The sequence below is a fragment of the Gopherus flavomarginatus genome, chromosome 18 (genome assembly GCF_025201925.1).
Source record: "Gopherus flavomarginatus isolate rGopFla2 chromosome 18, rGopFla2.mat.asm, whole genome shotgun sequence".
In the NCBI taxonomy this organism is placed as follows: Eukaryota; Metazoa; Chordata; order Testudines; family Testudinidae; genus Gopherus; species Gopherus flavomarginatus.
Window position 1 is genome coordinate 4,778,232 of NC_066634.1, and position 263,944 is coordinate 5,042,175.

The 263,944-nt window shown below is 59.2% G+C and overlaps 12 protein-coding genes, 1 long non-coding RNA gene and 2 pseudogenes across 24 annotated transcripts; 6 read left to right on the forward strand and 9 right to left on the reverse strand.

Moving 5' to 3' along the window:
* Positions 1-5,637: 5,637 nt before the first annotated feature.
* LOC127036760 (uncharacterized) lies at positions 5,638-15,308 on the forward strand. The gene is made up of 10 exons (XM_050927961.1): positions 5,638-5,736; positions 7,710-8,232; positions 9,186-9,221; positions 11,070-11,354; positions 11,970-12,092; positions 13,061-13,177; positions 13,684-13,711; positions 13,882-13,907; positions 14,225-14,262; positions 14,854-15,308. Exons 2-10 carry the CDS (start codon positions 8,202-8,204, stop codon positions 15,100-15,102), a joined length of 933 nt encoding a protein of 310 aa, XP_050783918.1. The 5' UTR covers positions 5,638-5,736; positions 7,710-8,201; the 3' UTR covers positions 15,103-15,308.
* A 20,302-nt stretch (positions 15,309-35,610) lies between these two features.
* Positions 35,611-40,892, forward strand: LOC127036761 (suppressor of cytokine signaling 3-like). Of its 3 annotated transcripts, none has more exons than XM_050927962.1 (3): positions 35,611-35,967; positions 37,331-37,368; positions 39,381-40,892. In XM_050927962.1, the coding sequence occupies exons 1-3, from the start codon at positions 35,852-35,854 to the stop codon at positions 40,085-40,087; spliced, it is 861 nt and encodes a 286-aa protein (XP_050783919.1). In that variant the 5' UTR covers positions 35,611-35,851; the 3' UTR covers positions 40,088-40,892. The 3 variants fall into 3 exon arrangements, with proteins under 3 accessions (XP_050783919.1, XP_050783920.1, XP_050783921.1); XM_050927963.1 differs by having other exon boundaries at positions 35,875-36,030; positions 37,331-37,436; XM_050927964.1 differs by having other exon boundaries at positions 35,875-36,030.
* Positions 40,893-42,633: 1,741 nt separating this feature from the next.
* Positions 42,634-46,348, reverse strand: RPS9 (ribosomal protein S9). 2 transcript variants are annotated; one of them, XM_050927968.1, is made up of 5 exons: positions 46,263-46,348; positions 44,981-45,103; positions 44,135-44,257; positions 43,822-44,008; positions 42,634-42,882 (listed from the first exon to the last, which is right to left on the reverse strand). In XM_050927968.1, exons 2-5 carry the CDS (start codon positions 45,075-45,077, stop codon positions 42,705-42,707), a joined length of 585 nt encoding a protein of 194 aa, XP_050783925.1. In that variant the 5' UTR covers positions 45,078-45,103; positions 46,263-46,348; the 3' UTR covers positions 42,634-42,704. The 2 variants fall into 2 exon arrangements, with proteins under 2 accessions (XP_050783925.1, XP_050783926.1); XM_050927969.1 differs by lacking the exon at positions 44,135-44,257.
* Positions 46,349-54,880: 8,532 nt separating this feature from the next.
* LMTK3 (lemur tyrosine kinase 3) lies at positions 54,881-73,261 on the forward strand. Its single transcript, XM_050927921.1, has 15 exons — positions 54,881-55,570; positions 57,386-57,519; positions 57,743-57,893; positions 60,913-60,989; positions 61,207-61,325; positions 62,212-62,299; positions 63,032-63,180; positions 63,509-63,593; positions 63,918-64,039; positions 64,641-64,790; positions 65,819-68,241; positions 69,611-69,933; positions 70,348-70,462; positions 70,841-71,074; positions 71,551-73,261. Exons 1-15 carry the CDS (start codon positions 55,483-55,485, stop codon positions 71,565-71,567), a joined length of 4,275 nt encoding a protein of 1,424 aa, XP_050783878.1. The 5' UTR covers positions 54,881-55,482; the 3' UTR covers positions 71,568-73,261.
* A 126-nt stretch (positions 73,262-73,387) lies between these two features.
* LOC127037006 (uncharacterized) lies at positions 73,388-74,946 on the forward strand. 2 transcript variants are annotated; one of them, XR_007770262.1, is made up of 3 exons: positions 73,388-73,912; positions 74,100-74,818; positions 74,876-74,891. It is a non-coding gene; the product is annotated as an uncharacterized LOC127037006 (long non-coding RNA). The 2 variants fall into 2 exon arrangements; XR_007770261.1 differs by having other exon boundaries at positions 73,411-73,473; positions 73,661-73,912; positions 74,100-74,946.
* Positions 74,947-77,121: 2,175 nt separating this feature from the next.
* Positions 77,122-90,430, reverse strand: LOC127036984 (brain-specific angiogenesis inhibitor 1-associated protein 2-like). Of its 3 annotated transcripts, none has more exons than XM_050928276.1 (14): positions 90,274-90,430; positions 86,091-86,166; positions 85,624-85,710; positions 84,496-84,557; positions 84,140-84,211; positions 83,462-83,599; positions 81,787-81,939; positions 80,750-80,962; positions 80,036-80,273; positions 79,088-79,271; positions 78,741-78,812; positions 78,277-78,451; positions 77,640-77,683; positions 77,122-77,430 (listed from the first exon to the last, which is right to left on the reverse strand). In XM_050928276.1, exons 1-14 carry the CDS (start codon positions 90,319-90,321, stop codon positions 77,358-77,360), a joined length of 1,635 nt encoding a protein of 544 aa, XP_050784233.1. In that variant the 5' UTR covers positions 90,322-90,430; the 3' UTR covers positions 77,122-77,357. The 3 variants fall into 3 exon arrangements, with proteins under 3 accessions (XP_050784233.1, XP_050784234.1, XP_050784235.1); XM_050928277.1 differs by lacking the exon at positions 90,274-90,430 and adding an exon at positions 86,705-86,778; XM_050928278.1 differs by lacking the exon at positions 80,750-80,962.
* Positions 86,966-100,487, forward strand: LOC127036982 (toll-like receptor 13). Of its 5 annotated transcripts, none has more exons than XM_050928275.1 (3): positions 86,966-87,004; positions 94,688-97,685; positions 100,149-100,487. In XM_050928275.1, the coding sequence occupies exons 2-3, from the start codon at positions 94,990-94,992 to the stop codon at positions 100,309-100,311; spliced, it is 2,859 nt and encodes a 952-aa protein (XP_050784232.1). In that variant the 5' UTR covers positions 86,966-87,004; positions 94,688-94,989; the 3' UTR covers positions 100,312-100,487. The 5 variants fall into 5 exon arrangements, with proteins under 5 accessions (XP_050784232.1, XP_050784230.1, XP_050784231.1 ...); XM_050928273.1 differs by lacking the exon at positions 86,966-87,004 and adding an exon at positions 88,857-89,333 and having other exon boundaries at positions 94,436-97,685; XM_050928274.1 differs by lacking the exon at positions 86,966-87,004 and adding an exon at positions 88,857-89,333.
* Positions 100,488-110,017: 9,530 nt separating this feature from the next.
* On the forward strand, positions 110,018-111,590 carry LOC127036918 (neuronal pentraxin-1-like). The gene is made up of 3 exons (XM_050928203.1): positions 110,018-110,218; positions 111,073-111,252; positions 111,381-111,590. The coding sequence occupies exons 1-3, from the start codon at positions 110,033-110,035 to the stop codon at positions 111,588-111,590; spliced, it is 576 nt and encodes a 191-aa protein (XP_050784160.1). The 5' UTR covers positions 110,018-110,032.
* A 1,415-nt stretch (positions 111,591-113,005) lies between these two features.
* Positions 113,006-123,437, reverse strand: CYTH2 (cytohesin 2). The gene is made up of 12 exons (XM_050928280.1): positions 123,318-123,437; positions 121,862-122,009; positions 121,640-121,706; positions 121,122-121,240; positions 120,567-120,647; positions 119,345-119,457; positions 119,039-119,187; positions 118,704-118,815; positions 116,171-116,247; positions 115,735-115,806; positions 114,967-115,121; positions 113,006-114,657 (listed from the first exon to the last, which is right to left on the reverse strand). Exons 1-12 carry the CDS (start codon positions 123,334-123,336, stop codon positions 114,570-114,572), a joined length of 1,200 nt encoding a protein of 399 aa, XP_050784237.1. The 5' UTR covers positions 123,337-123,437; the 3' UTR covers positions 113,006-114,569.
* Positions 123,438-130,913: 7,476 nt separating this feature from the next.
* KCNJ14 (potassium inwardly rectifying channel subfamily J member 14) lies at positions 130,914-132,660 on the reverse strand. The gene is made up of 2 exons (XM_050928283.1): positions 132,034-132,660; positions 130,914-131,426 (listed from the first exon to the last, which is right to left on the reverse strand). Exons 1-2 carry the CDS (start codon positions 132,658-132,660, stop codon positions 130,914-130,916), a joined length of 1,140 nt encoding a protein of 379 aa, XP_050784240.1.
* Positions 132,661-149,766: 17,106 nt separating this feature from the next.
* LOC127036988 (T-cell-interacting, activating receptor on myeloid cells protein 1-like) lies at positions 149,767-156,950 on the reverse strand. Of its 2 annotated transcripts, XM_050928281.1 has the most exons (7): positions 156,870-156,950; positions 155,497-155,550; positions 154,915-155,199; positions 152,124-152,405; positions 151,668-151,754; positions 151,384-151,498; positions 149,767-150,847 (listed from the first exon to the last, which is right to left on the reverse strand). In XM_050928281.1, the coding sequence occupies exons 1-7, from the start codon at positions 156,901-156,903 to the stop codon at positions 150,538-150,540; spliced, it is 1,167 nt and encodes a 388-aa protein (XP_050784238.1). In that variant the 5' UTR covers positions 156,904-156,950; the 3' UTR covers positions 149,767-150,537. The 2 variants fall into 2 exon arrangements, with proteins under 2 accessions (XP_050784238.1, XP_050784239.1); XM_050928282.1 differs by lacking the exon at positions 151,668-151,754.
* A 1,225-nt stretch (positions 156,951-158,175) lies between these two features.
* LOC127036985 (immunoglobulin superfamily member 1-like) lies at positions 158,176-200,293 on the reverse strand (annotated as a pseudogene).
* A 991-nt stretch (positions 200,294-201,284) lies between these two features.
* Positions 201,285-210,973, reverse strand: LOC127036919 (immunoglobulin superfamily member 1-like; annotated as a pseudogene).
* A 16,024-nt stretch (positions 210,974-226,997) lies between these two features.
* CACNG6 (calcium voltage-gated channel auxiliary subunit gamma 6) lies at positions 226,998-237,410 on the reverse strand. Its single transcript, XM_050928285.1, has 4 exons — positions 236,890-237,410; positions 230,314-230,388; positions 230,002-230,139; positions 226,998-228,366 (listed from the first exon to the last, which is right to left on the reverse strand). Exons 1-4 carry the CDS (start codon positions 237,212-237,214, stop codon positions 228,134-228,136), a joined length of 771 nt encoding a protein of 256 aa, XP_050784242.1. The 5' UTR covers positions 237,215-237,410; the 3' UTR covers positions 226,998-228,133.
* A 5,826-nt stretch (positions 237,411-243,236) lies between these two features.
* On the reverse strand, positions 243,237-248,710 carry CACNG8 (calcium voltage-gated channel auxiliary subunit gamma 8). The gene is made up of 4 exons (XM_050928286.1): positions 248,312-248,710; positions 247,924-248,007; positions 244,733-244,873; positions 243,237-243,914 (listed from the first exon to the last, which is right to left on the reverse strand). Exons 1-4 carry the CDS (start codon positions 248,463-248,465, stop codon positions 243,310-243,312), a joined length of 984 nt encoding a protein of 327 aa, XP_050784243.1. The 5' UTR covers positions 248,466-248,710; the 3' UTR covers positions 243,237-243,309.
* Between the last annotated feature and the right edge of the window lie 15,234 nt (positions 248,711-263,944).

Genomic DNA, 263,944 nt, shown 5'->3' on the forward strand with positions numbered 1-263,944 from the left:
TAAACCTGGCTAACACCTGACCAGAGGACCAAACAGGAGACAAGATACTTTCAAATCTCGGTGGAGGAAAGCCTTTGTGCTTTTTGGGTTTTTTTCTTTGTTCTCTCAGAGATCTATGAGGGACCAGACAGGTATACAGACTCTCCAATCTGCTGTTCAATTTAGTAAGTACCAGTTAGAAAGGCGGTTTAGTCTTTTTTTGTTTGTTTTCTTTATTTGCAAATATGTATTTTGCTGGAAGGATTGTATCTCTGTTGCAGCTCGTATTGGTGCTGGGGGGAGGATTCTCCCTGGTGTCTATAAGCTGAAAGACCCTGTAACGTTTTCGATCTTGATTTTACAGAGACAATTTTTTACTTTTTCTTCTTTTATTAAAAGCTTTTCTTTTTAAAAAAACCTGATTGATTTTTCTGCCCCCTTGTTAAGGCTCAAGGGAATTGAGTCTAAACTCACCAGGGAGTGGTGGGGGAAAAGGAAGGGGGGGAGGTGAATTTCCCTTTGTTTTAGATTCACGGAGCTTGAATCTGTCTATCTCTCCAGGATAGCCCAGGGAGGGAAAGTCTGGGAGAGGACACGGTGGGGGAAGGGTTTATTTTCCCTTGTGTTAAGATTCAAGGAATTTGGATCTTGTTTCACCAGTGAGTTGGTGAAGCCTTTCCAGACGACCCAGGGAGGGAAAGTCTAAGAGGGGGAAGGGGGGGGGATAGTCAGTTCCTCCTTGTTTTAAGATCCAGGGGATCTGGGTCTTGGGGTCCCCTGGGAAGGTTTTGGGGGGACCAGAGTGTACCAGGCACTGCAAGTCCTGGTTGGTGGCAGCACTACAAGATCTAAGCTGGTAATTAAGCTTAGAGGAATTCATGCTGGTACCCCATCTTTTGGACACTAAGGTTCAGAGTGGGGGTGCATACCGTGACAGTGTCAAAGCTATAAAAGGGGGTGGAACAGAACAAAGGGGGCTACCAGTCACGAGGAATCCCCTAGTTACCACCCGAGTTGGAGCTTACAAGGATTGTACCAGGGGAAAGGATTGGGCCCAGACTAGGAAAGAGTCTAGGCTGTGAAAGAAACTTATTGGCACATCTCTGAGGGTGAGATTTACCTATAATCAGTTTCTTAATGTATTAGGCTTAGACTTGTGGGTTTTATTTTATTTTGTTTGGTAACTTACTTTGTTCTGTCTGTTATTACTGGAACCACTTAAATCCTCCTTTTTATACTTAATAAAATCACTTTTGTTTATTAATTAACCCAGAGTAAGGGATTAACACCTTGGGGAGCAAACAGCTGTTCATATCTCTCTATCAGTGTTATAGAGGGTGGACAATTTATGAGTTTACCCTGTATAAGCTTTATACAGATAAAAACAGATTTATCTGGGGTTTGGATCCCATTGGGAGCTGGGTGTCTGGGTGCTGGAGATAGGTGACCCGCTGAGCAGTTTTTGGTTAAAGTCTGCAGCTTTGAGGGCATGGACGATACCTGGGTCTTTGTGTGCAGCTGGCCAGTGTGTCTGGCTCAACAAGGCAGGGGTCTGGAGTCCCAAGCTGGCAGGGAAAATGGGCTCAGAGGGAGTCTCAGCACATCAGGTGACAGTCTCAAGGGGGTCTCTGTGACTGACCCCATCACAAGGTCCATCAGTGGCTATTAGCCAGGATGGGCAGGGATGGTGTCCCCACCTCTGTTTGCCAGAAGCTGGGAATGGGTGACAGAGGATGGATCACTGGATGATTCCCTGTTCTGTTCATTCCCTCTGGGGCACCTGGCATTGGCCACTGTTGAAAGACAGGATACTGGGCTAGATGGTGTCACAGACTCAGAGGTCGTGCCCACTCTTGGCCCTGTGAGGTCCGTGGGGGGAAACCCCTTCAGTGAGATAGCCCCTCTCGGGGGTCCACTCTTTCTAGGGGTCAGGCCCCTCCACCTCCTGGAGCTGCACCTCTCTGAGCCTTAGCACGTCTGTCTCTGCCGTGGGCCCCCTCAGGGAGTCCACTCGCTCTGGACCCCCCGAGGCCTCCATCCCAGAGGGAATAATGCCCCCCTGTTCTCTAGCCCGGAGCGACTCGCAGCCAGCATAAAACAGGAGGGTTTATTGAGCATTGAACCCAGCACAGGAAACTCTCAGGGCCTCAGGCCTGGCCTCCCCCAGCCCAGCACATCCCAGTCTCCCCTGCATCCAGGTGGGCTCTGCCTGCTCCCCCTCTCCAGCCCACAGCCCCTCTGCTTCCCAGCTGGGTATCTGATATCACCAGCCCCAAGCCCCCCCCGTCCATTGTCTTCTCTGCAGGTAAACAAGGTCGCCTGGGCCTCCTCTCCTGTCCCGTCCTCTGGCCCCTCTGGCAGGAACTGGCTGGTCAGGTCACCGGGGTCCTGTCCCCGCAGCCCATTGTCCTCCCACTGGCCAGAACCGGCTGCAACTCCTGAGCTGGGCCTCCAGTTCACCAGGTCACCAGTCGCTGGGGTCTCCATCCTCCAGACCATCAGCCGGGGTACCAAGTTCTCTCTCCGGTCCTGTGTACCAACAAACTCCCCCCCTCCCCTCACCTTGTTAAACCCGTAACACCCGGGGACACTGAGTCCCACCCCCTCTGCATGCAAACCATTGGAAAAACAAGGGAAAAACAAGAAAATCCCCCACTTTGTCACACATGGGAGGGAGGAAGGGGAGCCCTCAAGGTCAGGCAGGCCTCTGCGTAAAGGGAGTGGGAGCGAGGACTCAGATACTTTCACTAGCCAATCCCACCAGGGCGGGTATAAGCCAGGAGAGTTCCTCACAATAGCGGGACCCTTCTCCCACTTACACTAGGAGCGGGGTCAGCAGCCGCCCTGCCCATCCGTCCGGAGAGTGAAATGAACCGGTTCCTCCCCCCAAAGCCCGGCTGTTCTGGACACAAGCGGCTCTGCTCCGGTGACTCCTGAAGCAGCCAGACTTGGAGCCGGGCTGACTCCGGCTGTTGGCTGCAGTCACTCAGCCGCCGTTTCAATAGACAGGCTGAATTTGATTCCTTGTCCGGGGGGTTAACCTGAAAGCTTTGCCTGTGAGCGGTTGCTGCTGGGGGTTTGCCCAGGAGCCGAGTAGAACCAGGGGCTCGGTTTGAAATGAACCCCGGCCCCTGGCCTGTGTAACACTGGCGAGGGAGAGAGTTTCCAACCCCCCTGAGCCCTCTGGGCTTGTGAGACCCTCTGCAAAGGCTATGGGAATTTGGAGGGACATGCCAAGGGTGGGGCGGGGAAGGGATTAGAGGGGAGATGGGCTGAGATCAGGGAGGGAGTCGGGGACAGGAATTTGAGGAGACAGAAGGGGAGCAGGTGGGTGGGTGTTGGAAGGGAGACGGGATGGGTGTCTGAGGGGAGACAGGCTGAAGTGGGGAGGTCGTAGGGGGGCACTTAGAGGAGAGGAAAGTGATCAGGAACAGTCAGCATGGCTTCTCGAAGGGCAAGTCATGCAATTGCCTTCTGTGAGAAGATAACTGGATCTGTGGATGAGGGGAAAGCAGTGTGTGTTATTCCTTGACTTTAGTAAAGCTTTTGATATGGTCTCCCACAGTATTCTTGCCAGCAAGTTAAAGAAATATGAGCTAGATGAATGGACTATAAGGTGGATAGAAAACTGGCTAGATCACCATGCTCACAGGGTAGTGATCAACGGCTCCATGTCTAGTTGGCAGCCAGTATCGAGCGGAGTGCCCCAAGGGTCGGTCCTGGGGCCAGTTTTGTTCAATATCTTCATTAATGAGCTGGAGGGTGGGGATAGGATATAGAGGGTCCTAGACAAATTAGAGGACTGGGCCAAAAGAAATCTGATAAGGTTCAACAAGGACAAGTGCAGAGTCCTGCACTTCGGATGGAAGAATCCCATGCACTGCTACAGACTAGGGACTGAGTGGCTAGGCAGCAGTTCTGCAGAAAAGGACGTAGGGGTTACAGTGGACGAGAAGCTGGATATGAGTCAACAGTGTGCCCTTGTTGCCAAGAAGGCTAATGGCATTTGGGGCTGTATAAGTAGGGGCATTGCCAGCAGATCAAGGGACGTGATCATTCCCCTCTATTCAGTATTGGTGAGGCCTCATCTGGATCCTGTGTCCAGTTTTGGGCCCCACACTATAAGAAGGATGTGGAAACATTGGAAAGATTTCAGCAGAGGGCAACAAAAATGATTAGGGGGCTGGAGCACATGACTTATGAGGTTGCTGATCTCGGGTCTAAAACATAGGGGGAAAACATTTTTATCACTAAATTACTTTTATAAACTGTTTGTTTGTGGTTTTAACCCTGGGATGGCTTCTGCATGCAAATATTTTATTGAAACATATGCAAAAGTGCTTAATGAAGGGTTGTGTCTTCTTACGGGCTTGTTTATTCCTATACAATCCTTAATATAACTTTCCCTTGTATTTGTTAAAAAGTGGGGGAAGAAGCAATCTTCTTAGCTCTGATCCACTGGCTCACAGACCCTGTTTTTGCTGCAGCTTCAAATTGTCCTCACTAAAAACATACGGAAAAGCTTTTAAAACCTTTTTATTAGTAAAGGTTTGTGGGTTTAACCCCGGGGTGTTTCTGCATACTCTTTTTTTATTAAGAGCAGCAGAGTTCTGTGGCACCTTATAGACTAACAGAGGTATTGGAGCATGCGCTTTCGTGGGTGAATACCCACTTTGTCGGATACACACATGTAAGAGTGTTAAATGGAAGGATGTTTCTTTAGCTAGGCTTGTCTTTCAAAGTGGTCTTCTTTTCTAATCCATTAATTTAGAAAAGCTGCTTCAAATTGTCCTCACTAAAAAATAACCAGTGTTAGCAAAAGCAGAGGGGAAAACTTTTTTCGTTACTATGAATTACTTTGATAAACTGGTTGTCTGTGGTTTTAACCCTGGAGCAGGGGTCCCCAATGCGGTGCCCGCGGGGGCATCTAAATGCGCCCACGTCCTGGCCAGCGGTGGAGCATCCGCCAAAATGCCGCCGAATTTCTTCAGCGTTTCGGTGGTGATACCTCTCAATGATGTCACTTGTCAGCGGCAAGTGGCGTCATTGAGAGGCGTCGCTGCCAAAACGCCGCAGAAATTCAGCAGCATTTCGGCGGATGCTCCACCGCTGCCATGGTCCTTCGTCCAGCGTCTGCCAGATGAAAAGGTTGGGGACCACTGCCCTGGGGTGTTTCTGCATGCTCATTTTTTATTGAAACACCTATAAATAAAGGGCTGATTCTTCAAATAGGCTTATCTTTTCAAGTGATTATAAAATAGAGCTTTATTCCTTTACAAAACTTAATGTAACTTTTACTTTTGTTCTAAAGTTTAAAAAGAAACAAACCTCGTATTGCTACGCTCTGGACATCTAAGAGCCTTCCTTATCGCTAATTCGCTGGCTAACAAAGCTGCTTTTGCTGCAGCTTCAAATTGTCCTCACAAAAGCATAGGGAAAAAACGTTTAAAAACTGTTTGTTAATAAGGGCTTATGGTTTTAACCTTTATTAAAGCATCTATGTAAAAATGCCACATGGCAGGAAAGATGCTAGGGGTCTGGTTTTTTAGATAAGAATAAGGCCGTTAAAGGGGCGGGGAGGACGGGGAGATGTCCCTTGTTTAAATATCTTGGGACTATACTATTGGTTCAGGGAAATATATTCTATGACGCAGCTGTAGAATAGCATCTGATCGGTCCGATCCAACGGTGGAGATAACTAGCCTGGGGGGCTGTGACCCTTGGGAGGCCCCTCTTCCCTCAGGAACAGTTACAAGGGTAAGATCTCTCTCTCTCTCTCTGGCTAAGCCATGTCCTGTCTATCTTTGCCCTTTGCAAAGCGGCTTCCTTTTCCTGCCAGTTTCCCTCTTTTAACTTATCTTTATATTTTTCTCTTTTATTTAATATTTTGAAATGCTCTTTGTTAACTTCCCCTTATAGTTAATATTTTAAATGTTCCTTTATTAACAGCCTTTATATTTTTTACCATGTGCTGACTAAACAGTTTCTGCTTTATAAAATTCCCTTCTTCTGCCATGCGTTTTTTTAACTTAACTTTATATTTAATAAACATTTTAATTGATTTCATTTTTTTAATCTTTATTGACATTCAGAACTAAGCCTTTAAAATCATCTCTCCTTACTAAATCGAACCCAAAATCTCTTTTCTTTAATAACTTGCCTCTATTCTTTCAAACTAACCCATTGAAAGCAAAAATCTTTATTTTTCTTTAAGTTCTCTCACGCCGTTATTTCAACCTTTTCCTCTAATCAATCAACCAAATGTATCAAAGCACAAGGATGCAATATTCCCCCTATTCAAACATTAATAATAATAAAAAAATTCAACACAGCCGACGGCGCCAAACCTCAACACCAGCGGAAATGGGAACAGAGGGTGGGACACAAGCCCTAAATGGGGCATAGAAACCTGTAAAAAATACATGGTGATGAATACTATCAAGCCATGTACTACTTTCCCTCCACTGCCCTGACCCCCTCAGCTCCTACCCCTCAGCCCCCACCCCCCAATGTTCCCCCACATTCTCCCACTCCCCGTATTCCCCTTCCCCCTACTACCCCTCCTATCCCAAGTAGGCGCCATTTCCCAGAGGGCAGCCTGGTGCCCAGCCAACTGGGGACACTGAGTGATGGTGGCCATCTTAACTGAGGGCAGATTGATGGGCACTTGAGGGGAAACAGGGCAGGGGACGGAGGTGTGAGCAGGGCCGCCCAGGGGATTCAGGGGGGCCTGGAGCAAAGCAATTTCAGGGGCCCCTTCTATTTAAAAAAAGTTGCAAAACTATAGAATATTATATTCTTGTGGGGGCCTGGGGCAAATTGCTCCATTTGCCCCCTCCTCTGGGCAGCCCTGGGTGTGAGGAGGGAAGGACTGTGGTGCGGAGAGCAGGCTCAGGAGGATTCGAAGAGGGATAGGCTAGGGGGGAGGATGGGAGATGGGTCAGGTAGGGGTGGTGGGTATTGGTTGTGGGTGACAGGCCAGAGGGGTGATTCTTCCAGGTACTGAATCTGCTGCTAGCCCCCTTCCTGCTCTGCAAGGCTGAAAGCAGCTATGGGGAGAGGCTCCTGGGCAGTTGGGGGGAGCTGGTGAGCATGGGGTCAGAGATTTAAGAAGACCATTAGGACCATCTGGACGGGCTCCTGAACCATCTTCTAAAGCTGCACCGAAATTGCGATGCCCCGGCGTTACCCAGCGCCGTGTGAGAATGGACGGACAACAGCACAACCAGAACACCAGTAGTCCTGGCTCTCAGACCCCCACACACTCTAACCACTGGACGCCACTCCCCTCCCAGAGCTGGGAATGGAGCCCCGGCTCTCAGCTTTCTTCTGCCCTCTAGCCAATGGCATATAAACAAAGCCTTTGTCACGTCCCTCTCTAGGGGCCTGGCCACATAACCACTGACAGTGTCTCCTCCAGCTCGGGGCAGGATCTCTGCAGGAGCGTTAGAAGGTCCCTGGGTCTCTCCCGGCTGGTGACCCATTGGGGGCCTGGGATAGAATTTCTCTTTCTCTGGTTTTCTTTTGAACCTGGTTGATTAATTCACACGCTGAGAAAAGCCCCTTAGAACCAGGCATTCCAGTGTAAACCCGTCATCACCGCTCAGCTCAGGTCGCAGGTGAGAAGGTTTGCAGAGCTATAGGGAAAGTTGCAGAGTCAAACCTTCCAGCACCAGAAAATGCCACACTTATGGTTTCCCGAACGACCTTAACTCTATCCCCTCTTACAGGTCCATTATGACACCATCCTTTAATTGCACAATCAGGTATTAATTTTACATACATGGGTCATCAACCGGGCTTGAACCCAGATTGAAAAGGGGATGGAATTTTCATGGAAATCGTGGTCAGTGGAAGATTGAAGACCAGACCCTGTGGTCACCTGGTTCCCAGCCCAGTGCACCTTCCACAAGGCTGCAGGGTACATCGAGGGTGACCTGTCTCCCCTCTCCACCGAGAATAGACAAGCTACGAGGTACATGATGCTTGGCCAGGGCTGACAGTCCCTGTGTTTCCAGGATTTTGCAAAGCTCTCTGCTTACTTTAACCGCAGTAGACTTCGCCTGCAGATTAGAGACAGCGTGTGGTGCACGCAGGAAGATGCAAGACATTGTCAACTTCCTGTAGCTGGAGCCACCAGCTGAGTTCCTTATTTGGGGCTTGGTGGAGCTGGATACCGGAGTGTTGGAGGTAGCGCTGAGGGGCCCCTCGCTGCTCCTATCATGGCTTCTGCTCTCAAGATCTTCTTCCTTGGTGAGTATCGGAGACATACAGGCCTTGTGTCCACAGGAGGGTGGGATCTGAGACCAGGGCATCTGTCCACAGTTACTGCAGATTGATAGGCACTTGAGGGGAAACAGGGCAGGGTATGGGGATATGAGGAGGGAAGCACTGTGGTGGGGGGAGGTTGTGAGGGGAACAGGCTGGGGGGGATTCAAAGGGGGATATGCCAGGGGGCAGGATGGGAGAACGGGGCAGGCAGGGGTGGGGGGTGTCAGTTGTGGGCAACAGGCTGGGGGGTGACTCTGCTAGGCACTGAATCTCCTGCTCGTCCCCCTCCTGCTCCGTGGGGCTGACAGCATCTATGGGGGGAGGCTCCTGAGCAGTTGGGGGGCTGGCAGGAGATCAGGGGGGTGGGGGATTTAAGGAGCCCATTGGGACCATCTGGCCGGGCTCCTGAACCATCTTCTAACGCTGCCCCCGAGTCATGGTTCCCCCGGCATTACCCAGCGCTGGGTGAGAACTGACGGGTGACAGCGCCACCATCATACCCGGGTCCTGGCTCCCAGCCCCCTGCTCTGACCACTGGACCCCACTCCCTTCCCGGAGCCAGGAATGGAGTCCCCTGACCCCCAGCTTCCTGCTGCCCTCTAGCCAATGGCATATAAACAAAACCTGTGTCACGTCCCTCTCTAGGGGCCTGACCACATAACCACTGACAGTGTCTCCTCCAGCTCGGGGCAGGGTCTCTGCAGGGGCATTAGAAGGTCCCTGAGTCTCTCCTGGCTAGTGACCCATTGGGGTGTTGGAGGCAGCACTGAGGGGCCCCTCACGGTCCCCGTCATGGCGTCTGCTCTCATGATCCTCTTCCTCGGTGAGTATCAGAGACAGCCAGGCCTTGTGTCCATAGCGTGAGGGATCTGAGACCAGGGTGTGGGATCCAGTCGCTTTGGGATCTGGTCTCTAATGAGCCGTCTCCTTTCTAGGCTGCTGGCTGGCCAGAGAGAGCAGGATGTCCCGACGTGAGTATCTGTGGGGCAGGGGAAACTTTAGTGTTCAGGAAGGGGAGGGGAGAAGGGGCAGAGGAAAAGAGGAGCTGAGCCCTGAACCTTCACCTTAAAGTCAGTTCAACCTCCTTGTATTGATCCCAGGGGGCTGAGATCAGAACCTCCCCTGCCCCCCCGTGCAGTCAGAGGTGACTCCTGGTTGACTCCGGGCAGGGGTGGTGATGATGACCAGACCTCCCATTTTTAAAGGGACAGTCCTGTATGTAACCCGCCTGCAGGTGTCCCGACTTTTTCTTAAAAACAGGCAAATTGTCCAGTATTTTCTGTCTCCTGCATCAGAACCCGTCACCTCCCTCTCGGGCTGTCCTCCCCCTGCTTTGCCCCTTCACCCGCCCCCCAGGAGGAGGCTGACAGATGAAAGACAGAGGTAGGAGGCAGAAAGTTAAAGGAAGATCCGGGCACTGAAATACAAAGAAAAAAAAAGTCTCTAAGTCACCTAAGCAATTGTTAGAAAACCGCAAGGGAAGCGAAGCACAAATGAAACGTGACAGAAATGAGCTGTGAGCAGGAGCGGCGCCAGGGTTTTTGGCGCCCTAGGCGCAGGGCCGGCTCTAGCCATTTCGCCACCCCAAGCTCTGCCGCTCGCTGGTCCCGCGGACCCTCCGCAGGCATGTCTGCGAGAGGTCCACCAAAGTCGCCTGCCGCCCTCCCGCGCTCCCGGTCGGAGCAGGGCCCGCCTAGGCGGGGGTCCTTCCCGCACTCCCGATCGGCGGCAATTCTGCGGTGGGGGGGTCCTTCCGCGCTCCCGGTCTTCAGGGCACTTCGGTGGCGGGTCCCGAAGCGAGTGAAGGACCCGCCGCAGAATTGCCGCCGAAGACCCGGAGCGCGGAAGGACCCCCCGCCGCCAAATTGCCGCCCTCCCAAATCCTGGCGCCCTAGGCGACCACCTAGGTCGCCTAAATGGAAGCGCCGGCCCTGGCTGTGAACAAAGAGAAGAAACGAGCTGAAGAAATGAGGAGGACGTGAGCTGTAGCGAAAGTAAAGCAAATAGTACGGATACAGCGTCCGCCCGGCACCGTCAGTGCAGCGACAGAAATACACAAATTGTCTGAGAGCAAAGAGACTGTAGAAAATGCAGCGAAGGGACAGTTGTTCAGTTGAGCAGCCGACCCATCGCCTGGAGAAATTGCTGCAGGTACCTGAGCTGGAACTCGGAGCAGCAAACAGATGGGGCAAGAGGATGACTCAAGCTGCAACAACCGTCCTAAGAAATTTCCCTTCAACCTCCGGCCGTACAGAGGCTGCAATCAGAGCAGCCACGAAGGGACCATGACGTGGTGGGTTCTGACCTAGTGCCTTGGACATTCCAACTCCAGCTCCTGGTGCTCCAGGAATGTAAATTGTTGCCCGTGAAGTGGGTTTAATTCAGCCAATGGTAGTTACTGTTCAGGCAGCTCAGCAATAGTTCCCAGTGTGACCCTACCCAGCAGTTCCTGCTACACCAGTGAACTCTGATTCACTTGTGATCATTCCCCACCGAACTGATTTCTCCTGCCCCAGCCGATGGAGAGAAAACGCAATTGGCCTGTAAGTTCCCTTGACCTTTCCTTGCCCTGCCCCAGCCACCCCTCCATGGGCTCCTGGCAGATGGATCCGCGCTGTTGCCCTGCTGGTGGGTGGGGGGCCCTGTGTCTCTTGTGTCGCTAGCCCAGCTGTCTCGGTCTTGGATTCAGGGGAAAAGCATCCAGGAGACTCTCCTTGCCGGCCCCCTTTATTGACCTTGTCACTGGGGCCAGATTGTGTGGACGGGGCGCAGTGACTGTGCCGGGATCTGTCTCACGGCCTGTCTCCTCCTGCCTGCAGAGCTCAGATATCCCAAATCCAACATCTCCCTGCGCCCCAGTGGAGGGGTTGCTCAAGGAGAAGCCGTGACCGTCTGGTGTGTGTGTCAGTGTCTGGGAGTGAGGTTCCTTCTGAGGAAAGGTGGAGCCATGGCTGCACATCATACCACAGCCCCTGCTGTGGACGTGGTTGAGTTTCCCATCTGCAACGTGCGCCGAGGAGACGCATGGAGCTACTGCTGCCGATATCACACCAAGGGGGACTCGCTCATCTGCTCAGAGCCCAGCAACCCTGTGGAGCTGGCAGGTGAAGGGTCTGGCTTAGCGTCCCTGCTCCCAGCCCCACACCCATCTGGGCCCTCAGGGGGTCTCAGAGCGAGTCTGGGCTGTTGGTATTATCCCGCTCCCCCCTCCCCCTGGTTTGATACAGCCCCGGCTGGCAGACAAGCTCCCCTGTAGCTCTACAGACACAGGGACGTTCCTCCTCCGAAATAGGAACAGCCGCGCCCAGACTTGCTCCGCAGTGACTCCAGGTGTGAATGGCACCTGGGTGGGACAGGGACTGTCTCCATGTCATGTGTCTGTACAGCTCTGAGCACACGGGGGAGCTGGCCCATGACAGGGGCTCCTGGTAATTGATACTAGTCAGTAATGGTTTTGTTCCAGTTTCCGTGGAGCCAGGCAGGGTCTGTATCTGCGCTCAGGGTCTCGCTGGGCTGATCCTCCCATTCTGGGATCCTGGGGGCGCTGAGCCGGCCCAAATCCCTGGGTTCCATCCTCTCCCCAGGGAAGCCAGTTCAGCCCGGGGAAGAGCCACCATTGCCGGTTGTGGGGAGGAGAATTTCCTGTATAACTAACCACAGACACCAGGGCTCCAGCTTTCTCACCCCCGCACCCCTCCCCTGACAGATGCTGGTTCTAGTCCCACAGGGGGAACCGACCCAACTTAGCTGGGAATGGTGCCGACTTCCACCCGCCCAGGCAGTGCAGGGCCAGGTATACGGACTGGGGGCAGGAAATCACCATCAACACGCCCCCGAAACAGGTTTGTGCTGCCAATGGAGCTGCCCCCTGGGGGAGCCACAAAGGGCTGCCTGGGTGCTATGGGGGCAGATCCCCACGACGAATGCCCCATCTGAACCCCCCTCGACTCATTTCATATGCGGGGGAGTTGTCAGTGGATAGATGCCACTTTGGCTTGGTGGGGGCAGGGCCTGGGAGAGCTTCTCCCCAACACACAGACCAGGGTGTTGTGCTGCTCACCGGCATCTCAAAGTCACCCATGTGGGGCACAGCTTGTTGTGTACCCCCTGGGAGTTCAGGGCCGGGGACGGAGACCCAGAGATAATGATCCCATGTATCCTGTCTGTGTGCCTGAGTCTGCAGACAGCCCAGCGGAACGGTTCAGGAACAAGGCTCCCCCTTCACTGGGGTGCTGCCCAGTGGGGCATTAACCCTGGAACCTCTCAGTCCAGGTAAACATGGTGTTAACACTTGGACCCACTGATTCAGAGTGAGATATTGTTGACTCTGGAACCTAATGATGGAGGTTGTGATGACAGCACCGTTACCTCTTCCGCTGCTGATCACTTCAGCAGGGCATGGCTCTCCCAATGACCTCAAAGTGCCCTCCTGGATCAGAAGCCCCCTCCCACTGCCATTCCCCCACCCATATGATTCCTATGCAGAAGTGAGCTGAAGCTGCTGAGAAATTCCCAGGACAGGGGCAGGACCTGTGGTGGTGGTGGTGGGGAGCTTGCAGGTGCTCTGTCCAGCTGGCTTCACAGGGTACATGGAGTCTGAGGTACACCCCCACACACACCCTGCCCCACCCCAGTACAGCCCTCTGCCATTGGAGTGAACCCCTGACCACTATTACCCATAATCCCCTCTGCTCCTGCTGCCCCCCACTAGCCCCATAGAATGTTCTGCTGTGGGTCCCTGGTCCTCAAGGGGGAGGGGCTGGGGAACAAGTAACGAACCAGATGCTCATGGCCTGGTGCTGCTTCCCAGGGGAATCAGAACCAAGCCCAGCACCAGGTCTGACCTGCCCCATCATCGCCGGGGCGAGCGCAGCGGCCACTGGCCTCCTCTTCCTCCTCCTCCTCCTGGCCTTCCTCTGCTGCAGAAGTGAGTGTCCCGCCCAGCGAGGGAAGGGTTAAACCCGCTGCTAAGCAGGGCTGGGAAGGGGTCACAGCTTGGATGGGAGATGGGGAAGGAAACCCAGAGGGTGGGGCAGGGGCCCAGCAGGGGGCGTCTCCCCTGGCAGGGAGAGCTGACCCCAAAGCCCCTGGGCAGCACTAGGGGGCGCTGTGCTGCAGGTGGTGGGGGTTCAGTAGGGGGCGCTGTGCTGCAGGGAGTGGGGGTTCAATAGGGGGCGCTGTGCTGCAGGGAGTGGGGGCGCAGTAGGGGGCGCTGTGCTGCAGGGAGTAGGGGCTCAGCAGGGGGCGCAGGGTTGCAGGGGGCAGGGACCTGTCTCTAGGGTATCCAGGCTCAGCAGCCGGAGAGGGCAGGGGGAGGGATTCTGTTCTGGGCCCCCCGTTCCGACTGCCCTATAGGCTGTAGGGCTGAGGGGCAGGGCTTGTACACAGGGATCAGGATTGATTCATGGATGATTTTGCTTTGTGTCTCTGCAGGGAAAGGACCAGCCCCGAGACAGAGCAGGTGAGACCCCAGCTCCGCTCCCCACCCCCGATCTACCTGCCCCAGGACACAGGACTCTTGGGTTCTCTCCCTGGCTCGGGATGGGGAGTGGGGTCTAGGGGTTACAACGGGGGGGCTGGGAGCCAGGACTCCTGGGTTTTGTTACTATCTCTCTCTCTTTCTCCCCGTAGGGAGTCCGAGGCTGCAGCCACAGTCTGTAAGTCACACGTGAGGGGGTAGCCATGGAGCAAGAGGGAGGGGCGGGTGTCCCCTGGCAGGGGCCATATCCGGTAGGGGGGGCATACTGATGTGGGGTGCATCCCTGACTCACTGTGTGCCTTTGGGGGTGTCCCTGCCCTGGTCTGTGCCTCAGTTTTCCCCGCTGCACCATGGAGCTAGTGACCCTGCCCCATCCCAGTGCGCTGTGGGGCAGGCGGGCCAGTCTGTGAAGGGCTCAGATTGGGGGTGAGGGGCTGGGCCTGGGGATCTGATCTGGGCCCAGCCCCTCACAAAGGGGGTGTCTCTATTTCACAGATGCCCAAATCGGTGAAGGGAAGCAGCTGGATGTCCTGGTAAGTGCCCCCCACTCCTCAAACCCCCCCCCAGCACCAATGAAAAATCCTGCCCCCCCACCCCCCACCCCAGCCTGCACAGGTCCCACTAGAGCCATGTTCTGATGCCAACCCCCCAGACTCTGCCTGGCCCCCCCATATCCCCTCAGGGCAGACACTGGAGCTGGGGATCAGCATTGGGTCTTCCCCCCCCGAGAAGGGCGGGAGACCCAGAACACAGAGAATAAGAGCCTGACCCTGCACCCCCCAAACTCACCTCGACCCCCCCCAATCTTTCCTGCAAACATTTGCATTTTTCTAAGGTTTGCGGAGGGACAGCGGAATTCCATGGGGGGCAGGTGCCAGGGGAATTTCCCTGATCTCTGTCCCATAGGGCTCTGTGGGCTGGAGTGGGACGGGGCAGGGGGGTGTTGCTGGATTCCCTGGGGGTAGGGGGACAGAGTGTGTCAGAGCAACTGTGCATGAGGGAACAAGGGGCTGTGGCGGGCATCGCTGCCCCCTGGTTGAACTGTCTGGTGTGTGTGTGTGTGTGTTGGCGCACATGCACACACCCACGCACTGACCCCCACCCGTGTCTCTCTCCCCTCCCAGATGCAGGAGTGCAACCCTGACGCCGAGGGACCCACCTACATGGAGCTGGACCACGAGGTGCTGCAGGGCAAGTGGAGGGGCCTGGTCCCTGCCCCTGAGCCCGTGCTGTACGCCGCCATCAACGTGAGCCAGGGGCCCCACGGACAGAGCCCCTGTGGTGCAGGGGCGCCCCCCACCCACCTGCATAGTGTGAACCGAGGGGGAGTCAGTGGAGTGGCGGGGCAGGGAGCATCGGCCACCAGGGAGTGACACAGAGATTCCCCCCAGAGAATGGGCTCAGCTTATATACCCCCAGTAGCCCTCCCTCCAGCTGGTGCTGCCTCACCCAGCCCCATAGGTGGGGAGCCAGGGGGGCTCAGCACCAGGCGGGGGAGGGGACGTGCCGATGCAGCTGTTTGTATTATTTTGCATCCTGTTAATCTCCAGATTTGTAATAAACACAGAACTACAAACCAGCCTGTGACATTCCCCCGGTGTTATCCGACCGGCGATCTGCTCAGTCACTCCAGCCCTCGGCTCTGGGAGCCAACCCCACCCTGCTCCGCTGTGAGACCCCCACCCCCAGGCTGGTCCCGCACGGCCTCTGGCGTGTGAGCGGCTCCCAGCTCCGGGAGTGAGCACTCTGGGCAGCCGCTGCTTGGAGTGTGCAACCGAATGTCACCGGCCGATATCTCCGGTCCCAGACACCCCTGGGAACCTCCGTCCTGCAGTGCCCAGTTCTGCCGCTGGACGCTGCAAACGTCTGTGAGTGTCAGGGGGGCTCACATGGCTCAGGCCTGACGCCTTGGTGAACCGACGGGTGCCGGGTGTCACTAGCCCTCCCCCGTCCTCCTCCCTTCCCCGGTGTCTGCCCTGGAGGAGCCTTCAGCCCCGCACGGCTGCTGCTGGCCCCTGGGGAGCAGACGGAACTGCTGGTGCTGGAGCCGGGGTCACTCATCTCCTGCTCTGGGCAGGCTGGGGGCTTTCCAGGGGCCAGGCAGCGGGACGGCCCCTGCTGGGCCCTGGGGCTGGGCTCCTGGCTCCCCTGCTTCCTGGAGAGGAAGCCCCAGGTCCGCCGTGCCCAGCTCCACCCTGTCCTGGGTCCCTCCTGTACAGCTGCACCCTGGGCCACCTCCTTGTTGGCCCAGAGGGTGCCTCAGGCCCAGCAGGAAACGTGCTGCCCAGGCCCAGAGCAAAGAGCTGCAGGGGGCTGTTAGCAAATCTTGTCTCCTTGGGAGGAGATTCCCCCCATTTCTGCCCCTCCCCAGGCAGAACAGGGAAGCCCCTGAGGACGTGCTACGTGCCACTCACTTGCTCTAGATGGCGTCGGGCTGGGTGGCAGATGCTCCAAGTTGGCCCGTCCCTGGCCCCCTTCCTCGCTTTCCCGCTGCGATGTGAGCTGGGAAAGGTGCTGCGCAGGGCGGTGCAATGCCCTGCCGACAGGGCCGAGTGTAGGAACCGGGAGACCGGCCGCAGCTGTGAAAACAAGACGATGTTTTAGTGCTGTGAAAGTAGAATGAATGAAATTGTAAACATAAGAATGGATTAAAGAAATGTTGTATGTACCTTTAAGCAGAAATAAGTAATGTTGAAATACAGGTGCCAGGAAAAGAAACATTAGGCATAAACAAGGGTGCTAACGGCGAAACATTAACAGAGGATCGGTAATAGATAGTAAGGAAATAAGATATGAATGCCTAGCCCAGGTAAACTTATCAGATTCTGCTTCCTTTGTTATCTTGTTAAGTGCTCGCCCTTTTATCTGTATAAATAAGATAGTTTGTGCCTTGCATGGTGCTCACATTATCTGGGTGTTATTAGCAGAGCGCTGTGCTAATAAAACAGAGTGGTCTGACAAACTGTGAGTCCTGAGTCTAACTTTGACAGTGCCAAGGGATGGAGAAACTCGAGTCAGCAGCCGGGGTCCAGAACACTGACCTGCCGCAGGCAGCGCCTCCCAGCTCTGGGTCTGCTAGCACGTTACACACATTCCTGACTCCTGACAAGTCCTGGGCTATGGGGACAGGACCCCAACTCCCTGATGGAAAACTGGGCAGGGGAGCCACTGCCTCAGGGTCGCACTGGGGGCCAGTGACAGAGCCAGGGACAGAGCCAAGAGTCATGCGTCCAGGCCCCTGCACTGAGCACTGGAGGACACTCCTTTCGGGAGCATCAGTAACAGGGTCTGTAACACTTACCCACTGTTGTCAGCGCTCTGAGATTGAACCAGGGAAAGCTGCCCTGGACTGGGAGATGAGCTAGGAGGCTTTTCAATCCCTAGGCAGATGGATGAAAAATAGATTATTTTAATAATATTAACTGGATTTTTTAAATTAAATTAACCACAGGTTGGTTTGTTAAACTAATGCTGCTTAAAATTAAAATTGAAATTGACAACCTATGTTAAGCCCTCACCTTATTATAATCTCTTAAAATAATTTAAAGAGAATAGAAAAACCCAATATTAAGCAGTACGTTTCCTGCCAAGTTTTAAGGACAGTCAAACCACTGAAGCCCCTAGAACCACAATTACCTGAAGTGCTAAAACAGCTTTCGACAGCAGTGGCCTCCTTTGAAAGTGCAGGAAAAAGATTTTTTTCATTTCAGTTTATCCAGTTGGTTCGGTTCAATGACAAATTCACTGGATTTAAGAAACCCCTGGGGAGCTGATCAAGCAGCAAACTTGTTTTATTCCTTCAATCTAGAACTAAAAAGGTGTGAGGGGATGAGATCTACCAGTTCATACATCTCGAAGGACATGGTGAGCAGAAGGTATCGGTTCAGTTCATTAACTACAGATAATATTTCCTTTGTTTAAGAACTCAGTTTGAAATTTAAAACATTTTTCTTATGCTTCTCTTTCTGGCTCTGCTGCAGCCTTGCTTTGTAACCACCTCTTGCTTCTCACCTCTATTTTCTCCACCTCTGTTCGGGATAGAGACACTTCTCTAACTCCCAGCAGTAGTGCCATTTGAGTAGGTCATGAGCATTAGACACCTTTGGGCTTGAAAGGACAATCCCTTTTGTGGCTGTTTTTGAAAAAAATCCCTTTTGATTCACCCTGATTTTAGAAGAAATACCACATGCAAGAGAATCATAAACTGCTCATATTCAGTTACAGGAGAGAAGGCAGCAAAATTCATCACGTCAATAATTCATTGAAAATTATTTACTCGACCTGAAAAGAGACTAACTAGAGGGTCGGATGCTTGTTTGTTTATGTAGGGCCAGTTTCCATCTCTGAACTAGTAACAATTGCACGGGATAGTGCCCCCAAACCCTGTCAGATCCCCTGAGCCATTGCTCATCCGGTCTTCTGGTTTTATACCTTTCAGATCAACAAAATCTTCCCCTGGGCAGTCGGTGCCCATGTGGCACTGCAGGCAGAGGAGCCTGAGCAGTCGCCTTGTGACATGGAAGGTAACTCAGCAACCTCCCATCAGACACTCACTCCCCTGATCTTAAATCCTCCCCTGCCACCTGCCTGGCTCATCTCCCCCATTGAAACCGGCAGGGTCATTTGTTGACTCATTTTAAGCAATAGGGTTGAATTATGCAAATCACCTGGAGAGACTTAGCACTGACTGGCTGAGTTAACTCTGATGTCACAAAGCGCCTCTGCCTAGGGCACCAATTTTAATGGGGATGGTGCAGAAAATCAGGCTTTTGTGGTGCTGCCGTTTTCCAGTTGTCACCAAAACCAACAAGGTTCCTCCCACCGATGCCCAGAAATTTTGGAATCAGTTTAATTCAGTCTTCAAAAATGATCGTGTTACAGACAAAGAAATGCCACTGAACTGAGCATTCGGCCTCGCTGCACTCAGCCAACAGGGACCTGAGCCTCCTCCCCGTTAACTCAGTGAGGACCCCAAGCTCAGCCCAGCCGTGTGGAGACTCTCCGGGCTGGGAGCTGAGCAAGGGAACAGATGGGCAGATGACAGCATCAGTCACCTCTAGCAATGTGGGACTCACCCCTGCGGGTCTCCTGGGGAATTAGCGTTCCGGCTGTGAGAGCACCCTCTGCAGGTCAATGTTATGCTGTCGCTGGCCCTGTGTCCCTCCTGGATCCTGGTGCCCCTCTCCTTTGGGTGCTGCCCCCTGGCAGTACCCCCACTCTCTGGGCTCCCCTCCCAGGGGAATCCCCACCCTCTAGCCCATCTTGCCTACGTGTTCACTGCCAGTCCTCATCTAGCCCCCGCACTCTGGGGCAGACTGCAGTCCATATCACTCATCATCCGCAAGGGGGGTTTGAACCTGCTGCCTCCACCTACCCCCGGGCTGCACCTCTGCAACCCCAGTACCTTTTCAGGCCTTTGGCTAAGCCTGCAGCCTGGGAGGTTATTCTCCAACACTGATCTACTCCGGTACCTTACTCAAGTCCCAGGCAACCAGGCCCTTCTGTGACGAAGTGGGACTGTTCCTAATGTTTCCTCTGAATACTGGGGGGTGGAGCTCAGTTTCTGGTCGACCCTCTGTCACCTGGCCAGGCCCTTCCCCTCCTTCAAAGGGGATGCTAAAGGAGTGGGAGAACAAAGTGGTCAGGTGACTCCTGGCCTGGGAAAGGAACTGAGCAGAGAAGGAGGGGCTGGAGGGGGTTTCAGTTTGGGGCTGGTTGGGGACGAGGAGTGAAGTGCAGACGTGGGGGTCTGCCTCACTGGGTCCCAGAATGGACCCGGCTGAGAGGTCCCGTTCTCTGTACCTACAAGCTCTGTTTTAGACCATGTTCCTGTCATCGAACAACCCTCTGTTTTACTGGCTGGCTGAGAGTCACGTCTGACTGTGAAGTGGGGGTGCAGGACCCGGTGGCTTCCCCAGGACCCCACCTGGGCGGACTCGCTGTGGGAAGCGCACGGAGGAGCAGAGGAGGCTAAATGCTCCAAGGTCAGACCCAGGAGATGAAGCCGTGTGAGCTTCTTGCCCTGCTCTGAGGGAGAGGAGGCTCCCCAAAGTCCAGTCTGGCTTTGTGGGGAGCAGTTCCAGAGCATCGCCCGGGGACTCCATGACAACTCTCTCTGCGCCTAGAGAGAGACTGCCTGTGCTCCCCGTCCACAGCCTCTTTATAGGGCCGGCTGAGGCCTGATTGGGGCGTGGCCCAGCTGTGGCTACTTCCCCAATCAGCCCGGGTTTTCCCCTACCACAGTCCTCTCCCAGGGCTGTTTTAAGCTTTTCAGAGCAGGAGTGGGTGGCCACCCCACTACATCACCCTATGAGATCATTCTGGGGGAGATCCCCATCAGCACACGATTCCCACCCCACGTCTTTGTGAGGGCCCCTTACAAGGACAGCTGGTGAACAGTCCCAACCTTGTCAGGAAGACGAGCAGAGAGAGAAATGGGACAAGAAAAGAGAAAAGAAACGACAAGAGGAAGGGAGGTAAGGGCAAGTGAAAAAGAACAAATTCCAAAAGCCCCAGCGAATCATAGATTCCAAGGCCAGAAAGATCCACTCTGATCATCTCGTATGATCTTCTGTATTACACAGGCCTTGGAGCGTCTCTCAAAAAAATTCCTGTTTGAATTAGAGCTGATTTTTTAGAAAAACATCCCATCTTGATTTTAAAAATGCCAGTTATAGAGGATCCATCACAACCCTGGGTAAATTTTTCCAAAACCTGTCAGTTAAAAATGTTCCCCTTCTTTCCAGTCTGAATTTGTCTAGCTTCAACCTGCAGCCACTGGATCATCTTACCCCTTTGTCTGCTAAAGTGATGAGCCCATCATCCCTTAACTGTCCCTTAACTGTCTCTTTGTTCAGCTACATAGACTGAGCTCCTTGAGTCTATCGTTATCGGGCAGGTTTTCTAATCCTTCAATCATTCTTCTGGCTCTTCTCTGAACCTTCTGCAATTTATTGGCATCCGTCTCAAATTGTGGACACCAGAACGGGACACAATATTCAGCAGGGGTCACACCAGAGCCAAATACACCTCTCCACTTCTAGCTGAGATTCTGCTGTGTATGCATCCAAAGATCACATCCGCTGGGAGCTCCTGATCAGCTGATTAGCAAACATGACCCCAAATCTTTTTCAGGGTTGCTGTTTCCCAGGATAGAGCCCCCCATCTTGTACGTATAGCCTAGATTCTTTGTTCCTAGAGGTATAACTTTACATTTGGACAAACTAACAGGTATGTTGCTTGTGCTCAGCTTCCCAGGCAATCCAAATGGCTCTGTACTGATGACGTGTCCTGTCTGTTATTTACCACTCCCCTGATCTGTCTGTCATCTACAGGTCTTAACAGTGATGATTTTATATTTGCTTCCAAATCACTGATCAAAATGCCAAGGGCCGATCCTTGCAGGATCCTATTAGAAAGACACATGTCTGATGATTCCTCATTTACAATTACATGTTGAGACCCATTAGTTACCCAGTTAGTAAGGAGCAGTTTCCTAGGTGGGACATTTCCCTGCCAACTTACCTTGCGTTTTCCAGGCCCAGCACTTGGCTGGCAACCTTTGGATCAGACTGAAATGTTCCAACCCTCATTGAGAATCTTACCTTCTCCACAGGGGTATCTGCTTTCTACAGAATCAAGCTGGAAAGGAGAAACAGAAGCTCCTCCTTAGCACTCAGGTGCGTGAACACAAAAGCCCCAGGAGAGAGGCGAGAAGGAGGTTTGCTGCAGCAAGGCCACAGGGGTCTCTGAGGTTCCCCCTGTCCTGCCCCCCTGTACTGCATGTCTGATGTCAAGGGAGCTCTGTGAGGTCACAGCCGCCTCACCACCTTTGCCCAATAGGCTGAGTTCCTGCCCAAGGCCCTTGTGAAGTCACTGCCACGCCCACCTCTCCCTTGCGGGGCTGGCGTCTGCCCCTGGCCAGCCTGTTTGGGTGTCTCAGCTGCTCCCCCAAATCACCCCACTTGCTCACTAGTGATTCTAGGGAACAAGCAGGCAAAACAGTAAAACAGCAGGATCTGTTCCTCCTCCCGCACACTTCATAGATTCAGAGATTTTTAGGCCTGAAGTGGCCACCAGTTGATCTCCTAATCAGACCTGGATATCACAGGCCAGGAAGTTTCACACACTTACCCCCACATTAAGCCCAATGGCTTGTGTTTCACTAAAACACGCCTTCCAGACAGACACCCAGCTGTGGTGTGAGGACATCAGGAAACAGAGAATCCACCACTTCCCCCTGGTAATTCGTTCCAGTGGTTAATCACCCTCACTGTTAAAAATTGGTGCCTGGCTTCTCACTTGAATGTCTCTGGCTTCAGCTAACAGCCGTTGGTTCTTGTTCTGCCTTTCGCGGCGAGATTAAAGAGCACTTTGGGACTTGTTATTTTCTCTCCAGGAAGGTCCTTCTCCACCGTAATCAAATCACCTCTCAATCTTCTTCCACAGCGAAATGAGATTGAGCCCCTGAAATATCTCACGTCAAGCCACATTCTCGAGCTCTCACATGATCTTTATGGATCTTTTATGCCCCCCCCTCCAATTTTTCAACAATCTTTTTACAGCATGAACTCCAGAACTGTACAGAGTCACAGTCTCACCAGTGCTCGGGGGAGCCAGAGACGCAGCAGCTACTGGTGGCTGCTCTGTACTTATCCAGGGGGAGACACTGGGCTGGGGGGGTCCATTAAGTACATAGATGGGTACAAGGGGATGCTCTGGATTTAGGTTTTTGTCAAAGCTCCCAGGAATCTCTGGTATCTCGGAGAGATTACTTTGTCTGGGTTTTCTCCCAGGGGCCCTGTCTGTGTACAGCGAGGATGGGGCGCAGTGACTGTGTCGGGGTCTGTCTCACGGCCTGTCTCCTTCTCCCTGCGGAGCCCAGCTACCCCAAACCCTCCATCTCCCTGCGCCCCAGCAGGCAGGTGACCCCGGGGGGAGCCGTGACCATCCGGTGTCGGGGTCGGCACCAGACCGCACGATTCCTTCTGTACAATGTTGGAAACCCAAACGTGCTGCAGGACATCGAGCCTGCTGGGGACCTGGCTGAGTTTCCCATTTGCAACGTGAGCCAGAGAGATGCAGGGAGCTATAGCTGCCGATATAGCACCAAGTGGGACCCGCCCGTCTGTCAGAGCCCAGCGACCCTGTGGAGCTGGTGGTAGCAGGTGAGGGGCCCGGCTCAGTGTCCCTGCTCCCAGCCCCACAGCCTGCTGGACTCTCAGGGGATCTCGGTGCTCAGAGCCAGGCTCTGCCCTGGGCCCAGCAGAGGGGATGCCTGGCTGGAGAGGGGGGATGGAGTCACTGGAGGGTTCCCAACTGGGATAAGGAGCAGCTGCTGGAGATTTGGGCTGTGGGAGGGGGGATTCCTTGAAAACAGCCATGAAACAGCTGCGGTGGGAAGAACCCCAAGGATTCCTGGGCAGCTGAAGTAGGGTGAGAAAGAAAAGAGATGAGACAACAGGCAGCAGCTTCCCACAGCCTGGAGCGCTCCCGGCAGAAACGTCTGGTAGAGTTGGAGGGAGGCTGCCCAGCGCCGGGAGACAGACACCAGCAACCAGCGAGGTACCAACTGGCACCAGAAATGCAGGGACCCAGTGGCCGAGCTCTGTCATCGAAGGGGCCAGGCACACAGCTGGCAGGGAGAAAGTCCCGTTGAGAAGGGGCAGAGATGGCAGGGAGGACTAGCTGTCTTGATCTGAGCTGGAACTCAGATAACAAGGGTGAAAAGCTGGGACAGGGGGTGGAGGGTTTTAGGTGCGTATATAAGACAAACCCTGAATATTGGCACTGTCCTTATAAAATCAGGACATCTGGTCTCCCTACTCAGAACAGCCAACAAAGATGGCACAAGAAGCCTAAGAACCGTCCTAAGAAATTTCCCTGCAAACTCCGATCGTGCAGAGGCTGCAATCAGAGAAACCACAAACTACACCAGCGAACTCTGATTCACTTGTGATCATTCCCCACTCAACTGATTTCTCCTTCCCCAGCCGATGGAGAGAAAATACAGTTGGCCTCTAGGTCCCCTTGGCCTCTCCTTGCCCTGCCCCAGCCAGCCCTCCATGGGATCCTGGCAGATGGATCCGCGCCGTTGCCCTGCTGAGGGGTGGGGGACCCTGGGTTTCTAGTGTCACTAGCCCAGCTCTCTCGGTCTTGGATTTGGGGGCAAGCATCCAGGAGATTCTCCCTGCAGGGTCCTGTATCAGCCTCATCACTGGGGCCGGGCCGTGGGGACGGAACGCAGTGACTGTGCCAGGGTCTGTGTCTTATGACCTGTCTCCTCCTGCCCCATGGAGCTGGTGGTGGCAAGTGAGGGGCCCGGCTCAGCGTTCCTGCTCCCAGTCCCACACCCAGCTAGATCCTCGGGGGCTCGCACCAATGGGCCACTCAGGGCCAGGCTTTGCCCTGAGCTCTGGGCCCAGCAGAGAGGACTCCCGGCCGGGGAGGGGTGACGGAGTCACTGGGGGGTCCCAGCCAGGGGGGAGCAGCCTTCTACCCTGCACATGGTCTGACACTGCCCTGGTCACTGCGGTGTCGGGCGCCTGCCAGTCGAGCATTAAGCGACGTGGCCCCGTCTGTCCCAGGTGGGTCGTTCTCTCTCGTCCTCTCCCCGGGGGAGGTCTGTGCCCACCGCGGAGGGTCTGGTCTGGGGCTGTTTGGGGGGTCAATGGCCGCGCTGCCCCGGGTCGATGATGGAGCAGGCCGGCCGGGGGAGGGCGCTTGGCCTTGGAGTTGGGGATGGGGAGGTTTTGAGGGGGCCCTTGGCGGCTGGGGGAGCTCGTTCTCAGCCTGGGCCCGGCCCCGGAGGAAAATCTGTCCCTTGCCCAAATGAGCGTGACCCTGATTGTGGATGGGCCGGAGGCAGGGAGCTGACACCCCGGGGTCACCTCAGAGCTGTGGGCTGTCATCGGGTGTCTGCCCTGCAGCTGGGGGCCGGCGGGCGGCACCTGGGTTAGCTCAGATGGAGCTGAAAACAGCAATGGAGCCCTGGCCGGGCAGGACTAGCCACTCGCGTGTGCACCCGGCGCCCTGGGCGGCTTGTCCTCGAGCAGCCAACCCGGCCCCATGCACCTGGCACTCGCAGCACCCTGCAGCAGGAGCTGGGAATATGCTGGGCTCAGCCCTCAGAGATCAGGTCAGAGACCTCGGACTTGACTCCTGCGGGAAGCCGATGCAGGGAGCGGGGACTGGGCACAGTGCCCACATGGCAGCCTGTGCTGGGGAGGAGCTGCTGCAGTTAGCTTGGCCGTGCCCACACGCCCCCAGGACAGACTTGACGCATTGAATGAGGCAGGGGCCACACGTGGGCATATGAGGATCCCAAGCACTAGGGAGCTGCGGCTGTGGGGCTGGGAGCCCAGCTCGCAGGGCCAGGATTCTGGGTGGGGGGAACTCTGGGATCTGAGAGAGAATCTCTGGCCCGGGGGCCCTGGATCTGTCCATGGCTGCAGCCGGCCGGGGAGGACAGGGCTGGGTGGGTGCCCGGGTCTGGCTCTCACAGCCTGTCTCCTGTGCGCAGATCCCAGCCTACCCAGACCCAACATCTCTCTGAGCCCCACCGAGGTCACCGCCCCAGGAGCAGACGTCACTGTCCGGTGTCAGGGGCAGCGCCGGGACGTGAGGTTCTTCCTGCACAAGGCTGGAGATCTGAACCCGCAGCGACACATGGACCCTGCTGGGGCCGGGGCCAAGTTCCGCATCCCCACCGTGGGCCGGCAGCACGGAGGGAGCTACAGCTGCAGCTACCGGCCCCGGTCAGAGCCCTTCGTCTCCTCACTGCCCAGTGACCCTGTGGAGCTGGTGGTAGTGGGTGAGGGGCCCGGTTCAGCTGTCCCTGCTCCCAGCCCCACACCCAGCTGGGTGCTCAGTGGGTCTCAGAGCGAGTCTGGGCTGTCGGTATTAGCACCCCCTGGTTTGATACAGCCCTGGCTGGCAAACAAGCTCCCCTGTAGCTCTACAGACACAGGGACGTTCCTCCTCCGAAATAGGAACAGCCGCGCCCAGACCTGCTCCGCAGTGACTCCAGGTGTGAATGGCACCTGGCTGGGGCAGGAACCGTTTCTGTGTCGTGTGTCTGTACAGCTCCGAGCACACAAGGGAGCTGGCCCAGCACAGGGGCTCCTGGTAATTAATACTAGTCAGCAATGATTTTGGTTCCGGTTTCCGTGGAGCCAGCTGTCACAGAGTGTGGGGGGCACACAAGGCCCTGCACCCCCCAGCTTCCTGCGATCACCATGACTCTCAGCCAGCCAGTAAAGCAGAAGGTTTATTTAGACGACAGGAACACAATCCAAGACAGGTCTTGCAGGCACGGACAACAGGATCCTCTCCAATTAGGTCCATCTTGGGGTCCCAGGAGCACCACAGCCCCCTTGGGGGGGGGTCAGAGCCCTGTCCGTCCTTCCCTCCATTCCCCAGCCACCTCCTGCAAACTCTTTCTACCCCCCAGCTTCTCCTCTCCCAGCCTTTGTTCAGCTTCCTGGACAGAGGTGTCACCTGGCCTCTAACCCCTTCCTGGGTTCTCACGTTAGGTGCTCAGGCATCTTCCCCCAAGGCCAGTCTCCCATCCCCCAATGCAGATCGTCCTCCCACGCCAACACCCCCCACTCAGCATTCACAGACCACAGTAAGAACAGCCCCAGTTCGTCACACCAGCCAGGGGCTGTATCTGCGCTCAGGGTCTCGCGGGGCCGATCTTCCCCGTTCTGGGATCTCGGGGGCGCTGAGCCAGCCCGAATCCCTGGGTCCCCTCCTCTCCCCAGGGACGCCAGCTCAGACTGGGGAAGAGCCGCCATTGCTGGTTGGGGGAGGAGAGATTCCCTGTATAACTAACCACAGACACCAGGGCGCCAGCTTTCTCAGCCCCACGCCGCACCCCTGACAGACACTGGTTCTATTCCTGCGGGGGGAAACAACCAGACTCAGCTGGGAGGGGCACAAGCTACCACCTGCTTGGGGACCACAGGACCAGGTACTAGTACTGGGGGCAGAAAATCGCCATCAACCCCCCCAGAGACAGGTATGTGCTGCCCAAGGAGCCGCCCCCAGGGGGAACCACGAAGGGCTGGCTGGGCGGGACCGGGGGCAGATCCCCACAGCGAATGCCCCATCTGAACACCGCCCGGACTCATTTCATATGCGGGGGGGGGTGTCACTGTACAGATGCCAGATTGGTTTGGTGGGGACAGGGCCTGGGAGAGCTTCTCCCCAACGCACAACCCCACCCTGGTTGGTTCCACAGACTGCAGAGATGCAGGGAGCTACAGCTGCCAATATAGCACCAAGTGGGACCCGCCCGTCTGGTCGAAGCCCAGTGACCTTGTGGAGCTGGTGGTAGCAGGTGAGGGGCCTGGCTCCGCGTCCTCGTTCCCAGCCCCACCCAGAGCCGGACCCTCAAGGGGTCTTGGCCCCAATGGGACACTCAGAGCCAGGCTCTGCCCTGGGCCCAGCAGAGGGGACGCCCAGATGGGGAGCAGGGACAGAGTCACTGGGGGGTTCCCCAGCCAGGGGGCAGCAGCAGTCACTGGAGTTTAAGGGCTGATGGCTGGGTGCTCGGTTCCCTCCCTCCCGCATCCCAGCTGATGCTTGTTTTCATCCTACAGAAGGAACCAACTCAGCTGGGCCCCAGCAGCCGGATCCCGCCGCGACAGAGCCGGAGGGAGAAGGTGAGCGGGAGAAATGGAGCAATTCATCCCCCAGGGAATAGGGCTCCCGGCTCAGATGCCCACGGGGCCGTTTGGAGGGGGATGGTCCCTGCAGACAGAACTGAGAGGTTCAGTTCTTCTAGATAGAGGGTGATGGACAGATCCACGGGGACAGACGGTCATGGGTTGGTGGGAATGTGGGTCCTCGGGAACGTAGGGCAGCGGACAGATGGAAGCATGTCTGGTGACAGATAGAAAGCTGGAGTAAGACCCTGTCTACCTGAAAACTGAACCCAAAATGACAGATCCTGTGTGGTTCCTAACCCCCACTGGTGATCTCAGAGCGAGTCTGGGCTGTTGGTATTAGCGGCCCTGGTTTGATACGGACCCCGGTTGGCAGACAAGCTCCCCTGTAGCTGTACAGACACAGGGACGTTCCTTCTCCGAAATAGGAAAAGCCGCGCCCAGACCGGCTCCACAGTGACTCCAGGTGTGAATGGCACCTGACTGGGGGAGGGACCGTCTCTGTGTCGTGTGTCCGTACAGCTCCGAGCACACGGGGGAGCTGGCTGAGGACAGGGGCTCCTGGTAATTAACACTAAAAAAAAATTAAAATATAATGGAGATACATTTATCTCCTAGAAGTGGAAGGGACCCTGAAGGGTCAGCGAGTTGAGTTGAGTCCAGCCCCCTGTCTTCACTAGCAGGAGCAAGTACTGATTTTTCCCCAGATCCTGAAGTGGCCCCCTCAAGGGCTGAACTCACATCGCTGGCTTTAGCAGGCCAATGCTCAAACCATTGAGCTCTCCCTCCCCCCCAAATCTAGGGGGATCCAGGCCAGCTGGCTTCACAGGGTATATGGGGCCTGAGGTACATCCCCTCACACACCCTGCCCCACCCCAGTATTGCCCTCTGCCATTGGAGTGAACCCCCGACCACTATTACCCAGAATCCCCTCTGCTCCTGCCCCTCACTAGTCCCATAGATTGTTCTGCTGTGGGTCCCTGGGTCCTCGAGGGGGAGATGCAGGGGAAGCAGGTACTGAACCAGCCACTCATGGCGCTCACAGCCTGGTGCTGCTTCCCAAGGGGATCAGAACTGAAGCGGAGCATCCTCATCATCGCCGGGGTGAGCTCGTTGGCCGTCGGCCTCCTCCTCCTCCTCCTGGCCTTCCTCTGCTACAGACGAACCCGAGGAGGTGAGTGCTCCGCCCAGCGAGGGAAGGGTTATACCCGCTGCTAAGCTGGGCTGGGAAGGGGTCACGGCTTGGATGGGAGATGGGGAAGGAAACCCAGGGGGTGGGGCAGGGGCCCAGCAGGGGGCGTCTCCCCTGGCAGGGAGAGCTGGCCCCAAAGCCCCTGGGCAGCACTAGGGGGCGCTCTGCTACAGGTGGTGGGGGTTCAGTAGGGGGCACTGTGCTGCAGGGAGTGGGGGGCGCACTAGGGGGCGCTGTGCTGCAGGGGGTGGGGCAGGGGCCCAGCAGGGGGTGTCTCCCCTGGCAGTCCGGGCTGTCCCCAAAGCCCCATGGCAGCACTAGGGGGCGCTGTGCTGCAGGGGGTGGGGGCTCAGTAGGGGGCACGGGGCTATGGTGGTGGGGCAGAGAGCTCACCAAGGGGCACTGTGGTGCAGGGGTAGGGGCTCACTAGTGGGCGCTGTGGTGCAGGGGGCAGGGACCTGTCTCTAGGGTATCCAGGCTCAGCAGCTAGAGGGTGAGATGCTCCCCAGGCAGAGTGGGGTGGGAGGGACTCCCTCCTGGGCTCCTCATCCCAGCTGCCCTATAGGGCTGTGGGGCAGGGCTGGTACATAAGATCGGGTCGATTCTTCTTCATGTCTCTGCTGGGAAAGGACCAGCCCCAAGACAGAGCAGGTGAGACCCCAGCTCCACTCCCCACCCCTGATTTACCTGATACAGGACACAGGACTCCTGGGTTCTCTCCTCAGCTCGGGATGGGGAATGCTGTCTAGTGGTTACAACATGGGGGGCTGGGAGCCAGGACTCCTGGGTTCTCTCCCTGGCTAGGGATAGGGAGTGGTGTCCAGTGGTTACAACGGGGGGGCTGGGAACCAGGACACCTGGGTTCTGTTACTAACTCTCTTTTTCCCCGTAGGGAGTCTGAGGCTGCAGCCACAGTCTGTAAGTCACATGTAAGGGGGCAATGGAGCAGGGGGGAGGGGCGGGTGTCCCCTGGCAAGGTCTGTGTCCTGTGAGGGGGACATGCTGATGTGGGGTGCAGCCCTGACTCATTGTGTGCCTTTGGGGGCACCCCGCCCTGTGCCTCAGTTTCCCCGATGCACCATGGGGCTAGTGACCCTGCCCCACCCCAGTGTGTTGAGGGTAGCTGGGCCAGTCTGTGAAGGACTCAGATATGGGATGGGGGCTGGGCCCATGGCCCTGATCTGGATCCAGCCGCTCACTGGGGGTGGGGGTGTCTCTATTCCACAGACGCCCTCATGGGCGAAGGGAAGCAGCTGGATGTCCTGGTAAGTTCCCCCCACTCCTCGCCCACCCCCCCACACCAATGGACCATCCAGCCTCCTCCTTCCCCCACGCCCCCAGCCTGCACAGGTCCCACTAGAGCCATGTTCTGATGCCAGGCCCCAGACTCTGCCTGGCCGCCCCATATCCCCTCAGGGCAGACACCGGAGCTGGGGATCAGCAATGGGGCTCCCCCACAAAAGGGTCCGATGACCCAGAAAACAGAGAATAAGAGCCTGACCTTGCACCCCCCCAAACTCACCTCCACCCCCCTCAAACCTTCCTCCAAACCTTTGCATTTGTCTGAGATTTGGGGAGGGTCAGCGGAATTCCATGGGGGGCAGGTGCCAGGGGGGTGGGGAATTTCCCTGATCTCTGCCCCATGGGGCTCTGTGGGCTGGATTGGCGGGGGGGAGGGGGTGTTGCTGGATTCCCTGGGGGGGTGAGGGGAGAGCAGCTCTCGGGAGCCCCCTGCTGGACAGGACAGAGCGTTTCAGAGCAACTGTGCATGTGGGGAGGGGGGGCTGTGGGGGGACATCACTGCAGCCTGGTGGCTGGGATCAGAACTGGCTGGTGTGTGTGAGTGTGTGTGTGTGTGTGTTGGTGTACACACACACACACACACACACACACACACACACACACACACACACACACCGGTGTATCTCTCCCCTCCCAGCCCCAGAAGCCTAACCCTGGCACCGAGGGACACACCTACGCCGAGCTGGATGGCCAGGCGCTGCAGGGCAAGAGGGGGGGCCCGGCCCCTGCTCCCGAGCCTGTCCTGTACGCCTCCATCGATATCAACTAGGAGCCCCACGGGTAGAGCCCCCGGGGTGCAGGGGTGCCCCCCACCCACCCGCATAGCATGAACCCAGGGGGAGTTATCGCAGTGACGGGGCAGGCAGCATCGGCCACCAGGGGGTGACAGAGTGATTTCCCCCTCAGAGAACAGGCCTGGCTTATAGCCCCCCCATAACCCTCCCTCCAGCAGGTGCTGCCCCACCCAGCCCCACGGGTGGGGGGCCTGGGGGGCTCAGCACCAGGAGGGGGAGGGGATGTGCTGAGGCAGCTGTTTGTGTTATTTTGCATTTTGTTAATCTCCAGATTTGTAATAAACACAGAACCGCAAACCAGCCCCCCCCGGGTCCCCCGTGGCCCCCCTGTACCCACGCCGGGAGTGTGTGTTACACCTGGGGGAGATGGGATCGCTCTGGGCTGGGTGTGGGGGCTGGTATCCGGGGACCCTCGCCCAGCACTGGGATGCGACCCCTCTGGAGAGGGGTGCGGCAGCTGTTTCACCCAGAGAGTTGATGGCCGCGACCTGGGTAGGCTAGGGGACAGAGCTGGCCGAGGGACACAGGCAGGAGAGAAGAGAACGGCCGCCCCAGAAGCAATGTAACCTGGCGCTCCAGCCTTCCAGCCCGCATGGCGTTTCCCCACTGGGGCCCCAGGCCCTGCCACTGGGCTGACCAGGGAATCCTCGCTCACTGGGGGCAGTGTGGGGGCTATGGCACAGAACGAGGCAGTCTTGATTCCCTCCAGCAAGGGGCGGCCAGGACACACACCCATGCTGACATCTCCCCTGGCAGCCCCTCCCCACACTTTAGCCCTTGCAGGGGCAGGGGAGCTGCTCTAGCAAACCCATTTCCATCCCCACTCATGCACCGAGCTCACAAGCCTCAGCTCTGGGTTGCCAGGTGGCATCGACACCGAGGGCCAGATGGGGGTGGGTGGAGATCCCTAGTGGGCAGCAGGGAGAGGCGGTGATGGCAATTCGGGAGGGGCTCTGGGGAGCGACCAGCAGCCCCCCGACACTCTCCCCTTCTGGCACACGGCCTTTGTTGTGATTGCTGATTAGCATTCTGCCGTGCGCCTCCGCTAGCGGCTGCTAGGAAGCCAGCGGCCTTACCGGCATCTCGGCTCTGCCAGGAACCAGCCGCTCGTAAACACCGGGCTGGCCAGAAATCCCGGGGGAGCCCCCCCCCAACTCTGTGTGCTGAGGGGGTAAGTGGGCCTGGAGAGCCCCCCCACCCAGCATATACACATGGCAACATACACAACCCCTCCCTCCACCAATGCACCCCAGCAAGGGGCCTCTGGGGCTGGGCTGCTTTCTTGCAGTAGAAGGGGAGACGGGTGGCACCAGGGGGTGTCATGCCGGGGGAGGGCAGGGGGAGACGCCTGGGAGCGTCACTGGGAACAACACTGCTGGATGGGAGCCAGCGCCCCCTAGAGGGGAAAGGCCCCATGCCCCATTCCCTGCCCCCCTGAGCCAGCCAGTCCCTGCCCAGGGCCGGATGGGGTGTCCCCTCTCATTCGCTGTCCTCAGGGGCCCTGAGTGTGTCACTGAGGCTGGGAAATGAAATGAGCCCACTGCCAACCAGCTGCAGCCAAGGGGAACCTGCCATGGGGGTTAGGATGTGGGCAGGGTTCCTGCCCATGGTGTGGGGAAGAGAGGGGGGCTAGGAGAGAAAGAGGGAAAAGAGAAGTGGATGGAGAGGGGGGTTGGGAGCCAGGACTCCTGGGTTCTCTCCCTGGCTCTGGGAGGGCAGTGGGGTCTAATGGTTGGGAGCCAGGACTCCTGGGTTCTCTCCCCAGCTCTGGAAGGGGAGCAGGGTCTAGTGGTTTGAGTGTGGTATAGTGGTCGGGGGTGGAGGAGGACTCCTGGGTTCTCATCCCAGTTCTGCTACAGCTGTGGACAAATCCATTCTCAGTGCCTCAGTTTCCCCATCTGCCCCATCGGGTGAGGGCTCCCAGCTGACCCCAGGGGAGGGTTACGAGGGCTGGTGAATTCCCAGCAAAAGGCCATGGGCTGTGTTCAGGCATCCAGCCCACATCCGGGGGCCGGTGATGGAGGAGACCCAGCGAGGGTTCAGGACCCCTGGGACCTGGCTCTGAGAACCGGCAGCAGGAAGAACTGAGCATCCAGCCAGGTGCTACTGACACCTGCCAACCATCCATCAATCCCCCTACTCCACTATAGGGCCCTGGCGTCCCCATGGCCACTCCCCAATACCCAGGGGTGGCCACTGAAACCTGAGCAGGGGGGATAGCAGGGATTCTCTCCCCGGACTCCTGGGTTCCGCAGAGGTTCCCCCAGACTCTCTCTCTGGGGGGCAGGGGACACTATGCCTGCTGCTCTATTGGCGGTGGGGGGGCGGATCGTGACTGGTATTTGAGGGGTGTCCTCCCCCAGCAGGGGGCACTAGCAGGCACCCAGATTTTAAATGGTTTTTCGTTATATCCCTTGTTCAGCTCCCATCCGGCTGCAGTCCAGGGACTGGCTGGCTCAGGGAGGCAGGCAATGGGGCAGGAGGCCTCTCCCCTCTAGGGGGCGCCGGCTCAGATCCAGCCCCAGGGCGGGGAACCACTGACTCGGGGGTGGGGGTGGGGAATGGGGCCCAGGGCCTGTCCCCTCAAGGGGGGGCTGGCTCTGATCCAGCCCTAGATCAGTAGATACTAAAAGTCCTTCCTCTTGGGTGGCTCACGTGTAATGAGTTTGTTGGGTCTCAGCCCCATTCCTGGGCACCCACAGTGCACAGCCCCCTCCTCCGCCAGGTGATCTAACGGAGCCCTGGATGGGCCACGGAGACTCGCCCCTTTTTGCCCCCAGCCCCGTGTGTGTGTGTGTGTGTGGGGGGCTTCGGAGCTGAGATAAAGAGACGAAAATGCGAAGCGGAAAGAAAGTGAAAAAGAAAAAGAAAGAGAGGGAGGGGAGGGGGAGGGGGAGAGGGAAGATCAGGAAGGGGAGAAGCACAGACGAAGCAGGAGGATGGGGAGGGGGAAGGCGGTGGGAGAGGGGAGCAGGGACTGGGAGAAGGGGCAGATGGAGGAGGAGGGGAAGGAGAGCGGGGCAGAGGGGAGGGCACTAGGGGGAAGGGCCAGATGGAGGAGGAGGGAGAATGAGCTGGGAGAGGGGAGCGGGGCAGGGGGAACTCGTGCGGGGGAGCAGACAGAGGAGGAGGGGGAAGGAGGTAGGAGAGGGGAGCTCGGGGGAGGGCAGTGGGGGGGAAGAAGCGGAGGGAGGAGGGTGAAGGAGGTAGGAGAGGGGAGCTCGGGGGAGGGCAGTGGGGGGGGAAGAAGCGGAGGGAGGAGGGGAGCAGGGCGGGGGAAGACGCAGGGGGAAGGAGGTGGGAGAGGGGAGCTCGGGGGAGGGCAGTGGGGGGGAAGAAGCGGAGGGAGGAGGGTGAAGGAGGTAGGAGAGGGGAGCTCGGGGGAGGGCAGTGGGGGGGAAGAAGCGGAGGGAGGAGGGGAGCAGGGCGGGGGAAGACGCAGGGGGAAGGAGGTGGGAGAGGGGAGCTCGGGGGAGGGCAGTGGGGGGGGAAGAAGCGGAGGGAGGAGGGTGAAGGAGGTAGGAGAGGGGAGCTCGGGGGAGGGCAGTGGGGGGGAAGAAGCGAAGGGAGGAGGGGAGCAGGGCAGAGGGAAGACGCAGGGGGAAGGAGGTGGGAGAGGGGAGCTCAGGGGGGAGGGCAGTGGGGGGGAAGAAGCGGAGGGAGGAGGGGAGCAGGGCAGAGGGAAGACGCAGGGGGAAGGAGGTGGGAGAGGGGAGCTCGGGAGGGGAGGGCAGTGGGGGGGGAAGAAGCGGAGGGAGGAGGGGAGCAGGGCAGAGGGAAGACGCAGGGGGAAGGAGGTGGGAGAGGGGAGCTCGGGGGGAGGGCAGTGGTGGGGAAGAAGCGGAGGGAGGAGGGGAGCAGGGCGGGGGAAGACGCAGGGGGAAGGAGGTGGGAGAGGGGATCTCGGGGGCGGGGGCCGTGGGGGAAGAAGCGGAGGGAGGAGGGGGAAGGAGGTGGGAGAGGGGATCTCGAGGGGGGCCGTGGGGGAAGAAGCGGAGGGAGGAGGGGGAAGGAGGGAGGAGAGGGGAGCTCGGGGGGGAGGGCAGTGGGGGGGAAGAAGCGGAGGGAGGAGGGGAGCAGGGCGGGGGAAGACGCAGGGGGAAGGAGGTGGGAGAGGGGAGCTCGGCGGGGAGGGCAGTGGGGGGGAAGAAGCGGAGGGAGGAGGGGAGCAGGGCGGGGGAAGACGCAGGGGGAAGGAGGTGGGAGAGGGGATCTCGGGGGGGGCCGTGGGGGAAGAAGCGGAGGGAGGAGGGGGAAGGAGGGAGGAGAGGGGAGCTCGGGGGGGAGGGCAGTGGGGGGGAAGAAGCGGAGGGAGGAGGGTGAAGGAGGTAGGAAAGGGGAGCTCGGGGGAGGGCAGTGGGGGGGAGGAGCAGATGGAGGAGGGGGCACGGGGGGACAGTTGGGGGAAGGGGCAGGTGGAGGAGGAGGGGGAAGGAGGCGGGAGAGGGGGCGGGGGGACGCGGGGGAGGACAGCTGGGGGGGTCGGCAGACGAAGGGGGGGTGCACTCCGCTCCCAGCCTTCGGGAAGGTCTGTGACTGTCCCTGTGCAGGCGCTGAAGGGTTAACAGCTGGGCTGCGTGTTTCTTGGCGGGGGCGGGGGGGGGTTACGGGACTCCCCCCAGGAGGGAGAGGGGAGCAGAGCCAGCCCTGCCCTCCCCCGGGTGTCCCTAGCCCCGTGCAGGCAGCGAGGGGGAGGGACCACAGCGCACATCCCCTCCCTGTTACCAACAGTGCCCTGCACACTTCCAGGAATCACCCTGAGCCGGTGGGGGCGGGGGGGGGGTTACCCAGCCCCGCCTGCCAATCAGAGCCCAGCCAGCCTGCCCCCAGCCCCCCCCTCTGGCCAATGGGATGGGGATGGGGCCCATTCACAAAAATAAATATGAAACACTCCCCCCTGCCGGATACACCCCCCTCCCCAGTCCGGCCAGGAGAGACTCTGGCCGGGTGGCTGGCGGGGGGGGGGGGGAACTTTTCCTGTGCCGCTCCCCCCCCCCCCCGCCCCACAACTCCCAATGCATCCAAGCCTTCTGCTTGTGCAAAAGGGAAAGTGGTTTTTCCTGCTTCCCTCTGCGGTGCCTACAGCGGCTTCCCGGCAGCTGCCTGCTCCAGGGGCCCTGCTCCCCCACCCCGCGGAGACTGGGGGCCCGGCTGCCTGGCCAGGATGTACCCCCAAGGGGGAAGCTTTCCTGTGACTTGGGGGAGGGGAATTGATTTGCTCCGTTTCCTCCCCCCTCTGCCCTGCGAGGACTCCAGGAGTAGCATTCCCAGCACGCCAGAGTGAGTCTACACGGGCTGCTAGCAAAATCGCTTCAATCCGGACTGGTTGGGGGTCAGAAAGGGGTGAGTTAAAACGGGAGATTATTTCATGGGCCTAGGGGAGCCGCCGTGGGCAAACACCCACAAAAACTACAACCAGGGGAGTTTGCAAATAGACTGGCGGGGGGGGCTGGACCTAAGGCGCCCTTGGCTCAGCTGCCCCCCCCACCCCAGTTTGCCCCGCTGACCCCCGCCCCCCCAGTCACCCACGAAGCACAGCAGCTGGCAAGACAATGGGACTTTCGAGCACTTTTAGCAACACCCAGCTCCTGCTCCAGGAGTGGGGGGCTGTTAATGAGGATAACAACCAGTCAGCGTTAGTAAGAGTCCTGCCTGGGGAGAACTTGGGCTGGTTGATTTTAAGGAAGATCTTTGCAATGACTCTTTTCAGGGGATTCTTTGGATTTTCTTTTTTCTCCAGATGTTTTTTTTTTAAGCCTCATTTTTGTCCTCTCCACCCCCACCCCCCAGACCGTCATGATTTTTTATTTCTCTCTTTGCCACATTTTGAATTTGGCCATTCCTTTAATGTTAATATCCCACTGACTTCGGGTCAGTTACAGCTTGGGGGTTGCTTTTTAACATCGGTTTTAGGTTAGTTATTTGGGGTCAGTTTCTGGGTTGATTTGGGGGTGGAGGTAACAGTGATTTTAGGTTAGTTATTTGGGGTCAGTTTCCAGGTTGATTTGGGGGTGGAGGTAACAGTGATTTTAGGTTAGTTATTTGGGGTCAGTTTCCAGGTTGGTTTGGGGGGGATTTGACATTGGTTTTAGGTTATTTATTTGGGGTCAGTTTCTGGGTTGGGTTGCGGGGGGACAGGGGTTAACATTGATTTTAAGTTAGTTATTTGGGATCAGTTTCTGGTTTGGTTTGGGGCGGGGGTTAACATTGGTTTTAGGTTAGTTATTTCGAGCTATGGGGGACCAGATGTCTCGATTTTATAAAGACCGTGCCAATATTCAGGGCTTTGTCTAATATCCCCACCTATTACCTTCCGCCCCATCCCGATTTTCCACACTTGCTGGCTGGGGTCGGTTGACGGGTTGAGTTTTCGGACATTTTAGTGTGGTTGCTTGGGTTCAGACTGGGATGCCCAGGCCGCTGCAAGCGATGGGACAAATCCGAGCGGGTGCAGAAATCGGTGCCAGGCTCTGGGCCTTGAGCTGGGAGGGTTTGTGTCAGCCTTAGTACAAGGGTTCCCAGAACTGGGCTCAGATTTCAGGTAGCACGATGCAGATCAGGCCCTTCGTTACTTTAATAGGTTCAGGTTTTTTATAAGAGTTTGGTTTAAAAAAATATCTCCGCTGGATTTCTTCTTTTTTAGGCTCAACCAGAAGAGATCCTGTTCCCTCGGAGCTGGAGGTTTGTTCTAGCCTCGGGGTTTCCTGGAGGAAGTTGGAGCAGGAGTGAATTTGGCGCAGCCTTAAAATGTTTGTTCCCCTTTGCCCCCCCCCCCACCACCACACACACACACACACAAAGTGGGATTCACTCCCTGTTCTCTGGGGCACCTGGGCTGGGGCAGGGGCAGGCCAAGATCAGAAGAGTTTGTGGTGTGTGTGTGTATACATCTTGTGTGCGGAGGAATATGGGTGTGTTTGTTTTTTTTGTGTGTGTATGGTGTGTACATCTTGTGAGGGGAGGATTGTGTGTGTAGTGTGTACATCTTGTGTGGGGAGGATTGTGTATGTGTGTATTGTGTGTACATTGTGTGTGAGGAGGATCATGTGCATGTGTGTGGTGTGTACATTTTGTGTGAGGAGGATCGTGTGTGTGGTGCACATTTTGTGTGAGGAGTGCGTGTGTGTGTACATCTTGTGTGGGGAGGATTGTGTGTGTGTATGTTATGTGTGAGGAGGATCATGTGCATGTGTGTGGTGTGTACATTTTGTGTGAGGAGGATCGTGTGTGTGGTGCACATTTTGTGTGAGGAGTGCGTGTGTGTGTACATCTTGTGAGGGGAGGATTGTGTGTGTGGTGTGTACATTTTGTGTGAGGAGGATCGTGTGTGTGCATGTGTACATCTTGTGTGGGGAGGGGAGGATTGTGCGTGTACGTTTTGTGTGGGGAGGATTGAGTGGGTGTGTGTACATTTTGTGTATATATGTTACGAATATGTATGCATATTTTGTTGGTGTGCATGTATACGTTTTGTCCGTGAGTGTGTTCCACACACACACTCTGTGTATATTGTGTGTGTGTTTATGCCTCTTATGCTTTGTGTGTAGTGTACACAGAGACAAACCAGACACACAGGAGATATATATTTGTCTTTGTGTTTACCATATCTGTGTGCATTTGTGTGTTATACGTATGTAAAAGGGTGCATGTGTATGGGTTGTTATGAATGTTTGTGTTTGCATGGGTGTGTTTTCAGTGTGTGTGTATAATTATATGGAATAATATGTTGTGTTTGTAGATCTGCAATGAGGTTTCTGATGAGTGTGTTATAAGTGTGTGAATGTGGGGGTAGTATGGTTTTATGCGTATATTTTATGGGTGTGTCTTAAGTGTATGGTGTGTATACAAACACACACAGTGCAGGACTCATCCCCTCCAGCATAGGGCGGCAGGGACACACACACACACACACACACACACACACACACACACACAGAGCGCAGGGCTCATCCCTGCCAGCATGGGGCAGCAGGGACACACACATATACACCCCACAGATTTTTTGGTATGTTCTCCTGTGGGGTGTGATTATGTGTGTGTATCTACATAACTTAGTGTGTGTATCGCTGGTGTGCAGAGGTGTTTCTGGGAGTGTGTGTTTGTAATTGTGTGTGGGTATGTATAACTATGGGGTGCAGTTTGGTATATGTTGCTGACTGACTGCAATGTGACATTTGTGTACGTGTGTGCGTGGGAGGGTGTTGTAGGTTAATCTAAGGGTACGTGACTGTGTGTATGTGTGTGTCTGAGCCTGCTTGTGTGCACCTGTGTCGCTGTGTGTGTGTGTCAGTGATTTGTGTGTGTGAGAGGCTGTACCTCCAGCATTCAATATGGGTGGCTGATTGTGTGTGTGTGTCTATACACACACCCCTCTACAACTGGAGGTGACTCCAATCCTAGAGTGGTTAGAGTGGTGGGGGGAGGGCTGGGAACCAGGACTCCTGGGTTCTCTCCCCAGCTCTGGGAGGGGAGTGGGGTTTAGTAGCTAGAGCAGGGGGGGTTGGGAGCCAGGATGCCAGGGTTCTTTCCCCAGCCCCAGGGTCATTAGGTCGTGAAGAACATTAACAGCCGGTGTTGGATTCTGTGTGAGAACTTTCCGGTACCAGAATCAATCAGTTGCCTGCCCTGAGCTGCCCCTCACTCCCGACCCGCAGCCCCAGGCACCCCCCATTGACCCCCCCTTCTCTCCACAGATGATCCCGCGGGAGGGACTCCGGTGACCAGGAGGACTCAGCAGGGAGCGGGGGGAGGAGAATCCAGCCTGGGCAGCGCGATGGTCCCGCTGTGCTGGCCCTGCCTGCACTACTGCCCGTACCCCCCGGCGGCCATGAGCGGGCCCCCCGCCCCGCAGCCCCCCGCCGTCTCCTACCACTACCGCAGCTTCTGCGGGGACTTTGAGCGGGTGGAGACGGCACTGGAGCGGCTGGACGCCAGCGGCTTCTACTGGGGCAGCCTGTCGGGGGCGGAGGCCAAGCGGCTGCTGAGCCCCCACCCGCCGGGGGCTTTCCTCGTCCGCGACTCCTCCGACCACCGGCACCTCTTCACCCTCAGCCTCCGCACCGGGGCCGGCATCACCAACCTGCGCATCCAGCAGCAGGGGGCGGCCTTCCACCTGGAGACCCAGCCGGGGGCCCCCTGCCCGCCCGCCTTCGCCTGCGTGGTGCAGCTGGTGGAGCACTACCTGGGGCGGGCCGGGCACCCGGGGGGGCCCTGCTACCTGGAGGCCCAGGGGAGCCGCCCCGAGCCCCTGGCGCTCGCCCGCCCGCTGCGCTGCAAGGTGGCCTCGCTGCAGGAGCTGTGCCGGCGGGCCGTCCGGGCCAGCGTCCGGGCAGGGACCGGGGGGCCCGATCTGGAGGGGCTGCCCGTGCCCCGGGCCCTACGCAACTCCCTGCGCTGCTAGGGGGCCCTGCCCCAGGCCCTACTGAACTGTCTGCGCAGAGGGAGGGGAGAGGAGCAAGGGGGGACCCCCGACCTGTGCTCAGGATTCCCCCCCAATGCTCGTGGGAGGCAGTGGGGTAGAGGGAGCCCCCCCTGTAACTCAGGCCTTCTCAGCACAGCTGGGGGAGGGGAGGAAACCGCAGAGTGGGACTCCCTCTAGGACACCCCAGGGTTTTCCAGCACAGTGGGAGGAAGAGCGGGAAAGGGGTCTGTAGCCCCTGCCCTATGGAAAACACAGGGCGGGGGCAGATGGGGGAGGGGAGCAGATTGGCATCAGCCCCATGGCAGCTCCAGAGTGTGGGGGAGATGGGACTGGATGGGGAGAGAGGCCTGGAGTGGACAGGAGAGGGGGCTCTTCAGGCCAGGGCTGGGACCCAGAGTAAGAACTGGGAGGGGGACACAAGAATTGGTGGGGGCTGAGGGATCTAATGAGGGGGTTGAGACCCAGGACTCCTGGGTTCTCCCCCCAGATCTGGGAGGGGAGGGGGGGGTCTAGTGATGAGAGCAGGGCGGCTAGGAGCCAGGACTCCTCGGTTCTCTCCGCAGCTCTGGGAAGGGCATTGGGTCTAGATCCCAACTATTCCCGGGGAGCCAGATTGGACCCCGGCCCCATGCCGGGGCTCTCACCTCATCCCCTGGAGGGCGCCACACCAACCGCATGGATCTCGTCTCCCGCCAGGAGCGCTGGTGGCCCTGTTACCACCAGCCGGGCTGCACGGGGGGGTCTTGTACCGCTGCATCGGGATGGAATAAACCTGTCTGCTGCATCCTGCCTCCCACCACTGCTTTGGGGGCTGCCTGGGACCTGGGGGCTGCAGGGGCAGCCCCTCAAAGCACCCACAAATCAGAGCCAGCACCCCCTAAAGAGGAAAAGCCCCATTTCCCCTGAGCTAGGCAAGACCCAGGCCTGGGACCAGAGGGGAAAGGCCTGGTTCCCCATTCCCTGCCAGCTGGCAGTGGTTGAGGGATCCTCCTGTCAACAACTTCCCCTCCCCCCCGCCCCACCCCAGAAGCTGCTGCATCTAGCCATGACCCCATCCTCACCCCCTTCCGCGCCCAGCTGTTCCCGTAAGGCTCTTGGCACCACGAACGCTGACTCGGGGGAGCAAAGTTACTGAAAATGGCCTCAGCGGTTCGGAAAAAACCCAGCTGCTTCCGCCGCTCTGGCTTTCGCTTCCCCCAGCCAACGGGTTCAGGGGCACCAGCCGCACTTTGCCATTACAGCCCAGGGCTGGTCCCCCACCCCTGGCACCCAGCTCAGCTCCAGCCTTTCACCCTCATTTCCCAGCAGGGCCAGCCCTGGACCCGCCTCCCTCTTGTGGGTGGGGCTCCCCAAGCTGATCCAGCACCAGGGGTCACAGCACCAGGCAGGTCTCTGCCCCCATTCCCCTATAAAGCCACTGTCCAGCCAGCAGACAGGGGGGCCAGAGCCCCCTTCTCAGCCTGGGAGGATTTGGGGACAAGCTAAGAGCAGCCCCACCTAGTTAGAACAAAGGTTCACTTGCCTGGTGCCCCAGTGGGAATGACTAGACCAAGGAATCACACCACAATCCCTCCCTGGTGCCCACTGCCAGCTTCCAACAGAGGGGAGGGGAGTTCAGGGCAGCCTGGCACCACCAAGAGCCATGAGGCAGGAAACAGAAGATGCCAGGCCTAGCAAGCAGGGAAGGGGGTCCCACCTCAGGCCACTTAGAGAACAGGCCCTTTCCCTCCCCTCGAGGACCCCAGAGCCCTGACACCCCCCCACCCCAGCTGACAAGAGGGAGCAGTGAAGGAAATCCTGCCCCCAGGCTTGGCTGAGACATCAGGGCATAGAGCAGGAGGGGGGCTAGGACCCAGGGGACCAGTCAGTGAGGAGTATCCCACCCAAATATCCCTCTGTAACCCCAGAACCCAGGCATCCTAGAACCAGCCGAGGCACAGCCAGCAAGGGGAGAACCCAGCCCCCTTTGCCCAATTCCAGCCCATGGCAAACAAGCCAAACTCCTCACCCAGCAGCCACATGTCTGTTGGGCTGGGGGGGAGTTTTCTAGAGCTCCCACTGTTCAAATTGCCCCAGCAGGGGGAGGACGGGAAGCACTGAGCTGGGCCCCCTAGGCCCTGTGACAACTCCCAACTATTTTCCCTTCCTACCCCTCCCTGGGAGTCACCTCAAGCCCCCACCCCCACTATGAGCATCAGCCAGCCCACTCAGGGTTAATTCTCCAGCCCTCCATCCCCAGCATGGAAACAGGCAGGTCTGCAGTGGTTTTATTTCCAAGGGCCAGTGCTGCCTGCAGGCCAGTGGGGGAAGGGCAAGCAGCAGGCAGGACAGGGCTCATTTCCAGACAGGGAGCTGGGGAACTACCTGCTGCAGGGTGCAAGGCCCAGCAGACGCTGCCTCCCGCTCACAGACCAGAGCACCCCCCTCTGGTGAGGCACAAGACTCAAAGCATTTGCTGTCAGGCTAGGGTACAGCAGCCCTGACACCTCAATGGCAGGACCCCACTAACAGAACAATCCACCCAGTTCAGCCCCACTCCAAACTGGTTTATTGATACAGCAGTGCAGGCTGCCCAGCAGGGGGAGCTGCCAGGCCTTTAATCCTCCTCTTCCTCATCCGCCCCGCCGGCGCCACCCTGCCCCTTCTTGGCGTTCTTCCTCTTGACACGGCCAGGCCGGCCGCCCCCATAAGGTGAGCGCAGCGAGAAGTCAATGTGCTTCTGTGAGTCCAGGCGCACGATGAAGGACGGGATGTTCACGACCTGCTTCCGCACCCTGGGGAAGGGGAAAGGGGTGAGGGCAGGTACAGGAAGCCACCTACCCACAGTGCTCTGGGGCAACAGGACCCCAATCAGAATTTAACATTAACCCCGGGGCAGATGCCCCACCCCTTTGCCATCTTGTAGCTCCTCCCAGACACTCCCCAGAGCCAGCTACACATCAGCTGCTCCTGGATACCAGAGTCCCATCCCATCTCTTCCCCACACCCCCAGCCAGCTCCTGCTGGTACCGGATTTGAATCCAGAGTCATCCAAAGAAAAGAGGTGACCTCTGGATTGATGCTAGGGAGCTGAGATCAAAACCCAGCCCTGCCCCCACTGCAAAAGAGGAGTGACTCCAGATTGACACCAGGGAAGCCAAGATCAGAACCAGGTCCCACTGAACCAAGCTCCATTACCAGGTTGCCCTGGGATCCAATCCCCATTTGCAGGGAGCAGCCGGCAGCTTGTTACCTGTGCAGCAGCCCCGAGCACAGGGGGCTGGTGGAACGGCCTGGCCCTTCGCAAGGTGTACGGCTCTGCCGCAGTGAGCCTTGCCGACATGGGCAGCCCTACTGCCCGCTAGCCGGAGTGCAGGGTTGGACCGACCAGGGGGGCTCCCCAGGCCAGAGCCTGCCCCACTGGGCAGGGGGGCTCCACACACCTCACAGGCTCATCCAGGAGGGCTACACAACACAGCAAGAGCAAAGCTTTAGGCACGGGGAGGGTAGGAGCAACGGCCAAACTCCCCACGTCCTTGGGATTAGCTTTGACCCTGCCGAAGAGGCAGGACAGTCACCGAGAACGAGGCCACTGACCTGCCTGCCACACAGCTCCTCCTCACGAACTCAGCACCCGGTCCCACCCTGTGGGACGCACTAGACCCTCCCCTCCCTCAGCCAGGGAGAACACCCAGGAGTCCTGACACCCCTACCCACAGCAGCACGTGCCCTACCGGATGTGCCTCTGGCGGATCAGCACCCGGGCGTGGTGGATGGACTTGGCCAGGCCCAGCTTGAAGACCTGGGTCTGGAGGCGCCGCTCCAGGAAATCCTCAATCTTGAGGCCCAGGATATAATCCAGCTTCATCTTGCCCTCGTCCAGCACCCCGATGCGCACCAGCCGTCGCAGCAGGGCATTGCCTGGGGGGGGTGTCGGTGAGACAGGGGGTTAGATCCAGGGACCCTGCCTCTTCCCCTCCCAACAACTTCAGACAGCTGCTGGGACCAGCTCCCAGCACCCCCCTCCCACACATCCTGCCCCCCTACCTTCAAAGAGGCGTTTGGGGTCCTTCTCATCCAGCGTGAGCAGCTCTCGGGCCGCCTTGCGGATCTTGGCCAGGGTGAACTTCACCCGCCAAACCTCCCGCTTGTTCCGCAGCCCGTACTCGCCTGGAGAGGAGCAGGGCTGTTAGCAACAGGGACCACAGGCAGCCACCTCTGGGGTGGGGCACGGGGGCTGGTTATACAGGGACCCCTCACTGGGCACTGAGATGCAGAACCTCTGGGGTGGGGCGTGGGAGCTGGTTATACAGGGACCCCTCACTGGGCACTGAGATGCAGAACCTCTGGGGTGGGGCGTGGGAGCTGGTTATACGGGGACCCCTCACTGGGCACTGAGATGTGGCCCCTCTGGGGTGCGGCATGGGAGCTGGTTATACAGGGACCCCTCACTGGGCACTGAGATGCAGAACCTCTGGGGTGGGGCGTGGGAGCTGGTTATACAGGGACCCCTCACTGGGCACTGAGATGCAGAACCTCTGGGGTGGGGCGTGGGAGCTGGTTATACAGGACTCCCCGCCCAGCGCCAGGACACGGTTCAGGCCTGTATCCCACTGACTAGAGGCAGCAGATTTAACACTGCCTGGACTAATGGAGTTAAATTGCCTAAAGATCAGAAAATAATCCTTGGGCCATTAATGCTGTGTCTAACAAAGCAAGCTGCATATGGTGGCACAGCGCCTCCTAGTGCTAGCCCTGACTGCCAGGGAGCCCCCCCCACCCCCCTAATGCTGCCCCAGGGCCAGCCCTGTCAGGGGAGATTGCCCTTGCCCCACCCCCTGCTGAGTACCAGGCAGGCACCAGCCTGAGCCCCCACCCTGCCCCCAAACTCACCAATGAGCTTCAGCTCCTGGTCGAGGCGGGATTTCTCGAAGGGGCGCCGAGGGGTGACATAGGTCTTCCGGCACACCCAGCTCCTGGCAACGGGCATCCTGGCAGAGGCTGTGGGCTCTGGCCCTGGGGGGAGAGGCAGAGGGAAATGAGCTAGGAAGAGACAGGACAATTCTGCTCCATCCTTACCAGCCCCCAACCAAAGCACATGGGGCCTTGATCCTCCAGCAGCCACCCCACAAACCCAGGGCACAGCTTATCCTGGGGGGGGGCCTGGGCTGTGAACTGGGGTCAGACAGGTGCTCCCTGTCTTTCCTAAGCCCCCAGGATCACCCCCCCCCCCATCAACTCCCATCAGGCCAAGGTGCCTGCATCCTGCACCCACCCACTCACGTGTCTCTGCCACGTTGACAGAACAGCACCCACGAAGCCTTCAAAGGCCTCAGCAGCCCTGGCACGGGGTGTGCTCAGGCCACAGCCCAGTGCGGGGCCCCCGGCCCAGCAGACACTGGTATGGAGCAGGGAGCAGAGTCGTGGGCATGAGGGTGAGCGATTGCAGGGAGCGGGATGCCAGGAGCCCACGGCGGGTGCAACAGGACCAGCCAACACAAGCTATGAAGCCAGGACCCACTAGCACTCAGAGGGGCCGTCCCTGTGGTGGGTCTGGACAGCACCGAGCGCAGCAGTTACACCGCACGGTGCCACGGACCCACAGCCACCTGCCCCTCGTTACAGGCCCCAGGTCTGGTGACATCGAGCAGGAAAACGGTGGCCCCAGGGGGGCCAGCAGAGCTCAGCGCCCGGGGGAGGGGTGCAGACCAACCCGACATGGACATCGGGGTGTTTAGCGCGTGTCTGGGTGCAGGAAGGGGGGCGGGGGGGGCCCTGGCGCGGGCCGTAGCTGGTCTCTGCCCCGCAGCGCCCCGGCCGCTCTGCAGGTGGGGAAACTGAGGCACGACGGGGGAGCCCCTTGCGCAACGCCAGGCCCCGCTGCAGCAGGCGGGGGGGAACGACCCCCCCAATACACGGGGCTGGGGGGGATCTCCCGGGCCACGTGTTTCGCGCCCCCTCCCCTTGCAGCAACAGCGCGCGCCAGGCCCAGGGGCCGCACGCGCCACAGGCCCTAGCTCACCGCCGCCTCTGCGCATGCGCGCGCCCGCGGGGAGCCGCGCGGGCCCCCCCCCGTATCCCCGCGCGCCCTGCCGCTGCCGCGCGCTCGCCCATCACCCCGGCCCCGCTCCCCTGCGAGCGCGCGCGGCGCGGCGCGGCGCGGCCCCGCCCTCACCTCACACCAACACCTACAGCCACGGCGGTTGAGAAAAAAAAAGAGAGCAGCGCTCTCTGGGGCTGCCTTATATACCGCACGGGAAACGCCCCGCCCTCTGACGCATCAGCCAATGGCAGGGCGCCGCCGGGTCCCGCTGGCCAATGGAAGGGAGGCGCTTCGCGCAGCCCTCTAGCCAATGACTGAACGCTCCCGGGGGTCATAGAGAGAGATTCCTAGAGCGTCGTACGCGCGTGGGAGAGTGTTGGGGGCGGCGGCCATTGCTGCGGGGGGGTGAACCCGCTTCCTGTCCCGGGGGGAGCGGCTATTGCTGGGGGGGTGAACCCCCTTCCTGTCCCGGGGGGGAGCGGCTATTGCTGGGGGGGGTGAACCCCCTTCCTGTCCCGGGGGGAGCGGCTATTGCTGGGGGGGTGAACCCCCTTCCCGTCCGGGGGGGAGCGGCTATTGCTGGGGGGGTGAACCCCCTTCCCGTCCGGGGGGGGAGCGGCTATTGCTGGGGGGGGTGAACCCCCTTCCCGTCCGGGGGGGGAGCGGCTATTGCTGGGGGGGGTGAACCCCCTTCCTGTCCCGGGGGGGAGCGGCTATTGCTGGGGGGGGTGAACCCCCTTCCTGTCCCGGGGGGGAGCGGCTATTGCTGGGGGGGGTGAACCCCCTTCCTGTCCCGGGGGGAGCGGCTATTGCTGGGGGGGTGAACCCGCTTCCTGTCCCGGGGGGGAGCGGCTATTGCTGGGGGGGTGAACCCCCTTCCCGTCCGGGGGGGGAGCGGCTATTGCTGGGGGGGGGTGAACCCCCTTCCCGTCCCGGGGGGGAGCGGCTATTGCTGGGGGGGTGAACCCCCTTCCTGTCCCGGGGGGAGCGGCTATTGCTGGGGGGGTGAACCCCCTTCCTGTCCCGGGGGGAGCGGCTATTGCTGGAGGGGTGAACCCCCTTCCTGTCCCGGGGGGGTGAACCCCCTTCCTGTCCCGGGGGGAGCGGCTATTGTTGTGGGGGGGTGAACCCCCTTCCTGTCCCGGGGGGAGCGGCTATTGTTGTGGGGGGGTGAACCCCCTTCCTGTCCCGGGGGGAGCGGCTATTGCTGGGGAGGGTGAACCCCCTTCCTGTCCTGGGGGGGAGCGGCTATTGCTGTGGGGGGGTGAACCCCCTTCCTGTCCCGGGGGGAGCGGCTATTGCTGGGGGGGGTGAGCCCCCTTCCTGTCCCGGGGGGAGCGGCTATTGCTGTGGGAGAGGTGAACCCCCTTCCCATCCCAGTAGGGGGGACACCATTATATTGGCACAGGGGCCGTGACCATCAACGCTGGGGATAATTCACCCCCCCACTGACACCTGTCCGCTTTTGCTGCCCAGTGACCATTGATGTAGGTCAGTATCTCCAGTCTCGGTGTCTCTGCTGTTTGCTTGACCCCCTTACTTCAGCCTCCAGGTGCCGTTTCCACTGGGGCTGGCTCCAGTGTGTCGTTCCCCCGGACCCAATCGAGGCTTCGTAGAACTTATTGCTAATATTTGTGTGTCGGAGGCAGAACCTGCGCGGTGTTACATCTTTTCCGGACAGTCAAGGACAGACGGGAAGTCACAGTCAAAGGACACACAGACAGACAGACAGACAGGTAGTTGAGGGTGAAGGGGAAAGCAATTCAAATCTCGTACAAGTCAATACAACAGAAAAGGCATTGCAGTAATACTGCTTGTTACTGTTATGTGTGTTATAGCGGCGTCAGGCGCTGCACAGATGCAAGTGTAGACAGTCCTTGCCCAGGCTGAGATCAGGGGTCTGTCATGCTGGGCGCTGCCCAGACCCAGCGAGAGAGGGTCCCTGCCCAGCTGAGACCAGGGCCCTGTCGTGCTGGGCACTGTGCAGTTCCAATGGGAGACAGGCCCTGCCAAGCTGAGATCGGGGCCAATTGTGCCAGGCACTGCATAGACACAGCGAGAGACAGTCCCTGTCCAGCTGAGATCCCTGACCTGTTTTGCTAGGGGAAGCAGAGGCAAGAGCAGGGAATAGGTCCCATGACTCCTATCCCAAACCAGTTCCCTAGCCAGCAGGAACAGTGCTTCCCTGACTTTTCACTAAGGCAACCCATCTAGACTCTCCCTGCAACCCACTGGTGGGTTGGGACCCCTTGTTTGGGAAACGATTCCCTAGATAACGAAACCTCTGTATGGCCCGTGTGGCTAGTCCTGCTCCCCATGAAACCCACAGGGGTTTTGCTCTTGAATTCAGTGGGAGCAGATCCGTGGGACCAGGTCGCCGGCTGACCTAAGTCGGCCTAGCTCCAGAGAAGTCACCAGCTGGAGAACTGACCCATCGGTGGGCGTTTCCCTGCTGATTTTGGTGGGCATTGCACAGGGACCTTGGTGCTTGGCGCACGGGGGGGCAGTCTGATCCGTGCAGGAAGTGAAGTGGAGTCGATGGAGGAGCACCAGGGGTGGGATGCGTCTGGGCTAGTTTATTTTAATTGCCAACTGACCATGGTCTGTAGATCATAGACTTGCTCCATCCGGTACGAGCCGCAGCCGCTGGTTGGCCAGGGCGCCTGGCATCACACGGGAGTGCCCAGCGTGTGGTGAGGACCCTGGCATGGCCACCCTTGGGGTGGGATTGAGATCAACTAGCAAAGAAAACATTGGAAGCCATTGAGTGTATGATAAAAGGCATAGAGGGGTTGCAAACACCGGATCTCTCCCACCTCCCCCATCTCACGCCAAACCTTTCGCAGGGTTTGTGTCTGTCTTAGGGGAAGTTTAGGAGAAAAAAAGCAGGATGAAAAAAGCAGCAGAAAGGTGGAGAGAGAGGGACTCTCTCAATGGAAATGGACAACGGAAGCGGAGTGGAGAGAATAATGTTAACAAATCCTCCACCCCAGGCCTGAGTCTGATTGCGTGGATTGTATACTGGTCTAGCTGAGATCAGAACCCAGCCCTGCCCCCATTGCAATGAGGGGTGACTCTGGATTGACCCGGGGGCTGAGATCAGAACCTGGCCCTGCCCCCATTGCAATGAAGGGTGACTCTGGATTGACCCTGGTGGGGCTGAGATCGGAACCTGGTCCTGCCCCCATTGCAATGAGGGGTAACTCTGGATTGATCCAGGGGGCTGAGATCAGAATCTGGCCCTGGTTCCATTGCAATGAGGGGTGACTTTGGATTGACCCCAGGGGGTTGAGGTCAGAACCCAGCCCTGCCCCCAGTGCAGTCAGGGATGACTAGTCTGAAGGGCTCTGTGTCTGTGGCCCTTTGAGGTCTGGCCAGTTCCCCTTGGCCCGCTCCCCCATCCCGGACACAGCCCATGGCTGGCAGCCCAGGCTGAGCCAGTAGCCAGTAAATCTCCCTTTTCACTGGACACTTTCACGGGGGAAGCCGGCAAGTGCCCAGCCGCCACAAATGGCGGAGAATTAAGCTGCTGATTTATTGGGTGTTTTTCTCCTAACCTGGTGTTTGTGTGAGAAGCCAACTGTGCTGAATTCCCAGCCTTCCCACTCTAACCACTGGAACATCCCTCCCCTCCCAGGGTCGGGTAGAGAACCCAGGAATCCTGATCCCCAGCCCCTCCGCTTTAACCACTAGACCCCACTCCCCTCCCAGAGTCAGGGAGAGAACCCAGGAGTCCTGGCTCCCAACCTCCCTGCTGTAACCACTAGCCCCCGTTCCCCTCCCAGAGCCAGGAGTGGAGTGAGATGCAGACAGGCAGTAGCGGGTGATATTTGTCTGTGTCCCGTCAGTGTGAGGAAGTGTCTGTGTGTTGGGGGACGTGTGTGTGCGGCAGCTGTTTTCTTGTGCACCTGGGGTGAGGGGGGCAGGTTTGTGTGTCTCCTACGTGTGTGGGAATGTTTGTGGCTGTGTGTGTGGGCATCTCTGGCTGTGAGCGCTCAGGTCTGCAGGGGTGCATCTGTGTGTGTTTGGGTGTGTCTCTGGGTGTGTGTTTGGGGCTGTAGGTCCGTGCATACACGTGTATTTGTGTGTGTGTGTGTTTTGGGTTGTTTGTGCATGTGTGCGTGAATATGTGGGGTTGTGTGCATGTGTATGTGTCTCTGTATTTGGGGTTATGAGTTGGTGTGTGTGTGTTTGGGATTGTATGTGTGTGTGAATGTGTCTGTGTGGGGTTGTGTCTGTGTGTTTGTGTTTGGGGTTGTGTGTGTCTGTATTTGGGGTTGGCTCTGTGTGTTTGGTGATGTGTCTGTGTGGTTGGGGTTATGTGTATTTGTGTCTGCATGGTTGGGGGGGATGTGACTGTGGTTGGGGATGTGTGTCTCTGTGGTTGGGAGAGTGTCTCTGTGTCTGTGTGGCTGGGGTTGTGTATGTCTAATTGGGGTTATGTGGTTGGGGATGTGTGTGTCTGTGTGGTTGGGTGTGTGTGTGCCTGTGGTTAGGGGGGTGTCTGTGTGGTTGGAGATGCGTGTGTCTGTGTGTCTGGGGGTGTCTGTGTGGTTGGGTTGTCTATGTTTAATTGGGGTTCTGTGTTTGGGGATGTGTGTGTCTGTCTCTGTGTGGTTGGGGATGTGTGTGTCTCTGTGTGGTGGGGGGTGGGTGTGTCTCTATGTTTGGGGATGTGTGTGTCTCTGTGGTTGGGAGTGTCTCTGTGGTTGCGGGGGTTCTGTCTCTGTGTTTGGGGATGTGTGTGTCTCTGTGTGGTTGGGGGGGTTCTGTCTCTGTGGTTGGGGGTGGGGGTGTCTCTGTGTTTGGAGATGTGTGTGTCGACTGTGTGTGTGTGTGCGCGAGTCTGTGACAATGATGAGATCACATTCCTCTCATCTCCCCCGCCCCCGCCGCTCCCCATCTCGAATCCGACTCAGCTCCCCGAGGTGTCTCAGCTCAGTGATCCCCTGGGGTGGCACCCTGAGGGGCTGAGCAGTGGGGCTGCGGGTTCTGTGCTACCCATGCAGCATCGGGGGGGGGGTGGGGGGGACTGTGATAGGGACCAGGGGGCAAAGAGGGACCTCAGCAGAGGGGGGGGAGGGGGAATCCCGGCAGAGGGGGGGGTGTGAGGTGGAGGGGAGGAGGGCTGTGGGGTGAAGGGGAATCCCAGGGGGAGGATCCCAGCAGGGGGGTGCTGTGAGGTGAGGGGGGATCCCAGCAGAGGGGGGGGCTGGAAGGGGAGAGGGGGATGCCAGCAGGGGGGGCTGTGGGGTGGAGGTGTGGGTGGATCTCAGGAGATGGGGGGCTGTGAGATGAGAGGGATCCCAGTGGGGGGGAGTGCTGTGAGGGGATCAGGATACCAGCAGGTGGGCGGGGTTGTAGGGTAAGGGGGGATCCCAGCATAGGGGGGTTCGTTACACAAGAGGCTTCTGCTCAAATTCGGCACTGGTTCCCTGTGTTTGGGGTTTCCACTGCACCTGACAACCTGTGCCCCCCACCAGGGTGACTGCTGCACCCCCCGCCCCTGCCTGGCTGTGTGTGGCTGTATGTGAGAGAGAGAGAGATGATGCCGTGATTCCTAGGTTCGTAGATTCACAGCCAGCAGGGACCCTTGCGATCTGCTCGTCTGACCTCCTGTACAACCCCACCCAGGCACTGCCCTACAAGAGCAGATCTCCAAAACCAGCCACCTGGGCTGAGTAACTGCTGGGGCAGGAGAATCCACCGGGCCCCTCGGTATCTTCCCCTCCCTGTTCAAATCCCGGACCCGATTTGCCATCTGAATGTGTCTGGCTTCAATGCCCAGCCATGGGATCAGGCTCCAACCATCCTCTGCCAGGCTGAGGAGCCCAGGATTAAATATTTGTTCCCCACACGAAACAAACAAAGTCCCCCCCTTCCTCGTCTCTTTGTTGCACTAAACAGCCGCCCAGCTCTGAAGACAGTGCAGAAGTAAGGGTGACAATACCGCGACCCCCCTACAACAACCTTGTGACCTCCCATGACCTCCTTTTGGCTCAGGCCCCCCAGTTGGAGAAATGCTGGTCTCCCCCTTGGAATCCGTATAGCATAGGGCAATATACAGATTTCACGGGGTAGACCAGCGTTCACGGTCCATGCCACGTTTTTCTCGGTTGTGAATTTGGTAGACCCCTATCAATTGAGCATGGTCCTTCTTGAGTCCAGCCGCGGTCGCACCAAGGCCAAACCCAGAGGAGAAATAAACTCTTGGAGATCCCCTGGCTGCCCTTACCTCTTTGGGCCATAGTGCCCGTGTGGTCAGCCGATTCTCCAACACGACCCCACATCTTTTCCTCACGCTGCGTCCTGGCACCGAGCCCCCACCCAGCTCAAAAGCATGGGCCTTGGGTCCTTGCTCCTGGGCGGAGGACTTTGCCCCCAGTGATCTCGGTTGCTCCGTCTCAGTGGCCTTTCCTCAGCGGCATTTACCGCAGCCCCCATCAGCGGGGGATGCTCTGTTTGGTCCCGGGTTATTGATAATAAAAATGGCCAAGAATTGAGCCTGATGGCCCCCCCCCATCCCTGAAACAAACCTGCTTGAGAAGAGTGCCTGTTTTCAGGGGCATTTGGAGGCCTCTCGGTTAGCTTGTCTGATACACTGTGTGTGTTTGTGGGTATGACACTGGGTGTGACACTGGGTGTGTGTTAGACTGGGTGTGTGTGAGAAAGCGAGAGACTGTGTGTCTGGGTATGTGAAACTTCTCGTGTGTGTGAGAGAGAGAGACTGGGCATGTGAAACTGTGTGTGTGTGTGACACTATGACAGTGTGAGTGTGTGTGACTGATTATGTTTGTGTGTCACTGTGTGTGTGTGAAAGAGAGACTGGGTATGTGAAACTTTGTGTGTGTAACTGTGAGAGAGAGAAAGAGAGACTGGGTATGTGAAACTGTGTGTGTGACACTGCGTGACGCTGTGTGCACATGTGACACTGTGTGTGAAGGAGAGAGAGAGACTGTGGGCATGTGTGACAGTGCCTATGTGTGTCTATGTATGACACTGTGTGTGTGTGTGTGAGAGAGAGAGAGAGAGTGTCCAGGTATGTGAAATTCTGTGACTGCATGTGACACTGTATATGCATGAGAAACTGAGAGTCTGGATTTGGGAGACACTGTCTGTGACTGTGTGTGTGACAGTGCTTTTGTGTGTGTGTCCATGTGTGACACTGTGTGTGTGACTGTGTGTGACACTGTATGTGCCTGAATGTGTGAGGCTGTGTCTTTGTGTGAATGTGTATGTATTTGTGACTGTGTCCGTGTGTGACAATGTGTGTGTGTCCAGGTACGCGATACTGTATGTGGCTTTTTTTATGATATTGTGTGTCTGGGTACATGATACCGTGTATGAAACTGTGTGTGTGTGAAACTGAGGATGTCTGTGACACCATGTGTGTCTGTGCACATGGCATTGTGTGTAATTGTGTACTTAGGTTGTAATCTGCTTAGGGCACACACTGGCATTTCAGTCTGTGGATCTATACAACACCCCGCACGATCAGGTCTGGTCCCTCCCTGGGGCCACTTGACATGACTGTATTTGTGTGTGCGAGATGTGTGTATGTGATATACTCTGTGTGTGAGACCTCACAGGCACATGGGACAGCATGGGTTTGTGTGAGAGCCATTGTGAGTATGTAGGAGACACGGTGTTGTGACATTCTCTGTGTGTGTGATGCTCTGTGTATGTAGGACATGTTTGTGTGTGAGAGTGTCAATGTGTGTATGAGCTGTATATGTGACACTGTGTGTGTATGAGCCAAGTGTGTGTAACACTCTGAGTGTATGAGCTGTGTGTGTGTGACACTGTCAGTGTGTGTATGAGCTGTGTGTGTATGTGTGACAGTGTATGTGCAAGCTTTGTGTGTGTGTGATACTGTCAGTGTGTGAGCCACATATGTGTGACTGTCAGTATGTGTGCAGGCCGTGTGTGTGTGAGAGAGAGAGAAAGGGTGTGTGTGAGCTGTGTGTGTGCCAGCCGTGTCGGTGTGACACTCAGGGTGTGTGCAAGCCATGTGGGTATATGACAGTATGTGTATGAGCTGTGTGTATGACAGAACGTGTGTGAGCCGTGTGTGTATCTAACACTGTCAGGGTTGTGTGTGAGCCATGTGTGGTATGTGACAGTGTATGTGTATGAGCTGTTTGTGTGACCATGTGTGTGTGAACCATGTGTGTATCTGACACTGTCAGGGTGTGTGCAAACCATGTGGGTATTTGACAGTCAGTGTGTGTATGAGCAGTGTGTGTATCTGACACTGTCAGGGTGTGTGCGAGCCATGTGTGTGACAGGGTGTGCGCGAGCCATGTGTGTATGTTACACTGTCAGTGTGTGAGTGTGGCCCATGTGACACTGTGCGTGTTTACGCATGACACCTCTACCCAGCTCTTTTCCCCCTCCTTGGCTTGGGGAATCCCCTGGCAGCTCCCCCCACACCCTGCACCCCCAAACTCCACCCTGTCCCCAAAATACCCCCCCGCACACACACCCTCCCTCCCCATCCCTCTCCCACAGTGCCCTACTGCTGCTGAGGCTGGTACCAGGGAGAAGGTAACCATGGAGACGCTCCCCCCCTCCATCTCCTGCATCTCTCCGCCCTCCCCCTCTCCCTTCCTCTCTCCTTTATTTGGGCTTCTGGCCCTGACAGACAGCTCCCCGGCCCAATTGGCGAGCCCAGCAGTGGGGCGGGGGGGGGTGTCTGTCCAAGGGGGTGGGTCTTGTCTCCATCAATTCCAGCAGCCCAGCTCCCCAGCCAGGCGGATGCCGAAATCAGCCAGCCTCCCATTGGATTTGATCCTCCTTTTCTTCTCCCCTTCCCCCCTTCCACTTCCCCACCCCCCCCACCCCGGCAAAGCGGGTGGAAAACCCAGGCGTCTGCCCGGATCTCCTCCCCCCCCAGTTTTCCTTTCCACCCTGCATCCCACCCTCCCCAATTCTCCTCCTCCCCCCGTCTATTGTTGGCATGGGCATAACCCGCGTCTGATCCTTTCTATTGCTTGGCCCCTGCCAGCCCTCCGCTGGGCGGATTGGCCCCTTCCCTCCTTCCCCTTGGAGCTCTGAGGCGGAGGAAGGAAGGAAGATGCTTCGGGATGAAAAGCAGGTAGCAGCCGAGGCCAGGCCGGCCCATCTTCCCGGCGATGTGAAGCCGGGGTGCCCTCCGGCCCGGGTCCCCCTCACCCCTTCGGATGTGTGAAAGCCACTGGGCGCTCCCCCCCTGTCCCGCACACCTGCCCCGTTTCAGGCAGCGTGGCCTGCGCCTGGCTTCCCTCCCTCGGGTCTCCCCTGTTCCCCCCCTGGACCTAGGCTGTCTCCCCGCTGGTGGCCCCCGCCGATCGATGCCCGCCGAGCTCCAACAATGCTAAGGCAGGGGCACGTCATCCTGCTGGCCGCCTCCATGTCGTATTTCAACCCGGACAGAGCATTAGCTGCGCCGCTGGAGAACGGTGAGCACCCGGGCCTGGACGGCCTCCCTGGAGTCTGGGCACGTGGAGGGGACAGGTCTCCTGGCAGATCGCCTCCCGCCTCCGATCCCTCCACCTCTCCATCGCTTCCTTCATCCCTTCCGTCACTGTAACTGGCTTACTGTACCTCCTCAATCCCTTCCTTTGCTCTTACCTGCTTTTCATTCCTCCTTCATCTCTTCCTTCGCTCCCTCCATCTGCAACCCCTTCCTCCTCCATCCCTCCACCGTCCCCTTCCTCCTCCATCCCTCCCTTCACTCCCTCCATCCTCTGTCCCCTTCCTCCTCCATCCCTCCCTTCGCTCCATGCCTCCGCCGTCCCCCTCCTCCTCAATCCCTTCCTGCGCTCCCTCTCTCCGCCGTCCCCTTCCTGCACTCCATCTCTCCACTGTCCCCTTCCTCCTCCATGTGCTGTCCCCTTCCTCCTTCATCCCTCTGCCATCCCCTTCCTCCTCAATCCCTTTGCTCTCTCCCTCCACCTTCCCCTTCCTGCACGCCATCCCTCTGCTGTTCCCTTCCTCCTCCATGCCTCCCTTCACTCCCTCCATCCTCTGTCCCCTTCCTCCTTCATCCCTTCCTTTGCTCCATGCCTCCGCCATCCCCTTCCTCCTCAATCCCTTCCTGGGCTCCCTCCCTCCGCCGTCCCCTTCCTGGGCTCCATCCCTCCGCTGTCCCCTTCCTTCTTCATCCCTCCGCTGTCCCCTTCCTCCTCAATCCCTTTACTCCCTCCCTCCACCATCCCCTTCCTGTGCTCCATCCCTCCGCTGTCCCCTTCCTCCTCCATCTGCCGTCTCCTTCATCCCTCCACCATCCCCTTCCTCTTTCATCCCTTCCTTTGCTCCCTCCCTCCGCCGTCCCCTTCATCCCTTCGGTCCCTCCCTGCCGTGTCCCACTTCTCCTTCCTTAGCTCTATTCCACCTGCTTTCCACCCCTCCACAGGGCACCTCCTGTTGGCACACCCTTTCCCTCTGCCGAAACCAACCCCGTCGCTTCCAGTGTCGTTTGGGGGGCTGGGTCAGGATGGGGGTTTTCCTCCCCCGCCGCTGATTTGTAAGTTTCTCTCCTTAGGTGGCCGAGCCCGTCCCCTCCACACAGCAGATTAGTCAGTCCCTGGCTAGTTACGTGTTTGTGTGGCTGCAGGAGGGTAGGAGATGGGCTGTTAGGAGTTGGGGCACTGGGGAGAGGTCCATGTTTATGGTGGCTGGGCCTGTTGGGCCGCTGATCTGTAGAGCCCTGGCATGAAGAGTCTGTGAGACTTAGGCCTGGTTCCCAGCAAGTTGGTTGAGGGGAAGGCCTGGGTCCAGTCCCTGGAGCAGGTGTTTGGGGGCAGTTCTGGGCCAAGTTTCGGGAGAGGTAATTTGGGGTGCAAGAGCTGCCGGACTGATGCCTGGTGGGTGAGTTACAGGCAGTGTCTCGGCCTGGTTACTAGTGGGGCAGTTGGGGGTCAAGGCCCAATTCCTACTCAGTGATTTGGGGAGGAGTCTTGGCCCAGTTTCTGATGGGTGAATGCGGAGGAGTCTGTATGTCCCCGCTCGATACCCATCCATCCATCCCTCACCCCATCCCCAAATCGTGCATTTGCCACGAATTACCATTTCAATTGGAGCTGGGAGTTATTTACCCTGTAATGCCTGGAACTGGTCGCTGTTCCGTTGGGGTTTTCCTCACAGAGCTCAATCAAGACAGTCATGTCAGCACCACACAAGGGATCCCTGTATAACCAACCCCCGTGCCCCACCCCAGAGGGGCTGCATCTCAGTGCCGGGCAGGTTCTTACTCTCATTTCTCTCTCCCCTAGATGGTCTGTCCCAAGGCCAGTTCCCTCTTGCTCCCCCTTATGCTGTGGTCTTGATCTCCTGTTCGGGTCTCCTGGCCTTCGTCTTCCTCCTCCTCACCTGCCTGTGCTGCAAACGGGGCGATGTTGGCTTCAAGGTGAGAGATGGCTGGGGCTGGGGAGGAGCATGGCTGGGTGTCACAGGGTGCACTGGTCCTTTAAGGGAAAACCATACACCTAGAACATCCCAGTTCTGATCCCAGGACCACCTGCCTTCCACCCCTGGGATTTGTGGTACCCAGGCCTTGTGCCTAGAGAGACATAGACTCTAGAATGGATATCCCAGGTCCTCATGCATCCCTGTCTGTCTGTGCCCTACAGGAGTTCGAGAACCCGGATGGGGAGGAGTATTCGGGGGAATACACGCCACCCGCTGAGGAGACCTCATCATCCCAGTCCATCCCAGACGTCTACATCCTGCCGCTCTCTGAGGTCTCGCTCCCGGCTCCCAACCAGCAGATGCCCAAGACAGGTAGGGGACATGCTTGTCTTCCAACTGGGTGTGACACATTCCTGGACTGTGGGGATGGGGTGGATTGGAAAACCAGATTCTAGGTTGTCAAGTGGGAATGGGCTGTGTTAGATTGGTTCTAGGCTAGTCAATGGAAACTGGGTGGCTCTGGTTCTTGGTTAGTCAATGCACATGGGGAAGTTCTGGTTCTAGATTATGGAGGCAGGGAGGCTCTGATTATAGGCTAGTCAGTGAGATTGGTGGTACTGGTTCTAAGCTAGTCCATGGGGAGGCACTGGTTCTAGACTGCTCAGTTGGGATGTGGTGACTTTTGTTTTAGGTAGTTGACGGGGATGAGAAAGCTGTGGTTCTAGGCTAATCAACATGAAGAGGTGATTCTGCTCAGTGGAGATGGACTGACTCTGTTTCCAGGCTAGCCAGTGGGGATGGACTGGCTCTGAAAATAAGGTTCTAAGCCAGGGGTGGCCAACGTGTGGCTTCGGAGCCGCATGCGACTCTTCATAAGTTAGTATGCGGCTCCTTGCATAGGCACCGACTCCGGGTCTGGAGCTATAGATGTGAACTTCCCAGTGTGACAGGGAGTGCTCAGTGCTCAATCCCTTGCTCTGCCCCAGGCCCTGCCCCCAGTCCACCCCTTCCTGCCCCTCCCCTGAGCCTGCCATGCCCTCACTCAGCCCCCCATCCCCACCAGAGCCTCCTGCGCACCGGGTAACAGCTGATCGCAGTGGGCAGGAGGAGTGGGGAGGGAGCGGGAGACACTGATTTGGTGGGGCTGCCAGGAGGCAGGAGGAACCGCAGGTTGGAGTGGATGGAGCTGATGGGGGGGCTGCTGACGTATTACTGGGGGTCTTTGGCAATGTACATTGGTAAATTTTGGCTCCTTCTCAAGCTCAGGTTGGCTGTCCCTATTCTAAGATAACCAGTGAGAGCTGAGAGATTATTTGTAGACCCACTACTGTGGCTAAAATTACTCTAGAAATCAGGATCTAGATCAGACACTGATGATTTATTAGGTCAAAACTACACCAGACAAAGGGGCTGAAATGGCTGCAGCCTTGAACTAGCATCTGAGACACAATGACATTAGATACCACATGCCGGCAAGGTAAAGATGTTTGGGCTGGATGAATGGACTATAAGGTGGATAAAAAGCTGGCTAGATTGTCGGGCTCAACGGGTAGTGATCAGCAGCTCCATGTCTAGTTGGCAGCCAGTATTGAGCGGAGTGCCCCAGGGTTCGGTCCTGGGGCCGGTTTTGTTCAATATCTTCATTAATGAGCTGCAGGATGACGTGAATTGCACCCTCGGCAAGTTTGCGGATGACACTAAACTTGGAGGAGTGGTAGATACGCTGGAGGGTAGGGATAGGATACAGAGGGACCTAGACAAATTAGAGGTTTGGGCCAAAAGAAATCTGATGAGGTTCAACAAGGACAAGTGCAGAGTCCTGCACTTAGGACGGAAGAATCCCATGCACTGCTACAGACTAGGGACTGAGTGGCTAGGCAGCAGTTCTGCAGAAAAGGACCTAGGGGTTACCGTGGACGAGAAGCTGGCTATGAGTCAACTGTGTGCCCTTGTTGCCAAGAAGGCTAATGGCATTTGGGGCTGTATAAGTAGGGGCATTGCCAACAGATCGAGGGATGTGATCATTCCCCTCTATTTGGCATTAGTGAGGCCTCGTCTGGATACTGTGTCCAGTTTTGGGCCCCACACTACAAGAAGAATGTGGAAAAATTGGAAAGAGTCCAGTGGAGAGCAACAAAAATGATTAGGGGGCTGGAGCACATGACTTATGAGGAGAGGCTGAGGGAACTGGGATTGTTTAGTCTGCAGAAGAGAAAAGAGAGAGGGGATTTGATAGCTGCTTTAACTATCTGAAAGGAGGTTCCAAAGAGGATGGATCTAGACTGTTCTCAGTGGTAGCACATGACAGAACAAGAAGTAATGGTCTCACGTTGCAGTGGGGGAGTTTTAGTTTGGATATTAGGAAAAACTTTTTCACTAGGAGAGTCTTGAAGCACTGGAATGGGTTCCCTAGGGAAGTAGTGGAATCTCCTTCCTCAGAGGTTTTTAAGGTCAGGCTTGACAAAGCCCTGGCTGGGATGATTTAGTTGGGAATTGGTCCTGCTTTGAGCAGAGGGTTGGACTAGATGATGTCCTGAGGTCCCTTCCAACCATGATATTCTATGATTCTATGACATTCATGATCGGCAGATAGGGCAGAAGACCACAGAACCATGTTCTAGATTACCTAGTGCGGATGCAGAAATTCTGGTAACCACATTCTACACTAGCCAATGAAGATTCAATGACTGGAAGTTGGGTTCTAGAGTAGCCACTGTAGATGCAGCAAATCAAGAAAACGGGTTCTAGACCAACCAATGAGGCAGCAGTGACACTATAAAGCAGGCTTTAGACTAACCAAATGTGGAAGTAATGACACTAGGAAAGAGGGTCTAGACTCGCAATGTTCTAGGTTAATTACCTTGGATGCAGAGACGTTGGAAATCTATTTATAGAAAAGTGATGTTCTAGACTAACTAGTGTGGACAAAGCAGCTCTGGAGACAGTGTTCTAGATTAGTCTATGACACTAGGGTTTTGTTAGAAAAAAATGATCTGAGGTGCAATGACTCTTGCAATCCGATTCTACACCAGTGAGGTTCTAGACACGCACGTGCATAGAAGCAACTCTGGAAAGCAAGTTCTAGACCAGCAATCGAGGCATCTGCTCTGTTAGAAGCCATATTCTAGATGACCCAATGGGGATGCAGTGACTCTGGGAACATGGTTCTAGATTAACCAGTGATTCTGGAAGCTGTGTTTTGATGAGCTGATGCCCAGCCTCCTGGGGGGGCCCTGAAGGAGGATCACGACCTCCTGGTCCCAACCCCTTTCCTGCTGGGAGGAGGGATCTGATGAAAGTGGGTAGGGGGCCATCATGGGAGCTCCCTTCTTCCCGTTGGAGGGGCTGGCAGGGTTCAGCCCCCTCCTCACCCTCCTGTGTCCCCTTCCAGACCTAGTGAAGCATCTGGGATTGAGCCGGCAGCACCTCAGCTACCTGCAGGAGATCGGGAACGGCTGGTTTGGGAAGGTGAGTGTGTCTCTCCTGTCACTTCACTACCTGCCACCCCGGCCTCTACAGGTGTCACGTCCAGGGAGCACCAACTCCCATCTGGCCCCACGGCAGGCACTGGGCCTTTCCCCTCTAGGGAGCACCAGCTCCTACCCCAGGACTGGGAGGCTCTGGGGGGGTAGGAGCCTCATTGGGGCGCAGACCCTGCTGTATGACCATCAGCTCTGTCTCCTAGGTGATCCTGGGGGAGATCTTCTCAGACTTCACCCCAGCCCAGGTTGTGGTGAAGGAGCTTCGAGTCAGCGCTGGACCCCTGGAGCAGAGGAAGTTCCTGTCAGAGGCTCAGCCCTATCGGTAATTAGGGGAGGGGGCACCTCAGAAATGGCTGCATCTGAGCACCAGGCGAGGGGGTCATAAAATATCAGGGTTGGAAGGGACCTCAGGAGATCATCTAAGTCCAACCCCCTCCTCAAAGCAGGGCCAATCCCCAGACAGATCTTTACCCCAGTTCCCTAAACAGCCCCCTCAAGTATTGAACTCACAACCCTGGGTTAGCAGGCCAATGCTCAAGCGACTGAGCTATCCCTCCCCCAGCCCCTCAGCCGACCCCAGAAGCAGTTACAACTCAGCACTGGGTGAGGGGTCCCTGTATACCCAAGCCTCACGCTCCACCCCAACCCTCAGCATCCTTAGAGCACAAAGATAAGAGGAGGAAACCTGTATCATGCAGTGGCATGAAAGCAGCCCAGGATGGTCCTGCTTCCACCCAGACTTATGAGATTGTGGGTGAGGCTTGCCAGACCTGTGTTTAAAGCCACAGGGTCAAGCTAAAAATCACGCCCCCCGCCCGACCCCTCCTTCCCCAGCCTGTCAGTACGGGAGGATCTGGGAAGGGACTGAGGCCAGACGGGGATTTGGAGATCTAGTCACTGGGATTGTCCCCCGCTTCGGATCCCACAGCATCCTCCAGCCCTTCAGAAAACTTCCTGCCCCCTCTGGAAAGAGCAGGAGCCTCTCCCCAAATTTTGTGGAGGGGGAAATCGAGGCACACAGGGGAGGGGCTTGCCCAGACAGAGTCATTTTCACAGTTGTCGAGAGAACCCAGGAGTCCTAGCTCCCAGCCCCCTCCCCACTCTAACCACCGGATAGAATGCCGGGATAGAACCCAGGCGTCCTGGTGCTGCTGTTGCCATGAGGAATGGCAGTGCTTTCTCTCTCTCTCTGCCACCCCCCTTTGAAGAAGCCTTCAGCACCCCAACATCCTGCAGTGCCTGGGGCTGTGCACGGAGACCATCCCCTTCCTGCTCATCATGGAGTTCTGCCAGCTGGTGAGCGCGGGCAGGGGCTGCTGTGAGGATGGGGGGGGGGCGGTGAGAGTGTGGGCGGCGCTGCCCCCTAGTGGCTGGGCTCAGAACTGCTCTGTATGTGGGTCAGTGGGTGTGTCTCGCTGCTCCCTGGTGGCTAGGGTTTATCACTGCCGTGGGTGGGTGCGTGGGTGTGTCCTGGTGGCTGGGATCAGAACTCCCCACTCTGTGTGTGTGTGTGTGTGTGTGTGTGTGTGTGTGTGTGTGTGTGTGTCCTGCTGCCCCCTAGTGGCTGGGCTCAGAGCTGCTGTCTGTGTGTGTGTGTCCTGGTGGCTGGGATCAGAACTCCCCACTCTGTGTGTGTGTGTGTGTGTGTGTGTGTGTGTGTGTGTGTGTGTGTGTGTGTGTATCCTGCTGCCCCCTAGTGGCTGGGCTCAGAACTGCTCCGTGTGTGTGTGTCCCCTGCTGCCTCCTGATGGCTGGGGTCAGAATTCCCCGCTGTGTGTGTGTCTGAGAAGGGGAGTGAGCCCTCTCCTGGGTGCAGTGCACACTGCCGACCTGTGTGTCATAGCCCCATAATGCCGGAAGTGGGTGGGGAGTCTCCACCAGCTGCCGTGGCTGGTGCTAACGAAGCTGGGGGCTCCGAGGTTGCTCCTGATTGCTGGAGGGGTACAGTGGCCCCCGCAGGGTCCCTGGTGCCCCCGTCTGTGCCCCGGCCTGCCTGACCTCCCCCCCATCCCTCCCCTGTTGCCCCAGGGCGACTTGAAGCGCTACCTGCGAGCCCAGTGCCAGGCAGACGGGCTGACCCCCGACCTCCTGACCCGCGACCTCGGCACACTTCAGCGCATGGCCTATGAGCTCATCCTGGGGCTGCTACACCTGCACAAGAACAACTACATCCACAGGTCAGCTTCCAGATGCTGGGGTTCTCTCCCTGCCGCAGGAGAAGAGGGGATTCAGGGGGTTGGAGCCAGGAGGTGGGGCTGGACACCAGGACTCCTGGGTTCTATCCCACCTCTGGGAGGGGAGGGGGATCTAGTGGTTAGAGCAGGGAAGACTGCGGGCCAGGACTCCTGGGTTCTTGCACACCTCTGGCAGGGGAAGGGGATGGTGGGGTTAGAGCAGGGGGTATCTGGGAGGCAGAGCTCTCCCCAGGGCAGGTGTGACACCGACAGGAGGTCCCATGGGGATGCTGCCTGCCGCTGACTGGGGTCTCCCCACGTTCCCCCACAGCGACCTGGCCCTGCGGAACTGCCTGCTGACCTCTGACCTCACCGTCCGTGTCGGCGACTATGGCCTCTCGCACAACAACTACAAGGTGAGAGCCCTGGGCTGGGGTTGGGGCACGGGGCCTTTCCCCTCTAGGGCGCTCCAGCTCCCATCCGGCCCCAGGGCAGGGACTGGCTGGCTCAGGGGGGCAGGGAATGGGGCACAGGGCCTGTCCCCTCTAGGGGGAGCCGGCTCCTATCCAGCCTCGGGGCAGGAACTGGCTGGCTCAGGGGGGTGGGTCTGGGTCACGGGGCCTTTCCCGTCTAGGGGGTGCTAGCTCCCACCCAGGCTCAGGGCGGGGACTGGCTGGCTCAGGGGATGGCACGGGAGGGTTCCTGCCCAGTGTTGATTCCCCCCTGCCCCCCCCATGCAGGAGGATTATTACATCACCCCTGACAGGCTGTGGATCCCACTGCGCTGGGTGGCGCCGGAGCTGCTGGACGAAGTTCACGGGACACTCGTGGTGGTGGATCAGAGCAAAGAGAGCAACGTCTGGTGAGTCCCGACTGTGTCTCGGTGCCTTCTGCACCCCTGGGCAGCCAGGACCACCCCCAGCCTCAGGGGCAAAGGGTCAGTAAGGGGGAAGCTTTGGGGGGATCGCGGTCCCAGAGCTAGCTGTTCCACATGGCTGTTAACCAGCCCCTGCACCCCACCCCAGATGAGCCGTGTCCCAGCATCAGGCGAGGGGTCCCCGTATATACAGCCTCACCCCAGAGGTGGCTGCATCTCAGTGCCGTGTGAGGGGTCCCTGTATACCCAGCCCCCGCGCTCCACCCAGAACAGCTGCATCTCAGTGCTGGGTGAGGGGTCCCTGTATACCCGGCCCCTGCACCCACCGCAGAGGTGGCTGCATCTCGGCACCAGGCGAGGGGTCCCCTTGTACCCAGCCCCCGCGCTCCACCCAGAACAGCTGTATCTCAGTGCGGGCAAGGGGTCCCTGTATACCCGGCCCCTGCACCCACCGCAGAGGTGGCTGCATCTCGGCACCAGGCGAGGGGTCCCTGTGTACCCAGCCCCTGCGCTCCATCCCAGAGCAGCTGCATCTCAGCACCGGGCGAAGGTCCCTACACTCACCCTGTAACCCTACTCTGCCCAGGTCCCTGGGGGTGACAATGTGGGAGCTGTTTGAATTCGGCAGCCAGCCCTACCGGCACCTGTCGGACGAGGAGGTTCTCGCCTTCGTCATCAAAGAGCAGCAGCTGAAGCTGGCCAAACCACGCCTGAAGCTCCCCTACTCTGACTACTGGTGAGCACTGGGTCCCCGCCCCACAGTGCCCCAGCTCCCCGGCAGGTCCCAGTGGGGATCTGGCTGGCCACGACCCTAGCCTGGTACAGCCGCTCCAAAGGGCTGAGAACCACCGGACTCGGTGTGCGCCTGACGGGTTCTTCCATCGCTGACAGCTGCAGGTGGTTCCTGGCTGGGCTGTCGCTGGGGCCTGTCACTGCTCCATTTCTCCCATTCGTCTTGTCCTGCTTTGCTCTGTGTCTGCGGCTGTTGTTTTCTCACTGTTCTTCTTTCTCTCTGACTGTTGTTTTCCAACTGGTCCTCCGCCTCCCTCTCTCTTGCTGTGTTTTTCTGACTGTTCTTCCATTTCTGGCTGTTTTTCTGTCTCCACAGATGTTACTTTCTACTTTTCTGTTGTTTTTTCTGGCTGTTCCTCTGTCTCTGGCTGTTATTTTTGGACTGTTCTCTCTTTGGCTGTTTTCTGACTGTTTTTTCTGTCACTCTTGATTTTTTCTGTCATCAGTTACCAACTGGTCTTCTGACTCTATAGCTGTTATTTTCTTACTGTTCTTCTGCCTCTCTGTCCAGCTGTTCTCCTCTCTGGCTGTTTGTTTTCTCTCTCCAGCAGTTCTTCTGTGTCTGTCTGACAGGCTGTTTTTTCCCCCTGACTGTTCTTTCTTCTGTCTGTCTCTCAAGTTTTTTTTCTGGATGTTCTTCTGCCTCTCTCTGACAGTTCTTCTGTTTCTTTGGCTGTTACTTTCTGACTGCTGTGTCTGTTTTCCGATTGTTCTGTCTCTTTCTGGCAGTTGTTTTGAGACAGTTCTTTCACCTCTCTCCAGCTGTTTCTCTGTCTCTCTGGCTATTGTTTTCTGCTGGTCCTTCTGTGTCTCTCTGGCTGTTCTTCAGTCTCTACAGCTGGCTTATTCCTGAACCTTGTCTCTATCTCTCTGGTGGTTCTTCCATCTCTCCAGCTGTTCTTTTTCTGACTGTTGTTCTCTGACTGTTCTGTCCCTCCCTGCTCTGACCTCCCTGTCTCCCTGCCGTTGCAGGTACGAGGTGATGCAGTCATGCTGGCTGCCAGCGCCACAGCGCCCCACACTGGAGGAGCTGCACCTGCAGCTGACCTACCTGCTGACGGAGCGCTGCCACGCGCAGGCGGAGGAGAGTTTTGAGTGGCGCTGGAACGCCTTGAAGCCCAAGCGCTCGCCGGCCACCTCCCCCCCCTGCCGGCGCCGCTCAGAGGAGATCTCGGCCTACCCGCTGCTGGATGGCTTCCAGGGGGCCGACCTGGATGACGTCCTCACGATCACCGAGAGCAGTCGGGGGCTCAACTTCGAGTACATGTGGGAGAAGGCCCGGCTGGGGCGCTGGAAGGCCAGCCCGGCCCCCGGGGCCACCCCCACCAGCAACGGCAGTCTGGCTGTGCCCGGCCCCAACCCCTTCTATGAGGCGCCGGCGCGGCAGAGCCTGGAGACGCCCAGCGTGGTCCCGGTGATTAGCGCCCGCAGCCCCTCTGTTAGCAGCGAGTACTACATCCGGCTGGAGGAGCACGGCGACGGGGAAGGGCCCGAGGGCACCGTCTGCACCCCCAGCCCCGTTTTCGAGCGCCAGTACGGGGTGCCCGGCTCCCCACCGGAGCCTCTCTTCCCTTCCGACTGGGACCCCATCGAAGCAGGCCGGGGCAGCCCTCCGCCCCTGGCCCGGCACCACCTCCCCCACCTCCTGCAGGAGGGGCCGGCCAGCTGGGTCCCCGGTGCCACCAACCCCTTTACCTCAGTGTCCCGGGAGCTGGCCCGGTGCGGTGCCAACCCCTTCCGGGCCGAGATCCAGGAGACCTCGCTGACAGATCCGGTGCCGGGGGGCATCTTCCTGGGGGAGTCCCTGCTCCACGTGTACCAGGAGCTGGAGGAGCAGCAGCGTGGCTGGGAATGCGAGGGGCTGGAGGAGCGGGGGGCCGGGGAGACGCTGGCGGGGGACCCCTCGGAGTTCCGCCCCTCGCCCCCCTGGGACCGGGAGCCCTCCCTGATGGAGGAGCAGAGCTCGGCTGGCAGCACGGATGGGGAGGACGCCAGCAGCGGCGGGGACGGGCGCCGCAACCCCCTGCTCTGCCCGCTCTGCAGCCGGGGCGGGCGCTGCCGCTGTGCCCCGGGCCGGGGGGAGGTCGTGAGTGGCTGGAGCAACCACGCCCCCATCCCCCGGCCCCACCGCGACAGCTGCGGCACCGAGGACGATTCCTCCCTCAAGGTGGAGCGGGGCTCCCTGGCCGACTGCCCCATCCTGCTAGGAGAGGGCCCCCCCGGGGCTGGAGAGGGCGGGGCTGGGCCGCTCGGCCCACCCCATTTGGCCGGGGCGCCACCCCCTCCCTCGGCATTCTACGACCCGCTGATGGGCACGGCCGTGGTGAGCTACGAACTTCAGGACTACCCCAAGCGGGGGGTGGCTGGGCGGCCGCCGGGCTCGCCCTTCCCCGGCCTGACCGCCGCCTGCTGCAGCGTCATCGTGCCGGTGGAGATCCCGCCCCTGGCCACACTGGCGGAGAGCGCCGACGAGGAGACCATCGCCATCGTGCCCGAGGCCGCAGACGGCTTCGCGGCCAGGCCCGAGATCGGCCCGGCCCCGGTGGGCCGGCGGAGGGGCCCGCTGGATTCTGGGGACTCGCTGGACCTCCCGTCCAACACCAGCTCCTCCGAGGGCTGCAGCCCGGCCTCCCGCTTCTCCTCGCCGGGCCAGAAGTTCCCCGACAGCGGCTACGAGACGGAGAACACCTTCTCCCCGGAGCTCCTCGTCCGGGAGCCCGAGGAGGAAGAGGATGGGGAGTCGCCCGGCGAAGGGGATGCTGCCCAGCTGCCCCCCACGCCCATCTCGGAGTCCACCAGCGACCTGACACTGTCGGAGGAGACGCCGGGGGCCGAGGAGGAAGCAGGCTCGGGGCGGGGGCTGGCCACGACCCACCGAGATTCGGCCTATTTTTCCGATGGCGAGGGGGAGGGGGGCCAGGGGGAAGAGGAGGAGCCAGAGGCGGGGCAGGACGAGGGGCAGCCGGCGCCGGCCAAGGTGGAGGCCGGCTTCGTAGTGCAGGTGTGCAAGGAGCAGCTGCTGGTGTCGCTGCGGGAGAACATCACCCGCAACCTGCTCTGCAACCACCGGGAACTGGGGACCTCGGTGTCCGGGGCCCCAGCTGCCAAGGAGGAGGCCGTGATCCGACTCTGGGCCCTGGAGCCCGAGGGGGCCCAGGGCGCTGGAGACGAGCAGGAAGGGGGCGGCGGGGAGACGGCAGGTGGGCTGCCCCAGGAAAAGGAGGAGGGGGCGGAGAGCGAGGAAGGGCAGCTGGATGGCCAGGAGGTGCCGGAGCTGAGCGGGCAGGCCCCTGTCCCCAGCCCCGAGGGGTCCGACCTGGCATCTGAGCAGCCGCAGCCCCAGCCCCACCTGGACTTCAGCACGGCAGGGAGCCCAGGCAACGAGGACATCAAAGGTAGGGAGATGCGAGGGGTTGGGGTTTCCATCGGAGGGAGGGGGCAGGGACCATCTGGGGGAGGGATGGGGGCCATCTGGAGGGGGAGCTGTAAGAAGGACAGAGAGGGATCATCCAGGGGGAGGGTTACCCTCTGCAGGACAGAGGAAGGGAGGTGGGAGGATGGACGAAGGCTGGGGAGTGGGGGGATGGATGGAGGACTGGGGGTGGGGGGATGGACAGAGGCATGAATGGAGGAGTGGGGGTGTCGGGGAATGGACAGAGGGATGAATGGAGGAGTGAGGGTAGGGGTGATGGATGGAGGCATGAATGGAGGACTAGGGTGGGGATGGACAGAGGATGCGGGGGCAGCAGGGACAGTGGAAGGGACGGATGGGGGTGGGGATGGATGGAGGGATGAATGGAGACCAGAGGGGGGGCAGTGGAGGGATGGATGGAGGACTGGGGATGTAGGGGGATGGACACAGGGATGGATGGAGAACTGGAGGTGGGCGGGCTGAATGGAGGTCAGGAGGTGGGGGGATGGATGGAGACTGGGAGGTGTGGGGGGGATGGACGGACCACTGGGAGTGAGGGGGATGGACGGAGGCCAGGAGGTGCGGGGGGGGTGGACGTACCACTGGGAGTGAGGGGGATGGACGGAGGCCGGGAGGTGGGGGGGGTGGATGGAGCACTGGGAGTGGGGGGGATGGACGGAAGGGTGGACGGAGCACTGGGAGTGGGGGGGATGGATGAAGGGATGGGTGGAGGACTGGGGGTGGGGAGGGTGGATGGAGGACTAGGGATTTGGGAGGATGGATGGAGAGGTGGATGGAGACCAGGAGGTGTAGGACATGGAGAGATGGAGGACCAGGGGTGTGGGTGGATGGACAGAGGATGAGGGGGCAGCGGGGAGAGTGGCAGGGATGGATGGGGGTGGGGTGGGGATGGATGGAGGCCGGTAGGTGTGGGGAGGGATGGATGGACAGAGGATGAGGGGGCAGCGGGGAGAGTGGCAGGGATGGATGGAGGCCGGTAGGTGTGGGGAGGGATGGATGGACAGAGGATGAGGGGGCAGCGGGGAGAGTGGCAGGGATGGATGGGGGTGGGGTGGGGATGGATGGAGGCCGGTAGGTGTGGGGGGGATGGATGGACAGAGGATGAGGGGGCAGCGGGGAGAGTGGCAGGGATGGATGGGGGTGGGGTGGGGATGGATGGAGGCCGGTAGGTGTGGGGGGGATGGATGGACAGAGGATGTGGGGGGGAGGCAGGGATGGAGGACAGGGGTGCTCACTCCCTCTGACCCTTGAACTTTCACCTCCACCCTTCTCTCACTTTGCCTCTCGACCCTGACCTTTGCCCCCCCCTCCTGTCCCGTCCCCGCCTGCAGCCAAGGTCTCGCGCCTGTCGCTGGCGCTGCCCCCGCTGAGCCTGCAGCCCTTCACCGGCCCGGGGGGGCGGAAGGGCTGCGGGGGGCTGACACCAGAGGAGGAGGGGGCTGGACGGGGGGTCCTGGGGCCAGGCGAGGAGGAGGAGGAGGAGGAGGCGCCGGGTGTCGGGGGCGTCCCCATCGTGGTCAGCGACTCAGACGACGGGCGCAACCTACGCGGGCTGCTCAAGTCCCCACGCTCGGCCGAGGAGGCTGCCGAGCTGGACCGGAAACGCAAGATGGTGTCCTTCTTCGACGACGTCACCGTCTACCTCTTCGACCAGGTGAGGGCGGGGCCCGCGGGGTGGGGGCGGGGCCTGGGGATGGGATGGGGGACAGGGGCGGGACCACCAACGCAAGATGGTGTCCTTCGACAATGTCACCATCTACCTCTTCGACCAGGTGGGGATGGGGGTGGGGCCTGCGGGATGGGGGCGGGGGATGGGGTAGGGGACGGGCTGGACCAGAACCGCAAGGTGGTGTCCCTGTTTGATGGTGTCACCTCGACCTCTTTGAACAGGTGAGGGCGGGGCCTGGGGGTTGGAGGGCGGGGCCAGGAGAGCAGGGGGTGGAGTCTGGTGTAGGAAGGCGGGGACAAAGAATTGGGAGGAGCCCAGGGTGTGGGAGTGATGGGAATGGGCGGGGCCAGGCTGGGGTGGGCGGGGCCAACACACTCATTCTCCCCCGTCTGCTCCTAGGAGACGCCCACCAACGAGCTGAGCTTGCAGAGCGGCCCGGAGGGCGAGGGCGGCACCACCCAGGGCCCTGCTGGGCAGCCTGCTCTTGAGGCCTTCCCGCCCGCCGACGGATTCAGTGAGCCCTGCGCCACGGGGGTGGGAGTGGCTCCGGGGGGGGCAGGGCCAAGCCATCACCAATTATTTCATGGGCTCGTTTGCATATTTTAAAATGCTTGTTTGCATACAGCCATAAACAGCAGCTGCTGGTTGATGCCCCCTTGCCATGGTGCCCCAAGATGGGGGGAGGAGGGAGCTGAGCCAGAGGGAGGTGGGGGCTCAGGAGGAGATGAGGGGGTAGACACAGGCCAGATATCCCCATGGGGAAGGGGGCGTTGGCTGTGCCGACCAATGGGGGAAGGGGCGTTGGCCCCAGTGGGGATCCCTCCCTGGGGAGGGGCCATTGGCAGTGGGGTGGGGCTGGCCCCGCCCCCTCTCACCTTGCCCTTGCCCCCAGGTGGCAGCTTTGAATGGGATGACGACTTCCCGCTGATGGCCCAGAACCCATCCTTCGTCTCCATGGTGACGGACCCCAGCTCAGGGGCCCCCCCAACGCCGCCCCCAGCGCTGCTCCCGGCCAAGGGGGCAGAGCCCAGCCTGATGGACGCCCTGCGCTTCTCTCGCTTCACCGTCTCCCCTGCCCTCGAGCCCCACCTGGCCCCCCGTGAGGCCGAGCTGGCGCCCACAGCCAGTGAGTGAGACCGGGGTGATGGGGCTGTGGAGCTGATCCAGGGGCAGGGTACCAGGGTAGTTGGGCCCGTGGGGCTGATATGGGGGCAGGGAGGAGGCAGGATACCGGGGTAAATGGGCCACTGGGGCTGATCCAGGGCAGGCAAGGAGGAGACAGGATACCAGGGTAGATGGGCCTGTGGGGCTGAGCTGGGGGCAGGGAGGAGGCAGGACACTGGGGTGATGGGTCCGTGGGACTGATCTGGGGACAGGGAGGGGGCAGGACACTGGGATAGATGGGCGCATGGGGCTGATCTGGGGGCAGGGTACCAGGGTAGATGGGCCTGTGGGTCTGATCTGGGTCAGGGACGAGGCAGGATAGCAGGGTAGATGGGCCCATGGCGCTGATCTGGGGGCAGGGTACTGGGGTGATGTGTCCGTGGGGCTGATCCAGGTCTTTTTACTCTGTCCTTCTGCTCCTTTCTCTTTCTCTTCCAGACCCCATTGAGAACTGAGGTGGGGACCTGCCCCCAGCAATCAGGGACTCCTCGGGATGGCACTGGGCCATCTCACCCCCTAGCCTGGCTGGGAGACGCATGCGCCAGGCGTGTTCTGGGGGACACAGAGACTCAGGGGCGGGGGGCAAGGCCAGCGTTTTGGGATCCCTCCCGCCCCCACAAGGACTTGCTTCTCTGGACAATTTTTTTACAGTGACTCAGCCTCTGGGGGGCAGCCAGGTTGCTGAATGTGCCTGCTCCCCAGTGCCCCTCTCTGCCCCTTTCCCCGCACGTGGGAGTTTGCTGTCAAAACTGTCTTGTGCCAAATCCAACCAATCCAAGGGGCAGCGAGCTATGTATCGGGGTGGGGGTGGGGGCTCACACTGCCCTCCCCCAGGACTGGTCCCCCTACCAGTTTAACTCTGTGTCTCAAGCAAAGAGGGAAAATGCCCCATAACTCATCAGCAATGGGGGGCTCCCCCCAACCAGCCCTGTCCCCCCCCCTTGTGGAATTTAGGCCCCAAAGCTGCCGCCCGCTTCCCCCTCTTGGCACCAGATGCTGCCTGACGGATGGACAGATGGACATGGGGGGCATTGTTATACAGACACCTTTGTTCCCCCCCCAGGACGTGCACTGAGGATGGAGCCCCCACTCCTTGCAGCTGGAGATCAGCTGGGGCCCCAGGATTCAGCGGGGAGGGGGAATGAGGGGAGGGTTGGCTGAGGTCTGACGCTTGCTAGTTCGTACTGGGGGCCGAGTGGAGACCCTGGGCTGGCGCAGGTGGCTGCTGGGTTATTACCGGCATGGGGGCAGTGGGGGCGGCACATCACTGGTTTCTACTGGGAGCCTGATGGAGTCAATGGGGGTTACAGAGCCTGTTGCAGGGGAGGGTCGCTGGGTGTATTTTCTAGTCCTAGGGGCCCACCCCCGCCTTTGGCCCGTTGGGGGTGCATGGGGTTAGGCTTAGGGAAGGGGGCCTGGGGTCTTTCCCCTCTAGGAGCCACCAGCTCCCATCTGCCCGAATTTGAGGGACTGGCTGGGTCAGGGGGGCAGGGAATGGGACATAGGGCCTTTCCCCACTAGGGGGCACCAGCTACCCAGTATCCTGCCCCTTTTCTCCTGGATCAGACCCATGGGTCCCTCTGCCCTGGTGTCCGGCCCCCCTTGGTGCCCCACTGGATCACAGCCATGGGTCCAGCTACCCCAGTGTCCCACCCCCTCGCCCAGCCCTATCTAGCCTGTGTCAGAAGTGGGCCTGGATTTCACTGGCACCCTCCAGAGCACGTTTCTGGCTCAGTTTGTCATTAAGGGGGGATCTACCTGCCCCCCAAGAACCAACCCCCCCCACACACACACACCAGGCAGCTGCCAAACAAGGCCAGGTCTGTAAATATGTGGGCACGAGGAGACGCCTGGTGTCTCGCCTGGCGCCGCCTTCGGCCTGCTCCTGATTTGCCAAAATGAACAAAGATTAAAAAAGAGTGAATATTAACCCCCAAGTGTCTGCTACCCGCGAGCCGTGGGGGAGGCTGGACACATGGATGGCGGTGGGTTTTGGGGGAGCGAGGTCGTGGGGGAGAAGGTTGTGGGCTGATGGAGGGATTAAGTGCTGCACTGTATGGGATAGTGGGATGGAGTGGGTATGTGGGGGGACGTGTGGGGTACATTGAGGGATGGCTGGAGGGATGCATGTGGGGGAAGACGGATGGACAAACAGAGCAGGTAAAAGGAACGAGATGGGCCCCCCCATGTGGGGCAGTTCTGCTCCCAGCCAGCGGGGGGGAGGGGGGTGCAGGGCTGCCCCCCCAGTTCAGTGAGGCCTCAGAGCGGGATTTAAATTAAACTTTATTAATAATGGGGTCAGAGGCTGCATTGTCCAAGCTACAGGAGGGCTTTTCCCAGTGCTGTCTGCATTCACCCACAGTGTGGGCCTGTCTCCTCCAGCAGGAGGCGCCGGGGGACACACACCCAGCGCAGGGCCCGTCCCCTCCAGCAGGGGGCGCCAGGGACACACATAGCGCAAATCCAGGCCCCTCCAGCAGGGGTCGCCAGGGACACACACCCAGCACAGGGCCTGTCCCCTCCAGCAGGGGGCGCCAGGGACACACAGCGCAGGGCCCGTCCCCTCCAGCAGGGGGTGCCAGGGACACACACAGAGTGCAGGGCCCGTCCCCTCCAGCAGGGGGTGCCAGGGACACACACAGAGTGCAGGGCCCGTCCCCTCCAGCAGGGGACACCAGGGACACACACAGAGTGCAGGGCCCGTCCCCTCCAGCAGGGGACACCAGGGACACACACACACAGTGCAGGGCTCGGCCCCTCCAGCAGGGGGTGCCAGGGACACACACAGAGCGCAGGGCCCGTCCCCTCCAGCAGGGGGTGCCAGGGACACACACAGTGCAGGGCTCGGCCCCTCCATCAGGGGGTGCCAGGGACACACACAGAGTGCAGGGCCCGTCCCCTCCAGCAGGGGACACCAGGGACACACACACACAGTGCAGGGCTCGGCCCCTCCAGCAGGGGGTGCCAGGGACACACACAGAGCGCAGGGCCCATCCAGCAGGGGGTGCCACAGACAGCTGGACACACATGGTTTAGTATCAGTCTAGGTGTAATTCCCACAGTCACATCAAGACTGTAACAGAGCCCCCACCCCCACCCTGGTGCTGCTTCTCCCCATATGCCCAGTAGGGGGCACTGCACTCCCCTCGGGGGGGGGGGGGGAGGCATCCATGGTTCTATTTGATGCAGTTCTGAATACAGCATCCTCCAGCCATAGTTTGGTGGGGGGAGAGGGGTTATAGGGCTCAGCACCCTCCCCCCCAGTAGCCCAGCTGTGGGTCTGGGAACAGACAAGGCACTTTTCAGGGTGTCCTGGGTTGTTCCCACAACAGGCAACTTGTGTCAGCAGGAGAGGGCTGGACATAGAGCAAAAGAGGGGGGGAGGTGGACACATAATGGACAGAGCCATGGCTGGGGGACAGACAGACAGCTATTTGGGGTGTGCTGGGAGGGATGGAGAGGGGGTGTGGAAGGGATGGATGGATAGATACAGGGGTTGGGGGATGGATGGATAGATAGAGGCAGTGGGGGGAGATGGATAGAGGGTGTGTGGAGGGGACATGGATAGACAGAGGGGCAGGGGATGGACAGATGGATAGATACAGGGCTTGAGGGGAGGGAGGGATGGGTAGATAGAGACGGTGGGAGGAAGTTGGATAGATAGATACAGGGTTTGGGGGGGAAGATGGATGGATGGATAGAGGGGGTGGGGGGAAGTTGGATAAATAGATACAGGGCTTGGGGGATGGATGGATGGAGGCAGTGGGGGGAAGTTGGATATAGATACAGGGCTTGGGGGGATGGATGAATAGATAGAGGCAGGGAGGGAAGATGGATGATAGATACAGGGTTTGGGGGATGGATGGATGGATGGATAGAGGGGGTGGGGGAAGTTTGATGGATACAGGGCTTGGGGGAAGATGGGTGGATAGATACAGGGCTTGGGGGATGGATAGATACAGTGGGGGGATGGACGGACACATGCCTAGAATTGTATTGACGGATGGCATGAGGAGGTGGAAATTTGCTGTAATATATTTGAGGCCCGTGTTTGCCTCAGTTTCCCTCTCTGTTTTGCGCAGCTCCCCCATGGGGGCCGAATGGTCACAAAGCTGCTCTCAGGACAGAGCTGGTGCCATAGGGGTGGGACCATGGACCGGGGGGGGGAGGGGAATGAATGAGATGTTAACAGGGCAGTTGGAAGTGATCCCAATTGACAGAGGAACCACACAGCCAACGAGCCCCCGACCAGGGAAGAACAGTCGCCAGCCCAGTGGCTTGTTGTCGCCAGGGGCCGGGGCCCGTTGCATCACGGAGAATGAACACAACAGGGCGACTGTTGCGTGAGCACCCCACTGGCTGCTTCTGGCTTTGGGCAGGTAGAGGTTTAAGGACACGCAGAGCCTGGGTTGCCCCCATGACCACCAGCGTTGGACCCGCTCTCGAACCCCGTTCGACTTTCGCCCTTCCTGGCATCCCCTGGCAGGGAGTTCCCCAGGTTGACAGTGCAGCTGTCGCTTTGTTTTCAACCTGCTGCTTGTTCATTTCATCGGCTAAACCCTGGTTCTCACCTCATGTGAAGGGGTAAATAGCACTTCCCCGTCTCCCTCCTCGTCCCAATTTCACAGCCCTCTCACATCCCCCTTCACCCTCTCTGAACGGTGCCCGGCCTTTTCATCTCTTCTCAGCCGGAAGCTGTTCCACCTCCGCATCGTTTCTCTGACCTTCTCCACACTTTTCCTGACGTGAACAGATCAGTTTGGAGCTGGGGCGACCCAAACCACCCGCCGTATTCAAGGGGTGGCCGCGCCCTGGGTTTATAGGGCGGCACTAGGGTATCGTCTGTCTGATTCTCTCCCTGTTTCCTCACCTCCCTTTCCCTGACGTTTGCAGCAAATGATCCTGACTCCATCATCTGGGTCTCGGGAGCTAACCTCAATCCCCTCCTGGCGTAGGTACGGCTGGGAGGACGGTTTCCAGCGTCACGTTTCTCAACCCCGTGTTTCACGGCCCAGTCGCCCTGTTCTGGGAGATCTTTTGCGGGGCTCTTCGCCGGGCGCTTTGGACTTAATGATCCGGAATCAGTTTGTCTCGTCTGCAAGTGTTTGCTCAGCATTCGCCCTGTCTGCTTTTCTGAGTCCGCTGCACAGCCCAGGCCCTGGGGAACCCCCCATCTATCACTCTGCGGGCTGAAAACTGCCCCTGTCTTTTAACCACCCCCTTCCCTCTGGGCCCAGCCTGCTTTGCTTCAGAGCCTTGTTCAAGGATGCTAGACCCACACATCCCCATGGCCACACGTCGGTGGGCGAGACAGGATTTCCCTTCCCCACCAACCCACCTTCACCCACCTCTGGGCGCCTTCTGCTCTGCCCGCAAGTTTCACCCCATTGGCCTGGCACTGAAACCGGGCTTAAAACCTCGGCCTCCCGTTAGCCACCTGTCACGGGGCAATTAACCCCCCTAAGGAGGGGACACTCCAGCCAGGAACCCAGCAAGGACAATGGGCCGAGGTGGCGGTGGGTGGTGAACCTCAGGGCTCCCCACATCTGGGCAGCGCTGCCAGGGGGCCCTGCAGGGGATGAGGGGCTCCCCCAGGCGGCTGGCCGGTTGGGCAGAGCTCCCGGGGGGAACCAGGGGGGCTGGAGCCCAGGGGGGAAGGGTGCTCCGCCGAAGAACTGGTGAAAAGCTTGAGCACAGCAGCCCCCGGGGCAGCTGGGACCGATGGATAGAGGGGTGGGCAGGGGACGGATGTGTGCACAGAGGACAGATGGATAGAGGGGGGCATGGGGGGCTGACAGAGCAGTGCAGAGGGGATGGATGTGTGTAGGGGGATGACAGAGGGGTGCAAGGGAGGATGGACAGATACACACATAACCCACAGAAGGGGTCGCTCTAGGGTGGGCAGAGCCCTCAGGAGGCATTTCTATCTCGGGGGGCAGCCTCTCCCCCTCCCTTCTCTCTCCCTTCCCCCATCCCCCCACACTCTGGCTCCCCGGGGCCCACCTCCATTCCTGCTCCCCCCCCGCCTCCAGACATTGCCGGCGGGATTCGAACCCCAACCCCTCCCGCTGCGCGATACAGCCCCAGCCCTGGTGTTGGGATGCTCTTCTGCAAAGCTGCCATTAGAGGGAGCCGCGGGCTGCATGGGGGGGTGGCGAGGCCCACACCAGCTCCCCAGTCCTTCCCGAGTGGGGGGCTCCTGGCATCTCTCCCCCGGGGGGCGATCAGCGGGCACCCTCGGGGCCTCACTGGATCAGCGGCGCCGAGCGGTCATTGGTCACGGTCCGCTTCAGCCTGACGTGAGCGAAGGGGTTAGACCTGGGGGAGGGAGAGAGGGCATGGGTCATGGGGCCTCAGTGGGAGCTGGGGGGGGGGGACACATAAATCTGGGTGCCAGTGCCCCGGGGGGAGGTTATCCTGATGGGTGGGGGGCTGGAGGGGGTAAATCCTGGCACTAGGGCCATGGAGGAGAGAGAATCCTAGGGTTGGAGCCCCGGGGTGGGGGGCGCGGACCTCGCTGCTCTCACCTGGATGGGGAGGAGTTCGGGGGGCTCCCAAATTCATTCGCTAACTGGGAAGAGGAAGGAGAGAATCACATTAGCCGGAGGGTGAGACGGTGGGGGTGGGGGGCACAGGGGGCGGGGCATGTGGTGATCACCGGGCTGGCCCTGCAATGCCCACACTTGGCCCCAGGTGGCACTTGGTGGTGGGGATTGCAGGAGGACGGGGTGGGGGTTCTTTAGTGGGGCCCCCTTAGTGGTAGTTTGGGGGCACTGGACAACTGACCAATTCGCTCCCGGTCTCCGTGCCATGCTGCCAGCCCCCTGCACCCCCGGCCAGCCTGGCACCCCAGAGGCGGGCAGGCAAAGCACCACCAACGGAGGGTCATCGACATGAAGTGCCCGGCCATTGCAATGGAACAACTCCCGAGGCTACGCCCCTGCGCCCCCCGGCTGGGCTGGCACCCTGGAGGCGTGGCTGGGGGCCGGGGGGTGGGTGGGGAGTCTCGAGGGTTGGGGCGCACTCAAGGCTGGGCAGCAGGCTCCAGGCCTCAGGAGGAGAGACTGGGGGGAGGAGCTGCGCCCCAAGAGGAGCCGAGGGACCCCAGGATCCAGCCAGGGGCCAGCGGGGGGTGCTCGCCTGGAAGCTCCTCCCCCAACTCACCTGGGACAGGTCGGGGTTCATCATGCTATAGGGGCGCTGGCGGAAGGTGCTGGAGTGGGGGGAGGGGGTATAGCGAAAGGTGGCCCCCCCATGGCCCCCTTCCAGGCTAGGGGCCACGCACCCTGCTTTGTCCAGGGTCCCCGTGCTGCTGCTGTTCAGTTTGCTCAGGGGAAAACTGGGGTGGGGGAAAGACAGGGTTAAAATGAGCTCCCCCATACTCTCCCCACCCCAGCCCCAAGCTCCCCCTCTCTGTGCCCCGCATCCTGCCACCAGCTCAGCACCACCCCCTCTATCCCACTCTGCGCCCCCTGTACCTTCCCCCGTTCCCCCACCCCTTCCCCCCAACTCAATACCACTGCCTGGCCCCCCATCCTCTCCAAGCCCCCAGCCCCCACTCCTCCAGCTGTCACCCCCTATTCCCCCTCTCCCCGCCCACCTCGTGGCACACCCAGCCCCCAGCTCACCTGCCGTGGGGTTTCTCAGGGGTCTCGGCAGGGGGGACAGGTCGGGTGTACGAGAAGGGAAACCAGCCTTTCCTGGGGGTGGGGGGAGCAGAGATCAGGCAGGATGGAGACACACCTGGACCCTCCTCCCAGAGAGTGGCTGAGGTCACAGCCCCACAGAGCCCAGCGAGGGCCCCACCGGGACCCAGATCCGGACCAGGGACTTGGAACTCAGGAGCCCGGATCCATCATCCCCGGCTCTGAGAGGGGAGGGGGGTCTAGTGGGGGAGGGGGACTGGGAGGCAGGACTCCTGGGTTCTCTCCCGGCTATGGGGGGGCTAGTGGTTAGCGCAGGCGGGGGGGCTCACATGCGTGTGGCCTCATTCTCCCCGTAGTGCCAGCCGTCCCGGGCCTCGGCCACCAGCAGCGCGATGACGTCGCCCTCCTGGAAGTTGAGCAGGGTACTGCTCTCGCCGGCCGCGTGCGAGAACACGGCCTGCACCCGGCGCCGCTCGGCCAGCGCCCCGACCCGCGGCAGGGTCCTGTTCTCTGCTGGGAGGGGGGAAGAGAAGGGGGGGTCAGGCTGGGGATTTCCCCCCCTTCCTGCCCCTGGGCACACAGGGGATATGTGGGGGGGTCTTAGACGAGGGCATTGGGGGGCTTGGGGTGACCCGGAGGAGCTCAGAGGAGGGGAAACAGGTAGAGACAAAAACTGGATGGGGGGGGAGAGATATTGGTGTGGGGCGTTCTGAGCCCCCCCCCTCGCCATCCCGTCCCATCCCAGCCCCGGCCGGGTCAGTCCAGGATACGAAATCGGAACAGGCTGCTCAGCGCTGGACTCTTAATTGGCTTAGGCCAGGCAAATCGCCCAGACCTGAGGCGGGAGGGGGGGGGTCACCCTCCCCCCAGCAACTCTCCCAAAGAGCCTGCACCATGTGCCAGGGCCTGGGACGCCCCCACCTGGGGTCACACGTGGGACGAGCCAGTCAGGCTCAGCTTCAGCAGCAAACGTGTGGGAGCTAGCAGGGGGCTGCGAGTCGGAAGTGAGGGGCACTGGCAGGGTTGGAGGGGGCAGGGCCGGGCTAGCAGGGGACTGCGGGTCAGGAGTGAGGGGCACCAGCAGAGCTGGGGGGCAGGGCCGGGCTAGCAGGGGGCTGCGGGTCAGGAGTGAGGGGCACCGGCAGGGCTGGAGGGGGCAGGGCTGGGCTAGCAGAGGACTGTGGGTTGGGAGTGAGGGGCACCGGCAGAGCTAGGAGGCAGGGCCGGGCTGGCAGGGGGCTGCAGGTCGGGAGTGAGGGGCACCGGTGGCCACTTACTGAGTGTGGCAAGGCGGGTCTCCGCGGAGGCTTTGCGGGGGATGGGCAGGGTACAGGAGTAGCCCTCGCTGGCCCTGGGTGGCGGCGGGGTCTGCGTGGCTGGTGCAGGCTGCGGGGCCGGCAGGCCTAGCGGGACGGTGAGGGGCTCGCTGGCGGGCGGGTGCCCCAGGTCACGGGAGTCCTGGGTGCGGTGAGAGTCGCCGTTGGGGAGCGGAGTCGCTTCCAGCAGTGAGACGCGCTGCGGAGGGAGAGATGGGGAGCAGGGGGGAGGGGCTCTGCTCACTGGGGATCAGGGTCACCCTTCCAGCTGGGTTTGGGGACCCAGAAGTCCGAGTCGCCGTCCCAGGGGCTCTGCCCTTGGAAAATGGACCCAGGTGTCCGAGTCGCCGTCCCAGGGGCTCTGCCCTTGGAAAATGGACCCAGGTGTCCGAGTCGCCGTCCCAGGGGCTCTGCCCTTGGAAAATGGACCCAGGTGTCCGAGTCGCCGTCCCAGGGGCTCTGCCCTTGGAAAATGGACCCAGGAGTCCAGGTCACCGTCCTAGCTGGGGATGAGGACCCAGGAAGCCAGGTCACTGCCAGGGGGACCCTACCCCTTTCCCTTAGTGCCCAAGTCACCATCTCTGTTGGGAATGGGACCCAGGAGTCCGGGTCTCTCCCGAAGGGCCCAACACCTAGGCAATGGCCCCTCCCCATCCCCCATGGGCAGAGACATACGTGGTTGAGGGCCAGCCCCCCGCCCCCCAGCAGGGGGGCCAGCTCGGGGGGCACCTCCAGGGGCTGGGGGCCAGGCAGCGGGTCGGAGATGGCGGGCGTGGCAGGGCTGTTGGCCGTCTGCTTCACCAGGGCCAGAGCACGGTCGGGCAGGCGGGTGGGCTGGACACAGGACTGCTGCCAACCAGGCAACTTGGCCCCCAGCAACTCCTTCACCTGCGAGCCGGGGGACAGAGATGGGTGAGGGGGGGCCCTACACTGCCCCACATGCCCAGCGAGGGGAGCCCCCACCCTCCATGGGGCTCCCACTCCCCCCGCACCCAGTCCACAGCACGACCCCCAACCAGGGCCCCATAGGAACTACACCACTCCCCCACATCCCCTAACATGGGGCCTGTGCTGCCCGCGGGGGCTCGTCCGCACTGCCCCCCCAGTGGTGGTGGGGCGCACAAGGTGGAAGAGTGCAGGTGACGTCCCACTAGGGGGCTCTTTGTGGGGGCTTCGGGATACAGGATGGAAGGATACAGGGAGTGCGTGACTTCTACCCAGCAGGTGGAAGGATATGGGGTGGAGGGATACAGGGCATGCAGCCCCCTCCCCAGCAGGTGGAAGGATACGGGGCGGAGGGATACGGTGTGTACATGCCCCCTCCCCAGGGGTGGAGGGATGCCATAAGGGCGGAGGGATATGGGGTGGAAGGATACGGGGTGTGCACCGCCCTCCCCAGCAGGTGGAGGGATATGGGGTGGAGGGATACGGGTGGCCCTCGGGGGCGGAAGGACACAGGGATATGGGGTCTGCATGCTCCCCCCCAGGGGATGGAGGGATCCCATAAGGGCGGAGGGATATGGGGTGGAAGGATACGGGGTGTGCACCCCCCTCCCCAGCAGGTGGAGGGATATGGGGTGGAGGGATACGGGGTCTACGTGGCCCCTCGGAGGCGGAAGGACACGGGGTGGAGGGATACGGGGTCTGCATGCTCCCCCCCAGGGGATGGAGGGATCCCACGGGGGCGGAGGGATACGGGGCGGGCAGCTCACCTTGGCATGGTAGGCACTGAAGTGCTTGGACACAGCGCACTGGCGATCCACCAGGAACGAGTACCGGCGGCGCTCCTCGGTCAGAGCAGCCTTGTATCCCTCCGCCACAAAGCGGTCCAGCTCGCTCTGCTTGGCACTCATCACCTCTACGTACTGGGGGGGGGGGGGGGAAAGAAAAGAGTCCAAGGGGGCATCAGAGCATGGGGGGGCACGAATCACCCCAATATCAGACCTCACCACTTCAGAACTGGGCCTAGATACCAACCCTGCATCAGATAATCCCCCCCATATTGGCCTGACACCCCATATTAAACCCCAAATAGCCCCCCACATCAGACCCTGATGCCCCACACTGGACCCCAAATAACACCCCCATATCAGACCCCGACACTCCACATTGGATTCGGTGGGGGAAGGGTTAACCCCCCCCACAGTCCCCTGCCCCCCCCCCCATAGCAGGCCCTGGTGGGGGAAAGGGTTACCACCATCCTCCCCTTGCCCGCCCCACTTCCCCCCACTCCCTCTGGCAGCCTGTAGAATGGGGGCCGTGACCCCGAAGTAATGGTTCCCCAGGCAATGAGTGCCGACAAAGGGGGGCCTTCCAGAGCCAAGGCGGGGAGCGGGGGGGGAGGGGAAGGAGCAGGTGCCTGACATGCTAATGAGGGGGGAGGGGAGTGAATGCGGCGGGGGGGGACCCATTGAGCAGAGGCAGGGGGGCAGGGAACTACCTGGCGGGGGTGGCATGAGACACCTGCCAGAAACTATTCCACTCTGCATCCCACAATTATGTCTCCCCCCGCACCCAGCGTGGGTGCCCCCCCAGTGTATGTCCCGCCCCCATGCGTGTTCCACCACCCCCCCCCAACAGTCCATCCATCCAAAGCCCCTTATGGAGATTAGGGTCCCAGGCACCAGCTGGCCAAAGAATGTTAAAACCCTTAGGAGCTGCGAGCCCCGCGGGGCCCCAATCCCTCCTGCGCCCCGAGCCACCGTTCCCAAGACAGCAGCGCCCGCCTCTGGCCACCGGGGGCGATGCAGGGAGTGGGGTGGGGGAGCTCCCAAGCTGCCCCGGCCTCCCCCCGCCTCCGGCACTGACATCCTGCTGCGGCTTCCGGCCGGACATGACAGCCCCGTGTCTCCTGCGGGAGCCTGGCCGATCCCATTGTTTTCCTAAGCTCTGCCCCTCGTTGCCAGGGGCCCCTTGGGGGGCTGGGGGGTGTTGTGGCCTGGGGTCCTTTCTGCCCCCCCTGTCGGCCAGCCCTGGAGATACAGAGGCTTTTCCCAGTGCCCGTGTGCCCACGCATGTGCCTGCGTGTGGGTGTGGGTGTCTGCCACGTATGTACTGTGCGTTGGCGTATACATTACACGTCTACCCCGTTCCAGCCCGGGGACACCGTGTGTGCCACGCGTGTTAGCGCTTCCCCATGTTTTAGCACATCGGGCTCACGTGCGGGCGTGTTCAGGGCGGCTCCACTGCAGTCTAGCCCGTGCCGAGCGCGCCGTGTGTGCGAGTGTGGGACTGGGCAGGAACGTCAACATGTGGGGGGAAGGGGAGGGTCTCAGCCCTGTGGGGCAGACCCCTATTCCAGACCCTGCTCCCAGATTAAGGGCTCTCCACCGGATTTACCCTCCCCAGCACCTCCTAGTCCCCCCCCAGTCCCAATCCCCACCTCACCTGCACCTCGCGGTCCCCGTATTTCTGGGGGTTCTTGCTGCTCTGGCATTTCTTACGCAGTTTCTTTAGCTCGGCCTGGCACTTCTCAATGGCCTCTGCCTTGGCCCGGTGCTCACTCTGGTACTTCTTCAGGGTAGCCTGCGGGGGCGCCGGAGAGCGGGGGGGGGTCAGCTTGCCCCGGGGCTGGGGCTGGGGGGAGAGCGAATGTGACTCCCCAGGACCCTAAGCGAGGCCAGCTCGGTCTGTGCAGTGTCCAGCACGACAGGGACCCCCCCAGATCTCAGAGGGGGTTCTATGCAGCATGATGGGGACACCCCCCCCCCCACATCTCAGTCATGGTGTGTGTGTGTGCGCGCACGCACGCAACACCCAGTGTGACAGGGACCCCAATCTGAACTTATGAATGGTGCAACTGGAGAAACTGAGGCAGGGAGATGGCAAAGGCCTTTCACAGCCACAATGGGCCAAAGCCTTTGGTAGGGGTGGGAAATTGGAAAGGGGGAAATGGGGGGGTACATGGGGGGGCTGGGTACATGGGGGCACAGAGGGGCAGGCACCAAGCTGAGGGGAGTCAGGGGCGCTGGGCTGGGTGCAGGGGGGCTGGTGGGCACAGGAGGCAGCAGGCACCGGACTGGGGGGCCCCGCAGGGCTGGGGGGAACCACACGGGGGGCTCTTACCAGGAGGTACTTGACATCAAGCTCCAGTTTCTGCTCCAGCTGGGCCAGCAGCTCCGAGTGGAAAAGCTTCAGCTGCAGGGGGGGACAGAGTGGAGGGGTGAGAGGGGGACAGCGAACAAGGGATCCGCTCCCCCCCAGTACATCTTCCCCATGGTATCCCCCCCTCATGTCACCCCAATCCCCAGTATCCCCCCTCCCTTCCAACTGTTCTCCGTGAATGAGTAATTCTGGGGGCAGGGCGGGGAGGGGTCGTGGGGGGGGCTGAGAAGGCAGCGAGGGCGGGTGGGAGGCGCCCCAGGGCTTTGGGGAGGTGGGGGGGGGGGAATAACACAATGTGGGGGAGGGGGGATACTCACCGTTTCCTCCAGTTGCACCTGGATCTGGCGATGCACCTCAGCCATCTGGAACAGGGTGTCCCCTGGGGGACGGGGAAATGACAGAGGTGTGTGTGTGTGTGTGTGGGGGGGGTGTTAATCCATCCCATAATCCCCTGTGGGGCAAAAGAGCCTGGTCCCGTCTGCCCCCCTCACCCAGGACCTGGCTCACCTTTTCCACACGCGTGTGAGCAGGGCCCCCCACCCGTTAACACACATCCCCTGCACACGCCCGGCACTATCACATTAGCCTTGGCGAGCGGGGCCGGCTCCCCCCCCACAGCCGGTCACCCCCACACTGCCCTACAACTCGCACTCTGCCCGTCTGCACACACCCGCCTCCCGGTTCCCGCCATCTGCACACACCCACACGCACTCCTCCCACAACCTGTGCAAACCTGCCATAATTTGCACACGCACAATCCCCTCTCCAAATTCCCAGACGCTCACCACCTGCTACACCCCCCCACCCCTGCTCACACACTGCTCACCAGCCGCACATACCCCTGCATGCACCCCCCCCACATGCACGACACCACCCCAGTGTGCACCATGGCCCCTTCCCTCTCCCAGAGGCAGAGAGACACAATCCCCCCTTCAGCCCCCCTCACTCCACCCCCACCACCTCTTTGAGCCCCTCCAGCCTCTCAACTCCTTCCCTCCCCCCAGGCAGGTCACACCCTGGGGGAGGGGGAATTTGGGCCCTGGCAGCAGAGTGTGTGGGGGAGCTGGCCCCCCAGGCTGTAAAGGGTTAAAGCTGGAACCAGGGGGTGGGGGCAAAGGGTGGGCCTTGGGGGGGGATTCTCAGGACACAGACACACTCCCCCACCCCCACACAGTCTGCAAGGCCGGCCCAGCCCTGGACGGGGGAGTGGAGACCGGAGGAAATCTTGGCTTCCAGCAGGAAAACAGGATTTTCCTGCAGCAGGAAGCCCCAGCATGGAGACCTGGGGGGTGGGGTGGGACGCCAGGGGCACTGGGCCCATAGTGCTGATCCAGGCGGGTGGGTAGGAGGCAGGATACCGGAGCAGATGGGCCCGTGGATCTGACCTGGAGCAGACGGCCCAGCCCCCTCCCCGCACCCAGCCCTCTGTCCCAGGCATCACCTACCCAGCTCCTTGGACCCTTGGCTGTCGCTGGCCAATTCCCCCAGCTTCACCAGGGCGTCGAAATAACCCTTGGCCGCTACGGTCACCCCTGCCGGGAGAGAGAGCACGCGACGGAGTGATTGACACAGGGCCTGTCCCCTCTGGGGGGCGCCGGCTCCCATCCGGCCTCGGGGCAGGGACTGGCTGGCTTGGGGGGGAGGAATGGGGCGCGGGGCCTCCCCTTGGGGGGGGGCATTGGCTCCCATCCGGCCTCGGGGCAGGGACTGGCTGGCTTGGGGGGGAGGAATGGGGCCTGGGGTCTTTCCCCTCTAGGGGGCGCTGGCTCCCATCCGGCCCCAGGGCAGGGACTGGCTGGCTCAGGGGGTGGAGAATGGGGCCTGGGGTCTTTCCCCTCTAGGGGGCACTGGCTTCCATCTGGCCCCAGGGCAGGGATGGGCTGGGGGGGTCTGTGGGGAAATTGCGGTTTACCTGAGAGTGCTCGTTGGTAACTCTTCCCCATCGTGACAAAACTCTTCAGGCCGGGGTTGAACTGGTCCAGAATCACCTGCACCAAACAGGGGGGTGATCACAGCTCCACAGTGCTTGTGCTGTCACCCGGTGCTGGAACATGGCCCCTCTGGGGTGGGGCGCTGGGGCTGGGTATATGAGGCCCCTCGCCCGGCTCTGGGATGCGGCCCCTCTGGGGTGGGGCGCTGGGGCTGGGTATATGCGGCCACTCTGGGGTGGGGCGCAGGGGCTGGGTATATGGGGACCCCTTGCCCAGCACTGGGATGCAGCCCCTCTAGGGTGGGGCTGGGTATAAAAGGGATCCCCGACCCGGCACTGGGACATGGCCCCTTTGGGGTGGGGCATGGGGGCTGGGTATATGAGGCCCCTGACCCGGCACTGGGACATGGCCCCTTTGGGGTGGGGCGTGGGGGCTGGGTATATGGGGCCCCTCGCCCGGCGCTGGGACATGGCCCCTCTGGGGTGGGGTGCCATGGCTGGCTATACAGGAACTCATTGGCCAGTGCTGGGATGCAGCCCCTCCGGGTTGGGGCGCAGGGGCTGGGTATCCTGGGTGGTGGGGTGGCAGGATTTACACTGCATTTGCAGCTGAAGAAGTGGGTTTTTCACACACGAAAGCTTATGCCCAAATAAATCTCTTAGTCTTTAAAGAGCCACCAGGCTCCTTATGTTGAAGATTTACGTTGTAGGACACCAAGATATTTTATTCCTAAGCAAAGCGACACTTGAAGGGGCATCTGGGGTGCTAGGAGGGGGAGCGAGGGACGGGTCCGGGGAGTGTGTGGCGAGGGGTGGATGGGAATGGGGTTGGACGGAGGAGCACATACGGGGATGGACAGAAGGGTGGCTAGACGGAGAGAAAGACAAATGAGGAGGTGTGTGGGGAGGGATGGCTAGAGGGGTGGGGGGTGGACAGACGGATGGAGGCCGGGGTGGGGGAGTGGATGGACAGATGGCTAGAGGGTGAACGGACAGATAGATAGAGGGGTGAGGAGGGGGACGTACGGATGGATAGAGGGGTGAACGGACGGATAGAGGGGTGGGTGTGAAGATGGATGGACAGATGATGGAGGGTGGGGGGTGGATGGATGGATAGAGGGGTGAACGGAAGGATAGATAGAGGGGTGGGGGGTGAACGTACAGATGGATAGAGGGGTGAACGGATGGATAGAGGGGTGGGTGTGAAGATGGATAGACAGATGACAGAGGGGGGGCTTGGATGGACAGATGGATAGAGGGGTGAATGGATGGATGGATGTGGGGGGTGAACTGACGGATGGATGGGAGGGATGGAGAGATACAGGGATGAGTGTGAAGATGGATGGACAGATGACGGGAGTGAGGGGGTGGACAGACGGATGGATAGAGGGGTAATGGATGGATGGATAGAGAGGTGGGGGTGAAAGAACGGATGGATAGAGGGGTGGACGGAAGGATGGATGGGGGGACAGATGGATAGAGGGGTGGGTGTGAAGATGGATGGACATGACGGGGGCTGGGGGTGGACTTACGGATGGATAGGAGGGTGGGTGTGAAGATGGATGAACAGATGACGGGGAGGGGGAGGACGGACGGAGAGCGGAGGGACAGACACCATACTGAGCCCCGGGACTCTGGCGCCCCTAATCCCCGGCAGGTGGCAGATGGGGCTGGCTAAGGGCATATCAGCACCAGGCCCGGCCCGGCTGCCCCAGCAGGAGGGCGACTGGCTGGAGCGAAGGCCCCTGGGCGCTGGACTGCAGCCGGCTGCCAGCCCTTCCCTGCCCGGCACTCAGGAGCCCAGCAATGGCTCAGCCCGGATCAGTCGGCTCAGCCCGATGGCTTTGGGGACAGCGGGTCGAGTGCAAAGACACCGTCGGGGAGGGGAGCCAGGACTCCTGGGTTCTCTCCCTGGCTCTGGGAGGAGAAGGGAGTATAGTGGTTTGGGGGGGGCTGGGAGCCAGGACTCCTGGTTTCCCAAGCAACCCTACAATGGCAAAGCAGCCTGCGTAGGCCCTACAATAACAAACTAGGACATGTAGCTATCGCTAGACATGTAGACGCAGGGGTGAGGACGGACAGATGGACTGATCCACCTCATGGAAACAGTGGAGCCAGAGGGGTGTAGCCGGGGGGGAAGGGGGGCTGAGCAGGGGCTGTTCTCTGGCCCCCAGGCCTTGGGGGAGCGGATCCGAGAGGAGTCTGGAGCCCAGCCCAATTTCTCTGGGCTCCCACAGGCTGTTTCCCCGGGAACGAATTAGCCTTTTAAAAGAATCTGATTCCAGACAGAAATTGCAGCGCCCTGCCCCCCCCCCCCGCCCCAAATCTAATCTCCCAGGCTCCTGGTCAGCTGGGACAGGGGCTGGCAGGACTTGGGGGGGGGGGAATCCACACAAGGTGCAGCCCTCCCCCCTCCCCCAGTGCTCAGCACCACAGCCCTTTGGGGGGGATCACATCCCATCTTGGGGGGGATCCCAGAGTGGGGGCTGCATGGAGGGGGATGGAAGGAGGGGTCCCTGCCGTAACTGGGGGGAGGATAGAGCGATTACATTGGGGATGGAGGGGTGCAGACAGGGATGGAGGGGTGTGTGGGAGGACGGATGGATGGAAGGGAGCTGAGAACCCAGCACCTGTTGCTCCCCGTAGACACCAAATGAACCCACCAGTGACATGGGCAGGAAACCATCCCCTCGACCCCCTCCCTCATCCCAGCATTTGAGGGTTCATTTTTCCCCCTTCGTTCCCTGCCGAGCAGGAATGGGTCCAAACTCCAGGGGGAATCCTGATCTCCATGGTGCACAGCCTCTGGGTGGAGCTGGGGGGCTGAGGTCAGAACCTGGCCCCACTGCAATCAGGGATGACTCTGGATTGAACCCAGGGAGTGCTGAGATCAGAGCTCAGCCCCTTTGCAAACAAGGGTGACTCCGGATTGACACTAAGGGGGAGCTGGGATCAGAACCTGGCCCCGTTTCAATCTGGGGTGACGCCGGATTGAATCAAGGGGTGCTGAGATCAGAACCCAGTCCCATTGCAAACAAGGGTGACTCCAGATGGACCCTGGGGTGGAGCTGGGATCAGAACCTGGCCCTGTCGCAATCAGGGGTGACTCCGGATTGACCCCACCCCTCAGGGCTGTCCCGTGGGTTGGGGTTAAAGCCTATAGCCCCAGAAAGAGCCAGAAGCCGAGGGGACCAGACCCTGCAACCAACCCATCCCCAGGACCCAGTGAGTCAGGGTGAGCAGCAGGGCCCCCAGCACCCCAACCCCCCACCCACAGGTGGGACGGAGCAAATGGGGGACAACAGAATCTAGACCCACCCCCCTCCATCTACCCCCACACATGCACCCTCCACCATCACCCCCCCTCCCCAAACAATTCCCCAAACTCTTCCCTTCCAGGCTACCAAAGGGGCTCGGGGCTCCGGGGAGGTGGGGGGGGGTCTAGAAAAGCTCCTGGCGAGAGATGGAAGGAGTGCGGGGGGGAAGCGCGGCCGGGGTCAGGGAGTAGAATAAGTGTGCAGGCAAGGGGGGGGGCGGGGGCGCAGAGAATCAGGCGGGGGGCAAGGAAGGGATCAGCGGGGGATCAAGTGAGAGGAGCCGGCGGAGGGGGGAGGGGGCTGGCGAGGGAGAGCAGGGAAAGGGGAGCCGGCGAGGGAGGGGAGCAGGGAAGGGACGAGAGGAACCGGCGGGTGGGGGGAGGCTGGCGGGGGCAGCAGGGAAGGGACCAGCGGGGAGGGGAGGGAGCCGAAGGGGGCAGCAGGGAGGGGACCGGCGTGGGGGGGAGCCGGAAGGGGCAACAGGGAAGGGACTGGCGTGGGGGGGAGCCGGAGGGGACAGCACGGAAGGGACCGGCGTGGGGGGGAGCCGGAGGGGGCAACAGGGAAGGGACTGGCGTGGGGGGGGAGCCGGAAGGGGCAACAGGGAAGGGACCGGCGGGGAGGGGAGGGAGCCGAAGGGGGCAGCAGGGAAGGGACCGGCGTGGGGGGGAGCCGGAAGGGGCAACAGGGAAGGGACTGGCGGGGGGGCGAGACGGGGCGAGGGACCAAGGAAGGGACGGGGGGGCGCTGGGGGGGAAGGCAGGGAAGGGACGGGAGGGACGGACAGGAGAGGGGTGGCGGGGGCAGCAGGGAAGGGACCGACGGAGGGGGGAGCCGGCGGGGCTCACCCTATAGACACTCTCCGTGAGCCGGTTGACCTCGTCGGAGCGGGACATGCTGGCGCCGGGGACCGGCCGGGAGCTGGAAGGCAGCGAGCCCCGAGGCAGGGACCTGGTGGGGGGGCGGGAAGGGGCGGAGGGCGGGGTGGGCAGCACCAGCAGAGGGGAAGGCGGAGTTGGGGCTGTGGGGCCAGGAAGGGAGGGGGGGGGAGGGGGAGGGGAGCGGGGTGGGTGGGGGTCAGAGCTTATGGGGAGGGATGGGGGGGGCAGAGAGCGGGGGGAGTCCAGGAGGGGGAGAAGGAGTTTCGGGGGAGTCTGGGGTCGGGATGCTGCGGGGGAAGGGTTATGGGAGGCTCAGGGAGGGGGGGCTCTGGGGGGGAGGGGGAAGCGGGGTGCCCGGGGGGGGGGGTGGGAAGGACCTAGTGCCAGAGACTGACACAAAAAGGTCCTGCCAAAACTCCAGCCTGAAAAGAAACTTTCCAGCCAATCAGGAGTCGCCCGCGACCGCCCCGCCCCTCCCAATCTGGGCCAGGTTAGCATGAAATGGGCGTGGCCTCTTTGGCTCGTTTCCATATTTAAAGAGACAGGCTAACACCCTCCCCCCCTGAAATACAGACACACACACCCCGGACGGAACGTGTTGGCTCCGCTGGAACCAGCCCGATGGACGGACCCGGGGGCTGGTCTTACAGGAGCGGCCCCCCCCGGCTGTCAGGGCTGGGCCCTTTGGCACTAGGGGGCGCTGGGGTGCGGGGCGGGGGGCTCAGCAGGGGGCGCTGGGGTGCGGGGGGCGGGGCGGTGGCTCGGGGGGGGCGCTGGGGAGCAGGAGGGGAACGGCAGGGGGTGCTGGGTTGTGAGGAGTGGGGTGGGGGGCTCGGCAGGGGGCGGGGGTTGGGGGGCGCTGGGGAGCGGGTGGGGTGGCAGGGGTGGGGAGGCGGCTCGGCAGGGGGCGCTCTCCTGTCTAACTACTAAGCTCAGTGGCCAAATATTAACAGTAATTGTAAAATATGTCTCAGATGTGCAATGGGGGCTGCGGGTGGGGAGTGAGGGGCACCGGAAGGGCTTCGGGGGGAGCCCAGAGCTGGGCTAGCAGGGGCTGCGGGTCGGGAGTGAGGGGCACCGGAAGGGCTTGGGGGGGAGCCCAGGGCTAGGCTGGCAGGGGCTGCGGGTCGGGAGTGAGGGGCACCGGAAGGGCTTGGGGGGGAGCCCAGGGCTAGGCTGGCAGGGGCTGCGGGTCGGGAGTGAGGGGCACCAGCAGGGCTCTGCCCTCACCCTCTCTTCCCCCCATCTCCACCCCTGGGTTCCCCGACCCGGTTCCAGACGCAAAGACGTGTCTGCTGCAACCTCCACTTCCCTGGATCCTGGTGCCCGCCCCACCCCCAGACCTGGCGTTAGCGGCATCTCCCCCCCAGGGCTGGCTGGGCTTCCAGGCACGTCCATGGTGCTCCGGGCTCCCTGTTCCCATGGGACCGCGGCCAGCATCGCCCCCGCCCCAGCAATCTCGCAGCCGGATTTGGATCGTCCCTGGCTCAGCCCCGAGCCCAGGGTCAGACTGACCCCTGCTGCCCACCCCCTGCCACTGCAGCTCTCCAGCGGTCAGGGCTGCCCCAATGCCCCAGCATGGCGCTAGGGGGCGCTGGGCTGCAGGGGGCAGAGTAGGGGCTCAGTGGGGGCACAAAGCTGCAGGGAGCAGGGGCTCGGCAGGGGTGCTGGGCTGTGGGGAGCGAGGCAGAGGCTCGGGGAGGCGCTGAGCTGCAGGGGGCGGGGTGGGGGCTCAGCAGGGGTGCTGGGCTGTGGGGAGCGAGGCAGAGGCTCGGGGAGGCGCTGAGCTGCAGGGGGCGGGGTGGGGGCTCAGCAGGGGCGCTGGGTTGTAGGGGGTGGGGCAGGAGCTCAGCAGGGGGTGCAGGGGCACCGAGAGCAGGTTCGGCCCCTGTGAAAAAAAAAGTTTTCGGACCCTTCAGCAAGGGTGGACCGGCTAAACAGGGATGACAAAGTCGGGCCCCAGGCCCGCTTCCAGACCGCCGGGCTCCGGTAATTTTTACCGGCTTCCCACCCCCTCGTTGGCACTGGGCTGTGGGGAGCGGGGCGGGGGGCTCAGCAGGGAGTGCTGGGCTGGGGGGGCTCGGCAGGGGGCGCTGGGCTGCAGGGAGTGCGGAGGGGGGGCTCAGCAGAGGGTGCTGTGCTGTGGGGAGCAGGGGGGCCTCGGCAGGGGATGCTGGGCTGCAGGGGGTGGGGAGGGGGGCTCAGCAGGGGGTGCTTTGCTGTGGGGAGCAGGGGGGCCTCGGCAGGGGGCGCTGGGCTGTGGGGAGCTGGCAGTGGGGGCTCGGCAGGGGGCGCTGGGCAGTGGGGAGCTGGCAGTGGGGGCTCGGCAGGGGGCGCTGGGCTGTGGGGAGCTCGGTGGGGGCTCGGCAGGGGGCGCTGGGCTGTGGGGAGCTGGCAGTGGGGGCTCGGCAGGGGGCGCTGGGCTGTGGGGAGCTGGGTGGGGGCTCAGCAGAGGGTGCTGGGCTCAGGGCTGGCCCAACCCATTAGGAGATCTAGGTGGTCGCCAGGGCGCTAACATTGGTGGGCAGCGGCTGCCCCGGTCGTCGGTGGTATTTCGGGGGCGGGACCGTCCACCGCCTAGGGCGCCCAAAATGCTGGTGGTGGTCCTGGCTGGGCTAGAGGGGGTGGGGAGGGCAGGCTCAGGAGGGGGCTCTGGGCTGCGGGGGGTGCTGGGCTGTGGGGGGGTGAGGAGGGGGCTCAGCAGGGGGCGCTGGGCTGCAGGGGGCGGGGCGGGGGCTCGGCAGGGGTGCTGGGCTGAGAGAGGTGAGGAGGGGGCCCAGCAGGGGGTGCTGGGGTGAGGGGGGGTTCAGCGGGGGGCTCTGGGCTGCGGGGGGTGGGAAGGGGGGCTTAGCAGGGGGTGCTGGGCTGTGGAGGGTGAGGGGGGGCTCAGCAGGGGGCTCTGGGCTGCGGGTGCGGGGCGGGGGCTCAGCAGGGGGCGCTGGGCTGCAGGGGGCGGGGCGGGGGCTCGGCAGGGGTGCTGGGCTGAGAGGGGTGAGGAGGGGGCCCAGCAGGGGGTGCTGGGGTGAGGGGGGTTCAGCGGGGGGCTCTGGGCTGCGGGGGGTGGGAAGGGGGGCTTAGCAGGGGGTGCTGGGCTGTGGAGGGTGAGGGGGGTTCAGCAGGGGGCTCTGGGCTGCGGGGGGCGGAGTGGGGGGCTTAGCAGGGGGTGCTGGGCTGGGGGAGGGGCTCAGTGGGGGTCAATGACCCCTATGGCGGAGGGCGCCCCCTGTTGCACACCCTGTGCCTTGGCCCGGGTGCTGTGATTTCCGCAGCAGGTTTCCGATGGTGTCGCTGTGTTTCACAATGAGGAAGTAGCGGCCAGTGACGCCCAGGGGAAAAGTTTTTTGACTCATCCCAGGAGTTGGGACGGAGGGTGCTGAAAGTCTGAGCTCGGTGCTAGCAGGTGAGAGAGAGAGAGAGAGCGCACTGGGCTGGCAGGGGCTGCAGGTCGGGAGTGAGGAGCACCGGCAGAGCTGGGGAGGGGCCCAGGGCTGGGTTAGCAGGGGCTGCAGGTCGGGAGTGAGGGGCACTGGCAGGGCTGGGCGGAGCCCAGGACCAGGCTAGCAGGGGGCTGCGAGTCGGGAGTGAGGGGCACCAGCCAAACTGAGGGGTCTGGTCACATAGACATACCCCTTCCCCCTGCACTTGCTGCAGGCCCCCAGCTGTCCCCAACCCTCCCTCCCCTGCCAGCAAGGATGGGACAGCGCCGAACCCAGATCATGAAGGCCCCTGGGGACCCTGCCCCCGAGACCCACTGCCCCCTGGGGTGCTGGGTCTGAGCCCTGGCAGGGGGGCCCTGGCAGCCTGGGGGGCACTGCCGCTTCCCAGAAATGGTTTCATTCACTCTACCACAAGAAAGAGGTGGAGGGAAGCGTGTGGGGGTAGTGGTGGTGGTGAGGTTCATGCCCCAGGGGCACCTGGGAGCAGGGCTGAGACCCAACAAACTTGGCATTCATGGGCCCCAGCATCTGCTGCCAAGTGGGAGCTGGTGCCCCCCCAGAGGGGACAGGCCCCGGGCCCCATTCCCTGCCCCCCTGAGCCAGCCAGTCCCTGCCCTGGGGCGGGTGCCAACACTGCCCCTGCTTAGCCCGGATTTAAGCCCTTTCTGATCATTGTCTCTCTGATTCCACAGACCTCTGGGTTGCAGAGCGAATTTCCTTAGCCCAGCTTTGCAGAAGGGGAAGTGAAGCAGAGAAATGATGTCTGGCCCTGGAAGGTCTCTCACACACTTGCTGTTAGCTGTGAACACAACCCAGCCCTGCTCTAACCGCTAGACCCCACTGATCTCCCAGAGCTGGGGAAAGAACCCAGGAGTCCGGGCTCCCTGCTCACCCCTCAGCTCAAATCACTAGTGACCGAAGTGCAATTTGCATTCTCGTTGCAGGTGTCTCTGTGCCAGGCCGCTTGGCTCAGCCCCAGCCAGGAGCGGGAAACTGAGGCTCTTTTAAGGCACTTGCCATCAGATAGGGGAGAGGGGGAGCTGTCAATCACGGTGAGGGGCCGGGATGTAGCTGGAAGCCCCGCCCCAGGTCACTCATTGCTGGGAGTGGGTGGAGGTCACTGCGTGGGGGGTCAGCGGGTGGGGTAGGGGATGTAAGCAGGGCGTGTTCTGAGCTGTGCCAGCACGGGCAGACCCACACGTGCACACACAACCAGCACGGGGCAACACGCACACGCACACACGCCATGCCCCAGCCCCAGCCTCTGGCCCTGCCCCTCTGGCTCCTTGCAGCCTCCGCCTGTGCTCGCTGTGCTGGTGCCTTTGGCTTCGCCTGGTGCCTCCTGCCCTACGAGCTGCCAGGCTACGCCAGCTGCACTGGGCGTGGCATCACCCAGCTGGGCCCGGCCATCGCCCCACTGCCCAACTCCACCCTCTGGCTCAACGCCTCCCAGAACGCCCTGCAAGGCCTGGCGCCCGCCACCTTTGCCCACCTGCCCCGCCTGCGGGAGCTGCGGCTCGACCGCAACCGCATCCGCGCCCTGGAGACCGGCGCCTTCCAGGGCCTGCAGGAGCTGGAGCTGCTGGACCTCAGCCAGAACCAGCTGGTGGCCCTGGGCCCCACGGAGCTGGCAGAGCTGACTGGCCTGCAGGTGCTGCTTCTAGGGGGCAACGTCTTGGCCACCCTCCACCCCAACGCCCTGGCGGCCCAGCCCGGCCTGCTGGAGCTCCACCTGCCCAACAACCAGCTCTCCCAGCTGCAGGAGGTGGCCACGGCCACCGGCAAATTGGCCAACCTCTCCCTCCTTGACCTGGACTCCAACCGGATCTCTGCCCCATGCCCTGGGCCTGGCCTGATCTCCATGCCCTTCCTGCGGGACCTCAACCTGCGGAACAACAGCATCACCTGGCTGGACCTCGCCCGCTGCTCCCTGCCCGGCCTGCACTCGCTCAATCTGACCCGCAACAACATGAGCGGGCTGGAGGCTGGTTCCTTCCGCGCCGCGCCCGGCCTGGAGAAGCTGAGTTTGGACGAAAACCCCCTCAACATCTCCCATCTTCTGGGCCTGCCGTTGCCCAACCTGACGGCTCTGCACTGGTCCAGCATGCGCCCAGCGCTGGACTCGGACCTGGGGCTGGCCTGCCAGGTTTTGGGGAGCCTGTCGGCGCTGACCAGCCTGGACATCAAACACTCCAAGGTCCCGCCGTCCCGGCTGGCCCTGCTGGGCGCCTGCACCAACCTGACCTGGCTGGACCTGTCCACCACCCCGCTGAGCCGGCTGCAGGGGGGCGTCTTCCGTTTGTTCACCCGCCTGGAGTCCCTCTCGCTGGACAAGTGCAAGGTCCAGCAGCTGAAGCAGAGTGCCTGGGGCGGGGCGCTGCCCCGGCTCCGGGTCCTCATCTTGCGGCGCAACCACCTCACCAAGCTAGAAGACGGCGTCTTCCGGCCCCTCAGCGCCTTGACCCACCTGGACCTGTCCAGGAACCGCCTGACCTACCTCTACAAGGGGACCTTTCTGGGCATGGCCTCCCTGAGGACCCTGCTGCTGCAGGGCTGCCAGCTGGCAGCCGTCACCCGTGACACCTTCGTCTATGCCCGCAAGGTGGAGGCCCTGGACCTAAGTGACAACAACCTCCAGTACATCAAGACCTCCGCCTTCCAGAGCCTCCTCCATCTCCGCACCCTGCTGCTCTCTGGCAACCGCATCCTCACCCTCCAGAAATGGGCTTTCAAGGGGCTCACTTCCCTCCGCCACCTCTCGCTGGCCCAGAACGGTCTCTACAAACTCTCCCAGGGCTCCTTCCTGGGCCTGAAGGCCCTGGAGACCCTGGACCTCAGCCGCAACCGCCTCCTGGCCTATGGCAAGTATGACTCGCCCGCCCCCTTTGCCGGCCTGCCGGCCCTGCGGGGCCTGGATCTCGGCTCGCAGGAGGCCCGGCCCCCTGTCCGGCTGCCCTCCAAACTCTTCCAAGGGCTGGGAAACCTCCAGGAGCTCAGCCTGAGGGACAACCCCGGTGGCATCTTCCTGAACCTCTCGCTGGCCCCCTTGGCTGGTCTCCTCTTCCTGGATCTCTCCGACATCTACCCCAGCCGGGAAGGGCCCTTCAGCCTACGCCCGGGGCTCTTCCAAGGCCTGGGCAGCCTCCGCCGGCTCAGGCTGGACGGCAGCTCCCTCCGGGACCTGCCCGGCGAGGTCTTCTCCAGCCTGGCCTCCCTGGAGTGGCTCTCACTGCGGGAGAACGGGCTACGCAACGTGAGCCGGGCCCCGTTGGCCGGCCTGGCCGCCCTGCGCTTCCTGGACGTGGCCGGGAACCCCTTGGCCTGCTCCTGCGAGAACGCCTGGTTCCAGAACTGGTCGGCGGCGGAGCCGGGGGTCCAGGTGGCCCTGCTGGGCTCCTACCTCTGCCTGGGGCCCAGCGTGAGCGAGGGGCTTTTCCAAGCCCACGATCTCTCCTTCTGCTGGGCGGACCTGGGCATCGTCTTCTTCGCAGGGTCGTTCGCCGCCATCTCCCTGACGCTGGTGGGGTCCCTGGCCAGTGCCAAGCTGGGCTGGACCCTCCGCTACGGCTTCTACCTGCTGCGGGCCTGGGGCTGGGGCCGGCTGCGGCGGGACCGGCGGGGCTACCAGTACGATGCCTACGTCTCCTGCTGCGCCGAGGACGAGGCCTGGGTGGTGCACACGCTGCTGGCCAAGCTGGAGGAGGAAGGGCTGCCCCGCTTCCGGCTCTGTTTCGGGCCCCGCGACTTCGCCCCCGGCGTCTATTACCTGGACAACGTGCAGCGTGGGGTGAGCGGCAGCCGCAAGGCCCTGTGCCTGCTGAGTGCCCGCGCCCTGGAGAGCGAGTGGTGCTCGCTGGAGATCCACCTGGCCTGCGCCCGCGCCTACTACCGGGGCCACGACCCGCTGGTCGTCGTCTTCCTCGAGGACATCCCCAACTTCCGGTGAGGCCCCCGTGGCTATCCCAGCCCCACCCCCTCCCAGCAGGGGACTGGAGGGAGCAGGATGGGGGGCACTGCCTGGGGGGAGCTCCCGGGGGTGCTGTGGGGAGCAGGTTGGGGGGCACTGCCTGGGGGGAGCTTATGGGGGTGCTGTGAAGAGCAGGGGGTGGTGCTGGCTCTGGGGGGTGCTCCTGGGGGTGCTGTGGGGAGAAGGAGGAGGGCGCTGGCTCTGGGGGGAGCTCCCAGGGGTGCTGTGGGGAGTGGGGCCATGGTGCTGGCTGTGGGGGGCACTCCCGGGGGTGCTGTGGGGAGAAGGGGGAGGGCGCTGGCTCTGGGGGGAGCTCCCAGGGGTGCTGTGGGGAGCTGGCTGTGGGGATGCTCCTGGGGGCGCTGTGGAGAGTGGAGCCATGGTGCTGGCAGTGGGGGGCACTCCCGGGGGCACTGTGGGGAGAAAGGGGAGGGTGCTGGCTCTGGGGGAAGCTCCTGGGGGTGCTGTGGGGAGAAGGGGAAGGGCGCTGGCTCTGGGGGGAGCTCCTGGGGGTGGTGTGGGGAGCTGGCTGTGGGGAAGCACCTGGGGGCACTGTGATGAGTGGGGCCATGATGCTGGCTGTGGGTGGCACTCCCGGGGGCGCTGTGGGGAGAAGGGGGGTGCTGGCTCTGGGGGGAGCTCCCAGTGTGCTGTGGGGAGCTGGCTGTGAGGGAGCTCCTGGGGGTGCTGTGGAGAGTGGGGCCATGGTGCTGGCTCTGGGGGGTGCTCCTGGGGGTGCTGTGGGGAGTGGGGCCATGGTTCTGGCTGTGGGGGGCACTCCCGGGGGCGCTGTGGGGAGAAGGGGGGTGCTGGCTGTGGGGGGAGCTCCCGAGGGTACTGTGGGGAGAAGAGGGAGGGTGCTGGTTCTGGGGGGAGCTCCTGGGGGTGGTGTGGGGAGCTGGCTGTGGGGAAGCACCTGGGGGCACTGTGATGAGTGGGGCCGTGATGCTGGCTGTGGGTGGCACTCCCGGGGGCGCTGTGGGGAGAAGGGGGGTGCTGGCTGTGGGGGGAGCTCCTAGGGGTGCTGTGGGGAGCTGGCTGTGAGGGAGCTCCTGGGGGTGCTGTGGAGAGTGGGGCCATGATGCTGGCTGTGGGTGGCACTCCCGGGGGCGCTGTGGGGAGAAGGGGGGTGCTGGCTGTGGGGGGAGCTCCTAGGGGTGCTGTGGGGAGCTGGCTGTGAGGGAGCTCCTGGGGGTGCTGTGGAGAGTAGGGCCATGGTGCTGGCTCTGGGGGGTGCTCCTGGGGGCGCTGTGAGGAGTGGGGCCATGGTGCTGGCAGTGGGGGGCACTCCCGGGGGCGCTGTGGGGAGAAAGGGGAGGGTGCTGGCTCTGGGGGAAGATCCTGGGGGTGCTGTGGGGAGAAGGGGAAGGGCGCTGGCTCTGGGGGGAGCTCCCAGTGTGCTGTGGGGAGCTGGCTGTGGGGATGGTCCCAGGGGTGCTGTGGAGAGTGGGGCCATGGTGCTGGCTGTGGGGGGCACTCCCGGGGGCGCTGTGGGGAGAAGGGGGGTGCTGGCTGTGGGGGGAACTCCCGAGGGTACTGTGGGGAGAAGAGGGAGGGTGCTGGCTCTGGGGGGAGCTCCTGGGGGTGGTGTGGGGAGCTGGCTGTGGGGAAGCACCTGGGGGCACTGTGATGAGTGGGGCCATGATGCTGGCTGTGGGTGGCACTCCCGGGGGTGCTGTGGGGAGAAGGGGGGTGCTGGCTGTGGGGGGAGCTCCTAGGGGTGCTGTGGGGAGCTGGCTGTGGGGGGAGCTCCTAGGGGTGCTGTGGAGAGTGGGGCCATGGTGCTGGCTGTGGGGGGCACTCCCGGGGGCGCTGTGGGGAGAAGGGGGGTGCTGGCTGTGGGGGGAACTCCCGAGGGTACTGTGGGGAGAAGAGGGAGGGTGCTGGCTCTGGGGGAGCTCCTGGGGGTGGTGTGGGGAGCTGGCTGTGGGGAAGCACCTGGGGGCACTGTGATGAGTGGGGCCATGATGCTGGCTGTGGGTGGCACTCCCGGGGGCGCTGTGGGGAGAAGGGGGGTGCTGGCTGTGGGGGGAGCTCCTAGGGGTGCTGTGGGGAGCTGGCTGTGGGGGGAGCTCCTAGGGGTGCTGTGGAGAGTGGGGCCATGGTGCTGGCTCTGGGGGGTGCTCCTGGGGGCGCTGTGAGGAGTGGGGCCATGATGCTGGCTGTGGGTGGCACTCCTGGGGGCGCTGTGGGGAGAAGGGGGGTGCTGGCTGTGGGGGGAGCTCCTAGGGGTGCTGTGGGGAGCTGGCTGTGAGGGAGCTCCTGGGGGTGCTGTGGAGAGTGGGGCCATGGTGCTGGCTCTGGGGGGTGCTCCTGGGGGCGCTGTGAGGAGTGGGGCCATGGTGCTGGCTGTGGGGGGCACTCCCGGGGGCGCTGTGGGGAGCGGGTGCCCTGTGCTGTGGGTACTGGGGCTCAGTTCTCGGCCTTTCCCCCCGCAGCCTCTCCCCCTACCACCGGCTGCGAAAGCTGGTGAAGCAGCGCAGCTACCTGCAGTGGCCAGAGCAGCCCGAGGCCCAGGACGTGTTCTGGACCCAGCTGCGGGAGGCCCTGGCGGACGGCGGGGAAGCCGGGCGGCTGGTTCCGTTCAACGTGGCTGAGTAACCCCAGCCTGGGGCTGCAGGCAGAGAACCGCACCCCAGCCTCTGCAGCCGGTGCTGTCTGAGACTCCCCGTCTGCCTGGAGTGGTACGAGGACTATGACCCAGCAGCGAGCGGGGCTTATTGCAGCCAGCAGGGGGCAGTGACACCTGCGGCTGTTTATATAGGCGCTCTATGGAATAAAGCTGGATTATTTACTGTGTTGTATCCAACAGCCCGTGGCTCGGGGTGGGGGAGCTTAACTTTAACTCCATGGTCCCCTGGTGCAACTCTGGATTCGCTCCCATGCTGTCAGGGGTGACTCCGGATTGACCCTGGGATAGCAGAGATCAGAACCTGGCCCTGTCCACACTGCAGTAAGAGGTGACTCCAGATTGACTCCAGGGAAGATGTCTGGCTCTGGACACACACACACACGCTGCTCCACGCCGGGGGACTCATCCCCGGTGGCCATGGAAAGCCCCTCGGTGTCCCGGCGTGTCACTTCCCCTCCCTAAATCCCTCCCAATTCCTTAGGCTCCTTTCAGCTGCCAAAAGCCCCTGATCCCTTCCAGCTTGGCTCCAGGACACCTGGGTCCCGTTGCCAGGGGCGGGTGGGGGAGCTTTGCCACGACTCCTTAAGCCCATTAACCTGCCCGTCTAATTCCCCCATCTCCAGGGAGACGGACGCCCTCTGCCCATCACCAGGAGATTTGAGAAATCAAGGCAGATGGGCCGGTGCCGGGGGGGGGCAGCGAGAAACAGAAAAGTCCCAACTGGTCGCTGGCACAGATCAGCCAGGCGCCGCCGCGGGAGGAAGGCTTGGGGAGGTGGCAAGGGGTCCGGCGGGTGCCGGGATGTGGCCGGCCTGGGCTCTCCTCTGGGCCCTCTGCTGGGTGCCTGGCGGCAGGGGGGAGTACGCCCTGCCCAAGTTTGTCTGCAGCCCCATGCCCCTGGAGCTGGAGACGGGCTGCCAGCAGGCCCCGCAGCCGCGGGCCGGGGGGCACTGGGTGGGCACGCTGGAGGAGGCCAAAGAGACCATCCTGCGCCTGCGGGAGACAGTGGTGCACCAGAAGGAGACGATCCTGGACCAGCGGGAGATGGTGCGGGAGCTGACGGCCAAGCTGAGCCAGTGCGAGGGGCGGGCGGGTGGGGAGCACGGGCTGGGTGGGCACGAGGACAATCTGAGCCATGGACACCAGGAGGGGGCCGGCCGGGAGAACGAGTACCCCCACTTTGGGCACCGTGAGCACCCCGAGCCGCCGGGCAGCGCCGGGCATGAGGCTGCCTTCCGCAAGGCCAGTGCTGCCCCCAACACCATGGAGGACCCGCCTCGGGAGGCACCCGCCGGTGCCCCCCAGCTGGAACGCATGCTGGAGTCGCTCAAGGAGAGGCTGGAGCACCTCCAGGTAAGGGGGGGATTGCCCCCCCAGCCATTGACCCCCCCCCTCCTCACTGACCCCAGCCCCCCCTTTCCATAGACCCCTCCCATCAACCCCCTCCTCACTGACCCCCCAGTCCCCCAGCCATTGACCTCCCCCCCCCTCCTCACCCACAGTCCCCAGTTGCCATAGACTCCCAGCTCCCCTCTGGCCACCAACCCTCCCATCCACCTCCTCCTCACTGACCCCCAGCCCCCCTGGCCATTCATCCCTCCAATTGACCCCCCACCTCACTGACCTCTCTGGCTCCCCCCCCCCACCCTGGCCATTGACTCCCTTCCCATGGACCCATCCCACCCTTTTGCCTTCCCAGTGACCCCACGTCCTGCCTATTAACCTCTCGCCCTTGCCCACTGACCCCCATTATCTGCCCCCCACCAGTGCCCCCCTTCCACACGCTGGAGTCATTCTAGGAGGGGCTGGAGCATCAGCCGATGCTGTGGGGCTCCATTCCCCCCCCATGCCCCAGCCGCCCCCTCCCAAAATGCTAGAATGGCTCAAGGAGCTCCCCACAGCCCCACTACCCCATCCACTTCGCCACTGCTTGCCCCCTAACACCACCAGCCCTGCCCACATTACCTCAGTTTACCCCCTCCCCCTTCCTCCATCATCTCAACCTCTCTCATCACTCACCCAGTTAGGAACCTCATGGCCGGCTCCCCCCGCACTCCCCTCCCAGGGCCGGGGCTAGAACCCAGGAGTCCACACTCCCAGCCCCCTGCCTCTGGCTTTGACTAGTTAAGTAGAAACAGCCCCCAGATCCCAGCAGGGAGGAATTACTGGTTGATCCTATTTCAAGACCATCTGCCAAGACCCCAGTTAAGACCCCTTTGCCCTTGAATTACTGGAAAGGTTCTGGAAGATGAACATTTCCCATGGGGTCCTGGGATTCAGCCAGCCAGTCTCTGCCCTGGGGCCAGATGGGAGCTGGTGCCCGCTAGAGGGGAAAGGCCCCAGGCCCCATTCCCTGCCCCCCTGAGCCAGCCAGTCCCTGCCCTGGGGCAGCTCAGAGCTGGTGCCACCTAGAGGGCAAAGACCCTGGACCCCATTCCTCAAGGTGCACTCGACGGGAGTGGGGTCTAGTGGTTAGAGTCACAGATTCAAGGCCTGTGGTGGTCAGGTGAGCTGAGCTCCGGCACAGCACAGGCCCCAGTGATGGCCCCCAGCTCTTTCCAGGGCCGAGCGTTCAGAGAACTAGAATCCACCGCCCACCCAGCCCGTTGTGCCGCTGGATAATTGCTCTCCCATGAGAAATGCCCACGCTGTTTCCTGCGGGAATGTGTCTCGCTTCAGCTTCCAGCCCTGGGGTCGGGCTCAACCGTCCTCTGCTACAGTGGAGAGTCCCTTAGAGGAAGGGCAGGTGGGAGTCAGGACTCCTGGGCTGGCTCTGGCTCTGGGAGGGGAGTGGGGTCTAGTGGTTAGAGTGGGAGGGGGCTGGGAGCCAGGACTCCTGGGTTCTCTCCCCAGCTCTGGGAGGGGAGTGGGGTCTAGTAGAGGAAAAGGCTGCCCCCCCTTGCCCTGCAGCACCGTACAAAGGCTGCTCCATTGGGACCAGTAGGTTTGTGGCGCTGTCACTAATTGGCGCTGGCGGCTCCATGGGAGGATGGGGACGGATTAGCGGGAGCAGCTCAGGTCCCAGCCGGAGCGTTCAGCTAAATATAACCCCCCTTGGCCTCTTCCTTCCTGTTTGTCCCTTCTTCGTGCATCTGGGAAACTTGGAAAGCCTGACTGGTGGGGGGAAGGGGTCAGATTTCCCCCCCACACCCATGGGGCAGGGGTGTGGGGGGAGGAGATCAGGGCCTCAGTAGGGCGCTTGGCCTAAATACCAGGCCAGACGGGCCCGAGGGTCTCACAAAATGTTGTGTCCAGCTGTGTTAGCACTTGGCTTGACGGCTGTGGCCGGCCTGGCCCCGGAACGTGATGGGAGGGGAGTCGGGCCTACTGGAGGAGCAGGCTGAGCACTTCTCCCAAAATTGGCATTCAGAGGGCAAAAATGAATCAAGGAAGCAAAGGATGTGAGGGGAGAAAAAGCCTTGAGGTGCTGTACAGCAAAGCTTGGCGCCTGGGAAACAACCAAGAGGCTTTGGACTTGTTCGCATGCGAACCTAAGGGTGATCTAGCTGGTATCACTGAAACCTGGGGGGCAAAAGGGAAATCCACGCCACAACTAGCAAGCCCTGTTTCCGCGTCATGGACAATGCGGAAGAAAATGAGCTACAGTTTGCGTTCAATGACCTAACTGATAAAGAACAAGAAGGGTTGTTAGTTGGAGTCTGCTACAGCCCCCTCAAATCACACTAGAGACCAGAGTGAACAACTACTTATGCCCCCTATAACATATAGGAACAAAAGCTGCATGATCACTGGGGTTTCAATTTGAGTAACGTATGCTGGAGGCAATTTGCTACTGACACTAAATCATTCTGGGAATTTCTAAACAGCCTGGTTGACAAGTTCCTATTTCAAACGCTGTAGCCACTGACATGGAGAAATTCTTGACAAAACCTCATCCTAATAGAATGAGGAACTGATCACGGAGTTAGAAATTAATGGTGGCTCTGGTACACGGGAGCGTGGCTTGATGCTATTCATAATGTGCAAACAGAGTAAAGTCCAGAGTGGTGAGATATATCCTTGGTGCTTTAAAAGGGCCAGTTTCACAAAGATGTAAACAATTATAAGCCAAATCAGCTGGAAGGAAGAATTTAATCAGAAAAATGTGAATGATCATTGGAAATTGCCTGAGAATGCTGTACCAGACACTCAAAAACCACAGCTGAGGGAAAAGACTGTGCTGGTTCACAACACAACCTGAGAGAGGAAGTGAAGGCAGATAGCAAGGTAGATAGGTATAACAACTAGAAGATAGGGGAAGCGCATAGTAATGAATATAAATCAGAAGCAAAGAGGAAGTTGATGGTAAAGAATATAAATCAGAAGCAAAGGGAATGTTGAGAGCAATGAATATAAGTCAGAAGTCATGATTTGTAGAAAATTGATATGGGAAGCAAAGGGTCAGCAGAGGGTCTATGTCCAGCAGAGTTAGGTACAATAAGAAGGAGAGTTTTTTTCAGTATATTAAAAATAAAAAGAATCCCGACAATGGTATTGGTCCATTGCTAGATGGAAATGGTAGAATTGTTCAACAAATATTTCTGTTGTATATTTGGGAGAAAACAGGTGATGGCCTATCATACGATACCACACTTTCCATTCCCCTTGTCTCTCAGAAGGATGGTAAACAGCAGCAACTACAGTTAGACTTTTAAAATCAGCAGGTCCAAATAACTTGAAACCAAGAGTTTTAAAAGAGCTGGCTGAGGCGCTCACTGGCCCATTAATGTTGATTTCCAATAAGTCTTTGAGCACTGGGGAAGTTGCAGAAGACATGAAGAGAGCTAATGTGCCACTATTTAAAAAAGAATAAAGCATATGACCCAGGTCAGTTCCAGGCCTGTCAGTCTGACATCAACCCCTAGCAAGTTAATGGAGTGACTGATACAGGACTCAATAAAGAATTGGAGGAGGGCAATTACTTAATGCCAATCAGCCTGGGTTTATGGGAAATAGATCCTGTCAAACTAACTTGATCTCGCTTTTGGCTGAGATGACGAGTTTGGTTGCTAACGCTAAGAGAGTTGATGTAATAAACGTACACTCCTGGGCGGCGTTTCATGCGGTAGCATGCGGCATTTCGATTTAAAAAACGAGCACACGATAGGAAGTTTTTAACTGGCCGACGCTGGGTCTCAAACTGTAACTGCAAACGGGGCATCGCCATCGAGCGCACATGTTTCTACTGGAGTCCTGCAGGGATTGGCCCTGGTCCTGAGGCGAGGTAACGTTTTCGACCTGGAAGAAAACGTGAACTCATCACTTGTGCCGTTTACAGAGGACACGACAATTGAGGGTGGGGGTAAATAACACAGAGGCCAGGGCATGGCTACGGAGCTAGCTGGCTTGCTTGGTAAACTGGACACAAGCAATGTGGGTTTTCATGATGCTAAATGTACCTGTATCCATCTAGGACCAAATGCTGGCTAGACTCCCAGGATGGGGCAGGAGGCTCTCTCCTGGGAAGCAGCAACTCTGAAAAAGATTTTGGGGGAGATCGTAGTGACCAGTCACTTGAACCCTGAGCTACCCTGTGTGATGCGAAGGTCAAAAGGGCTAATGGGAACCTGGGAAGCTCACCAGGGGAATCTTGAGTAGGAGCAGAGAGGTGATTTGGCCCTGGGGCAACGCTGTGGAGCATCCAGTTCTGGTGCCCTCCATCCGAGGACGTTGCCCAATTGGTGAGGGGGGCAGAGAAGAGCCACAGGGGTGATTAAGGGATTAGAAAACCTGCTTTGGAGCGGGAGATGCCAGGAGCTCCAGCTATTTAGTTCAACAATGAGAAGGTGAAGGTGGGACTTGACCCCAGTATGTAAGGGGAACGAATAGTTAATCACGGGCTCTTCCATCTGGCTGAGGAAGGTGGAACCCGGGTTGACAGCTGGAGGTTGAAACAAGACCCAGTCAGGCTGGAAATAAGAGGTAGGTTTGTGACTGTGAGCGTCATTAACTACTGGCACCATTTGCCCAGGAGCGTGATGGCTTCGCCGATGCGTTTTCAGTCAAGCTGGGCAATTTCTCAGAAAGTTCTGCCCTGGGAATTATTGCAGGGCAGGTCTCTGGCCTGTGTAATTCAGGAGGTCAGACTAGGTGAGCACACTGGCCCGTCCTGGCCTTGGGATTTATGACTCAATGATCCAGGGTGGCAGGGACAGGGGGCAGGATGCTGGGCTAGATGGGCCTATGGGTCTAATCCAGGGTGGTTCAGATGAGGCAGGATACCAGGGTAGCAGGGACAGGATGGGATACCAGGGTAGATGGGGGCTGATCCAGGGTAGCAGGGACAGGACGGGATACCAGGGTAGGTGGGCACCAAGAGGATGATGAGGTCTCGCTCACAGTCCCCTCCTCCCACCCCCACCCCCCCAGCACAGTCGCAACAGTTCCCTGTTCTCCATCTCCCTGCGTGACGCCCTGCAGAAGAAAATCAGCCTCTTGGAGCATCAGATCCGAGAGAAATTCAACACCACCAAGCACTATGACCACAGCCATGAGGAGCCGCACCGCAGCCACGAGGAGCCGCACTGGCACAAGAACGGGGTCCACGGGCCTCACGAGAAGGGTAAGGGGCAGGGATGCGGGGCATCAGCGAATGGATAGCTGGTGGTGGTGTTGGGCATCGGAGGAGCCAGACTAGAGCTGTGGTTGGATGAATAGGACTCGCTGCCGGGATGGACAGAGAGATAACAGAATAGATGGGTGGGTGGCATTGTAGCTACAGAGCTAGGTAGTTGCATGGATGGATTTATGTATGGCTGAATTGATAATTGAATGAATGGCTGGAATCACTGATGGGCGAAGCTATGGATGGAGCGTTGAATGGATGGATGAAATGGTACCTGGATGGATGGAGGAAAGGGATGGATCTATGGATGCATCATGAATGGGTGACTGAATGAGGGCTGGCTAGCTGGAATGAGGGCTGGCTGGCTGGCTGGAATGAGGGCTGGCTGGCTGGCTGGCTAGAATGAGGGATGGCTAGCTGGCTAGCTGTCTGGCTGGCTGGAATGAGGGCTGGCTGGCTGGCTGGAATGAGGGCTGGCTGGCTAGCTGGCTGACTGGCTGGAATGAGGGCTGGCTGGCTAGCTGGCTGGAGTGAGGGATGGCTGGCTGGCTGGAATAAGGGATGGCTGGCTGGCTGGAACATGGGATGGCTAGCTGGCTGGCTGGAATGAGGGATGGCTAGCTGGCTGGCTGGAATGAGGGATGGATAGCTGGCTGGCTGGAAAGAGGTTGGCTGGCTGTCTGGCTGGAAAGAGGGCTGTCTGGCTGGAAAGAGGGCTGGCTGCCTGGCTGCCTGGCTGGAAAAGGGCTGGCTGGCTGGAAAGAGGGCTGGTTGGCTGGCAAGAAGGCTGGCTGGCTGGCTGGCTGGAACGAGGGCTGGCTGGCTGGCTGGAGTGAGGGCTGGCTGGCTGGCTGGAACGAGGGATAGTTAGCTGGCTGGAGTGAGGGATGGCTGGAATGAGGGCTGGCTGGCTGGCTGGCTGGAGTGAGGGCTGGCTGGCTGGCTGGCTGGAGTGAGGGCTGGCTGGCTGGCTGGCTGGAGTGAGGGATGGCTGGCTGGCTGGCTGGCCTGAGGCATGGCTGGCTGGCTGGAGTGAGGGCTGGCTGGCTGGCTGGCTGGAGTGATGGCTGGCTGGCTGGCTGGAGTGAGGGCTGGCTGGCTGGCTGGAACGAGGGCTGGCTGGCTGGCTGGAACGAGGGATGGTTAGCTGGCTGGAGTGAGGGCTGGCTGGCTGGCTGGAACGAGGGATGGTTAGCTGGCTGGAATAAGGGATGGCTGGCTGGCTGGCTGGAACATGGGATGGCTAGCTGGCTGGCTGGAGTGAGGGATGACTGGCTGGCTGGAATGAGGGCTGGCTGGCTGGCTGGCTGGAATGAGGGCGGGCTGGCTGGCTGGCTGGAACGAGGGATGGTTAGCTGGCTGGCCTGAGGCATGGCTGGCTGGCTGGCTGGCTGGAGTGAGGGCTGGCTGGCTGGCTGGCTGGAGTGAGGGCTGGCTGGCTGGAACGAGGGATGGCTAGCTGGCTGGAGTGAGGCATGGCTGGCTGGCTGGCTGGAGTGAGGGCTGGCTGGCTGGCTGGCTGGAACGAGGGCTGGCTGGCTGGCTGGAACGAGGGATGGCTGGCTGGCTGGAGTGAGGGCTGGCTGGCTGGCTGGCTGGAGTGAGGGCTGGCTGGCTGGCTGGCTGGAGTGAGGGATGGCTGGCTAGCTGGCTGGCCTGAGGCATGGCTGGCTGGCTGGAGTGAGGGCTGGCTGGCTGGCTGGCTGGAGTGATGGCTGGCTGGCTGGCTGGAATGAGGGCTGGCTGGCTGGCTGGAACGAGGGATGGTTAGCTGGCTGGAGTGAGGGCTGGCTGGCTGGCTGGAACGAGGGATGGTTAGCTGGCTGGAATAAGGGATGGCTGGCTGGCTGGCTGGAACATGGGATGGCTAGCTGGCTGGCTGGAGTGAGGGATGGCTGGCTGGCTAGCTGGAAAGAGGGCGGGCTGGCTGGCTGGCTGGAACGAGGGATGGTTAGCTGGCTGGCCTGAGGCATAGCTGGCTGGCTGGCTGGCTGGAGTGAGGGCTGGCTGGCTGGCTGGAGTGAGGGCTGGCTGGCTGGCTGGCTGGAGTGAGGGCTGGCTGGCTGGCTGGCTGGAGTGAGGGCTGGCTGGCTGGCTGGAGTGAGGGCTGGCTGGCTGGCTGGAACGAGGGATGGCTGGCTGGCTGGCTGGAGTGAGGGCTGGCTGGCTGGCTGGCTGGAACGAGGGATGGCTGGCTGGCTGGAACGAGGGATGGCTGGCTGGCTGGAGTGAGGGCTGGCTAGCTGGCTGGCCTGAGGCATGGCTGGCTGGCTGGAACGAGGGATGGCTGGCTGGAGTGAGGGCGGGCTGGCTGGCTGGAACGAGGGATGGCTGGCTGGAGTGAGGGCGGGCTGGCTGGCTGGAACGAGGGCTGGCTGGCTGGCTGGAATGAGGGCTGGCTGGCTGGAATGAGGGCTGGCTGGCTGGCTGGAACGAGGGCTGGCTGGCTGGAATGAGGGCTGGCTGGCTGGCTGGCTGGAACGAGGGATGGTTAGCTGGCTGGAGTGAGGGATGGCTGGAATGAGGGCGGGCTGGCTGGCTGGCTGGAGTGAGGGCTGGCTGGCTGGAACGAGGGCTGGCTAGCTGGCTGGCTGGAACGAGGGCTGGCTGGCTGGCTGGCTGGCAAGAAGGCTGGCTGGCTGGCTGGCTGGAATGAGGGCTGGCTGGCTGGCTGGAGTGAGGGCTGGCTGGCTAGCTGGCTGGCCTGAGGCATGGCTGGCTGGCTGGAGTGAGGGCTGGCTGGCTGGCTGGCTGGAACGAGGGATGGCTGGCTGGAGTGAGGGCTGGCTGGCTGGAACGAGGGCTGGCTGGCTGGCTGGAATGAGGGCTGGCTAGCTGGCTGGCTGGAACGAGGGCTGGCTGGCTGGCTGGAGTGAGGGCTGGCTGGCTGGCTGGCTGGAGGGCTGGCTAGTTGAAGGACCAGCTGGAGGAATGATGGTTTGATGGATGTATCAGTGCATGTGGAGCTGGCTGACTGGCTAGTGGCTACTGGCCAGAATCACATCCTTTTTCCCCTGGGGCTGGTTGTGTCCGGCCGCCCCAGCACTGACCGTGTCCCTCTAGGGCACAAGGTGGAGAAGCCGGAGGAGGTTTTCCGTGTGGGCTTCCCCCTTCGCACCAACTACATGTACGTGAAGCTGAAGCAGACGCTGCATCACGAGATCTTCGCTTTCACTGTCTGCCTCTGGGTCAAGTCCAGCTCCGCGCCTGGTGTGGGCACCCCCTTCTCCTACTCCGCGCCGGGCCAGGCCAACGAGCTGGTGCTCATCGAGTGGGGCAACAACCCCATGGAGCTGCTCATCAACGACAAGGTGCGGGGCTGGGGTCTGCCACCGTCAGCGGAGGATGCGATGCTGCAGGGGCCTCAGCAGGGGTCGCTGGCTGCGGGGGGCGGGCAGGGGGCGCTGGGCCACGGGGAAGGGGGCGGGGAGCCCTGGCGGGGGTGCTGGGCTGCGGAGAGGGGACGGGGGTGCCCAGCAGGGGGCGCTGGGCTGCGGAGCGGTGGCGGGGGGTGCTGGGCTGCAGGGAGCAGCATAGGGGGTTGGCAGGGGGCGCTGGGCTGCAGGGAGTAGCATGGGGGGTTGGCGGGGGGCGCTGGGCTGTAGGGCAGGGGTGCTCGACAGGGGGCGCTGGGCTGCAGGGAGTGAGGCTGGGGGTCAGAAGGGGGTGCTAGGCTGTGGGGAGCGGGGCAGGGGGCTCGGCAGGGGGGCGCTGGGCCACGGGGAAGGGGGCGGGGAGCCGTGGCGGGGGGCGCTGGGCTGCGGAGAGGGGGCGGGGGTGCCCAGCAGGGGGCGCTGGGCTGCAGGGAGTGAGGCTGGGGGTCAGAAGGGGGTGCTAGGCTGTGGGCAGCAGGGCAGGGGGCCCCGGCAGGGGGCGCTGGGTTGCGGGGAGTGGGATGGGGGCCCCCAGCGGGGGGCGCTGGGCCGCAGGCAGCAGGGCAGGGGGGGGCCAGGGGGGGGGTGCTGGCCTGCGGGGAACGGGGCGGGGGCCCAGTAAGGGGCGCTGGGCTGTAGGGGGCGAGGCCGGGGGTCAGGAGGAGGTGCTGGGCTGCGGGGAGCGGGGCGGGGGGGCCTGGTGGGGGGCGCTGGGCTGCAGGCAGCGGGTCGGTGGGGGAGAGGCGAGCACTGCCCTTAACTCTTTCCCTGCCACGCACCCACCCCCCCAGGCTGCCACCTTGCCCCTGGCCATCCACGACGCCAAGTGGCATCACATCTGCGTGACCTGGTCGACGCGGGACGGCGTCTGGGAGAGCTACCAGGACGGGGTGCGGCGGGGCAGCGGGGAGAACCTGGCCCCCTGGCACCCCATCAAGCCAGGGGGCGTCTTCATCCTGGGGCAGGAGCAGGTACGAGACCCCCCCCCCCATAAACCCCCCAGGCTGAGAGCATCCACCCCAGGGTACCCCCCCCACACACACATTCCGGGTGGCTTGTGCCCTCCCTGCTCTACCCTGGCCTCTCTGCTCCCCCCCAGGACACGCTGGGCGGCCGCTTCGACGCCACGCAGGCCTTCATCGGGGAGCTGGCCGACTTCAACGTGTGGAGCCACGTCCTGGCGCCGGGCGAGGTCTACAGCCTGGCCACCTGCGCCGGCCGCGCCCGCGGGGACCTCGTGGCCTGGGCCGAGGGCGCCGTGGAGCTGCACGGGGGCGTGCCCAAGCTGCCCTTCAACGCCTGCCACTGAGCCCTGCCCCGTGGGGGGGCTGGAGGCCCGGATGCCTGGGTTCTCTCTCAAAGAGGGGAGTGGGGTCTAGTGGTTAGAGTAGGAGGTGCTGGGAGCCAGGACTCCTGGGGTCTCTCCAGCTCTGGGAGGGGAGTGATCTCTAGTGGTTAAAGCAGAGGGGGCTGGGAGGCCCCCCCCTTCCTCTCTTGTGTATATAGCTGTGGCTCAGCCTAGGGCTGGGTGGGCTGTACATATGCTGTGTCCGGTGTCACGTAGCTCGGCGCTGTTTTACGTAGGATTCAATGCTATTTTTTTTTTCCCTTGGAAAGGACAGAATAAACTTGCCAAGGAAGCAGCAGCAGCCCCGGCGCCACCTGTGTCAGTGCTTTGTCTGAGCGTGCCAAATACCCAACACGCCCCACCCCAGAAGTGGCTGCATCCCATCAGGGGGCAAGGGGTTGTCTTGTTCCCTCTAATTTTTTATGTCAATATGAAGTGGGGCTGAGGGGTTGGGAGTGTGTGGGGGGGTGCAGACTCTGGGGTGGGACCAGGCATGTGGGGCTGAAGGTGTCAGCGCTGGAGTGGGCCCAGGCATGAGGGGTGTGGGGTGCAGGCTCTGGGGCAGAGCCAGGAATGAGGGGCTCAGAGCTGGGGTGTGAGCTCTGGGGATAAAGGGTTTGGGGTGCAGGAGAGGGCTCCAGGCTGGTGCAGGGGGTTGGGGTTGTGTGAGGGCTTCAGGCTTGGACTGGGGATGAGGGGTTTGGGATGCAGGCTCTGGGGTGGGGTGTGATGTCTCCACTTGGGGTGTGGGAGCTTGGGGGGCAGGGGGTGGATGAGGGCTTAGGCTAGAGGTGCAGGCTCCAGGCTGGAGCCAGGGATGAGGGATTTGGGGTGCAGGCTGCCCCAGGGAGAGAGGACTCCCCTCAGCCCTTTCTCACCGCCCCAGCTTGGGGCTGGGGGAGAGGTGCCTCCCGTGGCCTGCGAGGCGCTTGGGAGCCTGCTGCCCAGTCACGCAGCCCAGAGGGACCTTAGATCCCGGCTAAAGAGCCCCGGCATCAGGCTCGCGTCGCTGGCGGGAGGCAGTGGGGACAGACGGACGTCACCTAAGGGCTGAGCAAGGCCCCAGGGTGCTCACATCTTGGGCCAGAGGCTGCCTGCATCATCCAACCCCCCACGCAGTGTAATAGAACCCAGGCGTCCTGGCTCCCAGTCACCCCTCTGCTGTAGCCACTAGACCCCACTCCCCTCCCAGAGCCCGGATAGAACCCCACTCCCCTCCCAGAGCCAGGGAGAGAACCCAGGAGTCCTGGCTCCCAGCCCCAAACAGGGTTTAAAGTGCTGCTGGTTCCAGACCAGTTTGGTGCCCCCTCCGCTAGCTGTCCTGGGTGTTCGATGCCCTGAGTGGACCCCCCCCTCCTACACACATGCCCCCCAGGTTCTACTCAAGACTGTAGTGTTTTAATTCCATTGAAAGTTGCATCCATTAAATCCTTAAATAGTAATTACAAAAACCTGAACCCGCCCTGGAATCCTGGGGCGGGCACGGGGCTGGCATCAGGCCCCCTCTGTCCACACCAGTGCCCAGGGTGGGGTGAAATCCCCCTGTGCCGGGAGGAGGCAGCAAGTCCAGGGGTCCCAGGCGTGGGAGGAGATGGGTCCTGCTGGCTTGGTCCAGTTGCCACGTGGTTGCCTCTGGGAGCTGACGAGCCGGGGGGCTCTCCCAGGACGCCCTGCGATGGCTGATCTGGAAAGGTGGTGGCGGGAAGGGGGCACAGAGATTGGTCCTGGGGGCAGGAGGGGGAGCCCCACATCTGCTCCCAGCGGCACCAGGCGAGAGGCCGGGCTTTCCGATGGCGCCTTGCGCTCCTGGCAGAAGAATAATCAGGACGAGATTCCACAGCAGGCGAAAGCAAATGGCTTTCGACTTTGGGGGGCGGGGGGTGCTCCCCATACACCCTCAGTCTGTAGTGTACGTTCCTGGAGCCCAGAGGGGGTGCACAAAAATGGGGGGCCCCTCCGGGTGGACCCCAAACTTTAGGGCCAATAGTGTGTATGTGGGGGTGGAGGGCCACCCCCTGTGGGAAGATTTAAAAATTAGCTGGTGAGGAGCAGGCCAGGGGGCTGGCTAAACTCCCCCCTCCCCTGGCTGCCCCAAGGGAAGAACTCCAGTTCCCCCTGCTGGCTGCCATGGGGCACTGCAGAGCGCCAGCTAGCATGGGGCGGGGGGGTGGGAATGGCAAATAGGAATGCCCCCCCACCCCATGCCTGGTGTTGCTGGAATGGTGGGGGGCAGGGGAGACCCCAAAGGCAGGGCACCATGGGACGCCACTAGCTCCTGGTGCCCCACCCCAAGGTGGGAGCACAGCATTGTGGGTAAATTCCCAGCCACCTGGAAGGGAAGGGACAGTTCAGCAACAGCTTATTGCACCTCAGAGCTGATTAGTGTAGACAGGAGCTTGGTGTCAGCCAGTGAAAACCCAGAGACCCCTGCAGGAAAGTGCTGAGGATACAGAGTCAGGGCCTGGGTCAATCCAGAGTCACTCCTGTTTGCAATGGGGGCAGGGCCAGATTCTGATCTCAGTTCTCCCAAGGTCAATCCAGAGTCACTCCTAACTCCAATGGGGGCAGGTTTGCATTCTGATCTCTGCTCTCCCAGGGTCAATCTGGAGTCACTCCTGATCAGAATCAGCTGCAAGGTCCTGAGCTGATGGCATGGCAGGGGCCCCAGGCCACAGCCCCCACGGGCGGGGAGGGGAGTGCTGGCCCATGGTACCCAGGGGCTCCTGGAGAGGGGCTGTATCCCAAGTGGGGTGCGGGGGGGGGGAGGGGGAGCGTTCGGAAGACCGATCCGGCTGGTGGTGCACACAGATGCTGGGGGAGGGGAAGTCAGTGATGCTCTGTCTGTCTGTGGCTGGGCCCCCCTGGCCCAGGGGGGTGTCAGTTTCAGCGGCGCCCAGGGAGGTGGGTTGGCGCGGAGCACAGCCTGCTGGCCGGCCCGGCTCATGCCTGCTCCTGTTTCTTCTTGACCGAGATGCGTTTCTTGCGGGCGGCCAGCATCTCGTAGAAGGGGTCCACGCTGACAGCAGCCCTGTGGGGAAGCGGGAGGTTAAGGGGGCCAGGGGATCTCGCTGCAGCCCAGAGTCCTGGCCTTGGGGCAGTCACCCCGTCGGCTCCATGGCCTGTCCACTATTGCTGGGAATGCCCCAGCCCCCACATCCCCCGTCTGCCCCTCCAAATGGGGTGGATCAGACCCCCCCCCCGCAATCTGTTCTCCCCTTCCCCAGCATGAGCTGGAACCATCCACCCGCAACACCCTGGGAGGGGGCTGGGAGCCAGGACGCCTGAGTTGTATCCTCGGCTCTGGGAGGGGGATGGGGCGGGTGGGGGTGCTCCTCACTTGATGGATTTGATCCACTCGTCCTTCTCCTCCTGCGTGGGGGCCGAGATGCGATAGACCATGTGGTTCCCCTCCACCACTCGCCCATCGGCCTCCGTCTTGCAGGCCTTGATCAGCTGGCCCTTGTTGTTGGGAATATATAGCTCAAAACAGTTCTGGGGTGGGGGGAGAGACAGAATCAGCCACGGGGCCTCAGGCTGCATCGATTCCCCTCACCCTCGCAACCCGCCCCCCCCCCGTGACAGGCTCAGCCTGTCAGCAGACTCAGGCTGCATCAGTCACACCCAGGGCTGATTCCTCGCACCCTGCAGCGATGGGCTCAGGCTCTCAGCAAACTCAGGCAATGTCAAGTCATTTGTGCTCGAAATGAAAGCTCAGAGCTGAGAGCACAATGCGGTGTAGACGGGTGTAGCCTGATCTACAAGTGTCAAATGCTGCAGGAATGGATGGAGGAAAGGAGGGGTATGCGGATGGATGTGGGGGGTGCGTGCATGGATGGAGGGAGGGAGGAAAGGTGTGTGGAGGGAGGGAGGGATGGATGGAGGGGTGTGTGTGGATGGATGGACGGAGGGAGGAAAGGTGTGTGGAGGGAGGGAGGGATGGATGGAGGGGTGTGTGTGGATGGATGGACGGAGGTGGGTGCGCGGAGGGATAGACAGGAGGAGGGAGGAAGGCCATGAAGGAGAGAGTAAGGACAGACGAGGACCACGGTGAACATCGGGGCGAGAAGGCCCAGTAGGGTGGGGGAGCGGAGGGCGCTGCCCTCACCGGCTTGCGAGGATCCTCCACCTCCCGGATGCTCAGGTTCTCCAGTGGGATGATCCCCCGCGGCTCCTTGTCCTGAGTGGGGAACAAAGCCGTAGTCAGGGGAGACGCGGCTCGGCCTGCGGGACGTCCTGCCACTGGGTACGGAGCTGAGTGGGTGGAGTCCTGGGCCCAGGAGGGCGAGCGGCAGGACCCCCTGGGTTCCTGCAGGGGCTGTCTGTGGGGCTCAGCCTGACCCCTGAGTGATTCGGGGCAGGCGGCTCACCCAAGGGGCAGGCGATTCCATCACTGAACACTAGGGGGAGCACTTGGTCTGCCTTTGAAGAAGATGGCAGCACTGGGCACTGTTAGAAACCAGCCCCCGGGGCAGATGGGCCTGGGGGCGGACACCAGCCTGCAGGGTCCATGGGGCTGCTCCGGGGGGCTGGTGGGGGCTCACCGTGGTGTACTCGAAGTAGTACAGACAGTTGTCAGTCAGAATGAACCAGCGTCTTTTCCACGTTTTCACGCGCCCGCCTGCAGGGGAAGCAGAGATTGGGGGCTCAGTGATGGGGGCAGCTGGGGGTGCGGGCGGCTATTGATCCTATTGGGCCGGTCCACCCAGGGGCAGCGTGAGGAGCTGACCAGGCCTGCCCCAGGGCATGCTGGGATAGACACGGCACCCTCACCCAGGCACATGGGGCATCAATTTCAGGCATAAGACCCCATGCAGCTGCCCTGCCATGGCACTGCCGCAGGCCAGGGGGAGGAGGGGAGCCTGAGAAACGTGTCACTGGCAGAACTCTCCTCCCAGAGCTGGGGAGAGAACCCAGGAGTCTGGGCTCATTGCCCCCCCCCACGCCCTAACCACTAGACCCCACTCCCTGGCTCTAGGAGGAGAGAGAACCCAGGAGTCCTGGTTCCCAGCCGCCCCTGCTCTAACCACACCCCATGTGGCATGACTGTCCCTGACACAAAACCTTTGCAACTTGTGTGGAGATTTCGGGGTGCTTCCGGCAACCCCCCCTTCCCTCAAGGGGCAGGATCCCCCGTCCCCCTGCAGCCAGTTCCAATGCTCCGGGGGTCAGGCGTCAGGCTCGGGGCCAATCTCTACTGCGGTGATGTGGATCTAACGGGGTGAGGTGCTATTTGGGGCCAGGGTCCCCACCCCCCATTCCAGCAGCGGCTTCCCTCTCCGTTACCTACCTCCTGGGGAGGAACGGTGAGACCCGAGCGCAAGTGGCATCAGCGGCGTGGGGGTGGGGGAGGGTGTGGGGGGGGCGGGAAAATGGGGGAGGGAGAGAAAGAAAGAGGGGAGCGGGGGGAAGAAAAGAGAGAAGAGAGAAAGAGGAAAAATCAGTTATATCAACGTGAGGAGGAAAAACACGGTCAAATCACACCCCTGCCGCAGGGATCAGTGCTGGGGGGGAACTCAGGGGTGGGGAATGTCCTTTTTGCTGGGGGGGATGTCACAGGGGTTTGATATATAGAGCGAGGGAGGGGGGTGCCTCTGTCCGGCTTTTCTCTGTGAACGACGGCACCCATCATCCCAGATGGCCATTCCCCATCCCGGGGGCTGGGGAGAAGATTAAATAGAACCCAGGAGTCCTGGCACCCAGCATCCACCTCTACCCCTCGGCTCTAACCACTAGCCCCCACTCACCCCAGAGCTGGGAGAACACCCCGGCGTCCTGGCTCGCAGCCCCCTGCTCTAACCCTCTAGCCCCCACTCCCCTCCCAGAGGTGGGAGAGAACCCAGGAGTCCTGGCTCCCAGCTCCTGCCCCCCCAACACACACACACTAACCACTAGACTCCCCTCCCCTCCCAGAGCCATGATGGAACCCAGGTGTCCTGATTCCCAGTCCCCATCCCGACTCTTGGGAGCTGATCCCTGCTCACCCCCTAACCCCCAATCTGTGCCTCCCCCTAGAGGCAGCAATGGGGTCAGGCATGAAGTAAGGTCTGTACCCACATGCCTTCCCCATCACCCTCCCCCGCCCTCCACACACACACAGATCCCTCCACCTACCTCCTCCCCAGCAACTCAGGACCCTCCCAGCCTCCTGAACGCCCCCACTCAGCTTTCTCCACCTCCCCACTACCCACCTGTGACCCCAAACCGCAATCCCCCCAGAGCTCCCCAAATCCATCCTGTGCCTCTGACTGAGCTGCTGTGGGGTCTGTGCAACCCCCATCCTGACCCCTCATGGCACCGCTAGTCTGGGGACACCTACCTTGAAATTGGGGGTGCTGCACACTGGGGTCCCAATGCCTTTGGGGTGGGGGCTCACATTGAGGGGGAGGAGCTCCCCCTATAGTTGTGTAACCCCCCACCCCAGAACACTCAACTTTGGGGGGGGGAGTTGGGGAGTGGGGCAGTGCCCTCAAAGCCCCCATGGGGAAGGAAGCAGAGTCGGACTCAGGCAGCTTAGGGGAGGCCCAGCACGCAGGGCAGGGATAGACGCAGACCGGGGCCAACTGAAGGCTGGAGGTGGGGGATGGACCCAGGAGACGAGCTGAGGCCGAGTGTTGGGGGTGGGGGGGCCACGGGGGACCCAGGAATCCTGACTGAGGCTGGGGTGTGTGTGTGTCCCAGGAGCCCTAGCTGCGGGGGAAGGTGGGGAGCACAGACATGGACCCCGGAGCCCTCACCAAGGCTGAGGGGGCTGGAGTGGGACAGACCGAGAAGCACTAGCTGAAATGGGGCTGTATGTGGGGGGGGTCCTAGCCGAGGTGTTTGTGTGTGGGGAGTGGGGTGGGGAATGGATGGATCCAGGTGTCCTAGCCGAGGCCGGGGCCTGGGTTGGGGGTACGGACCCAGGTGTCCTAGCCGGGGCGGGGGGAGTATTCCTGCAGGTGCGGAAGGAAGGTCGGTGCTTTGAGGACACAGCGGGGGGTCGGTGGGACACAGAGAGAGGAGAGCGCAGAGGCATGCAGAGATCGCGGGGGTGGGGATCAGGGGGTGTGGGGGTCCGGGGGGTCCCGCTCTCACCCAGCTTGAGCAGCCAGCCCTCCCGGTCCGGGTTGAAGAACGTGTGGGTCAGGTCGTTCCCGTCGTCCTCCGGGATCTTGAAAGGCTCGTTCCGGATGCTGTCGTACAGGTTCTGGCGGGCGAGGGGGCGGAGTCACAAAGAGGCCACACCCCACTCAAGGGGTGGAGTCAGAATAAGGTCACGCCCCCAATGACAAGAGTCAGTGGCCACAGCCCTTTTCCTGAAGGGTGGAGTCAGACACAAGCCACACCCCCTTCTCACCAGCAGGCCAGACCCACGGGCCCATCGACCCCAGTATCCCACCCTGCCCCCCAGATCAGAGCCCCGCCCTCACCCGCAGCAGCTCCTCGGGCAGGTCGCCCCCGTCGTTGATGCCCCGGTTCATGGTGATGAATCGCTCCACGGTGGGTTTGTCCCGCACATTGGGGTTGTGCAGGCTGGTGTTCAGCATGATGACGGCAAAGGAGAGCACGTAGCAGGTGTCTGGGGGAGCAAGGGAGGCCGGTAGGAGGAAGCCCCTAATAGACACCACCTCCACCCCAGAGCAGAGAGAGAACTCAGGAGTCCGGGCTCCCAGCCTCCCCTGCTCTAACCACTAGGACCCACTCCCCTCCCCACACCTGGGCTAGAACCCAGGTACCTGTGGACTGGAAGACGCCGGGGTTGCAGAGACAGTAACGCTGGGCAAAGGCCTCCATCATGCGGTCGATCTTCTGGGCCTCCCCCGGCAGGCGGAAGCTCCATAGGAACTGCCTGGGGAGACGGGGGGGGGGAGAGGCATAAGTAGGGCCCCCCGAGTCCCCTCTTCCCCCAAACCTTCCCACCCTCCCCCTCCACATCCCCTTCCCCCCAGATCCCCCTCTTCCCCCAAACCTTCCTACCCTCCCCTGCCCCCAGATCCCCCTCTTCTCCCAAACCTTCCCACTCTCCTCCGCCCCCAGATCCCCCTCTTCCCCGAAACCTTCCCACCCTCCTCCGCCCCCAGATCCCCCTCTTCCCCCAAACCTTCCTACCCTCCCCTGCCCCCAGATCCCCCTCTTCTCCCAAACCTTCCCACTCTCCTCCGCCCCCAGATCCCCCTCTTCCCCGAAACCTTCCCACCCTCCTCCGCCCCCAGATCCCCCTCTTCCCCGAAACCTTCCCACCCTCCTCCGCCCCCAGATCCCCCTCTTCCCCCAAACCTTCCCACCCTCCTCCGCCCCCAGATCCCCCTCTTCCCCCAAACCTTCCCACCCTCCTCCGCCCCCAGATCCCCCTCTTCCCCGAAACCTTCCCACCCTCCTCCGCCCCCAGATCCCCCTCTTCCCCCAAACCTTCCCACCTTCCTCCGCCCCCAGATCCCCCTCTTCCCCCAAACCTTCCCACTCTCCCCCTCCACATCCCCTTCCCCCGGTCCCCTTCTTCCCCGAAACCTTCCCACCCTCCTCCGCCCCCAGATCCCCCTCTTCCCCCAAACCTTCCCACCCTCCCGCTCCATATCCCCCTCCCTAAGCCCCCTGATCCGCCTCTGCCACCCAAACCATCCCACCCTCCCCCGCTCCCAGCCCCCCCATCCCTCAAACCTTCCCCTCCACATCCCCTTCCCCCCAATCTCCCTCTTGCCCCAAACCTTCCCACCCTCCCCCTCCATATCCCCCTCTCCCAGCCCCCCTTTGCCCCCAAACCTTCGCACCCTGCCCCTCCCCCAAGCACCCTCTCTGCCCCCAAACCTTTCCACCCTCCCCCTCCACATCCCCTTCCCCCGATTCCCCCTCTTGCCCCAAACCTTCCCACTCTCCATATCCCTGAGCCCCCAGAGCTTCTCCCCCAATCTTCCCATCCTCCCCCTCCACATCCCCCTGAACCCCACTCCCCCCACTCACCGCAGCGCCTGCACCAGGTTGAGGTCGGTGAACTCATGCAAGTCGACGAAGGCGTGCAGCACGGCGATGTTGAAGTCCTCCCTGTGGGGGGGTAGGGCGGGTGTCAGAGTTGAAATACTCTCCCCCCCGTCTGTCCCCCACCATCAGACAGAACTTCCAGAGCTCCCCTCCCTGTCAGAGCCCAAGGGCTGTGCCCCTCCCCACAGGCCCCCTGCCCCTTCCCCCAGCTAGTCCCCGATGGCTCCTCCCCCTCCCCCAGTTAGTCCCCGATGACCTGGCCCCCTCACCTCTCTCCCAGGTAGTTCCCGACAGCCCTGCCCCTCTCCCCTCTTCCCCAGCTAGTCCCTGATGGCCCCATCCCCTTACCTGTCCCCCAGGTAGTCCCCAATGGCCTTGCCCCCTCACCTCCCCCCCAGGTAGTCCCTGATGGCCCCGCCCCCTCTCCCCCAGCAAGTCCTCGATGGCCCCAACCCCTCACCCCCCCCCCGGTAGTCCCCGATGGCCCCGCCCCCTCACCTCCCCCCCAGCTAGTCCCCGATGGCTCCGCCCCCCTACCTCTCCCCCAGGTAGTCCCCGATGGCCGTCTTGTTGAGCCCTTCTCCCTTGTAGAGGAACCGGGCGATCTCCTCAGGCGTGTTGTGCAGCAGCTCGTTTTCCACCAGGAACTGGATGCCCTGGGCCAAGGACAGAACGGAGTCAGGCACCTGGGACCCGACGCACCTCGCTCGGCTCCCAGGCCCCTGCCCCAGGCATCACCTCCGCTTCCACCGGGGAAACTGACGCACATGCAGGGACTGGAGATAGAACCCAGGCGGCCTGTCTCCCAGCGGCCCCCTACCCCCCCAGCTCTAACCACTCACCCTCACTCCCCTCCCAGAGCTGGGGAGAACCCAGGCGTCCTGGCTCCCAGCCCCCTCCCCTACTCGCCCCCACTCCCTCCCAGAGCTGGGGAGAACCCAGGTGTCCTGGCTGCCAGTTCCCTCCTCTCCACCTCTAACCACTCATCCCTACTCCCCTCCCAGAGCTGGGGAGAGAACCCAGGCGCCCTGGCTCCCAGCCCCTTCCACTCTTACCTTTTTAGGATCCATGTTGAATTTCTTGCGGCCCATCCCTATCTTCCGGTTCCTCTGAAGGGTTTTGCTGTGGGTCGGATGGAGAAAAACCACAAGATTCAGCACTCGGAACAGCCCCAGCAGCGTACAAGCCCTCTGGGGTGGGGCCCAGGGGCTGGGTATACGGGGACCCCTAACACAGCGCTGGGGCACGGTCCCTCTGGGGATCAGCACGTTCATTACCTGCCCTCATTCGCCTCCAGACCCTCCACCTCGTTCATGGCCTCGCTTAGCTCATCCCGCAGCCGCTGGATTTCCACCAGCAGCTCTTGCTTCCGCCGCCGGATGTTCTCCAGCTCCAGCCGCTCCTCGGGGGTCAGGTCCGGGGGCACTGGGATGGAGACCAGAGGTTAGCCTGACACAGGAACCCGCTGCTCTAGGAGCTAGGGAGGAAGCGGGGCGCATGTGTTTCTTGACTTTCGGGTGACGCCTGCAGGGTGAGGTGGACACAGGAGCTGTTCATACAGGGATCCCCTGCCCAGTGCAGAGAGACAGCTGCCATAGGGGGCAGATGGGGGGCATGGCCAGGGTGCCCTGCACTGCAGCTATTTCCTGCCCCTGCAGGGCCCATAGGGAGCGGTACGATTAGACCAGCACAAAATCTGTGCATGTTCCAGGCCTTAGCCGTGGCATGAAACTGGGAGCTCAGGTTTGGTTGCCTTCCAACGCGACATCCCAAGGCTTTCCGGCCCCATCCCATTGTTTATTTGCAGCGCAGGACCACTGCTAGCCCCAGCCTCGGGCCCCACGGCACCAGGGGCTGTATGTGGGTATGTATTATTTGGATCCTGTCGACCCCTGGGAGACCCAGCCCCAGGTCAGGCCCCATGGCGCTAGGGGCTGTACACGGGTATGTATTATTTGCATCCTGTCGGCCCCTGAGAGCTCCAGCCTTGGATCAGGCCCCACAGCGCCAGGGGCTGTACAAACACAGAACTCCCTGCCCCAAGGGGCTTTCAATTCATAAACGCTGCTGACAATCCAGGGGGCGGGGCAGGGAGTCAATGGAGAGGTGCGGGAGGGTGGGGGGGCAGGGGAAACAGTGCTAATGGTTCAGTCCAATAGCACCCTCTCCATAGGGGAATAAATGGTTCAGCCCAACCCTTTCCTGCCACCCGCCCCAAATAAGGGCGCCCACTCTCCATTATTGGAAGCAATGGTACAACCCAACTCCCCCATAAGCAAAGAATGGCATAGCCCAAACACCCCAGAGGGAATGGTTCAGCCCAACCCCCCACTCCCACTAATGGCACAGTCCAACTCTCTCCTCATTCCCCCTCTGGGATGGAATGGTTGAGCCCAACCCCCTCCACAATCCCTCCCTCCCCCCATAAGAGAGCTCACTCTCCGTTATAGGAAGCAATGGTACAGCCCAACCCTACCCCACAAGGGGGCAATCTACTCATTCGGGGTGGGAATGGTTCAGACCACCCTCCCCCCCTTAAGGGGAGGAATGGTACAGCCCAGCCACCTCCCCATCAGCAAGAGAATGGTGCAGACCAAACCCCCCCCAAAGGAGGGAATGGTTCAGCTCAGCTCAGCCCAACCCAGCCCCGCCCCCTCGGCAGCCAGCACGGAATGGGCGGGGCCCCGCAATAGAACGGGGGCCCCCAAGAGTGGTACAGTCCCAGGCCCCTACCATAGACTCCGTCCTCCATGGCGCCCGCTCCGGCCCCTGGGCTCGTCCCTTCTGTCCTGCCGCGGCGGCTGCTTCCTCCTCCCGCAGCCGCCCGGCCCGGCACTGAGGGGAACGTCCCGCCCACTTCCCCAGAACTAACCAATGGGAGAGCAGAATGCCCCAAAACCCGACCCCTCCCGCTGAGGACAACCAATGGGAGGGGGCGACTCCCGTCTGAACCCGTCAGCTCGTAAGAATGATAGAGAGAAAAACCAATGGGCGTCAGAAGTTTGCTTAAACCCCGCCCTACTGCTGAGATTGTGCTGTAGGTCGACCAATGAGACCCCGCAATGAGTTCAACGGCCTGCCGTACTAGATATTGACATTCAGACTGACCAATCAGTGCCTAAGAATCTAACACACGGCCCGCCTTGATTAGATCGACAGCTCAAGCAGCCATTGGAAGTCCGAATAGTCCTAAATCAAACTTTGTCCGTCAATCACTACAAGTGACAGACAAGCCAGCCAATAGGAGACCGAATCTGACATTCACAGCCCTCCGACCCTAACTGTGCTCAGATTATGGACTTGAAAGAGAACAGGCTGTTGCTAAGGTCCTGGGGGGGGGGGGGGCTTGTCCGTTGCTAAGGGCCTATGGCAATGGATAATTAATCAGCGTATCGTGAATATTAATGAGACCCTTATTAATATTCATCCCACAGGTGGCATGGGCCCTGCCCCCCACCCCGTCAATCCAGGGGCCCCGTAACCAGGGCAACCAGACAGTGACAGACACACCCATCAACACCCCCATAGCCAGCCCCATAGCCACCCCCTCCTCCGCCCCCTCCACCCCATAGCCTCCCCCTCCCTTCTCTGCCCCATAGCCTCCCCCTCCCTCCTCTGCCCCACAGATACCCCATCCACCCTCCCTACGTCCCATAGCCACCCCCCCTCCTCCACCCCATAGCCTCCCGCTCCCTTCTCTGCCCCATAGCCACCCCCTCCTCCACCCCCTCCACCCCATAGCCTCCCCCTCCCTCCTCTGCCCCATAGCCACCCCCTCCTCCGCCCCCTCCACCCCATAGCCTCCCCCTCCCTTCTCTGCTCCATAGCCTCCCCCTCCCTTCTCTGCCCCATAGCCACCCCCTCCTCCACCTCCTCCACCCCATAGCCTTCCCCTCCCTTCTCTGCCCCATAGCCACCCCCTCCTCCACCTCCTCCACCCCATAGCCTCCCCCTCCCTCCTCTGCCCCACAGATACCCCATCCACCCTCCCTACACCCCATAGCCACCCCCCCTCCACCTCCTCCACCCCATAGCCTCCCCCTCCCTCCTCTGCCCCACAGATACCCTCTATCCTCCCTCCCTACATCCCATAGCCACCCCCCCTCCTCCATCTCCTACACCCCATAGCCCCCCACCTCCTCTGCCCCATAGCCACCCCCTCCCTCCTCTGCCCCATAGCTACCCCCTCCACCCCCTCCCTCCTCTGCCCCACAGATACCCCCTATCCTCCCTCCCTACATCCCATAGCCACCCCCTCCTCCACCCCCTCCACCCCATAGCCTCCCCCTCCCTCCTCTGCCCCATAGCCACCCCCTCCCTTCTCTGCCCCACAGATACCCCATCCACCCTCCCTACGTCCCATAGCCACCCCCCCTCCTCCACCCCATAGCCTCCCCCTCCCTTCTCTGCCCCATAGCCACCCCCTCCTCCACCCCCTCTACCCCATAGCCTCCCCCTCCCTCCTCTGCCCCATAGCCACCCCCCCTCCTCTGCCCCATAGCCACCCCCTCCTCCACCCCCTCCACCCCATAGCCTCCCCCTCCCTCCTCTGCCCCATAGCCACCCCCCCTCCTCTGCCCCATAGCCACCCCCTCCTCCACCCCCTCCACCCCATAGCCTCCCCCTCCCTTCTCTGCCCCATAGCCACCCTCCACCCCCTCCCTTCTCTGCCCCACAGATACCCCCATCCACCCTCCCTACACTCCATAGCCACCCCCTCCTCCACCCCCTCCACCCCATAGCCTCCCCCTCCCTTCTCTGCCCCATAGCCACCCCCTCCCTTCTCTGCCCCACAGATACCCCATCCACCCTCCCTACACTCCATAGCCACGCCCCCTCCACCTCCTACACCCCATAGCCCCCCACCTCCTCTGCCCCATAGCCACCCCTCCACCCCCTCCCTTCTCTGCCCCACAGATACCCCCATCCACCCTCCCTACACTCCATAGCCACCCCCCCTCCACCTCCTACACCCCATAGCCCCCACCTCCTCTGCCCCATAGCCATCCCCTCCCTCCTCTGTCCCACAGATACCCCCTCCACCCCCTCCCTCCTCTGCCCCACAGATACCCCCTATCCTCCCTCCCTACGTCCCATAGCCACCCCCCCTCCTCCACCCCCTCCACCCCATAGCCTCCCCCTCCCTTCTCTGCCCCATAGCCACCCCCTCCTCCACCCCCTCCACCCCATAGCCTCCCCCTCCCTTCTCTGCCCCATAGCCACCCCCTCCTCCACCCCCTCCACCCCATAGCCTCCCCCTCCCTTCTCTGCCCCATAGCCACCCCCTCCTCCACCCCCTCCACCCCATAGCCTCCCTCTCCCTTCTCTGCCCCATAGCCACCCTCTCCACCCCCTCCCTTCTCTGCCCCACAGATACCCCCATCCACCCTCCCTACACTCCATAGCCACCCCCTCCTCCCCCTCCTACACCCTATAGCCCCCCACCTCCTCTGCGCCATAGCCACCCCCTCCCTCCTCTGCCCCATAGCTACCCCCTCCACCCCCTCCCTCCTCTGCCCCACAGATACCCCCATCCTCCCTCCCTACATCCCATAGCCACCTCCCTCCTCCACCTCCTCCACCCCATAGCTCCCCCACCTCTTCTGCCCCATAGCCACCCCCTCCTCCACCTCCTCCCTCCTCTGCCCCATAGCCAATCCCTCCCTTCTCTGCCCCACAGATACCCTCATCCACCCTCCCTACACTCCATAGCCACCCCCTTCCTCCATCCCGTCTGCCCCACAGATACCCCCTAGCCACTCCCTCCCTCCTCCACCCCATCCCTTCTCTGCCCCACAGATACCCCCCTATCCACCCTCCCTACACCCCATAGCCACCCCTCCCTCCTCCACCTCCTCCACCCCATAGCCATTCCTCCCTCCTCCACCCTGTCTGCCCCATAGCCATCCCCCTCTCCCACCTCATCTGCCTTACAGATACCCTCTAGTCACCCCCTCCCTCCTCTGCCCCATAGCCACCCCCCACCCCATCTGCCCTATAGATACCCCCTATCCACCCTCCCTCCACCCCATAGACAGCCACATAGCCACCCCCGTAGTCACTCCCTCCCTCCTCCATGCCATAGCCACCTCTCTCTCCTCCACCCTGTCTGCCCCACAGACACCCCCGTAGTCACCCCCTCCCTCCTCCATGCCATAGCCACCTCTCTCTCCTCCACCCTGTCTGCCCCACAGACACCCCCATAGACACCCCTGTAGACACCCCTCCCTCCTCCACCCCATAGACCACACCACAGACACTCCCTCCCTTCTCCACACCATGGACACCCCTCCCTCCTCCACCCCATAGACAGCCCCATAGACACCACCTCCTCCACCCCCTCTCTCCATAGACACCCCCATGATCACCACCTCCCTTCTCCACCCTATCTTTCCCATAGACACTCCCATAGGAAACCCTATAGACACCCCTCCCTCCTCTGCCCCATAGACACCCCCTCCCTTCTCCACCCCATAGACAGCCCCATAGACACCCCATAGACATTCCTTCCTCCAACCTCTCTGCACCATAGACACCCCCATGGCCACCCCAATACACCCCCATAGACAGCCCTGCCATGTGCCCATGCAGCCACCGGGGGCGCTGAGCTCACGAGCGGGGGTGGGGCCAAGGGGGGGTGTGTGGGCTCCAAGGGGACCAGTCGGGAATCCAGCTTAGACCCAGGGGCCCCGTCTACCCCCGGGGGTGGGAAAATGGGGGCGACGCCCCCTGCCCGTCACAGCCCCCCATCACAGGCTATTCTGAGAAATAGCTACTTTGTGGGGGGAGGCAGAGCTCCTGGGGGTCTGAAATGACTTGGGGGGAGCCACTGGCAGAGCCTTGGGGTGGGGCAGGGCTGGGCTAGCATGGGCTGCGGGTTGGGAGTGAGGGGCACTGGCAGGGCTGGAGGGAGAGGCTGGGGGGAGCAGTGGGTCAGGATTGAGGGGCACTGGCAGGGCTGGAGGGAGAGGCTGGGGGGGACTGTGGGTCAGGATTGAGGGCACTGGCAGGGCTGGAGGGAGAGGCTGGGGGGGCTGCGGGTCGGGAGTGAGGGGCACTGGCAGAGCTGGGGGTGGGACTGGGGGGGCTGCAGATTGGGATTGAGGGGCACCGGCAGGGCTGGAGGGAGAGGCTGGGGGGGCTGCGGGTCGGGAGTGAGGGGCACAGGCGGGGGCAGCTGGCAGCATCTGGCTGGCATCCTGTGCCCCCATCGCCCTGCCAAGCCCGTGTCCCTGATGACGAGGGAAGGACCAGGCTGGATGCCCAGGGATGGAATTAGCAGCTGAGCAGGGGGAGGGGGGAGCTGGGCCAGGGGGTTCCTGCTGGGGGAACAGCTGGCTGCCCCCCCCTCCCTGCTAATCCCCATCTCTGATTTCCTGCCCTTGGGCTCAGGAGGGTGGCGGAGGGGGGAAGGGCTGGATTTGGACCTGGCCCCCTCCCTGGGGTTGCCCCTTCATGTGGGATGGGCCCAATCAGACAGCGCCCCTCCCCCCAACCCAGCCCCCCCCCCATCCCTTGACCCAAGATTGGGGCACTCGAGAGGTTATTTTGGGCCTTATCGCCCGGACAAGGTGTGAGAGAGACGCTGCGGCAGCGCCAGGCCATGAGTGCGTCAGGGACTGGAGTGGGTGCTGAGCACCGAGGTCCCCACACCCTTGGGCTGCAGGAGAGGGGGCTGGGAGTGGGGGGAGGAGCCGGGCTGGGCCCGTTGGTGGGGTGCTCTCTCCCCGGCCCTAGCTGTGACTCAGGGGCTGAGATTAGTGATAGAAACTCTGTCAGGTTTATCTGAGCTCCCAGCCCTCCTCAAACCCTCCGTCATCCCTCTGTCATCCCTCCATACCTCCCTCCCATCCCTCCGTCATCCCTCCCTCCCTCCATTGTCTGTGCATCCATCCATCATCCCTCCATCCGTCTATCATCCCTCCATCCCAGCCTGCAACCCTCCATCATCCCTCCCTCCCTCTCTTCCTCCATCATCCCTGCATCCCTCTATCATCCCTCCCTGCATCATCCCTCCATCCCACCCTGCATCCCTCCATCCCTCTCTCCCTCCATCATCCCTGCATCCCTCTATCATCCCTCCCTGCATCATCCCTCCATCCCACCTTGCATCCCTCCATCATCCCTCCATCCCACCCTGCATCCCTCTATCATCTCTCCATCCCTGCATCATCCCTCCCTCATCCCTCCATCCCTCTATCATCCCTCCATCCCACCCTGCATCCCTCCATCATCCCTCCCTCCCTCTCCCTCTATCATCCCTGCATCCCTCCATCATCCCTAAATTCCTCCCTCCATCCCTGCCTCCCTCCATCATCCCTCCCTGCATCATCCCTCCATCCCACCCTGCATCCCTCCATCATCCCTCCATCCCACCCTGCATCCCTCTATCATCTCTCCATCCCTGCATCATCCCTCCCTGCATCCCTCCCTCATCCCTCCATCCCTCTATCATCCCTCCATCATCCCTCCCTCCCTCTCCCTCTATCATCCCTGCATCCCTCCCTCATCCCTAAATTCCTCCCTCCATCCCTGCCTCCCTCCATCATCTCTCCCTCCATCGTCCTTCCATCCCTCTATAATTCCTCCTCCATCCAGCTCTCTTCAAACCTTCCATCACCCCGCGGGAATCTCTCTCTAGTTCTAGTAAATGGATTCTGCTGCTGGTTATTTTGGGCATCTGAGCCCGGGCCTGGAACCACCTGAACAGACCCTGCCTGCCCGCTGGGCGGGGGAGAGGGGAGTCCCTGTGGTAGGGCTTCTGGGAGGGGGCAGCGTGGGGGGTCTCTTGGGGAGCAGCGTTGGCTGACAGGGGAGTCCCAGGGGGGCAGCATTTGCTGACGTGGTGGGGAATCCCCAGAAGGAAGCATTGGCCAATGGAGTGGGGGAGTCTCTGGGGTGCAGCATTGGCCGATGGAGTGGGGGAGTCCCTTTGAGGGGAGCATTGGCTGATGGGATGGGGGGGATCCCTGGGGTGCAGCATTAGCCGATGGGATAGGGGGATCCCTGGGGTGCAGCATTGGCTGATGGGATAAGGGGAGTCCCTCAGGGGGGAGCATTGGCTGATGGGATGGGGGGGATCCCTGGGGTGCAGCATTGGCCGATGGGATAGGGGGAGTCCCTCAGGGGGGAGCATTGGTTGATGGAGTGGGGGAGTCCCTGGGGAGGGGGCAGCGTTAGCTGACATGGTGGGGAGGGTCGGGGGGGCAGTGACACCCACCAAACCCCGTTCACCACCCAATAATCAGATGGAGCCGATTTCCCTCTCCAAATCCTCTTTATTTCTGTGTCATCAGGCGTCACTTTGGGGCCATTTGGGGGGCACAGACGGATGCACGGACAGACAGATAGTCAGGATCTGCCCAGTCAAGCTGGGGCTGCTCCTTCCATCCCAGCCCCAAGAACCAGTTCCCAACAACTGCCCCCTCATCCCCCCAGGAATGGACCCCCCCAACAACCACCCCCTGGGAACTGACTCCCCCCACCACATCCCCAGGAATGGACCTTCCCAAAACCCAGCCCCCAGGAACTGCCCCCAGCCCCCCAGGAATTGACCTCCCCAAAACCCAGCCCCCAGGAACTGCCCCCAACCTCCAGGAATAGCCCCCATCCCTGCAGGAATTGACCCCCAACACCTAGCCCCCCCCCGGAATTACCTCCAGTCCCCCAGGAATGGACCTTCCCAAAACCCAGCCCCCAGGAACTGCCCCCAGCCCCCCAGGAATTGAGCCCCCCAAAACCCAGCCCCCAGGAACTGCCCCCAACCCCCAGGAATAGCCCCCATCCCTGCAGGAATTGACCCCCAACACCTAGCCCCCCCCCGGAACTACCTCCAGTCCCCCAGGAATGGACCTTCCCAAAACCCAGCCCCCAGGAACTGCCCCCAACCTCCAGGAATAGCCCCCATTCCCCCAGGAATTGACCTCACAACACCCAGCCCCCCAGGAACAGCCCCCAGCCCCCCAGGAATTGACTTCCCAATCCCCAACCCCCCAGAAACTGCCTCCCTTGCCCCTCCCAGGAACTGAGTCCCCCAAAACCCAGCCCCCCAGAAACAGCCCCCAGCCCACCAGGAATTGCCCCTCAACAACCAGTACCCCAGAAACTGCCTCCTTACCCCCCCAAGAACTGACCCCCAAAAGCACCCAGGAGCCAACCCTCCAACCCCCAAGGGAATTGCCCCCCAATCCTTCCAACACCCAGAAACTGACTCCCCCAAACTCACCTGCCCGCTAGGAACTGACCCCCAAACCCTCCCCATCCACCTCCACCCCCACCCCACCCTGGCCTGGCCCCCTACGAGCCCCCTTCCCCGCAAGTGCTGTGCCCTCACGTCTCCGTGGCCCCGAGGCCGCCCGTGGCCCCGTCCTCCTCCTCCTCCTGCTCCTGCTCGCGCAGGGCCAGCTCGTTAACGTAGCAGAAGCAGGCGCGTGGGGCGCTGGGGTGCTGCTGACCCAGCTCCCGGGCGCTGCAGCGGGGGGTGCCGGGCACCGGGTAGGTTCGGTGAAAGTGGTGGAAGTCGACCCGGTAGCGCCCGCGGCGGCAGCGGGCCAGGACGGGGGCGAAGCGGTGGCCCCAGCGCAGCTCGCCTGGCAGGTAGGAAGTGCGGCACTGCGTGGTCATGGCCGTGGCCTCCACCATGCCTTCCAGGATGGCCACCAGCTCGAAGTCGGCCCGGGCCAGCTGGGCCGGCCCCAGCCCGTAGAAGGGGCTGGTGTCGTCGATCTCGTGCACCACGGTGAGCGGCGAGACCAGGAAGAGGCGGTCGGTGCCGCTGTCGAAGCCCACGTCCACGTCCCGCTGGTCCAGGGGCAGGAATTCGCCCTCAGGGGTCACGCGGGGCTGGGCGGGGGGAACGGGGCGGGGAAGTTAGTGATGGGATGGAAGCTGGGAGACCCACCCCGTCAGCCCCCCTCATCAGCCACTGGATCCGTGGCCCTGCCTGCTTCGGCCCCCTGACCCTACTCCCCTTTCAGGGCCGGGGAGAGAACCCAGGAGTCCTGATTCCCAGCCCCTCCCACTGTAACCACCAGAGCCCACTCCTCTCCCAGAGGGAGTGAGAGAACCCAGGAGTCCTGGAGCCCAGCCCCCCCGTTCTAACCACTAGACCCCACTGCCCTCCCAGAGCCAGGGAGAGAACCCAGGAGTCCTGGCTCCCAGCCCCTCCTGCTCTAACCACTATACCTCACTCCCCTGCTAGAGCCAGTGGGAGAACCCAGGAGTCCTGGCTCCCAGCCCCCCTGCTCTAACCCCTAGATCCCACTGCCCTCCCAGAGCCAGGGAGAGAACCCAGGAGTCCTGGAGCCCAGCCCCCCCCCGTTCTAACCACTAGACACCACTGCCCTCCCAGAGCCAGGGAGAAACCCCAGGAGTCCTGGCTCCCAGCCTGCTGCTCTAACCACTAGCCCCCACTCCCCTCCCACAGCCCCCACTCCCCGCTGAGCCCCACCTGCAGCAGCTGGGCGCGGACGTGGGCCTCCACCAGGTGGCTGCGTCGCAGGTTGGCCACGCGCCACATGAGGCAGAGCTTCCCGTCCCGCAGGGCCACCACGGCGCAGCGACTGAAGAGCAGCGTCTGGTTGCGCTTCTTGGGCTTGGCCATCTTGGCCATGATGGCCCCCAGCAGGAAGGCGTCCAGCAGGCAGCCGGCCACGCACTGCAGCACCACGGCCAGCACGGCGGCCGGGCACTCCTCGGTCACGCTGCGCGAGCCGTAGCCGATGGAGGTCTGGGTCTCCAGCGAGAGCAGGAAGGCGCCCAGCAGGCCGGTGACCTGGGTGAAGCAGGGCGGGCGCGGGGTGGGCGCGGGGCCCAGGTCGCCGTGCAGGGCGGCCACCAGCCAGAAGGCCAGGCCGAAGAGCAGCCAGGAGAGCACGAAGGCCAGGGAGAAGAGCAGGGCCAGCCAGCGCCAGCGGGCGTCCACGCAGGTGGTGAACAGGTCGCCCAGGTACCGCTGGCTTTTCTCGCCCAGGTTGACGAACTCCACGTTGCAGTGCCCGTCCTTCTTCACGAAGCGGCTGCGGCGGGGGGGCCCCCCGTCCTCCTCCTCCTCGTCCCGCAGCGGCTCTGGCCCCATGGCCCGGGACACCCCCGGCACGCAGCCTCGGCGGGCGTGGGGCGGTCAGCGGGAGACGGCAGCCTGGGACAGCCCCGGGGCCCTGCCCAGCCTGCAGAGGGGGCAGGGAGACAAAGGGGCAGCGTTGAGGAGAGGGGGTTGTGGGGCTCTGCGGGGGGGGGGGATGGCAGGTGGCCAGGGCAGGGATGTGGCATGGGGTAGGGTGTCCTGCTCTCCCGGATCAGCCCCTCGGGTCCATCTACCCCTGTATCCTGGCCACTCCGTGCCCCCCTGGATCAGCCCCACCCGGCCCGTCTACCCTGGTATCCTGCCCCCCTCCCTGCCCCCTTGAATCTGACCCACGAGCCCATCTACCCCAGTATCCTGGCCACTCCTGCCCCCTGGATCAGCCCCACTGGCCCGTCTACCCCGGTATCCTGGCCGCTCCTGCCCCCTGGATCAGCCCCTTGGGTCCATCTTCCCCTGTATCCTGGCCACTCCGTGCCCCCCTGGATCAGCCCCACCCGGCCCGTCTACCCTGGTATCCTGCCCCCCTCCCTGCCCCCTTGAATCTGACCCACGAGCCCATCTACCTCAGTATCCTGGCCACTCTGTGCCCCCTGAATCAGCCCCACGGGCTCATCTACCTCAGTATCCCGCCCTTCCCTTAGAGGGAATCACCAGACAGAATCGGGGAGGGAGGCGTGAGATGCAGGGGTTAAACAGCAGTTTGTGGGTGCACAGAATAGTCCCGTGGAGTTCTGGGAGCTCTGGAGGGAAAGAGACCCCGGAAAAGGGAGGCATTTTGAGAGACACCCCCTGCCCCAGGACCCCACGTTCAGGTCTGGCTTCCTAGGGAGTCTCTTCCTCCAAAAGGCAAATTAATACCCCTCCACGAAGCAGGGTCACAGTTCAGTATCCTGTTCCCATTCTCCACAAGGAGAAACCGAGGCAGGGATTTGCTCAACACCGTACAGCAAGGGAACCAGAAATGGAACCCAGAAGTCCTGGCTCCCAGCATCCGCCCACAACTGCCCTAACCCCTCAGCCCCACTCCCCTCTCCAAGCCAGAGGTCAGGGCCAGGCTATGACTCTACAACGATAATTTGGCAGGGAAGAGGGGTGGATACATGTCTAGAGCTGCCCCCGCACACCCACTACAGGGACCTGGGATTGCCCTCAGCCGTCCCCCTCTGCAGCTGCCACTAGCCTCCCCGTCCCCCCCCCCCCCACCAGCAGTTTATGTTGCTCTGTGCGGCCAGAGTGTGTGTGTGTGTGTGTGTGTGTGTGTGTGTGGGGAGGTGTAGGATTGTAAGTGGCATTTCATGACAAAGTCAATATCTAATCTCTGGTGAGGGATCCAGCCCTCGCCAGCCCCCTCCTCCAGTCAGTCAATCCCCTGCCCTGGTGTCAGCACCCCCCTAGAGGGGAAAGGTCTAGTGCCCAATTCCCTGCCCCCTGAGCCAGCCAGTCCCCCCCCCCGGGGCCGGTACCCCCATAAGAACATAAGAACGGCCGCACTGGGTCAGACCAAAGGTCCGTCTAGCCCAGTGTCCTGTCTAGCCCAATGGCCAATGCCAGGTGCCCCAGAGGGAATGAACAGAACAGGGAATCATCCAGTGATCCATCCCCTGTCGCCCATTCCCAGCTTCTGGCAAACAGAGGTAGGGACACCATCCCTGCCCAGCCTGGCTAATAGCCATCGACGGACCTGTCCTCCAGGAACTTATCTAGCTCCTTTTTGAACCCTGCTATAGTCTTGGCCTTCAGAACATCCTCCGGCAGTGAGTTCCACAGGTTGACGGTGCATCGCGTGAAGCAGAACTTCCTTTTGTTTGTTTTAAACCTGCTGCCCATTAATTTCATTTGGTGACCCCTAGTTCTTGTGTTATGGGAACAAGTAAATAACTTTTCCTTATTCACTTTCTTCACATCACTCATGATTTTATAGACCTCCATCATATCCCCCCTTAGTCGCCTCTTTTCCAAGCTGAAAAGTCCCCGTTTAATTCATCTCTCTGCATATGGAAGCCGTTCCAGACCTCTACGCGTTTTTGTTGCCCTTTTCTGAACCTTCTCCAGTTCTTATCTATCCCTTTCTTGATGTGTCCCAGCCTCCTGTTCGCTTCTCTGGCTGCCGCTGCACATTGCGTGGATGTTTTCAGAGAACTCTCCACGATGACCCCAAGATCTCTCTGGAGCGGGATCAGCTGATTTAAGACCCATCACTGTATATGTATAGCTGGGATGATGTTTTCCAATGTGCACTGATCAACATTGAATTTCATCCGCCACTTTCTTGCCCAGTCACCCACTTTTGAGCGATCCCTTCGCAGTCTGCCTGGGACTTAACTGTCTTGAGTAGTTTTGTATCATCTGCAGATTTTGCCACCTCCCTGTTTCCCCCTTTTTCCATGGGGTCCCCTGTCTCATTCCCCACCCCTCTGAGCCCCAGCTGGTCCCCTCCTTGGCCCCCACATCGAGTTTAATCTGGCTAAGCTTCCTCCCCCCGCGTCACAGTCTGTCGCTCCCCCGTCCCCCAGCTCCCAGGCCAGGGCTGAGCACCTGATTGGTGGGGGGGAGGCAGGATGGATGGAGCAGGGGGCCAGGCTAGGTCCCCCCTCCCCACTGCAGGAGCTTGTTCCTTGAAGCAACGGCTCTGACCGGCCACCCCGAGTGACGGAGGCTGGGAACTTCCCCCCGGCCAGCCCAGATATGATGGGTGAGCTAGAGGGGAGCCCTGAGACTGGCACAGCTGAGGAAAGGGGGGGGTCACAGAGCCACTGGCGTGGGGAGGGGGGACCCTGGTGTGTGAGAAGAGGAGCTATCTGCAAGTTGGGGGGCTGGGAATGGGGAGCACCAGGCTCACGGGCCCATCTACCTGGTACCCCGCCCCCCCTCCCAGCCCCTTGGGATCAGCCCCTTGTCCCATCTACCCTGGTACTCCACCTCCCAGGGACCATTCTGGGATCCTTGCCACTGGGGCTGCTCCCTGTCTCGTCCCCGCCGGGCCCCATAACCCCCGCAGTGCTGGGGAATTGGTTACGTGAGCGGTGCCCAGATAAGCCAGGCAAGCCCCCTGCCCCCCATAGTGAAGGGGAACCCCCCACGGTGCCTGCCGGTCTGAGCTAGAGGGACCCCTTCCCTGCCCCACACATGGTGGCTGCTGAGACTGAGGGGCTGGGCAAGGAGCAGCCGGCACCGCCATGCCCCCTCACAGCCCCCCGCCGCCCCTCTCTCATTCAGCCAGTGCCCCCCAGAACTGCCACGGGGGGCACCTCCCCCGGCTCTGTCCTTGAGCTGCCGACTGAAGGACATTGAGCTAAACCAGGCCAGTCACTGCCAGATCTGAGAGACGCTGCCTGGGGCAGTGGTGGTCGGGGGGCTGCCCCTGGGTCACGCCAAGGGCTGGGGGGCAGGCAAGGGAGGGAGGCCTCAGACCACTGCCCCATCTTGAGGCTGGGGGCAGCAGCTTTTTGGGGGCAACCCTAAATCGGGGGTTGTACCCGCTGCCCTTGCCCCCCCTGCTGGCACCCCATTGGCCTCCTGTTTCCTTGCCCCTCCAGGGATCCCTCCGATTGCCCCCCAACTCCTAGCCTGCCCAGTGGATCCCTCCTCCCCCCTCCATCCCCAATGGCTCCCAATCCCTGGCCCCTCATTGTCCATCCACCCCACAACCTCATCCATCCATCTCCACACACCCCCATCCATCCATCTCCATCCACCCCTCAGCCATCCCTCTCCATCCACCCCCATCCATCCATCTCCTTACACACCCCCTCAGCCATCTATCTTCACCCCCTCAGCCATCTATCTCCATCCACCCCTCAGCCATCTATCTCCATCTCCACACACCCCTCATCCATCCATCCATCCATCTCCATACTCCTCTGTCTAGATAGCTATAGATGCACCGTCCATCCATCCATCCATTCATCCCCCACGTCTCCTGTACCCAGCCATCCCCACACACCTCATCCATAGATCCATCCACCCTCCCACACACCTCTCTAGCTCTCCACCCAGCCCTGATCCATCCATCCTCTCACACCTCATCTGTCCATCCATTCCCCACACCCCTCCCTCTATCCATCCATCCCCACAACCCCTCTAGCTCTCTATCCCACCCTCCCCACACACCTCATCCATAGATCCATCCACCCTCCCCACACACCTCTTTAGCTCTCCACCCAGCCTTCCCCCAGACCTGATCCAGCCATTCTCCCACACCTCATCTGTCCATCCATCCCACACACCCCTCCCTCTATCCATCCATCCCCACACCTCATCTGTCCATCCATCCCCCCACACCGCTCCCTCTAGCCATCCATCCCCACATCTCTTCTGTCCGTCCAGCCCCCCACACCCCTCCCTCTATCCATCCTCCCACATCTCATCTGTCTATCCATCCCCCACACTCCTCCCTCTAGCCATCCATCCCCACACACCCCTCTAGCCATCCATCCCCACACACCTCATTCATAGATCCATCGACTCTCCCCACACACCTCTCTAGGTCTCCATCCATCCTTCCCCCAGCCCTGATCCATCCTTCCCTCCACACACTTCATCTGTCCATCCATTCCCCACACCCTTCCCTCTATCCATCCATCCCCACACACCCCTCTAGCCATCCATCCCCACACACCTCATTCATAGATCCATCTACTCTCCCCACACACCTCTCTAGGTCTCCATCCATCCTTCCCCCAGCCCTGATCCATCCATCCCTCCACACACCTCATCTGTCCATCCATTTCCCACACCCCTCCCTCTATTCATCCATCCCCACAACCCCTCTAGCTCTCTATCCCACCCTCCCCACACACCTCATCTATAGATCCATCCATCCTCCCCACACACCTCTCTAGCTCTCCATCCATCCTTCCCCCAGCCCTGATCCATCCATCCCTCCACACACCTCATCTGTCCATCCATTCCCCACACCCTTCCCTCTATCCATCCATCCCCACACCCCTCTAGCTCTCTAGCCCACCCTCCCCACACACCTCATCCATAGATCCATCCACCCTCCCCACACACCCCTCAGTCCATCTGTCCATCTCTCCTGGGCATTTATACCTGCGTGGTCTCCTTGCCATCCCCAGTGGGGATGGCTCCGATACCACCCCCGCCCCGGAGGAGTGACGGACATGGCAGGGGTACTGGGGGTCAGGACGCCCGAGGGAGTGGAACCAGCCCCCGCATCCCTGGCTCTACCCCAGGATCCCCTGCCCCGGGTCCCAGCCACGGCCCAGCCGGGTCCCCTTACCTGTCCGAGATCAGACGTCTCTCCATCTCTCCGCTGGCACTGATCCCTTTCTACCTCCTTCCCCCCTTTCCTTTTCCCTCCTGCCTTCCAGAGACTTTCTCGCTCCCTTCTTCTTGTGGAAGGCGGATGGTCTGGCTGGGGCTCGCGCTCTATTGCTGTGTGTGTCACCCTCACTCGTCCCCCCCCAACACACACACAACAGTGGGAGTTGCAGACACTTGGCCCCTGGCCCAGCCCTGGGCTGAGCTCTCTAAGCTGGGAGTGGAAGGGCGCTGGGGGGGGGGGGGAACGCTGCCAGGTCCCACCTCCAGCTTGAGCAGGATCGGCCGCGCCGGCCGCCAGTCTGCAGCTGGAATCTGGTTCTAGGGTCACTGGAACAAGTGAATGTGTCAGAAGAAAGAAAGAAAGAAAGAAAGAAAGAAAGAAAGAAAGAAAGAAAGAAAGAAAGAAAGAAAGAAAGAAAGAAAGAAAGAAATTCCTCCTTTCTTTCCTACCTTTATCACTTCTTTCTCTCCATCACTAGCTCTTTTTTTGTTCTTTCCCTCTCCCCAGTTTCTCTTCTCTTCTCTTTCTTTCTTTCTTTCTTTCTTTCTTTCTCCTCCCCCATTCTCTCGCTCGCTCTGTGCCGGCTCCTGCTCTGGCTGCCCGGCTGAGAGCAAAAGGCGAATCGATAGATGGAAAATGCTCTCAGGGGACGGGCTGCGTCCTGCGGTTGCTAATCAGCCCAGGCCCCACTCACCCCTTGGATCGATGAACGGCCGCCCACAGCCTCGCTGCTACCAGAGCCCCACACACCATGCCTCTCCCGGCGCCGAGAGGCCTCTGGGGTGGCGTGCGGGGGCTGGGTATATGGGGACCCCTCGCCTGATGCTGGGATGTGGCCCCTCTGGGGTGGGTGCAGGAGCTGGGTGTATGGGGACCCCTCGCCTGATGCTGGGATGTGGCCCCTCTGGGGTGCAGCGGGGGGGGGATACTGGGGCCAATAAACGCTCCCCACTGTCTCTCTGCCCCTCACACTTTGACTCCCGCCGGAGCCAGGCCTGCAGCTCTGCAGGGCGCCTGGGGTGGCCCAAACCTGCTCCTTGCACGTCGGGGCCTCCTGGGACCCAGACCCAGGCGGGGTAAGGCCCTTGGTCTCTGCCTTGGGTTGTGCCTGGAGCCCTGCTGTCTGCAGGCTGCTGGCTCCCTCCTGGGGGCAGATGGGGGATTGGCAGCCACCCAGGTGAGCAGCTTCCCCCTTCCCCTCTCTGCACCCCCTTTCCTAAGGGGAGGGGGGTTAATTCCCCCCCTTGCAGAATGGGGGCTCATGGGAGTTGTAGTTTTAGTCTGAAGGGGGGGCTGAATTGGAGCCCGGCCCATGCAACCCCCCCACATCCGTACACCCTCCACAAACCCATACTGCCCCCCACCCTCCCATGCCCATACATCTTCCCAGGGAGTGGGGCTGGACAGGCTGCTAGGAGATGGCTGGGGGGACCCTACAATAACAAACTAGCATGTGTATCCCCCTGTCTCTAAGAGACCCTACAATAACAAACCATTGTTTACAGAACCCAAAAGCTTGAGACTTCTCCCCCCTGCCCCCTGCAATAAGAAGCCATTCTGTACGCAAACCTAGGCTCCTGAAAGACCCTACAATAACAAACCAATCTGGGAGCAACTCCTGTGCTTCTGAGAGACCGTACAATAACAGACCAGAGTGAGCAACCGACAGCCCCTGGGAACGCCTGCCAAAACAATGTTTCAATGCAATCCAATGACTCAGTTTGGTTTCAAGCATCCAACCATTTTATTATGAGCATTGCAATGGCACCGTATTATACAGCTGTACAGTCGCGTGCAGACGAGGCTAATGCTTGCAAAGCGCTGGCCGAGAAAGCGTGACCGACATCGCTGGGCAGCGGTGGGAGTGGGGGAGGCAGAGGTGCCTCGGTTAATCAGTATTTACTCTTCCCCCAACAGGAGGAAAGGGGCGGCACTCCAGGAACGGTGCCATGGCATGTGGCTGGCCTGCGGAACTCACCGCCACATGAGATGGCAGAGGATCAAGAACTGAGCAGGATTCTGGCAAGGAGCAGACGTTTATTACTGGTGGCATTTATTCCCCATGTTGCCAAAGCGCCTGGGAGACCCCAACCATGCAGCGCCCCCACCCCTTGTGCCGGGCGCTAGACAGCCACTGCGCTATTTATACGGGCCCCAAACACACCCCGAGTTCTACCCATCGGAGCTGCGAGGCAGCTGTAAGGGATGGGAGAGGGGATCGAACTCCCCCCACAGGGCAGGTTACTAGGTGTGGGTGGCCTCCCCAGAAGTAGCGGCCCCTTGGCACTGTCAGAGACGGGATACCGGACTCGATGGGCCCCCAGGCCAGCTAGACTTACTGGCGTTCCAGCACTGGGGTAGGGTTTATAACAGGGTTTTGGGGGGGGACCCTGTTCTGCTGGGTGCTGCACACACTACGGCCAGAACTGGGAACCCCATCACACCAGGTGCCGCATGAGATCAGCACCCCCCATTATGTCTGGCGTGCACAGATCCCTCGACCGAGAGCAAGCCCCCATCATGCAGAGACCCCCCAGTCGGAGACGGGCCCTGCTCACAGACGATTCTCCCCATTGTACAGAGGGGGAAACTGAGGCATAGCAGGATGAAGCGACTTTCCTAAGGGCACACAGGAAATCTGTGTCCCAGCCAGAAAGGGCAGAGCAGACCCCATCTTGCCCGGGAACGGCTCAATGCCATCCCCAAAATACCAGGGTATCAGGGTCACACTTGGATCCAAGATCACGGGGCAACCCTATCATTAGTCATAATTATTATTAATTATATATTAATTCATTAACCTAGGGATCCATAGCCAGGGCCTGAGGCTCCCCAGGGCTGGGGGCTGAGAGGCAGCTGCCTTTGGAGACTGGGTCTACAGGGACCCCTCACCCAGCGCTGAGATGCGTCCACCTCTGCGGTGGGGTATCAGAGCTGTTTATACCCACTTTCACCCAGACCTTCCTGTGGCACTAGAACCCACAACTCCCCCTCTGCCGCCAAAGAACCTCCAGGAGAATCGCCACCTGCTCCTGGCAGTGCAGGGCCAATGACACACAACAGGCAGTGCCGAGGGTGTCCAGCAGGGGGCATCCACGCCCCTCCAGCTGGTCCCCCCTCATGGCACTCCAGTGCATCACAGGACAATGGCGCCAGGTCCAGCACAGTGTGTGGGTGTCGCCTCCTAGTGGTGACTGAGGGTAGGGCAGCTCCCACACAGCATCAGACGCAGCTGCTGGTGCTTCTGGCTCACAAGTTTGTGGGGCGAGTGGTCAGCTCCTGCTGCTGGTACATCTGGGATGTGTTCATTGGGGGGGGAACAAGCGGCCCCCTTTTGGTCTCCCCAGAAGACCAGGGTTTTAAACTCTTTTAATATATGCATTAAAATGGATATAAAATAATATTAAAATTCCTTCTAAAGGGCTGCAGGGACTCAGGATGGGCCAGAGGGTCACACAGCAGGTTGCATGGCAGAGCTCCAGAGGGGACCCAGGAGTCCTGGCTCCCAGCCCTGCCCTGCTCTAACCATTAGACCCCACTCCCCTCCCTGAGCCAGGGAGAGAACCCAGGAGTCCTGGCTCCCAGCCCCATGTACTGCCCACAGGTCCCCTCTGCTCCTCTATTAATGGAACTTATGTGTGTCTGATCCTCCCTTCAAATCTCCAGCTCTTTGCCTTGACCCCATCCAGTGGCAGGGAGTTCCGCAGGTTAATTCCATGTTGCCACGAAATGCAAATTAGCGGCTCTGGACCCAGCCACCCACCTGCTCAGGCAGTTACATCTGAGCAGGGAAAAGGCCACCCGGACGCCTGGGTTCTGTGCCAGGGCAGGGGGTTTGTAGACCCCCATCTGCAGCCTCCACGCTGCACGGGGAGGGAGGGGGGAAGTGAATAAGACTGAAACCCAAAGCGCTAAGGGGCCGCTGCCCATGCGCCACCCGCAGCCTGCAGTACCCTCTGCTGCCACAGGAGGGCACCATGTGGCAGGGACAAGGGTGCGCGGGTGTCATGCCAGAGGGGCCGATGCTCCACGTCCCGGCACCTTCACTGGGCCAGGGCCCAGAGCTGGGGGAAGGGAGAGAGGAAAGAGTGGGTTCAGAACATGCCTGAGACATGCCAACATGCTTAGAACACACCTAAAACATGCAAACATCCCCTCCTCCTTCCCCCAACCATTCCAGACAGGCCCTTGACCCAGCAGGATCTTTGGCTGCGTCCCCACAGCCCTGGGGGTCAGGGCTTGGGCTCAGTCCAGCCATCCTGGGCTCTGCACCATCAGGCAATCAGCACAGCTGGGGGTGGGCAGGGCTGGGCTAGCAGGGGCCTGTGGGTCGGGAGTGAGGGGCACCGGTGGGGCTGTGGGAGGGGCACACAGGGCTAGCAAGGGCCTGCGGGTCGGGAGTGAGGGGCACCGGTGGGGCTGTGGGAGGGGCACACAGGGCTAGCAAGGGGCTGCGGGTCGGGAGTGAGGGGCACCGGTGGGGCTGTGGGAGGGGCACACAGGGCTAGCAAGGGGCTGCGGGTCGGGAGTGAGGGGCACCGGTGGGGCTGTGGGAGGGGCACACAGGGCTAGCAGGGGGCTGCGGGTCGGGAGTGAGGGGCACCGGTGGGGCTGTGGGAGGGGCACACAGGGCTAGCAGGGGGCTGCGGGTCGGGAGTGAGGGGCACCGGTGGGGCTGTGGGAGGGGCACACAGGGCTAGCAAGGGGCTGCGGGTCGGAAGTGAGGGGCACCGGTGGGGCTGTGTTCTGTTTAGCGAGCTCACCTAGAAGAGGAGATAACTGGTTAGCAGAGAGATCAGGAAAACTGCTCCGAATCCACCTGCAACATGAAGCAAACCGCGGGAGAGGAAAACGTTACCACTCTAACCCGCGACAGCCCCCTCCCCTCCCAGGGCTGGGGAGAGAACCCAGGTGTCCTGGCTCCCATCCCCCTCGCTCTAACCCTCTACACTTCCCTCCCCTCTCAGAGCTGGGGAGAGAACCCAGGCGTCCTGGCTCCCATCCCCCTCGCTCTAACCCTCTACACTTCCCTCCCCTCCCAGAGCTGGGGAGAGAACCCAGGCAGTGATTTCCCTACACCCCTCCCGGGGGGGGTGTACACCCCCCCCCCCCGAATTTCCCAAACACCCCCGCCAAGTTTTGTGAGCTGTTTGGAAATCTGTTTGGAAATACCAATTTAGTGACTGTTTGGAAATCTGAATTTAAACTGAAACATTAATACACACTTCAAAAGCTTATAGAGTGAATGATAAATAAGTGTATCTGAAAAAGTATACTAGATTTGAAAAGTATGAACATAGACTAGCTTCCTTGCTTCCTTATACAGCTGTTGTTTTTTATGATATCAATGCATTCATTTCGGTGATGTTGGCCAACCTAATCATTTCAAATTATGATTTGTAAGCAAAGTCTAAACAAGCTCTCCCTGACAGCTAGTGATGAGCTGGGGGCTGGGGGGAAAGGCTTCAGGGCCAGATTATATTTACATTCACACCTAATCTACCTAGGTATCCAGCAAACAGCTGTGTTGCCCAAGTGGTAGATTTTGGCTGGGGTTGGGTTACAAACCACTTGAATGTGTGGGGAATGGGGGATGAAATGTTGCTGTTCTTGGCTTGTCTACATCACAAAGTTGCAGCGCTGGTGAGGGGGTTACAGCGCTGCAACTTAGGAGGTGTACACATCTGCAGGGCATCACCAGCGCTGCAACTCCCTGTTTGCAGCGCTGGCCGTACTCCCGTTTTGTCTCGGGTGTAGAGGATCCAGCGCTGGTAATCCAGCGCTGGTAATCAAGTGTAGACACTTACCAGCGCTTTTCTTGACCTCCGTGGAATAAGCAGGTATCGCAGCATACCTGAGGAAGCCTCTGGTAATCAAGCTGGTCTCCTTCCCCGGTTTGCTCTCGCGTTCCCCGAACCCCCGAGCAAGCAGGTCTCCTTCCCTGCGGTTTGCAGGGGGGTTCGGGGAACGCGAGAGCAAACCGCGGCGAAGCAGGTCTCCTTCCCCGGTTTGCTCTCGCGTTCTCCGAACCCCCGAGCAAGCAGGTCTCCTTCCCTGCGGTTTGCTCTCACGTTCCCCGAACCCCCCTTGAAGCCGCCCAACAGCGCTGCAGTGTGGCCACATCTAACACCACTTGCAGCGCTGGTTGCTGTAAGTGTGGCCACTCTGCAGCGCTGGCCCTATACAGCTGTACTAATACAGCTGTAACAACCAGCGCTGCAAAATTGTAGATGTAGACATATGAGTAAAGGGCAGTAGAACTGTACTTAACCTGTGATTTGAAGGCATCAAGAGAGAGGGTGGGGACCTGTCCCTCTCCCTTGTTTAAAGACAGAGCTGATTATGATCCATAGAGAGTCTTTTGTTCTCTTAAGTGACCACTGCAGCTGAAATCACTGACCATCAGGTCTAAGTGCTTAGTCCTGTTGTGGGGACAGTGTTCCTGTGGGGACAGTGTTTTTGTGTAAGAGACAGTCCAGACTGTCACGTGAAAGCAGCTCTGAACTCTGAATCTCCACTGGCCAAGGACAACACCGGTGAGTGGAGTGTGGAGTGCGGTGGAGGGAAAAGTGAGGGGCATGTTAAATAAACGTTTGTTTGTTGGACTATATTTTAGTCACTTTGCTCCAGATTGTTAGATTTGTGACTGGGAATGGAAACTTAAATAAATGTTTCCTAGTAGGCCAAGATTTTTTAAATGTATTATTTGCCAAGGTTGTTATCTCACATTGTTGTTATCTTGGGAGGTCATTATGTTGGGGAGTTTCTGTACTAAACATTTTTATTATTATTAATTTTTACATAAGAATTGTCATACTGGGTCAGACCAATGGTCCATATAGCCCAGTACCCGGTCTTACAACAGTGGCCAAGGCCAGGTGCTTCAGAGGGAATGAACAGACCAGGTAATCATCAAGTGACCATCCCCTGTTGCCCATTCCCAGCTTCTGGCAAACAGGCTAGGGACACTCAGAGCATGGTGTTGCATCCCTCCCCATCCTGGCTAATAGCCACAGATGGACCTGTTCTCCAGGAATTTATCTAGTTCTTTTTATAATCCTGTTATAGTTTTGGTCTTCACAGCATCCCCTGGCAAAGAGTTCCCTGGGCTGACTTAATATTGTGTGAGGAAGTACTTCCTTTTGTTTTTTTTAAACCTGCTGCCTATTAATTTCATTGGGTGACTGCTAGTTCTTGTGTTATGTGAAGGATTAAATAAAATTTCCTCATTCACTTTCTTTGCACCAGTCAAGATTTTGTAGACCTCTATCATATCCCCATTAGTCATCTCTTTTCTAAGCTGAAAATTCCCAGTCATTTTAATCTCTCCTCCTGTTTCATTTTAATCTCTCCTCCTGTCTCATACCCCTAGGATTTAACTATCTTGAATAGTTTTGTATCATCTGCAAATTTTGCCACCTCATTGTTTACCCATTTTTCCAGATCATTTATGAGTATGTTGAACAGTAATAGTCCCAGTACCGACCCCTCAGGGATACCACTATTTATCTCTCTCCATTCTGACAACTGATAATTTATTCCTACCCTTTGTTTCCCATCTTTTAACCAGTTACTGATCCATGATAGGACTTTCCTCTTACTCCATGATGGCTTACTTTTCAAAAGTCAAATTAAATGAAATACTTTTTTTAAAATGTATATATTTTTAGAAATCTGGACCTGTTACGTGTTTGGTGTTACTTGCATTATTCTTACGTTAAATTTGCATAATCCTAACAAATCATTTACTTTATTCATATCTTGTATTTATCTCATTGGTCCTGACACCCCCCCTCATAAATGCGAACACCCCCTCTAATTTCAATTCCTGGGGAAACCACTGCCCAGGCATCCTGGCTCCCATCCCCCTCGCTCTAACCCTTGACAACCCCCTCCCCTCCCAGAGCTGGGGAGAGAACCCAGGCGTCCTGGCTCCCATCCCCCTCACTCTAACCCTCTACACTTCCCTCCCTGGGGAGAGAACCCAGGCGTCCTGGCTCCCATCCTCCTCACTCTAACCCTCTACACTTCCTTCCCCGGGGAGAGAACCCAGGCGTCCTGGCTCCCATCCCCGCCCTTGCTCTAACCCTCTACAGCCCCATCCCCTCCCGGAGCCGGGGAAAGAACCCAGGAGTCCGGGCTCCGGGCTCCAAGCTGTGTCACCTGCTGTTTTTACTGCACCTCCTACCTGAGTTTCCAGGGGGGTGTCTCCAGGCACCGCTGCGGTCAGAGCGCTGCCCGCCACTCTGGTTCCTGACCAGGAGGCGCCCAGGACTGGCTTTAGGTACAAAGCAAACGGGACAGGCTCAATTCTCTGCTCATTCAGCAGGGGGCGCTCCAGCTCGGGCCAGGGTGGCACTAGGGGGCGCTGGGCTGCAGGGAGTGGGGGGGCTCAGCAGGGGGCGCTCCAGTCCGGGCTGGCCCCGATGCCCCAGGGTGGCACTAGGGGGCGCTGGGCTGCAGGGAGTGGGGGGGCTCAGCAGGGGGCGCTCCAGTCCGGGCTGGCCCCGATGCCCCAGGGTGGCACTAGGAGCCTGGGCTGCAGGGGGTAGAAACAACCAGGAACCACGGGGAGGAATTCAAAGAGCTAAACCACTCACCTGTGTAGTGCATCCTTCTCTCCTTACCCTGGGGACAAGGAGAATATCAGGATAGATGTCCTTCACTCTAACCACTAGTCCCCACTACCCTCCCCTCCCACAGCTGGGGAGAGAACCCAGGTGTCCTGGCTCCCAGCCCCCCCATTCCTGCTCTAACCACTAGACTCTAGTCCCCTCCCAGAGCCAGGGGGAGAACCCAGGTGTCCTGGCTCCCAGCCCCCCCATTCCTGCTCTAACCACTAGACTCTAGTCCCCTCCCAGAGCTGGAAGAGAACCTAGGAGTCCTGGCTCCCAGCCCCCCCCCCCCCCCCGCTCTAAACCACTACTGCTTCCCCCTTTTCTTTCTGGCCCCCCATCTCCCCTCACCGCACCGTTGCGTCGAACACAAGCAGGGTGAGATTCATGCAGCTGCTCAGGGTGATTCCCCATTCGCCCACATCCAGCACGGAGGGGTGATGCTCACTGGGCGGGTAGGTGGCGATCGCTCTGTTCTGTGGGGGCAGAGATGGACCCAGTCAGGGGTCAGGGACCTTCCTCCCCCTACATGTTGTGGCCACCTCCCAAGGACAACGGGTTCCAATTCATGACCTCTCCCTGGAGCCAACGGGAAATCGCTCTCCTCTGGTTGAGGTCTGGGGGGCTCTGACACACAGCTGGGCAGTTCTGAATTCGTCCAGTACAGGGGCGGCAGGGACACACACACAGGGGCGGGGACTTTGGGGAAAGGGTTGGGGCCTCAGGTAAGGGGTGGGCTGGAGGCTGGGCAAGCACCTACATGAAAGGGGGGATGTCAGCACCTATGCGCACGTACACACACACACACACACACACACACTCTCTGTTTTGTACCCTGTTAGATGCTGCTGCCCCATGCTCCACTCCAGAGGCAGCTGCAGCTCAGTGCCAGGCGAGGGGTTCCCATATAACCCACCCACCACACCCCAGAGAGGCTGCGTCTCATCAGCTCCATAGAAGATCAGGGTTGGAAGAGAGCTCAGGAGGTTCTAGTCCAAACCCCCTGCTCAAAGCAGGACCAATCCCCAGACAGATTTTTGCCCTAGATCCCTAAATGGCCCCTCAAGGACTGAACTCACAACCCTGGGGTTAGCAGGCCAGTGCTCAGACCACTGAGCTCTCCCTCCCCCAGAAAAGCTCACCCCGTGCATCCATTGCATTTTCTTTTCTCCTTCCCCGGCGTCCAGCGGGAGGTCGATCCGGTGCGAGGGGGCACTGGCTTCGCATGGGTAGCGGAGCGTCTCCTCCTGGACTGCAGCCACTGCAAGGGGGAACAAGCCCAGGGCTTGCGGGGGGCCTCAAAAGCACTCATGCAGCAGCGAAAGGGTTAAGCAAGGCAGGCCAGGCCAGGCCCCCCCAGGAAAGAGCAGCCAATGGGCATCTCTCCTGATGTCACGCCCCCAGCACAGCTGGGGTCTCATTGACTATGTGCAGGGTCACAGGGCAAGTGACAGGAGGGGGTAGGAGTGAATGTGCACCAGGCCCGTGCAAAACCTTGTGCACAAGACAGAATGTGTGCAAAGGCCAGGGGGAGGCTGCGCACTGTCCCTCCCAGCCCTACCGGTGCCCCTCACTCCAGACCTGCAGCCCCCTGCTAGCCCAGTCCTGTGCCCCCCCCAGCCCTGCCAGTGCCCCTCACTCCCGACCCACAGCCCCTGCTAGCCCAGCACTGGGCTCCCCTACTGAGTGTGCGGATGTACGTGTGGACGCACGCGGGTGCCTAGCTCTGAAGAGCCCTGGCCCGACATCTGGGTGCCGAGGCCAGGGAAGGGGGAAGAAGCAGCCGGGAGGCTGCAAGGTGGCTGGATGCAGGGTGGGACTCGGCCAGTCTAAGCTGAGGCCCTCATGTGTGATTCCGTCGCACAGACACGCCTGGGCCCCAGGGCTCTGCTCCGGGGCTCTGCTCCGAGCTGCACTTTCAAACCGCCCGCAGGATTTGCATGAGATGATGCAGAATGAATCACTTTCCTCTGCCAGGCTGAGCGCTCAGCCCCCAAGAGCGCTCAGCAGGGAGGGAGAGCTCCTCGAAACACCCCTCCGCCCTGAGCCAGCCAGTCTCCCCCTACCAGGGCTGGATGGGAACCGGCATCCCCTTCCCTGCCCCCCAGAGCCAGCCAGTCCCTGCCTTGGGGCCGGATAGGAGCCAGAAAGGCCCTGGGTCCCATTTGCCAAAAGCTCCTTCAGCGCCCAGGGTGGGGGTCGGCGATCGATCCTCCCACGCACTCTGGGTTTGTGGGGGGTAAGGAGCTGGGGGGAGTGCAGACGGGGCTGCAGAGGGGCAGGTTGCGAGTCCCGCAGCAGGAAGGGTGGAGCTGCACCCATGGCTGGGGTGGAGCACCAAGCTGGCTGCAAGGGGCTGAGGACGAGTGGTGCCCAGCCGGGTGCCAGCAACAGGCAAGGCCCTGGGACATGTTCGGGCTTGAACTGATCATGACTCTGACGTCCTGCAGGCCCCGCTCCATCCACCCTGCAACAGAGCTGGGGTGACAGCCCAGGAGTCCTGGCTCCGAGTCCTCCCCTCCCCTCTACCCACTAGACCCCACTCCCCTCCCAGAGCTGGGGATAGAACCCAGGCGTCCTGGACCGCATCCCACCCCGATCTAACCACTAGACTCCCCCCCCCCCCCGAGGATAGAGCCCAGGCGTCCTGACTCCCTGGAACTCCACTCAGCACCCTCTTTGAGGGGCCCCCACATCCATTGGGGGCTGCACCCCCCCACCCACTCCCGCAGGTCCGGCAGGGCTGGCGCTTACCCCCGGTCACACCTGAGCAACCTAGAGCCACCAGCCACAACAATGTCGTGAGCCCCATGGTCCCCCAGCGCAGCAGGACCCAGTGGCGGATTTCGGGGGGGCTCAGGGGGTTTCCCGCTCCGCTCACAGGAGCTGGGAATCAATGCGAGGCGCCACCTCTCACAGCTGGGCACAGACTAGACTCACTTCCCCGTCCCGTGATGACTTATGTCACATACGTGGCTGGAAATTGCATCACTTTCCCTGGGCGGGGCGGGGCAGGGCGGGAGGGGGGCAGTCCAGCCCAGCCTAGAGGAGCAGGCAGGGCCGGCTCGACTTCCAGCACTTACAAAACAAAAATCACGGTCCAGGAAATCCCCTCTTGGGAAAAGGGGAAACTGAGGCACAGGGGAGAGCTATTTATTCACCCCGAGAGTTGGGAATAGAACCCAGGAGTCCTTGCTCTCAGCCTCGCCCCCTTGCTCTAACCAGTAGACCCCACTCCCCTCCCAGAGCTGGGGAGAGAGCCCAGGAGTCCGGCAGAAGTGCTCCCTTGTCCGCCAGTTCTGGTTATTGGTGAGGCTGAAGAGGCGGGAGACAGTCCAGTGAGGGAGGCAGGGTCGTTGCCAGCTGGCCGGGCAGTGGGTTTAATGGAGGCTGCTTGGTATCAAGGTCCCCTCCTGTCGAGAGACCCCAGGGAGAGCTGCTCCCAGCTGGAGACAGGTACTGGAGCTGGGTGGGCCCATGGGTCTGACCGGGAGGGCAGGGAGAGGGTGGGATGCCAAGCTAGATGGGCACGGGACCCATGCATTTCATCTCGGGCAGGGAGAGGGCAGGAGACCGGGCCAGAAGGGAGCATTATTCTGGTGTGGGTGGACAACGGTGCAGGTGAGGAGGGGCCGGGGGGGGATACCAAGTTGGACTGGTCCTAGGTGCTATCTGGAGCAGGGGGATGGGGAGTGGGGTGGGCATACCAGGCTGGATGGGCTCATGGATCAGATCTGGAGGGACTAGGGGGGGATACCAGGCTGGAGGGGCCCATGGACCTGATTTAAGGGGGCGGGGAGTGAGGTGGGGAGTGGGGCGGGGATACCAGGCTGGATGGGCCCATGGATCAGATCTGGAGGGACTGGGGGGGGATACCAGGCTGGAGGGGCACATGGACCTGATTTAAGGGGGCGGGGAGTGAGGTGGGGAGTGGGGCGGGGATACCAGGCTGGATGGGCCCATGGATCAGATTTGGGGGGGCGGGGGTGGGGGCGGGGAGTGAGGTGGGTATAGCAGGTTGGATGGGCCCATGGATCTGATCTGGGGGGGCTGGGGCAGGGGTGGGGAGTGGGGCAGCGATACTGATATGGATGGGCCCGCGGGTCCGATAACTGCCCCCCGTCCCCGCACGTGTGTGTGTCCTGCTGTCTCTGTCCCCAGGGACCGGGCAGGAATTTGGGGGGGCTGCAGTTCCCATGCTGGGGCCTCTGTCTGCCCCTCAGGCTGCCGGCCCTGCTCCCTGCCGGGCCGTGGGGGGGTCAGCAGGTGGGGGGTCCTGGGGATGAAGCAGAGACGTCTCCTCAGCAACTAGGGTCTTTAGCCACCTCCCCCATCACCCCATCCCTCCAGGGTCCTGCCTGCCTCCCACCCCCCTCCCTCGACTCCCCCAGGTCACCCACCAGAACCCCCCCCACATTCCAGCCCCTCCCCTCTGGCTGGGGGGTGTGAGGGAGGCCTGGCTCCATGGCCTGGGGGTTCCCCGCAAGACATCTGGGTTCGATCCCCGTCTCTCGCTCTCCGGGGCCTGGCGCTGGGTCTCTGGAGCCCGCCCAGGTCTGGCCCCTGGTTCCCTCGGGTGGGAGCCGCGCGCCGGCCGGGCCTGATCCCCCAAGGGCCGGATCCTGGTTTGACCCCGAAACCAGCCTCCCCTGGGGAGATGGCCCCTTCCTGCGCTCAAGGGCGACCCCCTCTGGACAAAGGTCTTCAAGGCACCGTCTGGGGGATTAGTGGGGTCGTCCGCCCCCCTGGGGACACGGCAGGGTGGTGAAGGGAGCCCCCCATATGCAAGGTCACCTCGTCTTGAGTCCTCACCTCCTCCAGCTGTATGCGGCTTCGGCCAGGATGATCACGAGGACCAGCAGGACCCCGGCGGCCAGGGACAGACGGACGATGGCAAACGGGGGGTAATCCTGCCTCGGAGGGGTCCCTAGAGGGAGGACAGGGACAGGAGGTGAATGCACCATGCTGGGGGGGACAGTGTCCCCCCAACTCCCTATGGGAGAGTTGGGCCAGCCCCACCCCCCAGTAAAGTTTTCCCCCTCCCCCAGCAAATCTATAGAGAGCCAATTCGATCAGCCAGCCAGAGACCCCTGTACCTGGCCGTGGGCTGCCCGGGCGGGTGGGAGCCGGTGCTGCTCCAGGCTGGGTCGGGTTGGTTCGCCCTGCGGGACCAGAACCAGCGTCTGTTGGGGGTGAGGAGGGTAAGTGGGAGAAACAGCGACTCAGCAACCCCCCCCTCGCCCCATCACTGTCATTCTCAGTGGGGAGAGTCCGAGGAGGGGGGGATTTTAGTGGCTGCGACAGTGCCGGCTCGGCAGCCCCTGAACCCCGACTGCTCTGTGCATCCCCAGAGGTGGGGCGTCCCCCTGCTCTGCAGCTCTCCTGAGGGCAGGGATCCCCCCACCCTCTGCCCCAAGTCTCCAGCAGCTGGGAACCCCCCAGTGACCCTGCTGAGTCCAGGGCGCAGGGCAGAGCCTGGCTCTGAGCATCCCATCGGTGCAGAGCCCTGGAGGGTCTGGCTGGGAGCGAGGACCCCGACCCGGGCCCCTCACCTGCTACTACCAGCTGCACGGGGTCGCTGTGGGGGGAGCTGATGGGCGGCTCTCTCAGGCTCTCGTAGCTGCAGGTGTAGCTGCCCCCGTCCTCCCGCCGGACATTGGGGATGCGGAATTCGGCCGTCGAGCCGGCCGGTTCCGTGTGCCACCGCGCAACACCGGCCCGGTACAGTTTGAATCGCACGCCCTGCCGCGGCCCTTGGCAGGAGATGGTAACGTCCATCCCCGGCGCGATCTCCCCGCTGGAGCTGAGGGAGATGGAGGGCTTGGAGTAGTGAGCTGGATTCGGGGAAAGAGGGAGAATTGGCGTCAGACCCCACGTTTGCAGGGATCCTGTGGCCTTTTCCCAGCATGTCTGACCCACTATCATCAGAGCGAAACGTTGGGCGGGCAGCGGTCATCACGTCCAGCCCCCTGTGCTGAGCCTCGACCTGCCCTGTCAGGCGCCTGTCCAACCTGGCCTTAAAAATCCCCCCCGACGGGGACTCCACCACCTCTCTCGGGAGCCATTCCAGAGCTGAACTTCCCCCAGAATTAGAAAGTTTCCCCGAATAGATCTCTAGCCGTAAACTACGTTAATTTCTTCTTCCCTGGCCCTTGATGGACACGGAGAACAATAGATCACCGTCCTCTGCACCAGATCAGAAGACTTATCAGGTCCCCTCTCCGTCTTCATCTCCAGACTATACATGGTCGATTTTTTCAATCTATCCTCGCAGCTCATAGTTTCTAACCCGCTCGGCTTCATTCCTCTCCCCTGGACTCGCTCATGAGGCCCCAGAACTGGGAGCGCCGCTCCCTCTGAGACCCTATCTTGAAATGTAACTGAATAATAATAAAATAAATACACATTCAATACGCCCATAGAATCTGTTCTCCAGTGTCCCCCTTCCCGGCTCTGACGCCACAGAGCCTTGTCTGTGTTCCCCCCCTTAGCAAACATGATTCCAATTTCCCTTCTCTTTCCTGTTTGACCCCAGTTTATATCGTGATTTCTCAGCTATACCTTAATGAATCTTTTTACTGAAATTTACCTAACCAATCCTAACACATTGTAACATGATTCTCTAACCCAGTGGTCCCCAACCTTTTCATCTGTCGGGCGCCGGACGAAGGACCGTGGCGGTGGTGGAGCATCCGCCGAAATGCCGCCGAATTTCTGTGGCATTTCGGCGTCGCCGCCTCTCAATAACGTCACTTGTTGGCGGCAAGCAGCGTCATCGAGAGGCGTCACCGCCGAAATGCCACAGAAATTCGGTGGCATTTTGGTGGATGCTCCACCGCCAGCCAGGACGCGGGCATATTTAGATGCCCCCGTGGGCGCCGCGTTGGGGACCCCTGCTCTAACCAGTTATATCCCACTATCCTCATTAACTTACACCTGGCAAAATTAATTATACAGAGACAGAAACAATTAGAGAACCAGGCAAATTAACAATAGCAAAGTGGGGGCCATAAAGCTAAAACACAGAAACGAGGGCTGCACAACCATAACCACTGAGAAGTGATTTCTTGCCAGACAAGATTCTGTCAAACTAAGTTTTCTTTAACCATCTTAAGATCTGTTTCTTTATCTGGTGGGGATGGGCACCATCAGGACAGGATCCTCTTCCTAACAGGCCAACGCCACCTTATTTCAGTGTGATGGATTTGGGATGTGAGGATGTGACATTCACTTCCCAGCTTATGGCTGCCCCTGCTGCTTAGCCAAACAGGCCTCAGACTGTCACCGTGAGAGAAGGCCCAGATACAGGAGGACTGTGATTTTGATTCTTTGTTTTATAAGCCGGTAATGAGCTAAGTGATAAAAATACACCTAAGTTCTTAAAGTCCAGGCCTTTACGGGCAGGCCTGAATATCTGCATCCTAACACCCACGTCCATTCAGTTAAATGTAATATGGAATAAAATATGGAAATAAAATAGAATAATATTAGCGTGCGGTACATTTTACGTTACAGGTTTCATATGTTTTTGAAATAAAATAGGATTCTCCTAGGTTAAAGTCAGTTTAACAACTTTCGGAAATGAGATGAATGGTTTTGAAATACAATTTCCCCAAGGCTTTGCCAAAACTTTGAAATAGAATAAATAATTCTACTAAATCCTTCCCGTTACAGACAAGTGCACATTTGATTTGAAAATATTACACCACACGGTAATATGGGAATTGGGGTCCAATGGGTTAGAGCAGGAGGGGGCTGGGCACCAGGACTCCTGAGTTCTCTCTCCAGCTCTGGGAGGGGAGTGGGGTCTAGTGGTTAGGGCAGGGAGGGCTGAGAGCCAGGACTCCTGGGTTCTTTCCCTGGCTCTGGGAGGGGAATGGTGCCTAGTGGTTAGAGCAGGGGTGTGTGGCTGGCAGCCAGGACTCCTGGATTCTCTCCCTGGCTCTGGAAGGGGAGTGGGGTGTAGTGGTTAGAGCAGGGTGGGGGGCTGGGGGCCAGGACTCCTGGTTCTCTCCCTGGATTTGGAACAGGAGTGGGGTCTAGCAGTTAGAGCGGGGGGGGGCGGGAGCCAGGACACCTGGGTTCTCTCCCTGGATTTGGGACAGGAGTGGGGTCTAGCGGTTAAAGCAGGAAGGGGCTGGGCACCAGGGCTCCGGGGTTCTCTCCCTGGCTCTGGGAGAGGAGTGGTGCCTAGTGGTTAGAGCAGGGGGCTGGGAGCAAGGACTCCTGGGTTCTTTCCCCAGCTCTGAGAGGGGAGTGGGGTCTAGTGGTTAGAGCGGGGAGTGGCGCTGGGAGCCAGGACTCCTGCGTTCTGGTACTAGGCTATAGCAGACACCCCCTCACCTTCTACCACCAGCTGCACGGGGTCGCTGTGGGGGGAGCTGACGGGCGGCTCTCTCAGGCTCTCGTAGCTGCAGGTGTAGCTGCCCCCGTCCTCCCGCCGGGCGTTGGGGATGCGGAATTCGGCCGTCGAGCCGGCCGGTTCCGTGTGCCACCGCGCGACCCCGGCCCGGTACAGCTTGAACCGCACGCCCTGCCGCGGCCCCTGGCAGGAGATGGTAACGTCCGTCCCCGGTGCGATCTCCCCGCCGGGGCTGAGGGAGATGGAGGGCTTGGAGTAGGGGGAGTCTGCGGAGGGATGGACACAGGTTGTAAAGGCACAGTGTCCTCTATGGGGGGAAAGGTCCTGTACCCCATTCCCCACCCCCCTGAGCTAGCCAGACTCTGCCCTGGGGCCAGATGGATCCCGGCGCCCCCTAGAGGGGAGAGACTCCGTGCCCCATTCCCAGCCCCCCTAGCCAGCCAGTCCCCGCCCTGGGGCCCACTGTCCCCTATCCTCGAATTTACCCCTCCATCCTGCTCCCCTGCTGTCCCCTTCTTCAGAGACAGGGGCCCCACCCCCCCATCATATCTCCCAGACCCCACCTTGGACAGGCGACTCATGAGCAGCAGCCAATGGGAGGTGGGTCCAGATGACGCCTGCAATGAGAAGTGGGTGTTCGATGCCGGCGGGGGTGGAGGGGGAATGTGAGACCACATCCTGCCCACCCCGTGCTACGTCATCGGGGTCAGAGTCATGTGCCAGCCTGTGGGGACTTCGCAGCCGTTGCTGGCCAGTGTTTGCAGCCAGCCTGCATCAGATGTGGGGTGCGATCATGGATGTTAACCCTGAATCCTAATGATGATGCACCAAATGCTGCTGCTGGCAGATATTTCCCTGGGGAAATCAAGAGTTTTAACCCTGGCTCCATCGTGCACCTACAACCTGAGGGGGATGCAGAATCTGGAAATCTGTCCCCGGACGCCAGGGTCTATGCACGAGCCAGGGCCCTCGCTGGGGAATTTGCACCTTACTCGCTGAGGAATCAGGGGTCTGGCTGTTGACTGGGGGTTGCTGTGCCTAGCCCAGAGTCCACAGGGCTTTGGGTGTGGGCTGGAGTGGGGGTCACCGTAGGAAGAGTTGCCCGACTTGGCGGGAGGCGGCGCTGGGAGGCAGATTCCAACCCGGAGGCACAGAATAGGCTGGCGGGAGTGTGCGTGTGGGGGAAAGCGGGGGCGGGACACTGCTTGTGCAATGGGTAGCCACTGCCAGTCGCATGCTACCAACTTCCCCAAAGCGCTGGGGGAGGGGACATTCCAGCAGGCCCCCCCATGTCTCTCCTACCCAGGCACCATCCCATGGGAGCAGCTAATACAAGCTGCTTTCAGGGATTTCGTTTTTGGGGTCCTGGCCAAATCCAGCCCCATGCACAGTCCCACCACACACACCCCTCCCAGCCCAGTCTGTGTAGGAAGAGCTCCCGAGCGCGGGTTAGGGGAGGGGGCATTGTGGAGCTAGGCAGAGGGCTGTGTGTGGGAGTGAGGGGGAGAGGGTGGGCATGGGGGGAGCTGTGGGGTATATAAGCATGGGGCTGTGTGGGGAAGGGCATGGGCTGGTGGTGGGGGCAGGGTGTGTGATGGGGCTGTATGTGGGAGGACAGGGGTGGGTTGTGGGGGCAAGGGGTATGTCGGGGAGCTGTGGGGGAGGAGACGGACTGGTTGTGGGGGGAAGGATGTGTGTTGGGGGCTGCAGGGGGGGAGGACTTGGGCTGGTTGTGGGGGCAGAGTGTGGGGGACAACTGGGGCTGGTTGTGGGGGCAGGGTGTGGGGGGGCAGGCTGTGTGTGGGTTAGGGGGCTCTCCCTGGCTCCCCCCTCACAATGGGGACCCACCAAGGACTCAGGAAGGCTGAGCCGCCCCGTCCCACCCCCTTGGGGAGGAGAGCAGACTCCCGAGGGCGGGGCGCAGGGACACACTCACCCAGGGCGAGGAGGAGAGCAGGAGCCGGGCCCATGGCGCTGGGGACACAGAGGAGGAAGCGGCACCTGTGGAGTGATGGACGGTGCGACTGGCTCTGGGGAGGAAGTGCCTGACTCGGTGTCTCAACAGGAAAATCTTTTCCTGAGGCCTCCCAGCACCCATAGTCTGGGTTTCACAACAGCCTGTGGGGGACGGCCCCATGGCAGGGACTGGCTGGCTCAAGGGGTGGGGGAAGGGGGCACCAGCTCCTATCTGTCCCCAGGTCAGGGACTAGAAGACTCAGGGGGGCTCTTCACGCAGGAGTTAAGGGAAACTGAGGCAATGGGGAAACGACCAATGTCTGATGGCCCAGGGGCAGGTGGACGTGAGTCAGTTTTGTCTCTCCAGGCCGATCTGAGGGGTCTGGAGTCTGCAGGGGCCAGGATGTCAGAAGCGGGGGCATCTCATGAAGAGGCCAGGATCTTCGGCCAGGGGGGAGCATCTCCTGCAGGGGCCACAATGGTGGAGCTGAGGGGACTCCTCTGTACGCCGCTGAACAACAACAAAGCCTCATTCAATGGAAAACAGCCTCCACACCCCCTGCAGGGGGGATTCAGAACTGCCCTGCTCTGTATCCTAGCCCCCGCACTGCTCCCCGCAAGTGGCGATTCCCATGTCACCCCAGAATTAGGGTCTGGGGCCCTTGCGGAGAAGTCTCAAGAGGAGGATTAGCTGTGGGGATCTCCCTGTGCCCACACTGTCCGGTCTGGGGTCCTGAGGAGGGGAACATCGGGGTCACAGGGTGATGCCCCCCCGATCTCTTGTACGGGCACCGCCCAGGGATCACTTCCCCTTAGCGATGGATCCCCCAGCACAGCGGCGAAGGGATGACCCCATGGAGGGGATGTAAACAGCCAGCGCCAATTGGTCACGGGCACCAGACCCTTCTGCAGCTTCGCTCAGAGTCAGGCTGTGAACCCTGGTGACCTAGACAATTGATGCCCCTCCCCAGAGGTGGCCGCATCCCAGCACCGGGTGAGGGATCCCTGTATAACCAGTGCCCCAACTCAGAGGTGGCTGCATCCCAGTGCCGGGTGAAGGGTCCCTGTATAACCAGTGCCCCACCCCAGAGGTGGCTGCATCCCAGCACCGGGCAAGGTGTCCCTGTATAACCAGAGCCTCACCTCAGAGGTGGCAGCAACCCAGTGCTGGGTGAGGGGTCCCTGTATAACCAGCCCCCGCCCCCCCATCTCCCCCAGGTGTTGCACACATTCCTGGCATTTGTGGTTCTGTGTTTATTACAAATCTGGAGATTAACAGGAAGCAAAATAACATAAACAACAAACTCAGCACATCCCCTCCCCCGCCCAGTGGTGAGCCCCGCACACCGGCCCCTATATGTGGGTCTGGGCAGGGCAGGGGGACAGCAGTTTAATGGGATGGGGCTGGCATGGGGGGAGGGCAGTGTCTCCCCTAAATTTTCCCTGGAAGCAGAGTTTTCCGGGGCTGGTGCTGCAGGGGGGGTGAGTCTGTTGCCCCCAGGGTCCAGCGCCCCATGGCTGTGGGGGGCTCTCACTGCAGGGTCCCCCGGCTCACATTGATCGCGGCGTACACACTGGGCTGGGCAGGCTCGGGGGCAGAGGCCGGCCCCCCCCGCTTAACCTGCAATGGCTGGTGGTTCAGCTCGGCGTAGGTGAGTCCATTGGCGCTGAGCTCGGGCTCCTGGGGCTTGGAGAGGAAAGAGTCACTGGGGTGTGGGAGAGGTGGGGATGTGTGTGTCTGGGTGGGTGTGTGGGGGGGTGTGTGTGGGCATGTGTGTGTGTGTGTGGGGTGCGCACATACACCAACACCGCTGCCTGCCCCACAGGGCCCGACAAGCTGGGGGCAACAGGGATACACACACACACACACACACACACACACACACACCCCCTGCAATCCCAGCTGCGATCCCATAAGCCCCTCCCAGCAACCCGACCCCCACCCTAAAATACTGAGTGTGCCAGGAAAGGCTGGGGGGGGGGAGGTGTGAGGGGCTGCTGGGGCCCATGTGGGTCAGGGTTGGAGGTCAGGCCCCATGGGGGAACAGGGGACACTTACCGAGGTCTGCGGCTGTTTCCCTTTGTCGATGGAGGCGTCTGCAGAACAGAGACACCTGCTGAGCTGCACCCCCGGCCGGCCCAAAGCAGAACCCCACACCCAGGTCTGACCCCTCCATCCAGCCAGGGGGTCAGAGCCCGGAAGAGCCACCCCTCCCCCGCCTCACAGCATGGGCCAGGGTCATTAGCTCCATGTTACAGAGAGGGAAACTGAGGCACGGAGATATCTGGGGGTTACAGCGGGGGCGGGGTGCTGGGAGTCAGAACACCTGTGTTCTCGCCCTGGCTCAGGAGGGGAATGGGGTCCAGTGGTTAGAGCAGGGGGCTGGGAGCCAGGAGTGGATGGGGACCTAGAGCGGGAAAGGAGGGTGGTCCCAGGATGCTCCTGGGAGTCCAACACTCTCAGCTGACACCAGCTATCTCTGGGGCCCTCTCCTTAGCCACGCCCAGCAGCAGCTGTAAATCAGGCCCTGCCCCAAATGGGTGGAGCCCTCACATGCCCCTCCCCTCCCCCAGGGGTCCTGCCCCCCCCCGGTACCCCCTTGGGTGTGCTACTCACAGGTGGGGTCTTGCTGAGCCGGTGCCTTTAATGCTCCCATAGAGCTGGTAATAAAAGAGAAAATCCCCTTGTAAATTTCATATTCCCCCCCAACACACCCATCGAGCCCCCCATCCTGCCTCACACTGAATACAGTTCCCTAACCCCCGCTTGTCCCAACCACCAGACCCCACCCCCATCCCACTCTGACCACTAGGCCCCACTCTGCTCCCAGAGGCAGATATAGAACCCAGAACTTCTGGTCACTCTCCCCCCCCCCCCCGCTCTAACCACTTCTGGTCACACCCCCCATCCCTGAGTGGGGACAGAACCCAGGAGCCCTGTGACCGAGGGAGGAGGAGCCGGGTTCCTACCTGCTCGGTCTCGATGCGGCTCCTTTTCCTGCAGAGGGACACAAACCAGAATCGCCCATGAGCCCATCGCGATCCCCCGGTACCAGCACCCGGCCACTCACCTCCACAGGGCAGCAGGGATGGGGGTGCCTGGGAGGCCCCCCTCTGCTGCTGGTGCTGAGTCTGGATCCCTCCTGGGGTGGGCCAGACCAGTAGGGGGCAGCGCAACACCATAGGTCAGGAGGAGGCACAGATTAACTCAGGGGGCTTTTCCTGTCCCCAATCCTCCCTCATTAGTGACTCATTATAACGAACCTGATCCAGGCCAGTCAGCTCCTGTCTCCCCAGGTACCAGAGAGGCAGGGTACCAGTGGCTCATTATACAGGGACCCACTCACCCCCCCGCCCAGTGCTGAGATGCAGCCACCTCTGGGGTGGCACAGCTGTGTGTACAGGGATTACCTACGTAACAGCGCCCCCTGCTGAGCCCCCCTGCTCCCTGGCTTTACCTGCACAGTCCCCCATCCCAGCCGTGACCCCATCTCGCCCTGCTTAGCGGCAGGTTTAACCCTTCCCTCGCTGGGCGGGGCACTCACTGGCTCGGGTTTTTCGGAAGCAGACAAAAGCCACGAGGAGGAGGATGGCGGCTGCTGTGCTCACCCCAGCGATGATGGGCCAAGTCATCAAGTTTATTTCTGCAGGAATAGAACCATCGTCTATCAGGGCCGGGGGGACTGAAACAGGTGGCCGTCCCACTCCCGCCCCGCAACTCAGCATCGATCGTCAGGGTCATTCTGGGAGTGGGGAGGGAAATTTTTGTAGCTGGGGCAGCTGGGCAGCCCCTGTGCCCCGACTCCTCTGTGTGTCCCCAGAGCAGGGGCAGCCCAGGGAGCATTCCCGGCAAAAGTCCCCCTGCTCTGCAGCTCCCCCTGGGGCAGGGATTCCCCCTCCATCAGCCCCGAATCTCCAGTGTCTACTCCCCGGCCGGATGTCCCCACTTCTGGGCTCAGGGCAGAGCCTGGCTCTGAGTGCCCCATCAGTGCTGAGCCCCCGAGTGTCCGTCTGGGTGTGGTGCTGGGAGTGGGGACACCGAGCTGGACCCCTCACCTGCTACCACCAGCTCCACGGGGTCGCTGGGCTGCGAGGAGACGAAGGGCTCTGACCGGGGCCGGTAGCTGCAGCTGTAGCTCCCTCCGTGCTGCCGGCCCACGGTGGGGATGCAGAACTCAGCCCCGGCCCCAGCAGGGTCCATGTGTCGCTGCGGGTTCAGGTCTCCAGCCTTGTGCAGGAAGAACCTCACGTCCCGGCGCTGCCCCTGACACCGGATGGTGACGTCTGCCCCTGGGGCGGTGACCCCAGTGGGGCTCAGAGAGATGTTGGGTCTGGGTAAGCTGGGATCTGTGCACAGGAGACAGTCTGTGAGAGCCAGACATGGGCACCCACCCAGCCCCGGCCTCCCCAGCCCACCCCAGCCCTGGGCACATCCAGAGGATCCTGGACAGAGATTCTCTCCCAGATCCCAGAGTTTCCCCCACCAGAATCCCTGCCTTGTGAGCTGGGCTCCCAGCCCCACAGACACCGAACCGCGGCTTCCTAGTTCTTGGGATCCTCATATATCCATGTGTGGCCTCTGCCTCATTCACTGCATCTGGCCTGCCCTGGGTGTGTGTGGGCACGGCCAAGCTACCTGCAGCTGCCCAGGCTGGCTGCTCGAGGACAAGCCGCCCAGGGCACCGGGTGCACACGCGAGTGGCTAGTCCTGCCCTGCCAGGGCTCCATTGCTGTTTTCAGCTCCATCTGAGCTAACCTGGGTGCCGCCTGCCAGCCCCCAGCTGCAGGGCAGACACCCGACAACAGCCCACAGCTCTGAGGTGATCCCGGGATGGTGGCTCCCTGCCTCCGGCCTGGCCACAATCAGGGTCACGCTCATCTGGGCTGGGAACAGAATTTCCTCCGGGGCCAGGCCCAGGCTGAGAACGAGCTCCCCCAGCAGCCAAGGGCCCCCCAAACCTCCCCATCTCCAGCTCCAGGGCCAGGCACCCTCCCCCGGCTGGCCTGCTCCGTTATCGACCCGGGGCAGCACGGCCATTGACTCCCCAAACTGCCCCAGACCAGACCCTCCGCGGAGGGCGCAGACCTCCCCCGGGGAGAGGAGAAGAGAGAACGACCCACCCGGGATAGACGGGGCCACGTCGCTTAATGCTCGACTGGCAGGCGCCCGACACCGGGTGACCAGGGCAGCGTCAGACCATGTGCAGGGTAGAAGGCTGCTCCCCCCTGACTGGGACCCCCCAGTGACTCCGTCCCCGCTCCCCGGCCGGGCACCCCCTCTGCGGGGCCCAGAGCTCAGGGTAGAGCGTGGCTCTGAGTGTCCCACTGGCGTGGAGCCGCCCTGTGGGGCTGGCTGGTGGTGGTGGTGGGGCTGGGAGCGGGACACTGAGCTGGGCCCCTCACCTGCTACCACCAGCTGCACGGGGTTGCTGGGCTCTGACCAAGTGTCAGGATCTGAGCTGGGGGAGTAACAGCAGGTGTAGCTGCCTCCCTCTGCCCAGCTCACTTTGGGGATGGGAAATTCGACCCCAGCCAAGTCCCCGCCCCGCGCTGCTGCGTTCCTGGCCCCAGCCTTGTACAGAGCAAACTCCAGACCCCAGCGCTGACCCTGACACCAGACGGTCACGGCTACCTCCAGAACGACCCCCCCCCCCTCGCTGGGGCTGAGTGAGCTGGAGGGTTTGGGGGAGCTGAGCTCTGCAGTGGGAGGGAGACAGGGCGTGAGACAGACCCCGGCAGAGCCACTGCGCCCCGTCCCCAGCTTGGCGCATCAGCAACAGGGCAGAGACAGGGTCAGGGTCACCCTGGGATCCAGGGCACCAAGGGAACCACCTGAGATCTCCTCCCTCTCCACATGCCCACCTCCAGGGGGCTGAGATCCCCTCACCCTCCGACTGGCTGGATGTCCCATCCATTGGGTGCCAGGGCTCACGGAGACACCCTGGGGCCTGGCTGAGTGTGGGGCTGGGAGCCGAGGTGCCGGGCTGGGCCCCTCACCTGCTACAATGATCTGCACAGGGTCACTGGGCTCCGAGTAGACAGTTCCTCCTGATCTGTAGATACAACGACAGGTGTAGCTGCCCCCGTGTTCCCGTCTGGCGCTGGTGATGGGAAATTCAGCCTCAGAGCCGGCAGGGTCTGTGTAAGACAGATAGTTCCCATTTCCAGCCTTGTAGAGTTGGAACCTCATGTTCTGGTGCTGATGCCAACATCGGATGGTGACGTTTCCCCCCACGGGGATCATTCCACTGGGGCTGACGGAGATGGAGGGTTTGGGGTAGGACCCCTCTGGATTCACAAACAAACAGGCAGTAAGTGGGGGTGACACAAACCGCGTCCGTCTGACTCAATCCTCTGCCCATCTGTCGCTCCGGCGTTTTACCCCCCACCCGTCCCTGGGGTGCAGCCCGGCACCGTGGCTCACAGGCAGGGTGAGACACAGGAGGGGGAAAGGAGATTTCCAGTCTCTGGTTCCTTCAGTTCTCCAGGGTCAATTCAGCCCTGTCCCCGCTGCAGTCAGAGGTGACTCCAGATTGACCCTGGGGGGGGTTGAGATCAGAGTCACCCTCCTTCTGTTTTTCTAACATTGTAGCACAGCTGCAGCTCTGCTGAAGTTGGGTTCAACATGGATTATTCTTTAAAATATTCTAAAAACCACATTTACTCCAATTGTCCGGCAACGTGCTGCATGCACAGGAGTGCGAGGTGGGGTTCGTGGGACAAATCTGAGTCCTTTGAGCAAAGGCTCCGAAAAACACATTTGCAAAATCCCCCGGTTGTTCTAACATTTTCCTGCCACCCTTGGGGCTCAAACTCTGGCTCTGCTCTGCCCCAAACCACTCTCAGCTGCTGGGGATTTAGCTCCGCTCTGCATGGTGCCGGCGGCCCCTTTGGGGATGGGATATTCCCAAAGCCGTTCAGGGGACGTTCCGACTGCCGGGCCGGGCTGAGCCTGACCCACGAGCAAAGCAGTGACACACGCGTGTGCAGCAAGCCGAGGGTGAGACACAATGGGGCCTTGCTCCAGTCCCTCTGCGTGTCCACGTCTTACAGCCCTGCTCTGCCTGACCCGTTCCCCCGGCTCCTGCCAGCCCCCCGGGCACAGTTCGGGGACACTGCGGGGTGGCTGGTGCCTTCACTCTGTATTTCCTGGGGGGAAGAGCTTTGAGTGCCGGTGAATTCACCCTGTGTGGTGCCCGTCTCTGTAATGAGTGGGGCAAGGTCTCAGTCCCCACCTCTGGGTGTGGAGGGGAGCAGAGGTCCGACAGGATCATCCCTGTGGTGGATCTGCGCCCCTCACCCCCCCACCCACATCCTTTGTCCTTAATGTGGAAATTCTCCCAGCTGCCCCACTCTCCACAGATACTCACCTCCCGACACCCTGCTCCACCCGGCCAGCCAGCAGCCTGGAAAGGAGACGGACCGTTAGGGACCAGATCCCAGAGCAATTGCATCCTACACCCTGGGCTCAGATCTCCCCATGGGCACACACCCTGGCTGTCTCTGATACTCACCGAGGAAGAGGATGGTGACAGCAGATGCCATGATGGGGCAGTGGGGGACCCCTCAGTGCTGCCACCAACACCCCAGTGCTGAGCTCCACGGAGCCTGAGGCCCGAGTGTGAGCAGAATGAGGAACTGCGCCCAGGGAGCCGGTGATGCACTCAGCCCCTTTCTTCCCCATCAGCTGGTTTCTCTGCAATCTCCAGCCCAAATCTACCGCGGTCAGAGCAAAGCCAGCTCCCTGCAGCGCCCAGAAAACCACATCCCCTCCCGCAGCTGCCCAGACCCCACCCCCGCCATCACATTCTGTCACGGAGTATGGGGGAGTCCGGCTCTGCACCCCTCTTCCTGGGACTCACAGTGATCCACAGCCAGCCAGTAAAACAGAAGGTTTATTGGACAACAGGAACGCAGGCTACAGCAGAGCTTGTAGGCACAACCAGGACCCCTCAATCTGGTCCTTCTGGGGGTTCAGGAAGCTTTGACCCCAGCTTGGGATTCCCTGAATTCCAGTACCCAGCCCAAAACCGAAACTGAACTCACTTCTCCAGCTGGCCCCTTCCTTTGTCCGTCTTCCCGGGCAAAGGTTCTGACCCCCTGCCCCACTACCTGGCTCAGTTATAGGCTCAGGTCCTGTCCCTCACTGTCACGGAGTCCCCGGGTGATGCTCTGGAACTGCTCCCCACCAAGCCAGGCAGGACTTTGGGGAGCCTCCTCTCCCTTGGAGCAGACTGTCTGCAGGGCAAGCAGCTCACACGGCTTCACCTCCTGGGTCTCTCCTTGGAGCATTCAGCATCCTCTGCCCCTCTGTGCGCTTCCCACAGCGAGCCCGCCCCGGCGGGGTCCTGAGGAAACCACAGGGTCCTGCACCCCCACTTCACAGTCAGACGTGACTCTCAGCCAGCCAGTAACACAGAGGTTTGTTCGATGACAGGAACAGGGTCTAAAACAGAGCTTGTAGATACAGCGAACCGGACCCTTTGGCCAGGTCCATTCTGGGGGTCAGTGAGCCAGACCCCCAAGTCTGCACTTCACTCCTCGTCCCCAGCCAGCTCCAAACTGACTCACTCTCCAGCCCCTCCTCTCTGCTTAGCCCCTTTCCCGGGCCAGGAGGTCACCTGATCTCTTTGTCTCCAACACCTTCAGCTGGCACCTTTGCAGGGGAGGGGCCCAGGCCATCAGTTGCTAGTAGACAGGGTGTCAGGCATTTAGGTGCACTGGCCCTTTGCTCTGCAGCAATCACACACCCTTATTCCACCACCTAGATACTTAAGAACTGCCGAGGGGACACTGAGGCACCAACACAGTATTCAGAGCAAACATTAAGAACATTCCCAGTTCGTCACACTCACCTAAGTCATCCCCGGCTCTCCCATCCCCCACACAGACAGTCCCTACTGCATCACACATTCCAGCCCCACATGGGAGCTGTCCAGTTCAGAGACCAGCTGGGAAAGGGGAAATCTCAGGAGGCATCAAGAGGTGCCCAGGCTGCCCTGACTTTTTCCAGCAGGCCCGTCTAGCCTCCCTGGAGCAACAGCTCAGAGCAGAGGAGGGCTCTCCCTCCCGCACAGGGCCCCCCACAGAACAATCCTCTCCCATGGAGTGGGGCAGAGATTCCTTCCTGACCTGGCTGGGCCCAGCACCTGCCCTGGAGCATGAGAGTGGAGAGGCCTGGTCAATCCCCTTCTTAGGTAGTGTTGCTGCAGATGCTATTCTTAGCCAAGTGGCATGAGACAGAGATGGGACAGAGGGCTGGGGAACCAGTGGGTGGTTTCTGACCCCTGTGAGGTGGGGAGGGCAGGAGGGAGGGATACAGTTAGATCCTAAGTTGCTAAATCAGCAGCCAAAAAATCTGGGAAAAGAGGAAGTGTGACCAGAGCCGACACTCGCTTTCTGTTTCTTTTACTGCCAGTGAAACTCACCGTAAACCTGATTTCCCGGCAGTGACCCTGTAATATATCCTGGTTCTGGGGTGTAGTAGTTAGAGCAGGAGGGCCCACTGCCCCCACAAGTGATCCTATCTCCGCTGGATGTGACACACACTGCCAGCACAGGGAGAGGGGCGCTGGGGGCTGCCCAGAGGGTGCTGGTTTGTGGTTCTGTGTTTATTACAAATCTGGAGATTAACAGGATACAAAACCATATTAAAGCTGCCTCAATGTGTCCCCTCTGGCGACGAAGTGGGACTGTTCTTAATGTTTCCTCTGAATACTGTGTTGGTGCCTCAGTTTCCCCTATGCAGTTCTTAAGTCTCTAGGTGGTGGGATAAGGGTGTGTGATTACTGCAGAGGAAGGGGCCAGTGCACCTAAATGCCTGGCACGCTGTCTCCTGGCAACTGATGGCCTGGGCCCTTCCCCCCTGCAAGGTGACAGCTAAGGGTGTTGGAGAACAAAGGAATCAGGGGACCTCTTGGCCCGGAGGAGGAGGGGTTGGAGAGTGAGTCAGTTTGGAGCTGGCTGGGGATGAGGAGTGAGTGCAGATGTGGGTGTCTGATTCACTGTCCCCCAAAATGGACCCGGATGAGTGGTTCTGTTCTCTGTACCTACAAGCTCTGTTTTAGACCGTGTTCCTGTCATCTAATAAACCTCTGTTTTACTGGCTGGCTGAGAGTCACTTCTGACTGCGGAGTGGGGGTGCAGGACCCTGTGGCTTCCCCAGGACCACGCCGGGGCGGAGTCGCTGTGGGAAGTGCACAGAGGGGCAGAGGATGCTCCAAGGGTCAGACCCAGGAAGGTGAAGCCGTGTGTGCTGCTTGCCCTGAAGACAGTCTGCTCATAGAGAGGGGACTTCACCAGAGTCCTGACTGGCTTCGTAGGGAGCAGGTCCAGAGCATCGCCTGGGGACTCTGTGACATCTCCCGCTCCTGGTGCTGAGCACCCCACAGCCCCCCAAATGTTGGTCTCATAGACTCATAGACTTTAAGGTCAGAAGGGACCATTATGATCATCTAGTCTGACCTCCTGCACAATGCAGGCCACAGAATCTCACCCATCCACTTCAATAACAAACCCTTAACCTATGTCTGAGTTACTGAAGTCTTCAAATTGTGGTTTGAAGACCTCAAGCTGCAGAGAATCCACCAGCAAGTGACCCATGCCCCACGCTGCAGGGGAAGGTGAAAAACCTCCAGGGCCTCTGCCAATCTGCCCTGGTGGAAAACTCCTTCCTGACCCCAAATATGGTGATCAGTTAAACCCTGAGCATGGGGGCAAGACTCAGCAGCCAGCACCCAGGAAAGAATTCTCTGCAGTAACTCAGATCCCATCCCATCCAACATCCCATCACAGACCACTGCGCATACTTACCTGCTGATAATCAAAGATCAATTGCCAAATTAATTGCCAAAATTAGGCTGTCCCATCATACCATCCCCTCCATAAACGTATCAAGCTTAGTCTTAAAGCCAGATATGTCTTTTGCCCCCACTGCTCCCCTTGGAAGGCTGTTCCAGAACTTCACTCCTCTAATGGTTAGAAACTTTCGTCTAATTTCAAGTCTAAACTTTCTAGTGTCCAGTTTATACCCATTTGTTCTTGTGTCCACATTGGTACTGAACTGAAATAATTCCTCTGCAGTGGGAAGGGGGACAGTAGCTCGATGGGATGGGGCTGCAGCAGGGGGAGGGCAGTCTGGGGCATCCCCCTTAAATCTTCCCTAGAAGCAGAGTTCTCTGGGGCTGTCACTGCAGGTGGGTGAGTCTGCCGCCCCCTGGGGGCTGGCGCCCCATGGCTGCGGGGGTTTTTCACTGCGGGGCACCCTGGCTCACACTGATCACGGCGTACATGCTGGGCTGGGTGGGCTCGGGGGCAGGGGCTAGGCCCCCCGCTTGGCCTGCAGCGCCCGGCCGTCCAGCTCAGTGTAGGTGAGTGCATCGGCGCCAGGCTCCTGGGGGTGGGAGGGTAGAGAGTCACTGTTGTGTGTGTGAATCCACCAATGCTCCAAACACGCTCCCCGCAATCATAGAATCATAGAAGATTAGGGTTGGAGGGGACCTCAGGACATTCTAGTCCAATCACCTAGTGGTTAGAGCAGGGAGCTGGGAGCCAGGAGTGGATGGCAATTCCTTGCAGGTCAATGGCTGGGAAGGTCTGATGGAGAAGTGAATGGGAGACACACAAAACCCCAGGCCTGAGGTGGGAGAATGGGGGGCCCACAGAGGATGTCCCTGAACTAGATGGGGAGGGGAGGGTGTCCCCCAGAGAGTTGGTGGGGAGGGAAACAGGAAGCTCCGCTGACACCAGCTACCTCTGGGGCCCTCTCCTTAGTCCCACCCAGCAGTAGCTGTAAATCAGGTCCCGCCCCATGTGAGTGGAGTCCTCACAGCACGGTACTGAGATGCGGCCACCTCTGGGGCAGGACAACTGTGTGTGTATTCTATGGGGAGGGTGCCAGAGGGACTCCAGGGCATCAAGTGGGGGCAGAGCTAAGCGAGATTTGGGGGATTTTTTGTGCCAAGGGGCCCTGGGCTGAAGGGGTGGGGGGCTCAGTAGGGGGTGCTGGGCTGCAGGGTGGGGGGCTTGGTAGAGGGCACTGTCTGATCCAGCCTGGCCATCATTTCCAGCCCCTCCCCAATGGTGCCGAGGCACCAGCCAGACCTGGCTACACCGCCTCAGACCAATGGGCCCATCTAGCCTGGTATCCCACCTCCCACGCTGGCTGCTCCTGGCTGCTTCGCGGGAAGCTCCAGGGCACTGCCATGGCCATGGATAGTCCCAGGTGCCCCCAAAGGAAGCCTCCCGCTGCCTCGTTCAAGGTGGGTTTGTGTTTGAAGCAGGAGGCTTCCCTCCCTTCCCTGATCCGTCGGAGGGGGAGAGTCACTGCATTGATCCTCAGGGTCATTTCTGGGGGGTGGGAGATGGATTTTCGTGGCTGGGGAAGGTGCCAACTTGGCAGCCCCTGGATCCTGACTTTGCTGTGCTTTCTCAGAGTGCGGGCAGCCTGGGGGATCATCCCCCTGGGAATGACCCCCTGTTCTGCAGCTCCCCCGGGGCAGGGATCCCCCCTCCCTCTGCTCTGAATCTCCAGTGGCTGCTGCTGCCCGCAGGCTGGGGAACACACCAACACCCCCAGTGACTCCATTCTTGCTCCCCAGCTGGGCTTCCCTGTGACAGAGTGGGAATTTTCTGTACAAACGAGGAGTCTGGTGGCACCTTAAAGACTAACAAATTTATTTGGGCATAAGCTTTTGTGGGTAAAAAACCCACTTCTTCAGCTGCATGGAGTGAAAGTTACAGCTATCGGCATAAATACGAAAAGCAGGTAGTTACCTCACAAGTGGAGAACCAAGCTGGTGCAGTTGCTGCAGGTTGTTGGGACTGGGAGTGGCTGGCTCATTACAAAAGCAATTTTCCCTCTCTTGGTATTGACACCCCCTCACCAGTTACTGGGAGTGGACCACATCCACCCTGGCTGAATTGGCCTTGTCAGCACTGGTTCTCCACTTGTGAGGTAACTCCCTTCTCTGCATGTGTCAGTATATAATGGCTACATCGGTAATTTTCACTCCGTGCGTCTGAAGAAGTGGGTTTTTTACCCACAAAAGCTTATGCCCAAATAAATCTGTCAGTCTTTAAGGTGCCACCGGACTCCTTGTTTTTGTGGATACAGACTAACGTGGCTACCCATTGGAATCTTCTGTAAATATTTTGTACAAATCCCGTTTGCCTCAGTTTCTCCTCTATGTTGCATGGTTATCTGGGTTACGAACAAAGGCTGTTTACTCCCGGCCAAGCCATGACAAATATCTGAACGGTGTCTCGGGTTTGGGGGGCCCAGGGCAAAGCCCATCTCCGGGACATTTGCTACCTGCAGCCAGCTAAGGACCATAGATGGCCCATTCCCCGCAGGAAGCCAGCCCGGTGTGACCAGCCGGACAGCCAAGGATTGAGGAGGAGCGGGAGATCGGGGGCTCACCCGGGAACCTGAGCAAAGAGGGAGCTGAGGGACAGAGCTGAGGCCCAGGGGGGCACCGCTTGGCAGGGGATCTGGGGTGCCAGGCTGGACAAGGCTATAACGTTTTTCTCTCCAGGCAAACCCAGGGCTTCCTGCGCTGGGTGCAGTGGCCTCCTAGCCCCTCCTGTGTGCTGTGCAGTGGGGTGCCCTGCAGGGCTGGTGGAGGGGTGCATTGCACCCCAAGATTGTACCAGGCTCCCTCAGGATCTGCCTCAGTGGCACTCGCCAAACAGCACTCGTGATGGGAAGCCGGGGGGCTGCCAGCCCAGGGGCCCAGCCTCAGGAGGTGGGGGAGCCGCGGGGCCCTGAAAGAAGAGTGAGACCCCGAGGGTGTCTGGCACATTGACAAGGGCTCCCAGAGGCTGCTCCAAAGCTGGGACCATAGCCCTGATCCGGTGGGTCTGTAACAGTCCCCTTTGCTGGGCCAAGGGCTCGGGGCACAGCCTGGCTCTGAGTGTCCCACTGGCTTGGAGCCCCCCTGTGGGGCTGGCTGGGTGTGGGGCTGGGAGCGGAGATACCAAACTGGGCCCCTCACCTGCTCCCACCAGCTGCACAGGGTCGCTGGGCTCTGACCAAGTGTCCAGATCCGAGTCAGGGGGATAATAGCAGGTGTAGCTGCCTCTGACTGCATTCCTGGCCCCAGCCTTGTACAGAACAAACTCCAGACCCCGGTGCTGGCCCCGACACCGGGTGGTCACGGCTCCCTCAAGGGGCCCAGGGAGCCGGAGGGTTTGAGGGAGCTGAGCTTTGCAGTGGGAGGGAGACAAGACGTGAGACAGACCCCGGCACGGCCACTGCGCCCCGTCCCCAGCATGGAGCATCAGCGACGGGGCAAAGACAGGGTCAGGGTCTCCCCTGGGATCCAGGGCACCAAGGGCACCACCTGAGATCTCCTCCCTCCTCAGCTCACCTCCAGGGGGCTGAGAGCTCCCCCACACCCAACCTCCACTGGCTGGATGTCTCGTCTGCTGGGCACCAGGGCTCGCTGAGACCCCCTGGGGCCTGGCTGGATGTGAGGCTGGGAGTCGAGGTGCCGGGCTGGGTTGCTCACCTGCTACAATGATCTGCACTGGGTCGCTGGGCTCCGCGTAGGCAGCTCGTACTGATCTGTCACTATAAAGACAGGTGTCGTTTCCACTCTGTTCCCGTCTGGTACTGGAGATGGGACATTCAGCGTCAGAGCCAGCAGGGTCCATGTAAGGGCTTGGCTACACTTGCAGATGTGGAGGGCTTTGGGTTAAACCCGCCTTCGGAGAGCGCAGTAGGGAAAGCGCTGCCATCTGTCCACACTGACAGCTGCCGTGGCCACACCTGTGGCATTTACCGTGGCATTGGGAGCGGGGCATTATGGGCAGCTATCCCAGCGTTCAAGTGACTGCAACGTGCTTTTTAAATGAGGGGGGTGGGGTGGAGTGCGTTGTTTGTATGGGGGGAGAGAGAGAGTGGGTTTTTGGGGGGCTGAGAGTGCGTCAGCACCCTGTCTTGTAAGTTTAGATCCCCCTCCCCCTGCCTCGCTCTCACTCACTCAGGAAACATTTGCTTTGCCCTGTTGCAGATAAGCAGCCGCTGTCTGAAATGGAGCTCTGAAAAGGCACTTCCGCATTCCTTGGGGCCCACGCTGGCTTTTTTGCTGCCCCAAGCAAAAAAAAGAAAAGCAAACCTGCGGGGTGGCCGGAGTGGCAGAGTAAAAAAAAACTGCGCAGGGTGGCCGGAGCGCGGGTGCATGGGGACTCCCGGCGCTGCAGACGTGCCCGGGGGTTGAGGGGGGGGAGAGAAAGGGGGTGGTCAGGGCTTCTACCACGTCGGCTGCCGGGAGGGCTCCGTGCCGCTCCGGTCGGCGGGGAGGGAAGGACGTGGCGCGGGCTGCCCTGCTGGGCTTGCTACAGACCTGGCACCAGCTGGGGCAGACGGAGAGTGCTGCCCGCTGTCATCAGGGTGCTCCCCTTCCTCCACGCCGCCGTCCCCTACAGGGAAGTGAACCAAAAAAAAAAAAAATAAAGGACTGCAGGGAAGCCGCCCCTTGGAATCTGCCACCCCAAGCACGAGTTTGCTCAGCTGGTGCCTGGAGCCAGCCCTGGCATTCCTCAGCCGATTTCACAACGAAGAGAACAGAGGCCACTTGACTTAAGGGGATTATGGGCCGTTTCTGGTGGTCAGTCAGGACGCTGTAACGTAACTCCTCATGCATACTGGCCTTGGGGCGGCTCAGCCAAAACGCACCAGCCGTTATCCCTCTCGTGGAGGTGGAGTACCAGGAGCGCTCTACGTAGGGTGACCAGACAGCAAATGTGAAATATCAGGATGGGTGTGTGTGTGGGGGGAGGTTAATAGGAGCCTATATAAGTAAAAGACCCAAAAATCAGGACTGTCCCTATAAAATCGGGACATCTGGTCACTCTAGCTCTAGTGTGGACGGGGAGTAAGGTAGAGCGCTCTGGGAGGCTTTATTGCAGTATAAAGTGCCCATGTCGTTCCTATGTCCAGCCTTGTAGAGGAGGATCCTCATGTCCAGGAGCTGATGCCAACACCAGATGGTGACGTTTCCCCCCACAGGGATCACCCCACCGGGGCTGACAGAGATGGAGGGTTTGGGGTAGAACCCCTCTGAATTCACAAACAAACAGGCAGTGAGTGGGGGTGACAGAAACTGCATCTGTCTGAGTCGATCCTCTGCCCATCTGCCGCTCCAGCGTTTTACCACTCCCCCGTCCCTGGGGTGCAGGCCCGGCCCCGCGGCTCACAGCCAGGGTGAGACACAGCAGCGGGGAAAGGAGATTTCCAGTCTCTGATTCCTTCAGTTCTCCAAGGTCAATTCAGCCCTGCCCCAGCTGCAGTCAGAGGTGACTCTGGATTGACCTTGAGGGGGCTGAGATCAGAACCTGGCCCTGTGATGCTCTGTACCTCGGGAGAACACCCAGCACCCCCATGTTCATCCTTGTAAAATAATTGTTTGGGATCCAATGCAAAGTCTGGCATGTCGGGTGTCTTCAGAAGGCTCCTGATACACTGAGCATTGTTGTGATAGTGATATTATAGGTTGTAATTTCACGTATATAGTTATGAGGCTGAAAATGTGTCTTCATGGCTTAAAACAAGCCCAGGCAAAAACTCTGCAGAAGCAGAGGGGCAGTTCACACCTCAACAGGGCATGTGTGGGACAAACCCAGCCCAGCCTCACAGGAACAAAGGACACTGGCCGAGGCAGCAACAAAGGATCTGTTGGACTCTCCAGCGAGTCACCCCCTTCCCTTGGTCAGTTTGGGATTGCGATGAGGTAATGCCCACCTGACTCTGAAGGGGGTGGGGGCAAAGTCAAGAGGGAAGAAAGGACATGATCAAAGGGAGAGACGTTTGCCATGTTCTCTCTCTTCCACCTCCATCTACAGACACCAGCACCCAGTGACTGAAGTGCTGGTCGAAGGGGAGAGCCTGGGGAAGGGCAACCAGCCAGCCTGTGGTGAGGTGCATCTAAGTTTGTACGGGCGCTGAAAGTGCTGAGATCAGCGTAGAAGGCGTTTTGCTTTTATTTCATTTGACCAAATCTGACTTCTTATGTTTTTTCTTATCATCACTTAGAATCTATCTTTATAGTTAATAAATCTGTTTGTTTAGTCTGCCTGAAGCAGTGTGTTTGGCTTGCAGTGTGTCAGAGATTCCCCTTGGGATAACAAGCCTGGTACAAGGCAAGCTCTTTGTTAAATTGATGAACTCATATAAGCTTAAAGCGTCCAGTGGGCAGAACTGGGCACTGCCAGATGGAGGTTCCCAGGGGTGTGTGTGAGCGACGGCCCCCTTGGCCAATACCCGAGCAGGGGTGGAGAGTGGGGCAGGGGGGGTTGCAAATTGCAGGGCCCAATGGGTGCAGGGCGCGGAGGAAGCGAGTTGGGGGCGGGCAGGCAGCAAAGCGGTGGGTCGATGGCTGCATGGGAATGAGCCCCCCCAGCTTCTCTGACCCTAGATTGACCCCCCAGCCTGTGCACCCCCCAACTCTCGCCCTTGATCCCGCCCTGTAACTATGGGGGGGTTGTTGCCTCCCCCACACCCGTCCCCCCTGGCTGGAGCTGCCCCATTTCAACAATCCTGCCCCCCTGCCCTGCTTTTCTGTGTAGGGAGAGAGCCCCCCAGCCTACTCCCTCCCCGCTTACCCCCCATCAGCCCGTCTCCTCCAAAGCCCCCATCTCCCATCCAGCCTGTCCCCGTCAGGGAGGAAGGCTGAGGGGACATGGCGTTGTGGGGGCCATTATAGGACAGGCAGCATGTGGGGCAGGGGGAGGGAAGGAGAAAGAATGTGGGGTAAGGGGGCTGATACTGAGGAGACAGGCGCTGAGGGGGTCTGGGGCAGGACAGTGACAGAGGAGAGGGGATTTGGGGTCCCCCATGTGTGTTTCAGGCTGAACCTGCCCCATAGGGGCACCCCAGAGCACTCACCCCACCCGGCTCCGCAGGGGTTTTGGCAGGAAACAATCCTGCCTCCCACTCCCAGCTCAGACCCACTGCAGGTTGGGGGGAGGCTACATGACAAAGTGTGGGGAGCAGATAAGGAGGGTCAGGAAAGAGTATTGGGATACTGGAAAGGTGGGTGGGGCGGGAGTATCTAGGAGTGATGGGAGGGGAAGGGGTGGTATTGGGGGGCTATTATGGGGCAGGGAATGTGGGGCAGAAAGTGCTGCAGGGGGCTGTGAGGGGCAGGAGACTGACAGGAAAGGAAGTGGGTGACCCAGGACTGAGGGGGCAGGAGCAGGAGCAGGAGGGGGGCAGTGAGAGGGGAACCTGCTTAGGTGTAAAAATCACAGCTCCCTCCTGGGGGGCACCATTGGCCCCGGCCCCTTCACACCCCCAAACAATCATGCTCTTTCTGGGGGGAGCCTGTCTGTCTCAAACTCCTGTCCCCCATCCTGGCCTCTCTCCTCTCAGCCCCCCTCCCAACACCTTCAACGTACTTCCCCCAAACTCCCAGCTCCCCCCAAACACCCACCATCGGAGGGCCCAGAAGCGCCAGCAGCTAAATCACTCTGCACCCTGTTGTGTTCACGGAGACGCAGTAAAGGGCACAAGGTGTGAACATGCCCCAGCCCCTGCCCCACACTGAACAGGGTGAAGCCCAGGCCGGGAGCGGTGTCCAGAGCCCTCAGCCTGCTCAGCCCCACAGCAAACCCCCCACTGACCCCTGGGACCGGCTGTTTCAGACCCAGCAGAGCAGGAACCAAGGGAGCAGTGGCAGGTGCCATGTGAAACGAGGGGTTTGTTCCAGCCCTGGCCCCGTTCGCTGGAGCGAGTCTCTAGCTGGAAAATCCCCCGGGTTTGGGCATCTCCCCGCTGGCCCCGGAGACACTAGTGACTGTCCTGGGGGGGCAGAGGAGCCAACGGAGCTGGGCTGGAGCCGGTGTCACCGTGACTGCTGTTAAAGTCTGACCCCGTTTCCTCCCGGGTTGGGGTCCAGCTGTGGGAGGGGCGATGGCATCGGGGTCCCTCTCTCCGGCTGCTCTGCTCAGGATGTCTCCGCGGAGCAGGGTCCGGATGGCCCTGGGGGCCCAGGAGATGGGGAGTGGCAGCCACAATGGTGAAGCGAGTCTCTTTCTTTAAGGCTCCAAAGGGAGGTGGGCAGCACAGCCCGTCCCCACAATATTTTGTCCATCAATAGGGCCTTGTTTCCAACACCCCAATTTGGGGTCATGGATTTCTGCTCCCTGACTTCTCCTATGTCCCAGGTGGGCCCCAGCCCAGCTCGTGGGGACTGTCCAGTGGCTGGTCAGGTTGGACTAATCCCGTCTTTCTGTCTCACCAACTTTCCTCCCCCAACGTTCATTCATCCAGGTTCTTGTGATGCTGCCTGAACTTCTCACTCACCTTCGTCGGCTGAACCCACCACGAGGGGACATTTGGAGGCTCCGGTATCACAGCCGCCCCCTGGGGTGGGGAGATTTGGGGGTCAGGGAAGAAGGAAGCTCTGGGGGTTTGTACTATAGAAATACAGGGTGGGGAGAACGGGGGAGAGAAAAGGGGCTGGGGGACCCCGCTGCAGAGAGAGGAGGGGGACAGACACCGGGGGGCAGTAAGTGCCCTTATTCCAGTGCCAGGGCCAGACGCAGCGTCACCACACAAAGGGGCCAAGGGCTCTGTCTCGGGGCGCTGGGCTGTGTGTGATTCTGCGGGATGGGGCGTGCCTGGCTCATGGTTGGGTGATGAGCCCTGGTGGTCCTGGGGGATTTAACCACCCAGCCTCATGTTGAGAAAGCACTGGGGCCAAACACACACTGGTTAGGGCAACCCTGGATGGACGGGGGACAATGTAACTGGAATGGGATGTAAATGTAACTGGAATATGCTTTATGCAAATAGTCTCTTGTAAGGTATCATTACAAAACTTATGATCTACTAAGTGTGTTCATCCTATCTGTTTGTATGTATTATTTCTGCTCTCCCGCTGGAGGGCAGGGATAGGATACAGAGGCACCTAGACAAATTAGAGGATTGGGCTGAAAGAAACCTAATGAGATTCAACAAGGACAAGTGCAGAGTCCTGCACTTAGGATGGAAGAATCCCATTCACTGTTACCGACTAGGGACTGAGTGGCTAGGCAGCAGTTCTGCAGAAAAGGACCTAGGGGTTACAGTGGATGAGAAGCTGGATATGAATCAACAATGTTCCCTTGTTGCCAAAAAGGCTAACGGCATTTTGGGCTGTAGAAGTAGGGTCTTTGCCAGCAGATGGAGGGACGTGATCATTCCCCTCTATTGAACATTAGTGAGGCCTCATCTGGATACTGTGTCCAGTTTTGGGCCCCACACTACACGAAGGATGTGGAAAAATTGGAAAGAGTCCAGCGGAGGGCAACAAAAATGATTAGGGGATGGAGCACATGACTTATGAGGAGAGGCTGAGGGAACTGGGATTGTTTAGTCTGCAGAAGAGAAGAATGAGGGGGGATTTCATAGCTGCTTTCAACTACTTGAAGAGGGGTTCCAAAGAGGATGGATCTAGACTGTTCTCAATGGTACCAGATGACAGAACAAGGAGCAACGGTCTCAAGTTGCAGTGGGGGAGGTTTAGGTCTGATATTAGGGAACACTATTTCACTAGGAGGGTGGTGAAGCCCTGGAATGGGTTCCCTAGGGAGGTGGTGGAATCTCCTTCCTCAGAGGTTTTCAAGGTCAGGCTTGACAAAGCCCTGGCTGGAATGATTTAGTTGGGGATGGGTCCGGCTTAGAGCAGGGGGTGGGACTAGATGACCTCCTGAGGTCCCTTCCAACCCTGATATTCTATGATTCTATTTCTATGTCTGGAGTTAGGCGAATAAGATTAGTAACACATGTAAACATGTGAAGTGGAAGCTGTTAAGGGTGCTTCAGACTCAATGTCAACTGTGAATGGGTTTGTTTACCTGCAAAGCCTTCCTAAGCACCTGTCTTCCAGCTACTAGGCCAGGGGTTGGCAACCTTTCAGAAGTGCCGTGCTGAGTCTTCAGTTATTCACTCTACCTTAAGGTTTCGCGTGCCAGTCATACATTTTAATGTTTTTAGAAGGTCTCTTTCTATAAGTCTGTAATATATAACTAAAGTATTGTTGTATGTAAAGTAAATAAGGTTTTAAAAATGTTTAAGAAGCTTCATTTAAAATTAAATTAAAATGCAGAGCCCTCCGGACCGGTGGCCAGGACCCGGGCAGCATGAGTGCCACTGAAAATCAACTCGCGTGCCGCCTTTGGCGTGCGTGCCATAGGTTGCCTACCCCTGTACTAAGCTATGAAGAAGGAAGTCTTACAGTGACATGTGATCACGTCACCTGAACTGGAATCCATCTTAAACCTGGTGCTTTTCCATTTAGAAGGAGGAGTGGAAACCCAGAGAGACAAAGGATTCCCGCCTTGGGCCAAAGCTATAAAAGGAGGTGGAACTGAACAAAGGGGGCTGCCAGTCATGAGAAATCCCCTACTTACCACCTGAGCTAGCGTTAACAAGGACTGTACAGGGGAAAGGATCGGGCTCAGACTAGGAAGGAATCTAGTCTGTGAAAGAAGCTTACTGGCACATCTCTGAGAGTGAGATTTACCTGTAATCAGTTTCTTAAATGTTATTAGGCTTAGACTTGTGTGTTTTGTTTTATTTTGCTTGGTAACTTACTTTATTCTGTCTGTTATTACTAAAAACCACTTAAATCCTCCTTTTTATACTTAATAAAATCACTTTGTTTATTAATTAACCCAGAGTAAGGGATTAACACCTGGGGGAGCAAACAGCTGTGCATATCTCTCAGTGTTATAAAGAGCAGACATTTTATGAGTTTACCCTGTATAAGCTTTACAGAGTAAAATGGATTTATTTGAGGCTTGGATCCCATTGGGAGCCGAGTGTCTGGGTGCTGAAGACAGGAGCACTTCTTAAGCTGTTTTCAGTTAAGTGCAGCTTTGGGGGCACAGTTCAGACCCTGGGTCTGTGTTTTCAGCAGGCTTGCATGTCCTGCTCAACAAGGCAGGTTTCTAGAGACCCAAAGTGGCAGGAAAAAAGGGCTCAGAGGGAGTCTCAGCACATCAGGTGACAGTCCCAAGGGGGTCTCTGTGACCGAACCCATCACACTGCTGTCAGCTCGGGAGCTGTTTGGTGGGGGGATTCTCCGAGGCAGGGGTGTTTGGGGGCAGGGCGTTTGTGCCAGCGTCTCTGCAACCCCATGGGGAATCCACTTGTCCCCCGGGGAGATTCTCTTCCCTGCACGGCTGGATCCAGGCTCCTGGGGCCTCAGAGAGATGGTGTGTTAGAGCGGCCCATGTCACCCTGGGCCCAGCCCCTGAGGAGAGCAATGGACACAGAAGAGGAGGGCGGGGGGTCACCTCACCTAGAGTGCCCCACTTGGGCAGCTGTAATAGGCATCTGCCAGGATCAGCCCCAGGACGAGCAGGACCACAGCGCTCAGCGCCAGGCGGGCGATGTTGGTGCCAGTGAAATCCAGGGGGGCTGCTGTGGGGGGAAGGGGAGAGTCACTCGGCAGCTCAGACAGGGAGATCAGCAGCTGGCACTGCCCTGGGAGCGGAGCCCTTAACCCTCCATCCAGCAGGTCTGGCCTAGCCCCCCTCTGGGGGTCTCCCAGGCACAGCGGCTGTGGGGTATCCTCAGGGCCGGACGCCCTCAGGAGAGACTTCCCCAGGGGGCTGAGCCTCAGCTTCAGTGGTGAAGGGGGCTCCCAGATGGACAAACTGCCCCCTGAGACAGCCAGCACTGGGGCAGGGGATGGGGACAATGACCCTGAGAACAGGGAACCACCCCAGCTCCCTGTCCCCGTAGGATCCCTCTGCCCACCCCCACAGGTGCCTCTGCCCCGGCCTGTCTGCTGTGCAGTGAGCCCAGCCCAGGGGTATCTCAGCTGCTGCCAAAACACAGCCAGGCAGTGCACACGGGGAGAGGCTGGTACGTCACCTGCTGCCCCCCACAGTTGGACACCGCTCAGAGCCCTAGGGAGCTGCCCCTCCTCCTGATATCTGGCTCCTACCCACCCAGACTCACTGCCCCATGCCCCACATCCAGCCCCAGCCCCTGGGAATCACAACCTGTTTCCATGGCAGGTTCAAAGGCAGATTCCACCAACCACCCCTGCCTGGCCCCGGGGGAAGGAATCTCCACCCCCTTCAGCCCTGAATCTCCAGCTGCTGCTGCTCTGCCCAGCTGGGGAACTCCCCAGTGACTGTCCCCACTCTCTGGCCAATTGTCCCCTCTGCTGGGCCCAGGGCAGAGCCTGGCTCCAAGTGTCCCGTCAGTGCAGAGCCTCCCCCACTCCCAAGGATCTGATGGATGAGGGGTTGGGAGCAGGGACATCGAGCCGGGACCCTCACCTGCTATCACCAACTGCACGGTGTCGCTGGGCTCTGAGGAGGTGAAGGGCTCTGATCGGGGCCGGTAGCTGCAGCTGTAGCTCCCTCCGTGCTGCCGGCCCACGGTGGGGATGAGGAACTGAGCCACGTCCCCAGCAAGGTCCATGTGTCGCTGCGGGTTCAGGTCTCCAGCCTTGTGCAGGAAGAACCTCACGTCCCAGTGCTGCCCCTGACACCGGATGGTGACATCTGCCCCTGGGGCGGTGACTCCGGTGGGGCTGAGAGAGATGGAGGGTCTGGGTAAGCTGGGATCTGCGCACAAGAGACAGGCTGTGAGAGCCAGACCTGGGCACCCACCCAGCCCCGGCTGGCTGCAGCCATGGACAGATCCTGAGGCCCCCAGGCAGAGATTCTCCCACAGATCCCACAGTTTCCCCCCCACATAGAATCCAGGCCTTGCAAGCTGGGCTCCCAGCCCCACAGACTCATTCTTGGGATCCTCATATGCCCATGTGTGGACTCTGCCTCATTCCCTGCATCTGACCCCAAGCACAGAGTGACTCACAGGCTGGTCTCTGGCACACAGCACCGCAGGGCCCGAGCTCCATCCAGGAAGGTAGTCAGCCCCCCGCCCCCGAGAGGCAGGAAAGGGTCTTTATTCCCATTATATTATACACAAGGGGAAACTGAGGCACAGACAGATTCACTTTCCTTAGTGAGCTTCAGGGGCAGGGACTGTTTCTTCACTGTGTTTATGCAGCACCCGGCACAAAGGAGCCCTGATCATGGCATGGGCCCTACATGCTCCCCCAGCACAAGGGATCCAGCGCTATTGAGGCCAGTGTTTGCAGACGTCTCCACTAACTGTGGGCGTCTCGGTTTATGGGCACTCAGCCTGAGATCCCCCCCAAGGATTGAGCCCCCCCACAAGGAAGGACACTTTTGAAAACAGCAACATGCTCCCATCACACAGAGTCTGGGGCCATACCAGGAGCTGGGCCAGATCTCCCAGCCCAGCACCATGTCCACCAACCACTGCAGCCCCTGCCACATTCAGTTCAGGCTGGGGCACTGCCTGGGGCGGGGTCTGGAGAACAGAGGGGAGGGGATAACAGGATTAAATAGCGACTCACATGCACAAAGGGCAGCGTTAAAATAGCCTCCCTGCCCCGAGTCTCCAGGGTCTGCTGCTCCGCCCTGGCTGGGGAACCCCCCAAGTGACTCTGTCCCCGCTCCCTGGCCAGGCGTCCCCTCTGCTGGGTCAGGGCAGAGCCTGGCTCTGAGCATCCCATTGGCACCGAGCCCCCGTGAGGGTCTGGCTGAGGATGGGGCTGAGAACGGGGATGCCGAGTTGGGCCCCTCACCTCTCACCACCAGCTCCACAGGGTCGCTGGGGTCTGACACAGCGAACGGCTCCGATCTGCTGTGATAGGAGCAGTTGTAGCTCCCGCCGTCCTCCCGGCTCACGTTGCTGATGGCAAACACAGCCCCTAACCCGTCCGAATCCACAGGTGGGAAATGACGTCCCTCTTTATTCAGCACGAACCGCACACCCTGGTGCTGCCCCCGACACCAGATGGCCACGGCTTCTCCCAGGGAGACCCCCCCGCTGGGGCTCAGGGAGATGCTGGGTTTGGGGTAGTTGGGCTCTGCAGTGGGGAGCAGACAGGTCGTGAGACACAGGCCCCGTCACTCACTCCTGGGGCCCGTCCTCACCACGCGGCCTCAGTGACTCCATCCCCGCTCCCTGGCTGGGCATCCCCTCTGCTGGGTCAGGGCAGAGCCTGGCTCTGAGCGTCCCACTGGTGCAGAGACCCCCTGAGGACCTGGCTGGGTATGGGGCTGGGAGCCGGGGTGCTGAGCCAGGCCCCTCACCTGCTACAATTATCTTGACGGGGTATCTGGGATACGATCTACAATTCTGTTCTGTTATGGAGTGATAGTGTCCCCCTACCCCACCCCTGGGCCACACCTGAGGCCAGCCAGGGAGCTTGACTAGTGGCCCCGTGCAGCTCTGTCCCCCGCCCCAGGGTTGGAAATAGAGCGCGTAACCGGCGGGAGTTGCACAAGACCCACCTTTCCCCAGGCATCGGGAACACGGGCGGGGCTGTGAGTGCAGGGGAGGGAGCTGTTGGGAGTGGATCTGGGGGCTTCTCCCCCATGGCAGCACTGACCGACTGCCGTGAGCGTTTCGGTTACCCTGAGGGGATTTAGAGCCCATGGACGGGTCCTGTTAGCATTTGTATGAGCTGAAATAAATCCACCTGCTGTCCCTGCCCCCCGCCGATCCTCACAGCCTGTGGGGGGCAGGGCACTGAACCAGGGATGGTTCCCGTCTGCGTCATCAGACCCCGGGAGCCAGATTTGACTCCTAGTTACTCCAGTGGGTGGGGGGCACAGAAGAATGGGGCCAGGACTGAGGACACAGGGGGAGTTTGGGTTGAGTTTTGGGGAACTGTGGACGAGTGGACCCAGCCCCTGCAACGCCTCCTGCTGGTGACTCCTGGGAATTAGCTCATTCCAGCTCCGGAGCGCCCTCTGCAGGCCGGTGATCCGCCTGTTCTCTGGCCCCCATGCCCCTCCCTGGACCCGGTGCCCTTTTACATGGGGTGCTGCCTCCTGGCAGTAACCCCTTGGTCTTAGGGTCTCCCCTCCCCAGGGAACCCCTACCCACTATTCCAACTTCGCCTCAGTATATGGCTACTGCCAGTGATCGTCTAGCCCCACACCCTGGGGCAGACTGCAGTATCAGCCACTCAGCACTGGCAAGGGGAGTTTGGACCAGCTGCCTTGGTCTACCCCTGGGATGCCCTCTGCAACCCCAAGTACCTGTTAGCCCAATTCTAGGCCACAGCGTGGGGCTTTCCAGGCTAGAGCTCCCCAGCCTGTCCTCAGCCCTGCTCCACTCAGGTACCCTGTGTCCAGCTCCCTGCAGCCAAGCCCATCTCTCTCTACAGGCAAAAGAAGACTTCTGAACTCCTGGCTCCCAGCCTCTTTATACAGGCCAGCTATGGCCTGATTGGGGCATGGCCCAGCTGCAGCCACTTCCCAATCGGCCCAGCTTAGTAGCTCCCAGCCACGACCTTCCTCCAGGGCTGTTTTAAGCCCTTCAGGGCAGGAGCAGGGAAAGCCCCCTGCTACAGGAGGGTTCAGGGCTCACTTCCTCTTTTCCCCACCCCATGCATTCCCTCTCCCGTCCCTGATGTTACCCTCCTCTGCACTGACTGATACTCACCTCCCCACACCCAGCTGTGCCCGGCCAGCCAGCAGCCTGGAGAAGAGACGGCTTGTTAGTGACCAGATCCCAGAGCGACTGGATCCTACACCCTGGTCTCAGATCCCCCCACTTCGCATGGACACACACCCTCGTCTCAGATCTCCCCCCCCCCCCCCCGCCGCACCATGGACACACACTCTGATCTCACTTTCCACCCAAAGAACACACACCCTGGCTGTCTCCAATACTCACCGAAGAGGAGGACGGTGAGAGCGGAGACCATGATGGGACAGTGGGGGGCCCCTCAGTGCTGCCACTAACACCCCAGTGCCCAGCTCCACCAAGCCTGAGGCCCGAGTGCGAGCAGAATGAGGAACTGTGCCGGGGACTGTAGCCCCAGGAAGCCTGTGACGTGCTCAGCCCCTTTCTTCTACATCAGATGATTCCTCTGCAATCTCCAGGCCAAATCTACCACGGTCAGCGCAAAGCCAGATCCCTGCAGCACCCAGCAAACCACATCCCCTCCTGCAGCTGCCTGGTCCCCCGCCCCCACAACACTTCCCAGGCCCACATGGGAACTGCCCAGTCCAGAGACCAGCTGGGAAAGGGGGAAATCTCAGGAGACATCAAGAGGTGCCCAGGCTTCCCTGAGCTTTTCCAACAGGCCCATCTAGCCTCCCTGGAGCAGCAGCTCAGAGCAGAGGAGGGTTCCCCCTCCCACACACAGTACCCCCCACAAAGCAATCCTCTTTTATGGAGTGGGGCAGAGGTTCCTCCTTACCCAGCTGGGTCCAGCACCCTCTCTGGAGCATGAGGATGGAGGGGTCTGGCCAACCTCTTTCCCAGGTAGGGTGACCAGACAACAAGTGTGCTAAAAAAACAGAGTGGTCTGAAAAACTGTGAGTCCTGAGTCGAACGTTGACAGTTGTGTGGTATCCAATGCAAAGTTTGGCATGTCGAGTGTCTTCGGAAGGCTTATAATACACTGAGCATGATTGTTATAGTGATGTTATAGTAACCATTACAGTGATGTTACTGTAAGGTTATAGGTTATAATTTCATGTATATACTTATGAGGCTGAAAATGTATCCTCATGGCTTAAAGCAAGCCCAGACTAAACTCTGCAGAAGCAGAGGGGCAGTTCACACCTCATCAGGGCATGTGTGGGACAAACCCAGCCCAGCCTCACAGGAACAAAGGACATTGGCCTAGGCAGCAAAAAGAGAGTCTGTTGGACTCTCACGGGAGTCATCCCCCTTCTTTTGGTCAGTTTGGACTGCGATGAGGTAACACTCACCTGACTCTGAAGGGCGTGGGGGCAAAACCTGGAGGAAAGAAAGCACATGATAAAAGGGAGAGACATTTTGCCATGCTCTCTCTCTCTCTTTCTTCCATCTATCTCTACAGACGCCACAACCACCAAACAACTAAAGTGCTGATCACAGGGGAGAGCCTGGCTGAAGGGCACCCAGCCAGCCTGTGGTGAGAAGCATCGAAGTTTGTAAGGGAACTGAAAGTGTTAAGATCAGCGTAGAATGTGTTTTGCTTTTATTTCATTTGACCAAATCTGACCTGCTGTGCTTTGACTTATAATCACTTAAATCTACCTTCCTAGTTAATAAATCTGTTTGTTTATTCTACCTGAAGCAGCGTGTTTGGTTTACAGTGTGTCTGAGGCTCTGTGACGGTGCTGCCCGTGGGTGCCAGCTGAGGTCACTCAGTTAGGGAGAACTGCACACAGGGGGCAGACAAACCCCAAAATCTGGTGGATATTCAATACTTAGATTTACCAAAACAGCCTCTGTGTTGCCGCACTGGTTACTCAGATGTCCAAACCACACAGTCCCCTTAAAGTACCCAGTCTCAGGCTTCCATCCAGACACACACGTCACATATGATGATTACTGAAAATCTTAGCTTAGACAAAGTTCTTCCAGCCCCAAAGGATCAGCCACACACCCAGGTCCAATTATAACTTAGATCTTACCCAAAAATACAGGCTATTAGCCAATTCTTATTAACGAAAGTAAAATGTATTAAAAAAAAAAAGAGAGAGAGTGTTGGTTAAAAGACCAATATACAGACAGACTTGAATTCAATTCTTGAGGTTCAGGTACACAGCAGAGATGAGTTTGTAGTTGCCAAAAGTCCTTTTAGAAATAGTCCATAGGTTACAGTCCAATGTCCATGTTCAGGGTGACTCCAGTGACTGGGGAATCTCAGTCTTTATGGCTCAGGGTTTCCCCTTCTTGAAACCCAAAGCAGATCTGAGATGAAGAAGGATTGCGTCCCAGGGTTTTTATACCTTTCCTACAGCCTTTTGGCTCAACTTTCCTTCTCCCAAATATCATGGCAATGGATAATTTATCCATTAAACAGTTCAGATATAGGTTACCACAACCTTCAAAGAGACCTATAGACTTGGTCTACACTAGGGGGTGGTATCCAGCTAAGTTACACAACTTCAGCTACGTGAATAACATAGCTGAAGTTGACGTACTTAGATCGACTTACCGTGGTGAGTTGACTGCTGCCGCTCCCCCGTCGACTCCACCTGTGCCTCTCGCGGCGTTGGGATGCAGGAGTCAGAGTGCTCGGGGGGTCAATTTATCGCATCTCGACTAGACGCGATAAATCGAACCCCACTGGATTGATCGCTGCCCGGGTAGTGTAGACACACCCATAGACAATAATGCAGCTACCGCTCTGAAACCTGTCATTATTTCACTCAAGTATCTTCCTAAATCTTAATATTCCTTTTTTGATCTTTGAATCAAAGCTATGGCGATAGACAAGACTTGTTTGCTTACATCACAAGGCCTGAGCAAACATCTACCCTTCTATCTCTAACAGTGCAGGCTGCATTTCAAAGCTCTAGTCATTTACAGATCTTCCTAACCAATCTTTAAAGTTCCGACATGGGTCAGGTCTGTCTGTGAGTTAATTAAACTCTTTCTAGCCCTGTCAGCTTTCAATGAGCTATTATATTACACTCCTAACGTGACACCCCCAATGCACAATTGATGCAGGAAGGGATGATACAGACATCACTGCCTGCATCCTATGTTGTTCATAGTACAGGAATTTTGGCATTTTGCTGTGAAAGCAATATGGTAGGGTGCCTCAGTTTCCCTTTTTATACAGCACATCACGTCTGGAATGTCTTTTCTCCTGTGAAAAGTTCCAATACTGTTTCCAGACATTAACGGTGCAACATTACAAGGCCTTTTAACATAAGTTGTGTTTTTACGTATCATTTTCAACATGTTCAAGGGATATTCCAAAAGATTAGGCACATTGTACATTTTTTACAGTCTTTGGTATTAGCAACATATTAGTTACAAAAATCACCATTCGCAATAACAACAAATAATTGTAAGCGGACACTTGCAATTATTTGTGTCACGCCACACCTTTGGCTTAATAGCACTGGGGCTTTGGCCTTTTAGGGTTACCCTGTAGCTTTCCTTTGCAAAATTACATTTTTTCCCCTTCTTGTTGTGTAGGATCAAACCCTGATTTCTCTTGCTTAACAGAATTCACTGGTTGATGGGGTCGGCTCTCTTTGCTAAAAGCTATTAGCAAGTCTTTCTTCTCCCTGCCAGCCAGGTAATTTCCATCAACACAGACACTAGCGTTTAGATTCTCAACTGCTACCAATTTCAAGGCTGGACTCTGTCTTACAGAGACACCACACAAATCCGAAGAGTCTGAGGGTGAGAGTTCGCTTGCTCTCCTTAAGCATTCAGCCTTAAAACTGTTCTGCTCTGAAACACCAGTAACCAAATCTGTCCTTAGACCCCGAAGCACAGACTGCTCACTTGAAGAATTAGCACGGAGACATTCCTGTTCCAACACCATTGTCTTCCCAACAAACTAGTCAAGCACAACGACTTGGTTATAGGGCTGTTCAATGTTCTTAACAGCTTTTAGGCCATCTGAGACCTTCTTAAAGCTACCCACACTGGATCTTTCAAAAGGAAAGGCAGTGGATCCACTCAACACAGAACATTTCTGGCTGTTAGACTTTCTTGATTAAATCACTTTCGTACCCTTCATTTGCAGTAAACTGCTTGCACAGATTACCAGGAGGATTCCTTTCTTTAGTAAAACTAATTTTGTTTTTTCCCCCCACAGAAAATACATTCTGCCCCAGAAGTGCTGCAGTTCTGACTTTTGCCCACGAGAGGCCGCTCTGGTGCCAGAGCAGCCGGCAATGTGATCAGAGCCCGCTGTTCTAGCGCCTCAGCAGGCCCTGGTGGGCAGAGGCGGAACTGCAGCACTTCGGGGGCAGAATGTATTTTCTGTGGGGGGAAAAATTCTCTGCCTGCCCCGTGCTGCAGAATCCCCCCAGGAGCAGAAGTTCATCACAGCACCTGCCCGCAGAGTGGGGCACCCAGGGCTGCTGGGGGAATCATAGACTGGGGCTCAGGAGCTAGTGGGGTGACAGCGTTGAGTATGGGGATAGGGAAGGGGGCCTGCATGCATCTGACGAAGTGGGTATTCACCCATGAAAGATCATGTTCCAAAACGTCTGTTAGTCTATAAGGTGCCACAGGACTCTTTGCTGCTTTTACAAGAACATATGGGGATGGTGGAGGATGTTGCAGAGACCCATTGGGATGGGGTTTGCAGGGAAAGGGGCTGATGTGCCTGACTGAATGAGAGAGGCTTGAGGTCAGCCAGAGTCTGCATGGGGGAGGCTTCCCAGCTCCCTAACAATCCCCACCCCTCCAAAAAAACAAAAACCCTTCTCCCACTCACACCCAACACTTTCCAGGTTCGCTCCTAGGCTCCTTCTCTCTCTCTCTCAGCTCCTCCATTACCTCTGACTCCCCCAAGCCTTTGCACTGCTTCTGACAGGCTCAGAAAATATAGTTCTGTCGTGTAACTTAAATGAATTACTCAATGTTCTGTATTAATATGCCTAGTGAGGAAATTGTCAAAAAAAAAATGACCAGAATCTTTGTCATTTTTTTTGGTCTGTATTGTTACAGACACACTTGCTGACAGATATTTTGAAATAAATGACCAAAATAGTTGAAACTGGCATGATTATATTGTGTTATTTTGACAAATAAAATACGCAGAATTTTGCAGGATTTTCAGATATTGTGTACAGAATTTTTAATTTTTTGATGCAGAATTCCCCCAGGAGTAGGGATCCACAGGAAACCTGTGGGCTGCGGTCTTGATCTCCACCCCCTGGGGTCAATCCGGAGTCACCACTGAGCACTATAGGGGCAGGGCTGGGTTCTGATCTCAGTTCCCCTGGGGGGTCAATCTAGAGTCGCTCTTGACTGCAACGAGGGCAGCGCCAAGTTCTGGTCTCAGTCCGCCATGGTCAATACAAGGAGGTTGAACTGAGTTTTGAGGGGAAAGTTCTGGGTTCAGCTCTTCTTGTCCCCCCCACTTCCCCACCCCTTAACAATAAAGTTTCCACAGATACTCACTTCCAGACACCCCGCTCGGCCCAGCGGCCAGCAGCGTGGAAAGGAGATGGCTTGTTAGGGTCAGATCCCAGAGCAACTGGATCCTACACCCTGGAATCAGATACACACCCTGGTCTCATACCCACCACCCCTGGGCACACACCCTGGCTGTCTCCAATACTCACCGAGGGTTAGGACAGTGAGAGCAAATGCCATGGGGGGGCAGGAAGGGGAACCTCAGCGCTACCACCAACACCGCAGAACCCACCTCCACCGAGCCCCAAATAAGGAACTCAGCTGGTGGCTGCAGCTACAGGAAGTTGATGATGTGTCTTCTCTTCCTGTGTCCATCACACCTTCTCTCTAATCTGCAGGTGAAATCTAGTTCAGTCAAAGTAAGCAGAGGTCTCTGCAAAACCCAGGATACCGTGAGACCATCAGCATCAGCCTGTGAACCATTAATCCCCCTGACCCCTCCCTCCCTCATTCTGCCCCCCCAGCCTGTGTCCCATCACCCCCTCACCCCTCTCCTTTTCAGCCCCCTCAGGCCCTGTCCCCTCACCATCCTCAGGTCCATCCCCCATTCTGCCTCCCCCAGCCTGTGTCCCATCAACCCCCACTGCCCCTCTGTGACCAAGTGTGTGGGTGTGGGGGGGGGTTCCTTGGTTTTTTCAGTGGGTTGCATGCCAAGGGGGTGGGACTCAGTGTCCCCAGGTGTTACTGGTTTAATGAGGGGAGGGGAGAGGGAGTTTGTTGGTACAGAGGATCAGAGAGGGAACTTGGGACCGCGGCCAATGGCCTGGAGAATGGAGACCCCAGCGACTGGTGACCTGGAGACGCAGCTCAGGAGTCACAGCTGGTTCTGGCCAGTGGGAGGACAATGGGCTGCGAAGAGAGGACCCCGGTGACCTGACCAGCCGGTTCCAGCCAGAGGGGAACAGAGGACAGAAGAGGGGAGAGGAGCCCAGGCACCCCGTTTCCCTGGAGAGAAGACAATGGACAGAGGGGGGGCTTGGGGCCGGGGATATCAGATGCCCAGCTGGGAAGCAGGGGGGTCTCTGAGCTGCAGAGCGGGAGCAGGCAGAGCCCACCTGGATGCAAGGAGACTGGGATGTGCTGGGCTGGGGGAGGCCAGGCCAGAGGCCCTGAGAGTTTCCTGTGCTGGGTTCAAACGCTCAATAAACCCTCCTGTGTTACTCTGGCTGTGAGTCACTCCGGGCTAGAGAACAGGGTGGCATTATTCCCTCTGGGAGTGGAGGCCCCGGGGGTCCAGAGCAAGTGGACCCCAGAGAAGGGCTGTCACCCTGGAGGGGGTTCCCCCCAGGGACTGCACGGGATCAAGAGTGGATACGACCTATGAGTCCATAACACCCTCCCCCATTCTGCCCCCCCAGCACCTCCAGCCTGTCCCCCCCTCAGTGCCCCACCACTAGCCATGACCGCCATCTCCCATTGCTCCCCAAGGCAAGGGACCCCCAACTGCCCTCAATTAACATGGCTGCCCCCTCACCCCCTGCAGCCCTCGCAGGGCGGCCAAGCTGTGCCCTGGCTCAGATGGCCAATGCCTCAGCCTGGTGGGGGAAATTAATCCTGCCCCCCTGGACTGCCTAGAGGTACAGTGAGAGGGGGAGGGGTGAATATGCTTTGAGGGGTCATTATGGGGCACAGAATGTGGGGCGGGGGGCTGTGGGGGGGGAGACTGAGGACTTGGAGACAGAAAAGAAAATAGGGGACCGGGAGGCTGAGGAGGCTGGAGCTGAGGGAGGGTGAGGGGGGGCACTGAGAGGGGAGGCTTCTGGGGGTAGAAGTGGCAGACGAGGGGGCACTCAGGGCTGATGGCTCCCCCTCCCTCCTCTGACCCCCCAACAATCCTGCCCCTCGACTCTGACCTTCTGGGGGGAGCCTGTCTGCCCTCAAACTGCTGTGCCCCATCCCAGCCCCACTGTCCTCAACCCCTCTCCCATTACCCCCAACCTGCTTCCCTCTAACTCCCGGCTCCCTCCCTCCAGCTGCCCCCAAACGCCTGCCATGGGGGAGCCCAGAAGCACCAGCAACTAAATCCCTCTGCTCCCTGTTGTGTTCATGGAGATGCAGGAAAGGGCCCAAGGTGTGAACACGCCCCAGCCTGTGCCCCACACTAAACAGGGTTAAACATGGGCCAGGGGCAGGGTCCAGAGCCTGCAGCCTGCTCAGCCCCACGGCAAACCCCTCATTGACCCCTGGGACCAGCTGTTACAGACCCAGCAGAGCAGGAACCAGGGGAGCCATGGCAGGCGCCGTGTGAAACGAGGGGTTTGTTCCAGCCCCGGCCCCGTTCGCTGGAGCGAGTCTCTAGCTGGAAAATCCCCCGGATTTGGGGGTCTCCCCGCTTGCCCCAGAGACGCTAGCGACTGTCCTGGGGGGTGGGGGGGCAGAGGAGCCAGTGGAGCTGAGCTGGCGCTGGCATCGCCACAGCTGCTGTTAAAGTCCGACTCTGATGGGTTCGGTCACAGAGACCCTCTTGGCACTCTTTCCTGATGTGCTGAAAGTACCTCTGAGCCCATTTTCCCTGCTAGCTTGGGACTTCAAAACCCTGCCTTGTTGAGCCAGACACGCTATGTCTGCTGCAACACAGACCCAGGGTCTGGGCCATGCCCCCCAAACCTGCAGGCTTTAACTGAAAACCACTCAGCATTTTTCCTATCTCTCAATAGAGATACAAACCCCAAATAAACCTGTTTTACTCTGTATAAAGCTTATACAGGTTAAACTCATAAATTGTTCTCCCTCTATAACACTGATAAAGAGATATGAACAGCTGTTTGCTCCCCCAGGTGTTAATCCCTTACTCTGGGTTAATTAATAAACAAAAGTGATTTTATTAAGTATAAAAAGGAGGATGTAAGTGGTTTCAAGTAATAACAGACAGAACAAAATAAGTTACCAAGCAAAATAAAACAAAACCCACAAGTCTAAGCCTAATACATTTAAGAAACTGATTACAGGTAAATCTCACCCTCAGAGATGGTCCAATAAGCTTCTTTCACAGACTAGACTCCTTCCTAGTCTGGGCCCGATCCTTTCCCCTGGTACAGTCCTGGTTAGTTTCAGCTCCGGTGGTAACTAGGGGATTCCTCATGACAGGCAGCCCCCTTTGTTCTGTTCCACCCCCTTTTATAGCTTTGGCCCAAGGCAGGAATCCTTTGTCTCTCTCTGGGTTCCCAGCCCTCCCTCTAAATGGAAAAGCACCAGGTTAAAGATGGATTCCAGTATCAGGTGACATGGTCACATATCCCTGTGAGACCTCATTCTTCATTACCCACAAGCTGGCCCCCAGGTCCACAAGGAGCCTTGCAGGTAAATAAACCATCTACAGCCAACTGTCCTTGTCAATGGGAGCCATCAAGACTCTAAACCACCATTAATGGCCCACACTTCACATAATTACAAGAGAACCTCAGAGTTAACTTCACATTTCTAGTTTTAGATACAAGAAAGTTATATTCATCCAAACAGGATGACCACACTCAGTAGATCATAAGCTTTGTAATGATACCTTACAAGGGACCTTTTGCTTAAAGCATATTCCAGTTACATTATATTCACACTCATCAGCATATTTCCATAAACATAAGGAGTGCAACGTCACACATGGCATTGGGGGTTCAATGCTGGGGAATTGTTGTCAGGTCAGGAGCTGTTGGGGAGCAGGATTCTCCAAGGCAGGGGTGTTTGGGGGCAGGGAGGTTTGTGCCAGGGTCTCAGCACCCCACGGGGAAGCGGCTTGTCCCCAAGGCAGATTCTCTTCTCTCACGGCTGGATCCAGGCTCCTGGGGATGCAGAGAGTCAGTGAGTTAGAGGATCCCATGTCGCCCTGGGCCCAGCCCCTGCGGGGAGCAAGAGGCATAGAAGGGGGGCCACCTCACCTAGGGTGTCCCCCTTGGGCGGCTGTAATAGGCCTCAGCCAGGATCAGCCCCAGGACGAGCAGGACCCCGGCACACAGCCACAGGCGGGCAATGTTGGTGTTGGTGAAATCCAGGGGGGCTGCTGTAGGGGGAAAGGAAGAGTCACTTGGCCACTTGGACAGGGAGATCAGCAGCTGGCACTGCCCTGGGAGCGGAGCCCCCAACTCCCCATCTGGCAGGTCCAGCCCAGCCCCTCTCTGGGGGTCTCCCAGGTGCCATGGCTCTGGGGCCTCCCCAGGGCCAGGCCGCTAAGGGGACACCATGTCCTGCTGCCTCAGATTCCCCAGTGAAGGGGGCTCCCAGGTGGATGAACTACCCCGAGACACCCAGCACCCCAGGACTGGGGCAGGGGATGGGGACAATCAAAGCCTCAAGGTCTTAGCCCCCCAGAGCAGGGAACCACCCCAGCTCCCCGTCCCCATAGGACCCCACTGTCCATCCCCACAGGTGCCTCTGTCCCAGCCTGTCCGCTGTGCAGTGAGCCCAGCCCCGGGGTAACTCGGCTGCTGGCAAACACAGCCAGGCAGTGCGCGCGGTGGGAGGCTGATATCTCACCCGCTGCCCCCCAGACTCAGGCGATGCCCAGGCCCTAGGGAGCAGCCAGAGGCAGCAGAACATCTATTGGGGACAAGGTCAGGGGTCCCCATAGACCCCCAATGGGGGGAGGGGAAGCAAGAACCAAGGGAATTCTGGGTAATGCTCACTCCCATTGCCAGGGGGTGTCATGTGGCCCAAGAAGGGGGGTTATTGCCCCAGGACTCTGGCACTCAGCTGGGCCCAATTTCACAGGCCAACCTCCCAGACCCTGCCCCTCCCCTGGGATCCTCCAGCAAATTCCAGGCAGTGGCTTGCAGAGCAGGAGGCATCAGGGGAGCTGAGGGTCTGGGGCTGCCCCTCCCCCTGATGTCTGGGCCCCACCCACCCCTGGGCACCACGACCTGTTTCCACAGCAATTGCCCTCCCCCTTGGGGCCCAACTTCTCTATGGGTCCTAAGAACGGAGGCAACCCAGCGAGCATCCCTCCTGGGAAAAGACCTCTTTTCTGCAGCTCTCTCTGGGGGCAGAGAACCCCCCTTCCTCTGCCCCAAACCTCCAGTGGCTGCTGCTCCCCTTGGATGGGGAACCCCTCAGTGACTCTGTCCCTGCTCCATGGCTGGATGTCCCCTTTCCTGGGTCCAGGGCTCAGGGCAGAGCCTGGCTCTGAGCGTCCCATCAGTGCAGAGACCCCCAAGGACCCGACTGGGTGTGGGGATGGGAACAGAGACGCCGAGCCGAGCTCCTCACCTTCTACCGCCAGCTCCACGGGGTCACTGGGCTGCGAGGAGACGAAGGGCTCTGACCGGGGCCGGTAGCTGCAGCTGTAGCTCCCTCCGTGCTGCCGGCCCACGGTGGGGATGCGGAACTCGGCCCCGGCCCCAGCAGGGTCCATGTGTCGCTGCGGGTTCTGGTCTCCAGTCTTGTGCAGGAAGAACCTCACGTCCTGGCGCTGCCCCTGACACCGGATGGTGATGTCTGCCCCTGGGGCGGTGACTCCGGTGGGGCTCAGAGAGATGTTGGGTCTGGGTAAGCTGGGATCTGCACACAGGAGACAGGCTGTGAGAGCCAGACCCAGGCACCCACCCAGCCTTGTCCTCCCCGGCCGGCTGCAGCCATGGACAGATCCTGGGGCCCCGGGGGCAGAGATTCTCTCTCAGATCCCAGAGTTCCCCCCACCCAGAATCCTGGCCTGTGAGCTGGGCTCCCAGCCCCACAGACACTGAGCTGTGGCTCCGTAGTTCTTGGGTCCTCATATACCGTGTGTGGCCCTTGCCTTGTTCACTGCGTCTGGCCTGCCCTGGACACAGAGTGGTGCCTGGCACCACAGGGCCGCAGCTCCACCCAGGAAGGGAGTCAGCCCCCTGGGAGGCAAGAAGGGGTCATTATTCCCATTCTACACAGGGGAAACTCAGGCACAGGCATGTCCACTTTCCTTAGTGAGCTCCTAGGGGCAGGGACTGTCTCTTCACTCTGTGCTTATGCAGCGCCTGGCACAACGGGGCCCTGATCATGGCGGGGGCCCTACATGCTCCCCCAACACAAGGGATCCAGCGCTACTGAGGCCAGCATTTGCAGAGGTCTCCGCTAACTGTGGGTGTCTCAGTTTGTGGGTGCTTGGCCTGAGATCCCCCAAGATTGAGCCCCCCTCCCACAAGTAAGGACACTTTTGAAAACCGCAATGTGCTCCCATCACACAGGGTCTGTGGCCATGCCAGGAGCTGGACCAGATCTCCTGGGTCCCAGCCCAGTACCATGTCCACCAAGCCACCGCTCCTCCTGCAGCCCCTGCCTCATTCAGCCCCAGCAGGGGCACTGCCTGGAGCAGGGCCTGGAGAACAGAGCGGATGGGATCATGGGATTATATAGTGACTCATGGTTCCTACGCACAAGGGGCAGCACTAAAGTAGCCTTCCCGCCCTGAGACTCCAGGGGCTGCTGCTCCCCCCTGGCTGGGTAACCCTCCAGTGACTCCATCCCTGCTCCACAGCCGGGCGTCTCCTCTGCAGAGTCAGGGCTCAGGGCAGAGCCTGGCTCTGAGCGTCCCATTGGCACCAAGCTCCTGTGAGGGTCTGGCTGAGGGGCAGAGGGGGGGAGGCTGGGAACGGGGACACCGAGCCGGGCCCCTCACCTCTCACCACCAGCTCCATGGGGTCGCTGGGGTATGACATGTTGAACGGCTCCGATCTGCTGTAATAGGAGCAGCTGTAGCTCCCGCCGTCCTCCCGGCTCACGTTGCTGATGGGAAACACAGCCCCAAACCCGTCCGAATCCACAGTTTGGACATGGCGTCCCTCTTTATTCAGCACGAACCGCATGCCCTGGCGCTGCCCCCCGACACCAGACGCTCACGGCTCCCCTCAGGGAGACCCCCCCGCTGGGGCTCAGGGAGATGCTGGGTTTGGGGTAGCTGGGCTCTGCAGTGGGAAGCAGACAGGCCGTGAGACACGGGCCCCATCACTCACTCCTGGGGCCCGTCCTCACCACATGGCCTCAGTGGTGGGTCAGACCCAGCGGCCCTGGGGACGGGCTCCTGGATGCCTTTCCACCGGGGCCAGAGTTTCCCCTCAGCCCTGGGCTCACAGCATGAGACACGGAGCAACCCCAGCCCCTGAGGGCCCAGAGCTCTGCTCCCCGGCGGGTGACAGGCCAGGCCAGTCTCCAGGGTCATTCACTCCTGTCTTCTCTGCTGGGAGGGCTGGGAGCCAGGACTCCTGGGTTCTGTCCCTGGCTCTGGGAGGGGAGTGGGGTCTAGTGGGGAGAGCAGGGAGGATGGGGGCCAGGACTCTTGGGTTCTGTGCACAGCACCTCCACCGACTTGTACGGGACTGTGCAAGTCTCTACTATACACTGAGGTTTATAAGCTTCACCCTGTAACTGATGTGTTACCTGGGAAAGATCCCCTCTGCTCTGCAGCTCCCTCAGGGGGTAGAGATCCCTCCTTCCTCTGCCCCAAATCTCCAGTTGCTGCTGCTCCCCCCTGGCTGGGGAACCCCCCAGTGACTCCGTCCCTGCTCTCCAGCCGGGCGTCCCCTCTGCTGGGCCCACGGCTCAGGGCAGAGCCTGGCTGTGATAGGAGCAGCTGTAGTTCCCGCCGTCCTCCCGGCTCACATTGCTGATGGGAAACACAGCCCAAAACCAGTGCAGAGACCCCCAAGGACCCGATTGGGTGTGGGGATGGGAACAGGGACGCCGAGCCGAGCTCCTCACCTTCTACCGCCAGCTCCACGGGGTCACTGGGCTGCGAGGAGACGAAGGGCTCTGACCGGGGCCGGTAGCTGCAGCTGTAGCTCCCTCCGTGCTGCCGGCCCACGGTGGGGATGTGGAACTCGGCCCCGGCCCCAGCAGGGTCCATGTGTCGCTGCGGGTTCAGGTCTCCAGCCTTGTGCAGGAAGAACCTCACGTCCCGGCGCTGCCCCTGACACCGGATGGTGACGTCTGCCCCTGGGGCGGTGACTCCGGTGGGGCTCAGAGAGATGGAGGGTCTGGGTAAGCTGGGATCTGCACACAGGAGACAGGCTGTGAGAGCCAGACCCAGGCACCCACCCAGCCTTGTCCTCCCTGGCCGGCTGCAGCCATGGACAGATCCTGGGGCCCCGGGGGCAGAGATTCTCTCTCAGATCCCAGAGTTCCCCCCACCCAGAATCCTGGCCTGTGAGCTGGGCTCCCAGCCCCACAGACACTGAGCTGTGGCTCCGTAGTTCTTGGGTCCTCATATACCGTGTGTGGCCCTTGCCTTGTTCCCTGCGTCTGGCCTGCCCTGGACACAGAGTGGTGCCTGGCACCGCAGGGCCGCAGCTCCACCCAGGAAGGGAGTCAGCCCCCTGGGAGGCAAGAAGGGGTCATTATTCCCATTCTACACAGGGGAAACTCAGGCACAGGCATGTCCACTTTCCTTAGTGAGCTCCTAGGGGCAGGGACTGTCTCTTCACTCTGTGTTTATGCAGCGCCTGGCACAACGGGGCCCTGATCATGGCGGGGGCCCTACATGCTCCCCCAACACAAGGGATCCAGCGCTACCGAGGCCTGCATATGCAGAGGTCTCCGCTAACTGTGGGTGTCTCAGTTTGTGGGTGCTTGGCCTGAGATCCCCCAAGATTGAGCCCCCCTCCCACAAGTAAGGACACTTTTGAAAACCGCAATGTGCTCCCATCACACAGGGTCTGTGGCCATGCCAGGAGCTGGACCAGATCTCCTGGGTCCCAGCCCAGTACCATGTCCACCAAGCCACCGCTCCTCCTGCAGCCCCTGCCTCATTCAGCCCCAGCAGGGCACTGCCTGGAGCAGGGCCTGGAGAACAGAGCGGATAGGGTCGCGGGATTAAATAGTGACTCACGATTCCTACGCACAAGGGGCAGCATTAAGGTAGCCTTCCTGTCCCGAGTATCCAGGGGCTGCTGCTCCGCCCTGGCTGGGTACCCCCCCAGTGACTCCATCCCCGCTCCACAGCCGGGTGTCCCCTCTGCAGGGTCAGGGCTCAGGGCAGCGCCTGGCTCTGAGCGTCCTATTGGCACCAAGCTCCCATGAGGGTCTGGCTGGGGGGCAGAGGGGGGGAGGCTGGGAACGGGGACACCGAGCCGGGCCCCTCACCTCTCACCACCAGCTCCATGGGGTCGCTGGGGTATGACATGCTGAACGGCTCCAAACTGCTGTGATAGGAGCAGCTGTAGTTCCCGCCGTCCTCCCGGCTCACGTTGCTGATGGGAAACACAGCCCCAAACCCGTCCGAATCCACAGTTTGGACATGGCGTCCCTCTTTATTCAGCACGAACCGCATTCCCTGGCGCTGCCCCCGACACCAGACACTCACGGCTCCCCTCAGGGAGACCCCCCCGCTGGGACTCAGCAGGGAGATGCTGGGTTTGGGGTAGCTGGGCTCTGCAGTGGGAAGCAGACAGGCAGCTGACTCCATTTGTAGAAGCTTTGTGCTGCAGCCCCCATTTTTGCAAGCCATACTGTAATTTTATTAGTCTAGTTGAAATGGTGTGAATGAGGTATGCATGGGTGATGAAATCAACCTCCAGCACCAGCCCGTCCTGATGAGATAGGTTTCAAATACCAACGCTGAAGAACCAGACAACAGCCCTAACTCAAGCAGAAGCATCCCCCCTAAAAAGAACAACAGAAGGAAGATCAAAGCCAGGTCCCAGGCTGACAGTCCGCCTGCAATTGATGGTTGATCAAGCAAACCCAGAGGCGGCGTGACACAGCGAGACTAGGAACTTTGAATCCAAACTAAACCTATAAAAAGGGAAGGGTGAGATGAGGAGACTTTGGGTAACGTTCTGCTACCAACGTCAAGGAGCATCGGGTGCGCGCCCCGACAGAGACCCGGCTCCTCTCGTGCTCAGCTTTCCTGGCCAGTTAGCTGCCACGAGCTCCGATCTCAAGCTGCGAAATGAGACACAGGCCCCGTCACTCATTCTGGGGGCCCGTCCTCACCACATGGCCTCAGTGGTGGGTCAGACCCGGCAGCCCTGGGGACGGGCTCCTGGATGCCTTTCCACCGGGGCCAGAGTTTCCCCTCAGCCCTGGGCTCACAGCATGAGACACGGAACAACCCCAGCCCCTGAGGGCCCAGAGCTCTGCTCACCGGCGGGTGACAGGCCAGGCCAGTCTCCAGGGTTCATTCACTCCCTGGCTTCTCTGCTGGGAGGGCTGGGAGCGAGGACTCCTGGGTTCTGTCCCTGGCTCTGGGAGGGGAGTGGGGTCTAGTGGGGAGAGCAGGGAGGATGGGGGCCAGGACTCCTGGGTTCTGTGCACAGCACCACCACTGACTTGTAGGAGACTGTGCAAGTCTCTACTATAGACTGAGGTTTATAACCTTCACCCTGTAACTGATGTGTTACCTGGGAAAGATCCCCTCTGCTCTGCAGCTCCCCCAGGGGGTAGAGATCCCTCCTTCCTCTGCCCCAAATCTCCAGTTGCTGCTGCTCCCCCCTGGCTGGGGAACCCCCCAGGGACTCCGTCCCTGCTCTCCAGCCGGGCGGCCCCTCTGCTGGGCCCAGGACAGAGCCTGGCTCTGAGCGTCCCATCGGTGCAGACCCCCAGAGGATCTGGCTGGGTGTGGGGTTGGGAGCCGGGATGCTGAGCCGGGCCCCTCACCTGCTACAATTATCTTGACGGGGTCAGTGGGATAGAACCAGTGATTCTGCTCTGTGGTATTCACAAGCGTAATTCCCAGTGCATCCGCTGCAGCTCTGCCATCTGACCCGGGCAGGACTCGCGAAAGACCCACCTTTCACCAGGCTTGGGGGAGGAGGGGGCTGTAAGTGCAGGGGATGAGCTATTGGGGGTGGATCTGGGGGTGGGGGCGGATCTGGGGGGTTCTCCCCCACGGCTGCACTGACCGTGAACATTTCAGCTACCCCGAGGGGATCTAGAGCCCACGGATGGGCCCTGATAGCGTTTGTATTGGCTGAAATAAATCCACATGCCGTCCCCAAGCCCAATCCTCACAGCTGGGGGTTGGGGGCAGGACACTGAACCAGGGGATGGTTCCCATCTGCTCTGTCAGTCCCAGGGAGCCACATTTGGCTCCTAGTAAACTCCATGGGGCGGTGGCAGAGAAGAACGGGGCCGGGCCTGAGCTCACAGGCGGACTTTGGGTTGAGTTTTGGGGAAGGTTCAGGGCTCAGTTCCTGTTTTCCCCACCCCAGGCATCCCCTCCCCCATCCTTGAGATTATCATCCTCCCCACAGACTGATACTCACCTCCCCACACCCCACTGTGCCTGGCCAGCCAGCAGCCTGGAGAAGAGAAGGCATGTTAGTGACCAAATCCCAGAGGGACTGGATCCTACACCCTGGTCTCAGATCCCCGCGTATGGGTACATACCCTGGTCTCAGATCCCCCCTCCCATAGGCACACGCCCTGGCTTTATCCGATACTCACCGAGGAGGAGGACGGCGAGAGCAGATGCCATGATGGGGCAGTGGGGGCCCCTCAGCTTTGCCACCAACACCCCGGTGCTGAGCCCCACCGAGCCTGAGGCCCGAGTGCGAGGGGAATGAGGAACTGCGCCGGGGCTGCAGCCCCAGGAAGCCCGTGATGCACTCAGCCCCTTTCTTCCCCATCAGATGGTTTCTCTGCAATCTCCAGCCCAAAGCTACTGTGGTCAGAGCAAAGCCAGCTCCCTGCAACGCCCAGCAAACCACATCCCCTCCCGCAGCTGTCCAGCCCCCACCCCCTCATCGTCTCCCAGCTGCACATAGCAGCTGCCCAGTCCGGGGACAGGGCAATCTCAGGAGGCATCACAAGGTGCTCAGGCTCAGGCTGCCCTGACCTTTTCCAACAGGCTTTTCTAGCCTTAACAATCCCACCCCCCCCTCCCGCACCTCACCAGGTCACCAGTCGCTGGGGTGTCCATTCTCCAGGCCATTGGCTGGGGTCCCAAGTTCCCTCGCTAGTCCTCTGCAACAACAAACTCCCTCTCCCCTCACCTCGTTAAACCAGAAACACCCAGGGAAACCGAGTCCCACCCCCTTTGCATGCAAACTATTGAAAAAACCAAGAGAACCCCCAAGTTCGTCACACAGGGTGGGTCAGGATGTTATTCTCTGTGTTCTGGGTCTCCCACCCCTCTCCTCTCTCCTCCTGCCCCCCCCCCCCATTGCCAGATTGGTGGAGCAGGGCGGAAGGGCACTTACCAGGACATCACACACTCGCCTTCCTGCCCCCCAGCACACTGGGGTGGGGCAGGATCACTAGCTCCATGGTGCAGCAAGGGAAACTGAGTCACAGAGCAGGCGCACACCCAAGAGGGTGCAGAGATGCCTCGTCCCAAAGCGACACAGAGACTGCACCGCACATCAATGTTCTCCCCCAACAGGATGTGGCCTGCACCAAGGAGCATCTGCCCCTCCCCTCCACTCGTTTGCCCCCTCCTCTATGACGTACAGACTGGCTGTGGCTGCAGCCTCCAACTCCCTATGGGGAGAGAGAGAGAGAGAGATAGTAACAGAACCCAGGAGTCCTGGCTCCCAGCCCGCCCCCTCCCTCAACACACTAGACCCCAGGTTGGGACAGGTAGATCGGGGGTGGGGAGCGGAGCTGGGGTCTCACCTGCTCTGTCTTGGGGCTGGTCCTTTCCCTGCAGAGACACAAAGCAGAATTGTCCATGAGTCGATCCCATGTACCAGCCCTGCCCCTCAGCCCTATAGGGCAGCTGGGATGGGGGACCCAGGGGGACCCTCACCCCCTCCAGCTGCTGAGCCTGGCTCCCTGCAGCACGGTGCCCCTGATAGAGCCCCCCCACCCCTGCAGCACAGCGCCCCCTAGTGCTGCCCTGAGGCATTGGGACCAGCCCTGATTGCAGGGAGAGTGCCCCCTACAGACCCCCTGCCCCACTCCCTGGGTTTCCTTCCCTGTCTCCCATCCAAGCCGTGATCCTTTCCCAGCTCAGCTTAGCAGTGGGTTTAACCCTTCCCTCGCTGGGCGGGGCACTCACCTCCTCGGGGGGAAGGCCAGGAGGAGGAGGAAGAGGCCGGCGGCTGCCGCGCTCACCCCGGCGATGATGGGGCTGCTCAGAACTCGTGTGGTTCCGATCCCCCTGGGAAGCAGCACCAGGCCGTGAGCGGCTGGTTCGTTACCTGCTGCCCCAGCCCCTCCCTCTTGAGGACCCAGGGACCCACAGCAGAACATGCTATGGGGCTAGTGGGTGGGGGAGGAGCAGAGGGGATTCTGGGTAATAGTGGTGAGGGGGCTCACTCCCAAAGGCAGAGGGCTGTACTGGGGTGGGGAAAGGGTGTGGGTGAGGATGTACCTCAGGCCCCTTGCTTGTGCAGCCAGCTGGACCCAGATCCTGCAGCACCCATCCCCCACCCCCCTCGGGTCCTCCCTCTGTCCTGGGAATTTCCCAGCAGCTTCTGCTCATTTCTGCGTAGCAATCATGTGGGTGGGGGGACGACCGTGGGGAAGGGGCTTTGAGATCATTGGGAGAAACATGCCCTGTTGAAGTGATCAGCAGCGGAAGATGTAACAGTCCTGTCATCGTGACTGCCATCATTAGGTTCCAGGCTCAACAAGGTGTCACTCTGAATCAGTGGGTTCCAGTGTTACTTTAAAAAAGTAAAACATTGTTGAACTGCTGGTCCAAATATATTTATTATTCTTACTTTAACATAGAATGAAGCCTGCCGGGGACCGAGAACACCGGCGCCTGCAGCCCCAGAGAAGCCGCAGCCCCGTGCCTGTCAGGGACAGAGAATGCCAGGGCCCATAGCCTGTAGCCTCAGAGTGCTGTCCCCAGCAGGTGCAGGGCGCCGGCTTCTCTCCCCTGCTGGGCACTAGGTTGGCCCCACGCCTGCCAAGGACAGAGAACGCCGGCGCCCGCAGCCTGCATCCCCGGAGTTCTCTGTCCCTGGCAGGGGCATGGCCGTGGCTTCTCTCCGTCTTCAAAGCCGGAGAGAAGCCGCAGCCCCGCCCCTGCCGGGGACAGAAAACACCCGCGTCCGCAGACCCAGAGAAGCCGGAGAGAAGCCGCAGCCCCGCGCCTGCCAGGGACAGAGAAAATGGCGCTCGCAGCCTGCAGGCCCTGGAGTTCTCTGTCCCCAGCAGGTATGGGGCCACGGCTTCTCTCTCCTGCTGGGCACTAGGAGGGCGTACATAAATGCCATGGCACCGCGTTGGGGACCACTGCTTTAGAATCTAAAATCTAAAAGTTTATTCATAAAAGGAAAATGATAGAGATAAGAGCTAGAATTGGTTAAATGGAATCAATTACATACAGTAATGGCAAAGTTCTTAGTTCAGGCTTGTAGCAGAGATAGAATAAACTGCAGGTTCAAATCAAGTCTCTGGAACATCCCCCGCTGGGATGGGTCATTCAGTTCTTTGTTCAGAGCTTCAGTTTGTAGCAAAGTCCCTCCAGAGGTAAGAAGCAGGACTGAAGACCAGATGGAGATGAGGCATCAGCCTTTTATAGCTTTTTCCAGGTGTAAGAACCTCTTTGTTCTTACTGTGGAAAATTACAGCAAAATGGATCCTGGAGTCACATGGGCCAGTCCCTGCACTTTGCTGAGTTACAAGGCGTGTCTGCCTTCTCTCCATGGGTCAGTTGTGTAGCTGATGGTCCTTAATGGGCCATCAAGCAGGCTAGGCAGAGCTGACACCAACTTGTCTGGGGTGCCACCCAGAAGCACAGCCTAAGTTTGAAATACCGACAGTATAGAGCCAATACTCATAACTTCAACTACAAAATGATACACACGTACAGACAGCATAACCAGCAACCCAGAACCTGGTCTTAGACACTTTATACGACCCCCTTTACATAAGATTTGGTGCCATTACAGGACCTTGGTTGCAACCATGTTCTATATGATCCCAGATTATATCAATAACGTCACACCACGTAGCTGTGCTGAGAGCCGGCACCCGGCTGCTGGCAGGGTGGCCGTCTGCATGGTGGCGGGCACCAGCTGCCACCCAGCTTTCTGCATCTGGCAGGGGACTCAGCCAGAGGCATCTCCAAAAACATCCCCTGCATCCCTGCAGCAGAGAGAGACTGAGAGTACCTCCCCTACCGGGCAGCTGGACCAGGATAAGCATTGTGGGCGGGTGGGCGGGCGGGCAGGGGGGGGCATCTCCTGGTCTCCTGTGGGGCACGGTGCCCCCCTGCTTGCCCTCCCTGCCCAGGCAGAGATGCCTGCCTCTCAGAGACAGCAGCCATGTCCATGCACTTGGTCCCCCCTCCATGGCATCTTGGTGACAGCTCTTAGGGGGATGGGGGGTGGAAGGGAAGAGGCAGTGGGGAAGAGGGATGGGGGAATAGGATAGGGAAACTGAGGCTATCAGGGGAAACCTTCCCAGCAGTGCAATCTCTGCCTTGGGGTGTGGCTGGAATAGTCTCCCAAGGGAAGGGCGCTGCTAGTGCGTGACCCCCGGGGTACAACCTGGGCTGAAACTATCTCCTGTTTAGTCCACGTGCTTTGGAAAACACAAGTCCAAGCATCGTGTGTGGGTGGAGGGCGCATTGCTGAGTCCAGGGTTGAGTAATTCTCTGCTGATGGCCATTGAATCCTGGTGATGGCTGTGTAACATCCACCCAGCCATTCAGTCAAGTGCCTTCCTGTTTCTGAGGAGTTGCCTTCTGGGCTACTCCCAAATTTGCAGCATATTTCATTCACACCATACAGTACAATTTCATGACTTTATACACTTTAACGATACACATATTTGGATAGAACCGTGGGTTTCAGCAAATCCTAACATTTCCCATGATCCTTACGTGGCCGGCTTCATACCAACTATAAAGAATATACACAAATGATGAATATGGGGCACAGCACACCACTCCCCTGAGCTACAGAGCAGGGGCTCTCAAACTTTTTTATGGGTGCTCTCTTTCACATAGCAAACCTCTGAGTGCCACCTCCCACCCCTTGTAAATTAAAAACACTTCTAATATATTTAAGACCGTTACAAATGCTGGAGGCAAAGTAGGGTTTGGGGTGGAGGTTGACAGCTCGTGATCCCCCATGTAATAACCTTGCAATCCCCTGAGGGGTCCCGACCCCCAGTTTGAGAATATCAGCTAGAAACCCCAAGGCTTGGGACTTTTAAAAAGAGATTGGACAAAACATGCAGTAAGGATCAGCCCTGCATTGGCAGGGAGATGGACTGAGCCAGGATGATCCCAGAGGGCTTTTCCCCCTGTTGCTTCTCTAATTCCATCCCCCTCTCCTGGCTCCTGCACCTCCCCACATCATCCCCTCCACCCTGAGCACCAAATGGGAGCTCCTGCACCCCGCACACCAATCTATTGTTAATGAAACCTGTGCAGCTATGCACTGTGTCAAAGACAATTTCTGTCTCCATCTCCTGTCTTTTGCAATCATTCCCCCAGGGAGCCCACAGAAAGTTAATCTGGCCCTGCGATACCTGGGACCATTATCCCCAGATCTCCATTCCCAGCCCCATTCTCCCAGGGGGATATGCACCAAACTGTGCCCCACACGGGTGGCTTTGTGGTGCCAATGAGCAGCACAGCTCTCTGGTCTGTGGGGTCTCCGGGGTGGGGCTGTTTGCTTGGGGAAAGCTTTCCGGGGCCCTGCCCCCACCAAGCCAATCTGGCATTTATCCAGTGGACCCCCTGTGACATTATTGATATAAACTGGAACCATATAGAACATGGTTTGCAACCAAGGTCCTGTAGTGGCACCAAATCCTATGTAAAGGGGGTCATATAAGGTGTCTAAGACCAGGTTATGGGTTACTGGTTATGATTATGCTGTCTGTATGTCTGTATCATTATGTAGTTGAAGTTATGAGTATTGGCTCTATACTGTCTGTATTTCAAATTGGTGCTGCAGTTCTGGGAAACACCCCAGACAAATTGGTGTTAGCTCTGCTTAGCCTGCTTGATGACCCATTAAGGACCATCAGCTACACAATTGACCCATTGAGAGGAGGCAGATACACCTTGTGACTCAGCAAAGCATGCAGGGACTTGCCCATGTGACTCCAAACTCCATTTTGCTGTAATTTTCCACAGTAAGAACAAAGAACTGTTCTTACACTTGGAAGAGCCTATATAAGGCTGATGCCTCATCTCCATTTTGTCTTCAATCCTGCTTCCTACCTCTGGAGGGACATTGCTACAAGCTGAAGCTCTACACAAGGGACTGATGACCCATCCCAGCTGGGATGTACTCCAGAGACTTGATTTGAACCTGCAGTTTACTCCATCACTGCTACAAACCTGAACTAAGAACTTTGCCATTACTGTATGTAATTGATTCCATTTAACCAATTCTAGCTCTCATCTCTACCTTTTTCCCTTTATGAATAAACCTTTAGATTTTAGATTCTAAAGGACTGGCAACAGCGTGATTTGGGGGTAAGATCTGATGTGTATATTGACCTGGGTCTGGGGCTTGGTCCTTTGGGATCAAGAGAACCTTTTTCTTTCATTGGGGTGTTGGTTTTCATAACCATTCATCCCCAGGACAGGTGGCACTAGTGGTGATACTGGGAGACTGGAGTGTCTAAGGAAATTGCTTGTGTGACTTGTGGTTAGCCAGTGGGGTGAAACTGAAGTTATTTTTGTCTGGCTGGTTTGGTTTGCCTTAGAGGTGGAAAAACCCCAGCCTAGGGCTGTAACTGCCCTGTTTAAGCAATTGGTCCTGAATTGGCACAATCAGTTGGGTCCCGCCAGAACCGCATCGTCACACCCCCCACCCCCGCATATGTGTAACCCTTCTGCCAGGCCGAATTGATAGCAGCAAGGGCCGGGTTCAATAGATAGGGGTCCCTTCCTTACAACGTAATGCAAACCAGCTCGAGCCCCCACCCAGTGACCTAGGAAAATCTTACTCACACATCCCTGGGAGCCTCAAAGAGGCAATATTTCCCCTCTCGCAAGCGCAGAGTCTCGGTGTAGCAGAAAATGTTTAATGACATGAGATAAACAACATAGCATTAAATTGTGAAAACACCTCAACTAGGCTGTGTCCTTTTCCCAGGGCTCTTGAATCCAGCAACCCCAAAATCACCCAGAGTCCCAAAAGTCCCACAATCCAAGAGTCTCTGTCCTGGGTCAGTGCAGCCCCAGAGTTCAAGAGTCTATCTGCAGGGGTTTTCCCCCTGCCAGCCTGGGTAGAAAGGGGAACCTTATGTGGTCCAGAGCCGACTGCCCTGCCTCTCTGTGGGATTCTGCTTCCGCCGTCCCCATGAACTGCTCTGCTCTGCTCCACTCTGCCAGCTGCTCTGCTCCACCAGCCATCCCGTGGTCCACTCCAGTCATCCCTGCAAACTGCTCAGCTCTGCTCACTCTGTGGGCCGCTCCAACTGTCCCACAAACTGCTCTGCTAGCTGCTCTGCTCCACAATATAGCTTCAGGTTCCCCCACTAGTTAGCACAGCTCTTGAGTGATTTTAGCTCAGTAACCTATAAGTTAGATTCTTAAGGGAATCAAAAATCAGCTCTGATATTCCACAGTGAAAAGAAAAGAAGGTGCATTTGGTGCTTCTGACTTACACAAGGAGCCCACTCCCTTGTCTAGCGAGTGCCACTCAATTGATGGTGAGACTCCCTGTCACAAAGCAGTTTCACAGTTCCTCATCCACACAATCAGGGTGACAACACTCCACTTCTCCCACCCCAACAACAAAGAAACTGGGGATCCTACAGCTGCCAAAGCAACCATCTCAGGCTGCCATGGGCAATGCCAGGTGGGGAGGGTGTGCCTATGCAAACATGATCAGCCCCTGAAATTCTTTTCCACACTCGCCATAATTCATCACCAGAAGCCAGGGTAGAGCTCATCCTGACTCTGCTTACATATGAAATGAGTCTGGTGGGGTCTCAGCCCAGATGGGACATTTGCTGTGTGGATCTGCCCCCATCCCACGCAGCCAGCCCTTCGTGGCTCCCCTCAGAAGCAGTTCCTTGGGCAGCACAAACCTGTTTCTGGGGGGGGTTGATGGCGATTTCCTGACCCCAACCCCAGTACTTGGCCCTGCACTGCCTGAGCGAGTGGGAGCCGGCACCGTTCCCGGCTGACTAGGATTGGTTCCCCCTGTGGGAATAGAACCAGCGTCTGTCAGGAGCGGGGCAGGGCAGGGCCAGGGGTGAGAAAGCTGGAGTCCTGGTGTCTGTGGTTAGTTATACTGAGACCCCAGTCCCGACAACCAACTATGGCAGCTCTTACGCAGGCTGAGTGAGAGGACTCAGGGAGTCCAGGGGTTCGAGCCGGCTCAGTGCCCGGGGATCCCAGAACGGGGAGGATCAGCCCAATGAGACCTTCAGCACAGATGCAGCCCCTGCCTGGCTCCGACAGCCCAGACTGGCTCTGAGATCACCACTGGGAACCACACGGGATTCATCATTTCGAGTCCAGTTTTCATGTAGACAGTCCATCATCTTAGTCCATCTTTCTATCCCTCACCAGACATGCTTCCATCTGTCCACCGCCCTTCCTTCCCAAGGACCCACTTTCCCACCGACTTGTGACCGTCCAGCCCCATGGATCTGTCCATCACCCTCTATATAAAAGAACTGAACCCATCAGTTCTGTCTGCAGGGACCATCCCCCTCCAAACGACCCGAATGGCCCCGTGGGTGTCTGAGCAGGGAGCCCTGTTCCCTGGGGGATGAATTGTTCGATTTTCTCGCTCACCTTCTCCCTCCGGCTCTGTTGGGGTGGGAATCTGGCTGCTGGGGCCCAGCTGAGGTGCTTCCCTCTGTGGGATTAAAACGAGCATTGGCTGGGATGGGGGATGGATGGAACTGAGCACCCAGGCCTTGGGGAGAAGGGGCTGAAACCCAGCGATTGTTACGGCTTTAATTGTCCAGACTGGTGGGGAGTGAATTCAGAGCTGGGGATGGTGCTGGCTGGGCAGCTCCTGGGCCCCCGACTCCTCTGTGCATCCCCAGAGTGGGGGTTGCTGGGGGAACATCCCCATGGGAAAGGCCCCCTGCTCTGCAGCTCCCCCTGAGTGCAGGGATCCCCCCCAGAGAGGGGTTTAGGAGTCAGGGCAGGGATTGAGGGGTATGGGGGGGTGCAGGGATAAGGGCAGGGGGCTGGGTGTTTGTGAGGGGGGTTCAGGAGACAGGGCAGGGGGCTGGGTGTTTGTGAGGGGGGTTCAGGAGACAGGGCAGGGGGCTGGGTGTTTGTGAGGGGGTTCAGGAGTCAGGGCAGGGGGCTGGGTGTTTGTGAGGGGGCTCAGGAGTCAGGGCAGGGGGCTGGGTGTTTGTGAGGGGGGTTCAGGAGTCAGGGCAGGGGGCTGGGTGTTTGTGAGGGGGGTTCAGGAGACAGGGCAGGGACTGGGGGGCATGGGGGGTGCAGGGATAAGGGCAGGGGGCTGGGTGTTTGTGAGGGGGTTCAGGAGTCAGGGCAGGGGGCTGGGTGTTTGTGAGGGGGGTTCAGGAGACAGGGCAGGGGGCTGGGTGTTTGTGAGGGGGGTTCAGGAGTCAGGGCAGGGGGCTGGGTGTTTGTGAGGGGGGTTCAGGAGACAGGGCAGGGACTGGGGGGCATGGGGGGTGCAGGGATAAGGGCAGGGGGCTGGGTGTTTGTGAGGGGGGTTCAGGAGTCAGGGCAGGGGGCTGGGTGTTTGTGAGGGGGGTTCAGGAGTCAGGGCAGGGACTGGGGGGGCGTGCAGGGGGCTGGAGGGCATGCGGGGTGCAGGGATCAGGGCAGGGTGCTGGGGGCATGTGAGGGGGGTTCAGGAGACAGGGCAGGGAGCAGGGGAGTGTGAGGGGGGGCAGGGGGCTGGAGGTGTGTGAGGAGGGTGCTGGGGTAAAGGTGGGCAGATGGCTGTGGAGGTGGGCTGGGGTCATGGGGGTGCTCACGGCAGGGGGCTGGAGGGGGAATGCCCCAAGTCCAGCCCCTTCCCCCGCCTCCTCTCCTTCCCAGAGCAGTAAGCGCCCTGCGGCTCCGCTCTTCCCCCTCCCTCCTGCCGGCAAACAGCTGATCAGAGGCAGGGCGAGGAGGAGGGGTGGGAACATAGCACTGGGGGAAGAGATGGGGCAGGAACTTGGCTGATGGAGGAGCCTGCCCTGCTGCAGCAGGGGCCCAGAGCGGCAGCATTAAGCCTCTGCCCCCATAGGAGAGAGCGGGGAGCGGAGTGGAGCGGGGCCCGGTGCCATGGGAAATCCGGTACTGCCCATCAGGGCTACAACCCCGAGGATCCGGCTGTGTGTGGGCTGGGAACGGGGACACTGAGCCGGGCCCCTCACCTGCTACCACCAGCTCCATGGAGTCGCTGGGCTCCGACCAGACGGGAGAGCCCGATTTGGTGCTATATCAGCAGCGGTAGCTCCCTGCGTCTCCCTGGCTCATGTTGCGAATGGGAAACTCAGCCACGTCCCCAGCCGGCTCCACGTCCCGCAGCGCGATCGGGTTTCCATCTTTGCACAGAAGGAACCTCGCATTCTGGTGCCGACCCCGACACTGGACAGTCGCAGCTCCCCCCAGGGCGACCCCACCACTGGGGTGCAGGGAGATGGAAGGTTTGGGGTAGATGAGCTCTGCAGTGAGAAGGAGATCGGCCGTGAGACAGACCCCGGCACAGTCACTGCACCCTGTCCTCATCGCACAGTCCCAGAGACGGGGCCCTGGGAGAAAACCCAGCCAGAGAAACCTCTCCGAGATCCTAGAGATTCCTGGGAGCTACGACCTGAACTGCCCAAGGACTGAAAGCCAGAACCCCCCTCTGCACCCATCTATCTATTTATTGTGGGGCCCACAGCCTGGGAGCCAGAACGTCTGGGTTCTATCCCCGGCTCTGGGAGGGGAGTGGGGTCTAGTGGTTAGATTGGGAGAGGGCTGAGAATCAGAGGTGCAGAGTGAGAAAAAGCCCCCACCCTAAAGCCAAGTCCTGATTGACTAACCAAACACAAGGAGCGATGATTATCCCCCGTTCGTACAAGGGGAGATGGAGACACACGCAGGTTAAGTGACATCCCAAGGTCCCCTGCGTACAGAAATCCCTCCTCCCTCAGACCCCAATCTGCAGCCACTGGGAACCCCCCGTGACTCCATGCCAGGTGTCCCCTCTGCTGAGCTCAGGGCAGAGCCTGGCTCTGAGCGTACCACAGGAGCAGAGATCCCCTGTAGGTCGGGCTGGGGGTGGGCATGCCAAGCTGGGCCCCTCACCTGCTACAATGATCAGCACGATGTCACTGGGATCCACCCAGTTGGCGCTGGGGATGGTGAATTCACCCTCTCCCCAGCAGCATCCAGCTCCCGGATTTCAGTTCCACCTGTATACAGAAATAATCTCCTGGCCTCGCATCGACACTGACCCTGGATGGTGACGGCTCCCCCCGGGGTGATCACCCCACTGGGGCTGATGAAGATGCAGGGTCTGTAACCTGCCTTAGCACCCAGCCCCCTGGTTCAATCAGGAGTCACTCCTGACTGCACTGGGAGCAGGGCTGGGTTCTGATCTCAGTCCCCCAGCATCAATACAAGGAGGTTAAACAGCTTTGGGGTGAAGGTTCAGCTCCTCTTCTCTTTCCCTCCCCACTCCCCCCCATCCTTAACTCTAAAGTTTCTCCAGCCCCACAGATACTCACATCCCAACACCCTCCTTCGCCTGACCAGCCAGCAGCCTGGAGAGGAGACGGGTCATTAGGGACTAGATCCCAGAGCAACTGGATCCTACACCCTGATCTCAGATCCAACTCCTCCCCCCCGACACATGCCCTGGTCTCACTCCCTCCCATGAGGCCCGGTCTCAGATCCTGCACGCGCAATGGACACCTGCCCTGGTCTCAGATCCCCACCCCCCCCATAGGCACAAGCCCTGGTCTCAGATCCCCTGTCTCTGAGACTCATCAAGGACAAGGACGGTGAGAGCAGATGCCCTGATGGAGACAGCAAGGGACCCCTCAGCACTGCCACTGGCCCCCAGCTCCACCGAGCCCCAAATAAGGAACTCAGCTGGTGGCTCCAGCTACAGGAAGTCGACGATGTCTCATTTCTTCCTGTATCCACCACACACTGTCTCTAATCTGCAGGCAAAATCGAGCACAGTGAAAGCAAGCAGAGGTCTTTGCAAAACCGAGGAAACCCAGAGACTGTCAGCCTGGTCAAGCGTCACGCAGCTCCCAGCTTGTCTGTGTCTCTGTGGGGAGGGGACACAGGTCACCCGCAGCATGTCCTGCTGCCTTCAGAAAGAAACTTGCCCACCTGTGACATGCAATTAAAATCTGGCGTCGTAATGGACCTGCATGAAGGGGCAGAGTTAAGGTCGTCCAGGAAACCGTAACTGTGGCATTTCCTGGTACTGGAGGGTTTGACTCTGCAGCCTTCCCGCTCAGCCTGCCAACCTGCCCACCTGCGACACGAGCCGTGGCACCGAATGAGAAGCAGGAGTGATGAGGAACGGCTGGATTTGCTGCCCCTTGTGCTGTAGCTGAGTGGTGATGATGAGTTTACACTGCCCCCAGTGGTCGAGGAGCACCTGGGTTCCCCCCTCGTGAGCGTTTCAGGGTGAATCTGTCCCATGGCCCATGGGGGGAGTTGCCTGCCCCTTACCCCTCCCCACCCCAGCTGGCCAGAGGTGCCCCAGCTCAACTGGATTTTTGGCGAGAAAACAAATCCTCCCCCCATCTGCCGACCCCGATTCTGTGAGAGGGGAGCCCCTCCCCCATCCCACCCTCACCCCCTTCGCCCCTCAAATCCCTGTCATGTCCCCCCGCAACCTCCCCAACCTCAGCATCCACTCACCCTGCCCCCTTTCTGTCTCCCCTCAAAACCCAACCCCCTCCACCCTTGGCCTCTACCCCCCAAACTCCCATAGCCCTGCTGCTCTTTGCAGAGCCCCGGATCCCTGGGGGCTCGACCCCCAGTCTTGCGGTGGTCACTTACGACAGGGGTGAGAGTCCCCACTCCAGGGCACTCTCTTTGCACCGGGTGCTTCCCTTACCCACTGATCAGTACACAGAGTTCAGAGCACGTACAATTTATTAAACAGCAACTCATACAGAAATAAGGAAAAGATGAGGAAGGTTAAAGGGAATTAGTCACACCGCACTGTGATCATAAGGAGACCACAAACAGCCACCTCTGCACGGGAAAGGAGGTTCACAGTCTGTTCCTCACACGTCCCAGGTCTCTTTTCCAGGCCCTGGCCGCGCCGCGGTGATACCACAAGGTGACAATCTGTACCTCAAAGTAGCACCATGGAGCCCCCGTATTCACCACTACGATAGAATTATGATGGGTTGGCTACAAAGGTGCCTTGTGAGGCATCATTTTAAAAGTCTTGATCCGTTGAACATTCACGCCCTGTTGCACTGTCTGCGCTGTCCTTGTGTGGGACGTTTTGAAGCATTGCTGGGTGTGCTACTGAAATGTGTTGTGAGATTGGGAGATGCCCACAGCCAACCTTTCAACTGCAAGAGAGGACCAGCCAGACACTGTTAATGGCTCATCAACACCCCTCAAGGAAAGAATCCATTTCCCCAGCGACTGTGCACAGTGGAGATTGCTGGAGCAATGGGGACTGCCTGGTCCGCGGGTCGCGGCAAAGACCTTTCAAGCAAATTGGAAAAAAATATTAGAGAGGGGAAGGGACATAATCCCTGGGCTTCTCTTCCCCACAATTCGACACCTGGAGGAACATCTGGAGGACAGAGACTTTGCACTGAGGAAGGGTGGTCCCAGGCTGGGATGGAGCCCAGTCTGTGTATTGAGGATCTGTAACCTGCTTGTACCATCTGTCAGGGGGAGACGCTGCCTGATTCAAATCCTGTTTCGTTTGTAGAATTTAGACTGCAAATATATTTTTATTTCTTAAGTAACCAATCTCTCCTTCTGGAGTTAATAAATCTGTTTTATATTTGACCTGAAACAGCGTGTTTTGATTGAAGTGCTGGGAAATCTCAGCTCAGTTTACAAAGGCTAGTGCGTGTCCTCGCCACACTGAGAGGGCAAAGTTAATGAACTGACCCCGGACTGGCTTCTGACCAGCGCAGGATGGTACCAATCTGGGGTGCAAGGCTGGGGATCTGGGAGGAGGGTGGGATTGGCTGGAGCCCTGCATTGATGGTACTTGAGTGACTGGGAGATCATTGGTGTAACACAGCTGGGTGGGTCCCTGCCTCTGCATGGCTGAGTGGGTGCAGAGCCTCTCAGAGGTTGGTAGCTTGACGTCAGCATCACAGTGTGAGAGGCAGCCCAGGCTGGTGCCTTTGGAGGGCTCAGCGGTCCCAGAGGCCAAGTTGCACCCCGGGGACTCCCTCACACACAGCTCAGACACTTGCCCTCAGGGGTTAGGTGGCAGGACCCTTCTTCCCAGCGTCGTCCCACATCTGTGTTATGATCCTCCTCCGAGTCTGGCCTGCAGGGCCTCTTGGCTGGGGGTGTCTCCCTGTGCTGGCCCAAAGTCCCTCCCACCAATTTGGGGCCATTAACTCCTGATTCCAGCTTCTGTTTTCACCCAGCAAGATGTCAACAGTCCTGGGGCTGTAGCCAGGGGGCTTTTCGGGTCAGACCAACCCAGCGTCTGTGGCTGGTTGTGTTGCCCGGGTTACAGTGTTCAGCATCATCTCCAATTTCTCCTGGTTCTCCAGGGCCCTGGCACAGCTGGGGAACTTGCCCGTGGGTTTTACATGTGAGCTCATAGCCGGGTGGCTTCGCAGGCTCAACAGTGACAACAGTGCAAATGACCCCCAGGCGGCTCAGGCTGGCGAGACGATCCCACGTCTCTGGCATGGCTGTATCAGAGCATGTCCTGAGGCTCTGGGCATGGGGAGTGCCCCTAGGGCACCCCATTTGACGATGGCCCCATCTGCCTTGTAGAGCCTGAACCTCTCCCCTAGGTGCCCCGCATCCCGACTGCCCCAGCTGCCTTGTAGGGCCCGGAGCTCTCCCCAAGGGTGTCCCATGGCGCAGGCAGGCCCTCTCAGTGGTCCAGGGAGGCCCAGGCCAGTTGCAGCTTTTGAAGCCCCACAGCCATAATAAAAATAAAAAATGACGACACGTGAAAACAAAATAAGGCACCAAACAAAGGGTAAGACCGAATTTGATTATTTTTTTATTTAACAAATGTTTTTCTAGCCTTCTTCTGTGCAAATGCACTAATTATTGAAGAAAAATCTTGCTTTTGTGCAATGTCGCAGTTGATATTAAGCACAGAGCCCATTCAAACGCTCTTGTCCCATAGCTGAACGGTGATAGTTCTTTACCTGCTTCAACACGTTGAAGGTGCGTTCACTTGAAGCCACTGATGCAGGCAAACTGACAATATACGCAGTGCAATTGTGATATTGGGAAACACCCCGGACAGTCCACGTTTGAATATTTCTTGAAGCAATTCCTTTGGCTTGCAATCCAATTTGAAGTTGGTGGAATAGATTCGTCTGAGGAAGATGGCCTCGTCACAGCTCTTTTGAGATTTCTTTGGTTTACTGTTGCTGCAATTGTTCAGTTGCAGAAAGTCGATCTTCACTGCTCTGTTGAACTGCCAAAGAACCCCCGAAAAGAGTACAAGTTAGTCACAGTGACTCAATCGACGTGTAAGTCCTGATTGACAGTCAGTGATGACAACGAAGACATTGACCCTAGAATGCTGCTCGGCATCCCATTAAGGCGGTAAGTTGCGATTGGTGGAGAACTCCAATGAAATGCTAATATTCTGGGCTATTAATTTGGACTCAGTCAGGATTGCATCCCATTGCTCACAAATCTGCTGAATGTCATTGATAAGACTTTCAGTGTCATCCTTCTCAACTTCAAGTGTAGCATTGCGTGCTTCAGTTACCAGATTAGTTTGGTGGATCATTGTACATAGCTTCATCCACAAAGATGACATCAGAATGCATTCAAATTTGGACATGTGCTTCCGAACAGCCTGAAGTTCAGTTTGAGTTTGTGCCATGCGATTAAGAGATTCAAGCTCATTTAAAGCATTTCTCATTGAATTCAAATGCGGCACAACTGGTTGAACACCATCAATCTGTGCAGACCATCTAACGTCCAAAATTTTCAAACGTGTGTCCTCATGAAACTCACCGTACAAGATTGTCCTCACAAATTTTCACCTTGAATCTGGGCCTATAGACTACGAAAGCCTATGATGATGGCCAAGCTATCAAGCTAGGACTCAACCGACCAACCAATCACCTCTTTTAGCTATCCTATGAAGATAATAATGAGGAATTCACACACATAAATAATTCCTTAGTCAACTAGACGTAAAACTATAAAGACATTGAAATGTAACAGGTCTCCACCTTTCAACACGCACTTGACCCAGACCCACCCCCTAGTAGTGGTTTGTTTATATAATCAGCTGATCTGAGAGGACACGTTCTCACGGTCTAATCTTGTGCCATCAGAACTGATATATTTTTATTAATATTTATAAACATTTTTAATTCTTTAATATGACAAAATCTAGATCAGTTAACAAAAAAATTATGTCTTTTACCAAATCATATCTCTTACACTGCTCTACAGCCAAAATGCTTCTGAAATAAATGTAGTCCAACTTTACTAATTCTGGGTCACTGAGAATGAAAATGATGCTTAAAATTGTTGATTGGCTCTAGTTTTCAAGATATGCTATTGGGTCAGTATATACGACCCTTGACTTGGGAATGGCAGAGGATAAGTGAGTTATAAAGGGAAGGGATCTCAATTTAAACCAGAAATGACTAAAATACATCTTTCACTGGATCTATGAGTAAATCTATGACTGGGTTTGGACAGTACTTGCTTTTTAGGCAAAACAATGAATGATGCAATCTGAAGCTGGTATTGTGTCATATATGACATGAATTGCATCATGTTATTCCTAGAAGTCATGGATGATGCAATCATAACGAAGCTTACATCACTCTGCTGAACAAATTGCCCTTTATCAGCTCTAGAAATCATACAGTGTCTTGCTCTCTTATTTGTCAGCGTTTGATTTTGCAAAGGGACACATTTCTGTTTAGCCAAAGTGAGCAGAGATGCCTCATACTTGTGTGAACAGTGCAGATAACTTCTGCTATGTTTGTGGTGAAGTGACTTTTGCATCACAAAAGCGCAGTCTAACCACTATGGTTAAGAAAGCTTATCACCCTTATTTTGGCTGCAAAATTGAAAATCAGGACAAGAGGTGGGCCCCACACATATGCTGCAACACTTGTGCAACAAATCTTTGCCAGTGGTTGAACAGGAAAGGAAATCTATGCCTTTTGCAGTGCCAATGATTTGGAGAGAGCCAACAGATCATACCAGCAATTGTTACTTCTGCATGGTGCCTCCAGTTGGGAAAGGTGTGTCAAAGAAGAAAAAGTGGACTGTGCATTATCCAAACATTCCATCAGCTATACCCCCAGTACCCCACGGAGAAGGACTGCCGGTTCCTGATGCACCAGAATCATTCTCACTTGAGTCAGACGATGAAACTTCTGGTCCTGAACCATCAATGTCACAGGACCCACATTTTCTCCCATCCTCCTCCTCTGAACCACACCTCATAACACAAGGTGAACTGAATGACCTTGTCAGGGATTTGGAACGACCCAAGAGTAAGGCAGAGCTGTTGGGCTCCAGACTACAGCAGTGGAATCTCCTGTCAGGCTATCAGGGCAAATGGAGCCCATCAATGCTTGCAGACTATTGCTGGACAGTGACAAGAGATGCTCCATTTAATGAATACAAGAGATAAGCCAAGAAGTGCCGAGTAGACACTGAATAGGACTAAACTATGTACATAATAGTTTTTTGCCTTTTGTTTCATAATAAATTTTATTTATATAACCCTTTTGCTGATTTTTAAAGTGTTACATAAACAGGACAGGTGAAATATTATCATGTAAAGCAACTATAAACACATGAAAAGACCTAGGTTTACAATTTATGATTAAAACTCTACTATCTACACAATATACATAGACATAAAATGTAAAAATTTAAATATCTTAGAAACAGTAGCCAATCAGTTGTTTTAATTGTCATATTTGAATTCAGTACATCAAAATACATAATAAATATCACATTTTATCTCTGAAGCAGACGACTTCTCAAAAATTGTAGACCAGTGTTATTTGCTTAAATTTGCAGCTCTAAGCTGAGAGTGTGTGTCATATTTTGGTTTGATGCGCATAAAGACAAGTTGCAAAATTTATCAAATGCAAAAAAAGTAATAAGTGTCTAAATTTGAGGCCCCATCTGAGCTTGAGGCCCAGGTCAAACGGCCTCCTGGCCCCACCTCTGATCGGTCCTGCCTGCTAGGCGTGGTGCCGGTGGCTGGTTATACAGGGACCCCTCCCTCAGTGCTGAAATGCGGCCAGCTCTAGGGTGGGACAGCTGTATGTACAGGGATTCCACAAGCAACAGCGCCCTCTGCTGAGCTCCCCTGCTCTTTGGTTTTCCCGGAACAGTCCCCCATCCAAGCTGTGACCCCATCCTGCCCTGCTTAGCAGCAGGTTTAACTTACTGGCTGGGGTTTTTCTGAAGCAGACGAAGGCCATGAGGAGGAGGAGGAGGAGGAGGAGGACAGCAGCTGCCGTGCTCAACCCTATGATGATGGGACAGGTCAGATCCAGAGGTGCCGGCATCGGTGCCGGCATCGGTGATTCTGATCCGTCTGGGAAACAGCAGCAGCTGTGAGTGCCGGGAGCAGCTGGTCTGTTCCCCCCCAGCCCCCCCCACCCCAGGCAGCGCCCAAGGGGCTGGGACACCACAGGACACAAGCAGCAGAAAATTCTATAGGGTGAAAGCAAGCATGATTTGGAGGATTTAGGGGGCTCAGCAGCGGGCGCTCTCTCCTGCCAGTCAGGCCTGGCCTCAGTTCCCCAATGTGGCACTAGGGGGTGCTGTCTGAGTCATCATTTACCCTCACAGTAACATGGCACCAGCCAGGCCTGGTCTCAGTTTCCCCCACCTAGTCACATTCCCTGGTCTCAGATCCCCCCCACCATGGGCACACTCCCTGGCTGTCTCCGATACTCACCGAGAAAGATGATGGTGAAAGCAGATGCCATGATGGGGCAGTGGGGGGGGGGGGGGCCCACAGCGCTATCGCCAATGCCACCGAGGGCGATGGCTCATCTCATCCTGCGTCCCTCACACCTTCACTCTCTCATCTGCCCGCCACATCTACATCTGTCAAATAGCCCCAGCAGACCACATCCTCTTGTGCCACGGCCCCCGCGCTGGGCAGGGGGCACCCCGGGGATGTGGGGACATTGTCACCAACCCCCCTGCCTCACTGGGGCAGAGCGATGGGCCCCCTAGCCTGTGTCTCCCTCTCTGCTTGCTGTGGGTCTCACTGGTTAGAGCAAAGGGGTCTGGGAGACAGGACTCCTGGGTTCTCTCTCCTACTCTGGTCTCTCCCAGTCCCAGGACAGGAGACTGGCTGGCTCAGGGCGGCCTTTCCTTTCTAGGGGGGCACCAGCTCCCATCCGGCCGCAAGGCAGGGGGAGCAGAAGGCTGGACCATCTTTTCTCCACTTTGGGAGGAGAGATTTAGATCCCAGGCCCGTTCAGCCCTCGACCTCTTTGCTAGAGGGCGGGTTAGTATCTCCAGTGGGAGACCAGCCTCCATGTATATCAGCCCTGAAGTGCCTCCCCACTCTCCTGCCCCACAAAAACCACAGGCCCCTTTGCAGAAGATGCCACTAAGTGGCCATTGAGCCCTGGCACAGTTGCAGCCGTTTCCTGCCCCTAGATGGCAGCGCAGGCTGGGCAGGAGTTCACCAGTTTGGGGAGCAGAGCTGAGAGCCAGAGCTAAACATTTTCCCTGGGAGAAATCTTGACAAACTTCTAAATGCCTCTGAAATTTCACCTCCTGGACAGGCGACCTCCTGAGCAGCAAAAAAACTCCCTTTGCCAGCCCCAGAGCGCTGCAAAAACCGCAAATCACCACCCCCGCCCACACACACACAAAAGACCAGTTCTGCTCTGAGATCATGAGGCTAGTTTTAAAAACACCGAACCTGGTTTATAAACTAGGGAACGTGGCTTTAATAATTAGGAGCTCGCTTTCTGAATCGTGCGCTTGGCTGCAATATAAACCAGGACACGGCTTGAAAAAATCCTGAGGGTCTCTCAAACAGCGAGGCAGGTTTAAAAATCGCAAGATCGGCCTGAAACTCATGGGTGTGGTTAAAAAAACAAACTGTGAGATCGTGGTTTAAAAACGGTGCAAGTGGTTAAAAACCTGGTGAGATTCGTTGACAAGGAGTGACCGTGGTTTTAAAAACTCAGGAGCCTGGCTTAAAAAATCACAAAAGTGGATAAGAAAGTGTGCGATTTGTTTCAAAATCGCCAGGATGTCAGTGATCTCAGGACCAGGTTCAAAACTTGTGAGCCGAGTTTAAAATCCTGGAAACTGTTTTTAAAATGGTGAGATGGGCTTGAAAGCGGTGAGGCTGGTTGCAAGTTCAGGAGATTGGCTTCAAAACGGGGGGAGTGTTTGAAAGATTGTGATATTTTCTAAAAATATGATTGTCACGGACTCACAGATCGTGCCCACTCTTGGCCCCATGCGGTCTGTGGGGGGTGCCACTTTCAGTGTGACAGCCCTTCTCAGGGGTCCACTCTCTCGCAGGGTCAGGCCCCTCCACCTCCTGGAGCCGCACCTCTCTGAGCCTTAGCACGTCTGTCTCTGCTGTGGGCCCCCCCAGGGAGTCTACTCGCTCTGGACCCCCCAGGCCTCCACCCCCGAAGGGGTTGATGCAACCCTGATCTCTAGCCTGGAGTGACTCTCAGTCAGTGTAAAACAGGAAGGTTTATTGAGGGCTGAACCCAGCACAGGAAACTCTCAGAGCCTCAGACCTGGTCTCCTCCAGCCCAGCACATCCCAGTCTCCCTGCATCCAGGTGTGCTCTGCCTGCCTCCCCTCTCCAGCCCAGAGCCCCCCTGCTTCCCAGCTGGGCATCTGAGATTACCGGCTCCAAGTCCCGTCTCTGTCCATTGTCTTCTCTCCAGGGAAACAGGGTCGTAAACAGGAAGGCCTGGATCTCCTCTCTTCTCTTCTGTCCTCTGGCCCTTCTGGCTGCAACCAGCTGGTCAGGTCACCGGGGTCCTCTCTTTGCAGCCCATTGTCCTCCCACTGGCCAGAACTGGCTGTGACTCCTGAGCTGGGTCTCTGGGTCACCAGGTCACCAATCGCTGGGGTCTCCATCCTCCAGGCCAGCGGCTGGGGTCCCAAGTTCCCTCTTCGGTCCTGTGTACCAACAAACTCCCTCTCCCCTCACCTCGTTAAACCAGTAACATCCAGGGACACTGAGTCCCACCCCCTCTGCATGCAAACCATTGGAAAAACACAAAAAAACCAAGAAACCCCCCCACTCCATCGCAATCATGAGACTTTTTAAAAAGTGGGTCTTTTAATTTGCCTTCTGTTTGGTTTTTTGATGTTGTCGATGTTGGTCTTGGGGGCTGTTTTTGTCTTTTTATGCCCCGCGTTTGCCAACTTCCCTACTCAGCCACGAATGCTAGAAACTGCCGGTTTCTGCAAACAAAATTGTCCCGAAAACCCTGGAAGCTTTGAGGGAAGTAGCAAAAAATCGCAAGACTTGGAATAAAATCCCCCCGACTTGGCAATGCTGCAAAAGCCATGGGTTAGTGCCCCTGGGGGAAGCCATGCTGGGGAGGAGCGCGCCCCCTTCGGCCCGGAGCTAGGCAGAGGGGTCACAGATTCCTCGATTCTCAGCCCAGACCGGACAACTTTGATCATGTAATGTGATCTCCTGTATAACACAGGCCAGAGACCTGCCCCGAAATAATTCCTAGCGCAGACCTTTTAGAACAAATCTGATCTTGCTTGAAACGCTGTCGGGGATGGAGAATCCACCCCCACCCTTGGTCAATTGCTTTCTCCATTAAAAATGTATTTTATTTCCAGTGTGGATTTGTTTAGCTTCAACATCCAGCCATTGGATCCTGTTAGCCCTTCTTCTCTGTTCAGCTAAACAGCTGGACCTTCTGGCGTCTCTCGCTCTCGGGCAGGTTTTCTAACCCTTCAGTCATCTGCGTGCCTCTTCTCTGACCACTCGCCAATAGATCGACGCCCTTCTTGAATGGTGGCCACTAGAATGGGACACGGGATCCCGGCAGCAGTCGCCCTAGGACCAGCTCCCGAGGGGAAATCACCTCTCTGCTCCTGCTTGAGATTTAGGCATCTCAGGATCACATCGGCCCTTTTGGCCTGGGAGCGCTGAACCCGTTCAGGTGATTCTCCACCAGTGCCCCCTCCAATGTTTGTCAGAGGACGGAGGGAGGGAAGGGGTGCGGCTGTCCGGTTACTGCCGCAGTTGAGTAATTTGGGGAGCCGAAACCCCACATGCCAAACCAGAGTCGCTGGACAAAGTGAGCCCCAGCTCACAGATGTGAAAATTCACACACTCACAGAGCAGATCTGAGCCCAGCCACCAGGGGGCAGCAGGGACACACACACACACACACACACACACACACACACACACACAGAAAGAGAGAGAGAGTGGGGCAGTTCTGATCCCAGCCACTAGGGCGAAGCAGGATACACACACGCGCAGACACATAGACTCCCCCCAACACACACACACACACACACAGACCAGGCAGATCTGATCCCAGCCACCAGGGACACACTGTGATGAAGCAGGGATTTTCTTAGTATTTTGCATGAATACTATGTGTGCCTCAGTTTCCCCACGTGCTGCATGTGTAACAAGGTGGTGGGAGTTTGTTGGCGCAGAGGACCAGGTGTGACCTCGCCTGGCAGCCAGAACCCCAGACAACGGCCTGGAGATGGTAACCCTACAACTGGTGACCTGGTGTCTAAGGGGCCCACCCCAGCTTGGCAGTCAGCCGGTGCTGGCCAGTGGGAGGACAAAGGGCTGAGGAGAGAGGACCTCAGTGACCTGTTTGCCCAGAATGAAGACACAGGGAGGAGGAGGGGCTGTGGGGAGGTGATATCTGTTGATTGGGTGGAAGCAGCTCGCTCTGGACTGGGGACAAAGAGCAGCCGGAGCCCACCTGGACTGGGACAGACCCAGCTGGCCGGTGCTGAGCCTGGCCAGGCCCGAGACCCTGAGAACTGCCTGGGCTGGGTTCAGCCATGCAATAAACCTTCCTGTTTACGCTGGCTGAGAGTCCCTGCAGGCTGGAGATCAGGGGCATCGCTCCCTCTGGGGGCGGTGGCCCCAGGGGGCCTGAGCAAGAGGACCCCTAGAGGGGACTCCCAGAGGGAGCCAGGTGGGCTGGAGGCTCAGAGATGCGACCCCAGGAGGCAGCAGGGCCAGAAGGCCTAACCCCGGAGAGCCAATGCGCTCCCTCGGGGGGTGGGGGCTGTCAGACCAAAGGGGGTTTCCCACGGGCCCTACGGAGCCGAGAGAGCCCGGGGCCTGGGAGTCCATCACACACACCCCCAGTTTGGGGGCAGTTCTGATCACAGCCACCAGGGGGCAGCAGGACACACACACACACACACACACACACACATCGCCTCCCCCCAAGTAACCCCCTTGCTCTGGTCTCAGTTGCGGTTCCCCTCCCCACCCCGCAGACCCCCTGCAGGGCTGCCCCCTCAGCTTGACAGGGAGACACCCCCCACCCCCCCCGCCCAGCTCTGTGCCGACTGCACTTGGCTCGGCAGGTCACTGTGTGTTGTGGGCAGGATCCGCACACTGATGCCCTGCAGACGTCACTCCTGTTTGAAGGGGAATGGGGCCCGGGGCCTGTCCTCTCTAGGGGGAGCTGGCTCCCATCCGGCCCCAGGGCAGGGACTTGCTGGCTCAGGGGGGCAGGGAATGGAGTCCGGTGCCTTTCCCCTCTGGGGGGAGCTGGCTCCCATCCGGCCCCAGGGCAGGGACTTGCTGGCTCAGGGGGGCAGGGAATGGGTCCCGGTGCCTTTCCCCTCTAGGGGGCACCGGCTCCCGTCCGGCCCCAGAGTGATTAGATAGATAGATAGAGGGGGTGGCTGGGGATAGATAGACAGATAGATAGATGGGGTGGCTGGGGATAGATAGATTGACAGAGGGGGTGGCTGGGGATAGATAGAAAGATAGAGGGGGTGGCTGGGGATAGATAGATAGACAGAGGGGGTGGCTGGGGATAGATAGATAGACAGAGGGGGTGGCTGGGGATAGATAGATGGGGTGGCTGGGGATAGATAGATAGATAGATAGATAGATAGAGGGGGTGGCTGGGGATAGATAGATAGATAGATAGAGGGGGTGGCTGGGGATAGACAGATAGATAGATAGAGGGGGTGGCTGGGGATAGACAGATAGATAGATAGAGGGGGTGGCTGGGGATAGACAGATAGATAGAGGGGGTGGCTGGGGATAGACAGATAGATAGAGGGGGTGGCTGGGGATAGATAGATAGATAGATAGATAGATAGAGGGGGTGGCTGGGGATAGACAGATAGATAGAGGGGGTGGCTGGGGATAGATAGATAGATAGACAGATAGATAGAGGGGGTGGCTGGGGATAGATAGATAGATAGATAGATAGATAGATAGAAGGGGTGGGGGGGTTGGGGGATTGGATAGATTCCTCCCCTCACCCTTGTACATGCAGATCAGGACAAGAGCAGATGACTCTTCTGTGTCCTTGACAGCTTCTATTCCTCCGTCCTTCCACTTCTCCATTCTCTCCTTCCCCCCTCTCCCCCCGCAGCACCTTGCGCCTTTGGCAGAAACCTCCTGAGCTCAGCGAAATGGAAATGAGCTGCCAACCCCTGCGCTAATAGCCAGCCATGGCATGGCTCTGTGTGGGCGGTGTGGGGGTGAGGGTGTTTATGGCTGTATTGTGTGTATGTGTGATGTTTGTGTAGATCTGTTGGTGCTGGACTGTGAGTGTGACGTGTTTATGGCTGCATGGTGGCCTTCAGGTGGGTGGGTGTATTTGTAAAAACCTATGTGTGCAGTGTATTTATGGCTCTCTTGTTGTGTTTGTGTAGATCTCTGTGGTGGGGCATTTATGGCTGTGTTGTGTGGCTGTTGTAGATAGCTGTGTGTGGTATGTTTATGGCTCTGTTGTGTGTTTGCACAGACCTTTGTGTGCTAGTTTGTGAATGCAGTGTGGAGTGTGTTTAGGGCTGTGTTGTGTACGGGTGTGTCCCTATGTAAGGGGGTGGGTGGGTGTATTTGTATGAACCTGTGTGTACTGGTCTGTATTTGTGGTATGTTTATGGATGTGTTGTGGGTATGTGTGATGTTTGGGTAGATTTGTGTGTGATGGATTGTGTGTGTGGTGGGGATGTGTTTATGGCTATGTTGTGTGTTTGTGTAAGTGTGTGTGTGTAGATCTGTTGAGGGATGGTACATATGGCTGTGTTGTGTGTTTATGTAGATCTGGGGGGGTGGGTGTACATAGCTGTGTTTGTGTAGATGTGTGCGGGGAGGGTGTATACGCCTCTGGTGTGTGTGTGTGTGTGTAGATGTGAGGGGAAGGTGTATATGGCTGTGTTGTGTAGATGTTTGTGTGGTGTATAGATCTGTGGGGGTGTCTATAGGGCTCTAGGGTGTGTTTGTATAGATGTGTGTGTATAATTGTAGGGGGTTATGGCTGGGTGTGTGTGTGAGGGGAGGGTGTATATGACTGTTGTGTAGATGTTTGTATGGTATGTGGTTTGTAGATCTGGGGGGAGGGTTATATATGGCTGCGGTGTGTGTTTGTGTAGATGTGTGTGTAGGTATGGAGAGCGGGTTATGGCTGGTGTGTGTGGTTGTACAGCCTGACAGTCTCGGTGTGTGCACCTGGGAAGTGGATTGTGGAGATCCCTGTGCAGGCAGGTGTGGGTGTATTTAATGGGATCGACACCCCCCCCCGCCCTGCCCCCATGCCCTGGGTGTGGGGCGGGGCTGCAGGGGGTGCATGGGGCGAGGGGGGTGCCCAGTGGGGATGGAGGATTGCCGGGGGGGGCACACAGGGCTGGCGGGGGGGGGCATGGCTGGAAGAATTTCAGGGGTGGCGGGGCTGACATCAGCCTGCGCAGAGCCAGTTACTCCTGTTCTCATTCTCATGCCAGGCCATTGCAGAGCCCAGCTGGCGGGGGGGGGGGGGGGGGGGCTCCCTCAGGCCTGCAGTGCATCCCCTCTCAGAGAACCCAGGAGTCCTGGCTCCCAGCCCTCTCTCTTCTCAAACCACTAGGTCCAACTCCCTTCCCAGAGCCAGGGAGAGAACCCAGGAGTCCTGTATCCCATCCCCCACTGCTCTAACCCTCTGCCCCCCACTCCGTGGGAGTCAGGACTCCTGGGTTCCGTGCCCAGTGGGGGGCAGGGCAGGTGGGGGGGCCTGGCTGTGTGTTGTGTCCTCGCCGGAGAATCTGGGGCTGCAGCCGAGCCCCCTCTTTACAGCACTGGGTGTAACTGGAGAACGGGACTGGGCCAGAATAACCTGCGGCCCCAGGGATGCGCTGTCCTCACCACGTCGCACGGACTGTCACGCCCGCCGGTGCCAGCCTGCCCTACTGGTGGCCTCCTCACCCAACTCCCTCCTTCCCCAACTTCTCCGTCCCCCGAACCTCCACCTACTCACCCCTGGGACCCCCAAACCTTCTCCCTCCCCCCACTCACCTCTGGGGCCCCCAAACCTTCTCCCTTCCTCCAAACCTCTCCCCACCCACCCTGGGGCCCCCAAAACTTCCACAAACCTCCTCCTCCCCCCAAACCTCCCCCCACTCACCCCTGGGGCCTCCAAACCTTCCCCTTCCCCTCAAACCTCCCCCCACTCACCTCTGAACCCCCCCAAACCTTCCCCCAACATCCTCCTCCCCACAAACCTCCATCCACTCACCCCTGAGCCCCTCAAACCTTCCCCTAACCTCCTCTGCCCCCCAAACCTCCCCCCACTCATCTCCAGGGCCCCCAAACCTTCCCCTTCCCCCCAAACCTCCCTCCCATTCGCCCCTTTTGGCCCCTGAACCTTCCCCCAATGCCCTGACCCCCAAAACCTCCCCCCAATTTCTCCCTCCCCAAAACCTTCCTCATCTCACCCCTGAGCCTCCCAAACTCACCGCAACCCCTGAACCTTTCCGCTTCCCCCCCACACACCAAATTTATCTCAGTTCCTTTTCATCAGACTTTCAGCTTCAGATTGTAACAATGTCCTGTCCAGACAGGAGCCAGTGCCCCCTAGAGGGGAAAGGCCCCTTGCCCCATTCCCTGCCCCCTCCCCACCCACTGAGCCAGCCAGTCCCTGCCCTGGGGCAGATCAGAGCTGGCACTCCCTGGGAGAGAGGCCCCATGCCCCATTCCCTGCCCTCCGAGCCAGCCAGTCCCCGCCCTGCGCCTCTCCCACCTTCCCTTCCCCACGAACCCCATCCTTTCACGCTCACTTTCGCCCAAAGCGCCCTCAAGCAAAGCCACGACCCACCCAAATGCATCCGGCTCATGTTGCCTGCAGCAACAGCAACCAGCCCAGGTCTAATGCCCAGGCTGGGGCCGAGCGGCCCGACCGACGGGGGGCTGGGGAGATGGCTCCTGTCTTGGGCAGACTGAAAAATATCACCAGTCGCCACTTTGGGGGCAGCACCAAAAATGCTGCCCAGCACAGTGTGGGCCATCGAGGGGGCCCCATGCAGAGCCCACGGGGCAGGGCACACACGGCCCAGAGGAGATCTGAAACAGAGGCGTCTTTGTCAATTCCCCCCTCCTTCCAACCTGGTGGAACTGAGGGACGTGATTTTCAGTCTGGAAAACAAAGTCAATGGCTCTTGAGCAACCTTCGCACCAAGAGCCGGTTCTTAATTCCTAACGCGGCCTGAATTCTGAGCTTGGTTTACACAGGGTAAATCTGGACTCTGGATTGACACCCTGGGAAGCTAAAATCAGAATCTGGCCCTGCCCCCATTGCAGTCAGGAGTGACTCTGGATTGCTGCCAGGAGCTGAGATCAGAACTTGGCCCTGCCCCCATTGCAACTGGGAGTGACTCTGGATTGACACCAGGAGCTGAAATCAGAACCCGGCCCTGCCCCCAGTGCAGTCAGGGGGTGACTCCGAATTGACATCAGGAGCTGAGATCAGCACCCAGCCACGCCACCATTGCATTTGGGGGTGACTCCAGATTGACCCCAGAGGGCTGAGATCAGAACTCAGCCCTGCTCCCATTGCAATTGAGAGTGACTCTGGATTGACCCCAGGAGGGGAGGACTGAGATCAGAAAGACACCCCCTCCAGCTAAAAATAGCCATTTATAAAACCCAGGATTAAATACAGACCTGCTGAGGTTATTAATTTGATCCCTCCGCCTCCCCCCCACCCATCTCGTTATCATGCCACCCTCTTTCTTAATATCCCATGTTCCGGCCCCTTCCCTTCCAACAGTAAAATCCCCAGAGGTTCATTGGTAGGTGGGGGTGGGGGGGCTGATCTGAGGCAGGGTGCCCCCCCAGGTGGGGCATAAAGAAATAGTTTCTCTGTGACCCCGCCACCCCCAGACTCTGGCTCAGGGCCCCCCAGGATCATGTCCATCAGGCACTGCTGGTGGCGGTGCTCCGAATGCAGCATTGCCAGAGCTTCTTGGGCAGGCCTGGGAGGGAGAGGAGGATGAAGCAGCCACCGCCGAAGATCAGCACGGCGCCGGCGGCCACGGCGCAGGCCACGGACCATGAGTACTCGTACTCCAGCGGCACGCTCTGGTCGCTGTCAATGAGCCACCGCACCGAGTGGCGGAAAACCTCCAGGCTGATCAGCACCATGATCCCTGCCAGTAGAGAGGGAGAGTGGGAGTGGCGCTAGGGGGCCCTGGGCTGCGGGGAGCAGGACTGGGGGCTCAGCAGTGGGTGCTGGGCTGCAGGGAGTGGGGTGGGGACTCAGTAGGGGGCTCTGAGCTGCAGAGAGTGGGGTGGGGACTCAGTCGGGGGCATTGGGCTGCAGGGAGTGGGCGGGAGCTTGGTAGGGGGCGCTGGGCAGTGAGGAGTGGGGTGGGAGGCTCCCCAGGAGGCACTGGGCTGCAGGGGCAGGGGGCTCGGTATGGGGCACTCGGCAGTGGAGTGTGGGGCGGGAGGATCCCCAGGAGGCGCTGGGCTGCAGGGGCAGGGGGCTTGGCGGGGGGCACCGGGGAGCGGGGCAGGGGGCTCGGCAGGGGGCACTGGGGAGTGGGGCAGGGGGCTCGGCAGGGGGATAGGCGGGGGCACCCGGGAGCGGGGCAGGGAGCTCAGCAGGGGGCTCGGCGGGGGCACTAGGGAGCGGGGCAGGGGGCTCGGTGGGGGGCACCGGGGAGCATGGCAGAGGGCTCTGCGAGCGGCTTGGGGGGCACCGGGGAGCATGGCAGAGGGCTCTGCGAGCGGCTTGGGGGGCACCGGGGAGCAAGGCAGGGGGCTCAGCAGGGGGCACCGGGGAGCGGGGCAGGGGGCTCGGCGAGGGGCTCGGGGGGGGGCACCGGGGAGCGGGGCAGGGGCTCGGCGGGGGGCACTGGGCTGCGGGAAGCGGGGCAGGGGGCTCGGCAGGGGGCTCGGCGGGGGGCGCTGGGGAGCGGGTCGGGGGGCTCGGCAGGGGGCTCAGCGGGGGGCACCGGGGAGCGGGGCAGGGGGCTCGGCGGGGGGCTCGGCGGGTGGCGCTGGGGAGCAGGGCAGGAGGCTTGGCAGGGGGCTCGGCGGGGGGCGCTGGGGAGCGGGGCGGGGGGCTCGGCGGGGGGCGCTGGGGAGCGGGACGGGGGCTCGGCAAGGGGCTCGGCGGGGGGCACTGTGGAGCGGGGCAGGGGGCGCTGGGGAGCGGGGCAGGGGGCTCGGCGGGGGGGGCTGGGGAGCGGGGCAGAGGGCTCGGCGGGGAGCTCGGTGGTGTCGCTGGGGAGCGGGGCAGGGGGCTCGGCGGGGGGCACTGGGGAGCGGGGCAGGGGGCTCGGCAGGGGGCTCGGCGGGGGGCACTGGGGAGCGGGGCAGGGGGCTCGGCAGGGGGCTCGGCGGGGGGCACTGGGGAGCGGGGCAGGGGGCTCGGCGGGGGACGCTGGGGAGCGGGGCGGGGGCTCGGCGGGGGACGCTGGGGAGCGGGGCGGGGGCTCGGCGGGGGGCGGTGGGGAGCGGGGCGGGGAGCGGGGCGGGGGGCTCGGCGGGGGGCGCTGGGGAGCAGGGCAGGGGGCTCGGCGGGGGGCGCTGGGGAGCAGGGCGGGGGGCTCGGCGGGGGGCGCTGGGGAGCAGGGCGGGGGGCTCGGAGGGGGGCACTGGGGAGCGGGAAGCGGGGCAGGGGGCTCGGCAGGGGGCTCGGCGGGGGGCGCTGGGGAGCGGGGCAGGGGGCTCTGCGAGCGGCTTGGGGGGCACCGGGGAGCAAGGCAGGGGGCTCGGCAGGGGGCACCGGGGAGCGGGGCAGGGGCTCGGCGGGGGGCGGGGGAGATGGTACCTACCGGAGATCAGGAAGAAGCAGGAGGCCGGTTTGAGCAGGGACTCCACCCCTTTGCTCAGCGCCATGGTGATGCAGAGGGAGCCCAGCACCATCAGGGTGATGCTCAGCAGAGAGATCACGGCCGCCGCGATGTTCAGCTCTGCAGGGGTGGGCGGGGGCAGACAGAGAGTTACCCCAGTCTGGGAGGAAAACCCCCACTGCCAGCCTCCAGTACAGCCCATGGCTAGACGGGCCCATGGGTGTGATCTGGGTAGGCAGGAGGCAGGATACAGGGGCAGATGGGCCCATCGGTGCAATCCAGGGGCATCCTAACCTTTTTTCGTCGTTCTCTGGAAAATGCGGGCGTTGTCCCCCGTGCTGAGGAATTTGAAGTAGGAGCAGTTGGCTTCTGGGAAGGGAGAAAGGCAGGTGGAGAAAGAGGAAGGGTGTAAACAGGGGTGGGGGGCAGAGAAGGGGATGGGGAATCAGGAAGTGTGAGCACTCTGGGTGGTCGGGGTGAGTTTGAGGAGAAGGAGTCAGGTGGGGTGAGTTAGTAACCCCCTGCTATCCCAGCCCTGGGCTCCCTGGACCCCCAGGTCTCCAGTGCCCCTCAGCCCCCTGCTATCCCAGCCCTGGGCTCCCTGGACCCCCAGGTCTCCAGTGCCCCTCAGCCCCCTGCTATCCCAGCCCTGGGCTCCCTGGACCCCCAGGTCTCCAGTGCCCCTCAGCCCCCTGCTATCCCAGCCCTGGGCTCCCTGGACCCCCAGGTCTCCAGTGCCCCTCAGCCCCCTGCTATCCCAGCCCTGGGCTCCCTGGACCCCCAGGTCTCCAGTGCCCCTCAGCCCCCTGCTATCCCAGCCCTGGGCTCCCTGGACCCCCAGGTCTCCAGTGCCCCTCAGCCCCCTGCTATCCCAGCCCTGGGCTCCCTGGACCCCCAGGTCTCCAGTGCCCCTCAGCCCCCTGCTATCCCAGCCCTGGGCTCCCTGGACCCCCAGGTCTCCAGTGCCCCTCAGCCCCCTGCTATCCCAGTCCTGGGTTCCCCCTACACGCACCCAGTTTCCCCAAACCTTCCTGCAGGAACCTTCCACCCCAAACTCTCTAGCCCCACCCAACCTGCCCCCTCACTTACCCCAGCCCCCGAGTCTTCCTCCCCCACCACCCCAACTCACCCCCACTAGAAATGTAACTCAGGAATTTCACCTTCTGCAGCGAAGTGAGTGTACCAACGCATTCCCCAAAGGGCTGGGAATTGGGGGAAGGAGGGAGATTTATTAACACTCCCCAAAATTTCATCACAGATGGGAATCAGCCTGAGAGAGAGAGAGAGATGCAAGGGGGTGCGATGGAGGGGTGGAAGAGTACGGATGGGTGGGTGGGTGGAGGGGGTAAGTGGACGATATGACCAAGTGGGATTTTTTTGTAATATTTTATGACCCCTATCTGTGCATCATTCCCCTCTACCCGCCACCCCAGTGGAAGGGGAAGCGATGATGTTTTCTCTCAGGGCTGGCTAAGAGACACAGGTGGCTGCATGTTACCTCCCGGTGTGGGTGGAATGAAGATTCACCAAGGAACTTGCTGAAACCGACCCAGGACACCAACGGGGCCAGCAAGACCATGCTGGCTCCCAGGGCGCACGGATTTCCCCACTCTCCACAGCAGAGCAAAGACCCCAGCTGGAGAAGCAAAGCCATGGAGGTGTGAGCCGGGGTCTCCAGCACCTGGGAACTGACTGAGGGAGAGCTGGAGCTGGAGGCCGGTACAACCCACTGTGCCATAGGCTTGGCCTGGCCGGACAATGGCTTCAATTCTGGCTCTTTGTGGTCCAATCCCATTCCCCCCGGGTGTCCAACGCTGTGCTCCAGCTGGGAAACATCCCGGCAACTCTGAAAACGCTGCCTGGGCCTCACTGGACATGCTGGGGAAGGCTCTCGGGTCCCTGAGGAGTGGACAGGTCCCTGCCATGAGCTTGTCTCTGTTGGACACGCTGAGCAAGCTCTTGGGGTGAAGCTGGAGGGTGTCTGGGGATGGATGTATGGATGTATGGATGGATGGATGAACGGACGGCTGGAGGCAGGGAGGGAGGAATTGGAGGGGTGTATGGATGGGAGGGTGTGGGGTGGATGGAGGGATGGATGGATGGATAGAAGGATGGATGGATGGAGAGGTGTTTATGGGTTGGATGGATGGATGGATGGATGGAGAGAGGGAGGGCGGGAGGGACGGAGAGGTGTGTATGGGTTGGTTGGATGGAAGGATGGATGGATGGATGGAGAGGTTTGGATGGACGGTGGATGTGTATGGGATGGATGGAGGGGTGTGTATGGGATGGATGAATGGTGGATGGGTATAGGATGGATGGATGGTGGATGTGTATGGGATGGATGGATGGTGGATGGGTATAGGAGGGATGGATGGTGGATGGGTATGGGATGGATGGAGGGGTGTGTATGGGATGGATGAATGGTGGATGGGTATAGGATGGATGGATGGTGGATGTGTATGGGATGGATGAATGGTGGATGGGTATAGGATGGATGGACGGTGGATGTGTATGGGATGGATGAATGGTGGATGGGTATAGGATGGATGGACGGTGGATGTGTATGGGATGGATGAATGGTGGATGGGTATAGGATGGATGGATGGTGGATGTGTATGGGATGGATGAATGGTGAATGGGTATAGGATGGATGGACGGTGGATGTGTATGGGATAGATGGAGGCGTGTGTCTGGGATGGATGGATGGAGGGAGGATTGTGTGGGGATGGAGGATGTGTGGGGTTGTAGGAGCAGATTTTTCATAGCCCAGTAACATGTTTAAACCACTGCCAGCAGCTGGAATTCCAGTTGTTATGCTTATTACTGAAAGCTTCTAAAAGGAGACGTTTTTGAACCCTTAGCACAGCTGACAGACCCCCTGTGAAGTGAGTGACCTCAAGGAGTAAACATGACCCTCTGCCCTCCTGGCTTGAGTTGTTTTTTCGAAGCACGTGGTTTTGCAAGATGGAAGTCTGGCAATAGTTAACTATTGCTATACAACTGGTTAACTGATGGAAAATTGCCCACTAGACAGGCTGGAAATCTCCACCCTTAACTTAGCGTCTGCTCAGCAGTTTTGTTAATGAGGAAGCTCTGTAATACTAACAAGATGGGTATAAAAAGGGGACGAAATCTGAGCTCTATGGACACTTGAATGCCTGGACACCTCTCAAGTTCCCCTGGAGACCGCCAGCAGGCCACTGGACGTCTACAGTTATCCACTTGAGACCGTCTCAAGACCCTGGGTAAATATGAATCTGGGATTTTTTGAGGTGTTTTGCTAACCTCTTGCGAATGCGTGTAAAGAGCTTAAGACTAAGTAAAATATAGCTTTAAGTGAGAGCGCTCTCTCTGTCAGAGGGCCGAGTCACCCCTGATTTATTTCCTGACACCACCTCACACAGAATAAAGTTACCAAGAGTTTTGGGTTGAAATAACCCCAGGTAACAGGATGGATGGATGGATGGATGGGTGTGGGGTAGGATAGATGGAGGGGTTTGATGGGTGGGTGGGGGTGGATGGATGGACAGACGGGTGTGCATGGGGCTAGATGGAGTCTGTTTGGCAGGGGTCGGTAACCTTTCAGAAGTGCTGTGCAAGTCTTCATTTATTCACTCTGATTTAAGGTTTTGCGTGCCAATAATACATATTAATGTTTTTAGAAGGTCTCTTTCTCTAAGTCTATAATATATAACTAAACTATTGTTGCATGGAAAGTAAATAAGGTTTTTAAAATGTTTAAGAAGCTTCATTTAAAATTAAATTAAAATGCAGAGCCCTCCAGACCGGTGGCCAGGACCCGGGCAGTGTGAGTGCCACTGAAAATCAGCTCGCGTGCCGCCTTCGGCACCCGTGCCATAGGTTGCCTACCCCTGCGGTATGGGATGAATGGATGTACAGGGATAGATGGAGGGGTGTGTGGGGATGGATGGAGGAGTGTGTGAGGATGGAGGGAGGGAGGGAGGGAGGGGTGTGGGGTGGATGGAGGGAGAGAAGAATGGGGGGTGGATGGATGAGAAGGGGTGGAGTGGATGGATGGAGGGGTGTGAGGTGGATGGAGGGAGAGAGGGATGGGGTGGATGGATGGGAGGGAGTGGGGTGGATGGGGGGTGGAGTGGATGGAGGGAAGGAGGGAGGAATGGGAGGTGGATGGATGGGAGGGGTGGAGAGGATAGAGGGAGGAAGGGATAGACGGTAGATGGATGGGACGGGGTGGAGTGGATGGATGGATAGATGGAAGGATGGGGTGGATGGATGGGACGGGTGTGAGGTGGATGGATGGGGGAGGGATGGGGTGGATGGATGGAGGAGTGTGAGGTGGATGGATGGATGGAGGGATGGAGTGGATAGAGGGAGGGAGGGATAGGCAGTAGATGGATGGGACGGGGTGGAGTGGATGGATGGAGGGATGGGGTGGATGGATGGGAGGGATGGGGTGGATGGATAGAAGAGTGTGAGGTGGATGGATGGATGGAGGGATGGGAGGGGTGGAGTGGATAGAGGGAGGGAGGGATAGGCGGTAGATGGATGGGACGGGGTGGAGTGGGTGGATGGATAGATGGAAGGATGGGGTGGATGGATGGGAGGGTGAGGTGGATGGACGGAGGGAGGGAGGAATGGGAGGTGGATGGATGAGAGGGGCGGAGTGGATAGAGGGAGGAAGGGATAGGCGGTAGATGGATGGGACAGGGTGGAGTGGATGGATGGAGGGATGGAGGGATGGATGGGAGGAGTGGGGTGGGGTGGATGGACGGAGGAAGGGAGGAATGGGAGGTGGATGAATGAGAGGGGTGGAATGGATAGAGGGAGGAAGGGATAGGCGGTAGATGGATGGGACGGGGTGGAGTGGATGGATGGATCGATGGAAGAATGGGGTGGATGGATGGGAGGGGTGTGAGGTGGATGGATGGGGGAGGATGGATGGGAGGGGATGGAAGGAGGGAGGATCGATGGATGGGAGGGAGGGATGGGGTGAATGGCAGGGGGTGGAGTGGATGTATGGAGGGAGGGAGCAATGGGGGTGTGGATAGGAGGGGGTGTGGTGGATGGATGGGGGTAGGAGGGAGGGAAGAAAGGGGGTGTGGATGGGAGGGATGCTGGAGGGCTGAAGGAAATGGACCAGAGCAGCTATCTCACTTTAAACATGCACCCTACCTGATCCCAGAAACACATCCACATGGAGACAACCCCCGGGACACCTCCAGGGGTTGTGAAATGGGGCCTGGGGCCTTTCCCCTCCAGGGGGCACGAGCTCCCATCCGGCCCCAGGGCAGGGACTGGCTGGCTTGTGGGGGGCAGGGAATGGGGCCCGGGGCCTTTCCCCCTTAGGCAATTGACCATCATTTCAGTGGATTGAGTGAGGCCAGATGCCCAGCTGAGTGAATGTTTCCTGGTTGGGATGGTAGCAGACCCTGGCACAGAGCAGCTCCCCAGTGCCCTTGATCTCCAGTTTCACTCTTTCCAGCCAAGAGGCGCTTTAACTGGCCCCAGTCCCTTTACGGACCACGCTCCACCCCTGCCCTCCCCACAGACTGGAATTCGGCTGATGCCGTCGGCTGCTGCTGCAGCGTCAGAAAGAAGCGCAGAGACAGAACCGCAAACACTCCTGGAGACGCCCGAATACGTTCAACCGAAAGCCAGGGACAGAACCCAGGAGTCCTGGCTCCCAGCCCTGCTGCTCTGACCACTAGGCACCACTCCCCTCCCAGAGCCAGGGACAGAACCCAGGAGTCCTGGCTTCCAGCTCCCCTGCACAGACCCAAGTGGGATCAGAACCTGGGTGGGTAGCGTGAGAGGGTGAGGGCATCTGGTTATTTATGAAACTCCAGCTGTGAAAAATTATCAGAGTCAAGGGGAGGTGGATGGGGGTGAAGGCTGAAAAGGGAGTGAGTGGGGGTGGAGGGAAGAAGATAGATAGATAGATGGGGTGGATGAGGATAGCGAAGTGTTTTGGGGGGTGGGTGACGTGGATTGGGATAGGTAGGTGTTTATTGAGGTGGGTGGAGAGAGGCAGTGAATGGGGGATGGAAAGGAAGGGAGGAAGGAAGGAGAAAGGAGGGAGGAGGGAAGGGAGGAAGAAGGAAGGAGGAAGGGAGGGAGGAAGGAAGGAGGGAAGGAGAGGGAGAGAAGGGAGGAAGGAGGGAAGGTAGGAAGGAAGGAGGGAAGGTAGGAAGGAAGGAGAAAGGAGGAAGGAAGGAAGGAGGGAGGGAGGAAGGGAGGAGGGAAGGGAGGAAGAAGGAAGGAGGAAGGGAGAGAGGAAGGAAGGAGGGAAGGAGAGGGAGAGAAGGGAGGAAGGAGGGAAGGAAGGAAGGAGGAGGAAGAGGGAGAGAAGGGAGGAAGGAGGGAAGGTAGGAAGGAAGGAGAAAGGAGGGAAGGAAGAAGGAAGGAAGGAGGAAGGAAGGGAGGTGGAAGGAAGGGAGGTGGAAGGAAGGGAGGAAGGAGAGGGAGAGAAGGGAGAAAGGAGGGAAGGTAGGAAGGAAGGAGAAAGGAGGGAAGGTAGGAAGGAAGGAGTGAAGGGAGGAAGAAGGAAGGAGGAAGGGAGGAAGGTGGAAGGAAGGAGAGGGAGAGAAGGGAGGAAGGAAGGAAGGAAGGAAGGAGGAAGGGAGGGAGGTGGAAGGAAGGGAGGAAGGAGAGGGAGAGAAGGGAGGAAGGAGGGAAGGTAGGAAGGACAGAGGGAGGGAAGGAAAGAAGGAAGGGAGGGAGGAGGAAGGGAGGGAGGTGGAAGGAAGGGAGGAAGGAGAGGGAGAGAAGGAGGGAAGGGAGGAAGGACGGAGGGAGGGAAGGAAAGAAGGAAGGGAGGGAGGAGGAAGGAGGGAAGGAAGGAAAGTGTGAAAGAAGAGGAGGGGGGATAAGCCAGGCTCTCCTCACCTCCAGGCAGCTCGGCCGGGCCGCAGGTCGCCCTCTCCACCTCAACGTCCTCCACCCAGAGCTTCTTGGAGCAGAACTTCCAGAGGCCGAAGTGGGCGGCCTCGCACATGGTGCTGTGGTTCTGCTTGTAGGTGTTGAGCTCTACCCAGAACTCGGTGCCCACGGCCAGCACGCTCAGCGTCACCCCCACGATGGCCACGAAGAAGGCCAGCTTGATCTTCCCTTCCTGGGCGTCGGTGAGGGCCGGGCGCCGCTTGCTGCCCGCCCGGCCCCGCAAGCCAGCCATGCGCTCCTGCTCCTGGAGGAAAAAATTGGGCCACATCATCCTTCCTGGGATTGACCTCGCTGCTAACCCTAACCGTAACCCCGACCCCGACCCCTGCCCGGCCCTCCTGCGCTTCTCCCAGCCGCCCTGCGCCGACGCTCTGCGCCTCCAACCCGCAGGCTCGTCAGGTCGGACGCCTGCCGCCGAGCGGACCCCCCAGCTGGCTGAGCGAGAGGCCGCCTGGTAGCTCGCACCCGCGGCCCCGGCTGTAAATACGCCCCGCACCTGCTAGGAGCCATCACCCGTCTCCAGGGCGATGGAAGCTATTTTTAAGGCCTTGGGCGCGTGTGTTTTAAAGAGGCACATGCAGCGCTGGGAGCTGCCCACGGGGCACCCACCCACAGCCAGCCCTCCTGCCCCCTGCCCCACAGAGCCCCCGGGAGCCCCCTTTGCAGCCAGCCCTCCTGCCCCCTGCCCCACAGAGCCCCCTGGGAGCCCCACTCACAGCCAGCCCTCCTGCCCCCTGCCCCACAGAGCCCCTGGGAGCCCCCCTCACAGCCAGCCCTCCTGCCCCCTGCCCCACAGAGCCCCCTGGGAGCCCCCCTCATAGCCAGCCCTCCTGCCCCCTGCCCCACAGAGCCCCCGGGAGCCCCCCTCACAGCCAGCCCTCCTGCCCCCTGTCCCACAGAGCCCCTGGGAGCCCCCCTCACAGCCAGCCCTCCTGCCCCCTGCCCCACAGAGCCCCTGGGAGCCCCCCTCACAGCCAGCCCTCCTGCCCCCTGCCCCACAGAGCCCCTGGGAGCCCCCCTCACAGCCAGCCCTCCTGCCCCCTGCCCCACAGAGCCCCCTGGGAGCCCCCTTTGCAGCCAGCCCTCCTGCCCCTCTGCCCCACAGAGCCCCCTGGGAGCCCCCCTCATAGCCAGCCCTCCTGCCCCCTGCCCCACAGAGCCCCTGGGAGCTCCCCTCACAGCCAGCCCTCCTGCCCTTCTGCCCCACAGAGCCCCCTGGGCGCTCCCCTCACAGCCAGCCCTCCTGCCCCCTGCACCACAGAGCCCCCTGGGAGCTCCCTTCACAGCCAGCCCTCCTGCCCTCTGCCCCACAGAGCCCCCGGGAGCTCCCCTCACAGCCAGCCCTCCTGCCCCCTGCCCCACAGAGCCCCCTGGGAGCTCCCCTCACAGCCAGCCCTCCTGCCCCCTGCCCCACAGAGCCCCTGGGAGCTCCACTCACAGCCAGCCCTCCTGCCCCCTGCCCCACAGAGCCCCTGGGAGCCCCCCTCACAGCCAGCCCTCCTGCCCCCTGCCCCACAGAGCCCCCTGGGAGCCCCCCTCACAGCCAGCCCTCCTGCCCCCTGCCCTACAGAGCCTCCTGGGAGCTCCCCTCACAGCCAGCCCTCCTGCCCCCTGCCCCACAGAGCCCCCTGGGAGCTCCCCTCACAGCCAGCCCTCCTGCCCCCTGCCCCACAGAGCCCCTGGGAGCATCCCTTACAGCCTGCCCCCTGCCCCACAGAGCCTCCTGGGAGCTCCCCTCACAGCCAGCCCTCCTGCCCCCTGCCCAACAGAGCCCCCGGGAGCTCCCCTCACAGCCAGCTCTCCTGTCCTGTGCCTCACAGTGCCCCCTGGGAGCTCCCCCCCCACAGCCAGCCCTCCTGCCCCCTGCCCCACAGAGCCCCTGGGAGCCCCCCTCACAGCCAGCCTTCCTGCCCCCTGCCCCACAGAGCCCCCGGGAGCCCCCCTCACAGCCAGCCCTCCTGCCCCCTGCCCCACAGAGCCCCTGGGAGCTCCCCTCACAGCCAGCCCTCCTGCCCCCTGCCCAACAGAGCCCCCGGGAGCTCCCCTCACAGCCAGCTCTCCTGTCCTGTGCCTCACAGTGCCCCCTGGGAGCTCCCCCCCCACAGCCAGCCCTCCTGCCCTGTGCATCATTGTGCCCCCTGGGAGCTCCCCTCACAGCCAGCCCTCCTGCCCCCTGCCCCACAGTGCCCCTGGGAGCTCCTCTCACAGCCAGCCTTCCTGCCCCCTGCCCCACAGAGCCCCCGGAGGTTCCCCCCACCGCCAGCCCTCCTACCCTGTGCCCCCCAGTGCGGCATTCCAGGATGCAGGGCAGAAGGAGCTGAGCAGTGTCTCTGCCCAGTGCTGAGTCCAGCTGAGCGTCTGTGTTGGCTGCTTCACCGGGGCTTGGAGTTCAGCCCAGGACAGACGCCCCAGGAACAAACCAGGGGCTGCAGGGATCGGGCTGGGGGCTCTGCAGGGGGTGCTCTCCTTTTGCAGGCGGTGCTGGCCCCGGGGATGCTGGGCGAGAGGTTCCCTGAATAACCAGACCCCATGACCCACCCCAGAGTCGGCACCTCTCAGCACTGGGCAAGGGAATCCCTGTATAACACACCCCAGAGGGGTCGCTTCTGTGCCCATGCTGAACGATTTGTTAAAGAATCAGTTCTAAATATATCAGCTACCATTTCTGAAAGCTTCTTCTTTCAATGGACTTTCTCTATGTAGCTGGGCAGCGCCCAATGTGATGGGGCCCGATCTCAGTGACTCTGTGTCCAGGCAGCGCCTGGCACAACGGGGCCCCAATCTCAGTGACTCTGTGTCTGGGCAGCACCCAGCGCGACGGGGTCCCAGTCTCGGTGACTCTGTGTCTCAGCAGCGCCTGGCGCGACGGGGACTCAATCTCGGTGACTCTGTGTCTGGGCAGCGCCGGGCCCAATGGGGCCCCGATCTCAGTAACTCTGGGTCTGGGCAGTGCCTGGTGCAACGGGACCTCGATCTCAGTGACTCTGTGTCTGGGCAGCGCCGGACCCGATGGGGCCCCGATCTCAGTGACTCTGGGTCTGGGCAGGGCCCAGCGCGACGGGGCCCCGATCTCGGCGACTCAGTGTCTGGGCAGTGCCAGTGGCCCAATCTTGGTCAATACCAAATGATACAAGCAACAAACAGGACTAACCTCAGGTCTAGCCCAATGAAACAAGCACCATCCCTGTGTTTTCCATAGTACTTTATTTTTAAAGAGCGACTCCAGTAAAAATCCATGCATCTGGGTGAGTTTTTTCGTTGTAGCTTTTCACATTGAACTGGTTCGTTGGATTCTTCCTTTGTATCACCAGGACCACAACAGCTGGGTTGGGGGTTGGTTAGTTTTTTATTATTTTTTTTGAGTATTTTCTTTGTTTTTATATATATATATATATATCATTTGTTTTCCCTTTTATACGAAATGCACTTGAGACAGCTGACTCCCACTGGCTGACACGGCGGCTCCACGGTTTTCTTTTTTTCTCGCTTTTCTGTAACTTTTTCAACTTTTTTTTTTTTTTTGGTCCTTTTTGATTTTTTTTTTTCACAAAAGTTTTCAAGTTCTTTTCATTTTTTGTTTTTTTTTTTTTTCCGTCTGGACGGCACAAAAACCAGGAAAGCAAAAATCAATTCCCCCTCTTCCCCTCCCCGACACAAATCCTCCCCCCCATCTCCGTGAAATGAACAACTGAAACCGGGGGGGGACGTGGGGGGGGCCTGAGAAGAAAGAGAGAAAAATAAATAAATAAATAGCTAACTAACCCCTGGCTAAACCCCACTCAGAACAACAGGAGAGGATTGTCTGATAGTTCCTCCCCCTGGAAGGACTTTTGGGTAACATCGCCCGTTGGGAACAGGGGAGGATGCCAACCAAAGAGCAGGAGAGGTTACACTGCAGGCTATAGGGGTATGAAAACTGCCCTTTGTTTCATCTTCGGGCCTGGCTGTCTGCCGCCCAGTGCACTGATTGTAAGAGGTTGTCTTTTTGCTCTGCGTTCGTACAGCCCCTAGCACTGTTCTTCTCCAGGAAGTCGGACTCGATAAGGACGGGCTTGGAATCGCTACATCGCACACAAAGGCCCCTTGCCTCTATCGCGACAGGGTTAGAGCAGAGACAAAATCAATTTGGTCTCTGGGTGATGGAATTTCTCCCTCTCTCCTCTGTGCATCTCCTCCCCACCCCGAGGCTGCTAAAAACAAATCCCCCCCCACACACACACACAACACATGCACACGGCGCAAAAACATATCAATAAACCATAAAAACGCAACACAACCCAACATGGCCTCTCCCGACAGCGCAAAATCCAGTATCAACAGAACTGATAAGAACCAAAACCTAAGAAAAGCTCAACACCGATTCGCTATAGATAGGTCTCTCCCTAGGGGTGTGGAAGTGAGGCTGGGGGAGAGAGAGGTTTTACGAAGAGGTTTCTAATTTTTTGGCGGGGGGTGGGAATTGGAAGACAACGGAAACAGGATGAATTCACTGCAGAGGAAACAAAGAGGAGTAGGAAGTTAGTCTTGAAGGATCAGCGTGAGAGGGCGGCGTTTCTCAGATTGGGTGTGGGATTGCTTTAAAAACAGCTCCCCACCACCATCACCCCAGAGGTGGCTACATCTCAGTGCTGGGTAAAGGACCCCTGGGTAAACAGCAGCCCAGTATCAGAGGTGGCTGCATCTCAGCGCTGGGTAAAGGAGCCTTTTCTAAACAGCAGCCCCGCATCAGAGGTGGCTGCATCTCAGCGCTGGGTAAAGGAGCCTTTTATAAACAGCAGCCCCACATCAGAGGCAGCCGGGCGAGGAGTCCCTGTATAAACAGCCCCCTCAGCCCACCCCCAGAGGCAGCGGCATTTCAGCACTGGGTGAGGGGCTGCTGTATAAACAGCCCCCATGCCCCACCTCAGCTGTGGTCACATCTCAGTGCCAGGTTTCAAACTGCTGTTGTCCCACATGTGACGTTCATTTGAACAGGATACTTGGTCCTGCTTGGCTGGGGCGCTGGGAAAATCTGGTCCCCTGGGTAGGGTCCCATACTGGGGGTCAGTAGATATTACACCGTCGCTATTTCTTGGGAGGGCTCTTTCATATATGGCCCGTATTGCTCAGAAGGGAAGTCACTTTCCTGGTCCGTATTTATTTACTGCCTGGGGAGGCTGGTTTATTGTGTAGGTGATCACCACCAGGGGGGCTGGGCATTGCCTGTCAGCCTGTTTATGGTAGGATCTCTATAACCGGACAAGGGCTGTTTAGTATATGGACCATCTAGCCCAGCAGGGCTGTTTATTGTCGGTCCATATTGCATGAGGAAATGGCTTATTTTATATCCCAACAGGGACCGTGCCATCTAGACTGCTTAGGAGAATTGTCCATATGGGCCCTGGGGGACAGGGAATAGCTACAGGGCAGGGGGGTCCCGGCCATGCCACTGATCTTCCCTCTATAGGCCCTGGGGGGAAGGGAATACCCACAGCTCAAACCTAGAGGGACAATTCCCCCACTCTGGGAGCCCCCATTAAGAACAGAGAAAGGTTGGGGAGGGGTAATAAAACAGAGAGACACCCCTCCCCTTGAAAATACCCAGCACGCTGAGTTACCACCCCCTGCCAGCAGGGGGTGCTGGAGGGGGTAAAGCTTTGGCACTTGGATTTGGCACGACTATGAGCCCTTGGTGGGTTGGGGAGGAAAGGAGAGGGGGTATCTCTAGGTCACTACCCTCCCCTTTCCAGTTCCCTCCCCTCCATGTACAAACTTGCCCAGCTGTGAATTTGGCACTGGTAAATTACAAGCCTCCCCCATTCTAACACAGACACCCCCCATGGTCCCCTGGAGACCCCCAGCACTGAGACATAGCAGTATCCCCTCTCAGGGCCCCTGGTCTCAGGACAGTGCTTCAATCATGTCAACCAACTCCTATGCTGATCTGGACTTTTCCCACATTCTCCTGTGACCCACATCCCATCCTCCCCGCGGATAGAGCCTGGCTGGGAAATTGCTTCCCGCTGGTGGGGAAATGAAAAGGAAAAGAGGATAATGGTGGGGAAAGTAAGAAAGAAAGAAAGAAAATTGGCATTAGAATGGAAGAAAGAAAGAATTAGTATAAGAAAGAAAGAAAGAAAGAAAATTGGCACTAGAATGGAGAAAGAAAGAATTAGTAAAAGTTAAAATTAAAAAGAGAACAAATGAACGAAGGAATGAACGAAGGAACGAACGCAGGAGGGAAGGAACACAGGGTTCGAAAGACACTTTGCTAAGAATGCCCCTCCATTAGCCTAATGTCCTCCCACCCCACCTTGCGCCACAGCTCCCCACGGCCGCTGCATCCCTTGGCCCCATCCCCCGGCACTAGCCCCCCACCCGGCTGCCCTAAACGGGTGTGGTCTTCCGGTTGAGCGTGTTGGTGTTGGAGGAGGCATCCTTGCCCAAGGTGCCGGTGGCGCCGGCTGCGCCGGGCCCTGTCACCGTCACTGTCACGCCGGGGTCCTTGGGGAAGGTGTTGTGGAGCTGCAGGAAGCCCCCGCCGGCCCCCTCCCGCTCGGCCCCGTAGAGGCTGCTAACGTTGGCCTTGGAGGGGTCCCGCGAGAGGGTGTACATGGAGATGTCGGTGGAGGGGAAGCCCTTGAGGCCCACGGGCGAGGTGTCCCGCGACTGCGAGGGCTCGGTGGAGCGCGAGCTGGAGCGGGAACGGCGCCGGTAGCGGAAACGGTAGCTGGGCAGGCGCAGGATGGCGTTGGAGGACGAGGGGTTCTTCAGCAGCTCGGTGCGGCTCTTGCAGTGGGCCTCCCGGTTCTTCTCGATGTAGATGTTGACAGCCAGCACCCCGATCATCTCGGCCAGGATGAAGGACAGGCCCCCGAAGTAGAAGGACCAGCCGTAGGAGTAGTGGCTTTTCTTCTCGTCATCCCGCTTGGTGCCCGGGTCCCCGGCGTTGGCTGAGATGTACACAATCACCCCGATGATGTTGCTGAGGCCTGGGGAAGGGGAGGGGAGGGATGGGGGCCATGGATGGAGGAGGGGTGGGGATGGGGTGGATTCGGGGAAGGGTCAGAGGAGATGGGGGCCATGGATGGAGGAGAAGTGGGGATGGGGCAGATTTTGAGGGGATTGGGGTGGATTTGGGGAGGAAGGGGGAAGAAGAGGGGGCGAACGTTGGGGAGAGGGCAGAGGGGGGTGGTGAGTAGCCAGGGCAGAAGGAGAGGAGGGGGCAGGGCACAGAGAGCCATTAGGGAGGCAACCACGGAGCCCTCCCCCTACCCAGACTGGCCTGGGGGTGGGGAAGCCCCATCAGGGACCATCTAGACCCCTCACCCCATACCCCACACCACAAGGCTGGATCCTCCCTCTGTGTGGGGCAAGAGGAGGCTTCCCCAGACCCACAGCCCAGCCTCCGTCACCCCTACACAAATGGAGTCTGGATTCTTTCTTTCTTTCTTTCTTTCTCATTCTATTCTTCCCAGTCCGAGGGGACTGTCAGACCAGGTTCACTGCCCCCTGATGGCCAGAGGAAACTGACTTATCCTAGACAAGGTGGGGGGAGGCGAAAACTCCCCTAAAGGTGGGACCCCTTTGCACTGATTCTTAACCCCCAGCTGTGCCCATGGACTCCTCCCACTCCTACAACCCTGGGCAAACCCAATGACCCGGGGCCATTGGGGCGGAGCCTATTCCAGGCTCCCAGTGGTTCCCCTCCGTCCATGAACTGAGCCAGGCAGGGTGGGTGGGAAGCAAGCCCCGCCCTGACACGCCCCACCCAACTAAGCCCCACCCCCGACAAGCCCCGCCCACTCACCAGCAGCGACGAATAGGATCCCGGCGCCCAGGATGATGTTGCGCTTGGACTTGTAGACCCGGCTGGCGGCCACGCAGAACCCCCCCAGCAGCAGCAGGAGGGCGCTGAGGATCGGGAAGATGCTGGAGGCGCGGACCACACCTGGGTGGGGGGAGGGGAGCAGAAGAGATGAGTCAGGGAGGGTGGCTGGAGGGATCCCCAAAGCCGGCCTATTGGTGAATGGGACAGTGGAAGCGTTCTGGGACCAATCAGAGTCTCAGGTATTCTAGCATGCTGAGGCCAGTGGCCAATCAGAATCCAGGGATTTCCAGCCCTGTGAAGCCAACAGCTAATCAGAATATGGGATTTTTTTGACACTACGAGGTCAAGAGACAATTACAATACAGCGTAGGTCAACAGCCAATCAGAGTCTCCATTTCCCAGTGCTCTGAAGTCAAGAACCAATTGGAGAACAGAATTGCTCAAGGTTCCCAACCTACCGGCCAATTAGCAGGATTACTCAAAGATCCGAAAGGATCACACAGATGACAGATTTCCCTATGCTCTGGTGTCACAGCCAATCAGAATCCAACTTCTGAGGCTGCCAGCCAATCAGCATTCAAGGTTTCCCATCATTCTCAGGCCAATTGGCAAGCAGAGTGACACTGTGAGGCCAGCAGCCAACCAGAGCTGTGGATGTTCCAATGCTCTGACACTCCCAGCCAGTGAGAATCTGGGATTTCCCAGCATATTAATGCCACCAGCCAATCAACATCTGGTATCACTCAGCAGTCTGAAATGAACCAGTCAATCAGCATCCAGGTCCATTTACATTCTAAAGCTCTTAGCCATTGAGAGCCTGGGATTTCCCAGCCTGGGGAAGGACGTTAAGGAAGCCAAAAGTCAGGAATGGCTGGTGTTAATAATGCCTAAATCCCCTTAACTCTGCCCCCATGGAAAAACCAGGGTCTCTAAGGCTGCCACCTCTTGCTATTCCTTCAGCAGAGGGCTCATTTCGCTCAGCATATGGGAGGGAGAAAAGGCTGGGCTGTACTGAATGGCCAGGTGTCTGCCCGAATGAAATAAAATACAATATTAAATCAAATCCCTTAAACACTGATTGATCAAGACAGACAAATAGATACAGCTATTTGTTCCCACACGTACCCTTCTGTCCATCCATCCTCATACCCATCCATCCAGCCCCCCATCCCTTTATCCATTCATCCTCATGCACATATCCATCCGTCCATCCATCCCTCAGCTCCTAGCAGACCAGTCTGCTCGATTCCTGACCAATGGGAGCTGTGGAGCCGGCACTCGGGGTGTAAACAGTGCACGGAGCCAGGTAGGGAGCCTGCCAGACCTGCCAACACCTCCACACCCACACCAGTGGGGGTCCTGGGCCACGCACCACTGCCCACACCCCCCAGCACCCACAGCACGCCCGGACTGCCCCCCTCCAAGCACCCATGACACCCCCAGTGAGGATTGGTGAAAATACTGGTTTGTAGGACTTTAGTTTAAAATAATTGGTTAAGACACAGCTAAGCAGGACACAAATTTCACTATATAAACTGGAGTCCAAAGGAAAGTTCAGAACCCAACTCCAGGACACAGCCCAAGATCAGAGCTGCTGGATCTCAACACCCAACCAGAAACTGGAGCCCCCAGACGACCTGATCCTGACTGGCCACAAGGAAAAGTTCGTCTGCATTATTGGGCGTGGTGCTTAGCGTGTGCATTCTCTTTTGGTAACTGTTAGTAAATAGAGGTTAAGGATATTACTGTGTAAGACTCTTTCACTGGTAAAAGGACCAGCAAACCTGGAGAAGATTAGGCCCTGAGCCTTAGGAACTGGGTACGGGTGGGAGTGCCTAAATTAACTGGATTACACCTTGAGTCCACCGAAGGGTAAAGGTGGGGAGCCATAGAGTGTGTGGGTAACATGCTATCTATATACAGAGAGCCTTTGATAATAGCTCTTCGAGGCGTGAGCTGCCCCTATTCATGCTGAGTGGCATGTTAACTCTTAAACCTAATGATGACTATCAAACCTTGAACCTGCCTCACTATTATCATAGTATCTTTAAGTAGCAACTAGAGGCCTTAACTGAAACTGGGGCTCAGTCGTGCCAGGGGATGCAGTCACATAATGACTGAGACAGGCGCCCCCATCGCGCTGGGCACTGCCCTGAAACAGAATCGCTGAGATCAGGGCCCCCTCACACTGGGCACTGCCCAGACAGGGAATCACCAAGATTAGAGCCCCATCATGCTGGGCCCTGCCCAGATACAGAATCACTGAGGTCAGGGTCCCATCATGCTGAGTGCAGCACAAACCAAGAGACAGAACCTCGCCCTAGCAGCTTCGATCTAGATGACAGAGAGGAAGTATTCCTACATCTGCTTCTCAGCCCTTCACTTTGCACGTTTAATAGTTTCTTCGCAGATTTGTTGTTTTTTTCTTTCTTGTGCGTGTGGAAATGGAATTTCCCAGGTTTTTCTTCTGCAATTCCCTCCCCCTTCCCCCAGCAACCCTCCAAACCGAACCATCTGCTTCCACCAGCAGGCCGGAAAAAGGAGAGACAGCTCAAAAGCTAAGCCAGCTCCGATTAGGCTGCTCTCGGCCAAATCAAAATGGATTTGCACAGAGAAGTAGAAAAGAACTAAACTGGCCCAAGGGCAGTTTTGCTGCCAAACTTCCCCTCTGGCGCCCCGGCTGGTGTGGGTGCCAGCACCGTGTTTTAAAAAAGACATCAAAGTGTACACCATTTTGGGGTCCATCCTGGGCTATTCTGCCCACAGCCTCTGCACTTCCAAACTGCTCTAAGGCACAACCTGGAATGACAAACGAGGTTGGGCCAGGAGCACAGAGGGAGCCTGGGGTATTTAACCCTGGAAGGAGAACAATGTGAGCATCTTAAAAAAAGGGGGCTGGGAATTGGAAAGTTCAGGCGACCTTAGCTAGAGATGGGGACAAGCCGGACTAGACTCCAATTCCTTTCCAAGTCAACTTCCTGCCTGTATTAGAGCTGTCGGGAACCCCAAAGTTGAGACGCCCCTGTGTCTCTTCCTGCATTTCAGCCCCCAGGAAGATGCCACGCTGTGCGCGTAGGAGGATTCACGCTCCGGCACCTGGTGCCCAAGCACGGCACAGGACCTTGCGGGTCGCGCCGGCAGTGCAGCGGGGGAGCCCCATGGATACGTACGCAGGAGATACTCTGCGCTGTCGTGGTCGTAATCTGTGTCCTCGGGGAAGTGGTTAATTTTCACGCACACACCCCTCTTCAGGCCTGCAACGGAGATGGAGAAATCAGAGTCTGGGGCCTGTCTCCCACCCAGTACCTGGCTCAGACCAATGGGGATGCTGACGCTGAGAGCTTGCTCACAGCAGTGCCCAGATGGGGACGCTGATGCTGTGAGCTTCCCCACAGTGGTGCCCAGACGGGGACATCGATGCTGCGAGCTTCCCCACAGTGGTGCCCAGATGGGGATGCTGATGCTGCGAGCTTCCCCACAGCAATGCCCAGACGGGAATGCTGATGCTGCGAGCTTCCCCACAGCAGTGCCCAGCCCGGGATCCCCAAATGAAGGTACCTTCCAGGCAGCATATCCTCCAGAGGCCAGAGTGGGTGAGGCCCCCTGGGTCCTTCTTGTCCTTGTGGGGCATTTCCTCACTGGAGATGTTGGTGGTGTTACAGATGAAGGCGCGGGCGTAGAGCCAGTAGTCGGTGCCAATGGCGATGGTCATGAGGCCGAAGGCTGCGAAGGCCCCGACGGTGGTGAGGAGGATCTGAACCCCCTTCTCACACCACACCACCCTCTCCTCATTCCAGCGCTTCAGGGACTCCAGCTTGACAGGGGGACGGGGTGGGGCCACCCACCCAACCAGACAACGGGGACTTCCTTGCACCAGCACCCTCCTCCCCACTTGTGGCTGGGGACAGGGGATCGTCTCTGGAACCCAGGAGTCCTGGGTCCTAAAACTCTCTAACCACTAGACCCCAATAATCTCCCACAGTGGGGGATAAAACCCAGGAGTCTGGGCTCCCTGCTCTAATCACTAGACCCCAATAACCTACTGGAACCAGTGATAGAATCCAAGAGCCCTGCTCTAACCACTACACATCACTCTCCTCCCAGAGCACAGATCTTCCTCCTTAAGCAGGTGTCTCCTTCCTCGGCTTCAGTCCCTGGTTCTGGGCTGGAGGCTGAGTGGGTCGAGGGGTGCGGGCGCCCGTACTGGCAGCCCCTGGGGTGATTCCATGGGTGGCGCCAGCCCACTTGGTCTCTCCTCAGCCTGGGGCGCGGTGACAGCCGACCTGGGGTGGGAGAGAAATGGAGAAGGGGGGAGATTAGCTGGGGACAGGCAAGGAGATGGCCTGACACCCAGCATCCCCCCACATACAAGCCCCTCTGACACCCAGTACCCTCCAGCATACTCCTCTGACACCCAGAAACCTCTGCATGCCCCTCTGACACACAGCACCCTCCACACTCCTCTGACACCCAGCAACCCCCCAGCATACTCCTCTGACACCCAGCAACCCCTGTATGCCCCTCTGACACTGAGCACCCCCCTGCACACATCTGACACCTAGCATCCCCCACACCCCTCTGACACACAGCACCCCCCTGCATACTCCTCTGACATCCAGCACCCCCCCAGTGCATAGCACTCTGATACCCAGCACCATCTGCACCCCTCTGACACTCACGCCCCGCACAGCCCTCTAACACCAGCACCCCTGCATACCCCTCTGACACCCAGCACTCCCCGGCATGCCCCTCTGGGTGCTGTTATTGGCTCTGTGACTTTGGGTCTGTCTCTTTCCCTCTCTTAGCCTCATTGAAAACACAGGGAAACTGGCGCAAAGACTGCACCCCGCCAGCATGGGAGGATGAAGATGAGCAGGGTATTGGGATCCATGAATGCTCCCCCTGGGCATCGAATGCCTCAAAGGACAAAGCAAGACCCACCCCAAGCCCGATATTCCTGTGTCTGGAGCATGATCACTTGGTATGGCTGCATCCGGCCTCACCCCAAATTTCAGCAACTCTTCCAGGCGCCAAAGGACAAAGCCCTGTGGATCCTGGGGAAACTGGGAAAACCAGAAGAGGAAAAGTGGGGCCTGGCTCTGGTTAGCGCAGCCAGTCACCTTCAGCCAGGCCTGTGGATCAAAGAACCAGCTGCCAGCAGAAACCGAGGCCTCTCTGCGGAGCGGCACCCCCAAGCCAGCTCTGCCCAGCGTCCCAGTAGAGAGGGCCACGTAGGGAAAAGAGTGAGGAGGAGAGACAGATGCCTTGTCATGGGAGGATAGATAGATAGATAGATAGATAGATAGATAGATAGATAGATAGATGAGTGTGTATGGGATGGATGGATGGATGGATGGGGATACGGGGATGGATGGAGAGACAGGGAGATGTGTATGAGGATAGATAGATAGATAGATAGATAGATAGATGAGTGTGTATGGGATGGATGGATGGATAGATGGATGGATGGAGATACGGGGATGGATGGAGAGACAGGGAGATGTGTATGGGGATAGATAGATAGATAGATAGATAGATAGATAGATAGATAGATAGATAGATAGATAGAATGTGTATGGGGATAGACAGATAGACAGCGGCCTCCAAGCCCAACCAACCCTGCTCTCCTTGAATCAGTATTAACTCCTCAGCGAGGGGGGGGTCTCTTTAGGTTCTCTCCCACCCCAGGGATCTGCCTCCATGTCTGGGTGCCTTCCCCAACCGCTCACTGTGTATCAGGTCCATATTCCTCCACATCGGCTTCCGCCCGCCCCCGTGCCCCTTGCCTCCAGCCCTCATGAATCCCCCCTCCCTCCCCACCCTGGCCCATCAGCTCCCTGGAAGATGGGGTCAGGGGGGCGGTTCTGGCATGCGCCATTTCCACACACATTAGCCACGGTTCGAAGCGCGGGCACCAATGTGTGTGTCATTTCCACACACGTTAGCCACGGTTCACAGCAAGCGTGCCAATGTGTGTGCCATTTCAACAAGCGCCTGCCACAAATCGTGGCTAGAACACCCGTGCACACGTCATTCCCAACACATTCCACGTGCACACGACTCCGGCCACGTCTCTCCCTTCCCAGCCTTGTCTGAGAGCGTCAAATGGAACACAAGCACGTGGGGGACACACACAGAGAACATCACACACACACAGGCACAAACATCACACTGAGACACACACACACAGACAACATCACACCAAGATACGCGCACCATCATGTCACACACTGAGGCAACACCAAGACACAACATCACACAAAGAGAGAGAGGGAACATCACACTGAGACACACTCAGGAAGAACACACACACACAGACACAACACACTGAGACACACATTCCATCATGTCACACACAGAGGCAACACCAAGACACTTCATACACACAAACACACACCACCACACAACATCATATACACACACCCCACACCGAGACACAGACAGGACAGACAACATCACACACAGACACACACTTAACCAACCTGCTGCCCAAATTAGTGAGTTGCCAAGAGGTAGAAAGAGGGGTGGGGGTGTGTGTGGGTGTGTGTGTGTGTGTGTGTGGCCTGCTAATCAGCCCCTCCATACGGCTCCTTCCCTTCCAATATCCCCCCTCCCGTCCCTTTGTGCATTTCATTGCTTTCTTTGCAGCCGCCTGGAGATGCAATTTCCTTCCCAAATGCAGAACGCGGTCCCTCCCCCCCACCATCTCCGGCAGCCAGAAGCCCCCCCTCGCACCCCCACCGCCGCCCCCGCATCCCCGACAGCCATTGCCCTGACGGCTTGCAATAAAGCGACCCCCCTTCACCCCACCCCCCTTTTCACTTGCTCCCAGGTGCATCCATTAGTCGCCAACATCCCCCCCCGCCGCCCCTGCCCGCGTGCGCCATGCGGCCAGGACATCGCCCAGCAGATCTGTTGCATTTTCCACGCGCGTTTCGTCTGTCCCCCTCCCCTGTCCACACCCAGAAACCCCAGCCACTGTGCAGGACTGGGGCTCACTTCTCCTGCACCCCCAACCCCGTACAGCCCCCCAAATCCATCCAATGAGTATCACTGGGCTCACTTCTCCTGCACCCCCAACCCCGTACAGCCCCCCAAATCCATCCAATGAGTATCACTGGGCTCATTTCCCCTGCACCCCAACCCGCACACAGCCCCCCAAATCTAGCCAGTGAGTATCACTGGGGCTCACCTCCCCTGCACCCGAACCCCCATACAGCCCCCCCCAATCCATCCAATAAGCATCACTGGGGCTCACTTCCCCTCCTGTCCCATCCCCATACAGCCCCTCCAAAATCCAGCCACTGAGCATCTTTAGGCCTTATTTCTTCTCACCCACAAACCCCCCCAAATCCATCCACCGAGCATCTTTCTCATTTCTCCTGTCCCCATAAAACCCCCTAAATCCATCCACCGAGCATCTTTAGGCCTCATTTCCCCTGCCCCCCAAAATCCTCCAAATCCATTCAGTGAATGTCTTTGGGTCTCATTTCCTCTGCCCCCCACAAAACACTCCCAAATCCATCCACCAAGCGTCCTTAGGCCTCATTTCCCCTTCCCCCCATACACCCCTAAATCCATCCACCAAGCCTCTTCGGGGCTCATTTCCCCTGCCCCTCAAACACCCCAAAATCCAAGCGTCTTTGGGCCTCATTTCCCCTGCACCCCATCTACACTCCCAAATCCATCCACTGAATGTCTTTGGGGTTCATTTCCCCTGCTCCCCATACAACCCCAAATCCATTCACCAGCCTCTTCGGGGCTCATTTCCCTTGCCTCCCAAGACACCCCCAAATCCATTCACTTGCGTCTTCTGGCCTCATTTCCTCTCCCCCATACACCCCCAAATCCATCCATAGTGTCTTTGGGGCTCATTTCCCTTGCCCCCCACACCCCTGAATCCATGCACGAGCCAATTTCAGTCTCCCCGCCCCAGCTCCTGCCCCCCAAGGCGCGTGGGCAGAGGCTGGTACGACCCCGGGCTCTTTGGGGTCCCAGGCAGCCCCCGCCCCGCAGCCGGGGGGTGCAGAAGCCGAGGCCGCGCGGGGGGGTCGCCTTACCGTGCGGATGCAGAGCGGGGTGGGGGGGTCTCTGGTCCGGCGCCGGCCCCGGGAGCGGTCAGGGGGCGCGGGGGGCTCCGGGGCGCGTGGCGAGCTCGGCGGGGCGCAGGGCGCGGGCGCCCCGGTCCATGCCCCGCTGCAGAGCGGCTCGGGGCGGGCGGGGGGACGCAGCAGCCGGCGAGCACCCGGCAGCCAGCTCGTATGGCACCGAGAGGGACCGCGGGCGGAGGCTGCGAAGGAGCTGGGGGGGAGGGAATGGGGAGAGGGAGGGGGAGGGGAAGGGGGCAAAGGGAGGTGGGAGGGGTGCAGGAGGGGACTGGGGGTGCAAGGGGGGAGGGGACATGGTAAGGAGGAAGGGAGAGGTAGGAGGGGATGGGGTGCAGGGGGAGGTAGAACTGAGCAGTGGGGGAAGGGAGATGGGATGGGGTGCAGGGGGGAGAAGACATGGAAGAGGGGGAAGGGAGAGGGAGGAGGGGATGGGGTTCAGGATAGGAGTGGGGGTGCGGGGGAAGGGGACACAGAAGGGAGGAGAAGGGAGAGGGAGGAGGGGATGGTGTGCCGGGGGAGGGGGAACTGAGAGGTGGGGGAAGGGAGATGGGATGGGGTGCAGGAGGAGAGGGAAGAGGGGGTCATGGGGGAGGGGACATGGAGGGGACGAGAAGGGAGAGAGAGGAGGGGATGGGGTGCAAGGAGAGGTAGAACTGAGCAGTGGGGGAAGGGAGATGGGATGGGGTGCAGGGGGAGGGGACACGGTAGGAAGGGGAAAGGGAGAGGGAGGAGGGGATGGGGTTCAGGAGAGGAGTGGGGGTGCGGGGGAAGGGGACACGGAAGGGAGGAGAAGGGAGAGGGAGGAGAGGATGGTGTGCAGGGGGAGGGGGAACTGAGAGGTGGGGGAAGGGAGATGGGATGGGTGCAGGAGGAGAGGGAAGAGGGGGCCATGGGGGGAGGGGACATGGAGGGGAGGGGGAAGGAAGAGGGAGGAGATGAGTGGGGATACAGGAGGGGTGGCGCACAGGAGGTGGGAGGGGTGCAGAAGAGGAGGGGGGGTGCCAGAGGAGAAGACATGGTAGGGAGGGGGAAGGGAGATGGGATGGGGTTCAGAAAGGGAAGGAAGGGGGGAGGAGGACAGGGTGCAGGAGGAGAGGGGGAGCGAATATGGGGAGGGGTCATGGGGTAGAGTAGGGGAGGTGGGGTGAATGAGAGGGGAGGGGGAAGGGAGGTGGGATGGGGTGCAAGTGGTGAGGGGGAGGGAAGATGTGGGGTCATGAGGGGAGAGGACATGGGGTGAAGGAGGGGAGAGGTGGGACAGGGTGCAGGAGGAGAGGGGGAGGGATGATGGGGAGGGGAGGAGACACGATTTGGGGGAAGGCAGATGGGATGGGGAGAGGGAGGCAGGTGGGGGTGCAGGAAGGGAGGGGGCACAGGGAGGAGGGGATGGGGCACAAAGAGGTGGGATGGGGGGCGTGCAGGAGGGGAGATGTTGGAGGGCCCGGACGAGGCCGGGAGGCTGGATGGATATTTCCTGCTGCTCTCCGGGTGCGTGTTGTATGAGCTGTGCTCTACAATCGCTTGGCGTGTTCTCTGTGTGTGTGTGTGCGTGATCTTGGTGTGGCTCAGGTGTGTGGCCAATGCATGCCTCCCCTGCACGCCCCAAGTGTGTCTCTCACACACAGGTGCATCGTGCGAGCACCGAGTGCCCATGTCTCACGTCTATCATGCGTGTAGCATGATCCCAGCGGATCCGCTGCTCCGTGGGGGAACAGACATGTGAACACAGAGGGCCCGTCAGTCCAGCAGGCCAAGCGCTAACTCCATCCAGCGGCTGGAAGTCGAAGCTGGGCGAAGCCAGCCTGGAAACAAGGTGTCAGTTTTGAACAGGGAGGGGAATTCATCCTTGGAACAAGTCACTCCGGGGCCTGGTGGGTTCTCCAGCCGTGGTGAGTTTTAAATCACATGTAAAAGCCGTGGTCTAATTCAAATGGGAAATATTCTGGGGACGTCCTCTGGGCTGCGTCATACAGGACTGGCTGATCGCAGGGAGCCCTGCTGGCCTTAGACACTAGGAAGTTTTGAATTGTACACCATATGTGCTCATGCGTGTGCTCATGCGTGTGTCATGCATGTACATGCAATGTGCTTGTGTCTCCTGGGTGTGCCTCATGTGTGCATGCACCATGTTTGTGTCTCATGTATAGGTGTGTCATGCATGTGCACACACTGTGTTTGTGTCTCGTGTGTGCATCCTGTGAGCCAGGCGCCTGCATAAAGTGCATGCCCCATTTGCGTCGCATGCATATGCAAGATGTGTCTTGTGCGTGCACGCCCTGTGCATGCATCGCATGTATCAGGCATGTGCGCCGTGCGCGTGCATCACATGCGCTGGGAACGTGTGGCGGCGTGCGGCTGTGCAGGGATGGGGATGTCATACGCTGTGCCGCAGCAGCCGCTGCCTCCCCCTCCCCCTCCCAGTCTCCCCCACCCACCTCCGGCTCCGGTCGCCATGCCAACGGGAATGCTGTGTGCTGTGCTGCACTTTGAGGGCCCCGCCCCCTCCCCCTCCGCTGCGTGACAGGCTGTGGGGCCTCCTCCCCCAAAAAATCCTGCGTTCTAGAGCAAGGTGGTAGCAAACCCCCATGTTCTGGAGTGAGTCGGGCAAATACAGCCATGTTGTACAGCACCGGGGCTCGAGTCCGCAGCGCTCTGGTCCCACAGGTCCCACTGCTGCATTGCTCTAGAACAATAGATCCCAATGGCACAGTGCTCCAGAACAATAGATCCCAGAGCAAGGTATCCCAATCCCACAGCACTCTAGAGCGAGATACCCAATCCTGCAGCACTCTAGCAAATACATCCTGATCCCTCGGTGCTCTAGAACAATGTATCCTAATACCACAGCACTCCAGAACAATAGATCCCAGAGCAAGGTATCCCAATCCCACAGCGCTCTAGAGCAAGATACCCAATCCTGCAGCACTCTAGCAAATACATCCCGATACCTCAGTGCTCTAGAACAATATATCCTAATACTACAGCACTCCAGAACAATAGTTCCCAAAGCTGCAGTTCTCTGGAGCAAGAAATCACAATGCCACATCACTCTAGAGCAATATATTCCAAATCCCACAGGGCTCTAGCGCGAGATACCCAATCCTACAGCACTCTAAAGCATGGGACCCCAATCCCACTATGCTCTAGAACATTAGGTCCCAATACCTCTATGCTCTAGAACAATATAGCCTAATGCCACGGCGCTCCAGAAAAATAGATCCCAAAACCGCAGCACTCTGGAGCAAGATATCACAATACCACCTCGCTCTAGAGCAACATATCACAATCCCACAGCCCTCTAGAGTGAGCTACCCAATCTGGGAGCACTCTAGAACAATAGATCCCAATGATGCGGCACTCTAGCACCAGACACCATGGTGCTCTAGATTCTAGAACAATAGTTCCCCCAATACTGCAGCACGCTACAGCAAGATATCCACTCCTGCTGCACTCTAGAACAATAGATTCCCAATACCCCGGCACTCTAGAGCAACGTTACTTTGCTCTAGAGCAATATATCCCAACCCCGTGACACATTAGCACAAGACATGTAGATTCCTGTGCAAAAACACTCCATTTGCAAATACCGGGAGGATGAAGGGGTGATCACCAGATTTCCCAAGAACAAATCATGCCAAAGCAGCTTGATTCCTTTCTTTGATGAGATAACTGCTTTGGTGGATGGGAGTCTGTCTAGGAAGGAGTACGGCAGAAAGAGATCTAGGGGTCATAGTGGACCACAAGCTAAATATGAGTCAACAGTGTGATACTGTCGCAAAAAAAGCAAACGTGATTCTGGGATGCATTAACAGATGTGTTGTAAACAAGACACGAGAAGTCATTCTTCCGCTTTACTCTGCACTGGTCAGGCCTCAACTGGAGTATTGTGTCCAGTTCTGGGCACCGCATTTCAAGAAAGATGTGGAGAAACTGGAGAGGGTCCAGAGAAGAGCAACAAGAATAATTAAAGGTCTTGAGAACATGACCTATGAAGGAAGGCTGAAAGAATTGGGTTTATTTAGTTTGGAAAAGAGAAGACTGAGAGGGGACATGATAGCAGTTTTCAGGTATCTAAAAGGGTGTCATCAGGAGGAGGGAGAAAACTTGTTCACCTTAGTCTCTAATGATAGAACAAGAAGCAATGGGCTTAAACTGCAGCAAGGGAGATTTAGGTTGGACATTAGGAAAAAGTTCCTAACTGTCAGGGCAGTTAAACACTGGAATAAATTGCCTAGGGAGGTTGTGGAATCTCCGTCTCTGGAGATATTTAAGAATAGGTTAGATAAATGTCTATCAGGGATGGTCTAGACAGTATTTGGTCCTGCCATGAGGGCAGGGGACTGGACTCGATGACTTCTCGAGGTCCCTTCCAGTCCTAGAGTCTATGAATCTATGAATGCAGTGTACATAATACACCTGGACTTCAGCAAGGCTTTGGACACAGTCCCACATGACATTCTGCTACGTCAGGTGGAGAAATGCAGGCTCAACAGAACTACCATTAAGCGGATACAGACTTGCTTAGACAACCGCAAACAAAGAGTGACGGTTAATGGAGTGATGTCAGACTGGAGGGAGGTCTCAAGTGGGGTTCAACGGGGATCTGTTCTGGGTCCAGTGTTGTTTAACATCTTCATTAATGACCTGGCTGTGGGAATAGAGAGCAGATCGATCAAATCTGCAGATGACACAAAGCTGCAGGGGGGCGTTGCCAACGTTTTGGAGATCGAGCTAAAATTCAGAGGGATCTTGATCCATTGGAGAACTGGTCAGTAGACAACAAAACAAAACTCAACAAAGACAAATGTAAGGGGCTACACTTAGGGAAGAAAAACCAAATGCACCCATCCAAAATGGGGGATAACGGGCTTGGCAGCAGCACTGCTGAGACGGATCGGGGAGCTGTGGTGGATCATCACACCCTGAACATGAGTCGGCAACGCGATGCCGGTGCAAAACAAAAGCAAATGCAATGTTCGGCTGCACTAACAGAGGTGCAGCGTGCAAGTCCTGGGCGGTAAGAGTACTGCTCTGCTCGGCGCTAGGCAGGCAGGGAGCACTGTGTCCAGTTCTGGTCACCGCTCCATAGAAAGGAAGTGGAGAAACTGGAAAAAGGATCCAGAGGTGAGCGACAGAGACAATCAAAGGGCGGGAATGCAGCCACGTGAGCAAAGGCTGAAGGAACTGGGCATGTTTAGTTTGGAAAAGAGGAGATTAAGGCAGGACATGACAGTGGTCTTCAAATACTTGAAAGGCCGCCATAGAAAAGGTGGAGAAAAGTTGCTCTCTCTTGCGCCAGAGGGCAGAACAAGAGGCAGTGGGTTCAAACTGCAGCAGAGCAGATTTAGATTAAATCTCAGGACAAATTTAACAGTGAGAATAGAAGGAGAGTGGAACAGACACCTTGGGAGGTCGTGGAAGCTCCTTCATTGGAGGTTTTCAAAGGGAGCCACCTGTCCGGGATGGTTCAGACCAAGGGTCGGCAACCTTTCAGAAGTGCTGTGCTGCGTCTTCAGTTATTCACTCTGATTTAAGGTTTCGTGTGCCGGTAATACATTTTAATCTTTTTAGAAGGTCTCTTTCTATAAGTCTATAATATATAACTAAACTATGGCTGTATGTAAAGTAAATAAGATTTTTTAAATGTTTAAGAAGCTTCATTTAAAATTAAAATGCAGAACTCCCGAATCGGTGGCCAGGACCCGGGCAGTGAGTGCCACTGAAAATCAGCTCGCGTGCCGCCTTCGGCACCAGTGTCATAGGTTGCCTACCCCTGGGTTAGACCCAACAAATTCTGCATCTTGGCCGAGGGTTAGACGAGCTGACCCTTGCAGTTCTGTCTGACCCCATGGTTCTGTGAGTCTGAGCGATACCAGACCACGTCACTCTCGAGCATGAGGGTCACAATCCTCAATGTTCTCGAGTGCAAGACCCCAACACAACAGCGTTCTAGAGTAAGACGTCCCAGTCCCTGTGGGGCTCTAGAGCAGGGGCTCTCAAACTGCATTGCACCGCGATCCCCTTCTGACAACAACAATTCCTACACCACCCCAGGAGGGAGCACCGAAGCCTGAGCCCAACTGAGCCCTGCTACCCTTGGGCTTTATGGGGCTCTGGCTTGAGCCCCAGGCCCCAGCAAGTCTAATGCCAGATCTGGCGACCCCATTAAAATGGGGTCCCGACCCACAGTTTGAGAACCGCTGCTCTAGAACAAGGGATCCCAATAACGCAGCACTTGAGAGCACCCAATCTCAATGCCACCGCAATCTATAACAAGGGATCCCATATTGCAGCACCCTGGAGCAAGGGATCCCAGTGCTACAGCGCTCTAGAGCGAGGGATCCCCATACCACGGTGTTCTGGAGTGACAGAGCCAAATAATGGGCCATTCTAGAGTAAGTCCACGTGACACTGCAGGATTCTGGAGCAAGCGCCTTGAACTCAGCACCATTCTAGAGCAATGCCACAAATCTTGCCTGTGCTCTCGAGCAGGGGTTCTCAATCCATGGGCCAGGCCCCAGAACGTGCCAAGGGGTCCCGGGGTTGGCTGGACTCAGTTCTGGGCATTGGGGCCTAGTGCACAGGGTCCCAGAGCCACTCCGGTACTCAGCTGGGCCAAATTTGAATGTTTCATGCTGCCCCTGCCCCCAGTTGCTGGGGCATGGGGTGTTCCTCATCGGTGGGGGGCACAGACTAACACCTGGAGGGAGAAGCCGAGCCACAGGAGCTGTTGGTGTCACGTTCTCCAGCAAATACTGGACCCCTCCAATGTAACCCTCACCCCCACAGCCAGGTGATGCCCCATCTTCCATACCCCCCATCCTGCTCCCCAGCCCCCTCCCCCCAGTATAGCCTCTTCCCCACAGCTGGGTGACTCCCCCTCTGTCATACCATCCAGATCTTCCTCTGCTTCCCCCCAACCCTTCTGCCCCCCCAACTCCTTCCCACCAGCCCCCACCCACCCTAACCCAGGACCCCAAATCCCGCCATCCCTTTACGCTGATTTGCCCTCTTGAGACTCCAAGGGGCACAGCCCAAGGGGGCCCATCTCGCCTGGTGACCCGTCTCCACCACAGGGATGCAGCCCTGCAGCTCTGGGCTGACCCACACCTGGGGAGCCCTCAGTGCTGCCCCCTGCTGGGGGGGGAGGAAATTACCACACTGTGTATGTCACTCACACACACACACACCCCAAGACCCCCTCTGCAGTGGGAACCTGGCCTCCTGGGTGTAAAGGCTGCATTGTGGGGAGCGGGGGAGGCACATAAAGTATCAGGTTTTCTACCCTGGGGCCAACTACTGGGCGGGAGGCCACTTAAAGGATGCCCCCCACATGCATACTCCAGCACTGGAGGTGGGGTTGGGGGGGGAAATACCCACACACCTCTCCCCCCCCCAGCAATAGCCAGGCTCTCTGCTGGTGCTGCAGCTCAAGGTACCAGAGCCTGGCAGGTCACCATGGCGACCGTTAACCCCTGCTGCACTGGTTGGCAGCCAGGCTGCTGAGCCATCGCCAGCCTCCGCCCGCTGGCGCCCTTTCAGCTGCCAGCCTGCCAGTGCCTTCGTTCCCCTCCCCTGCCCTCCAGCCAGGCAGAGAGAGAGGGGCAGGGCCCGGGACGGGGGCAGCCAGGAGTCCTGCGTACCTCCCCCTCCCTAACCACTAGATCCCACTTCCCTCCCAGTGCTGGGGCTAGAACCCAGGAGTCCTGGCTCCCTCACCCCAGCCCCAACCACTAGATCCCACTTCCCTCCCAGTGCTGGGGATAGAACCTAGGAGTCCTGGCTCCCTCCCTCCACCCTTCTAACCACTAGACCCCCACTCCCCTCCCACAGCCAGGGATTGAACCCAGGAGTTCTAGTCTCCAGCAGGACTAGGTGTTGGGTGGGAGCTGGACTCCTCGTTTCCTTGCTGCTGTCAGATAGCGTGGAGGCAGGCTGGCCTAGTGGGTGTGGGAGGTGGATGGAAGGAGGGAGGGGTATAGGAGTGGATGGATGGGTGGGTTTTGGGGGTGGATCGAGGGAGGGAGGGAGATGGGGCGTGCATGGGTGGAGATGCATGGGGGGTATGGAGGGAGATGGGGGTGCATGGATGGAGATTCGGGGGGGTATGGATGACGGGAGGGATAGGGGGTGCAAGGATGGAGATGCAGGGAGTATGGAGGGAGATGGGGGTGCATGGATAGAGATGTGGGAGAGTATGGAGGGAGGGAGATGGGAGGTGCATGGATGGAGATGCTGGGGTATGGAGGGAGATGCAGGGATGGTATGGATGGAGGGTGGGAGATGAGGGTGCATTGATGGAGATGTGGGGGGTGCATGGATGGAGATGTGGGGGGTTATGGATGGAGGGAGAAGGGGGTGCATGGATGGAGATGCGGGGGTGGTATGGATGGAGGGTGGGAGATGTAGGGGGCGTATGCATGGATGGAGATGTTGGGGGGTGCATGGAGGAGGGAAAGGAGATGGGGGTGCATGAATGGAGATGTGGGAGGGGTGCATGGAGGAAGGGAGATGGGGGGTACATGGATGGAGCTATCGGGGGGGGTGCATGGATGGATGGGGGAACAGCCAGACACGGGAGGTGTTTGAAATAAAGTTTATTGCAGTCTCTCAGTTCTATGTACATATGGTACAGAGTAAATGGGGGGGGGGTTGGCCCCGCCCCCCAGCAGGGGGGAGGGGGAGAATATATGACAGTAAAAAGGGGTCCCTCCTTGGTTACTGGTGTAGTATGCACATCCCTCATCCCCTCCCCGACCCCCATCCCACCCCGCAGGCTAAGAACCTATTTCCCCCCCCCCCAATCACAGGTGCCAGCCAGATTCCCCCAACACACCGCCCAATAGGGGTCACCACACTTGTGGGGAATTCCTCCCCCCACTATCTGCTCCCCTGAACTGTCACAATCCCCCATTGCTTCAGGGTGGGAGATGCTACAGTTGACCCTACAATTCTCCCCCCACCCGCACTCCTGCGGGGTGGGGGGGATAAAGCTATATGGTTAACCCTTTCCTCACCGTCTTCCCCCCCCCCATTCACAGTGATTGGAGGGGTGGGTGTAGCAAGTTAACTTTCATCACCCACCCACCCACACCAGGCCCTGTGCTCAGGGGCCATTTCTGGGGCTAGATTTTTAACTCTTTCTTTGCCATCGGCTTCCAAAGGTGTGGGTGCCATGACCTTCCTCCTTGACCTCCCTTTGCCAGGTCTAAGTGCGGAGGGGTCCCCTGGTCCCCAGGGAGCACTGAAGAGCAGGAGGTGGGATTTATAAGGGTGGAGGAAGAAGGAGATTTCTGGCCCTTTAAGTGGTCAGGGCAAAAGATGGTGTCTCCCACTCCCTGAGGGCATGCAAACTCCCCCCTACACATACACTTCCAATGTATCCCATAGACATCACTCTCCTGACAGAACTGGAGGTAGAACCCAGGTGTCCTGGCTCCCAAGCCCCCTGCTCTAACCACTAAATCTCGCTCTCCCCCTCAGAGCGAGGGACAGAACCCAGGAGTCCTGGCTCCCAGTCCCCGCCCTGCTCTAACCACTAGCCCCCACTCCCCTCCCAGAGCTGGGTCCCACCCAGCATATACCACCCTCTGTTGGATGCCATAAGAACAGCTTCTCTGTATGTTATAGTCCCAACATCATGACAAGAGATGAGCAGGGTGATTCTCCTTTAGCTCCCTGGCTGGGAGGCACTGCCATGGGGAAGCTCGCAGCACCAGAGCCTCCCCAGCTGGGGTCACTGCCATGGGGAAGCTCACAGAGCCAGGTACAGATGACCTTCTCAAAGGAGCCCACAAAATTACCAACACGGGACAAGGACCGAACAGTACCAACCAAGTCCACAGCAAGCGTCCTGGGTCCTGGCATGGCCCAGCCAGCAGGAGGTGCCTAAACCCAGCTGTGATGCCAGCTCCCCGCACTGATCCATCCCTGAGGGCCCAGGTATCTATAACCTACCCCTCTTCTTTCCTCCATCACCTCCCTCAGCCTCGTTTCTCTTCTCTCCTTCCCTTCATTCTCTCATTTCCCTCTCCCCTATTTTCCTTTCCTCCTTCTCTCCACTGGCATCTTTCTCCTCCTCTGGCTATATTTGCTCCTTCCTCATTTCTGCATGGATGGAGACACCTTCCCCTCCACAGACACAATCACAGTCACCGTGGCAAAAGAAATGCAGCCTGAGATACACCCCAGCACACGAAGATGGCTAAAAGAGAAGGGAACTAATAGAGAAAGAACAAAAGAAGGTAGAGAAAGGAAGAGGAAAACAAAATGAGGGAAAAAAGGAACCTGTAAATGGGCATAGAAAGAAAATCAATAGAGAAGAAGTGCAGAGAAATGAACGAAAGAAGGAATGAATGAAAGAGTGCAGAGAGAGGAAAGCACCAAAAAAAACTTGCAAATGGCAACGAAAGAGAAAAGGAACAAAGGAAAGAGTGCAGCAAAAGGAAGAAGGAAAGAGCCGGAAAGTGGAAAAGAAAAAAGACGGCAAGACAGAAAGAACGGAAGAAGACAGCAAATAGAAAGAAAGAGCAAAGCGGAGCACGGGGGCAGCTGGCCTCAAGCTGGGTTAACAATGGCCGCTGCTGGGCCTTGCTCATGCACGGGCGGTCGTGCCCACGCTTGCTAAGAAAAGGGCTTTTTCGAGCGTTCTTCGGTGGAGGGAAGACAAAGAGACGGGGCCCCCATCCGGCGGTCGAGCGGGGAGCGGGTCTCTGAGGGCGAGGTGTTGGCAGCCAGCTGCCACTGTTGCTTTAGCCGGACAGACGTTGGTGTCCATATTTCTCTCTCTGGGTTAGGTTGCTTTCGAGGGAAGAAAGTGGCCTGGGCCCTTCTCCGTGTCCCCATTTGCTGACGTGGTTTCCCCATCTGGTTCACAACAGAGATGGCGGAGGAGTCATTTCCTCTCAGGATCGGGCGGGGGGAAGGGACCAGTGCAGCAGCACGGAAAATGGCTGACGAGTGACTTCCTGTCAGGGTTGGCCATTGTGGGGCAGCAAAGGTGGCGGAGAAACCATTTCCTCTCATGATCTGCAGGGGAAGGGACTGGCATGGCAACAAGGAAAATGGTTGACGAGTGATTTCC

What these genes read in the sequence shown, in the direction of transcription:
- LOC127036760 (XM_050927961.1), top strand. Translation starts at nt 8,202, where the DNA reads ATGGCTTCTGCTCTCAAGATCTTCTTCCTTG. An exon ending in CCAGCCCCGAGACAGAGCAG is followed by an intron (nt 13,712 to 13,881) that starts GTGAGACCCCAG and finishes TTCTCCCCGTAG; the next exon opens with GGAGTCCGAGGCTGCAGCCA. An exon ending in CGAGGCTGCAGCCACAGTCT is followed by an intron (nt 13,908 to 14,224) that starts GTAAGTCACACG and finishes TCTATTTCACAG; the next exon opens with ATGCCCAAATCGGTGAAGGG.
- LOC127036761 (XM_050927962.1), top strand. Translation starts at nt 35,852, where the DNA reads ATGTACCCCCAAGGGGGAAGCTTTCCTGTGACTTGGGGGAGGGGAATT. An exon ending in AGCATTCCCAGCACGCCAGA is followed by an intron (nt 35,968 to 37,330) that starts GTGAGTCTACAC and finishes CTTCTTTTTTAG; the next exon opens with GCTCAACCAGAAGAGATCCT. An exon ending in CTGTTCCCTCGGAGCTGGAG is followed by an intron (nt 37,369 to 39,380) that starts GTTTGTTCTAGC and finishes TTCTCTCCACAG; the next exon opens with ATGATCCCGCGGGAGGGACT.
- RPS9 (XM_050927968.1), bottom strand. Translation starts at nt 45,077, where the DNA reads ATGCCCGTTGCCAGGAGCTGGGTGTGCCGGAAGACCTATGTCACCCCT. An exon ending in CCCCAAACGCCTCTTTGAAG is followed by an intron (nt 44,009 to 44,134) that starts GTAGGGGGGCAG and finishes CACCCCCCCCAG; the next exon opens with GCAATGCCCTGCTGCGACGG. An exon ending in ATCCGCCAGAGGCACATCCG is followed by an intron (nt 42,883 to 43,821) that starts GTAGGGCACGTG and finishes CCCCTTCCCCAG; the next exon opens with GGTGCGGAAGCAGGTCGTGA.
- LMTK3 (XM_050927921.1), top strand. Translation starts at nt 55,483, where the DNA reads ATGCTAAGGCAGGGGCACGTCATCCTGCTGGCCGCCTCCATGTCGTAT. An exon ending in GGGGCGATGTTGGCTTCAAG is followed by an intron (nt 57,520 to 57,742) that starts GTGAGAGATGGC and finishes TGTGCCCTACAG; the next exon opens with GAGTTCGAGAACCCGGATGG. An exon ending in AGCAAAGAGAGCAACGTCTG is followed by an intron (nt 64,040 to 64,640) that starts GTGAGTCCCGAC and finishes TACTCTGCCCAG; the next exon opens with GTCCCTGGGGGTGACAATGT.
- LOC127036984 (XM_050928276.1), bottom strand. Translation starts at nt 90,321, where the DNA reads ATGTCCCGCTCCGACGAGGTCAACCGGCTCACGGAGAGTGTCTATAGG. An exon ending in ACGGGGACCGCGAGGTGCAG is followed by an intron (nt 81,940 to 83,461) that starts GTGAGGTGGGGA and finishes CCCCCCCCCCAG; the next exon opens with TACGTAGAGGTGATGAGTGC. An exon ending in TCAGTGCCTACCATGCCAAG is followed by an intron (nt 80,963 to 81,786) that starts GTGAGCTGCCCG and finishes CCCGGCTCGCAG; the next exon opens with GTGAAGGAGTTGCTGGGGGC.
- LOC127036982 (XM_050928275.1), top strand. Translation starts at nt 94,990, where the DNA reads ATGCCCCAGCCCCAGCCTCTGGCCCTGCCCCTCTGGCTCCTTGCAGCC. An exon ending in GAGGACATCCCCAACTTCCG is followed by an intron (nt 97,686 to 100,148) that starts GTGAGGCCCCCG and finishes TTCCCCCCGCAG; the next exon opens with CCTCTCCCCCTACCACCGGC.
- LOC127036918 (XM_050928203.1), top strand. Translation starts at nt 110,033, where the DNA reads ATGTACGTGAAGCTGAAGCAGACGCTGCATCACGAGATCTTCGCTTTC. An exon ending in AGCTGCTCATCAACGACAAG is followed by an intron (nt 110,219 to 111,072) that starts GTGCGGGGCTGG and finishes CCACCCCCCCAG; the next exon opens with GCTGCCACCTTGCCCCTGGC. An exon ending in TCATCCTGGGGCAGGAGCAG is followed by an intron (nt 111,253 to 111,380) that starts GTACGAGACCCC and finishes GCTCCCCCCCAG; the next exon opens with GACACGCTGGGCGGCCGCTT.
- CYTH2 (XM_050928280.1), bottom strand. An exon ending in TGCCCGAGGAGCTGCTGCGG is followed by an intron (nt 118,816 to 119,038) that starts GTGAGGGCGGGG and finishes CTCGCCCGCCAG; the next exon opens with AACCTGTACGACAGCATCCG. An exon ending in GAGTGGATCAAATCCATCAA is followed by an intron (nt 114,658 to 114,966) that starts GTGAGGAGCACC and finishes GCTTCCCCACAG; the next exon opens with GGCTGCTGTCAGCGTGGACC.
- KCNJ14 (XM_050928283.1), bottom strand. Translation starts at nt 132,660, where the DNA reads ATGGGGCCAGAGCCGCTGCGGGACGAGGAGGAGGAGGACGGGGGGCCC. An exon ending in TCCGCGCCCAGCTGCTGCAG is followed by an intron (nt 131,427 to 132,033) that starts GTGGGGCTCAGC and finishes CCCCCCGCCCAG; the next exon opens with CCCCGCGTGACCCCTGAGGG.
- LOC127036988 (XM_050928281.1), bottom strand. Translation starts at nt 156,903, where the DNA reads ATGGGCCCGGCTCCTGCTCTCCTCCTCGCCCTGG. An exon ending in TGCTCTCCTCCTCGCCCTGG is followed by an intron (nt 155,551 to 156,869) that starts GTGAGTGTGTCC and finishes TTCTCATTGCAG; the next exon opens with GCGTCATCTGGACCCACCTC. An exon ending in CGTGCAGCTGGTAGTAGCAG is followed by an intron (nt 151,755 to 152,123) that starts GTGAGGGGCCCG and finishes CACCCCCAACAG; the next exon opens with ACGCTGGTTCTGGTCCCGCA.
- CACNG6 (XM_050928285.1), bottom strand. Translation starts at nt 237,214, where the DNA reads ATGATGTGGCCCAATTTTTTCCTCCAGGAGCAGGAGCGCATGGCTGGC. An exon ending in CCCGGCCGAGCTGCCTGGAG is followed by an intron (nt 230,389 to 236,889) that starts GTGAGGAGAGCC and finishes CTCCCTTCCCAG; the next exon opens with AAGCCAACTGCTCCTACTTC. An exon ending in CCAGAGAACGACGAAAAAAG is followed by an intron (nt 230,140 to 230,313) that starts GTTAGGATGCCC and finishes CCACCCCTGCAG; the next exon opens with AGCTGAACATCGCGGCGGCC.
- CACNG8 (XM_050928286.1), bottom strand. Translation starts at nt 248,465, where the DNA reads ATGACCATCGCCATTGGCACCGACTACTGGCTCTACGCCCGCGCCTTC. An exon ending in CAGCGCAGAGTATCTCCTGC is followed by an intron (nt 244,874 to 247,923) that starts GTACGTATCCAT and finishes CCCCCCACCCAG; the next exon opens with GTGTGGTCCGCGCCTCCAGC. An exon ending in GATCCTATTCGTCGCTGCTG is followed by an intron (nt 243,915 to 244,732) that starts GTGAGTGGGCGG and finishes CCCCTTCCCCAG; the next exon opens with GCCTCAGCAACATCATCGGG.